The 272,668-nt window shown below is 35.1% G+C and overlaps 2 protein-coding genes across 3 annotated transcripts in view; both read left to right on the forward strand.

Annotated features, from left to right (window-relative positions):
* The first annotated feature begins 50,258 nt into the window (after nucleotides 1-50,258).
* On the forward strand, nucleotides 50,259-236,853 carry LOC118203274 (sodium-dependent proline transporter-like). Of its 2 annotated transcripts, none has more exons than XM_085824340.1 (15): nucleotides 50,259-50,414; nucleotides 93,980-94,324; nucleotides 103,065-103,196; nucleotides 108,904-109,073; nucleotides 118,571-118,620; nucleotides 138,425-138,557; nucleotides 148,647-148,781; nucleotides 152,006-152,109; nucleotides 157,402-157,550; nucleotides 163,145-163,257; nucleotides 172,944-173,072; nucleotides 185,797-185,896; nucleotides 190,833-190,933; nucleotides 205,525-205,695; nucleotides 236,566-236,853. In XM_085824340.1, the coding sequence occupies exons 2-15, from the start codon at nucleotides 93,997-93,999 to the stop codon at nucleotides 236,737-236,739; spliced, it is 1,989 nt and encodes a 662-aa protein (XP_085680466.1). In that variant the 5' UTR covers nucleotides 50,259-50,414; nucleotides 93,980-93,996; the 3' UTR covers nucleotides 236,740-236,853. The 2 variants fall into 2 exon arrangements, with proteins under 2 accessions (XP_085680466.1, XP_085680467.1); XM_085824341.1 differs by having other exon boundaries at nucleotides 157,402-157,532.
* A 16,083-nt stretch (nucleotides 236,854-252,936) lies between these two features.
* The window catches only part of Polr3A (RNA polymerase III subunit A), a 153,204-nt gene continuing 133,472 nt past the window's right edge, over nucleotides 252,937-272,668 (forward strand). The window contains exons 1-2 of the mRNA XM_085824342.1: nucleotides 252,937-253,175; nucleotides 256,147-256,279. Of these exons, the coding sequence (XP_085680468.1) occupies nucleotides 253,132-253,175; nucleotides 256,147-256,279 (177 nt within the window). The 5' untranslated portion in view covers nucleotides 252,937-253,131. The remainder of the gene's footprint in view (nucleotides 253,176-256,146; nucleotides 256,280-272,668) is intronic.

A 272,668-nucleotide genomic window follows, 5' to 3' on the forward strand; every position in this document is an offset into this window, starting at 1 on the left:
CTCTGTTCCGTGCAAATTAGTTCAGACTCCAAAAAATTGAACACTGTCAGATAAACTAAACATACTATAACCCTTTAATAAATTACTTACTATAAAATTATATAAAATGACTTCTTCAAATAATGAATCTCTATAAAGTTATCTAGATTTATAAAACAGTATATCATATTAATTGCTGGACTCTAATATTATTTGTTTTAATTTTTAACCCTATCTCTGAACTTTAATCTTTTTTTTTTTTTTTTTTTTTTTTTTTTTTTTTTTTTTTGTTTCATTTATCAACCAAACTAATTTTTATTGCTTATTTTTTTCGGGGGAGGGGTTCTTTAAATATCTTACTTCTGCAAAATGGCTCAGAATATTTTTGCTCTTTGAAAACGAGGTAACCATGCCTCATTTCGTAGAAATGTATTCAGTTTTTAAATGAACTTAATACCAACTTAAAGTCAATTTTACTGATTATAAAGATTAATCTCCAAATTGCATGATTTGAAAGTAAAACAACATTGATTTCTGAAACAAGAATGCTATACAGCAAGTCCGAAAACATATACATATTTTAACAATTGTTAAAATAATTGTATGTTCTTTCAGATTTAATCGAGATCAAATAGTTGACCGAATTAAATTGAACTTTGAATAAAGACAGTCTGCTTCAAAATATTGGAAAACTGAAAATTCCGTGAAACAGCAACTTCCGTGAAAAGGCAGTTTAGAAGAAATTTTCAAGCAAATCAACCTACCTCGACGTACCGTCAGTTGAATTAGACGTAAGTACAAATCAAGAGAGGTTGCTGGAAAATATATCTTCAGAACCGAAGAAAATGTGCATAGCATGTTACGACGTTAGATAGAAGTTTCAAATTCAAGTGTCTCTTACATTTTGAAATGCTCCATTGGAAAAGTTACATTACATGTATAATACACGTTCTTAGCCAAAACCCACAGATCGAAAGCATGCAAGAAACATTTGGCAAGTTGAGTAGAGGTTGCAGAAATTACATGAAACACTACTTGGAGTGGTGAGACTTTGTTTAAAAATATGCATTGTCAAAGAAGAACATTCATTTCTGTAGATTCTTTTAAATTCTGAAAATAAATCGTACATTATATCATTGAGTTTATTATCGTTTATAGTGTTATTTATATACATATATATTCAGTATTGATATTTAACACCGAGCATTCAGTGTTTCATCACCGATAAGAAGATCATATTGTTTTAACTAACATTTATTTTAAGTTTAAACTATCTTTCCTGTCAAGCCTTACTTTCCCCTGGAATTGCCAGTGCCAGAGTATGTAAATTTTAGTAAAACACGCAAAGTATTCAAATTGTCAGCGGAAGTAATCTGAGTTAAATAGAAGGGAAACGAGTTCGAAAGTGTGCTTTCTTGCTTCACGTGGAGGTGGCTTGGTAGAAATTGAAGAACCACGCGTTTCGGCCTGTGTGCTTGCCTCGGCAGATTATTTAACAATCTGCCGAGGAAAGATTCAACCTTTCAACTTAATATTCAGAAGTTTGCTGAATTATCAGCTGTATCTCAGAACGCGGTTAGGTTAGTTACGTTGTAGGGTTCATATTTATTTTAACTAACATTTATTTTAAGTTTAAACTATCTTTCCTGTCAATCCTTACTTTCCCCTGGAACTGCCAATGCCAGAATATGTAAATTTGAGTAGAACGCGCAAGCATTCAAATTATCAGCGGAAGTAGTATGATTTAAATAGAAGGAAACGAGTTCGGTGAGAGAGTTATTCTTACTTAGCGAGCGCGGAAGTAGAAATCGAGAATTGAAGAACCCCGCGTTGCGGCCTATGTGCTTGGCGGGAAGTCAATATAACGTTGCGCGCCTCTAACTAGCACGCAACCAAGAGGTGACTGTGAAAGCTTGTATAAACCACAGAGTCTTATAAAGGGTTTAAGTCCCTTTTTATTCAACGTAATAAATTACAATCACGTCCTCTTGACGCTTACAGACTGTGCCCACTAGGCAGTCAAATAAAAATAAGAACCTGAAAAGAAAGTAAAGACAATATTCTAACTACGAGGCTCTCTAAAATAACTAACTCACCGCGTTTTACAAATACCGCAGCTAATTCAGCAGACTTGAAGCTCACTGGAACAATAGCAACTACTTCCCGCCAAGCACATAGGCCGCAACGCGGGGTTCTTCAATTCTCGATTTCTACCTCCGCGCTCGCTAAGTAAGAATAACTCTCTCACCGAACTCGTTTCCTTCTATTTAAATCATACTACTTCCGCTGATAATTTGAATGCTTGCGCGTTCTACTCAAATTTACATATTCTGGCATTGGCAGTTCCAGGGGAAAGTAAGGATTGACAGGAAAGATAGTTTAAACTTAAAATAAATGTTAGTTAAAATAAATATAAACCCTACAACGTTTAGAGAGCCTCGTAGTTAGTCACTTGTTATTATTCCTTTTTAGTTTCTTATTTTTATTTTACCGCCGGGTCGGCGTAGTTTGTGAGCGTCAAAAGCACGCATCTGTAATTTCTAAAGTTGAATAAAAAGGGATTTAAACCCTTTTCAAGACTTTGTGTACTTTCCAGTTCTTAGCAGTCACCACTTTTGTTGCGTGCAGGTTGGAAGCGCGCAACATTACAATATAAACAGAATTCTAAAGAGAAAAGTGGTCTGAATTTTAAAAAGACTGCTTAATTTGCAAATATCCAGTATGTATTGGATAGGCCCTTCCACAAAAGGTTAGAGTGAAGTACCAGTATTGCCTCCTGGGAATCGTTCTCCGCAAATAAATGCTCTCATCTTTCTTCTTGATCTCAGGGGAGAGTAACAGACAAGGATGGCCCCGGGATCGATGATCGGTTAATGCTCTTCGGAGTCGAACCTCTCCGAGCAACTACAAAGAGACAAAGAATTGAGTTTTTATGTCGGAGAAGTTCCGCCTTTAGGTTTAGCCGAAACGCATTAACAAGTAATGCGAGGTGAGTTTATTCGTAGAGGGTACTTATTTCATTCTTGATCTCTCTTGCGACTTATTTCAGCTATCTTTAAAAGATCAGTTTCCAAATCTTTAGCATTATAGTAATATTTCTAGCTTTATGTCTCTTATAATAAGTAATCTAAATTAAAATGCCTGATATGACCGTCAAAAGAAAGTCCGCATAACGAATTTTAGCTGCATTTAGGTAAATAAATACAGACGCATTAGCTAATTAAATTAAAATTTGTATAATCTCATCAAATCACAGACATCCCAGCTTTTCAATTGCACTCATTTCTTCTACCAACTCGTTTAATCTTCAACATCTATGGATGGAACACGTTGATATATAAATCTAAATATAAATAAATATTTAAACCTCATTTCATGGTGGTAAAAGTTGAATTTCTAAACATACCGTAGAGACATTAGTTTTTTTTTTTTTTTTTTATCCTAGAGATGAGACAAATGATCACTGCCCTCGCCGGTACTCGACCTCGACTTCTCGAATACACGCCGAGTGCGCTTACCGTTACACCACTGAGGCATGCTGAAAGGAGGAAGAAAAATACCTTACATACTCCCCCTTTTAAAAGGCAATTGGGAATTAGGGAACCCAATCGCCAAATCCTGGTGGTAAAGATTCATCATTCCTTTAGTTTAGGCCCCACTCTTGAGACATTATGTTATTTTGATCTGGGAGAGGTATAACATGAGCAATTCCCTCACCGGAACTCAAACCTGGACCTCTCGAATACGTGCCGAGTGTGCTAACTGTTACACCACGAAGGCATGCTGGAAGAAGGGAGAAAATATAATACGATGTATAATGATGAAATTTGCATAGACGTATCGAAGAACTAAGCTTTACTTTAACAAATTTTATTCTTTTAAAGTTGCTATTATACCCACTACAAAGCATTAAACCGTTGAATTTAGAGCTTTTGATTTCAATATTTAGGTTTATCATATGCAAACATTATACTAACCAGATACGAATAGTATTATTTCTAGCCTGGAAGAAACACAAACTTTATATTCAGTAGAGCTGGAGAATGAAATAATTTTCAATCTATGAAAAACTTTTACTCAAGGAAAGAATACTAGATCAAAACGTTTGTAAAGAATAGCTCAAAATTAATTCTGTGCTTATCAGAAGCTTAGAATCTAATGGGCTACCTTATTTACTTAAAAATCTAGGTTTGTACAAAAATTTTTAATGAACTAAATTAAAATAAATAAACTTTTTATTTCAATGAAACAGTTAAATGCATGTCGATCATAAAAGAATTGTATTGCCATATAGTATAAACGGCATACGGAACCAGCTATTTTTACTATTAGCCTAGAAAATACGACTACAAAAACTTTATAACTAGTTTCTGACAGTTTTCTGATGTGCTTTAGGTTAATTAAAATAATGACCTTTAGAGTGAGACTTAATTTTACGGAAGAGAACAGATGGTACATGAAGCGAATAAGGGACTTGATTGAGTATTGTGGCCCTTTTGTTTGCTAAAGATTACTTGATTAGAATGGAATTACGTGACAGCTTAACATCGTGCAGTAGAAACTTATTATTTGATTGAGCGTTTTCTGGTTTTACGCACTGAATTCTTTTCAGAAATCTGTCCATGATGTTCTTTATAAAATATATATGAGAATCTATCCTCTTTTTCGTGTGAAAAGTCCATGAATTCATGTGTCACTTATCCTTTTAAAAACAAAAAAGTAGCTTTACTCATGACCTCTGAAGCAGGAGACCTTCACATTCGGCCAGAGGATCGCCATTTTGTCTCCGAATAGTAAGCAAAGCACCAATTGTATCTCCAGTCAAAATTTGTTTGAAAAAATCAGCATTAATATCTGCATTTTGTAGCAAATCCTGACAAATAAGAAATTCAACCTTTTTCCTGTCCTGCAATCACTTTTTGTTCTTCAGTCAAGACAAAAGAGGAATAAATAATAAAGTTTTCATTCTTCAAGAGCTTCCATGAGCGTTTCGAGGTTATCACATTTAGCGATGGTCCCTACTAGACAGGACCTTTCTTAGAAACCAGGTTCTAATAGCACTGAATTAAACGTGAAGATTCCTAGAAAAAAGAGCACCGCCGGAAACAAAGTCCCACCTAGCTACGGAAACGATGTACCGACTAAGCGGGATTTTTTTGATCACCTCGTCGAAAATATTTTGGCTGGAGCTCTGTCTCGCGTAGAGATCAACCAATCAGAAAAAAGGTCTGATTCTGAAGGATCACATGATCTCAATCTGAGCGATAATCGATTACTGTTTGGCGTTCAAGTATTTGTGGTAAGTGAAAATGTTAACCTAGCTACGTGGGTTTCCTGGAAATGTGCGGGTCTGAGAATTGTCCCTTTCGACGTCCAGTCCCTCGTAGCGGAAACATAATGTGATTGCGACTTCATGAGATCTGACCTTCTTCCATGATCATCGAAAGCTTCCACATTTTTTGAATACTGTCTTTACTTATGTGGTATCTGCCTACGTTCGGAGCACTTTTTTTAAAAAAACATATAATTCTGATGAAATATATATTTATGTAGTCAAAATATGATATCAAATCATGGAAATAGGTAAATTTTTAGGAATATTTTCATAAATTTTTGAAATATATGCAATTTTATGCACATTTTTAGGAGAATTTAAGACTTACGTTAAATGTCGTATATTTTTTCCCACAGCATATATTTCAATTTTATTTGTACTGTATACTACTACAACACTCATCTGTGTTTTGAACTAAAATGTTTATGATATTTCTAAAATTTACTAAAATATGTGTAATTAAATGAAAAAACACAGTTTTTTGTAAAATATTTCTTATCGTTTTATATAGAAATACTTATAAAACAATCAAATTAATAAATATAACTTAGATTGTAGCTTAAAACCTAGTAAATAATATAGAAAACACTTTAGTGAAATTTAATAGAGATACCTTTAGAACATTTTGAGTAATTACATTTCTTGTATGTAAAAACACTAGAAACATTAATTTTTCAGAAAACGCATTTAAAGATTTCACATTAACAGAAAAACTGTTCTGTTGTATTTACACACTTAAAATTCTCCACATTTGTACATCACACCCTCCATATCTTTATACTTAAGTAATTTTGATTTCCTATTTGATTTTAATTTTTTTCTGGCTATTTTCGAAATGAGCGACGAATGACGTTTCGAGTTCTTTATTCTTTCGTTATCAATTCCAAAGTAATTTTAACCATTTCTTGTTCAATTGATATGCCTAAATGTTCAAACACAGGAAGTAATCCAAGATACCCTGAATTAAAAATTAAAACTGCTATATATGCACCCAGCAACATAGTCTTTATACCTCATCGCAATGTTGCCAGACCCAGTTCAAAAAACCGCAATGTTGCCAGTCCTAGTTCAAAAAATTAAGGCAAATAATTATTACCAGAAACAAAAAAGTACCCAGAATTAAAATGAAATGTTTTAGCACAATTTATACACAAACAGGTAAAAAAAAACACGGATAACAACATTGTTTTCCTTTAAGTTGAGCCTTTTAAATGGCACTTCCGGTCTTTCTGCTTTCACTTCCAGTGCAGTTAATTGGCTATATCTTCTCTTGTAATTGTCACAAACGTAAAAATGAACCATTTGCGGAATCCTACAAAACTGACCTTTCAAATTGGGCAATTATAAAACATCGAATTTTGTCGCCGAAATCGTTTTTTTAACGTAGGCAGATACCTTATGAAATATAACTGATACTTTATGGCAGATACTTTATGAAATATAAATGCGGCTATTATGCGAAGAAAGAAATGAATATTTTTCAGAATTATAGAACGTTTTTTGTATTGCCATCCATACGAGGTTTCGAAGGGGGCATTGCTTGGGATTAATCCTCAGTATCTTCGCTTTCATGATGAATCGGCTGTACCAATAAAAACTATGTCATGTTAATACTTGTCCAACGTATATTAAAAATTGTTCCTAATATTGTTCAGATTACTGGATATTTCATATTATTTTAATCCTACTATATTATAAAAATATTAAAAAGGCCAAATAAACTTGATTAGTTTCGATTAGATTTAAAACGCAGGGTTTTCTCGCCGCTTGAAAACGTCATATAAAAATTCTCAAGCTCTTTGAAATAAATTATTTACGTAAAAATGCCATCCAGTTCAATCACAAATAAAAGAACAATCATTTTTTTAAAATCTGTAGTCAGGAGTTAAGAGAAGCACGAATTTCAGACATTTTTTTCCATTAAATAAAAATACAAAGTGTTTCAAAACCCTTAATTTATTTAATTGAAGACGTGTGCGAAATGCAAAGTAACACTGACGACTGTTGAAAGTACTCCTGTAGTTCTCTAAATTCTGACAAGTTATTTGAGCTACATTAAGGTCGATAATGAAATTGAATCAAACTTCCATAAATTAGGTTCAACAAAAGTCAACGTCAAGTTATTGTAGAAATGCTTTCAAATATCACGACATGCATTAGATAAGTATAGTTCAGCGAGATCACAAAACAGGGCATTACTATTCTTTGTCATCAATACATATAATGTCATTTAATTAGAATGGACTCACGAAGAATATTGACTCGGAAGTGGCATATCTTTATTTCTTTGCCTGAAGGTTTACATATATGAAGATTATAAGATTTGACCAACAGAAAATTGGCATTTCATGTGCTGTAAACGCACGTTCTGTGTTGCAAACGCTTTTCAGATCGGAATACGGCATAGGAGGAAGACATATAAAACCATAAATGAAAACTCTTTAGATATACATATTCTATTCTTAGGAAATGTAGTTTCCATCAATAAGTAATGGCTCTTTCATGAAACGTATCAAGGCTTCGCAACACCAAGCAGTAGATAAAAGGAAGCACTCTTAAATATCACTGAAACATAATTTTGAACCTTCAATAAAAATATTCTGCTTGGTAATTATAAAGCTTGCAGAGCAGAAATCAGACAAGATGCTGAGTGTTCTGACCAATACCATCATGGTTAAAATAAAATCCATGAACGCTATAGTCAAGTCCATTCCATATTTAAGAAATCTGATGTGTACACCACATGACTTCCTTGTATTGGAATATTAAATTATACGCATTTTTTCTTGCATTTCATTTAAACTTATTAGATTGAATTAAACCTACTTCGCCGACAGCGCATAAACCACAATAGAATAAATGCATTCTTTAAAATTCACTTTGTTTACCATAGCGACACTCTGGCGTTAGGTTGGCTTAACAGTATTATACTTCGTTCATATTATAACTCAAAATGCACAAAATTTATATCATTTAAAGAATTATCTCATCGTTGCCACATGTTCTATTCAAATATTATAATAAAGCTAGAACTATGTATAAAAGAAATTAAGCAAACAAAACAAAAAAAGAAACAGTTTTCACAGACGATTGAGTATTTCTCATTCAATGAATTCAGTTTTCACATCGCGATAAGGCAAAAAATACATAAAAACTCAAAATATCTTTATTAAAAATTACGAAGTAAATCTTAAACGCTTATTTCCTCGAAAAAATTCTAGAAAGGATTAAGCATGATTTAAATAATAAATAAAGGCATTATCTTTGTCGTTGCGAAGCTAAGTTTCTCTAGATTGGCAACAAATCCGCTACTCAGCTGTTTCAAATTTAAACAAGAGCAATGGCCGCCATCAAATTAGGCTTAGCGGCACTTAAACAATTTTAAAATTTTTGATAATTCTAAAAATATTGCATACAGATTTACTAAAGGCATAAAACCCTTAACCGGAAGATAAAAACAACATAATTCAATCATTTAAAAAAAATGTACAATTTAGAAACATATAAGAGATCTGAGATCCTGAGATCGCTGAGCCGGGTAACAGAGTGGATATATATAAAAATATATTTATATACGTTTGGCGCCGCCGATTGAAACCAAAATACGAGGTGCACATCTACATGTTATAGTAGTCTTGTGTACAAAATTTCAACGTTCTGAGGCTACTCGTTTTTGAGTTATGCGAGATACGTACATATATACGTTCGTACAGATGCAACGAAAAATTCTCTTCAGAATTCATTTTAAAGCAGTTTTTTAGTTTTTTTGGAGAAAAAGAGTCTTTTATTCTGTCCTTACGTACAGATATCACGCAAAATCATCGTTAAATTGCATTCGAAAGCGGTCAAAATGGATATTTTCGTTGAAATATGCTGCCTGAAACTTTTCGCGATTACAATACTTCCTTTTTTCTTCGTACAAGGAAGTAAAAAACATAAACTTTGATTCTTCTCATATAAAATATGGATTAATGCCATACGTATAACGATGTGCGTATACATACATATTAATAACATACATGATTATATAATGTCTGAATTATATACTATATAAGAAATATCATTTTTGTGTCTCATTTCTTTATCTAAATAAAATTATTGCTGCACAATATATTCCCAAATGTGGCCAAGTGCTTTATTTCTTTAAATAAGGGTCCTACACACTTACTTCTAATACGTTTTCTTTCCTCAGAATAAAATAGACAAATTTCTGGAAACCGTTCCAACAATGTAGAAAGAAGAATTTTTATTTTAATTTTTGGCGATGTCCAGAGTATTTGCATAGTGTAAAACATGTCTGCCTACCAAACGAGGAGAGCATACATAATTTAAGTAAAACATTTAATAGATAATAATTCAATAGATGCTTTATTTGAGCTTAAGAAACATATGAATAGGATATATGACATATCAGAAAAAACGTACGATGAGTATGGATAACAGTGATTAACTTGACTCGAACAAACCGCTAAGTTAGACCATAGTGTCTACTTGGCTGTACATTTAGGTCAGTAGGTACTTGACTGCAACAGCTCCATGCGATACTTCATATAAATGATGTCCGGACACTCTGTTAGATCCCTTCCCATTCTAGTGTTCCACATCTATTTTCCATGTCAGAACTCCACGCATCAAATCGCAGCACTGGAGAGAATCACGGCGACTGGCCACATCGATAACCACGACGACACACACCCCCATGTAGGCTCATCGGGAGGACACAAAGTTTTCACATATTTCCTGCTTTTTACCGCGAGATTATATAGTGTGGAACATTTCACATCGTCAGCTACAAGCGAGAGCGCAATTTTTCCAGCATAAATATAAACAAAATTTTGTATGGTTCCCACATCTTTCAGTTAGTAAGGGATTCAATATACTCTAATCAATAAAACATAAAAATGTTTCTTCCCTCGTGTGTGAAAAATATCTGAGAAAGAATTTACTGAATTCATTTTTCAGTGCCTATCACTAATGAAAGTGCTCCTTCTCGGCCAAATTTAGAGAGGAATAATAATGCAAAATTTCGTGGTTTGGCGATTGAAAGTTCCTTATTGAGTAAAACAACGTTATTTTAAAAACTGCAGTTTAATTGTAACCTCATACGAAAAATGTTAGAACTTTGAAAGGAAAAATGTACGTTTCCTTGCAGCAATTTTGTATTCATTTCAGCATTACGAGTAAGACGGAACCTTCCTTTCTGTTACTCAGTATGCAAAAATTATGTTTAATACCAATACAAAGTTCTAGTTAATTTACGTATCCTTGGCTATTAGAACTTGGCTATTAGAAGAGTCTAGCTACTATTAGTTGGTCTTGTCACAACTATAAAGACAACTCCAAGGAATTGTTAAACTAGCCTTTTATTAGACTAGAAGAGAAAAACGCTAATGTGACAATCAAAATCGTAAAAAACAACCTTATATTTAGCGTAGATATAATCAAAAACTCAATCGATTTCGAGGGCAGCTAAAGGTCCCTCCTCATCAGGAGAAAGAAATACATAGAAAGAAGAAAATAGGAATCACAGAAACATTCCACTGTTAGAAATAATATCAATGACTTTGTCGTGCTTCCATTTTATCCTTCTGTTAGCTATAAAATTGCACGGATTCTCCAGAAATTCAATTTTCAAGTCGGTTTCTCCCCTATTAATAAAATTCACCCTTCGATTCTAAAAGATTGCGTTTCTGTCTTGAATTCTTGGGGAATTTATAGTATATCATGTCAGTGTGGTTTAAGATATATTGGCCAAACAAAAAGAGCGTTGAAGTTTCGTATCAAGGAACATGAATCTTATGTCAAAGAAGGGGAAATTAACAAGTCTTCAATAGCGTATCATAGCTGGACTTTTAACCATAATTTTGATTTTGGGTCTGCAAAAATCATCCAAAAGGCTTCTTCCATAGGCAAATTGGATTTTCTTGAGGCTTTTCACATTCACAAAGATTTAGAAAGTTTAGTTAATGATTTGAAGTCCAATCCAGTCCTTCCTAATGCCTTTAAAATTCTACTATCTTAATTCAATTATTTTTGCCGATAGATGGCGTTACCTCCTCGCACTTGGTACTACCAGAGGGTATAAAAATCCGTTCAGTGGTTGCTTTCCATTATTTGAAGTTCAGATTTTGAGCGTAATGTGCATTTGCCCCTCGCTCCCTATTTCAACTTCGCTAATATTTCTTTATGCTTGATCAGACAGCCTGGCTCAGTAAAAGTAGGCGGCCAGTGCAACTCTGATTAAAAATCTAGTTATAACCACGTGCAGTGCTGATAAGCACCACGTGTTTCTGTGATTCCTATTTTCTTCTTTCTATGTATTTCTTTCTCCTGATGAGGAGGGACCTTTAGCTGCCCTCGAAATCGATTGAGTGTTTCATTATATCTACGCTAAATATAAGGTTGTTTTTTACGATTTTGATTAGCCTTTTATTAGCTGAAAAAACACTACAGACAGCTCCTCTCGGGCTTTCAGGAAAGCGTTCACTTGGGCTTCCACTTAAGATGGAAAATAAGGAACTAAACTCATTCTAACTAGCTAAACTTTAGCCGAAGCTGTACAGAAATAACTAACCGAGCTGGCCTGCAATTAAACTTCACCGGCGAATGCTAACAGGCCCGTAAAAGGCCATTCATTCCCACTGGGGTTTATCTGAGCTAACGAAGTCAGTTCCATGTGTCGATTAGCTCCGCTATGCCTGCAGTTCAGATTTTTCAGCTTGCTGCCCAATGCGTGGTTTTGGAGATGTGTCGGCTACGTCAGACTTCCAGAAGACGAATGGAAGATTCTGAGCGCTGGCGTGCTGTGGGCGCATTGAAGCAGGACAGTCGATCCCAGATGTTGCTCTTTTCTTCGGCGTTCATCCTTCTGTAATTTCACGTTTATGTAACCACACAGACAGTTGTCCGAAGGCCCGTAGTCGGTCACCCAAGGGTTACAACCCCCGCGGAAGATCGATATATTGCTATTGTAGCCAAACGGAATCGCAGAGCGACCTCCACACGCGTAACATCTATGGTTACAGCGTCCATTACACCCGGGTACCTCATGTTTGTGTTCCTCTATTCGTCCAATCCAGAGGGGCACGATTACAGTGGTGCCGGGAACATGTCAATTGGAATGTGTCTGACTGGGGCAATGTCATGTTTACTGATGAGTCAAGATTTGCTCTGGAGCCAGATGACAAGCGTATAAAGATATGGCGTGAACAACGAACACGTAATCAGTCCCAAAACATCACCGAACATCACGCATTTCGAGGCGGAAGCATTATGGTGTGGGCAGGGATTTCATTAGGATACCGCACCGACCTTCACATCTTTAAACGGGGTTCTTTGACGGCTGTCCGGTATCGAGTCCTAGAACCCATTGTGAGATTGTACGCTGCAGCAATTGGCTCTATTTTTCTTTTTAATGGATGATAACGCACGTCCCCATAGAGCGGACATCGTCGATGACTACCTGGAGAGTGAACGGATTGCGCGTATGGCGTGGCCAGCATATTCGTACGACCTTACTCCCATTGAAAATCTTTGGGATGCTCTCGGCCGTAGTGTATCTTCACGTTTCCCACCTCCAGCCACTCTTATTAAGCTGGAAACTGCTCTACAAGAAGAATGGTTTGCTTAATTCTGCGGTGGTTGACCACCTAATTGAAAGCATGGTTACAAGATGTAAACTTTGTATACAGATGAAGGGAGATCACATACCCCATTAATGTCCTTTTCTTCATTTTATGCTGCTTATTTTCACTTTATACTGTAAGGATCTTAAGTTTTACTAACGTTTATTTTATTTTAAATCTTTACTATCACTTCTTATTTTCTACTTCCGGCCAGAATTAAAAGCTTTAACTTATTTATGCAAATTTGTTGGCGAACGCCAAGTACTTAAGTTGTGGCTTTTTGCCAAGCGAGAGAGAGGAAGGAGTTAGTAGAAGCAGGCCGCTTGCCTTAGCAGTTTTTACTCGGTTGCTGGTTGCCTTCCAGGCCAGAGGTTTAATCCTCTTGATAATTTTAAACGTATTGTAGTGTTAACAGTTCTCTGTACTACATACGGCTTCCTGTTAATATACGGCCAATCTTCTCGGAGGCCCTTGTTTGTTATTCCAAAGTTAAGTTAGAGTTTAGTTAATATTTTTATATTCTTACGTTCAGACCACAAGTGGTTGGTCTCTGTATTCCGAAGTCCGGAAATCATTGTAAAGAGTGAAAAATAAAGGGTTTCGTATACCCTTCCTGTGTATCTTGTCTACTTCCCACATTTATTGAACATAGCTTTAGTAAGCTCCCTGTTCCGAGTCAGGTTTTTGAATGTTCCCAAAGCAAGTAAGGCGGAACATTGAACCTGATAATACATAATTCTGTTTATGTCTCTAGTATGTCTTTATCTGATAACTTACACAAATTTAATATTGTTTTCATTTCTGTATATAATTATTGATTTTGTGTTATGCATAAATATATATGCTACTTTCTTGCCGAATTTTGTGTCAATCAAAGCAATATTTGTTGATTTTTTTACATTTTACATCTTCGTGCTCAACTTTCAGAAGTGAGAGTATTTTGCCACATTGCTATTGAACTAAATTTTAAGTGCAAAGAACATGATATTTAATAAATAAAGGTAACACACAAAACGTTGAAAAACGCCCCTTTGGACGTAATTTAAAATCTGAAACATTTCAGATTTTTTTTAATTGTTTTAAAAACCAATATTGTATCTTCTGCAGATAACTGAAGTGTAAGAAAGAATTTCCAAAATAGTACTTAATAGCATCATTTCTTGATCCACACCTTTATCCAATCATAAAATCTTTCAGCTTTTATCCAATAGCAAATAGTTAGAGCTCTGCTTCGATAGATGGATTTCCGCGCTCTTTGCTTCGGCATTACACGAAGCATGAGAGACTAATTCCGAGATAAATGGATCGAAAAAATCTCCATCTGTGGGTCGACAGAAGGGGATTAGTCTCAAAGCTTTTCACTTTTCCCTGGATTTTTCTCCGTTGAGCATTGATCTCAACCGAGAGTCCTTAATGCTGGAAATGGATCTGTACCATTTTATTCTCAGCTTATTTCCTCGTCACTGAAAATCTACCGAGCGACTGCATAGAATTAACTCGTAAATTATCAGCTTAGTCGCATCACATTGTTTTGTATTGGAATTAAGATTCAATATCTTTGGACAAAGTCTGACAAAGAAATCCTCTTTAAGTCTAATTCTTTGTAGTATATAAAGTTTTAAAGCTATCTTGAGTAATGGTAAGGAATTTAAAGATTAAATATGCTTTAAAACTCATTAATGCTCAAAGAAAATGAAATGAAAATGCAATAGGAAACAAACAATACATGGATTGCTATTTATATTTCTGGCTTAATAAATGAAAAACGAAAGTTTATTATCATAATTTGTTTTCTTGGTTTTCAGAATATTCTTTATGAACACTAATACACGTTTGCATGCGTTTGAAACAATTCTTGAAGCACTTTTTCTACTCCGTTTGATGTAACTCCATGAGTTTTGAAGGCATTAGCCATTTCTTCGGGTGTCGCAAACCGCTGAACACGTAATTTATTTTTGATGTGCGGGTATAAAAAGGGCATTGGGTGACAAATCAGAGCTATACGGAGGATGATCCATCAGTTGGATGTTTTAGCCCGTCAAAAATGCCTTTGTTTGAGCCGATATGTGAGATCTGGCATTGTCAAGACGATGAATGATTCGTATCTTCTTCTGCTTTCTTCTAATTTCTCCGATGACCTCTGGCAAACAAATGTTTGCGTACAGTTCGGAATTGACCGTCCTGTGTTGCTCCAACGCCACTGCGGCCATGTGACTGGTAATGCTGAAGAAACAGGCAACCATTTGCTTCGATATCCTTTTCCTCTAATAATTTTTGTTCCATTTGGCTCGTTTTGGAAGAACCATACAGTCGATCGCTGTTCTGTTTCGGGATCATATGCATAGATCCATGATTAGTCCCTTGTGTAGATATTATGCACAGCCTTTCATGTATCTTGAAAGGATGTTTCTGACATTTCCTTGCACGAATCGACACGAGCGTTCTTTTGAACGTTTGCCAGATTACGCGGGATCCAACGCGAACAAATCATTTTTAAGGCCAAATGTTTTTTATGTAATATCTTATTGATGCTTGTCATACTAATGCCCAAAGATGCCTCAATCTACGGTATGTAACGTAACGCACTTGCTTTATCAGTTCATGCCCAACATCGATATCTTCTGGCACAACAACCCATTTTCACAGAATTCGTGCTGGAACGAACCGTCGACCACAACTGAATCCGCTGTACCAAGTTTTTACAGTGCTGTATGGTTATGGATATGGAGAAATGAGGTGGACACCCATTGTTTAACCATTGGTAATGTATGTATTGTCGAGCCACACTAGATATCCAGATAAATTACACCCCACAGGACTTACAGGGGATCCTGCCAGGCGTTGCTTGCAATGCTTTGTATTTTACCAGACCGCGGGCAGTGCCTTTTTCCCCCCTTAAATATACATTGGTGTTTTCACAGTTGGTGCCTTTCGCACGTATATGCTATGGAGGGCAGCTCTAGGTCTGCTTGCATACTAAGTTTTAAGAATTAGCTTTGTTATATTATTCTAGGTTGTACTGCATAGCTCAGTGCCTCTTGTGGACAGGAAGCTCATTATAATTATGATTTTTTTTCGGAGATGGATGTTCTTGGTAGCGTATCTAATAAAGCGAGTCACTTCACTCTCTGAATTCGGGACTTTAAGATGATGTTCAGCTGTAAGGGAGTATTTGAATATATAATGGTCGGTACTGCCTCTTTCTTCACATGCACATTGATCTGAAGTTGCTACAGTGCGGTAGGGTGTTTTATCGTTGTATAAAGAACTAAGTTCATCGAAGCATACTTTGTCTTCATAATCCATGTCAAAAGTTATGAAAAAATAATCTCACGGAAATATTCACGAGTTAATTCCATTTTTTGCCTGAGACGAATTTTTCTGTTTACTGTAAACAACACAAATCACGCTAAAATATCAAAACGCACTGAAGAAATTAATGGCTAAAAATATCAAAGTTTCGATTGGAATCGTCCTACAGTCGCCTAGGAATACTTACTGTCGCGAAGGACAGAAATATAAACAGTAATCTTCGTATCATCTTTATTATTTTATATTCTCGTTATAACCACGCTTCCATGGGTGGAAGGGCGTGGGAGAAAGGAAATGAATAAGAAACATACACAATTATAAAAGTTCATAATTTTTTTTTTTTACAATAGAAGATGCTATTAGTAATCACAGTGGAAACTCACTTAAATAGCTGAATAAATATTATACTATGTAGTTTACCTAATATATCCTTTTTGAACTGCCTTTCAAGTTATTTGTTATTCATTAAGAAAATTAAAACTGGTGAAAATTCATAGTTTTGACGTAAAAGTTAGAAGATATAAAATGAAAATTGTAACGCTATTTAAAAAAACCTAAAAATAATCTGTTCGTGAAAATTATTTACCGATTCTAGTCTCCTGATATTTTTTAGAAATGGATGAAGAGAAACATACTAAATTTCAATAATTCTTAATGAAAATTTGTGTTTTTAATCGCAGTGATTCTACTGATTACTACATTAAATTGAAATTAAAAATACACTGTAACAAGGCTATTAAGAAAACGAAATAAACACCTAATGTGAATTATATCGTTGTAAATGAAATAGAATATAGTGTTATGTATATAATTAACAAATCAATTTTTAGAAAGGTTTCGGTGCAAAAACACATTTCATCGTCAAAATTTGATTGCAGTTTTATTCAATGTATAAAAACTAAATTAATAACAATAATAATATTCTGATTATTCGCTTAAGTATTCACGGGATTCCTACACCCCTAGCTGTTAGATAAAAGGTTGGAACCCCATAAGATAATTTATGTGAAATTATGACATGAAAATTTCCCATTTGTAAAAATGCTAAAATTCAAAATTTTTATTCAAAAATTTAAAAATCGACTTCTTTGCCGTTTGTTTTGAGCACGATTATACGGTTTTAGAACATTTTGTGCGAACGATTTCCAATATTATAGAAAATTTACTTCTTTGTAAAGGAAAAGAGTTGAATTTTATGTACGAGTATGTATGTTCGTACTTTCATTCAGTGTCGCCATGTGACCAAACGCCCTGCAGTAAGAATAGCCCACGTTAGTTGATTCATTTCTTAAAATGGAAATGTGATCCTTCGGCCTTACAAAAAGCATTCAGTTAAAGGTACTAATTATGCCGCCGAAGAATTATGCAGATGTTCACATAAGGGTACATGTGCATGTCTAACACATAAGTGTGCATGTGCATGTCTTTGGAGCTCTGATTGTGGAGGGAATATAAGTTAATGTTACGACAACGTTCGTCCACATATAGCTCAGCTAGTTAACGATTACCTGGAAAGTAAGAATATTCGCTGCATGTATTGACCAGCCATATCTCCTGGCCTTAGCAATATACAGCAACAGTTCTCAACCTTTTGTGACTAACGCGTACCATCTAAACAAAAATTGAAAACTTTAGTACCAGCACTACATTTTACAATGAATATTTTTAAATTTCTCAATAGAAACACTAAAATACATAAATATTGTCATTTGCACAACCTATTGTCTATTTGTACTAAATATACACACATAAAAAATATTAGATAAAATTGGTCACCATTTTCATTATCAAAATTTAAGTTATAATACTTTAATTCTAAAGTTTAGTGTGAAATTTGTGTCTGTTTAAGAGAGATCAATACCTTTATGTCTGGTTTTACTTCACTTAATTTTAACCGTAAAATAGGATCCAATTTTAATTTTTCTCCGTATTTCTTTTTCAAATAAAACGTGTAAGAAAATACTTGTTCACAAATAGGTTGCGCAAAAAGGCAATAAAAATGTAACAGCTTTATTTGAAACGCCTTTAACTTCTTTTTTTGGTTTCAGCCAAAAATGAACGAGTGTGTTATTTTTGGAGTCTTCAGCTAGAGTTCGATCACAGGAAATTTCTATCAATAGTTCACTTTTATTACGATATTTTTTAATTTAAATAGTTAAAAACATTAACATTGTTTCTTTGCGTACCACCGGTTGAGAGTCCCTGATATACACCATGTCTGGGATACTCTTGGGATGTCAATTTCATCTCACCATTCCTCTCCGACAGCCCTGCCGGAGTTGAAAACGGCCTTGCTGCAGGAGTGAGATCAACTGCCACAGGGACTCCTCAACTGCCTCCTGCCTAGAATCGTCTTCATTCACAAGGGAAACCGGGTCGTCCTCTAATTCAATCCTGTCTAGAATGCCGTCATGCTGCAAGACCTCTCTGACTGTGAGAGAGGACCATAGTCCCTGCCGGAGTTGAATACGGCCTTGCTGCAGGAGTGAGATCAACTGCCACAAGGACTCCTCAACTGCCTCTTGTCTAGAATCGTCTTCATTCACAAGGGAAACCGGGTCGTCCTCCAATCCAATCCTGTCTAGAATGCCGTCGCGCTGCGCGAGCTGTCTGACTGTGAGAGGCGACCATAGTCCCTATCGGAGTGCAAAACGGCCTTGCTGTAGGAGTGAGATCAACTGCCACAGGGACTCCTCAACTGCCTCTTGTCTAGAATTGCCTTCATTCGCAACAGAAACAGGGTAGTCCTCTAATCCAATCCTGTCTAGAATACCGTCACGCAGCGCGACCTGTCTGACTGTGAGAGGCGACCATAGTCCCTGTCGGAGTTGAAAACGGCCTTGCTGCAGAAGTGAGATCAACTGCCACAGGGACTCCTCAACTGCTTCCTGTCTAGAATTGTCTTCATTCGCAATAGAAACCGGATCGTCCTCCAATGCAATCCTGTCTAGAACGCCGTCACGCAGCGCGACCTGACTGACTATGAGAGGGGACCATAGTCCATGTAGGACTCATTTTCATTTCGATAGCACAATATGGATCTTTGACATCCCTGCAGTGTGGATTTTGGACAGCTTTACTGATAATCATACTTACATAACTTTTGAATACTATATCTCTTTGTCTGTTATAAAAGTATATTCATACAAAATTTCATTAAAATCAGCCCATTAGTTTTTAGAAATTCGACATAATTGGCAAACTTTTTTTTAATTTTCCACACGAGTGTTTGAAACATTATTCTCTAAATGCATTAAGAAACATCCCTGAGTAAAGCTCAGCTCACTTTTCGTAAAACTGGAACCCCACTGAGATATTCCTGTTTGCCGCCTTTGCGTGAAGTTTACCTCTACCTAGACATGCTGCAGACAATTACATTTTTCCAAATTCATTCCAGTCCAAGCAGATAACTCTCTATTCTTTAAAATAATAATTTAAGAAGAATTTAAATGAATGAATCTCAAGTATTCAATGCGAATATTACTCCGGCAGGGAAGAGAGAAGAATATCTGAATGTTTCAGTAAGACGTGCGTGCAATTGTTTTTCGTCCATTAAATATGCAAGAGATAGCGTGCGTATTAGCTATTCATTATAATTCCCACAAGAATTTTCGTACTTAATCTTAGAAACTTATACCGTATCTTTCATGCAATCTTTTCCCTGACCCTTCTTTTGAGACTGCACAAGTTTATCAGCTAAAGGCAAAAAAATAGTGGGAAGAATGCAGCACTTAAGTTTGGTATCTATAAAATTTATTTCCATATCAATTTAAGTTTCGTAAAGTGCAAGCACCATTTTTCATAGCTTTAAGGAAAAAAAAATATATAATAAATATTTTTTGCATAATTTGTTTTTCATTTTAAATTCTTATTATTTTCTTTAGGGTATAAAACTGCGTTTTAGAATAAAGACAAAAATAAATTTACGTGTATTGTACATTTATGGAATTAACTGTATTGCGATCGAATTCCATCAGTGGCGGAAATATTGCTTTATATTTTATATCCAAGATGCATAGTTATGGTGGTAGAAAGTTTTTTATGTACCTTAGTGTTGAAAATATTTATCAGAATATTCAGTTATATACGTATATTTCGTATAAATTGTACCAATAAAACTGCAGAATATATTATTGGAAATGCTAAGGTAACAAGAATTGGTGTAATATTCATAAATTTGCGAGGCTACTTTAAGAGGTTTAACTAGAGAACCTACTTCTTCAGCTGCAGATGTGCAAATGAACGAAAGAGAAGTCTGCGCTTTGAACGATAACAATGAGAGGGAGTTAAGGTATTAGCGAGGTATATTAATGAAAAATTAAAACAGCTGGGAAATAATTTCCTTAAAAGCTGAGGGTAAAAACGAGCTGGAACTGGAACCATTAACTAGAACCGAAAGAATTTAATGAATTTAAAACAACTGTAGAAGATCTGATTAGCCAATTTCAGATTTTTTTTTAATAAATTTATTTGGAAAAAGATGGAAAATCTCAAAACGCCTCTAGAAGACCTGATTAGCAAACTTAAGATGGATTTGTTGACTAATTTTATTTGTAAAATGATGGAAAATATCATTTTCTGACTTACAGTATTGAGATAGAGAGGATTTATGCCTTTCGTTTACCTTATAAGTGTCACATGTTCCGTAGAGGGAAATTTTCGGGTCCTCTTACTTTGAACAACGCAAATTAAATCACAATGGCAAGGAATACTGTATATACCCCGGAAGTTCATTTCTGGAACATGATCTTTAAGTATGGAACTACGAATCTCAGTTTCTGCAAAAGGCTTGCGATTTTATAGCTAATTGCTGGAAAGAAAGAAATGACAAACGAATTCTTATGATCTCCTAAAATGAAAGATTTCTTTTTGACAGATTGAGAATTTTTTAACCTTTTGGTCAATAATTTTAGGTAAAAGGTCTTTGTCAACAGAAACTGCTTTAAGGTCTTTTAGTTCTTGATCAAGTTGGCCCACCAGCGGCCAAATCGCTGAACACTGTAGTTCGGTCCGAGGTTCGAATCCCCCGAACAAGCTGGCTGCATGGCGTTTTGTGGTTCTCTCCATGTGTAACGTGTATACGAGCTAGTTTCCCTTATAAAGTCCTCCCCGAAATCATCCCTTCCCTTAAGCAGATAACCCTATCGAGCTTTGAGCTTTGCCATAATTAAATAAGACAAACCATTTTGTCCTACTCCATCTATTGTTTTCTACTTTCTTACAACCAACCGACGATCAACCAACCAATATATATGGGAGAGCGTGAAGTTACACTTACCTTGGAGTCTGAGAACACACTTCATAAAATGGCTGAAACTTTAGAGTCTAGGAAAAATAAAAACTCTAGTACAACTGATATTTTAACTTGAATATGTAATGAAGATTACCCACGATTTTTACAGACTATGAAAATGGACTACAGGAGCATGAGTATTTACAGGAAATTTATCACAGTAAAAAAATAAATAAATAAAAAAGTTCTTTCAACCTTGGAGTTTGAGAACACACTTCATAAAAAGCTGAAACTTTAGAGTCTAGGGAAAATAAAAACTCTAGTACAACTGATATTTTAACTTGAATATGTAATGAAGATTACCCACGATTTTTACAGACTATGAAAATGGACTACAGGAGCATGAGTATTTACAGGAAATTTATCACAGTAAAAAAATAAATAAATAAATAAATAATGTTCTTTCATTTTTATAACGCCGTACGCATTTTTTTTATACGTTTCATGTTGCCATGATGGTTTCCGCTGCGTTTTCTTCGCAAAGCAATTCTGTCGAATACGTGCAGCGCCATCTGTCGGTCATAAAGGATAACATCCCACATATACGTAGTATTAAAAATAAAAAATGAATATAAAATATTAAGATGCACGTATAATTGCTTTTAAATCACTCAGTACATGACAGTAATATACTGAGTATACTTATAATTGATTAACTTGATATAATTAAGACACAATAACACGCCGAATAAATACTAATTCAGAAGTCAAACAACAAAAATCAGCGTTATATTTAAAAAATTTTCACAGGACTAGTTTCGATGGTTTTACCGAACCATCATCTTCAGCTGCAAAACCGCAAATGAACAAGATAGGAAATAATGTTTAGATAAGATAAGAAAGCCTGGACAAGAATAAGCAAGTGGCGCCATCTGTTGGCGAAACCAGAACTAAAACATAATTTCTCTAAAAGCCGAAGGCAAATTTGGATTGGAATTAGGATCGTTAACTAGAACAGAAAGATTTTTATGAATGTGAAATGCCTCTAGAAAATCCAGTTCTCCAATGGAAGATGTTTTTTGAATAATTTTGGCAGCAGAAAAATTGAAAGTGTGATTTTCGGACCAACAATGCTGAGCAACAGAAGACTTCTGTGTTTCCTTTTTTCTAACATATGCCTCATGTTCTTTGACGCGAAATTTTAAGGCTCTCTTAGTTTGGCCAATGTAAATTAAACCACACTGGCAAGGAATCCTATAAATACCGCAGGAATTCATATCCGGAATGGGGTCCTTGAGTATAGAAGTTGGAATTTTATTGATGGGAGAGTAAACAACCCGAAAGTTAAATTTCTGCAAAATATGTGCAACTTTATAGCTAATTGATGGAAAGAAGGGAATGACAACAGAATTTTTATAATCTCCTAAAATAAGAGTGTGGCTTTTAGTGTGTTGAGATGAGAATTTTTTAACTGCTTGATTAATAATGTTGGGTGAAAAGCCCCTGTCAATAGCTATTGCTTTTAAATAATTTAGTTCTTCATCAAGGGCTAGTTTGGAGGAGCAAACTTGAAGAGCACGGAAAACATAGGAATAAAATGAAGCTAACTTTTGTTTAGTCGGATGACATGATTTAAAGTGTGGTGGAAGGCAAACCGATGAAGGTTTACGGTAAACTGTAGTACTGAAGTTGGATATGTTACGTGTGACCAGAATGTCGAGTAACGGAAGAGAATTGCAAGTCTCAAGTTCAAAAGTGAACTGAATAGCAGGATCAATAGAATTCATTGTTGAAAAAACTTTATTCAAATCATCTTTATTACCTTCAAACAGGGTAAAAGTATTGTCTACGTAGCGGAACCATGCCGGGAATTTAAAAGTTTCAAACAATTTTGATTCATAATAATGCATGTAGATATCAGCCAGGATGGGACTGAGGGGGCTTCCCATGGCTAATCCCTCAGTTTGCTTGTAATATTTATTTTGGAAAACAAAATGTGTTTGTTTCAAACAGAGTTGAGTGAGAGAAATTAGCTCATCAATTTCGATGCAAGAGAAATGAAATTCGCGAAGTCTGGTTTCTAGACATCTTAATGCACCCTCCACTGGGACATTGGTGAATAATGATTTTACATCAAAAGAAACCATGAGTAAATTACGAGGAGAAATGTTTTTAACCTTTTTTACAAACTCTATTGAATTTTTTATGGTGTAAATGTTATTGTCTAATAGAGTGGAAAATCTAGAAACTAAATATTAAGCTAATGGATACGAGGCAGTACCTAAATTTGATACAATAGGGCGGAAAGGAATACCACTTTTATGAATTTTGGGAAGAGCATATAATCTGGCACAATTCGCAACAGATGGGATAAGTGAATGTTTTAAGTTGCTTGAAATGATTTGCGAAGATTTGATCGTAGTTTTTATTTTGGATAAGTCCGAAGGTGAAGGATCTTTAGGGATAGGATTATATGGTCCTTCGTTTAAGAGTTTAGTGACACCATCGATGTAAGTGTTCTTATCCATGACGACTATCTGGCCACCTTTGTCGGCCTTTGAAATGACAATATCCGGGTTAGAATGAATCTCGCGCATTGTAGCTCTTTCTCTCGCAGTTAGATTTGGTTTCAAAGGTTTATTATTGAATTTCACATTATGAGCGATAAGATGCCTAATCATTTCTTTCTGTGAATCTGAAACTTTACTGAACTTGAAAGCGTTTTCGATAGGAGCCAAAATCTTTGGAATCGAGGGTTTACAGGTTTGTGAGAAGTTAAAATTATATTTTAGAATTCTCTCTTGTTCTTCTGAAAGACTGACATTAGAAATATTAACTATTGGCTTGATGTTTACAATGGGAAGATTTTTTGAACTACTTGAACTGGAAGACTGTAAAAGAAGTTTTTCGAATTTAACTGCAAGGGTGTTTTTATGACGGTTAACTGCATTCTCCGTTCTAGACCAAGACTTTTGTTCAAGGGCAGTGAATTTTGGATATGTTTTAGCGAGTTCCAGATGAAGCTTATAGAGTTCATGTTCAATTTTGGAGAATTGTTGACGTGTATCCCTTATCACGGACCGAAGTAAGGCAAGTTTGCAATCTAACAGAATTCTTGAAACGCAATTCGAAATTGATGAGCTAATTTCTCTCACTCAACTCTGTTTGAAACAAACACATTTTGTTTTCCAAAATAAATATTACAAGCAAACTGAGGGATTAGCCATGGGAAGCCCCCTCAGTCCCATCCTGGCTGATATCTACATGCATTATTATGAATCAAAATTGTTTGAAACTTTAAAATTCCCGGCATGGTTCCGCTACGTAGACGATACTTTTACCCTGTTTGAAGGTAATAAAGATGATTTGAATAAAGTTCTTTCAACAATGAATTCTATTGATCCTGCTATTCAGTTCACTTTTGAACTTGAGACTTGCAATTCTCTTCCGTTTCTCGACATTCTGGTCACACGTAACATATCCAACTTCAGTACTACAGTTTACCGTAAACCTTCATCGGTTTGCCTTCCACCACACTTTAAATCATATCATCCGACTAAAGAAAAGTTAGCTTCCTTTTATTCCTATGTTTTCCGTGCTCTTCAAGTTTGCTCCTCCAAACTAGCCCTTGATGAAGAACTAAATTATTTAAAAGCAATAGCTATTGACAGGGGCTTTTCACCCAACATTATTAATCAAGCAGTTAAAAAATTCTCATCTCAACACACTAAAAGCCACACTCTTATTTTAGGAGATTATAAAAATTCTGTTGTCATTCCCTTCTTTCCATCAATTAGCTATAAAGTTGCACATATTTTGCAGAAATTTAACTTTCGGGTTGTTTACTCTCCCATCAATAAAATTCCAACTTCTATACTCGACCCCATTCCGGATATGAATTCCTGGGGTATTTATAGGATTCCTTGCCAGTATGGTTTAATTTACATTGGCCAAACTAAGAGAGCCTTAAAATTTCGCGTCAAAGAACATGAGGCATATGTTAGAAAAAAGGAAACACAGAAGTCTTCTGTTGCTCAGCATTGTTGGTCCGAAAATCACACTTTCAATTTTTCTGCTGCCAAAATTATTCAAAAAACATCTTCCATTGGAGAACTGGATTTTCTAGAGGCATTTCACATTCATAAAAATCTTTCTGTTCTAGTTAACGATCCTAATTCCAATCCAAATTTGCCTTCGGCTTTTAGAGAAATTATGTTTTAGTTCTGGTTTCGCCAACAGATGGCGCCACTTGCTTATTCTTGTCCAGGCTTTCTTATCTTATCTAAACATTATTTCCTATCTTGTTCATTTGCGGTTTTGCAGCTGAAGATGATGGTTCGGTAAAACCATCGAAACTAGTCCTGTGAAAATTTTTTAAATATAACGCTGATTTTTGTTGTTTGACTTCTGAATTAACTTGATATAATTGATTAACTTATAATTAATTATAACGCGTTTTATGTTATTTGAACAATTATTATGATTTAAAGCTTAAGTATAATTTCTTCCTTCTGTAGGCTTCACCAGAATGTAAATTAATTGTTTGAGTATTTAAATTTAGGGTTTTGAATGTTTTACTAATAAAGGTTTAGGCAGGCTCACCTGCAAAATACATCCTATCACCAAGTCTACCACACGTGTCTCTAGCTTTAGAAATTTTACTAGCTGAAATTAAAAAGGCGCCATTAAAATATTCGAGCCAGCTTAAGTGAACCATTTTGTGTGGTCTCTGACTACGTACCTGAACTCAAATTTTAACTAAACTTATGTTATTTTAATTACCCGTGATTGGCGGTGTTTTGCTTTTAAGTACAACTGGTGTTTCTAATAAATTTAGAGTTAGCATACTGTTTTGTTGCGACTTATCTCACTTGTCGGATAGTAACATCACACTATTACGTGGGGGGACAGTTACATCAGAACAAGCCCTCAGCTCTCGAAATTCATCATGGCAAGATGTGCAAGATTGCGCGTGTCGTTAGCAATAGCATTGAGGACCATACAGGTGACAATACGTCTTTACTGAGATCCGCCCCCCCCCAATTTTTAAGAAAGGCACGCCGGGGGGACTGGTAGGAGGGTCTCTCATCCTTCTCCCCCTACCACCAGCCTCTCGAGAGGACGTTCGGCTCGCGGCATATTTAGAGCGCCCTCATGCCTTACTGACACTATACATTTATAGATATCCATGCCTTCTCCGAGATTCAAATCCTTCGGTGAGGCACCAACCACTAACCACTAACCCGATTGGGCGACAAAGCATTACTATAAATGTGACTTTAATTTTCTGGGTGATTTGCCATATTAATTCAAACTAGAATTATAACAGCCTTGTGAGTCTAGTAAGATCTATAGAATACTGATTTATACTTCTACACATCTCGAACCTTACAGAATGACACCTCTGAGATTTAACTTTTTGTCACGTCGGTAGAATGCTCAACGCATTGCTAATAACATATAGCGTAATGAAATATAACTGGAAGAAGAGGAAAGAATTGGCCTGTCTAAATTGTTCATCTTTTTATGATCCTCATTGTTAAAGTGCACCTACGTTTAGAAATAATTTTATAATTATATACTGTTACGAAATGCCCAGCTGCGGTAAGATAGCTTCCCCTCAAAGCGGTGTTTGGGTTGTAAGACTTGTAAGAATTGGAGGCTCCCTTCAGCCTACCTGGACACGAGTGTTCCCATAGCTCAAAAGAAGGGGACTCGTGTCTCCACAAACGAGGGTAGCCAGTAACCCAGCCACTCCCAAACAACAAACAAAAACACTAAATCAAAAATAAGTAAGCACATCTAACACAAAATTACAGACCAACAAACAATTAAAAAGAAATCCATAAACACATTCACAACATAGAACACCACCGATATCTAAAACTCATATAAATACAAAATTCAATTTTAACAGAAGATTCCTACCAGCGCCTTATTTTCATTGATAAACTTCATTAGAGCAATAGAATATGATTTAAAAACTTTAAAATTAATGACACTTACATTAAAATCAATAATGTTAAAAATCTGTCTAATAGACAATAAATCTGTTATACAACAATCAACCACGAAATAATAAATCTCTGTTATACAACAATCAACCACGAAATAATAAATCTCTGTTATACAACAATCAACCACGAAATGACTAGCATCACCATCAACCTGACAACTATTACATAATTTTCCTGTAGATTAAATCGGTTGAAATAGAACGGAAAACTACCATGTCCAGTTAAAACCTGATTAACATCAATATTATTCATACATTTCATTTTATTTGTGATTTTAATTAGTTCCATAAATCCTTTGTTTTTAGGTGAAGCAAACCACTGTATTTTCCATTCGTTAACGTAAAACGTTTTCATTCTTCGAATAGCAATTCTCTTCGAATTTGTTACTTCAATATCCATTGCATTGACATTTGAGACTGCCTGTATGGCCAGGCTGTCGGCCCTCTCATTACCAATAAAGCCTATATGGGCTTTAACCCAATGTAGCTTAATATTTAAATATGAACTCAAATTTTCCAAATAACTCTTAATTGCGACAATTAATGGATTAAAATTGTCTGGGCGGGAGAGCGCATGCAGAAGTGACAGGCAGTCAGTGTAAATATTTACAGACGTGGGTATAAACAAGGTATTTTTAATCCATACTTGTTTGAACTTGTTGTGGCTTGTTTGAACCATACTTGTTGTGGTTCCATACTTGTTGAATCCATACTTGTTGTGGCTTGTTTGAACGCTTCACTTTCTGCCGGGAAAACTGAATTATATATGTTCAACTTAAACATTCTATAATCCACCTCAGTTCCATAGTAAAAGACAACAAAGGCAGCTCCTAAGCTCCCTCCGACCCCAGAGCCATCTGTATAAATATCAAACACATCAGCAGTTGGATTACTTTTATCAAAAACAAAACCAAATCTATTGAAAGGATGTATTAAGTGAATATTAAATTTTTCAAAAACATTCTTTGTAGTTAAATAATCTTCATACGTTTTCAATTCCATTCGTCCAGTTCTAAATAAAAATTTTGCATAATAAAATTCGTATAAAATTGAGAGAGGAGGCAGCCTAGCCAACACAAAGACGGCCTCGGTAGGCACCGTTCTAAAACATCTGGTTAAAGCTAAACCCCAAGCTCTCTGAATACTGTCTAACTTCATCAGTAATCTAACCAGTTCCCCTACCCTGGATCCCCAGGTTAGGATTCCATATATGATAATTGGAAGCACTACATTTAAGTAAATTTTCTTCAGAGTGGAGGATTTCAAGGTTAGATTCAAGGCGGTGTTAGGGTTGCCAGAAATTGGCAAAGAAAGGCATTGTTATCAGATTTGGTGCGAAATTGTCCACCTGGCTATAAAACGAGTTCTTACCGGTTTTCCAGAGAATGTTCTCGAAGGCAGGTAGAAAGCTATATATACCCTGCCTATACGCGGAGTAGGGGAGTACTTGAGTATCAAGAGTATGTTGAGTTCTGTACTAGTGTTTCCAGTTCAGATATTAGCTCGACAGCTATCCACTCAGTCGGAAGGTGAAATTTAGTGCTCTGCTGTGAAGATGTCTTCACCGTTGTAGCCAGAAGTCTGTGTTGCTGATTGCTTCAGCGTCGACGGCTATAAACGTGTCTTTGGAACTGTCTTCTGTAATCCTGGCGAAGAAAGTGTCTTTTGATTCTTCATCGAATGTAGTCATCACTCACTCCAAATCTATGAACCCTTGGAACCCAACACTCACTACCTTTAAGATTTTCATAATTATTTTGTAATCATAAATTTGTATTATTCATTACTTTGTGTTATGCGAAAGATGATTAAAAATCTGAATAAAATATGACAACGACACAGAGTAATAATATAATAAACCGTGAATAAAAGTGCAGAAACTTTAGGACTTTTGATGTTAAGAGACGTGAAAAATGAGCAATGCCCTCGCTGGAGCTCGAACCTCTGGAAAACGCGCCGAGTGTGCTAACAACTACACCACGAATGTATGCTAAGAAGACGGGAGAAAAACCTTATTTTAAAGTAAAAAAATCATAAATAAAGGCACAGATACGGTACTTAATCAATAGCCAGATAATAAAAAGATATATTTATTTAAAAATAAAACAAAGGCAATTAGATAGGCTATGCTAATCCACCTAGAAATAATATAAACAAGAAGAAACTCCTAAAGCAATGTTTGAAAGGAAAAAAAAATGTAAGAAATTCAGTGTTATCTAGCAACAGTCTGCTTTTAAGTAGCATGTTTTAATGAAACGAGGATAATTATTTTTCTTTAATTATTTTAATTACATTCACTTATTTATATAATATATAGTATAAAATTAAGCCGTACTGGAAGAAAAAGCATAAAAGAGCAATATCCTCGAGCAGGGTAATTGTTACTGCATTTTTAAATTTCGGTTAAGCAAACAGAGAAAAAAAAGGAAGTAAAAGATTGATGAACTATTAAGATATAAACAAAGAGAAAGGAAGCTTTAGTGAAAACATCGGGGTAATAAAAATATCAAAAGTACCTTTAGAAAATAATTAATGGCAGAAATTTGGCTAATTTTCCCATTATCGTCAACTAGTATCAGAAGCAAAAACGAGGCAAATTAAAACTTAATTTTCAGACATCATGTGTTTTGAAATATTCGAAGCGATCGATGACATCCAATAGAACCAACCATTCATAAAGGAAACAAAAACAATAAACTTGTTGTTATTTCAACGACAACTATTTATTATTATTTGACAGCTATCAGTGTTACCTCGGCCTCTAATGGCCGAGCGGTTAAAGTCGTTGAACTATGGTAATTTGACCTGGGTTCAATTCCAGGCGTTCGGGATGGCAACATGGGCGTTTTCGTGGTTTTCTCCATGCGGCAGTTTTCCTTAGATATACGAGCCAGTTTCCCTTAGAAAGTCCACCATGAACGTATTCTTTCGCTTAGGCAGGTAGCGCTACCATGCTTTGCCCCAATCAAACAAAACAAACTCATATTCTTGTTAATTCTTAAAATAATCCTTAATGAGTTCTAGCCGACGTTGACGAAAAGAAGGAAATATTAAGCATAAAAAATGATAATTAAAAGAAAGCTTACAAAGTAGAGTATTTTTAATGGAGATATTTTCTCCACTACCGCTCAGTCAGCACAAAATCTAACCTCTTACATGATTATCGTAGAAATAAAAATTTCAATTCGTAAAATACCGATTATTTTTTAACAAGGGAAACATTCCATATACTTATATGCAAATTCCATATAAATATCAGTAATCGTAACTTTTATGGAAAAGTTATAAATTTAAAACAAGTGTTCCTTTAAGGAATATGTATCTAGTTATCTCCAAATATGAATATATTGCTTTTCTTGTCGTTTTCAAATTTCGATCAAACGTTTAATTTTTTGTAGGTATTAAGTACACTCATGTCCATAAATTAAGGATAATGCAAAATCACGCAAAGGAAGAGTTAGAAGCAAAACAAATTTGACTTATTTGTAAAGCTCATTTATTAAACAAAACGTAAAGAGCAAAAATGATGCTATATGTTTGATATTATTAAAAAAAATTAGCGAATTTTTCTCCCTGGAGCAAATTACAAAAAAAATCTATTTACAAAAAACCAATATTACATGGTTGGTATGATTTTTAATACATTGTATGTCTGCCAGACGATGCAATACAGTCCGCACAACGCCTAGGCATGCTGAATATCAAATTATCCATCTGAATTTGGGGGATATTACACCACTCAAAAATTGTGGAACCATGGCGCCCCGAAACAGACGTACATGTAGTTCCAGAATGACGTCCCGATAGATTTGGCTTGTCATGGTTCCAATTTGAACATGCAGGTCAGTTCTGGAACCCACAATAATTCCACCCCAAACGAGCACTCCTGCACCACCGTAACGGTGTCGTTCAGTGATGTTTTCCTGGTTGTATCGGGTACCTGGAGCTCTCCATATGAAAGTCCGGCGAGAATCAGCTGCAAGCTAAAACTAGACTCGTCGGAAAACATCACACAAGCCCACTGTTGCGGTGTCCACAATGCATGCTCTCTACTCCAGGCTAACCGCAGGCAACAGTGATTTTCAGTAAGTGGAACGCAACAGACAGGTCTACCAGCATATAGACCAATCTCCCCTAAGCGTCTGTACACGGTCTGCCTTGAAATTGTCGTACCAGTGGCTGAAGAGAGCTGACGAGACAGGTCTGAGGCTGTGCTCCGCCTGTTTCTTTTGACAGTAACAGGCGGCGGAAACAGCCATTCGGCGTTGTAACTCTGGGGCGACCTGTGCTGTAAAGTCTACCACATTACCATCATCTTGGAATCCTTGCCAAAGCCTGGAGATGACACTCTGGGCATTTCCAAGTTCGTCTGATATATCCAGTTGGGTACGCCCACATTCCAGACTGCCGATAATTCTACCACGTAAAAAATCATCCAAATGCGTCTCTTGTGTCATAACTATTCGGTTATTGCACTGAAATGCTTATAAAGCGCCTGAGAACAAGTTTACTTCTTTGCCTGTATTCCTTACATATCACTCTCTTACACTCTCGTCATTGTGACGTACCATCGGTGTCATCTGGTTACTTCCTGAAATTTGCATATGATTCTTGAAGATGTGTGTAGTGATTTTCAGGTGATATATTTATTTTAGAGTTCGATTTCCGCGTAACTCCGAATTATCCTTAATTTATAGACATGAGTGTATTAAGAAGTAATATAATTCAGTAAATAAGCTGTTCTTTTTCTATATTAATGTGCACAAATCTCAGTTAAACATTTTGCATTTCAGTACGATTTTCGGCAGCATATCTAATTCACTTAATATTTTTATTTAAGTTATGAAGGAAGGAAGTGTTAAATAATAACACTTCCTTCCTTCCTAGTGTTAGATAATAACACTTTCTAATATATAAGGTATTTCTCCCGCCTTCCTGGCATGCCTAATGGTGGTCTGCACCCTGGACGCTTATTCCAGAGGTCCATGGTTCGATTCCCGGCGAAGGCGTTGCATAATTTTCATCTTTCCTGCTTCCAAATAACCCAATGTCTTTACAGTGGCCCCCGAACTAAAAGGGGGGTGGATGAGGATTCTCCCCACCCAGGTTTTGGTGATTGGGTCCCCTAAAAACCCCAGTCGCCCTTTAGAAGGCGAGTATATAAGGTATTTCTCCCGCCTTCTTGGCATGCCTTCATGGTGTGGCGGTCTGCACGCTGCGCGCGTATTCCAAAGATCCGTGGTTCGATTCCCGGCGAAGGCCTTGCTTATTTTTCATCTTTCCTGCTTCCAAATAACGTAATGTCTCTACAAATAAACTTGTTGCTAAATGCACTAGAAGGCTAAAAACGTTGTGAAAAATATTGGATCTAAACCTGGAAGTACTAGTGGTTGTCCTCCTGTTACGTATAAATGTTCCTGATTTGAATTCTTGTTCAGACTGAGTCTTCCTTATGTCCCAAAGACTTTTACCGAACCTTTTGCAGCTGCAAAAAAACCTAAGTTATGCGTCGGATAAGTGAAATATTCTACTATTAAAGTAAGTAGAAGTTAATTGCATCGGACAGGCATAGATATTGTTGCGTGCGTACGGGTTCGTTATGAAATGAATGCACAAGTCCGATGAAAAATGAACAAAAATTTATTATTATCACGACAAAAATGATTACATTTTCTCAAATTATCATGCAGTATTACAATATCTCACAGTAGTTATCTTTTAACTACTCAAATGTCCAATAGAACGTAATTCAAAACAGCTAAAGAACGCTAATCCGCTACAATCAACAACAGCAGTTTTCTAAACAGCAACAAACTAAGCAACTACTACAAACTGAGATGTTTTCCTCATTTTATAAGGTTTTAAAATCACGCGCTAGAATTTTCCAGTACTTTCTCGAAATCAGAAAGAGATATTTATTTATTTAATGCACGCGCTCTTGTGTTTTCAATTTTTTTCTTTTAGTATTCGTCACGCGCTGCACTGCGCGAGAAATAAAACCATTTAATTTATAATTGAACTAACATTAACTTTTTAAATACCAAGTTCGTAACAATATAAAAGCTGCATAAATGAGAAACACATAAGCGGTGCTTCGCTATAAACAAAAGCATATTTCTAGACTCAATACTTAAAAAACAAAGCTATTAAGTACATTTTTCGAGCCTCCTGTAAAATTAATAACCTTATAATGGCAATATCAATTTATGCTTTGAAAGCAATTCATAAAATCGATGGTTTAGGGTTATTTTACACTTCTGTACTGGTATTCTTTTACGCTTGTGCGAGAAGTGGCCAGGTTCCTTAGTGAGATCCAGTGATATTTATGTTAACAAAGGGAGTTAGATCTTACAATCCTCCACAAAGGCATCCCAGCTCTTAGGCAGGTTGCTCTCGCATGTGCGTTGCCATAATAAAGCAAATCAAAACCAAATTTCGCGTCACTCAAAGGTAATCTTTTTATTTATGCTTACGTACACATTTTTACAATAGCATAAAATTCAGTTTCCGGAACAGTAATCATCATTGCACTCCATTAATATTTATAATAGAAATATTTTTCAGAATATAAATTTAATAGCACGCTATTGATATCTTCGATAAATTATTATTTCCAAATATAAATGTCGTAACCTCAATAGCACAGCAAAAAATTCGTTAAATTTATCATCTGAAAGTGCTTAGATAGATATCTCCTCAAATATTTATTCTGAATCCTTGCTTCTTAATGCTTATGCTATCATTTACGTTAAAGACAAATTTTAATGGTTGCCAGTTTGCTGTAATGGGTGATTCCACTTAAATTTTTCGTTTCGCTTTCTGATTTGTAATTCTGTCCATGCGACTGGAAAATGGAAACTATCATTAGTAATAATGCAGGCTATCCATCATTTGAGAAAGCAGTCATCTTAACTCTTTTTTGAAGTTAGTTTGACATCAGAGCCCTATATTTTTGACATGGATTCTCTTCTGTCTTCACAGTTTCGCGTTTCTTTCACTGTAGCTCCTCCGCTTTCCGCTTGTTTTCAATTCCACGTCTCTTGCTTCATCTCCCTTTTTTTAATTCTCGAGTCTCGTCAAATGTCGAATATGAAAAAGGAAAATTGAAAATTTTAGTTCTTTTGATTGAAAGAATGCGCAGCAAGATATCCGGAAGAATTTGGAATCTTCGAAAGGGTACATTTCACCCATTCTTCCACTCGAATTCTTCTTTTTAATGTGATGACTATCTGTCTGCTGTCGTGAAGACGCATGCATTTATTTATCTGAGAGAGAATAATAAAATGGAAATTTACTTGGTTTTAAAGAGCAGTTTTTTAATGCTTTAGCATTTTCTGGCGTAAAAGAAAAGCTAAAAGGAGCGGAAGTGTTAAGTGTTTATTGCATTCATTAAAGCCACGAAGCACGTAATATTTTACAATACCTACCGCGGATTGTAGTCAGTTAACGGAGGCTGAGAGCAATACCAACAAACCCGAACTTGAATCCGGGTAATGTTGAGTAGTTAGTAAAATGAAGGCATTTCAAATCTGTCGGTCCGAAATTTTTGACAGAAGTTAGTGGTAGAGAAATTGAATGCGATCCCTTCGGAGACTAGCTTCTGAGGTTCTCTTTACTATCAAAATGAGATAATTATTTAATGTTTATAACACCAGTTTGAAAATAGTGGATAAAATCAAGCGTGTTCACAATATAGTTGTATGTTTATATTGTTGAGTGCGTACGAGTTCGCAGTAGATTGAATGCATAGGTACGTGATAGGTTAATAAAATTTATTTTTATCAAAAGAAATATTTCAGAACTCTGAAATTTTCCACAGAAGTATTCGTACAAGTGTTTACAGTATCACACAGTACAAGATTTAAGTTGGTAAAGTTTCAGTAGTTACACTTCAAACTGCTAAGAAGGTTAAACACAACGCAATGCAAAGTGTATTTAAAGAGACAGTTAATTTGATCTCACGTTAAACTCGCAAAAATAACATGCAACTGAACTCAGATGCTCTCTCTCGGGCTTTTATAGCTTTCAACCGGCGCCGAGATATTTCTAGCACTTTCTGCTTCTCGAAATTACTGAGAAGCAATATGAGGATCGGATTACGGTTACAGTTAACATAAGGATCAATTACATTTATTCAGTTTCAATACATATTACGGTGATACAGAGACCGGACCCAAACGTCGCCAAATGATCTCCAAATTTGGCAACTTTTGGCGATTTCTCGATAAATTACCGAAATATCCATTTACTCAATGTTAAATGCACTTGGCCCTGTATTCTTATTTTTCCGACATAGCTTCCCTTTAGACTATCCATATTACAAAAGAAATATAACAAGTTTACTTATAATTCTACTAAAATTACCTATCTAAATACAAAATTCGTGACACTACTTTAATGATATATGCTAATACATGCTTTACTGATTTGAAAAGAAAAACGTTTTATTTTGCTACATGTATTCTTCATACTGATATTCAAAAATAACTTTAGTATCTTTAGTCACATTTCCATGCTAAGTAAGGAAGGAATTCAAAAACTTCGATAGCCCCCAAGCGACCGAGCGATAAAAGCCGCTGAAAACTGGTAGTTGGGTGTGTAAAGTGTATACGAGCTAGTTTCCCTTAAAAAGACCTCCACAGGGCATCCCTCCCTTTTCATATAGTGCCTAAGGGCGGAGCACATAATAAATTAAAAACAAATATATTGAGAATGCATTGAGAAAGGAAATGCAAAAGTAGCACTGTCCAGTGTGGCGGATTATTATTCTGTTGTAATGTTCCGCACTTCCAACCTGCACGCAACAATAGTGCTGACTGCTAAGAACTGGAAAGTAGACAAAGTCTTGAGAAGGGTTTAAATCCCTTTTTATTCAACTTTAGAAATTACAGATGCGTGCTCTTGACGCTCACAAACTACGCCGACCCGGCGGTAAAATAAAAATAAGAAACTAAAAAGAGATAATAACAAGTGACTAACTACGAGGCTCTCTAAACGTAACTAACCTCACCGCGTTCTAAAATACTGCTGATAATTCAGCAAACTTCCGAATATTACGTTGAAAGATTAACAATCTGCCGAGGCAAGCACACAGGCCGAAACGCGTGGTTCTTCAATTTCTAACTAGCCACCTCCACGCTCGTGAAGCAAGAAAGCACACCTTCGAACTCGTTTCCCTTCAATTTAACTCAGAATACTTCCGCTGACAATTTGAATCCTTGCGCGTTCTACTAAAATTTACATACTATGGCATTGGCAATTCCAGGGGAAAGTAAGGCTAGACAGAAAAGATAGTTTAAACTTAAAATAAATGTTAGTTAAAATAAATATAAACTCTACACTGTAATAGTTAAATAAGTATTTATTATATTAGTAAATATTTATATTATACTAGTAGACAAGCATTTAATATTAGTAAATATTTACGTTATACTAGTAGATAAGCATTTATTATATTAGTAAATATTTATGTTATACTAGTAGATAAGCATTTATTATATTAGTAAATATTTACGTTATACTAGTAGATAAGCATTTATTATATTAGTAAATATTTATGTTATACTAGTAGATAAGCATTTATTATATTAGTAAATATTTATATTATATTAGTAGACAAGCATTTATTATATTAGTAAATATTTATGTTATACTAGTAGATAAGCATTTATTATATTAGTAAATATTTATATTATACTAGTAGATAAGTATTTATTATATTAGTAAATATTTATATTATACTAGTAGACAAGCATTTATTATATTAGTAAATATTTATATTATACTAGTAGATAAGTATTTATTATATTAGTAAATATTTATATTATACTAGTAGATAAGTATTTATTATATTAGTAAATATTTATGTTATACTAGTAGATAAGCATTTAATATATTAGTAAATATTTACGTTATACTAGTAGATAAGCATTTATTATATAAGTAAATATTTATCTTATACTAGTAGATAAGCATTTATTATATTAGTAAATATTTATGTTATACTAGTAGATAAGCATTTAATATATTAGTAAATATTTATGTTATACTAGTAGATAAGCATTTATTATATTAGTAAATATTTATATTATACTAGTAGATAAGTATTTATTATATTAGTAAATATTTATATTATACTAGTAGACAAGCATTTATTATATAAGTAAATATTTATGTTATACTAGTAGATAAGCATTTATTATATTAGTAAGTATTTACGTTATACTAGTAGATAAGCATTTATTATATTATTAAATATTTACGTTATACTAGTAGATAAGCATTTAATATATTAGTAAATATTTACGTTATACTAGTAGATAAGCACTTATTATATTAGTAAATATTTACGTTATACTAGTAGATAAGCACTTATTATATTAGTAAATATTTATATTATACTAGTAGATAAGTATTTATTATATTAGTAAATATTTATGTTATACTAGTAGACAAGCATTTATTATATTAGTAAGTATTTATGTTATACTAGTAGATAAGCATTTATTATATTAGTAAGTATTTACGTTATACTAGTAGATAAGCATTTAATATATTAGTAAATATTTATGTTATACTAGTAGATAAGTATTTATTATATTAGTAAATATTTATATTATACTAGTAGATAAGTATTTATTATATTAGTAAATATTTACGTTATACTAGTAGACAAGCATTTATTATATTAGTAAATATTTACGTTATACTAGTAAATAAACATTTATTATATTAGTAAATATTTATGTTATACTAGTAGATAAGCATTTATTATATTAGTAAATATTTATATTATACTAGTAGATAAGCATTTATTATATTAGTAAATATTTATATTATACTAGTAGATAAGTATTTATTATATTAGTAAATATTTATATTATACTAGTAGACAAGCATTTATTATATTAGTAAATATTTATATTATACTAGTAGATAAGCATTTATTATATTAGTAAATATTTATATTATACTAGCAGCTGTATTGAATGATTTAAAGTCTGAGAAATTCTGATTTTTGTTCTTCCAAATATGAAAATTAACTGGGCCATTCTTCGAAACTACTCCTAATTAAGCGAAGGTAGAGAAAAGGTGCAAAAGCACCCCAGTTCCTAATTTGTGACTTAGAATATCTACTTCTGGCCCCGATTGACGATGTGCGATAATCCAATCGCTGTGTTCCTACTTACGAAGGGACTGTTCCTTAACTTTGTTAACGAAGGGACTGTTCCTTCCTGTAAAGGGCCTGTTCCTTAACTATGTTCAATTAGGGACTTAAAATAATCCGCTTCAGATAGTTACGATGTGCAAATTTCTGGGAATTGTTTCCTCTCTACGAAGTGTAATAAACAGACTGTTCCGAACTGATGATATATTAGCTTGATGGAGAAGATGTCTTCCGTCTGCAAACAATAACAGAAAGTGGTAACGACTGTAAGTGACTGTGTTAAGAATAGGTTACATTAACTCATTTACAGTCTGACACTCCGTTTGTTGTTCTTCAGTATCTAATAAGTTTTGTTTAGTTTCCGGACTCCCGAAGTCTGCTCATGAAAGTACTTTTTCCCCCTCTTCCTTCCGTGTAGCGATGATTATGTAAAAGTAAGCATTAATATGTAAATATTTAATTCAGAAGTCAAACAACAAAAATCAGCGTTGTATTTTCAAAATTTTCACAGGACAAGTTTCGATGATTTTATCGAACCACCATCCTCAGCTGCAAAACCGGAAATGAACAAGATAGGAAATAATGATTAGATAAGATAAGAAAGCCTGGACAAGAATAAGCAAGTGTCGCCATCTGTTGATGAAACCAGAACTAAAACATAATTTCTTTAAAGGCCGAAGGCAAAGATGAATTGGAATTAGGATCGTTAACTAGAACATAAATATTTTTTGAATGTGAAATGCCTCTAGAAAATCCAGTTCTCCAATGAAAGATGTTTTTTGAATCATTTTGGGAGCACAAAAATTGAAAGTGTGATTTTCGGACCAACAATGTTGAGCAACAGAAGACTTCTGTGTTTCCTTTTTTCTAACATATGCCTCATGTTCCTTGACGCGAAATTTTAAGCCTTCGTGTTTTAAGCCTGCATGCATTCGTGTTGTAACGGTAGCACACTCGGTGCGTATTTGAGAGGTCCAGGTCTAAGTCCCAGCGAGGGCAAGAGGGCATTGCCTATTTTTCACATATGCTGCTGCTGCAAAAAAAAAAGTCCTAATGACTCTATAAGGGTAATATTTATGTATAACTATGATTATGTGTTTATCTGTCTACCAATAATGTTAAAGAATTTTATATTGTGTTATCTAACCGAATCTGGATAAAAGCATTTGTGGCTGCAATTGATGTTCAAATTGTTCGTTCAGAGACAAGATTAAAAAGTGTGCTTCTCAATTTCGTGATTAATTACTCCCCAACGCAATTTTTACTACACAATGTGAGTGCATCTAGAACAGCTGATCATAGTAATCGCTTTTGATTTCGTGGCGTCGGTCACGAGATCGCTATCGATCGATAAAACAATTTATAAAACCAGCACCAGTTCAAAGTCGATTTTTGCTCACCTCCAATATAGTCGCCTCGCGTTTTATCGATTCTCTAGGGACTGAAAAACGAAGAACGCTCTGTTAGATAAATGATGGTTGCATGTAATATTTTTGCAAAATCAACGTGTAATCATTTGGAATACAGAATTTCATTAAAACTTTTGAATTCCTCAGAAATTAAGTATTGTTTTAATTTATGTATTTAAAATGATACTTATGCATAGATATGTAATGTAAATAATTTTGAAAAATTTTCAGTTAAGAAATGCATATTTATAAATGTCTATTAATTTTGTATAACCTATGAATATATGAAAGAATGTGTAGAGTCATTAGGTTATTTTTGAAACAGGAAGAAGTGGAAAATGAGCAACGCCTTCGCCGAGAATCGAACCACGGACGTCTAGAATACACGTCGAGCGTGCTGACCACTACACTATGAAGGCATGCTAAGAAGGCGGGAGAAATAAGTTATAAATGAAGCAAATATTTATAATTTACCCAAGCATAAAAAAGTATATATTTTTATAAATTTCGTCATACTAATTCGGTCTGGAAACAGAATAATTTCTTTTGTCGAAAATTCTAAAAAGAGCTTATAAACAAAATCTGATGTGTACAACACATGACTTCCTTGTACGGAACATTAAATTATACGCATTTTTTCTTGCATTTCATTTAAACTTATTGGATTGAATTAAATCTACTTCGCCGACAGCGCATAAACCACAATAGAAAAAAGGCATTCTTTAAAATTCACTCTATTTGTTTACCATAGCGACACTCTGGCACTAGGTTCACTTAACAGTATTTTGTTTCGTTCATATTATAACTCAGAATGCACAAAATTTATATCATTTAAAGAATAGAATTAGCTAATCGTTGCCACATGTTCTATTCAAATACTATAATAAAGCTAGAATGATGTATAAAAGAAATTAAGCAAACAAAACCAAAAAGAAACAGTTTCTCACAGACGATTGAGTATTTCTCATTCAATGAATTCAGTTCTCACTTCGCGAGAAGGCAAAAATACATAAAAACTCAAAATATCTATATTAAAAGTGACGAAGTAAATCTTAAACACTTATTCCCTCGAAAAAATTCCAGAAAGGAATAAGCGTGATTTAATTGGCAATAATAAATGAAGGCGTTATCTTTGTTGTTGCGAAGCTTAGTCTCTCTAGATTGGCAACTAATCTGCTATTTTGCTGTTTCAAATGTAAACAAACATTGGCCGCCATCAAGAGAAGTATTAGGCTTAGCAGCATTTAAACAACTTTAAAATTGTTGATAATTCTAAAAATATTGCATAGAGATTTACTAAAGGCATAAAAATCTTAACCGAAAGATAAGAACAACATAATTCAATCATATTTAAAGCAAAAAATGTACAATTTACAAACGTATAAGAGTAAAGAAACTGAGATCACTGAGCTGGGTAACAGAGTAGATATATATATAAATATATTTATATACGTTTGTTGCGGCCGATCGCAACCAAAATACGAGGTGCACATCTACATGTTATAGCAGTGCTATATACAAAATTTCAACGTTCTGAGGCTACTCGTTTTTGAGTTATGCGAGATACGTACGTACGTACATACGCACATACGTACATACGTTCGTACAGACGCCACGAAAAATTCTCGTCAGAATTCATTTTAAAGCAGTTTTATAATTTTTTCGAAGGAAAAGAGTCTTTTATTCTGTCCTTACGTACAGATATCACGCAAAAACATCGCTAAATTGCATTCGATTGCAGTCAAAATTGATATTTTCGTTGAAATATGCTGTCTGAAAATTTCCGCGATTACAATATTTCCTTTTTACTTCGTACAAGGAAGTAAAAAACATTCGACAGGCACTAGCGAGTAGGTGGTAAAATCGCTTAATACTGATAGTTCAGTCTGCGCTCGAGTGCCGGTGAACGGCTGGGCTGCATGAACATTTTCATGGTCTATCCCATATGTAAAGTGTATACATACCAGTTTTCCTTAGAAAATCTCCCACGAAAACATTCCTTCCCTTAGGCAGATAGTCCTCGAGTGCATTGCCATAATCAAAAAACCAAACTAAACCGTTCTCTGTTATGAGATCATAAGTGATATCGTTACTTTTCAGAGATGTTACCAATTTGGCTATATGTCGGCGAAAGATAGTACTGAATTTTGAAATCTGTAATTTAAGAAATTATCAGTCAACTACAACAAGCTTATTAATGTCTATCCAGAAATATGAGCATTATTCAGTTATCAGCTACATATTTAATCGCTTCATGAATAGGCTGACAACTTATCTCGTCCACAGCGACACAGTACCATTTTAGTAATTCTGCCTCCTATACTCCAGTTATTTTAGAAAAAATATCAGTTTTGTCAATTTATAAACCCTGTAAAATTTATTTAAATGTTGATCACTTATATCTTGTGTATAATGTTTTGTCGGTAGTATCAATTACATTTGTTTTGATTCGCTGGTCGAGATCTTGGAAACTGATGACTGAGATCACGCTAAAACTTATGTCTTAACATAATTTGCTCGAAGATGCAGTGTTTGTTCGATGGTGTATTTCCTTTTTGAGAGCTTGCTAGTTCAGCATGGTAGATTTGGCGCCTCACGCTAAAAGCTCAAAGAGATAAAAAGGCAAAGTAAACAATAAATCTAAGAAAAGGAGAAAAAAGTTCATCACATTAAGGGGACTCATACCTTGAAAACCCAAGGGATCTTCGAATTAGTGACTGTTGCAATAATTGACATAATTTATTAAGCAATTACTTCCAACTTTTTACAGCTGACTACATAATATAGCTGCTTTCTGAAATAGTCATCAGAAATGTTGTGTTGCCACAAATATTTTTATAATTTAATCCGCTTTGTGACAACATTTTTCGTCAAGTTTCCACCTTGCGCGCACAGTTTAAAACATTCTGTCGCATAATTTAATTTCCATATTTAATACATAACTTTTATAACATTTGGAAACTACTGTGAACCTAAAATTCTAAGAATTTCATGTTACATTTTTATTTTATTTGGAGTTGAGTTTATAAAATGTATTTTATTACAAAAAACCTGTAATGTTTTCGTGCATATATTTTTTAATATTAAAATATTCATCAAATTTTTGGTTCAGTTAGAAAATAGTGCCCATATAAAGAATTCCATTAAGTTTCAAGTATGTACCATTAGCCATTTTTAAAATATCATGCGCGCAAGGTGGAAACATAACGAAAACTTTTGACACAAAGCGGATTAAATTACAAAAAAATCTGTGGCAACACAAACTTTCTGGTTACTATTTCAGAAACAGCTGTATTATGTAGTCAGCTGTAAAATGTTGGAAGTAAATGCTTTTAAAATAAATAAAATATCCGGGGTTTAAGGTGTATGACCCCCCTTAAGAAAGAAACAAGAATATTAAAATTTTTAATTCTTGTTGGTTCTCTAATGCCGCTAATACACCGCAAACAAGCTGTTCATGGCTTTTGGCCATGGGCAAATGACGCAAATCCATTAAGGCAAAGCAGTCGGAGGGCTATCTGCTTATGCAGAAAGGTACCATCATGGAGTTCTGACGAAAACTGATTCCTATCTAGGTTAAACATGTCGAAAGCTACGATGCAGCCGATTCGTTCGTTAAATTCGAAGCTGGTCAAACTACCAGTGTTTATTGACTTTAGCGCACTGGTGAGCAGTCTTTCGGCAATGAGATCAGTTTTTATTTATTTTTATATCAGTTTTTATTTCGGACAGCTGTTGTTATCCAACAGAATTCAAAATGTATTAAACATATTGTTTTTCTGTCTAGCCTGACTCTGTGTCCACATGAACTCTGGTAAGTAAAAGCGAAATAGATAAACAGTTGTACCATGTTGCCATTTATAATCCATTTTGCTGATCCCCACAAGCGTTCCATTTTTTTTGGATGTGGAAGCCAACTTTAAGTTCTTTAGTTCCAAGTTTCCATGTGGAAGCCAACTTTAAGTTCCATGTTTACACTGAAGTTATAAAAAACATAATAATAATAATAATAATCCCAACCCTTACCAAGAAAAGGCGAGCTCGAGAGAGCTATCTGCCTAAGAGAAGGGATGCCTTTGTGTAGGAATTTCTAAGAAAAATGGCTAGTACTTACACTCTATAGAAGAATCAGGAATTGTTTCATATTTTTTCATTAAAACATGCAAAAAATTTTAAATACTCAACATCATACGAAAGTTTTACTTTTGTTCCAAAAAATATAAGAATCACCTGCTATTGTCATTAGATGTTACTAAATCTTTACAGTTGGATAAGATGAAAACTGAAGAAAAACTTCTTGTTCAAAAGCTAAACTCCGGTATTTGCTCCGCATGTCCATTTTGGCGTAAAATGACGTTAAAAGAAAAATTTTAAAGTATTAAAAATGCTTATTATAGTTTTAAAAATTAAAAAAGGAATATGTAAAGAGATTTGAAAACTGTATAATTTTCATCACAACCACTAGCTTTTATTTTCTCTGCAGACCATTGTGTACATAAGAAGTAAACTCGGAAATTTTAAAGTTGACTAGAAATTGGTTAGATATCTGTTTTATTTATGCTAGAAAATGACAATCTGAAAAGAAATGTCATTAAGAACTGTAGATAAAATTATATTTTATAAGATTATCTTAACGGTGCATTCCGTAACACTCTTTTATAACATGAAGGATTAAATGAAAGATATTTGTCGTCGTCACATAAAAGCAATGTCTATTTTGGACGGGATTTTACAGAAAATGAAAATGTTTTTCAAGTGTAAAAATACAAGTTAAAAAAATCTGATGTGTACACCACATGACTTCCTTGTACGGAATATTAAATTATACGCCTTTTTTCTTGCATTTCGTTTAAATTTATTGGATTGAATTAAATCTTCTTCGCCGATAGCGCATAAACCACAATAGAATAAATGCATTCTTTAAAATTCACTCGATTTGTTTACCATAGCGACAGTCTGGCGCTAGGTTCACTTAACAGTATTATATTTCGTTCATATTATGACTCAGAATGCACAAAATTTATAACATTTAAAGAATCATCTAATCGTTGCCGCATGTTCTATTCAAATACTATAACAACGCTAGACCGATGTATAAAAGAAATTAAGCAAACAAAGCAAAAAAGAAACAGTTTTTCACAGACGATTGAGTATTTATCATTCAATTAATTCAGTCCTCACTTCGCGACAAGGCAAAAATACACGAAAACTCAAAATATCTGTATTAAAAATTACGAAGTAAATCTTAAACACTTATTTCCTCGAAAAAAATCACGAAAAGATTAAGCACGATTTAATTCGCAATAATAAATGAAGGCGTTATTTTTGTTGTTTCGAAGCTACGTTTCTCTAGATTGGCAACAAATCCACTATTCTGCTGTTTCAAATGTAAACAATCAATAGCCGCCATAAAAAAGGCTTAGCGGCACTTAAACAACTTTAAAATTGTTGATAATTCTAAAAATATTGCTTACAGATTTACTAAAGGCATAAAAACCTTAACCGTAAGATAAGAACAACATAATTCAATGATTTTGAAAGCAAAAAATATGCAATTTACAAACATATAAAAGTAAAGAAACTGAGATCACTGAGCCGGGTAACAGAGTGAATATATATATAAATATATTTATATACGTTTGGTGCGGTAGATTGCAACCAAAATACGAGGTGCACATCTGCATGTTATAGTAGTACCATATACAAAATTTCAACGTTCTAAGGCTACTCGCTTTTGAGTTATGCGAGATACGCACGTACGTACATACGTTCGTACAGACGCCACGAAAAATTCTCTTCAGAATTCATTTTAAAGCAGTTTTATAATTTTTTTGCAGGAAAAGAGTCTTATATTCTATCTTAACGTACAGATATCCCGCAAAAACATCGTTAAATTGCATTCGAAAGCGGTCAAAATGGATATTTTCGTTGAAATATGCTGCCTGAAACTTTTCACGATTACAATACTTCCTTTTTACTTCCTACAAGGATGTAAAAAATGAATACATTAGGAGCGATGAAATAAAAATAGTATGTTAACATTATATAATTGGTTGCGTAGGTCGTACCCCGTACGAAAAGTAGATATAAATCGTAGGTTCTATGAAAAACATTTTTAAATATTGTAATAATATTTTGGGTTGTTGGTGCTTATATTCATTATAGTAAAATTCCATACAGTCTACTCTCTTGCATAAAATTAATAAATTTCAGAATGTAAATGAGATAGCGAACGTTTATTCAGATTGGGGGAGAAAGAAGTGCCGTGCCATTTAAAAAAAGGTTTTGCAAGTTGATTTTAGAGCGTGTTCTGCCTATTTGAGACCACGTTGTTACTTTAAATTAATAGCGATTTTATTCTGCAGCGTTGAGTACTTCTAGCCATCAGGCTTCTCTCGCCGTTTTTTTTTGCAAACCAGAGCTTTTCCTGAGCGTTACTTTATCCTGGGTGTCGTCAGGATAATCTATTACATTTGATTTTAGCTCAACATTACGTATTTACAAACTAACTGTTGGCTTGTGTAAACCCAATTTCGGTCATTGTTACATTTTGTGTTCAAATAAAAGGGCCTTACACATCCTTCTTCTGACTTTTGCTTTTGTAATCGCAAGACTAGAAGATAAATCTTCTATAGTCTCTTTTAAATCTGTAGTTTATGTTTCCTAAGAATAACAGACTTTAAAAACTATATTTTAATTTGCATTCAAACTGGTTACTAATTCAGAAGTCAAACAACAAAAATCAGCGTTATAATTCCAAATTTTCACAGGACTAGTTTCGATGGTTTTACCGAACCACCATCCTCAGCTGCAAAAGCACAAATGAACGAGATGCAAAAAGAAAACAGAAAGAGCCTTCTATATCTTTCTGTTCTAGTTAAGGATCCTAATTCCAATCCATCTTTGCCTTCGGCCTTTAAAGAAATTATGTTTTAGTTCTGGTTTCATCAACAGATGGCGCCACTAGCTTATTTTCTCTACAGGTTTTCTTATCTTATCTAATCATTATATCCTATCTCGTTCATTTGCGCTTTTGCAGCTGAGGATGGTGGTTCGATAAAACCATCGAAATTAGTCCTGTGAAAATTTGAAAATATAACGCTGATTTTTGTTGTTTGACTTCTGAATTAGTTTTTGTTCGGCGTGTTATTAGGTCTTAATTATTGTTTAAGTTATTAGGTCTTAATTATTGTTCTTAGGTCTTAATTTTGTTAATTGTTTAAGTACCATATATAGCTTGATTCGTACTACGTTTGGGAATTGGAAAATTATAATAAAATTCTTATACTAAGGTAAATTATTTATATAATTAATTACGACAATAATCACTGAGATGTTTATCCTTTTCTTGTCAACAGGGAGATGAAAATGATGTAAAACAATATGGTTGATTAGAGGGTAACTCATTTTTCTTACGAACCGCAGATGGTGTGATATTAGGCCTAATATTTAAAAGGTACACTGCGCAAAAAAAAAGGGGGGAGAGTTCTATATCTCCCGTTCTACTCGAGCCGATTGACAAAACTCATATTTCAATTCTACGACTCAAATTACGCCAAACTGCCAAGTTCTGTAAACATCACACGAGTAATTTTTAAAAAATTACCTCTAAAATTTTACCTCCTCCATGTTAATTGAGTTTAATATATATATATTGATTATTATCTCTTTTTTTTATTAAATTCAGTTGATTCTTCCTTTCACATTTCAAAATTAACATTAATTTCAAATAACATTCGCACATTTTTTAGGATTTATTTTTAAAATTTGTATTTTTAAATAACTTTTATAAATGATTCGAGAAACATTTTGAAACATAATCTATAAAAATGTTACCATAATCTTAAAGTAGATGTATTTCTAAGCACACCTGCAAAAAAATTACAGTATTTTATTCAAAATTTCCGAAGATATACGTAAATTTATATATTGGCGCGTTTCGAAATTTAGCATATCTGTTGAAAGCGATAATAACATAAAATGTGGTTTAGGCACTTTGTTAAAATTATTTGAAAATAGGAATGCTGGGCCATTTTTTCCGCTCATGCACAATAAAGAAAGGAAACTTTTTTCCGCTCCTGCGCAGTGAAGGGGAAAGGAAAATAGGTTGCCATATATTAAGAAGTTCGCCAAGTAAATTATTTTTGGAGCACACTGAAAAAAAATTCGCCAAGATAAATTTTTGAATTTCTCCGTAAATTTCGCACCAAATTTTACAAAATTTAATATATAGGCAGAGTTTGAGTCGTAGAATCGAAATAGGAAAAAGGATTGGCATGTTATTTCATAAAAAGTCCAACTTTGTGTCAAAATAGCTATATTAGAACAATGCTATATATAAATCTAATACATATCCTAAGTCGGGCTTTCGAGACATGGAACACGCGATTTGAATTTCTTTAATCGGCATAGTAGACGGGGAGATATAGAACTAACTGCCCGCCCTTTTTATTTCCTTGTAAGAAGTAAAAAGGAAGTATTGTAATCGCGAAAAGTTTCAGGCAGCATATTTCAACGAAAATATTCATTTTGACCGCTTTCGAATGCAATTTAACGATGTTTTTGCGTGATATCTGTACGTAAGGACAGAATAAAAGACTCTTTTCCTCCAAAAAAATTATAAAAATGTTTTAAAATGAATTTTGAAGGGAATTTTTCGTGGCGTCTGTACGAACGTATGTACGTACATACGTACGTATCTCGCATACCTCAAAAACGAGTAGCCTCAGAACGTTGAATTTTGTATATAGGACTGCTTTAACATGTAGATGTGCACCTCGTATTTTGGTTGCAATCGGCCGCGCTAAACGTATATAAATATATTTATATTTATTTCCACTTTGTTACCCCGCTCAGTGATCTCAGTTTCTTTACTCTTATATGTTTGTAAATTGTACATTTTTTGTTTTAAAAATAATTGAATTATGTTGTTCTTATCTTCAGCTTAAGGTTTTTATGCCTTTAGTAAATCTGTATGCAATATTTTTAGAATTATCAACAATTTTAAAGTTGTTTAAGTGCCCCTAAGCCTTTTTTATGGCGGCCATTGATTGTTTACATTTGAAACAGCAGAGTAGTGGATTTGTTGTCAATCTAGAGAAACGTAGCTTCGCAACAACAAAAATAACGCCTTCATTTTTATTACGAATTAAATCATGCTTAATCCTTTCTGGAATTTTTTCGAGGAAATAAATGTTTAAGGTTTATTTCGTAATTTTTTATACAGATATTTTGAGTTTTTATGTAGTTTTGCCTTCTCGCGAAGTGAAAACTGAACTAATTGAATGAGAAATGCTCAATCGTCTGTGAAAAACTGTTTCTTTTTTGTTTTGTTTACTTAATTTCTTCGATACATAATTCTAGCTTTATAGTACTTGTATAGAACATGTGGCAACGATTAGATAATTCTTTAAATGTTATAAATTTTGTGCATTCTGAGTTATAATATGAACGAAATATAATACTGTTAAATAAACCTAGCGCCAGCGTGTCGCTGTGGTAAACAAATAGATTGAATTTTAAAGAATGCATTTATTCTATTTTGGTTTATGCGCTGTCAGCGAAGTAGTTTTAATTCAATGCAATAATTTTAAATGAAATGCAATAAAAAATGCGTATAATTTAATTTTCCGTACAAGGAAGTCACGAGGTGTACACATCAGATTTTTTTCTCGCAGTGTACCACTTAGGCGATGGTACGACTTTTGCAACCTTACCCTAGTACCTATCTGCTCATGAACAAGAAAGTTGAATTTCATTCGCAATTAAAGGTTCGATTGAAAGATGCACCTGATAAGATAAAACTGACTTCCTTACTATCTCGATATTATCGTTTTGCATTGTTTGTTGTGAGGCAATAACCAATTTTGATTCAGTAATTGTATACAATAAAACAATTTTTCTAACATCACATTCTTCATGAATTCCCTCTGTCTAATGTAATTTGTCAGGATATTTATGAAAATCGCAATGTTTTGAATGACTTTCATATGATCATTTTGTATGATTTTCTTCACTAATGGTTGCGTTTCGTATATCTACCTAAGAGATGTATTTTGGTACAACCATTTTCCGTTATTGAATAAACTGTTTGTAAAAGATAAATTATCCTCCGTGGTCGCAACACTTTGCCAGATTTGCTCTCTATTTACAGCTGTTAAATCCCCCTCTCATCGGAACTCACGTGGTGTTCGAAGATATCTGGCTGGCTGAGAACCTTTTTGGCAAAACATCAGGACATGAATGGCGGGCGAGTCGACGATTGCGGACATATTTACTTGCTCCGCAAATATTCGACATCCACCCCTAGGGGATATTCTCGTCTGTTGAAAATTACAGGTTAGTTAAGAATATTTGTTTTTGTCTCCACCAATTTGAAAGAAAAATACACAACTTGTTTCGCCTTAGGATGGCAAGCGGTCTTAATGCACTACGATTTCTATCTTTAAATGAGTTGATTCCTTTAACAAACTTGATGCTCGTTTCACTTAAAGGGCGAATGGTGACAGGTATTTGATTTCGCCAGGGATGCGATTCGTTGTTTTTAAACTTTAATTGCAAATATTCCGTTTGTGTACGTTTGAACGCATGCATGGAAATCAAATATCTGCTCGGATGGTGTTTTTATATGTTTTAGTTTTCGGAAGAAGATGAAATGATGTTTGTGTAATTACGAAGAGTTACATTTGATTAAACATACAGTTTCGATTTATAAATAAGACTAAATAACCCAGTCGGTTGAGATATTATTTGCTTTTATTTATATGGAAACATGTAAAGCAATATTAATAGAGTCGGAATTTTATCGTGGAGTGAATTGCTATGATTATTTTCGTAAATTCTGGCGGAGATTTTCTAAGACATGGTGAATAACAAATTTTTCTGACAGTGTAAATAAATCTCCCATTTTAGTGCTTTTTTCGATTATTTTAACATTTTTAAATTTAATTATTGAATCATTTTATGTTTTAATAGGTTTTATGATAATTTCATTACTGTTTTCGCAAATATACACTGCAAGAATTTCTTTTCTAAAGCTCTAGCTGAAATATTGAACTCGCAATTATCTTAAGTTTTCTGGGCTTATAGAATACAAGAAAAAGTCATTTTCCGAAATTTCATACAGCTGTTTTGATACTGAAAGATTATTTTTTAAGATCGTACTTCTCAATCGATACAAACATGCTTCTCAACAAAGAAAATATGTGCAAGTACAATATAATGTATAAATACATTATCCAATTAAATGGTAATTTTGCCCTAAAAAATGGTGTTGAACGCATTATCAGAATATGATTGGTATATAAATGTAATTTCAATTTTAAAAGTGTGTAAAATCTTAGTAACAAACTAGTTATATGTATGTGTTATGGTATCTAGCATACATCTCTCAACCCGAAATGTTAATCTGAATTCTCAGCAGCGAAATTATTAGCGTAAATCCCAGACCCATAATTTTTCCCGCATTCTGACTGCTCACCCAAAAGAACGCCTTGCAAATTTTGCTTTTTGTTCTCAGCCATTAAATTCCTGTCCTAATTATTATTGCATTTACATGAGGATATGATCAGAACTAGATCAGGAATTAAGACACAAAAACATGCCGAATAAAAACTAATTCAGAAGTCAAACAACAAAAATCAGCGTTATATTTTCAAAATTTTCACAGGACTAGTTTCGATGGTTTTACCGAACCACCATCCTCAGCTGCAAAACCGCAAATGAACAAGATAGGACATTTTGCAGAAATTTAACTTTCGGGTTGTTTATTCTCCCATCAATAAAATTCCGAGTTCCATACTCAAGGACCCCATTCCGGATATGAATTCTTGGGGTATTTATATAATTCCTTGCCAGTGTGGTTTGATTTACATTTGCCAAACTAAGAGAGCCTTAAAATTTCGCGTCAAGGAACATATGTTAGAAAAAAGGAAACACAGAAGTCTTCTGTTGCTCAACCTTGTTGGTCCGAAAATCACACTTTCAATTTTTGTGCTGCCAAAATTATTCAAAAAACATCTTCCATTGGAAGAACTGGATTTTCTAGAGGCATTTCACATTCAAAAGAATCTTTCTGTTCTAATTAACGATCCTAATTCCAATCCATCGTTGCCTTTGGCCTTTAAAGAAATTATGTTTTAGGTCTGGTTTCACCGACAGATGGCGACACTTGCTTATTCTTGTCCAGGCTTTCTTATCTTATCTAATCATTATTTCCTATCTTGTTCATTTCCGGTTTTGCAGCTGAGGATGGTGGTTCGGCACAACCATCGAAACTAGTCCTGTGAAAATTTTGAAAATATAACGCTGACTTTTGTTGTTTGACGTCTGAATTAGTATTTATTCGGCGTGTTATTGTGTCTTAATTTCAGGATAGAACTATTTAAGGGAAAAAATGTCTTGATGGAGGAGGACTTTCTTTCCAGGGTGAATCTACCAGTGTTCAGGGACTATATCGTTCTAAAGCGCTTATTGCTGTCTGCATATTATCAGTCAAAATATCATATATATGCGTGTGTGTTTATATAACATAAAAATATGTAATTCAAATTTATAATTTTAATTAGGAAGAGTCCTTAATTCCCCCTCTGTATTCTAAAAATCGTAATAACTTTTCTGAACTGCACAATTTCTAAACCAATCCATCGTGTATGGATTACGTAACCCTCATAACGTAGTGTCTGTGTTTTTGATGCTATAATCCTGCATTTCTGACATTGTTTACTTCTGACTATACGGGCTGGACTGATAAAGGCACAGATAACTTTTTTGCAGGATTACTTTAAAATTTTAAATTTTAAATTTTAAAGTTAATTTTAAATTTTAAACTTACAGCTCCCAGCTGACTGTGCAGAGAAAGATGTAGATTTCCTTCTCGTTTTTGTGTTTGGCATATTTCTTGGAGTTTGCCACTAAGCTTCTATTGTTTCATTTATACATTTGGTGTTCCGAATAGGAGGAATTTTAATGTATTTTTTATTATTTTACTAATGCTTTATACAGTGCGTCCGTAAAGTCATGGTTCACTTTTGATCGGTCACAAGAAAGCAACAAAACAAGATAGAAATGTGAGGTCTTCACCAAACAAAAGAAAACCCCTTAAAGTTGCATACCTATTCAGTGTAGTTTGATGTGGCTCCATCCATGCCGTCGCAGTCTACTCAGCAGAGAAAAATGGTCCTATCACTTTATAATGCATCAGGCCACACCACGCGTTCACTTTAGGGCTGTTATGTTCTTACTCTACGTGGGCATGAGGATTTTCAGCAGCCCATATTCGGATGTTATAGCGACGAGCATGTTCACTAACAGGGAATGTCGCCTCATTGCTCAACACAATCTTCTGCAGAAATCGGTTATCATTGTGGACCTCGTGAATATATCTGTAGCAAATGCAAAAATTTTGGGTCTATCCGTCGGTTTGATAGTGTGCAACAGCTGCAATTTGTAAGAGCTTCTTAGGTAACTCTTCCATATAGTCTCTACAGACTCGTCACTGACCGATGGCCTGCCAAAATCGGGTTGATCCAACAAACTGCCGGTATCCTTCAACTGCTTATCCCACTGATTAATGTTATTTCTATGTGGTGACGGTTCGTTCTACACGCGACGATATTCACGTTGCTCTTTGGTCACGGATTCTAATTTGGCATGCCACAGAACACACTGAACTTTCCTCTGTACGGTTCACATCTCGACTGGCGTGGGCGTGGATGGGCTGATCTGCTCCTTCGCATTTCGCGGTGCTGCGTCACCACATGTGTGCGCACATGCTTGCACATAATACTACGGGAACTTGGAGAATTTTGCTTCTGTTTGGTGAAGATTTCCCATTTCTATCTTGTTTTGTTGCTTTCCTGTGACCGAATAAAAGTGCACATTGACTTTACGGACGCACTATACATCTGCATATATTTTAAAAATTAATTACAAGTTGATTATCTCGTAGGAAATGATAAGAAAATACTAATGCAATGGGATATTTTTAAAAGTGTAAAACTGAGTAAAGTTTATACTATGAGTAAAGTTTTTATGAGTAAAGTTTACATATACTGAGTAAAGTCTACACTTTACTCAGTATATGTAAGCATGTATATGTAAGAAAAATAAAGAACATGTAAAAGATTAAATTAGCAGCGTAAATTAATTTCCCGTCTCTATTCTACAAATAGCAACCTCTATTTGCACTGCGTCATTTCGAGAAAAATCTGTCATATGACTCTTACGTAATTATGCTGATGTAAATGGAACTAAAATTCAACCAGCCAATTGTAATTTTACATCAATATCAACTATCCAATCAAAATGCTTTGAGAACCAAAACTAACTCAGTTTGACTTAAGATTTCATCTTGAACATTACACACTTGCTTTCAATTCTTTGGCCTGGCCGCACAGTCTGTCTGCTCTTTCTTTCTTATTGCAAATTTATATAAAATGTAAAATTTCTTGGAACATGCACAATTAATGTGCCGACTTGTGTGTAGCCGTAATATATTACTAATACTTTATATTGTTATATACACTCATGTCCATAAATTAAGGATAATGAAAAATCAGGCAAAGGAAGAGTTAGAAGCAAAACAAATTTGACTTATTTGTAAAGCTTATTTATTAAACAAAAGGTAAAGAGCAAAAAAGATGCTATATGTTTGATTAAAAAAATTAGCGATTTTTTCTCCCTGGATCAAATTACAAAAAAAAATCTATTTACAAAAAACCAATAATACAGGATTGGTATGATTGTTAATACATTCTATGTCTCCCAGACGATGCAATAAAGTTCGTACAACGCCTAGGCATGCTGAGTATCAAATTATCGATGTGATCTTGGGGATATTACACCACTCAAAAAGCAATGCTCTCCAAAGTTCCGGTAGACATGTTGGAGAAGGTTGACGGGCTGCAACTCGTCGGCCAAGCATGTCCCACACGTGCTCTACTGTATTACTGGATTCAAGTCCGGTGAGAATGCTGGCCAGTCCATACGGGTGATATCCTCCGACTGAAGGCATTCGCTTACGATGTTTGCACGGTGAGAACGGGCGTTGTCATCCATAAACACAAATTGTGCGCCCATGGCCGCCCCGAAACAAACGTATATGTTGTTCCAGAATGACGTCCTGATAGATTTGGCTTGTCATGGTTCCAATTTGAACATGCAGTTCAGTTCTGGAACCCAGAACAAGTCCACCCCAAACGAGCACTCCTGAACCACCGTAACGGTGTCGTTCAATGATGTTTTCTTGGTGGTAACGGGTACCTGGAGCTCTCCAAATGAAAGTCCGGCGAGAATCAGACTGCAAGCTAAATCTGGACTCGTCGGAAAACATCACACAAGCCCACTTTTGCGGTGTCCACAATGCATGCTCTCTACTCCAGGCTAACCGCAGGCGACAGTGAGTTGCAGTAAGTCGAACGCATCTGACAGGTCTACGACTACATAGGCCAATCTGCCCTAAGCGTCTGTACACGGTCTACCTTGAAATTGTCGTACCAGTGGCTGAAGAGAGCTGACGAGACAGGTCTGAGGCTGTGCTCCGCCTGTTTCATTTGGCAGTAACTGCCAAATACCGGTCCTCATTCGGCGTTGTAACTCTGGGGCGACCTGTGCTGTAACGTCTACTCACATTACCATCATCTTGGAATCGTTGCAAAAGCCTGGAGATGACACTCTGGGCAATTCCAAGTTTGATACTTCCAGTTGGGTACGCCCACATTCCAGACGGCCGATAATTCTACCACGTAAAAAATCATCCAAATGCGTCCTTTGTGTCATAACTATTCGGTTATTGCACTGAATTGCTTATAAAGCGCCTGCGAACAATTTTACTTCTTTGCCTGTATTCCTTATATATCACTCTCTTACACTCTCGTCATTGTGACGTACCATCGGTGTCATCTGTTACTTCCTGAAATTTGCATATGATTCTTAAAGATGTGTGTAGTGATTTTACAGGTGATATATTTATTTTAGAGTATATGTCCGCGTGACTCCGAATTATCCTTAATTTATGGACATTAGTGTATATTACTAATACTGTATGTAATTTATTTCAATGGTTAAACAGGGAAAAAACAGGATGCGCTCAATAAAGGAAGGTTAATGGCACAATGCGAAAATGGCAAAAATTACAGAAACAGAACCCTCAATTCTTTGAACATAACAGAAAAGATATACGCATTAATAATAATTTTAGGTACTGCATGTAATTTGTTCTGTTTGGCCTAGTGGTATTTTAAAAAATTTATAAAAAGTTGTCGAGGTATCGGGAGTCGAGTTTGCGGGATTCTACTGTATAAGTATTTTCTGCTCGACATTGGCAGTAGCTTTCCGGATTTAAAATGTCTTAAAGGTTGTCAGTAAAAACGTTTTGCAAGTTTCTTAAAGGTTGCCAGTTCTTAAAGGTTGATTAATGATTTACTAGTGCAGTGTAAAGTAACAGATAAACGTCTGTAAACGATTTTAACATCAATCAAATCTGTAAACGATTTTAACATCAAACGAAGATTACTAGTCTTTAACTACATTGTTTATGAAGACGGAAGTAAAATTATTTTATTTACAACTTAAAGTAAATAGCATATTAACAATATCTTTCCGTCTATTTTTTTGTTTTGTTTTGTTTTGTTTTCTGTTTTAAAAACAGGCATGATACATATTTTCGCAATATGTAATTCAATTAGTAATGACATATATTCGATTACTAGTATCTGTAAAAAGACATAACAGTCTTTTAACTTAACAGTTCTTAAAGATTTAACTGTCCTAAGAGTATGACATAATAGAAGAACAATTCTTATATAGTTAAATTTCCATAACATTGACCACTTTAGTAGCTTGTTTTTATATAATACTTTGTAGAGGATTATGCTATTCAAAAGCTTTATTTGATATTGATGGCTCTAGGTACCGTTGTTTTTTTCACAGTGCGAGAAACACGCATACATTCATGCAGATTCTTCATTATTTAATTTCTTTAAATGCAATACAAGGCGATAATATTTCATGGCAACGGTTTTAAAAGTGAATCAGAGCAAAAAGTGAAACGACGCAAAATGCTGTTTTGTGACCAATAGTTCTTTGGGTCTAATGCCCCTTTGGGCGAATAAAACTTTAGAATGTTTTTCAAAAAATAAGTGAAATACCACTTGGTTTAGGTTAAGAATGACTATCTAATTTAACTAATTAATCACTTAATTAACTAATAAAATAGCACTAGCTTGAAAGGATTTAAAGAAAATTTCAACTATCACTTACCGACAACTTTCTAATTGTCGACTCTCAGATCTATAAGAAGAAACCGCAAGGCACCAAATGCTTTCTCGCAACAAGCGATTTTTCGTAACTAATTGATACTTCTCTGCCTATGCTTCACTGTTGTAATGTCAGTTGCTTGTGGTAATGACAGTTTTACATTTCTAATTGAATCCAATACTATACATTTTCTTTATTATTCATATCAAAGCAATGTACAGTAATATAAGAATCTTCGAAATAAAAAAAATATTTAAAAAAGAAAATCTGAAATGTTTTCAGATTTTAAAACAAAGGGGAGTTTTTTAACGTTTTGTGTGTTACCTTTATTTATTAAATATCATGTTCTTTGCAGTTAAACCAATAAAATTCAGTTATAGTTTAAAATTGCAGCAAAACAATTTTAAAATGAGCCTATCTTTAGAATTTCCGATGCGCAGTTCCGCTCGTTGGAGATAAAAAGTTTTTTTCCTCCCCGTAGAGTGTTACCCTTGCTCGCTTTTAAATCTTTAAGTTTGCTACTCAAACATTCGTTAAAGTTTTACAAAATGTGACCAAATTCCAAATTTCAAATTTGGTCCTTCACATGCCCATATTCGTCATTCAAAATTCGATGGCTCTATGTACCGTTGTTTTATCACAATGCGAGAAATACACATACATTTATGCAGATTTTTCATTATTTAATTTCTTCAAATATAATGCAGGACTCTAACGTTTGGTGGCAACAGTTTCAAAAGTAAAACGGACATTTATAGTGATTCAACGCAAAATTGCAAAACGTAAACAATACTCCTTCAGGGACAAAGCCCCTTTGGACTAAATATTTGTAGATAAATTATTTATTTTAATTTCAAACAACAAAATTTAAAAAAAATATTTAAATCTGTTTAACAATCAACTATATAATAGCTTTTAAATTAAAATTGCAAATAATACCTCATAGAAGTTGAACAAAGATATTAAATCCATGTTGGTTTACTCTTAAGTTTCTCTTCTCTTTAAACCTCTTTAAGTTTAAACCGCAGAATGTGTTTCTTAATTTTATAGTTTATTTATTCAGTTAATATTCAACAAATATTAACTGAATAGTTTCAGAATAGTTCCTTGAATCTTTTTTCTTTGAACAAACTACGAGGAACCCATTTTGAAAAGTTCTCAGATCTTTGCGTGAGATTTTAGAATTTTTATTCACTTTCGTAAACTTTACAAGGAAACTTCTATGATAAAGCACTATAGTTATACATTCTTATCAAACTATAACTGACAGCTGCATTAACATTTCCATCTTTTAAGTAGCTTCCAGGGTTAAGCAGTCTATCTTAATGGCTCTTCTACCGTCATTAATAATATTTTGAAGTTTTCGAACGACACAAAATTTTTGTAGCCATTAACCATGTTCTTGCATCTTAAAATCAATGTTCTGACTCATATTTTTACGAAATGCGTAGAACAGTAAATGAATAATTTCCAAAAGTTATCAGAGCTTCGTTTCAAAATTTTTCAAATATTTTATGACAAAGTAGTAGCTGCAAAATTCACTTAATAATGATATACCGAAAATGTTCTAAAACGGACGTAAACTGAAGACGATATGTCATGCTATTTTTCAGTAAACAAATGCAAATGAAGTAGGATTGTTTTATAAGCTTTTACTTAGTAAGTCATGGTGTTTATAATTATAGCAAAAAATCTGTATGATTTTCAACCTACTTTCTTCTAAGCTAACTAGTTCAAATTTTGTACGCACACTCTATATGTATGATAATACATTTTGGTGAAGCGAAGTTCCAAAATTCAATTTCGTTTTGTACATCCTTGTACGAAGAAAAGGCAGTAATAAAATCACGAAAAATTTCAGGTAGCATATTTCAAAGATCACATTCCGTCTGACCGCTATCGAATGCAGTAAGAGCTTTGAAATTTTGTATATAGGACTGCTATAACATGTAGCTGTGCACCTCCCTTTTTGGTTGCAATTGGCCGCACCAAAAGTATATAAATATGATACATATATATATATATATAAATTTAAACAAATTTAAATTTAAATTTTAACAAACACGTATAAAAGGAAAAAAGCAAATTTAAAGCCAAAATAAAGAAAAAAAGCCAAAATAATTTTTAAAAATTTTAAAAAAGTGTACAAAAATATAAAAGATTTAATTCTAGAACTAATCTACAATATCATTTAAATACAGAAGCATAAGCAAATCAAGTGCAAAATCAATCCATGAAATTAAATTCACTAATTTAGCGAATTAAAATTAAACCTAACAATTTTTTTTTAATGCATAAGTGAATGACTGTTGAGCAGGCAGGAGACAGACTTATCAAGGGGAAGTTGCCTCCAAACCTAACTCTCCAATCATTCAATTCGTGTTTCGTCATTCATGCAGGCAAGGGTAAAAGTCAAAACCAAAACTAAAAAGAAATACCAATAAAGTGGTACCCTTAGAAATTAACATTTAAGAATTAAAGTTCTAAAAGGAAAATACTAATGAAGTCTTTTCAGAAACAAGCTAGTAAAGTCAAGTATCAAATTAAACTTTAAAAAAAAATTAAATTTTTTAAAAAAATTAATTTTTTATAAAAAAAAATAAAAAATAATCTAGAAACCAATGTATTTTAGAAACCCTTGTCTACAGAACCTCCTCGACACGAATATTTATTCTTATGAAACATATATATATATATATATATATGCATTATATATACATATGTACCCACTCTTCTACTCGGCTCAGTGAAGTCAGCTGTTTTTATGCTTATATTTTGGCAAATCATGCATTTTTTGCTTTCAAATTGATTGAATATGTTGTTGGTTAAGGTTTTTATGCCTCTAGTTAATCTGCATCAATAGCTGTACAATTATCAATAATTTAAAATCTGTTTAAGTGCGGTTAAGCCTAACTTTTTTAGCCATAGCAGCCATTTTTGTTTACATGTAAAATTTAGCAGACTAGTGAATTAAATCAGTTTCTGTACCTTCAGTGTCTTTTTCCCGTGTGAGACCAAAAGTAAACATTCAATTCTAGTCACCGAAAAATCTCCCTTCTTGTCTGCTGGCTGAATTATTTGCTTTTGCGTAGAAATTCTAATTTTAATTGGAAAAATTGTTTCTTTTGAATTGGTTTAACTGCATTTGGGGTTTTATGTTCTTCTACATTTTTCAATTTTTAATGCAAGTATTCTGAGTTTTTATGTATTTCTGCCTTGCCGCGAAGTGAGAACTGAATTAACTTGTAAGGATTATGCTAATTTTATTAACAGTTAAATTTTAAGTTAAAGTTCCTTTCCTGTCAAATTCTTAACTTCAAATTACCACTTCCGGCCAGAACGTAGTTTTGCAATCTTGCTGAATATTTAATGAGCAGGAGCGGTATTTAAACCACGAAGTTACTTACAGTGTTAGAGAGAATCAGAGTTTCTGATTTACGCGCGTGACTCTGCTTAGTCGTTCTCGGAACTCCACGTACTCTTGAGTCTCTCCACGCTACAACTCACGATGCACTCGACGACACTCGTTCCCGGAGCTCAACACGCTCTCTCGACGATGCGCTAACCGCGATACACTAACAGACTCCTTCGGTGAACTCGACAACCCACTCGGCACTCGCTGGCCGGCTGTCAACACTTTCGACTCCGCAGGGATTGACTCACTAGACGAGACACCAGCTCGAAACTAACTATCTCGCACTCTAGACGAGGCACTCTCACTCGTCCTCTCGACGAACCACACTCTGAGACACTAACTGGCTGCGGACCAGCAGGGTTTATATAGCTTTAGGCTTGTGTCTGAGAACATTCTGGGCTAAACCGGTAAGAATTCGTTCCAGAAAGTTCTCCATCCGTCCATAGTATATCACCAATTTTGTCGCCAAATGGGCGATTTCTCGCCAAATGCGGCAACCCTGCTTTTCCTTGCCATTTTATGGCAAACCTAAAACTGCTTTGCGGGGAAGCCATCTTACCGCGCCTGTACATTTCGTAACAATACCATTTGTTTCATTCTTCTGTCGATCTTTGTTTTCGAGTTATTTAATTTTAAAGGCATGGGTCCTTTGTGGGACACTCCGTATCTGCTTATTAAAGATTTTGATTAACTATAATTCAACCAAAAATAGTTATGGAATTAAAAATTTATTAAGAAATAAAATAATTTAAGTTTTATGTACTTCAGTGAGAAATTTTAAGTGTATTCTCTACCTGGCTAATCTACGCGAAACCGCACATTTAAAGAACTACTTATGCACATTTTAAAAATTTCCCAGAAACTAAAATCTGGAATAAAGTCTTTACCCCTTCGAGCCGGGTAGCGAAAACGCGCGCTTATCGCGGAGGCCGGCAGTGTCTTCCGCGAGCGTCTCTCCAGGGCCGGGGGCTTTTTTGCTACTAAGCCTAAATCCATGAAATTTCCGACGTATCAACGCATTGTTTAATAATGCTCTATAGAGTATTTAAACGGCTTATGCTTTATAAATATTTTTATATATATACTTTAATTACCTCATTTCTTGTTTAAATGCATATTTTACACATTTTATTTTAATTACTCACCATTTTGTGACTTTTAACATTATACATCTGAAAACTAAATATATTACTTAAAATTCTCTTTTCGTATGAAAAATTTTAAAACAGGGATCTACACACAGTCCTACGTTCCATTTCTTGAACTCGTAATAACTCAGTTGCCGTTTTGGAGGATTTTTCCGGGAATGTGAACAAACGAAGCACCGTCGTCTCATTTTCTTATCAGTCTCTTCTGAACAAAGTTTTGGAAAATGTCTTTCAGTTAATCTTATCCTTAACAGAATCAATATCTGAAATATTTTGCATCATTTCTGCTATTTCATGCTCTGTTAAACATTTTCGACGCTTCGACATTGAAACGGTAAAAACAGAAAGAATTCACGTCTAACAAGATCTAATTATTTTCTGAAAACTGAACTGTAAACCGAAATACTCAACGCTTTAGCGCATATAAAATTTCTACTTACAATAAACAACTACCACGTGCGAATAAAGTGCGATTTAAAGAGACGTCATAAATCACGCCATTCGGAAACATTTAGTTCCCCGTTTGTTTATATAATCAAAAACACGTGTATGTGAGTCATGCTTCTCTCATTTCGAGTAGAAGGTCTAAGGTACATGTATCTGAAACCATATGGGCATACAGTGCCATCTTGTGGCAGAAGTTATAGTTTGAAAAACGTTCCAAGGTACTGGCACAAATACGGGACATTCGGTAGAAAACGCAACAATGTTCTGGTACGCCTGCGTGTCGGCCGGTAGATAAGTGTGTTCGTTGCTGGCACGTATACGTGACAGTCGGCGCGAAGGGGTTAAAAAATGAAGACCGAATTTTATTAAGGGGGTGTAAGGTACAATAATATCCACCTTAACAGAACTTTGCTTAGTGAAAAATTATTTAACAGAAAAGCTGATTTTAAATGGAATCGAATCAAAGAATCCAAAAATCTGTTATTTCTGGTTCTTTTAAGTGAACTTTTTACATTGTTTCAGTTTTCAATAAGAAATATATTTTTTAAAACCGGCACAAATGATATTCGTATAAATATCATAGCTGATGTGCAATAGTTATGTGCATAAATAGTGAGTGCAATAGCTTATGTGCATAAATAGTGAGTGCATCCGAATTTACATCCATGTTATATGAACAATCCGTGATATTAACTTAATCTCCTGAAATATGTTAAAGTACCAAAAACACAAATACCGAAGATTCCATTAAGATACAAAACTTGATTTGCAGATTATCTCAGTTGACTGAGAATATTTTTAGCTGCTAGCATTCCAGGAAGGTTTCTGGAACTGGAAATTTATGTGCAGATTTGTTTTACTAAAATGATGTATTTTACAATATTACAAATTTTACAATACAACAAATAAGAGAACTAACTGCTCTGTCCTGCTGTACCCTGGGTTCCTTACCCACCTTAAATGAAAGAGACACATTTACACCAACAAACATATAACGTAGAATTATGATGCGCCATGTTGCTAGTAAACGAGGGGAAAAAATAAACAGTTGAAAGGAAGACAATTAACAGCAGAGAGAAAGCCATTTTACAAAGAGGCACGATACTATATTCCTTGACGAATGCGGATAGGTTTCGGCCAAAATATTATTCAGCTCACATGTGGGAAATCGTCCTCAAAACATAAATCCATTCACCTCTTCAATATGTGTTAATCTAATGGTATCCTCTCTATTACCCATTGCCATGATTAAATATCTTTCAAATCTCAATTTCGAAACATTTTCTCATCTTTTGAAACACCATGTAGGTGCCCAACATTATATGTGTGCATCTATATTGTCAATTTGTTGCAATAGATGTTCTTTACTGACACAAGTACAGTAAGACCCCGCTTAACGCTGTTTCGTTTAGCGCTGTTTCGGTTTAGCGCTCTTTTATTTCAACCCGGGGATTCCATGAAATCGCTCGCAGCATACGGGGATTCCCCGAAATATTATGCAGCGATAGGTTTCAAATACATATCCGAAAGATTGTACTTTTATTTCTTGTTTGGTGCGGTATCGTACAGACATATTTTGAAGGGGTAAATGTGGAAGATGTCGAAGAAATAATTCAAGAAGCAACGGCTAGTCTTTCTAATGATGAGCTCAAGGAATTAACTGAACAAGAAGAAAACAAAATGTTGACAGCAGTGATTCAGAAGAAGAGCAAAAAGAACTTTCGATGGCGTTTGTAAAAAGGAGTTTGTCTACCATAACTGAAATAATGGATCAATTCATTGAAAATGATCCGAATTTTGACAGGAGCTCAAAAGTAAGGCGTGGTGTTAGAGATGCTCTATCCGTTTATGAAGAACTTTTAAGAGAACAACGCAAAAGAAAAAGGCAAACAACATTAGATGCTTTTGTCACAAAAAGGCAGAACACTGAAAACGCAGAAGGCTAACTAAATATGACTGACTGAGAATTTTATTTGTTTTTTTTTTAAGAATATTCGTTTTGTTATTTATATTTTGTTTTTATTTTTGCAAGAAATAATAATGTGGTATTAATTTGGGCTTTAAGAAATAAATGTTTGGTTTTATTTTTATTAAAAAAACATACTTTTTAAATTTAATACCTAACCGATTTCCTAGCCATCTTCCCCTAACCCCAATATTTACATGTAAAGATAGCCTCTTTTAGCGCTGTTTCGCATTACGCTCTACTTTGATGGAACGTATCCCCCGCGTTAAGCGGGGTCTTACTGTATACGTAAAATTAAGCAAGATCATAAAATCAAGTAGGTGTAACTTTAGAGAAAGCTCTATTGATTTCGAGGTTGATTGATATTCATGCTCGAAATGACTCTTCGTTAGAGTGAAAAAATTTCTGAATCCACTCTCGAAACCTTTTGATGACATTGATGACTAAAAATAGATTATAAGGAGGATAAAACAGCGCTTTCCACCCACTTGCGGGTGACAGACATTATTCTTCATATTGTCTGAGAAGCCGTGACGAGCGTGAGAGCTTGAGAGTACTTTCTTCACCATAAAATTTACGGCAACCATTTCTTCCGCGGGCTCAAGTACTTTCCATTTACTCATCACTCTCAGTAACGGCACGTGTGGTTAACAAAACGAAGTTCTCTCTGCATTTTAAGCAACAATCGGGGAATCCAAAGCCATTAACTGCTTTGCAAACAAACAAAGAAAAAAAAAACATCGATTGAACTATCGAACAGTACGTTTCCTATTCGAATGTCCTGACAACTTCTTCAATGATTCGTATGATTATAAAACATCAATACTTAGAAAATTTTGCTTTTGAATTTGACACGCTAAATTAAAATAATAGCATCCATGAAAACAACACTGTAGGTGTTTAGTATTTTTTGTTACCAAGCGATTTACTAGTGTGTCTTGCAACATTAGATGGCGTTGCCGCCTGATGATTCAATTCTGGTTGCTATGGTAACGAACTTTCAACTCATAATTTATGTGATTTGTATTCTATTCTTTTTTGTTTTATTAATTGCTACTGTGCTTGGAGTGATGTGAGCTGTGTGGTCACGTGTAGGGCATTCCTTCTATTGGAAAGTGTTATGCTGTCACGTGGACGGCATTCCTTCTATTTGAAAGTGTTATGTAAAATAATCAAGTGATATACAGGGTGATTATAATTAAAGTTTAAGTTTCAAAACGCTATAAAAAAAGAACCACTGATGAAAATGATGTGAAATTTGAAAGGAACGTTATTGAAGAAGGCGGAAAGCGTATGGCAGAAGAAAAAATTTAGTTTTAAAAGTTAGCAACAGATGGCGCTGTAAGCGGGAGAATCACGACGAGAAACGAGAAATGATTCGTAAAACAACGGCTAAGGTGGAAGTTACACATTAAAATGCATTGACAAATTAGAATTGTTGAATAATTTTATTTGCATGACTGTACATATCACATCGAAAGGGACAAATCGGTTTCAAGAGTTTTGCGGCGACATACCGCATAAGAACCATTCATCAAAGCAGTTCGGAACTGTCACGAGACTTGCGCAAAACATGTTCAATATGGTGTCCACCGTTGTGTGCAACAAGTTGAAAGCGACAAACAGCATGTTCCACAACAGATCGCAGTGTCTCCGGGGTGATGTTCAGAATGTGTTGCGAAATGCGTGCCTTTAATTCCGCTAAATTTGCAGTTGGAGCACGGAACACAACATCCTTAAGATATCCCACAGCCAGAAATCACACGGAGTAAGATCAGGCGATCGGGACGGCCAGGCTGTAGGGAAATGACGGCTGATAATTCGAGCATTTCCGAAATGGCGCCTCAGCAGCTGCTTCACGGGATGTGCAATGTGCGAAGGAGCGCCATCTTGCATAAAAATGATTTCATCCACACATCTACGCTGTTGCAGAGCTGGAATCACGTGGTTGCGCAAAATCGACGCATACCTCTGACCAGTGACGGTTGCGATAACAGGACCGGAAGCACCCGTCTGCTCGAAAAAATATGGTTGTAGGATGAACGATGCCGTAAAGCCACACCATACCGTGACCTTTTCAGGATGAAGTGGTACGGGGTGCGTTGCCAGTGGATTTTCTGTTGCCCATATTCCACAATTCTGGGTATTCACGTATCCTATCAGATGGAAATGGGCTTCATCTGTCCACACAATTTTCCACGGCCATTCATTATCCACTTCCATGCGAGCCAGGAATTCTAACGCAAACGTCTCCCTAGCTGTCAAGTCAGACGGAAGCAACTCCTGCACATGGCCAATTTTGTACCGATAGCATTGCAGGATGTTTCGTACAATTTTCAGCACCGCGCTCGTAGGCCTGTCCAATGTTCAGGCAATTTCTCGTGCACTGCACGGTTGCACACCACCGGCCGACCCCTCTTGTAATGCTGTGGCCACTTCTTCAACTACCGTCGAATGCACTCGTTTTCTTCCTCTACCAGATTGCACATCAAACGAACCTGTCGTTTCGAATTTTTGCATCATTTTCTTTAGACCTACGACACTCATTGGACCAACGCCTTCTTTTATACCCTTCAGTGTCCTGAATTTTTGCAGAGCTACTCTTGCACAATCATCATTCTTGTAATACAGCTTTACCAGCAGACGCGATGCTGCAGTGAAACACCCATGGCGAACGTCTGAGACGCGAAATGAGGAACAGCCTGGTACCTGGCGGCTTTATAACACTGAAATGTAACTAAAATTTTAATTTACGTCTTCTTCCGCTTGCAGTGCCATCTGTTGCTAACTTTTGAAACTAAATTTTTTCTTCTGCCATACGCTTTCCGCCTTCTTCAATAACATTCCTTTCAAATTTGACGTCATTTCCATGAGTGGTTCTTTTTTTATAGCGTTTTGAAACTTAAACTTTAATTATAATCACCCTGTATACAATCCGCTTAACTTTTTTGTGAAATTATTCATAACAGTAGGCATACTCAAATTTATTAAAGTCGAAACTCGTTTGGCAATTTTTGCTGTTTTCAAACTGCTGACAGGATTTCTGTTTTAATTCTTTGAAGACCATAACGGCCCAGACGGCCTTTCATTCAAAAGACCACAACCGCCCGAACGGCCGAAATTCCGATGTACTTTTCTTCTCTTCCCTAAGTAACTAGCAACAGGGGCAATTTTCACCATATGCATTTTGTCAGTTTATTGCAGACAGCTTGTCCTAAAAGGATTTATTTGTGGTTTCTTATCTTTATTTGTTAGAAAGTAGAAAAGGTGACATTTGAAATCTTCACGCATTTTTGTGCGTTAATGGATGGGGGGGGGGAGGACGAAATTGCTGTGACTCTCAAAAACCATTTCGGGCAGTTCGGGATTTTAAGCGCAGCGTACAGGCTAGCGAAGGCTTCGGTTTTGAAAAAGTTAATCTATAAGTTAATCTGGAAAGAATGCTTTTCTTTCTTATTTCTTGCCTTCTTGGTGTAATTGCAAGCACATCCGGTGAGCAATCGGGGGGGGGGGTTGATGTAAGAATCCGGGAAGAGCATTGCTGGATTTTTTTGTTTCTTGATCCTAAAATACCTGAGTGACTCTGTAAGTGGCTCTCGAGCTAAAATGTCATAGATAATACTTCATCTCCACCTGGATTCAACGACTATATCCTCTCCTTCCCAGCTGCCTGTTAAGTACAGCAAAATGTATGATTTTTTTTTCTGAGATGGTCTACCAGCTGCCGAGCGGCAAAATCGCTGAACACAGATAGTTCCGACCTAGGTTCGATTCCAAACAAATGAACTGGCACTATGAGCGTTTAAGTGGTTTTGACATGCGTAAGTGTATACGAGCCAGTTTCCCTTAGAAAAGTCCTCCACGAAGGCGTCTCTTCCTTTAGGTAGATAGCGCTAGTGTGCTCTGCCATAATCAACTAAAGCAAACCGATTCAATCTTTCTTGCTGAGTGCCTTCGTGGTGTAACTGGAAGCACGTTCAGCTAGCAATTGGAAGACCTGAAGCTCGAATTCGGGAAGAAGGCTATGATCATTGTTCATGTTTTCTGCTCCCAACCTAATGATTCTACTCACACATATCTTTCTTTTCTCGAAAAAAGTTCTAAAGTATAAATTTGCAACACAATAGGCAATATTTAATTTTTAAATAAATATTTTCTGTCATTATGCACATAAATATAGTTAAAAGCTTAATATAAACAATTTTCGTTTATTTATTCGACTGATTACAATAGCATTCCGATTGTTTAAGGTAATTTGTGCTGATATAAGCTGTAATGATTTAAAATGTATGAAATTGCTCTTAGCCACTTTGCTTTAAAACCTTATAGCTTTAAAAATTTCTCCAGTTTATATGATACATTCCTATATTTAGTAATTTATATCTGGAAGTTATGTTCCTTTCCTAATTTCTAAACGATATACTTTAAGCGATTAATTTAATGGTACTTAAATTCAAAATTTCTTACATTGAAATGTATGCTTTTCTCACATATGAGATTTGTATGTGTACATTAGTGCATTTATTAGAATGCCGAGACACAAAATCTTCCGTGATCTTAATTTCCATTTAAAAAATGTATCCATATAAATGGTATGACGTCATATACGAAGAAAAAAATGGTCAGCAGAAATGTTATGACATCACCTGCAAATCAACTGACTATTTGAATGCTTATTAGACTGTATTAGACTTGAATGGCTAGTACAGTTTTTAAAAGGTTAGCTGAAGAGGAAATATTCGAATGATTCTGGCTTTGGCATTAGTCCTTTTAGTATGTTTTCATTTGTCTTTTTACTTCCTTGTACGAATTAAAAAGGAAGTATTGTAATCGCGAAAAGTTTCAGGCAGCATATTTCAACGAAAATATCCATTTTGACCGCTATCAAATGCAATTTAACGATGTTTTTGCGTGATATCTGTATGTAAGGACAGGATAAAAGACTCGTTTCCTCCAAAAAAATTATAAAACTGCTTTTTGGCTTCGTTTGCTTAATTTCTTTTATACATCATTCAATGCATTTATTCTATTCTAGCTTTATTATAGTATTTGAATAGAACATGTGGCAACAATTAGATAATTCTATTCTTTAAATGATATAAATTTTGTGCATTATGAGTTATAATATGAAGGAAATATAATACTGTTAATTGAATCTAGCTCGAGAGTGTCGCTATGGTAAAAAAATACTAGAGTGAGTTTTAAAGAATGCATTTATTCCATTGTGTTTTATGCGGCGGCGAAGTAGATTGAATTCAATTCAATAAGTTTACATGAAATGCAAGAAAAAATGCGTATAATTTAATATCCCGTGCAAGGAAGTCATGTGGTGTACACATCAGATTTTTTTAAGAATAGTATGCCTTTGAAGAAGAGAGACTGCTCCGTGTGTCTTGTGAAATATTTCATTTGAAATTAACTCTGAAAGTCAAATTTTAACAAATTATTAATTCTAACTCCGTAAACTATGCCTTGATGCTGCACTGTAATTTCTAATTCTCATCCATACGTCTTGATGAATCTATTCATTCTCGTGGATGTAGAAAATGCGTGTCAAACTTGTCATATCAATGGATGATTTTCTATTATTAATGCATAAAAATGTTTCAAATTTAGAATCTTAAAACAAAGCTTTAAATTGAATGGATTTACGTTAGTACCTTATATTTTATGCCGAAGTTCATACAAACTAAAAAGAATATTTTTACGACTTGAAATACCTTCAGTGTGTAACTTTAAATAAGCATTTCGATTAAATGAAGCATATGTTTTTAAGCTTAACTTTCTGATTTTAAGTTAATCCTTGATATGAACAGCCTGAATTAATTACGTGCTTCAATAAACAAAACGAGCTACATTAAGAACTTTTCCTATTTCGCAGGTTTTCTTTATCCCTTAACATTAAATTACGGAGTCTTCTATCTAACGATTAGGGGCCAGAGCTTCATTTTAAACTGAAAATTTTTTAAATGCAAGCTCAGTTTTGTTTTCCCTGAAAATTGTAAATAAAGCTTTATAAAAAGGGTTTCATAAAGATTAGAGGAATAAGTATACAACAGGTTCTTTACATAAAAAACGCGGTGCATTTCGCGATGCATTCATAAAGGAAATGGTTGGTTATATGAGCCACTTTTTTCCTGTAGTGTTACTGTGGCAATAATTTTATTACGTTCCAGATGTTGGTATAAAATCGCAAACAAAGTAATAAAATTTCAGAGAATATTAAAAGTACCATTAATGTTAAAAATGTCAGGAATAGTTTTAATAAATGTACTGTTGCGTTCCGCGGGTTCGTGGGGCTAGCATTTTTCAGGGCAGTTCCAAAATACGTTTACAGTGGTTGATAAACTACGATAAGCACGCTGAAACAATCGGCAACACAGTCTTCAGGCTATATCGGTGAAGACAGCTTCACGGCAGAGCACAAGCGCTAAATTTGAGTTCCCGATTCGGTACATCGCTCTCAAGTTAATCTCTGAATTCATATTGCTACTCAAGATACTCCGTCTACAGTTAGGGTTTACACAGCTTTTGACCTGCCTTCGAGAACATTCTGGTACAAACCGGTAAGAAATCATTCTAGAATGTTCTCACTTTGTCTATGGCATATTGCCGATCCCCAAATGGGCGATTTCGCGCCAAATCTGGAAATCCTGCCTTTTCTTACAATTTGCTGGCAACCCTAAACCTGCTTTGTGAGTAAGTTTTCCTACCACAACTTGGTATTTCACAACAGTAATGTCTCCTGTTCTTTGGAAGCAAAAAAGGCACAAAACGTCTTGAGGCTTAGAAGTGAATTCTTAGCCTCAAGTTTTATTTTGTAATGTTTGTAAGTACCACCGAGAGAAGGAAAAGGATGTAAGGAAACATTTTGAGTCAAATAATAGCGTAAAATGTACGAAACGTGTTGAAACTTAAAAGTGATTATCACTTGTCTTGATTATCACAGAACTTATAAATTTTGCTTTGGCAGCTGCCCATTCATCTGACCGGCTTGACGGCTAGTATTCATACATATTTTCTATGCCGTCACCAAAAGTTTTAATTCACGATATCTGAAGTAATTTAGTTATGTGAGGGTAAATTTTTCGACTAATTTGCGTATGAAATACATCTTGACTTTTTCCTCGACGACGGTCACATAAGAACTTTTAATTTCTTTTATTTTTAATAAAAATGTGATCCGTGTTCATAACTTCCGACGTTCTAAAAACAATTTTATTTATTTATTAAACTTCAGTCCATTCATCTGTAAGGAATTAGAGAAAATTATCTCGTAGCTGGCAATATCAAAATAACTGCAGTTTTGAAGATCTAAATTTTAGATTATAATAGGTTAACAATTTAAAGACTTTAATGCAGAAAACATTTGTGTTATGTGCCAACTAATGAATTACTCAGAATATTAACACGGAAAACCGATTCCTTTTTATGCGTCGATATGTGAAAGTGTCCATTTTAAAGTGTCCGTGATTTTCAGAAACAACTCTCGTTGAAAGACGCACTATTCTCTTTTGCTCTTGCCTGGAAAGATGTAAAGAACATCGCTATGATCAGTTATAGTCTATGATCATGTTCGCAGGTCTCGAAAAACCTCTTGGTTTTAAAATATGTCCGGCGCCTGTATTCGGATTCTTAGATTTAGATATATATTCGGTGGTGTTAATGAAGAGTAGGCGTGCACTTGGATGAATGTAGACCATTATATAGCCGTCACGCTCGCTCAAGGTGATGGCGAAATAATTGGACATGTACCGGGAAAGGAGATGTATGATGAGGAGAAGGCGGATGATGAAAACGAAAACGAAATGTAGAACATAAGAGTTACGAGGAAGGAAGCTGACGAGGAATTGCAGACTTGCTGAGCAGATGATCGTCAATGTAAATCAATATACATGCTATTACATATCTTCATTGCATAAATCCCGCCTTTTTAAAACTGCAGTGATTGTCTCATAAGAAGAAAACATCCAAAACTGCACTTCATCATTCTTAACTTTTTTATGATAATGTATATGTTAATTTTAAAATATTGTCTAATTTTAGGTACTTCTCCGTTTCGCCAGCACAAATCTCGCCAAGCAAACTTTATTAGCGACAACACACAGTATGCACATAAAAATGTTAACAAATGTTAGTTCTAAGATTTTTTTATTTTTATTTTGGAGGCATAAATATTTTAATATCGTTTAAATGTTTTTTCAAATGGGTCTTTTGTGTTCTTTCGCCCCGTAAATTCGGTGAAGTAACTTTCTAGATGATCACATGTCGTCCCTCTGTGTTTTTTATTCCGCCATTGGACGCTACCTTTTTCTATATATGTATATATATATGTGTGTGTGTGTGAGTGTGTGATATACCAGCTTTTGTCAGGAATAAATAGATTGTTGAAGAATCATAAATGTAGTCGTAGCTTAAATTATCAGACGACACGTTTAAAAAACAGGATCCATTTATTATTGGTCAGGAGAAATAGCAGTTACAAAATCAGATATCCGGAGTAAATAAAAAAGAACTACTAATAATATTTTGCATGAAGTTTACTGCAACGTGACATTTAAGAAAAAGCCCCGATATTCTTTTGCGAGTCCTTTTATAGCCTCTGGAAAGGCGGAGTTCCCAAGAAATGACGTCAGCCTCGTCAGCCATTCCAGTTCGCTTTAAATATTTCCAGAACACTCTAAAACTGTACGTGTAGAAAAGGCGGGAAAAACAACTTGACTACGGGGCTGTGGATTTAATTCCACGTACTTTCAAATAAGAGAACGTCGCCATTAAAAATAAAAAGAACATACAGTTAGAATTTTAAGTGTATTCTTGACTATGGAATTTTATTATTACATATATATATATATTTGAATGCGTTTCAGTTTCCGGATGGACAAAATTGTATTTTGGTTCACTTTGAAATGTTTGAAACATTCCTCTTCCAGTTTTTCAGTGCAATATGATTTCCACAAATCGGAATATATCGTAGTTCCTTTTTCGATATCCTCCTCTAAGATAATCCTCATGGATAAGTTTGACAACTTCACAAGGAAATATTCGTTTGTTTCACGGCAAACTCCACCAAAGATCCACTGTTGTGGTAGAATCCGTTGTTTTTGCGCTTCGTGGAACATACTTTCATCCACTTCAACAATCATACCAGGTCCTCCTATTTTCCGTTGTTGACGTTTAAGTAAAGAATCCACACAAACCTCGTGCATGTAGCTACTCCAATCTACAACTGTTCCGTGACTGATTTCCAACTGCTTTTCACACCATTTAACTGATGTTAATTCTTTACTCCAACCATAAATAAATCTCACACACTTCAAGAAACTCAATCTCGATGACTCAAACCATGTGCTTTTCCGTGTACTTCTTTTACTTCGACAAGTTGAAAGGTTTCAGCGAAATCGAATTTCGTCTCTGAAATATAATTTCATTTAATGATTATTATCACAGATAGCAATTTTAAGCAAAGCGCCTTTCGCTTGAAAGAATGTAACAGATTCTTCCTCTATCCTGGGCAAATCCCAATGATTCCAATGTTCATCCATTTTCGACATATTTGTAAAAAGACGTTAATTTAAGAATTTACTATGCTTTGATGGTACAACATCCTGATTCGCCGGTTCATATCACGTGACCCCAAGTGATCTCATCTCACGTAAACTACGCTAAAAAAATTCTGATTCTCTCAGTAATAATCGACATTAATTTTAAGTTACATCTTAATATGGAGTACAAGTTCAAATGCAAGAAGTATTTCAATATTATAATTTAAAAGTTCTATGTAACTGTATACCAGTATTGAAAGAAACGATCAATCAAAAAAAATCTGATCTGCACATCAAGAAAGAGCTGCGACTTTTAAGAAAATGTGGTGTAAAAGGTTACCAGCGAGTATATTCCGTTTGGCAACAGTTGCACCATTTTTGGCGACTTTATCTCCTGGAAAAGTACCTAATTTTGCGTTTCTGAAATATAAAATCCTACGTATCATTATTAATTTTAAATAATCTCTAGTCTTTGCACTGTTATTCATTTAATAATGGCCGATCCGTTGCAATAAATGACAACCGAACTTTGCATGCTGCAATTTCTACAAATGGCATCATAAAACATGTACAGATAATATCTGAAATTATATATTCAGTTATTCGGAAAAATCTCTTAACCGGCATCGGTAATGTGCCTTTGCTGCCGGTTAACAGATGTGTCTTTGTGTCTTTACTGTGTTCAAAAATAGCAATATGTAAAAATTATTTTGATAATGTGGAGTCGAATGCATGGTCACGGATTATGACTGGAAATATACGAAATTGAGCGGATCTTTAAAAAGAGCAGAATGCGTTTGCTCAATATACACTCATGTCCATAAATTAAGGAAAATTCTGAGTCACGCGAAAATCGAACTCTAAAGTAAATATATCACCTGTAAAATCACTACACACATCTTCAAGAACCATTTGCAAATTTCAGAAAGTAACCAGATGACACCGATGGTACGTCACAATGACGAGAGTGTAAGAGAGTGATATATAAGGAATACAGGCAAAGAAGTAAAATTGTTCGCAGGCGCTTTATAAGCATTTCAGTGCAATCACCGAACAGTTATGACACAAAGGACGCATTTGGATGATTTTTTACGTGGTAGAATTATCGGCCGTCTGGAATGTGGGCGTACCCAACTGGAAGTATCAGACGAACTTGGAATTGGCCAGCGTGTCATCTTCAGGCTTTGGCAACGATTCCAAGATGATGGTATTGTGAGTAGACATTACAGCACAGGTCGCCCCAGAGTTACAACGCCGAATGAGGACCGGTATTTGGCAGTTACTGCCAAACGAAACAGGCGGAGCACAGCCTCAGACCTGTCTCGTCAGCTCTCTTAAGCCACTGGTACGACAATTTCAAGACAGACCGTGTACAGACGCTTAGGGCAGATTGGTCTATATGCTCGTAGACCTGTCAGATGCGTTCGACTTACTGCACTCACTGTCGCCTGCGGTTAGCCTGGAGTAGAGAGCATGCATTGTGGACACCGCAACAGTGGGCTTGTGTGATGTTTTCCGACGAGTCCAGGTTTAGCTTCCAGTCTGATACTCGCCGGACTTTTATATGGAGAGCTCCAGGTACCTGTTACCACTAAGAAAACATCATTGAACGACACCGTTACGGTGGTGCATGAGTGCTCGTTTGGGGTGGAATTATTCTGGGTTCCAGAACTGACCTGCATGTTTAAATTGGAACCATTACAAGCCAAATCTATCGGGAAGGTATTCTGGAACAACATGTACGTTTGTTTCGGGGGGCCATGGGCGCACAATTTGTGTTTATGGATGACAACGCCCGTCCTCACCGTGCAAACATCGTAAGCGAATGCTTTCAATCGGAGGATATCACCCGTATGGACTGGCCAGCATTCTCACCGGACTTGAATCCAGTAGAGCACGTGCGTGATATGCTTGGCCGACGAGTTGCTTCCCGTCAACCTCCTCCTACATGTCTACCGGAACTTCGGAGAACATTGCTTTTTGAGTGGTGTAATATCCCTAGGCGTTGTACGGACTGTATTGCATGGTCTGGGAGACATACAATGTATTAACACTCATAGCAACCATGTAATATTGGTTTTTTTGTAAATAGGGTTTTTTCGTAATTTGCTGCAGGGAGAAAAAATCGCTAATTTTTTTAATAATATCAAATATATAGCATCTGTTTTTGCTCTTTACCTTTTGTTTAATAAATAAACTTTAGAAATAAGTCAAATTTGTTTGCTTCTAACTCTTCCTTTGCTTGATTTTGCATTATCCTTAATTTATGGACATAAGTGTATTTAATTGATGCTTAATTCATTTAATTGATTTTAGCATTATACTCTCTTATTCCTTATTCTATCCTGGTTTGTTGTGATAATCCTTTTCTTAAATGATCTGGGATAAAACGAAAAAACAGAATTAAATACAATCAAGTTTTACAGATTGTGTGTTAACAAAACAAATAGTCAAAAATGGATATAATCATGATTTGTTTCATGGATCAAAAACTGAAAATATTTATTTTGTTTTTCTTTCGGAGCGGAAACGAAATTTTGCAATTTTTGTTCGCCTTTTTTGTTTTGCAACCCATTTCTCTTCACGTTTTGGAAAATTAAATAAAAATCAGTTTATTTCCATTTCGTTTTTCCATCTCTTAGATATTTTTTATGCATACATATAGATATACCCTTTAAAAAATAAAAGAAAAAGTTCTCTTTTCAATAAAACGTATATATTGGAACTTCTTTGAGAAGTTGAATTTTTATTTTATGGGTAATAATGGAAGTTTGGGCAAATTTGAAATTTTCGCATGGGTTATCACGTGTTAAAAAGAAAAGAAAAGGAACAAGCATTATTAAAAAATACTATTTTTAACATATGTGTGAATTAGAATTCAACATATCTATCATTAAGCTTATCATTTTTTAAAAAACAAAAAATCGAAAAGGAGAGTAAAGCATATTAAAAACGGAAAATGCTGAATATAAAGAAAACTTTGCTCACTGTATATGAAATTTTTAAGCATGTGCTCTCTGCGAAATTATTTTCATGTGCTTTTCAAAGAAATCTTTTTATACTGAATATTCCATATATTATTTAATCAATAACTTAGAACGCTTAGCTATAAATTAGCGAATATTTAAGACCATTCATTTAATTGTTCATTGTTCAGTTTGATCCTTTCAGATTTTTTTTATCATTTTATACTGAACCTGTGGAGGTATTAGTTATTTTGGAAGCAGGAAAGATGAAAAATTAGCAGCGTCTTCGCCGGGAATCGAACCGTGGACCTCTGGAATACGCGCCCAGCGTGCAGATCACCACACCACGAAGGCATGCCAAGAAGGCGGGAGAAATACCTTATATACTCCCCCTTTTAAAGGGCGACTGGGGTTTTTAGGGGCCCAATGGCCAAATCGTGGGTTCGGAGAAACATCATCCACAACTCTTTTAGTTTGGGCGCCAGTGTAGAGACATTTTTTGGGGGTGGGGGAAGTTGGAAAATTTTAAAAATATGCAAACGCCTTCGCCGGAAATCGAATCGCTGACATCTGGAATACGCGCCCAGTGTGCAGACCACCACACCACGAAGGCATCCCAAGAAGGCGGAAGAAATACCTTATGTAATTTCATGTACAAGACCGCAGAAGAAAGACAGTATCCTATGGAATTCAAGAGCACCAGCAGACCGTGAGTTAGAATATTGAAGACTATCGTTTTAGCTCAAAAGGGTGTAGTTAGTACCAAATGCTGTATTAGTCTTGAAACAGCATTTTGCACTGAATCATTATAAATGACGTATCACCTTTCAGATTGTTGCCACCAAATGCTATCACACTGTATTATATTTAAAGAACTTAATTAATAAATTATCTCTGTAATAGGATGAATTTTTCTCGCATTGCGATTAAACAACGATGTCTAGAGCCATCCAATATTGAATAACGTAGTCTTCCACCCTAACATGAGCACATGGAAGCACGAATTCTGAATTTCGGATTTATTTTATTATCTCTTTCCTATTTTGTGAAACTTTAGCGAATTTTTGATTAGCAAACTCAACTATATCAAAGCGAACCGTGGCGAAATTTTACAGAAACAAAATTTGATCTCTAGAGCGCGAGACCGTACGTCGGAAATGCGAAAGAAATGCTGTTTTTAAATATTTGCGATTTTCCCGTTAAATCGAATTTTATGTGGCAAAAGTGCCAAGAATGTGATATTAAATAAACAAAGTAAACACATAAAACTTTAATGATGAAAAGACAAAAAACGTTTTCTAATGCCTTCTTAGTAAGACAACTGAATATTGATATGACGAACTGAAAGTATACAGCTATGTTGTATTTAAAGTTTTTTTTTTTTTTTTTTTTTTTTTTTTTTTTTTTTTTTAATTTTGATTTTGAATTGTATATGGCGTAAGAACGAAGAAAATTATGCTCAATAATAAAGCTAAAAAGACAAAAAAATGAGTGAATAGGAATGAATGCATAAGATATCTCTCCCGCCTTCTTAGCATGCCTTCGCAGTGTAGTGGTCAGCACGCTGGGCGCGTATTTCCAGAGGTCCGTGGTTCCATTCCCGGCGAAGGCGTTGCTCATTTTTCATCTCTCCTCCTTCCAATTAACCTAATGTCTCTACAAATGTAACAGCAGACTGGTAGACTACGAACTCAGAGAGAGTATCAAAAACCTTAATAAACCCTTCGGATGACTGTTAAAATCTGAAACCTGTCAGATTTCTTGTATTATTTTATACTAAACGCATATCATTATTTATATGATGAGTATCAACAATAACCTTTAACTTATGTGAAATAACTCCTGTTTGGTTTGTCAGTTTTCAGAAATGTGTGGCAAGTACGATTTGTACAGAATACGCAACTGTATGAATATCAAAGGAAACTGAAAAAGAACAACTCTTATTTAATATTCAAACAAACCATCTGTGTTAAAATAACCGTAAATATTTCATAATAAAACTTAAACCGCAGAAAACGCATTAAGCTGTGTATTTAAACATCTCTTTCAGGAGGTATGTGTTTAGAACGCGCCATTTTACTACTCTTTGCTGAAATTGTTTACCACGAGTTGTTGAAAGCAAATACGCTATTTTTGGTTGAAGAACTCAACAGTCTTGCTTTCGGTTGCAAGAAGAAATAAATGCTTCTGCAAAAGCCATATTCTCATAAATATATTTTCATCTGGTGCCCGGCTGAACCGTAGAGTGAAATCCTGACTACAAAACGTACGCTTCGTTGTTGAGAACAGTTTAACGTCTGTCATCTAATCTCAGAATTCAGCTAGGTTTAAATTTATTGCTCCTGCTTTGCCGTGCTGATAATATCTGTAAACGTATCCTTCATTTCCATTGAAACAGGCTGATTAAATACTTTCCCTGATATCTAATGAGTAGTTATCACTAGCCATTAAGAACCGTGTAATTATCATGAAGTCGTGATTTCTTTATTATTATTTTCAATAAAAGGTAAAATATCCACTATTTGTTGTTGCTAACATTCTCACTTGTCCAACAATGGCAGAAGGTCACGACATTCATAGTGGCATAGAGTCCTATGCAAATGCGTTGCCAAGAACCTTGAGTGCCATACAGGAGACAAACTAACTTCAGCCGCCCCCAATTTTGAAGAAGAGTACCCCGAGGGACGGTGTGTCTCCTCCCTATTCCCCTACCACCAACCTCGGGAGAGGACTTTCGACTCGCCGCATATTTAGAGTACCCCATACCTCACTGACATTACACATTTACAAACATCCATGCCTTGTCTGGGATTCCAAACCAGGTCCTTGAGTTCGGTAATAACATCCTCACACTTCCCTTAATAATCCTACGAGCTGCTATTTAAACTATAAACGAAAGCCTACCATCATGTTTAAATAATCATAAGTAACCAAACCTCTAGGGCCCACCAGCGGCCGAGCGGTAACATCGCTGAACACTGGTAGTTCGGTCCGAGGTTCAAATCCCGCGAACGGGCTGGCTGCATGGGTGTTTTCGTGGTTTTACCCATGTGTAACGTGTATACAAGCTAGTTTCCCTTAAAAAGTCCTCCACGAAGGCATCCCTCCTTTAAGGCAGATAGCCCTCGATTGCTTTGCCGTAATCTAATAAACCAAACCAAACCAAACCTCTAGGTAAATAAATCTTCATATTTCTAAGAGCCATGCGGTTCAAACAAATAGAATGACCGTACAGATCACAAATTAATAGCAAAAGTAATGCGTACAAGGTAGGTTTAAAGTTAACACATTTATTAATTGTTGATTAAATAACTACTCTTCAACTGGGGCATTTAAATCCAGGCTCCTAACAAGAACATTATTTTAAAAGTATTCGCAAGTTAAAAGCTCACACCTAAAATTGAACATGATTTGGTTTCGCTTGGTTTATTGAGATTACGACAAAGCACACTAGGGCTATCTGCCTAAGGGGAGGGATGCCTCCGTGGAGGACTTTCTAAGGGTACCTGGCTCGTATACATGTTACACATTGGAAAAACCCCGAAAACGTCCATGCAACCATCCCGCTCGCCTGGAATCGAGTCCAGTCGGTACTACCAGTGTTCAGCGGCTTTACCACTCGCCCGCTGGTGGGTAAACTGAACATGAGGAACATGCAAACTCTCCTCACAAGTGACACAGCAAATAATTTCATCTTCTGACATTTAATAACTTATTAAATTAAAATGACCATGTTTCTAGAAGCCATACGGTTCAAACAAATACAATGACTGCACAGGCCACAAATTAATAATAAAAGCAATACGTACAATATTTAACCTTAACACATTTAATAATCCTCAATTAAATAACCATTCTTTGACTAACTGAAGCCAGTTTTCTACATGAACATTATTTTCAAAGTACTCAGAAATTAAAAGCTCATATATAAAACTGAACATGAGGGACATATGAATTGCCCTTTCAGTTAATACAGGAAATAATTTCATCCTCTGACATTTAGCATTTAATTAAATAAAAATCATTAATATAATATTCTATACTCCTTAAATCAGTGATACTTTTATGAAACATTAAGGTTTTTTTCCCTCTTCTGTTAACTTAAATTAAGCGTAATTTATAGCAATTAAACATTTATAAATTCGTTTTCCCAATTATTAATTAAGTAATATTTCAGGTTTACATTTAACATTAATCATTCCTCAGACATTAACCATCCAAAAATCCTAAAATTTAAATAATAAGAAAAACAAAGACAAATAAATCACTCACAGATTAAGAACCAAAAGAGAGTCCATAAATGAAACTGGCGGTCCTCCCAGGAAAATTCTGCCCCCCCCCGATAAGCACGTTCTTTTTTCAGTTACACTTAAATGGGCCTCATGATATTAAATTCGCAGGGTTAATTGGTCAGTCTTCAAAATTAACAACAAAAACAACAAACTGCGTTAATAGAAACATCGCTCTTAAGATGTTAGCAAACTCGTTAGACCGAATTTGTCTTCCTTTCCTCTAGCTATTTTTTACTCTAGCTATTACTTGTTACGTGTTCCACCCTATGGCACTACACGGAAGGGCGATGCCTTCGTGGAACACTTAAGGTAAAGTGGCTCGTATTAACACGTTACACTTGGAAAAATCATGAAAACGCCCATGCAGCCATCCCGTTGGCGATATTCAAGCCTCGGACCGAACTATCAGTGTTTAGGGACTCTACCACTCAGCCTTCTGGTGGGCTCTTTTCCTTTAGCTCATTCTGTCGAAGCACCTGCACTCTCCATGATTTTTGTATTCAACGATTTGCGATCAAAATTGCTTCTTAATTCTTTAACAGAGACTATGACAAAGAGCTCTCAGACGCGACCCCAACTGCTAGCCTCCCATATTGTTTTTACGTGATGAAGAGCTGTCTACCAGAAGCCTTAAATGCCCTCAGTGGCTTGGGGCTCCCTTGTTTGAGCCCAGATATTCAGAGTCTATTCAAGAAACAGAGTCTATTCAAGAACACAAGATGTTCAGAAAAACACTCTCTGCTCTTCGTGAGAAAAACTCAGAATTGAAATTCATGTAACGAAAGCTTTAAACTTCCAAAAATACATTCTTACTGCACTAGAAGCAAACGGTATCAGCTAATTAAAACCCTTAATCAATTAATTAAAATACATTAGCACAATTAAAATTTGCTAAAATACACAAGCACTCTTGAGCATGTCAACTCCTTAATAACCTTTCCTTATGTAAAATTTAGATGTAGTTAAAATACCATTTGCTCTACTTATCAGGTTCAATGTTCCTTCTAACCTTCTTCGGGAACATACAAGGACCTGACTCGGAACAGAGAGCTTACTAAAGCTATGTTCACTAATTGTGGTAAGTAGACAGGATACAGACGAAGGGTATACAAAACCCTTTATTTTTCTCTATATACAATAACTTCCGTACTTCGGACTACACTGACCCTCCACTCGGGGTCTAACGTAAAAAAGTATAAAAATAAAACTAAACTCTAATTTAACTTTAGAATAATACACGTGGAAGATTGGCCTTATAATAACAGGAAGCGTATGTAGCACGGAGACTGTGAACACTACAATACGTTTAATTTATCAAGAGGATTAAAACCTCTGGCCTGGAAGGCGAACAGCAACTGCGTAACTTCTAAGGTAAGCGGCCTGCGTTGACTTCCTCTCTTACTTGCTTGGCAAAAAGCCACAACTTAAGTACTTGGCGTTCGCCAGACAAACTTTGCATAAAATCCTTCACGCTTATAATTCTGGCCGGAAGTAGAAAATAAGAAGTGATAGTAAAGATTTAAAATAAAATAAACGTTAGTAAAACTTAAGATCCTTACATACTCACAATAAACGACTTCTTTGCTTCAGCGGCTGTATACCTTAGAAACCAAGATTTTGGTCATAAAACTCTATTTGTTTTAAGCTCGATGAAAGTATTATTTCTTATGTTTCCAAAACTGTTTAAATTTTGTTCCTACGTTCATTTAAACCGGAGTTATGATACTTTATTTGACACCTTGTCTTCAAAAAGCATACCGGAAGTGCACAAGACGTAAACATTAAAAAGGCCGAAGTGGGTGTGTCAGAGTTGTTTACTTTTATTTTCGGGGCTTTAAACGTTATTTATTTGCATTTTAAAGACCAAAAAGTATTTTTATGATGGCAACAAGACAAAGTTCTAGCATGTTTTCAAGCTGTGTGTTATGAATTCACTAACGCATTTTCGCTCGTGTTTTGATTCTGTATTTACATTGCTGATAAGCGTTTTTTACTTCCTTGTACGAAGTAAAAAGGAAGTATTGTAATCACGAAAAGTTTCAGGCAGCATATTTCAACGAAAATATCCATTTTGACCGCTATCGAATGCAATTTAACGATGTTTTTGCGTGATATCTGTTCGTAAGGACAGAATAAAAGACTCGCTTATTCCAAAAAAATTATAAAACTGCTTTAAAATTAATTCTGAAGAGAATTTTTCGTGGCGTCTGTACGAACGTGTACGTACGTACGTATCTCGCATAACTCAAAAACGAGTAGCCTCAGAACGTTGAAATTTTGTATATAGGACTGCTATAACATGTAGATGTGCACCTCGTATTTTGGTTGCAATCGGACGCACCGAACCTATATAAATACTATATTTATATATATTTCCACTTTGTTACTCGGCACAGTGATCTCAGTTTCTTTACTCTTATATGTTTGTAAATTGTACATTTTTTTGCTTTAAATATGATTAAATTATGTTGTTCTTATCTTCCGGTTAAGGTTTTTATGCCTTTCGTAATTCTGGAAGCAATATTTGTACAATTATCAACAATTTAAAAGCTGTTTAAGTGCGGTTAAGTTTTAAATAACATGGCGGACATATTTGTTTACATTTGAAACAGCGGAATTGTAGATTTGTTGCCAATCTAGAGAGACTAAGCTTCGTAACAACAAAAATAACGCCTTCATTTATTATTGCGATTTAAATCATGCTTAATCCTTTCTGGAATTTTTTCGAGGAAATAAGTGTATAATATTTACTTAATTTTTAATAATTAGTAATTTTTAATACAGATATTTTGAGCTTTTATGTATTTTTGTCTTCTCGCAAAGTGGAAACTGAATTAATTGAATGAGAAATACTCAATCGTCTGTGAAAATCTGTTTCTTTTTCATTTTGTTTGCTTAATTTATTTTTTACATCGTTCTAGCTTTATTATAGTATTTGAAAAGAACATGTGGCAACAATTAGATAATTCTTTAAATGATATACATTTTGTGCATTCTGAGTTATAATATGAATGAAATATAATACTGTTAAGTGAACCTAGTGCCAGAGTGTCGCTATGTTAAACAAATAGAGTGAATTTTAAAGAATGCCTTTATTCTATTGTGGTTTAAGCGCTGTCGGCGAAGTAGATTTAATTGAATCCAATAAGTTTAAAAGAAATGCAAGAAAAAATTCGTATAATTTAATATTCCGTACAAGGAAGTGATGTGGTGTACACATCATATTTTTTTATTTTAATTTTTATAGATATAGACAGATATTGGTATAGATATTGGTTACTACACTGCAAACGAGTATGAAAGGTTTGATGTTAATCATATCGACAATGCAAAACGACATTCCCTGATTTGGTTTTAAAAACCAGAAACAAATTTTAAAAGCTGCGAGAAAGCAAAAAAATGCAAATTCTGAAACCCAAGAGGGCATTAGTTATAAATCAGTGGAATTTTAAGTTTACAAATTGATTAAAAGTAAATAAAAGTAGGTGAATTCTTTAAATGCGTTTATCTCGTTTTTCATTTTTCGTGTTCTAATGTTAACAAGAAACATGATATCTTTAAAAATTACCATTGAAATCGTATGCAATTTGGTATGCATGTTTAGAACAGTTGAAGTAAGGAGGCAGACTATTTAATATTTAATAATTTATCAAGAGGATTAAAACCTCTGGCCTGGAAGGCGAACAGCAACTGCGTAACTTCTAAGGTAAGCGGCCTGCGTTGACTTACTGCCTCCTCTCTTACTTGCTTGGCAAAAAGCCACAACTTAAGTACTTGGCGTTTGCCAGACAAACTTTGCATAAAATCCTTCACGCTTATAATTCTGGCCGGAAGTCGAAAATAAGAAGTGATAGTAAAGATTTAAAATAAAATAAACGTTAGTAAAACTTAAGATCCTTACATACTTCCCGCCAGAGTTAATTAGTTTGAAACTGAGGTCTAAAACGACCTTGTTGAAAACTCTTAGCTCTAGAATCTAACGCGAGGCCAACCTTTTACAAACATAACTTCTCCAGAAACTAGAAAATTTAAAAGAAAGAAATTTGTTACAATAGCAGCTCCCAGGATATACAACAATCTTTTTTTCATCTGTACTGCATCTAACCAGGAGCTTTTATTCAATTCTGGTTCCTTCCAGAGATCTGGAAGGAAAACTAGTTTAATGAAATGTTACACAATGACATTGCAAATAACATATAGAATATACTTCTCTTAACATTCTTATTTCATTCATGACTATTTTAATTATCTCTCCCCGTGCTCTCTGACATGTGTTGTAAAAGAACACCAAACACGAATGTGTTTCTGTCTACGTGTGCCACACTTCCTCCTACAATCAAAACACTAACGTGTTAAAATTCAACATAACGAGACCTCTTAACACACCCTAATTTCAACTCTAAACCCTGAGGTACTATTCTAAAAGTGGCTAACTCTAAAGTGTAGCGTCAGAGAGCCTAACTACATCATTCAACTTTTACCACATATTCGCCATGATTTAGTCTTTACAGTCACACGAATAACAAATTTTTAACATTACTTTCACTTTTACCATATCACGGTATTTCTTAACATTTAAAATAACAGAACATATGTATATAAGAACATATCAACATGCCGTTAATTTTACACATTTGAAAACATACATTAGTAGTACATTGTTTACTTCTATTCTTTTCAAAGCAAGTGCCAATTCTTTCTACATTGAAATAATACTACATTTCAAAAAGTCTTTCAGACTAAAACTTCTTTCTTGCTAGAATGTTTTAAATAAAATTTATACAATAACTTTTTACAATATTTAAGTTTTTACACAACGCTATTATACATCAACTTTAGTTTTACGCGCGAGTAATTGAAAAACATAATAAGAAAATCGGTCACATCTCATTTCTCGCCCTTTTGGCGATAAAGGTAGACCTCGCATGAGGTAAAACTTCTTGAAATCTGCCACTTGCAGTAAGAATGAAAGATTAACTTAAGTTTGCAAAGTAACATAAAATTTTACTTATCTTTGTAATATTCGGACATCCTTTTCTGGGCCCAGTCTTTAAAGGTACTGCAGATAGTAGCTTGGTTTATCCTCCTTCTTGTACGGGCTCGCCCTTCAGTGCTTTCCTCTGGAAGCTTCCTTTTTTCACCAGTACGGCCACCCTTGAATACTTTCCTTTTCTCCTCTGCTTGTGGTCTTTGCCGTTTGATGGCAGCTGGTCTTGGCGGAACCGGGAAACTTCTGTCGTGATCCTGCTTGGACCTCGTTGTTGGCCGTTCAAATATTTCTTGTACTTTTTCCTCCGCCGCTGATGGCCCTTCTGCATTTCGGCGACTTTTGCTGCGGAGAGTTCTGTCGGACGAGTAGATCTTCCGTTTTAAAGCCGGGTTATAGTTGCCGTCATTTCTCCTGGTCCTCTTCACATACGTCGTCCTTCTCCCTTCTTCATTCTGGGGGTGTTCGTGAACTCTGGTTTCTGGACGGTGGCACGGCTTCTTTTTCTTGTTACCTTCCATTTTTCCGCGGGGCAATTTTCTTTTCACTTGCTTCTGTCTCTCATTGGCTTGCCCTTGTACTTGTCGTTTTTTCACCTCTGGAACTTGTACCTGCGGTGTCTGCCGTGCCGGATCCTGCAAAATATCTGAAAAGATTTGCATTTTATTACGATCGAAGTAGGGCTTGATTTGATCAATGTTTGCGGAACAGGTTTCACCATTTCTGGCTTTTAACACTACAACAGCGTGAGTTATTTTTTCTATAACATATGGTCCTTCAAATCGTGGAAAAAATTTGGCAGTTTTATCTTCTGGTGCTGAAGAATGTGAATGCTTAATTTTTAAAACTTCATCCCCTACTTTATAAGTTACTCCCCGTCGTTTCAAATCATAATATAATTTCTGTTTTCTTTGTGCTACTTCCGTATACTTTTTTGCTTCTTTTATTAGTTTTTCTATATCACCCATTTTAAATTCTGGGGCTCTTTGTTGCACATAAAATAGTTTATCTAACGGTGTTATAATCTTTCTGCCTAGAAATAACTCAGCAGGAGTTTTGCCCGTTGTATCATGTTTTGCGGTCCTAAGGGCGAAAGCAAATTCATTGACATAGTTATCCCAGCTTTTATGAAAATTTTTAACATAACTACGGATAATTTTCACTATATTTCTGTTGACCCGTTCCGCTATATTTGATTGCGGCCGATACGGGACCATTTTTAAATGACGTATGCCCAGTTTTTGGCACATGTCTTCAAATATATTACTTACAAATTGAGGACCATTATCCGATATAACTTTTAGGGGCGCCCCGTATTTTAAAATATATTTATTTAAAATAGAATCGGTAACCAATTTCGCGGAGGCTCGTTTTAAGGGAACAATTTCGGTCCATTTACTAAAATGATCAACCATAACAAGGAGATAGCGACTTTTATTTAACTGACTTTTTGGGAAAGGGCCCAATAAATCGATGCCAATTATTTCATTTGGAAATTCGGATTTAATACTATTTAGAAACCCGGCCGGGCGGAAATTAATTTAATTAACGGCTTGACATGTTTGGCAGGACTGGACATACGCCCTTGTTAAGTTTTGCAGTTCAGGAAATTAGACTGCCTCGCGTACGCGTTGGATAGTTTTTCGAATACCAGCATGAGAAGCTAAATGTTTGTCATGGAGCTCATGCAGGATATTTAATCTAAGACTAGCTGGGATAACAGGTCGAAATTCGTTGTTGGAATTCGTAGTTTTTGTGTAGAATTATAGACCATCTATTAGTTCGTAATGGGCCGCCCTATTTCTTATCGCCACAATATCTTGGTGGCTAAAATTTTCAGGATCCTTCAAATACTCATAAATACTTCCAAACTCAGGATCCTTACCCAGTTCTGTTATTACAGTTTCTCGGGAAGTTATTGTACACGCTGTAAGCATTGCAACTTTTACGGTATTACCCTGTTCGTCTAATTTAATTCGTGATAGGGCATCTGCTACGATATTTTCCTTTCCGGGGGTATGCTTGATTACCAGATTATATTCTTGCAGCTTGAGTGCCCATCTTATTAACCTTGGGGATAAATTTTTCCCTGAGTACAATCTAGTTACCGCCGCATGATCAGAATATACTGTTATCGGCGCCTTTCCAAAATAGACTCGGAACTTTTGCACTGCTAACAGAACTGCAAGTGCCTCTCTCTCAGTCGCGGAATAGTCTCTTTGTGTTTGATTTAAAGTTCGGCTAAAAAATGCCACGGGCTGCTGATTTTGCGAAAGTACCGCTCCTACCGCATAATCCGAAGCATCCGCTGAAATTTCTAAATTTTCATCCTTTTCAGGAAATTTTAACACAGGGGCTTGCGTTAATGCTTGTTTTAATTTTTCGAAAGCACTATTGGCTTCGGCCGTCCACGAGAATCTTGCCTTTTTCCTTTTAAATTTTAACAATGGCTCAGCGATAGCCGCAAAATCTTTTATAAAGGACCTATAATATGAACAAATTCCTAGAAAAGAAGAGAGCTTCTTTGCCGTGTTTGGAGTCGGATACTTTTGTACAGCGATTATTTTTGATTCATCTGTCTCGATCCCTTTTTGCGATATTTTGTAACCTAAATATTTTAATTCAGGGGCTGCAAATTTGCACTTTTCGACATTAACTTTTAGACCGGCCTCATTTAATAAAGAAAACACCTGTCTTAAATCCTGTACATGTTGGTCTAGATTATCACTAGTAATAATGATATCGTCTAAATAGATAAATGTGGACTTTCCAAGAACAGGTCTTAACACAATGTCCATGCATCGCTGAAATGTTGCTGGGGCCCCTGAAAGGCCAAACGGCATACGCAAAAATGCATAAGTGCCAGACTTGGTTATAAAATCAGTCTTAGGCACGTCCTCAGGCCTCACCCCTATTTGAAAATAACCAGTCGTTAAGTCTAAAGTCGTCATAAATTTGGTTGAATTTATGTTCCTTAAAATTTCTTCTATGATCGGTAACGGATATACCGGATATTTCGTTATGGAATTTAATTTACGGTAATCAATAGCGAATCTCCACCTTTTTGGATGCTCCAAAGGATAATCATTATTCTTCTTGCATAAAACCACCGGGCTAGCATAACTACTTGAGATGGGCGTTATGATCTTTTTACGTAGCATATCGGTAATATGCCATTCTATAATTTTTTCCTTATTCTTATCATACCGGTATGGTTTTTGACGAACCGGCAATGCATCTCCGGTTTCAATACTATGGTTAGTAACCTGAGTAAATCCTGGAATATCAATAAATAACGAAGCAAATTCACTTACCACTTGTCGGATTCTATCTTGCTCGTCATTAGGCAGGTGGTCAAGATTTAACCTTGGCGGTTCAACCTTTTCTACACGCACTGGTTTCATTGTCAGCTTAAGGGACGCTTCATTAAAATCCAGTGTAGCTTGTGCGCCTGAAAGAAAGTCTATTCCTAAGATCAAATGTGCTTGCAGATTCTTTACTATAAAAAACATCACCTTTACTTGTTCGTCCTTGATACGGATATACAAAGGTACATTACCTACGCACTTACATTTTTCTCCTTGCGCCGCTAACACTGTTGTATTATCCGTATGCGGTATTTGCGAAAATACTTTCTAAAAAACTCCTCTGCCACACAGGAACACTGCGCGCCGGTATCCAGGAGTGCGGTGGCCGGGATATTATTCACCAAGACTTCAATCTTCGGAAGAGTCAAATTTTTCACCATTACTGTATTTAACTTGTAGGAAGAGGGGTTTTCGTGGCCTTCGGATTTCCGCACCCTCTCGTCCGCAGAAATCCGTTTTAGTTTAAATTATTTTTCCTTTCCGTGCTTTCCTTCTTTTTCCCCTGGCCTTGAGACTTTTTTCCTGGGTTGCTATTGAACTGTCGACGTCCGCCGGCTGTTTTTGAATGCTCGGGTTTCCTTGCCCACTGATTCGCTTTTTCTCCGTAGCCATATGCTTGAGTTTGCTGTAGTCTTGGCGTACCAAATTGGTTTCGCTGTTGATATTGGCGTCTTCTTTCGACGTCCGCCGTTCTTCTACTTTCAAACTGGATTGCTAGCTCAAATAACTTTTCCAGTGTAGTCGGATTTAATTCAATAAAGCTATGCACTTGGGGCAGTAACCTCGGCAAAATCACTTGAATTATTTCAGGATCCGGACGGTTTCCATACAAGAGCTTGAAAACGTGAATTTTTCTTAAAATAAATCTCGAGAGGTTTTCCATTCTTTGTTGATATATACTAAAAAGTTCCGTTTCTAATTTCGCACGATCCCTTACAACAGGGAAGGCTTTTAGTAGGGCAGTCTTGAAATTTTCGTAAGTATAGGTGGGACTTCCTGCTTGACCCAAGAGACTTCTGCCGATACATTTGAACCAGTTAAGCGCTTGGTCCCTCAAAGCGCTGGTAGCTAAGGTAACTTTCTGAAACTCGTGCACGGGGTAGAGCATGAAGTGGTCATCCAATTTTTCCAAAAAACTGGTTACCGGTGAGTTTCCATTAAACGTTGCTTCTGGTTTCATCGAAGCGCGCATGGTCTGGACGATGTAACCGAATCCTTCCAGGGCGGCAGCTGGCATTTCTGGATTCTGAGCCGTTTCTGCAGGCAGCACAGGTTCTTCTTGAAACTCGGCCATGGTTATTCTTCTTCGTTGGGCGCCACTATCAGGTTCAATGTTCCTTCTAACCTTCTTCGGGAACATACAAGGACCTGACTCGGAACAGAGAGCTTACTAAAGCTATGTTCACTAATTGTGGTAAGTAGACAGGATACAGACGAAGGGTATACAAAACCCTTTATTTTTCTCTATATACAATAACTTCCGTACTTCGGACTACACTGACCCTCCACTCGGGGTCTAACGTAAAAAAGTATAAAAATAAAACTAAACTCTAATTTAACTTTAGAATAATACACGTGGAAGATTGGCCTTATAATAACAGGAAGCGTATGTAGCACAGAGACTGTGAACACTACAATACGTTTAATTTATCAAGAGGATTAAAACCTCTGGCCTGGAAGGCGAACAGCAACTGCGTAACTTCTAAGGTAAGCGGCCTGCGTTGACTTCCTCTCTTACTTGCTTGGCAAAAAGCCACAACTTAAGTACTTGGCGTTCGCCAGACAAACTTTGCATAAAATCCTTCACGCTTATAATTCTGGCCGGAAGTAGAAAATAAGAAGTGATAGTAAAGATTTAAAATAAAATAAACGTTAGTAAAACTTAAGATCCTTACATACTCACAATAAACGACTTCTTTGCTTCAGCGGCTGTATACCTTAGAAACCAAGATTTTGGTCATAAAACTCTATTTGTTTTAAGCTCGATGAAAGTATTATTTCTTATGTTTCCAAAACTGTTTAAATTTTGTTCCTACGTTCATTTAAACCGGAGTTATGATACTTTATTTGACACCTTGTCTTCAAAAAGCATACCGGAAGTGCACAAGACGTAAACATTAAAAAGGCCGAAGTGGGTGTGTCAGAGTTGTTTACTTTTATTTTCGGGGCTTTAAACGTTATTTATTTGCATTTTAAAGACCAAAAAGTATTTTTATGATGGCAACAAGACAAAGTTCTAGCATGTTTTCAAGCTGTGTGTTATGAATTCACTAACGCATTTTCGCTCGTGTTTTGATTCTGTATTTACATTGCTGATAAGCGTTTTTTACTTCCTTGTACGAAGTAAAAAGGAAGTATTGTAATCACGAAAAGTTTCAGGCAGCATATTTCAACGAAAATATCCATTTTGACCGCTATCGAATGCAATTTAACGATGTTTTTGCGTGATATCTGTTCGTAAGGACAGAATAAAAGACTCGCTTATTCCAAAAAAATTATAAAACTGCTTTAAAATTAATTCTGAAGAGAATTTTTCGTGGCGTCTGTACGAACGTGTACGTACGTACGTATCTCGCATAACTCAAAAACGAGTAGCCTCAGAACGTTGAAATTTTGTATATAGGACTGCTATAACATGTAGATGTGCACCTCGTATTTTGGTTGCAATCGGACGCACCGAACCTATATAAATACTATATTTATATATATTTCCACTTTGTTACTCGGCACAGTGATCTCAGTTTCTTTACTCTTATATGTTTGTAAATTGTACATTTTTTTGCTTTAAATATGATTAAATTATGTTGTTCTTATCTTCCGGTTAAGGTTTTTATGCCTTTCGTAATTCTGGAAGCAATATTTGTACAATTATCAACAATTTAAAAGCTGTTTAAGTGCGGTTAAGTTTTAAATAACATGGCGGACATATTTGTTTACATTTGAAACAGCGGAATTGTAGATTTGTTGCCAATCTAGAGAGACTAAGCTTCGTAACAACAAAAATAACGCCTTCATTTATTATTGCGATTTAAATCATGCTTAATCCTTTCTGGAATTTTTTCGAGGAAATAAGTGTATAATATTTACTTAATTTTTAATAATTAGTAATTTTTAATACAGATATTTTGAGCTTTTATGTATTTTTGTCTTCTCGCAAAGTGGAAACTGAATTAATTGAATGAGAAATACTCAATCGTCTGTGAAAATCTGTTTCTTTTTCATTTTGTTTGCTTAATTTATTTTTTACATCGTTCTAGCTTTATTATAGTATTTGAAAAGAACATGTGGCAACAATTAGATAATTCTTTAAATGATATACATTTTGTGCATTCTGAGTTATAATATGAATGAAATATAATACTGTTAAGTGAACCTAGTGCCAGAGTGTCGCTATGTTAAACAAATAGAGTGAATTTTAAAGAATGCCTTTATTCTATTGTGGTTTAAGCGCTGTCGGCGAAGTAGATTTAATTGAATCCAATAAGTTTAAAAGAAATGCAAGAAAAAATTCGTATAATTTAATATTCCGTACAAGGAAGTGATGTGGTGTACACATCATATTTTTTTATTTTAATTTTTATAGATATAGACAGATATTGGTATAGATATTGGTTACTACACTGCAAACGAGTATGAAAGGTTTGATGTTAATCATATCGACAATGCAAAACGACATTCCCTGATTTGGTTTTAAAAACCAGAAACAAATTTTAAAAGCTGCGAGAAAGCAAAAAAATGCAAATTCTGAAACCCAAGAGGGCATTAGTTATAAATCAGTGGAATTTTAAGTTTACAAATTGATTAAAAGTAAATAAAAGTAGGTGAATTCTTTAAATGCGTTTATCTCGTTTTTCATTTTTCGTGTTCTAATGTTAACAAGAAACATGATATCTTTAAAAATTACCATTGAAATCGTATGCAATTTGGTATGCATGTTTAGAACAGTTGAAGTAAGGAGGCAGACTATTTAATAATTAATAAATTTATTTTTATAAAGTTACTATGTGTTAGGCATGAATTTTAATGAGAAAATATGCTTTTTCTTTGTTATATTACACATACTAGCTTAAACAAATTTTAAATAACTTCCTAGCTTTAAAATAATAGTCTACCTCACCTCCTTGAAAATATCATTATGATGGGTTTGCATTTTACAAAATAAGAAAATATGTTATACTTTTTTTAACACAGTGTTTCTAATTTACTGTAACTATAGCTTTTTTTTTTTTTTTTTCCTTTTTTTTTTTTTCCTTTTTTTTTTTTTTTTTTTTTTTTTTTTTGCTTGTTTTCCTTCTTTATTCCAAAGATACAAAATTAATGGTCATTAAATAACTCACCTTCTTCATTTTTTTCATCATTAATTACTTTAGAGCCAAAATTTAATGCACAAACTTAAAAATTAAAAACAAAAGTGTTCGAAGGTATACAGTCATTTTAAAATATGAAATATCCAACACAGAGAGATTAAAGATTTGCAGCAATATTATATGTAACCATGTATTAATTTTTACAGGATTTTTTTTCTAAGCAATGGATCGTCGAGTATCTTTTCATCATAAATCTCTCACTAGCAAAATCCTGGATGGACATTCAGACAAAGAATCCGGGCCACGTGGAGAAACTAATAGACAACCTCTGCAAAGGCAGTTCTCTGCTCAGTCGAGGTCATCCATGAGGAGAGCATCCATGGTTACGAATCGCAAGGGCAGTGCTTCCATTAGAAAACTGTCCATCCATACTATAGCATCTAGAGGCAACTGGGGTTCCAAGTGGGAATTCCTGCTCTCGTGCGTTGGACTTTCGGTGGGAATCGGCAATGTGTGGAGGTTTCCATACTTAGCTTACGAGCATGGAGGTGGTAAGCTGTTCCAGTTTTTATTTGTGCATTACTGAATATGATATTATTGCAATTATTCTTGGCGCAGACTGAAAAAAATGCGCCAAGATAATTTTTTTAATTTCTCCGTAAATTTCGCACCAAATTTTACAAAATATAATGTTTAGGCATAATTTGAGTAGTAGAATCGAAATATGGAAAACCATGGGCATATCACTTCAGAAAAAGTCCGATTTTGTGTCAAAATACCTATGTTAGAATAACGCTATATATAAATCTAATACATATCCAAGTTGCGCTTTCGAGACATGAAAAGTACAATTTGAATTTCATCAATCGGCCCAGTAGAACGGGAGATATAGAACTGTCCTCACCCCCCCCCGCACTGTACATGCTAGTTCATAGTAGCTCATACAGATGGTTTTCCCCTCAGATGAAGCAGAGTGCACTGGTGTTAATATGCGAAACATCAGCGAATGGCCTACCATACGAGCCTAAATAATATTTTATATGAAATCTTCTACCAAATATAGGGTTATTCATAATTCCCTCAAGGGTTTCAAAACACTATAGTAAAAAACTTAAGACGATTACATCAAAAGAACATTGCACTAAATACAGAAACAATTCAAATTTTGCATAATAACAGTTGGTAGTAGTCATATGGACATAGTAGTCACATCAAGCTTAGCAGCAGGCATATGGTCATGGCTGTAGTCATATCAGGCTATGCTCAGCAAGGTACTAAAATTCTCCCCCCTCCCTTGAGAATTGTATCTTCGCAGGATAATTTTAATAGCAACGCAAAATAATTGTATCTTCGCAGGATAATTTTAATAGCAATTCAAAATACTAGAGCAACTGAAAATCAACACTAGAAAAATAGCTCACCCCGTAAAATAGTAACAGGACTGTAAGAGCAAAACTATTGTAATGTAAGCATATTACTATCCAGTTTGCATGTACTTGATAAAAATGATATTGTAAAGTAGTTTAAACGATATTGAAAATCCAGTCAATGTGTGAATGAATTACAAGTTTGCTTTGATTATCTCAGTAAAAGTATTGCAAATATGAATTCAGATAATGTTTAAATGTAGACATAACTGTCATGATTTTACAATGGTGTGCAAAAATTAAGGACGAGACGGTTTTTTCAATATAACTTTGTACAAAAGCTTTCCAAATCAACACATTTAATACGTACAACACATCCCCAATACGTAAGGACATGAGTAATGTAAGCAACACTTACTAAAAGAGAAATCAGAGGGATAAAAAGAAGCTTTATTGAAAAAGTAGCATGGAGCGCAATGCGACTGAAGGCCGAAACATCCCTGTGATGGGTGTCCAGCAAGAAACATCCGGTCTTTAATAGGGGATATGATCTCCCCTGATTGCTAGGCAGGTTTCACAGCGTCTGCCCATGCTGAGAATGTGGGTGTCAAGGAGTTGTTGAGACATTGCTGCCCATACGACTTGCAGCGCCAATCGAAGCTCCGGAATCGTTACTGGTGGTAAGGTACGAGCTGCCAAGCGTCTGCCTAGAAAATCCCATACATGCTCGATGGGATTGAGATCCGGAGATCGTGCCGGCCAATCCATACGTTCAATATCCTCACTCTCTAAGAGCTGTTCGGCAGCTACTGTGCGATGACATGGTGCATTGTCGTCCATGAAAAGGAACTGCGGACCCATAGCGCCTCTAAAAAGACGCACATATGGAAGAAGAATCTCGTTACAATAACGGGTCCCGTTGACTGAACCTGCGTCGAAGATGTGAAGGTCTGTACGACTGCCAAGCATGATGCCTCCCCAAACACAAGCCGAAAGCTATATAAACCCTGCTGGTCCGCAATCAGCTAGTGTGTCTCAGAGTGTGTGCTTCATCGAGAGGGCGAGTGAGTGTGCGTCTCTCATCGAGTGAGTGTGTCTTGTCTAGCAAGTCAATCCCTGTGGAGGCGATCGCGTTGACCGCCGGGCCAGCGAGTGCCGAGTGGGTCGTCGAGTGCACCGAAAGAGTCTCGTAGAGTGTCGCGGTTAGTGCATCGTCGAGAGAGCGTGTTGAGCTCCGGAAACGACTGAACTGAGTCTAAATAGAGTCTGCCATGAATTCGAATATCACACTGATATATGCTGTTTGACCAACGGTTCACACATAGAACACCTGAAAGAGCTGTAAATAAAATTTGAGTTGTTTCTGTATTTAGTGCAATGTTCTTTTTTGCGGTCTTCGCCTTCGTGCTTTTACTACAGTCTTCTGAAACGCCTGAAGGAAATCAAAAATCTTCGATGGTTAATAAAAGCTCGACTCAAATATCTGTTTACCAATCGCTGGGACTCGAACCCCTGACCGAATTACCAGTAATGAGAGGCTTTTTCCGCTCGGCCGCTGGTGAGCCAAATTACATAGATTACAACAGTTGTACAATGTACTTGCATTCATATAAAAGTTAAGATTTAGTTTATTTATATGTAAACACTGCATACGATTCAGCGACTGAATTTTCAAATAAAGTATATGTTATGATGTCTATTTACTTACAAGTTCCTATTTTTTTAAGTACATAATACAGTAGACGTTCGTTTTTACGAACCTCTTTTTTACGAACACTCTCGATTTGACGAACTACCGAATGGTCCAGAATACACTCCCATAGATGTAATGTAATTTTGCGCTCTTATTTACGAACTACAAATCAGGAAAATCTCTTTTTTGCGAACTCAGTTTTCATACTTCTGCGTGTTTCATTGGGACGAAGTGTGAAGGTCAAATAAAATCTCCCACTATTTTGAGGCAGCAAGTGCGAAACATTCGAAGAAGTACAGTAAGGAAGAAGGGGGCTGAGAAGAGGGGGAATTAGGACAAATTTATGGTGTTGTTTGTTGTGGGAAGCTCTCAGAAGAGCATCGGCCTGATGTTGTTGGGTGGGGGTGAGACCATTCGTGTTAAAGGGGTTTGGGTTGCTTCTAAAAGAGAGTTGTTGCTTTTTGTAATGTCATAGTCATTTGATCTGGACAACTCAATCAGTGAAGTCTCGTTAGTCGAGAGGGAGATTGGGCCAGTTTTTGTTAAGTAAGATTCTTAGAGCTATGTCGCAAATGAAGAAACGAATTTGTTTAGCGGTTGAAATAAAGAAGAAGATTTCAAAAGAAGTTGACGAAAAAATATTAAGCAAGAGACAAATTGCTCAGAAATATGGAATTCCTAAAAATAGTTTATCGACGATTTTAAAGGCAAGAGAGAAGATCTTTGGAGCTAAAAACGGAAGCGATGAATGTGGACCCTCCTCTCGAAAATATTTTCGAGAATCAAAACACCCAAATTTGGAAAGGGCTTTGCTTGTTTGGTTTCGAAAGATGAGAAGCTTAAACATTCCAATTGATGGAAATGTACTTAAAGAACAAGCACACTTTTTTGCTTCCAAATTAAACATCAAAGATTTTAAAGCATCGGATGGTTGGTTACAGAAATTTAAATTTCGGAATGGTTTGAGTTTCCGGAAAGTGTGTGGTGAAAGTGCAGCAGTAGACACGTCATCAGCAAATGAATGGAAAGAAGAAAAGTTGAAATTGCTTCTTTCTGAATACGCTGCAGATGACGATTTTAATGCGGACGAAACGGCTTTGTTTTTTAAGATTTAGCCAGAAAGAACATTAGCTTACAAAGGAGATAAATTTGTTGGAGGTAATAAAGCTAAAGAGAGACTTAACAGTTTTGATTGCAGCCAACATGACTGGGTCACAAAAATTGCCTCTGCTCTTTATTGGAAAATATCTGAAACTAAGGGGTTTCAAAAATGTTCAGAAGATTTCTGCTGCATATTATGCTAATAATAAGGCCTGGATGACTGGCAACATCTACGAAAAATAGTTGAGAGATTTAGATAACCGTTTTTCAGCAGAGAAGCGCAAAGTTCTCCTAATCGCGGACAATTGTACTGCACACATGGAAGTCACTGGGCTTCAGGCAATCCGTGTGGAATATCTCCCACCAAATGCAACTGCAGTTTTACAGCCAATGGATCAGGGGATAATCAATAGTTTCAAGCGAAAATATAAGACAGTGCTCTTGCAAAGAGTAATCCTTGGCTTGGAAAGGGAACAACCTTATCAGATTGATATTCTTGGTGCAATGCATTTATCAATCAGTGCATGAAATGATGTTTTAGATGAAACAATTTCTAAAGCCTTTCGACATGCAGGTTTTATTAAAGAAACAGACGTAACTGAAGAAATCCATGACAATAGATCTCACGACGAAGATGAGGTTCTCATGCATGAACTTCGCCGTAGAAATCCACAGTTGCCAGAACTTTCATTCGAGGATTTTTTAAATGTGGATTCTAATGTCATCTGCACGGAGGAAATATCGGATCACGATATTATTAGCAGCATAATCAACGAGAATGAGAGACTTTCAGATCCAGAAGAAGAAGAGAAGAAAATGAAGTAACACCAAAACCGACTTTAAAACAAGCTGCTGAATACTTGTCAGAACTTAGACGATTTTTTGAGGCCAGTGATAATTGTGAAATGCTAACAAATATAGAGAAGATGGAGTCTTGCATTGTACAATCTGTTGTTTTAAAACAGACAAAGATAAGTGATTATTTTGTTGCTCGATGACTTAATAAAGGTACGTTTTACAAATATTTTATATTTCTTGTTTGTTTAATAGAATGGATATCATTTATTAAGTAGTAATACTATTAAAAATAATTCCTAATACATAAATAAAAGCATGGAATAGTATCACTAACCTGTCTCGAAAACATTAAAATGTGAAATACTAACAATTTCCGATGCCTTTCTAAATTACGAACTCTCGATTTAACGAACTGTTTTCGTAGTCCCTACGAGTTCGTAAAAACGAGCGTCTACTGTAGTACTCTTGCTTTACGTCTTCTCCTACACATTCTAAAATGAAATTTCTTGTAATGCATTTTAGTATTAAATAGCCTAATTTAAGAAAAATTATAAACTAAAAATGAATCATTTTATGAATTATACTGGAAAAAAATCAATTTTTTCATTCCTGAAAATTAAAAAGTGCCATTATTACAACATTTCTATTTATAATGTTTTGAAACGTTTGATTTCAAAATGTCAATTTATCTTATAAATGTATTTCAAATATAAAACCCAACGTGTTTTCAAACACAGACATTATGTAACTTTCTTCGAAATGAATTTTTATTCTCCAGAAGAATTTATTCGAATAAACACAAAAAAAACTTAGTGACGTCTGAAAACATGTACTCTTACAATAATTGCGAATTGTAGAATGCTAAAACTTATAGCATTTCTAAAATCTCTAAAGAAATATTTTAGGAAAAATATAAAATACTGCGGGAAAAAATATCTATGATGTGCAAAAGCTATTTAGAACTTCTTTTCAAAATTACTTTACTTTCTTTTTAAAATTACTTTACTTTAATACTATGGGAAAAGTTTATGAAATTGCTGAAGAAGTAAACGTCTTGAACATTCTTTCGAAGGAAAGCAATTATTTTCAACGAAATTCCTTTTTGGAGTTTCATACCGAAAATCTCAAAAATCCTCAGGATTTACTTGAAGAGAATAAGAAAATCGAAAATTTCCCCATTTCAGTCTTAGAGAAATGAATAAAAGGAAAAATAATGACTTCATACCTCTTTATAATATGACGGCTTTCTTTCAAAGAAAAGCTACAAGTATTACTTCTACTGTGTCTCGTGAGATATCATCGAATGTAACACTTAAATTAGTTTTGTAAAAGTTGTTCTCTTTTCGTTTTCCTTTTCGCCTTCTTGCTTCTGATTATTATATTTTTCAGAAAACAATCATGCGTTTGTTTTTAACTATATTCATATAGATGTTATAATTATTGTTACTGAAATCATTTGTGAATTTTTTTTTTTTGAGCAAGTGTAGATTACAAAGGCTGCTGTATATTTTTTAGACGAATTTGCTTTGCTATTAAAAAAATCGCCTGATTGGAAAAAAAAAATTTAGCTGCATTTGTATTCGTGAAAGTGTAAATTATCGTCCGGCATTTGATAATTTTGTTTTCATGCGAAATGGCGCTTTTAAAGAAGCAAGGGTCTGAAGACTCTATTTGTGCTCTTTGCGAAGAAAATTATTCGCATTTAGTTATTAAAAAATGCTCTAAAAGCCATGATTTATCGGTATCTAAAGCAATGGTAGATAATATTGTCAATAGCAAACGTAAAAGAAGTCAAAAGTTCATTAAGTGCTTATAAGTAATCCTTTTAAGATAAGAAATTGGCAAGGGATGTTCCGCCAAGTTAATGCCAGTTGCTGCTTGCTTGGCAAGTTCGTCCGCAAGCTCATTGCCAACTATGCTCGTATGTGCTGGAATCCAGGATAACCGTGGACGAAATTCTGATATGTTGAGAAGTAATTTTTGTATTTCTGTGACTAGCGGATTTCTGGAATTTATACCACCAATTGCCTCCAAACTACATAAAGAGTCACTGCAAATATGGGCTTGTGTATCGAATTTATAGGAGAGTTGAATAGCTTTCTTTATTGCTGTCAATTCAGCTTGTAGTATTGAGTTTTAATTACTTAATCTTCTTTTCCATGTGTGTTTCACAATACCATTTAGCATGACACACAGACCACAGCCTGTGCCTACTTCAGTACGCGAACCATCTGTGTAAATGGCGATCGGATGAATTGGCAACTGAGGCGATCTAGATAAATTCTAAGAATCTAGATCATTATAGGAAGGGTGTCAAAGATAATCTGAATTTTTTATCTCGTAGTCTGAAGCTGAAAAGTGAATATTTCATAGAGTGATGTGTTTTTTCAGTCGTAATATACAGGAATGTATTGCTTCTCACTCCGCAGTTAGGTCGAGAGGAGGAATACCAGTTAGTACTTGCACGGCTACAGTCGAAGTTGTGCGGTACCCCCTACTGATTTGTGGAAGGGGCATTCTTTGTATGGAGAGAAGTTGACAGCGTTCATGTTTAGTTAGAGAAGTTACCCAGACACCAGCACAGTACAAAATGATTCTTTCTGTGACTGTCTGATACCAAGTTTTTAGTAAGGAAGAAGAGACACCCCAAGTTTTAGCCGTGGTCCACATCACGATATTATTCAAAATTCCAATTCGATTCTTAATATTTTTCAGGTGCGGCAGCCAAGAAAGTCTGGAGTCAATTAGTCAATTGTAAGACGTAGATACTTGACTTTTTGAACTACCTTAATAGAGGTGCTTTACAATTTAATTGTGGGCTTTCTTTTAAGAGGGGCTACAGCTCCTAATGTCATAGCTTGAGTCTTAGAGACTGAAATAGTAATTGTATGATCTCTAGCCCAGTTACTGAACTTCTTAAGGCAATATTGTGCTGTTGATTGTAGTTTTGATTTCCCGTTTACAATAAGAATAAAGTCATCTGCATATGCCATGATAGAACAATTGGGTGTATTTTTGAACTCTTGGAGTAATGAATTTGCGACCACTGTCTATAAGACAGGACCTAAACATGAGCCCTGAGGGCATCCTCGATGCAATTTTTGTGCAACAATTCCAGAGTCTAGAGTAACTATAGAATAGAATGGTCTTGGAGATAGCTTCTTATGAGGTCTACGAGATCGCCTGGACACTCCATAGTCACCAAGGCATCAAGGATGTCTGGCCACAACAGAGAGGCAAAGGCTCCTTGAATATCTAAGCTAATAATGAGAGAGTGAAGATTCTTTTCTCTGTTGGCTCGAATACGTGAAAAAAGACTCGAAATTGCCTGTTCGTAATATATAATGTAATATGAAATGTAAGATAAAGGTGGACGTGGTGCTATACTGATTAACCCAAATGGTAAAGGGACAGTGCTCACGTACTCCGTCGCGTATCGCTTATCTCTCCAGTGGTTCTAAATGTAAAAATACCAAAATCAATTGCTTGTTAAGAAGATTTCAATTTAAAGTCATATACAATAAGAGGCTCGGGTATCCAAAACAGTTCAAGAAATATGAAACAAAAATAATTGCCTTCAAATTTGCAAGCACGTGATTCTGTTTCGAAAAGGACAGAAATTAATCTTAAATAAAGAATCGTTCTTTATATTTTATCCTAATCGCATTGCCTTTCGTACTAAAGGTTGCCATTCAATATTATCCTGCACACGTTAGGCTACAATGCATCGAAGAATTCGTAAGAACAGGAAATACTGTGTTATGTCAGAGATGAACAGGGCAATATTTTTAAGGGAACTTAAGTAGCTCCTTTTATTTAAAGAAGTGCGACCCTCTCTTCCCCCCCAAAAAAAGGTTGATTTCTTTCGTTGAACGAACTTCAATGAAATAACGATAACGTTTGGTTGGAAAGTTAGTCAAATAAACATAAAACTAATACTGTGCCTAAATCTAAAATCTTCGACTATTAAAGACAATTATAAAAGAAACAATAGAAGTGAGGATCAGATCAAATCTTCATTATGGAAGGGCGAATCCTAAGTTCCTATGTAAAACGAATTTACACAATTTATACATCAATTTAAATGTCCATCTCTCAAAAGAACTTATGGAGCAACATTCTAATGTAAGATTTAATTCTGTATTGCTTACAGAATTAACTTTTAAAATTTCGATTTGGTCTCATTCTCAGACAAGATGTTCTTTAAATAATCACCCCCGCCTTATTATTTGCAATCCTGTATAATTTATGTATAAGGTTCAGAAATCGAAAAGGATCACAAATTGTTTTGCAACATATTCCAACTTTCAAATTATTTTCTTATGTTTCTAGGAGCATTCCTTATACCATACCTGTTGATGCTATTGCTGGCTGGGAAGCCTCTTTACTTCATGGAGCTAGCTTTCGGACAGTTTGCCGGCCTAGGACCTCTAGCTATTTGGAGCTGCCTTCCCATTGCAAAAGGTTAGAAGTACAATTTGTATAATCTTATATTATATTTATGAAACATACTGAAAATGAAAAGCTTTCACGCACTGCTTTATCGGCATACAGAAAAAATTTATTTAATACAAGCGGGCTGCGGCCAAAGCAAAATTTATAAGTTCTATGTGCACCTGAAAACCTGAAAAAAAACGTACAAAAACATTTCAGTATGAATGAAATCAGCTCAGTCTTCCCAAGCAACAACCAATTCGTAAAAATTTTGTTGTTGTTAAACCAGGAAACAAAACCTTCTGACACTTTAGCTTAATACATATACGTATGATGTCATGATTAGTCTCGAAACAGCATTTTGCGCCGCTAAAGCGGCGTATCACTTTTTAAATTGTTGCCAACAAATATTATCGCTCTGTATTATATTTTAAGGAAATTAAATAATGAAGAAGATCCATGAATATATGTATGTTTCTCGCATGTTGATAAAACAACGGTAGCTAGAGCTATCCAATTTTGAATGACGTAATCCTCCTGCGAATATGGGCATGTGGAAGACCCAATTTGAAATTTGGAATTTGTTTTATTATCTATTTTATATTTTGTAAAACTTTAACGAATTTTTGATTCACAAACTCAAGGATTTCAAAGCGAGCAAATGCAACGTTGTACAGAAAAAAACATTTTTTTTATCTCCAGCGCGTCGAACTCTGTATCGGAAATTCTAAAGATAGGCTTCATTTAATATTATTTAGCGCTACTTTGTTGAATTGAATTTATGGTTTAAGTGCGAAGAACATGATATTTCATAAATAAAAGTAACACACAAAATGTTAAAAAAAAACACCCCTTTGGGCGTAATTTGAAATCTGAAAGCTTACAGACTTTTTAACATCATTTCTTAATTTATTTTTCACTAATGGAGAGTATACATTTTTATATGTGAACATTTTAGAACAATTAGATGACTTGCACATACGCACTGTGCCTTTTTTTTGGATCCATTTTTCCGCATAAAATTCTAAGGACAGCTTTTATTCATCTCATTTCACTGCATTTTCAGCACACTTTACGTTATCGCCGATTAGTGAAACGGAAGCAGTACCTTATTTCCAGATATGCTGCATCTTTCCAAAAAGCCTCGAGTGTTCTCATTCTATAACCCAAAAACTGTTCATAACGTTAAGGTGTACGATATCATAATATAATGCCGAAATAACTTTTGACAAGTTTTAAAAATCAGAACTGAGAACTGATTCGATGGAATTTAATTCTTCGAATACCTTGATTCGATTCATGATAAAAATGCAATTACCTTGTTATTGTTTAGAGACATTCGGTTATTTGGAAGCAGGAGACTTGAAAAATGAGCAATGCCCTCGCCAGGCCGCCAACCACGGGCTTCTCGAATTCGCGTCGAGCGTACTGACCACTACACCACGAAGGCATGCTAAGAAGGCGGGAGAAATACCTTATAATTTAACGGAATTTATATGGAGGTAGAGACATGTTGAGGAGGATAAAAAATCTAGCAATTAACGCGATTTCTAATATGACTACCAAACAATACTCGCCAAAGATTAAAAAACCACTTTCATGGATCTGAAAATATATTTCATGTGCAAAAGGCACCAGCAGAGTGTTGCCGGTGTAGTGGCAGGTGTATGCTAATATCCAAGAACCGTTTAAAGTTCGCATCGCATTCGTTTAAAGTTCGCATCGCATTCAGTTACGTTCCCATCCCATCCGATGTTTACATACGGGCAGCCAGAGTGATGGCTTTTAATTCTCTGGTTCAAGGACAATCTTTCTAAAATATTTCCCCTCACCATATAAGACGTAATAAACCTCAGGTTAGGAAGATCCTAGGTAGAATCAGATAGTGTTGATCGGTGGCAAATTTATGATACATTTTAACATAACGATATAATTATATATGTTACCGTGAAAGACCGAGATTGGTGAATGTCGACTTTCACCGGAGAATATCAACATTCACCAAATCCGTTATTAAAAGATCGAATTATTGCATTACATTCTTTTCCTACATTCGGACCCTCACCGGTGTATGTCGACAATCACAGATATTCTCTGGTGTAGGTCGAAAAGAGAGGTCATAAAGTGTCATAATAGTTAAGTTGTTGCCATAAATAAGATTTGAATCACATAATTTAGTAAGTTTTTTATAAATATTGTTTTATTTTCTCATTTAGAACATACCGTATAATTAAGTAAGTTTTTAACTTCTATTATTTTCCTTTCTTTGTTTGAATGTACTGTGTGTTTTAAGTTCTTATATTCTTAAGTTCTTATTTCAAGTTTCAAGTGAGTTTTTTCGCGACTGAATTACGGAGAAGAAAATATAATATTTTCGTATGCTCAACATTCACCATCAGTAAATGGTGAATGTCGGCATTGACCGGTGTAAGTCAGAAATAAGTGTATTTGGAAAATATTTCGGACATACACCAAGCGACTATGTGAATGTTGACATTCACCGGTGAAAGTCGACATTCTTCAGATTTCGGTGTTTCACCGTAACATATGTTTATAATAAAATGGCTTTACAATATTTATATTAATACAGTTTCATATATTGACATAAGGATAGAATTATATATATCTACATATAATAAAAGAAAGAGTCTGTTTGTGTGTCTTTCTTTCGCGCTGTGCGTAAGCTAATACACCCACGGCTACGAAATTTGGTACATAGGTGCATCTAGACAAGAGACAGTGCACCTCGAAGCGATTTTTTCGAAATTCGAATTCGAATTTTTTTTTTTTTTTTTTTTTTTTTTTTTTTTTTTTTTTTTTATTTTATGTTTTGTGACGAAATCGCGTCGTTTTGAGACATAATGGGCTATAGGAAAGCGAGATTTTGCTCTACACATTCCATTTTCACATCGTCATGAAACGTAGGCACTTAGCTATTTTACGAACTTAAAATAAATTTCGTGTTTCAATAAATCGATTCAATACGAATTTATTTAACAAAGTAAGCTTAACACCTTTTCAACGGGATTTTTTCTAAAAACGTTTATTATTTATTATTTCTAAAAACGTTTATTATTATTTTAAAATGTACAGTTTCTTTTTCTTTGATTTTTGGACACGTTAAACTTTTATCGTTGCGACTGCTTTTACAAAAAGAATTTTGAAAAAATGATATTTTGTATTTTTAAAAAAAATTTTAAATGAAGTTTCCGAGTGCACTTCTCACATCTCACATCTTTAGCAATGTGATTTTCGCAGCAATTTTCTTGTCTTGTTGTTGTTGATAGATTTTTGATGAAATCGCCTCATTTTGAATAGTTTCATTCTTTTAGAAATATTTGTTTTGGCAACAATTTTTCATCGTATTTCTTATGCCACTGTTTTTAAGAGATTGGCATATTTCATTGTCAATTTTATATATATATAATACATTTTTATTGATTTCTTTTTTGATAAAGTTGTTCTTAAAGTAAACGTCTGCGCGGAATTTTATCTTTTTTGAGTTGCTTTCATGTTATTTTTTGCATATTTCACTGTTTGTAAGATATTGAAAAGTTTTGCATGATTTTTGTTCTTCAACGAAACGTTGGTTAATTTTTCTATTAGGATAATTAATATTTGTATTAAGGGATATAGCTTATTTCATTGTAATTTTTTTCTCTTGAAAATATAAGATAAAATATCATTAATTATACATTGCTTTTCGGAATTTTTTGTTTTTTGTATTCTTTTATGTTATTTATTGCTCATTTCACTGTTTTTAAGATGTTGAAAAGTTTTGAGTGATTTTTTCAGGAAACAAAATTCTTAACCTCCTTTATACCATTTGAATTCTTAAGATTTTGCAAAGGGAAGTTGGTTAATTTATTTACTAGGATAATTAATATTTGTATTAAGGGATATTGCTTATTTCATTGCAATTTTGTTATACGGAATAACGTTTATTTTTATGAAGTTGTTCTGCAGAGTAAAATTCTATGCAGTTTTTAAATTTAACGTTTGGTATTGCCTTCAGCCATTTTCCCGGTACATTTAAAAGCCAGCGAAGGCTGGCAGCGAAACTGCTAGTATACAGTAATAAAAAAGGACTTAACAGTATTGATGGTGTAGGACGTAGAAGATTGAATACGCAGTTAAGAGCAAGAATTTTGATAGCATAGAATGCTGAAAACGCCAATCCAAAATGAATAGAAAACAGATAGTCGAGGCAGATTAAATCTTTATTTTATTTCAGTAAACCTGTTGCGGCTACAAACAGCTTAGCTCATTGTTCGTGCCTATTTCAAAATGATTACATTTTTGATAGATTTGCAATTAAGAACGAGAGCTGCAGACTCCAGTAGGAACTTAACCCGAAATGTAGAAAACGAATGAGTTATGTTCAGGATCAAATCCTTATTCAGACTGATTTAGTTTTGGTTCTCAATGCATTTTTATTGGATAATTAATACTGCTGTAAAATTATTATTGGCTGTTTGATTTTTAGTTCCACTTACATCATCAGAATTATGTAAGAGTCATGGTTTAGTCTCAAAATGACGCAATGCTAGGAGGGATTAGTATTTTTAGAATACAGTGGGAAATTTATCTTTCACACGTTCTTTACTTTTCTTACATATAGTATGTATTTATAGATGGCGCTAGGCTTTTGTGAACTTCCATTACTACTAAGGCCAGAAGGGGTAGTCAGTTTATTATGGAGGTACCTGGCAGGCGGCCAACATTACCTCCTACAGGAGGAAAGACAATTTACATACATGCCTTCTCCGGGATTCGAACCCGGGCATTTCAGTACTGCAGTCGGCTTTTATATATATATATATATTACTAACTTTATAATTCTCACTCTAGATTAAACTAACATTTTTAGATAGAAATAACAGCATGAAGCTTATTAAAAGTCTCTCCAGCTAAACATTTACAAAGGAGAGAAAAGTATCAAAAGTCCAATTAACCTTTATAAATTTAGAGAACACTGATCTTTAAAATGAGAATCGTGAGTAACCGATCAATAGACATCGAATGAATTCTAAAACATTCATTTTTTTTTAAATTTTCATAATGAAAAATGTCATAAAAGTCATTAATTTATACCAATTCATAGAAAAGAATCTTGGAAAATGCACATCATATTAAAAGTATTCTTGAACACTGCCCTAAATTAATAAAAATCATTGGAAAAGTAGTTTAATAAAAATATGGCGCTAAACCAGGTCCTACAGCAGGCGCTTCAATCTCAGAATTCCAAGAAGGCGAATAATTATCAGGTGCATAGTAACAGAGACTGCAAGAAAAAAAAAATATTTTCACATTTAATTATGTATTTAAAAAGGGAAAATACATAAAATAATCCCTAATACTTTAGTTCTTTTAAAAAAAATAAAAGTACACATGGAAGTCCAGATAGTAGAAAGATACATATTCATATACACATACAATATTACAAATATTCAGTATCATACATATATATAATATTATACATACGGATACAATATTATATATATTCAATACCTGATATCTTTTTTCACATATTAATTTGAAAGGTTTTGTTATGACTGCAGCCTCTACTAGTATGTCTCCTCAACACAGCCAGCAGCAAAATTAGTTTCTTTCTGGAGCGATCGATAATTGACAATTGATGAAACTGAACAAAGTTTGTATTATGGTGCCTCAAACTATCTTCTTTTCCTTAAGATAAAGCGAGTTACGTGTTATTAAAAGAAACAATTTCTTTTAGGTATAGGATATGCAATGGTCACCATATCTCTCGTTATCTGCGTGTACTACAACGTCATCGTCTGCTACACAGTCTTCTATATGGCATCTACATTTCAAGCAACTGTTCCTTGGGCTGTTTGTCCGGTTTACCCGAAAAATGTCACAAGATGTCACGTGCGAAATCAAGAGGTATGGCAAATTATACCATTTATTTTTTCTAATATATTATGTGAGCAACATAAATACTGAATGATAATGCTAATAAGCAACACAAATGCACAACATAGTAAGTAAATTTGCAGAATTCTGGTTTTGTAAGCCAACCGTTTTTCTCAGCTGCGGGGTTAGAAAATAGGGAAATTGTTATATGACGTGCTTGAGGAAATAAGAGAAGGAAATTCGAAAATGTTCTGGTTAATTGATAAAAAAGAAGTTTCTGGCGCCACCTATTGGCAGAAAAGAAAAGGAAAGAAACAAAAGAAATTCTTGAAATTCTGCTGTACAGATAATCAGGACCGAAAGATATTTCTGAGCGAGAATCGTCTGCAGAAAATTCACCAATGTAAGACATTCTTCGAATAAATTTCACTGCAGGGAAATGGAAAATGGGACATGCATATTCACAAAGCCTACAGACCATTTCCCTACGGGCTGCTCTCATTGGAGGAAACATCTGCTTGGCGGTCATATTTGGAATGGCGAGTTATCTCCCTGTAGGCGTGGTAATTAACGCAAAACAAACGTTATTTCGTTCGATATTATTTTAGTTTATGAATGAAAGCTTAGAAGAATTGTGTGGAATATATTTTATTCACTGTATGTCTGTATACAAAGCCAGTGGTCTTAACTACTTAGCCACTTGTATAGATAAGAGATAGGGACACAGAATTACACTACTGTTCATGAATGTCCTGGGTAACTTTACTGTGTACTCTGATTCTTTCACAATTCTATAAACAGTTTGATTGGTTGATCTTTACAATATGGTAACTGGTAGTTTGGCGACATTTTGGAGGCGATAAAGGTTACTACCTGGGACTTTGGTAATAATGTGAGCAGTACTCAGTTCCCATTACGCATTATTTTGTGTGAGGGAAATGAGAGATCATGGGATATGTCATGTGATATTAATGGACGAATTACGGTTCTTTAATCGGAAAAGGGGGGAAATCGGGAAAAAATCTGGAAATTTTGTATTTGGCTTTATTCTGTGTTGTGTGAAACAGTGTTCGTGAATTTTTGGATCCCATGGCCGTAACTAAAGTGAATTCGAAATGGGTATTTATGTATGTATTAATTTAATGTATGTGCTCATTTATATTTTAAGTAGTGTTTTTGAATTTAATTATATTTTAATTAAATGATAGTTATTTTGTGAATTTTATGTTTGTAGGAATTTGGTATACGTTTCAGTTGAAGTAAACGTGCATGGAAATAATTTAAATATCTGACACTAAGTATTTGTAATGGTTACGGTATGAATTCGTTGGTGACGTGTATAATGTAATAGATGATTTAGAGGTAAACGTTTTTGGATATTTTATTTATTTTATACGTGGAAATGTTCATATTTGGAAAGGGTAAATACTTTTTCGCGATCAGGTAATTTCATATATGTTCTTTTAACCGGGTTTAAAGATTGAGAAAATTGTCATGTATTTTCGTGAAATTTTTCTAATTGAGAAAAAGGCAGTGTACATGGATATAGTGAAGAGTGTGCGCAATGCCATTTTTGTGCAATTCTAGGATGTTTTTCTAAGTAAAAACAAGTCGGCGTGTACATGGTTTATGTGTATGTGTTATTTTGAAAAACGCGTAAGGAGTATGGTATTGTGCACTTTTTCCCAATTTTGCAGTGAATATTTGTCATGATTAAGCAGTTTTGTTGGATAAAATTTCTAGCATAAGTGTAATTCGGCTAGTAGATTGTTGGTAGAAGTGTTCAGTAGATAAAAAGAAAAGAAACATGTCTTTACTTCGTGAAGACAAAATGGCGGCGGGAAAAAAAAATATAAGGTTGCTGTAGGAGAGTTGGTCGCCAAATTTTCGCCAAAAAAAACGCCAAGTTACCATAATGTAAAGATCAACCGTTTCCTGTTTTAACCAATCGGAGCAAACAGCAGCAGAAACGGTCTGTAGGCTTTGTGAATAAGCATGGGACATTCTGACTAATAATGGTGGGCAATAGCGAATTTATGAGTTTTGGTTTTCTTCCCACCTCAGTCATAACTTTCTTGTCCTTTAGTGCAAAATTTTAAGGTTCTTCTTTTTGACCAAAATAACATTTTCCGTTTCTCTGTAATCAAAACTTTTCAACAAATGCCATTTGTTCAAAAATTAGATGTCCTAGACAGGTTTCGCTGCCGTAAAAATCTTTGAGTTCTGGTTCTACTTACTGCTAACTTTTCAAGAAATAATGGTGCTACTTTGGTAGACGGTTGCACGGATTTTTGGCGACTTTGTTTTTTTTTGCGAGCGATACGACTTATGGTAAACCCATTGCTGGACAAGTTATTTATGGTAACCGATACTTTGTTGTCATTTTATTTAAAAAATAATGCGTTTTATTATGTACGAATTCCGTGTTTTAATATTATTTATGGCTTCTAAATATTAAAAATCAGTTTAATTTTGCATTTTTATTTGAAATAAAAATTTTATTGTTTATGATATTTTATATAATTTTATGCTGTGGATGATGTAATCAATGACGTCACCTTGTTTTAAAAGTAATTGGTTTTAATATCTATAAATTTAGTCTAATGTTTTAAACATTAGACTAAATTTCAAATTAATATAGAATAAAGTGCTATTTAAGCAAAGGTTTCGGAAGTTAGTTTTTACAGCGTGTCTGCCTATTCCAGGCCATGCTGTGCTGTGATTATTAGTGACTTGATTTTGTGGCGTTGAGTGCTTCTAGCCATTTCGCTTTGTCTGGCCGGTTTTCTACAAAACCAGAGCCTTGCCTGAGCGTTTAATTATCTTTTCAGCCGTTAGGCTGATCTACCACATTTTGAATTTGTTCAACATTACATACTCCTGTTAAACCTGAAGTGCTTGGCTGTTGTAAACACAAGCTGGGTAACTGTTAAGTGGTGTTCGAATAAAAGAATCTTTCTTATACACCGTACTTACTTCTTTAGTTTCGTTTCACAAGGGGCTGGAAGATAATTCTTCAATAGACCTTTTGAAGTCTATAGTATATGCTTTCTAAGAAATCCAGACTTTACAAATTCCATATAAAACGTCTGCTGCAGCAAAATTCGGAGAACTGAGCGAAAGCCATGGAATGTCACAAAATCAATCCCATATTATTTATTGGGTTAGTCCATAAATTCGTGCGAATTTTTTGGTAAATTTTTAAATATTATAAAAAACACAATTTAACATTTTAATCAATTATATATTTTCCTCCATTATCTACATGTCTCGCCATCTTACAGGCAGCTTTTTTTTGCCATTGCTGTAGAAAGACTCTGGTTTTGATGCAAAAACTCTTGAAAGTTCGTTGTGTACATCCTGTTTAGAATTTCATTTTTTCCCAGTAAAAAATTTTGTAAGGCACGAAATAAGTGAAACTCACTTGGGGCAATATCTGGGGAGTAAGCAGGATATGGCGAAAGATCCCCATTAAATTCACTCATTTTCTGCAGCGTTGTTCGAGCCGTATGTGGTCTAGCGATATATCATGATGAAACAACATTTTCTTGATACTCACCAATCATGGGCGTTTTTTGATCCATTCTGAGTTTAGACGGCAATGTTGTTCACTACAAACTTCTGAATTAATCGTTTGATTTGGTTGTAACAGTTCAAAACGTCCTGAACGGGATTCATCATCAATGCTGCTTTTTACAACTTTAAATTTTTTAAACCATTTCTGGGCAGTCCTTACACTAATAGCCTGTTCACCGTGTGCACTATTAATTTTTATCGCTGCAAACCTGGCAAATTCACCACACCGAAAATAAGAAATGTAGCACAGCATGCTTGTACTGATTACGTATATTCATCTTCTATGGGTACTAAAATGCGTTCGACATTTACGAAAGTTGGTGATGAACTGAATAATATGTTAGTCAAACGATGACAAGTTTCAACAGGTTCAAAATTGTATTGTTTCAGTAAATGCGTCATAGTGAATTCCACGCATACTCTTAATGCGCTCGAACTTATGGACTGACCCGATATTTATAATTGCCCTATACGTGTTGTCATGGTTAAGTGGTTGCAAATCCACCTAACATTAGAAAGTTTGTGGTTCGAGTCCGGGCTAGAACACAGTGCCCACATTTATTATGTTTCATGCTCAACAAATATATATCTGCATTAGCGTTTGAACTGAAATGTGATGGATGACAATTACAGCCACTGTATAACATTATGTGAATATTATACAGTGTTGACAACTGTATAACATTATGTGGATGTTATACAGTGTTGACAACTGTATTTGATCAACTAAGTTTCGTACCTTTTCTATTCATCCTATATGTGGAGAAGAATGTAAAGAATTATAACATTCCCTCGTGCGGTTCTTGTACTGTAAGTGGTAACAAGTGCTGAAAAGCGCGTGGCTCGAATGCGGGGTGGGGTACGGCTGATTTCTCGCGTTTCTCTTCCAAAAAGTTCCTAATGTCCTTTACGCATATATTCAAAAATCTTAAGTATTGAGTATTATAGGTCCAGTCTTCCTCTTCTACATATTAAATAACAGAATTAAAATCATTTTTATTTGTTAAATTTTCGGTATTTCATTCTATTTGTTTTGTAATTTGTTAATAGCACTTTAAATTTCTTTTACGTATTTTTTTTTGTACGTTTTTTCTTTTTAATTTCTACGTATCAGTGCATAACAAGTTTTTTAACATTTAAATTTTTTAAAATTAATTTTGCTTTTTCATACTTTTAGCCTATGTGTGTAGTTTATATCAGCCTTTTACATGTCTTCTATTATACATTGTGAAGGGAAGCGTTGTTCTAATGTTCAAAAACAAATAAACAGTTTTATTCAACTCCGATTTGAATTTCATAATCTGAACTCTAATGAGTAAGGTTCAACTGTAATTAAAATTTGAAATTAAGAATCTTTTTCCCTAAATAAATTGAATGTAATTCCAAAAACAAATTTTTCTTACTTGTAATATTGTCTTTATATGAATAAAATAATAAAATATTATATATTTTTAAAAAAATCCCATTCGTTCCCAATGCCAAAAGCATATTCGAATCATGGTCTTAAATTTGCATACCAAAGCACTTTAATTAATGCTAAGAAACCATAAAGTGTTTTATACTTGATATGATTAAGGAAGTCTTGCATAAATAATAAATCCGGTTCACCTTTCAAAATTGTAGCAGTATATGGATCTTTAATTACATTAATTTGTTAAACTTTAATTCGTTTAAAACTTCTTATCTCATTTAAATTCCTCGCACATCATTTAAAAGATTAACTGAATGTAGTACTTAAAACGCTATTTCATCACCGAAGAAAAGAAAACAGAGCAATTTTCTGCCACGGTTACATCTTAACCTTAATTCAGTTTAGAATTAATTATACGAGTTAGAATTTTCTTCTAGTTTGCGTTAGTTAAAACTCCTGACTTTGAAGTTTATTACCTTTCTAATTAGTTAGACTAAATTTTGTTAGCTATAATCTGACAGCAAACTCGGAATTTTAAAAAAGCTTTTTAGAATAGCTTGAAAAGGGCACATGCATCATATAAATTTTGACTGAATTTTTAAAACCATTTCAGGTAATATTTTAAGCTCATTATATTAAAGAGAAATTCGAAATCAAAACTGAACAATGTAAAAGAAAGTTCAAATCGCTATACTAGGCAAAAAGAAATGATCTAATGATCTAACATATATTGGGTTAAAAATTTATTCTATTCATCTTTTGGACAAGGCTATGTTTGCATATACTTTCTTTTCTTTTCGCCATCGACAGAACAGCTCGTCCATTGGGTTGGATGCTTATCAGCTTGTTGGGAGACGGATGGAATAATAAATAAATAAGGATAAAATAAAAAAACACAGTCTGAAAGCTTTCAAAGTTTACATTAGGCCCTTTCACGTGCGTGTTTTTCATTTACAGACACATACCCGTTTCGAGAGCATCTCGGATAACGCCACGTTGGACTAAAAATATTTAAAAACAGCATATCTTTGGAATTTACGATAGACGGTTTCGCTCGCTGGAGATAAAAATGTTTTTCTTTTTTGTACAGTGTTGCCACTGCTCACTTTCAAATTATTTAGTTTATAATCAAAAATTACAAAATATTAAATTGTAGAGTTCCTCACTTTGTAATGCTGAGGCCCACCAGCGGCCGAGCGGTAAAGTCGCTGAACACTGGTAGTTCGGTCCGAGTTTCGAATCCCGCGAACGGGATGGCTGCATGGGTGTTTTCGTGGTTTTCCCCATGTGTAACGTGTATACGAGCCAGTTTCCCTTAGAAAGTCCTCCACGAAGGCATCCCTCTCCTTAGGCAGATAGCCCTAGTGTGCTTTGCCATAATAAAATACACCAAAATACTTGTAATGCTGAGTTACTGTTGAACGTGAAGAATCTTAAGAACTGCTAAACGAATAATCGCTTGAGCTCGTGTGACAGGAAACAAGATGGAAGGGTGACTAATCCTTTATTATTCAAATAAGATTTAACAGAACTCCGTCTTGGAGTGTACAGTAAAAGCCGACACTTGGCCTTGAACTCAAGAGACTAAGAATTAAACTAAAACTAATCTAAACTAAAAGAGATAGCCGAAGCTATCAAGATTTTAACCGAGTTGGCCCCTTAATGTTAATTGACTGCGAAGCTATCAAAGGCCTAAAGTACGGCCGAGCGTAATAATAGCTTACGAGAGAGTAGCCTAAAAAAGGTGGACGCGTGCAGACAGAATACCTGGTATCTCTCTTCCTAAGACCAAAGAACTGCGCACGTTAAATACCGCTCTTCCTTATTATGCATTCAGACGTGATTCTAAAACTACGTTCTGGCCGGAAGTAGTAAGTTGAAGTTAAGAATCGACAGGAAAGGAACTTACAAATTTAAATGTTAATAAAAATTAACATAATCCTCACAAAACAGACAATAAAGCACGGTCCAAATTCCAAATTCGGGCTTCCAGTTGCCCATATTCGGGTGAAGGACTTTGTTATTCACAATTTGATGACTCTAGTTGCCCTTGTTTTTTCAAATTGCGAGAAACATACATACATTCATGTAGATTTTTCATTATTTAGTCTCCTTAAATCTAATACAGGGCGATAATATTTGGTGACAATAATTTGAAAAGTGATACAGACGTTTATAGTAATTCGACGCAAAATGCCGTTTTGAGACTAATCGCCATTCTAGCCCATTTGGGCTAGAAATAAAATAATGAAAACGTTTTACAAAAACTGAAGTTTATTACCATGCCCTCCGGGAACTAACTACGTAAAATGAGGAACACTGAAAGAAGGACCAGAACATGGAGAGAAAGTGCATAGTGGGAGCACTGCTTTTGAGACTATGGTAAATCCCGATGACCGCTTATCTTAAGCACTGGAAAGCAGATGTTACTTGAGAGGGCAGTACCTCGAGTACAATGTGCTTACAGCTTTAGTGCTTTCTGACATTAATTACAATTATATTTTTAGATGAGTTATTCTGTAGATACTACATTACTAGGACTTTGCATATTTGTAATATGTTACATACTTCTGCTAACTCAATACACTATTTCAGATACTTTTCAGCATTATGGTATACGTTACGCATATAAATATAATAAAGAGAGGGTGTAGTTCCAAGTGCAGATGTAAAGATGAAATCTGTAGAAATATTTATACATTACAAATTTTGAAGCAAAACTAATTACAAATTAGGTTAATAAAACTGTGCATGAATATGTTACCATGAAAGCCCAAAACTGGAGAATGTCGACTTTCACCAGAGAATATCAACATTCACCAAATACGTCGGAGAAAGACCGAATATTTCACTACATTCTTGTATATTCGGACCCTCACCGGTGTATGTCGACAGTCACAGATATGCTCTGGTGAAAGTCGAAAAACTAATTACAAATTAGGTTAATAAAACTGTGCATGAATATGTTACCATGAAAGCCCAAAACTGGAGAATGTCGACTTTCACCAGAGAATATCAACATTCACCAAATACGTCGGAGAAAGACCGAATATTTCACTACATTCTTGTATATTCGGACCCTCACCGGTGTATGTCGACAGTCACAGATATGCTCTGGTGAAAGTCGAAAATAGAGGTCATAAAGTGCCATAATAGTTCAAGTTGTTGCAATAAATAAGATTTGAATCACATAATTTAGTAAGATTTTTATGACTGTTATTTTATTTTCTCATTTAGAATGTACTGTATAATTAAGTAAGTTTTTAACTTCTATTATTTTCCTTTCTCATTTTGAATGTATTGTGTGTTTTAGGTTCTCATGTTCGTAAGTTCTTATTTCAAGTCTCAAGTGCGTTTATTCGCGACTGAATGACGGAGAAGAAAATATAATATTGTTGTATGTTTAACATTCACCATTAGTACATGGTGAATGTCAACATTGACCGGTGTAAGTCAGAAATAAGAGTATTTGGAAAATATTTCGGACATACACCAAGAGACAATGTGAATGTTGGCGTTCACCGGTGAAAGTCGACATTCTCCAGATTTCGGTGTTTCACCGTAACAAATACATGCTGTGTTTACATTACGCAAACACTAATGGCAAATTACACTGGCAAAACTTATATATTCCATTTTATGCACTAATAATAATTACAGATACATTAAATTAGTGCTAAACTGCGTTAACATAAATATTGTCATGTTAAGTACTAAATGAATTAAGTACACACGCTAAAAATGTGTGCAGACTGATTTACGGAGCATAGACTATTACAGATAATACCTGTTTGTGTGCATTTATGGTAGAGTGTTCCTTGTAAGGTAAAAAATAATAATAATAATTTATATAGCTGTTTGAGGTTACTGCAAAATTTTAGTACAAATAAAACCAATAAGGTACATTCTAAAGCAAGTAATTATTATACAGTAAAAAAAAACACAAAACAAGACATTAAAAAAAACGCACAAAAAATCTGAAATGTTTCAGATTTTAAATTACAGTAATGTAAATTTTAGTTTATAATAGCTAGTTAGAGCTTTTAGTTTCTAATAGCTAGTCTAGTTTTCTAGTTCTAGTTCTTAGTTGGTTTCTAATTAAAATATTTTAAGCAAGCTGGTCTATTAATAACTTCAAGCCATGCTATACGTGTATACCCAGCCTTTTTATTATTAACGATACTACTTAATTATTTCAGTACATTATTATCCATAAAAATCAAATAATAACTAGCATAAAAGACCTTATAAGTTTACATGATGAAAATAATCCACGATGATAACAGAATAATGATTTCTATCTTTTTATAACAGCAAATGATGACAACAGATCAGCTTGCCCTATAAGTTAGTTGTGGAAGCTTAAATTACATTATCGTACTTGAGTAGGATGAATTTTGTCATTACCTATTTTGTAATATTTTTATAACTGATGATTTTTCTCATGTATAAAAATGTAATTCTTAAAATTTAAATAATTCAGTCAGTTTTTTGTTTCTTTGTCTACGCTAAGCTTAAAATTTACTTTTTTCCCTTCTAGGAGAATGCAACTCAAAGCGGCTCCAAGCTCTCCAGTGAAATCTATTGGGAGTAAGCCTTTTCCTATTCATCTGTTTTATGCAATGCAGGTAACCCCCCGCTTTGCATTCCCCCTTCTCCCAATCAGTGTAAATCCTGTCTAAAAAGCTGGAAAAAGCATAAAAATTTCCATGTACAGCTAGAAACGTGCATTCTATTCTTCTGTATGAAGGATTCTTTATTTCATCAGGAAGCTCAAAAATTCACGATTTTTGTAGCCTTCTAAGCAAGCATCTTACACACATCATTACCCTGAAGCGTATTATATAACGGATATAACGGATTCAGCAGTTTTTAGTGTTAAACCCAGAAAAAAAGCAATTCAGTTTCAGTGAATTATGTAGTATAAATACAACTGGAAAATAAAAGTGGTAAACAATCACGTACAAAAATTGAGAAAATACAAATTTTAATCTTAACTCCAAATAAACAATTTGATGGTTAAGAATAGCCGTAAATAATTGAAAACATGTTCATGTCCCAAGTTCATGTCATAAAACAATTCAGCATTGTTTTGGCTTTTAACATGATATACAGATTAACACATTTACACTTCCATAATTCAATTTTAGGGTTTTCCTAAGCTCCGTGTTAACACGTCACAATAAACTTGCAAACAATGGACTTTAATCTAACCTTAGATCTAAACTCCTTAATGCATATTAGTGTATTAATTTTTACATAATTGTCATTACATGAGAGAAGGAGGTGAAGGGCACTTACATGAGTAGACTTCAATTTTCCGCTTTCCAAAAATCATTCTCTTTCCAAAATTCTAAAAATCATTCTCTCCAACATACTAAGTATCAGCCCTGAAGAATCTCTATATAATCACTTCTTAAACCTGAGCATTACCCACAGTCGTTACATATTTTGTCACAAATAATCACAGATCCTAAACTGCAATAGAATTTCCAAATCGGGAGAGAAGACGACCCTTCGAAATGGCAACAAATAAGTTCGTTGTAGGTAAGAACCTTCAATCTCGACCTCGCTCATCACATCCCAATCCGAAGTCGAATTCAAGATCACGAAGACTCTACGAAAACAGTCTCCATTCAAGTTCTGTAATCAGGATCACTTCATCCCAATCAGAGAGGGATCTCTATCTCTCAGTCTTTTCCTTAAGGGGGCTCATACACCTTAAACCCCTTATGATCTTCGAATATGCAACTGTTGCAAGAATTAGAATATTTTATTTATTTTAAAAGCAATTACTTCCAACGTTTTACAGCTGACTACGTAATATAGCTGCTTTTGAAACTAGTAACCAGAAAGTTTGTGTTGCCACAAATATTTTTGTAATTTAATCTTCTTTGTGACAAAATATTTCGCCATGTTTCCACCTTGCGCGCATGATATTTTAAAAATGGCTAATGGTACATCCTTGAAATTTGATGGAATTCTTTATATGGGCACTATTTTCTAACTGAACCAAAAATCTGATGAATATTTTAATATTGAAAACATTTATGGACGAAAAGATTACAAATTTTTTTTAACAAAATACATTTTATAAACTCAACTCAAAATAAAATAAAAATTTAACATGAAATTTTTAGAATTTTAGGTTCACAGTAGTTTCCAAATGTTATAAATGTTATATATTAAATATAGAATTAAATTATGCAACAGAATGTTTTAAACTGTGCGCGCAAGGTGGAAACATGACGAAATATTTTGTCAGAAAGCGGATTAAATTATTAAAATATTTTTGGCAACACAAACTTTTTGATAACTATTTCAGAAAGTAGCTATATTATGTAATCAGCTGTAAAAAGTTGGAAGTAATTGTTTTTAAAATAAATACGTTATTCCTATTCTTGCAACAGTCACATATTCGCAGGTCTTGCTGGTTTTAAGGTGTATGAGTCCCCTTAAATGTCTGTAAAACTTGAATACTTCATCCCCGTAGGACAGTAACATTGATCTGTCAGTCATTTCCTAAATGGCTATAAACCTGGAACACTTCACCATTTGTCGAACAAGACTTCTTATTTCTCAGTCATTTCGCACAGTTCTTTCCTATCGTTTGCTCTCCTCATCCAAATAAAAATCAAAAAGTCATATTTCCAACAATATCTTCCTTATTTAACTCCTGGCCTAATTATTAATTAAAAATCATTGGCTGATGTAACAGCATCTTATTTCCTCTTAATTGGTTAATATTACTTATTCCAGAGCATTTTTAAAACCAGTTATAACCACGCAGCAATTAAATTTATGCATTGTGCATTTTTTCTCAAAAAAGGCGACTATCATATTTTGCTCATCTCCACACCCTGTGATACCTTGCGTCCAACAAATCGTATCACAAGAAAATAATAGATCTAGTAGACAGGCTGTCTACTTTTTGACTTAAAGCAAGTCAAGCCCTTTCTTTTTCGAAGCTATTGCAATGGCAAGCATTCTATAATGGATTTGTTAGCAATAATTTTAACTTTTCCTAATTTTAGTTCTTCTGGATATTTTGTCAATCAAGCGTAAATTAACCGTTTGTTAAAAAGCAGTGTTCTTCCTCAAGCAGCTCTCCAGGGATCGCTTTCCTCGTTAAAGCAACAGATGGCAATGTCCCTCCAGCAACTAACACAAAGCGAAAGGATGACTGTTATTCACAATCTACTTACCGGCTCATGATTCCTTTCACGACATTCATAAAACAGCTGGTAATTTTTCCTGAAGACGCTATATAACAATTACATTTCATTTCGTGATGACTCCATGATACCAAAAGCAATACCAAAATTTGCTTTTCTTACAACAAAACATAAATTACACAGTACACGCTGTTGTTTACCATAAAAATGACTAAAGGGATCAAACATTAAATTTAAAAACTGCACATAATTTGACTCTGCAGCCCGCTGCAAAATCTTAAGAATTCAACTGGTATATAGCAAGTTCAGAATTTTGTTTCCTGAAAACAATCATGCAAAACTTTTTATATAATTAAAATTATATATAATTAAAACATAATATAAAAACAATGAAACAATGAAATAAGCAATATATCTCATATTTTCAGGAGAAAATAGTCAGCAGTCCAATATCCAAAGCAATGAATGAAAATCTGTTGACAAAAACCACATTTCTAAAAGAATGAAACTTTCATCAGAAAGCATTAGCCAACTGAAATTGGGTTTTGTGGATAATTCAAAATATACAAACCTCTTTGCCATTAGCTAATAAAGAGAGAGTGTGGAAAAATAAAGAAATTCTTTCTCGCGACACACATGCGCGTCAGAATGAGAAGATTGCGCGTCCAAAAATCAAACGAAAATAAGCAGCATTTTATCTCATATGTTCAACAGTCATCAGTTCAGTATACAAAACATTGAATGAAAAACTGTTGCCAAAACCACATTTCTAAAAGAATGAAACTATTCAGAATGATGCGATATAATAATAAAAAAAAAATACGATTCGAATTTTGAAAAAATCGCTTTGATGTGCACTGGCTTTTGTCTAGATGCACCTATGTACCAAATTTCGTAGTCCTGAGTCTATTAGCTTACGCGCAGCATGAACGAAAGGCACGCACACAGACTCTTACTTTTATTACATGTAGAGATTATTACGCCATGATATCTTTAAAAATTATCATGGTATTAAGAATTTTCTTCATGTTCTTTCCATGATAGGCAATGCATAATTTCTTTACCTTAACTTCATGTTCTTTCCATGATAGGCAATGCATAATTTCTTTACCTTAACTACATGTTCTTTCCATGATAGGCAATGCATAATTTCTTTACCTTAAGTACATGTTCGTCATATAAATTAAATAGAAGCCTGAAAAATTTTTAAACCTAGGTTTATAGTGTGAAAAAATAAGATCAGTAGGGAGTAAATTGGCATAATCCAATCATGTGCAAAAAAGCCGTTTATTTTATAAGGTATTTTCTCCTTTCCTCGTGCCTGCGTGGTTAACTGGTGTTGGTGTATTTAATTATGGCAAAGCACACTAGGGCTATCTGCCTAAGGGGAGGGATACCTTCGTGGAGGACTTTCTAAGGGAAACTGGCTCATATACACGTTACACAAGGTGAAAACCACGAAAACACCCATGCAGCCAGCCCGTTCGCGGGATTCGAACCTCGCACCGAACTACCAGTGTTCAGCCACTTTACCGCTTGGCCGCTGGTGGGCGCATGGTTAACTGGAAGCACATTCGACGCGTGTTCGGGAGGTCCAGAGTTCGAGTCCCCCGAGGGTGCTGTACATTTTTCAAGTTCCTGACATCGATATAACCTAATGCCTTTGCAATATTCAGGTATGTTGTGCAATATTAAAGAATAACTCTACAATTTCTTTCAAAAAGATTATAAAAAGTGACTGTGGAAATTTAAATTTAAAAAATAAATTCTTACTGTATTCTAAATATATGATTGTACAAAACATCCCGGCATTCTATTTACATAAGACATATTAAGTATATACACTGCATATTAAGTATATATTAAGTGTTTTATGACTCAATTAAATTCGGAAATAATGGTTTATTCATTTCTTTGTATTGCAAACTGCAGCGCTCACGTAAACTATGTAAAAGTACAGGGGTTGGACAAAAATATGGAAACACCTTTAAAAAAACATGTTTCTTTGCTTAATATGGTGTAGGGAACCCGTTGGCATCCAAAACAGCTTGCAGTCTTCTCGGAATGGATAAATACAGTTCCTGTATGTTTGCCAAGGGAATATTATACCATTCTTCCTGCAAAACGGTGGCAAGTTCAGATAACGATGTTGGCGGTGGATAACGAAAACGCACTTTCCGTTCCAATGTAGACCACAAAGGTTCGATAATATTCAGGTCTGATGACTGTGGTAGCCAGGGGAGATGGGACAACTCATCCTCGTGCTCAGAAAACCAGTCCTGGACAATGTGAGCTGTGTGAACAGGGGCTTTGTCGTCTTGGAAGACACCATCACCATCGGGGAACAAAGTTTGTACCATGGGATGAACTTGATCGGCCAAAATGTTCACATAAGTCTTGGCAGTCATGTGCCCTGACACAGTTATCATGGGGCTAGCAGAGAACCACGATATGGCTGCCCAAACCATAACAGAAGCCCCGCCATGTTTCACTCTTGGCAAAAAGCGGTCTGTATTATAGGCTTGAGATGGCGTTCTCCAGACGTAAACTCGGCCAGAAGTGGGAAACAATGTGAAAGAAGACTCGTCAGGCCATATTACTCGCTTCCACTGCTCTATAGTCCAGGCCTTTATGACTTAAACACCACCTTTTCCTGTTACGGGCATTAGCATCACTGATGAGTGGCTTCTCAATTGCAGCACGGCCAGCAATTCCCTGTTTATGAAGCTCCCTTCTAATTGTTTTGGTTCTCACAGGGTTCGGTAACACAACATTCATTTCAGCAGTAGCTTTTGCAGCTGTGGCCTTCTTATTTTTGGTCACAATTGCCCTTAATGATCATCTGTCACGATCACTCAGGACACACTTTCGTCCGCGCTGTGATTTAGCAGATGATGTTTTTCCGCTTTTCAAATATGCGGAATAAATCTTCGATACAGTACCTCTTGAAACACTAAACACCTCGGCTACCTTGCTTACGGAAGCACCTACCATACGTGCTCCAACAATTTGCCCACGTTCGAAGTCCGTTAACTCTGACATAATGCAATGACAACCTCACATAACAGTACTCCGACAACAACATGAACTGTTTAGCACATTTACGAAGTTGTATAGGTGGCGTCAGTAGTCAAAAACGCCAGCGCCACCTACATATTTCATTAAAATCAGTCTTTCTTTTCAAACATACATTTTACAAGGTGTTTCCATATTTTTGTCCATCCACTGTATGTTAATGTAGAATTAAGTCCACTTCAAAATGAAATCTAATTCACACATCATCATGCGGTGTAGTTCCTAATATAAAGTGACTGTAAGTTTCAAGCGTGTTCGAATGTTTTTCTCTTTATTAAGTGTTTGAAAATTTGCTTATGAGCTGCGTACATTTTGCTGAAATTTTAGTGTGAGAAATCTCTTGGTGAAATTTTAGTGTGAGAATCTCTTGGTGAGTTGAAGCCTTGAATAACCTTCAAGAAGTTCTATACTGTTCTTGTCCGTTTTGTTTGATTATGACAAAGCATACTAGGGTTATCTGCCTAGGAGGAGAGATACCTTCGTGGAGCGCCTTTTCAGGGGACACTGGCTCATACGTACCGTTACGCAGAGAGAAAACGCTGAAAACGCCCAAGCAACTAGCCTATTTGCCGGGATTAGAACCAATGTTCAGCGATTGTACCGCTCTGGCCGCAGTGGAGGCCGTACTGTTCTAGCATCATATATGCGTGGATTTGTTGCTTCGGAAAAGAAAATCTTAGTCTATAGCACCGTGAGAACAATCGAAATGGGTTGAGAAATTTTGTTGAAGTATGATTTGTTAGTCATAGACCTAATTTCTAGAAACTGCAGATTTCTCAACCCACTCAACATATTTGCATCGTTAGGAAAAAATTTTCTCTTTCCTCACGTTTGTATAAACGGATGATTAATTCCAACCTAAAATCGAATCATTGAGAAAATGTACTGGAAAACTGAGGCAACTCTCTGTGAAAGTTACATTGTCCTGTTGCACATTTCAGTTTCTGTGCATATGCTACCACTAAAAAGAGCGATGGGCGTTTAGGTACACCAGATTAACTTTTGTGCATGGTGTTTCTGTGTAACTGAAAATAAATGCGGCTAAACGTACTACGTACAACAAAGCTAAAATATATTCGTGTCCACAGTACCTTTTATGCAAAATTGTGTTGTACTCATTTGGAACAATTTACTGCAATAACTTAAATGATACCTATTTCAGGAAAAACTTCCGAACAAAGTTACACTAAAAAGACTATTATTGACGAATACTACACTAACCGATGTTCTTCGCCAATGGGAAGCCACTAGCGGCCGAGTGGTATAATCGCTGAGCACTGGTATTTCCGACTTGAGTTCGATTCCAAGCAAACGGTCTGACGGTCCTTTCCCCACGTACTACTTTGCACGAAATTTGAGCGATTCAGACAAGTGCGTATGTGGGGAAAAGGGAGACCCAGAGCACTATACTTTCAAGTGCTAGCTCACAAAAGAGCTACACTGCAGAGAGAGGTCACAAATTACACCTGAGTACACTAAATGGATTGGTTTACTCAATTATGGCGAAGCATACGAGGGCTATCTGCCTAAAGGAATGGATGCCTTCATGGATGACTTTCTAAGGGAAAATGACTCGTATACATGTTACACATGGGAAAAACCACGAAAACCCCCATGCAGCCAGCCCGTTCGAGGTATTCGAACTCGGACCGAACTACCAGTGTTCAGCGTCTTTACCGTTCGGCCGCTGATGGGCGTACATTAAATGCTTACTAACGATCCCTCAATTACAACAAAAGGTTTCCTAGATTATAAAGAAACTTTTGTCATATAAAAGAGAAGACATATGTCAAGATGTTATCACATCTGTATAAATACCTCTTATTCCATAACTTACAAAAATAATGCAAGATTTCAGAAATACTGCAAATGTCTGAAACAAGCTAAATATGGTATGAATTGTTTTTGCAAAATAATTACATTAAGAATTTTGACTGTATTAGGAGATGAGGACAAAAAATATATTTCCATAATTAAATCATTAATGTAAAAAAATAATATACGACTTAATTATATATACAAATGTAAATGTAAGTAGTATGTGATTTTTCTAATGTATATTTTCTGTATTTATGATACATTAATTTACAAAAAAAAAATAATGTAAGACTTCAGTGCTGATGCAATTGTGTGTAACAAGTTAAAAAATGAATGGAAATGTATTTACAAGATAATTTGCCTTAGAAATACAACAAAATACTATGAGATGCACAAAAAATTCTTCACCAATGAGTTCCTTAAAAATATGTTTAATGTAATTTGATGGAATTAGATATACTAATGCAAATATATTGTTTGTATGAAGTACAATATACAATGTCCGATGTACAATGAATGTTTGTATGATGTACTTTCGAAGTAATTATGTTATATTAATCTGCCATAATCCAACTTTTGTTAATATGTTCATTTCTTTGTAATAATTGTATACTGTGTCTTTGTAATTGTATATTCAATACGTAAGTCTAGTATTAATGTAGTTTTTATGTAAATGGTCTTGTTAGGCTGGCATTCGATGCGGGCCAAACGTAAACCCAGCGGGTACAGTAGTTCGGCGGAGCAATACCTGTAAAAGACACTGACGAAGTTCTGGTGCTCCGTCCCACTTTTCCCTGTCTCTGACAGCATGTGCGCTTCCGTGGTTTTTCTCGTGTGCAACGTGTATGCGATCCAGTTTTCGTTAGACAGTCCTCCACGATGGCATCCCTTCCCTTAGGCAGATAGGCCTTATTTTGCTGTACGGAATTGAACTAAGCCAAATCATTTGCCAGTGACGAAGCAGGTCGTTTCGACGCCGGGGCAGTTCGACGCGGGGGCAGTTCGACGCCATATTTTTTTTCGTATTTTTATTTATTTTTAGAATAAATATCAAGTAATATAAATAAGTAATATGAATGATTTTTATTTATTGAATTAACGATTGTTTGCATGCATATTTGAAATAAACATATGTGTGTATATGTGTGAAAGTGTTCTAGATTTTTGTTTGTGTCCCAGATTAGTGAGAAGCCCTCTCGCCAACGTCAAGGCCCCGGTCCATGAGGGAGGTTTTTTTTTTATTTATTTATTTCATAAAACTGCTTCAAAAAGGCAAAATACACAAATGGTAAATAAACATATGGTTACAAAGTAGTTATATTATATTGCAGACAAATATAATTAAAGATAAATAAGATTAGAGATAAATAGGATTACATCACAGAACTGTTATTATACTAATCCATTGCAAAATTATGCGCCACACCTTTCAGGTATTCCATTATTTCCATTACTTTAATTCTCATATCAGCTCGCAGATACCTATTCCTCTTTTGCGGCGACTCATCTCCAAGTACAAATTGTTCATAACATTGATCAATTAATTTTTGAACATGCCTGAGACCATCTATGAATTCCCATAATGTGGGGTATGAAACACCAAATGATGATGACACCAAATTTATTTGAATGATGATGCAAACTTATTCTAAAAATAAATAAAAATACGAAAAGTATGGCGTCAAACAAAAGCAAAGAAAGTATGGCGTCGAACTGACCCCGCGTCGAAATGACCTCGTGTCGAATTGACCACGCGTCGAAACGTTGGCGTCGAACTGACCTGTACCGGCCAGTGAGACGTAGAATGGATCTAGATATTGGTTTGAGAGGCAAAACAAACACAGAGCAAAAGAACGCTTACAAAAGCTCAATCGCGGTCCAAATCTTTAGAAAAATAAAACTCATTCAGGCTTATAAATTATGTATTTCAATCATTTAACTAGCGAAATATTTGCTTGTGCAAAAATTGCAAGAAAGTACAAAGTTTGATTTGGTTTACTTGATTATGGCAAAGCACTCGAGGGCTATCTGCCTAAGGGGAGGGATGCCTTCGTGGAGGACATTCTAATGGAAAATCACTCCTATACACGTTACGCATAGGAAAAACTACGAAAATGCCCATGCAACCATCCTGTTCGCCAGGAACCGAACTACCAATGTTTAGCGATTTTAGTGCTCGGCCGCTGGTGGGCCACAAGAGTCCACAAAGTGACTGAAATTACTGATAAGTTAAGTTTGATTACGATTATACTAATTTCACAAAATTAATTCTGTTATGCCAGATATATTACAGCATTCACAATTCAGATATATTTCAACAACTTCAAATGAGACGTCCAGAGACTAAGGAAGACTAGATTATGAGCCAAACATTTACTGAGAGTCTCATGCTTATTACTGTCATGGTGTAATCACCCTTAAAATCCTATCTCACGCGTGGCTTGCAACTGGCTCTAAACTGTTGATTCACATTTCATAAACGATTTGGCACAGACGCAGATAAAAAAAAAAAAAAAAGAAACAGCAATATTTCTCAAAGCTTTTGAATAAGTTTTCTTTCCCCGAGTATCGCAAGACTCTCTTTGCATATAAAAATCTTATTTTTACTCCCATCAAAAACCAAATATTAACGGAGCGCATATTTTTAGAGTCACAGAAACTAATTTAGGAATGCCATGCCAATACTTTTGGCTTGCCGCCATCATTACTGTTCGAGTTGGCAGTCGAAACTTCGCAAAGTATTCATATCCGCAGCTTTTAAAAGAGCTTTAAAAAGAGCAAATAAAATATAAAGCTTATCGAGTCTTGTGCACAGATTGGAACTTTCAAGAAGCCAAGGTCTCGTCGCCGCGAGAGATAAAAACAAGGATTTTGGGAAAAAAAGAACAAATTAAAATATCGCCAACTTTTACAAACGAAGAAAGATGACATGCAGCCAATTCCTCTGACGTCATAAGCTAAAGATAGATATCCCAAAATGACTTTTTTTTCGAAGTGCTTTGAGAAAGGGAATTCATTTCGGAAAGGAATTTCCAAAAGAAGCAAAAATTTGCAACTATTCTCTTTAAATTTCTAGAAGCAAATAGTTATCTATTAAAACTCATCTTATTTTTTCTTTTGCTTTTCTAAACTATGTGGAACTGAGTATAATTCGCAAAAGAGAAGATATTTATTTGTACTCTTTCTGAGAATAGTGCACTTTTTTTTTTAAGAAATCTGACAAATATTTGTAATTTTTCTCTTTCCTAAAATAGAGACGGATTAAAAATTACGCACTACCACATGTGCTTAAAATTCTCTTTGCTTGCTTATGTTGCAACCATATAAATAACTTGCCCGTATCTGTATCATAATGTGGTCTTTAAGAAATGTATACCACTTCGAACTCAAAATATTTTATAGCTGAAGTCTAAAACACCGGCCTTTTAAAATTAGATTAGAACAAAGCATACATACTATGGCTGTTTGCTAAAAGAAGGGAGGCATTTGGGGGACTTTCCAGAAGAAGTGGTTCATACATCGGGTACACGTGAGGAAATTACTGAAAACGGATCCATCCGTAGTCGGAATTTGGGTAAAAGTTTACAATTGGGTGCCCCTTATTTTTTGGCGATTCTTTTTTGACGCCAAGATCGACGCCAGGAAGACACAATTTCAAGATGGCCGCTACACAAAACCAAAATAAAAAGTCAAAGAATTGCATACACTCTGTGTCCATGTACACATCGATCTGTTTTCACTTAAAAAAACATCCCAGAATTGCATAAACTAGGCATTGCGCACTGTTTAAATTTGTCCATGTACACATCAATCTATTTTTATTTAAAAAAAATTCAGGAGGCTAAAGCAAAGTTACACTATCATGGTAACCAGAAATAAGATTTCATCGCCAAAATTTTACTAAAAATTGTCGCTAATCGATGGGGCACCCAATTCTACACTAGAGCCGGAATTTGAACCTAGTCGAACTACCAATGTTCAGTAATTTTATTCCCTCAGCCGCTAGTGGGCTCCTGAGTTAGCAACCAGTTATCACTTAAAACTATCTTGTATGATTATTAACGCCGCCCATCCGGTATAGTGGTTAGCGTCACTGACTGCCGTGCCGAGCGGCCCGGGTTCGAATCCCGGAGAAGGCATGGATGTTTGTAAATGTATAGTGTCCATGCGGCACGGATACACTCTAAATATGTTGCTAGCGAAAAATCCTCTCAAGAGGTTGATGGTAGGAGGAGAAAGGGTGGGAGACCCTCGGACCCGTCCCTCCCGAGAACGCCATCAAAATTGGGGGTTGAACTAAGTTAAGTCGCACTGTCATGTATATGGTGTTCAAGGCTGGTAAACTATAGGCGTAATCTTGTGCTCCTTGCCACGAGGAATTTCATGGTCTTCATGGTTCTGACTATAGGACAATGATTATTAACATTAAATCTAGCCCAGCAAACTAGTCCTGTGACGTTACTCAGAAGTACGAACGTAACGAGTTCGAAGCGAGGAGATAACACTTTTACGGCCATTTTACGTAAATCATCAGCCCGTTACAAGCAAAAACTGAAAGATGAATTTTAATAAAATTTCTCCCTGGTTCAAAGCATGGAAAATGAACATAAATACAGATTACGGAAATTATCCGTAATCTGCATTTATTTTTATTTTACGGAATTATTACGGTAGTCATCCTCAATCTACTTCAGAAACAGTCAAAGCTATGGATATGTAATATTAAATAGATCTACGGTGTCACATAACACCACAATCAAGTATTTAGGAGTAAACCTAGATGAAAAGGTTTGTTTTAAACTCCATACTCTTTCGGTTAGTGTTAAAGGTATTGAAACTTAAATCCGCATCTATCCCATAACAGGGAGAAAATCTAACCTAAACATGGAATAGAAAGTTTGGTTTGGTTTATTTAATTATGGCAAAGCACACTAGGGCTATCTGCCTAAGGGGAGGGATGCCTTCGCGGAGGACTTTCTAAGGGTAACTGACTCGTATACACGTTACACATGGGGAAAACCACGAAAACGCCCATGCAGCCAGCCCGTTCGCGGGATTAGAACCTCGGACTGAACTACCAGTGTTCAGCGACTTTACCGCTCGGCCGCTGGTAGGCCCACTGAATAGAAAGAAAATACAGTATCTTCAAGTCATCAGTATATCAGTACATCAGTCATCAAGTATATCAGTTGTTAGACCCATAATATTATACGCCAAAGATGCAATTTCCAACCCGACAGCCCAACCCATCACCGTACCTGCGCCCTGCTCTTATCTAAAGGGCCTCCTACGAGAGCAAAGAATGCACCAATGGCAACGTGAGTGGACCGAATGCGATACAGGCAGACGGACTTTCACCTACCTCCCGAAAGTTTCCACCGATCGACTCTTTGCCGTAGCACCTCTCACCTACTTCAGCACGGGTCACGGCCCATTTCCCAGCTATTACAATCGCCACGGCATCTCAAATACAGATATCTGTGTCTTTGGATCAGAAGGGTCACCAGACCATTACGTATTTGAATGTCCTTTGACGGCTGCACACCATCTTCCGCTACCTACAAATAATAGGAACACCTATCACCGGTTCCTTATAACGCACAAAGGAGCGGTTAATTCAATCTCCAGCATCATGAATACCATCGCGGCATTGGGCACAGACCTTTGCCTACCGTGCTAAAATGACGCTCTGGTGTACTGACGATAAGCTCTAAGACTAGTCCAGTGAATTTTACAATATCTGAGCTTCACCACAACTGTGTGTTTAAGCTCCCCTGCCCACAATCTAAAGTGGCAATACTAACAATTCGCAAATATGTGGCATGTCCTTAGTGAGATGTGTTATGCCTCCATAATGATACGTGTGTAATCCCTTCAACAGCATGTGAACAACATCTTCTTATGCAGTGTTAGTGAACGCTTGTGTGCCTCACGGTGCACACATTGCTGGGGCACTGCCCAATAATTAGTGCTACAACATCCTCGTGCCTTTTATCAGTGTTTTTATCTATGTTCTTAGCGACGCTACAATAATCAACGCCTTAGCAATCTAACCGCACTCTTCTGCACCCATGAGTATTCATGAACTCATCGTTCTTCATTCAAGATGTACCTGTATTTATATACAACAGAACTGCCTTACACTAACACTGTGCTCCAGCTTTCATGTGACTTCATGTACTCCATTTATCTTTTTGTGCCTTAAGTGACTATGTGTATGTACCTGTTTTTTGTGCTTTCTGTTTATGCATTTTACGCATTGTGCTTTGTGTATTGTTGCCTATGCATTTTTATGTTTTTTTTTATGCGTACGTCTTATTATCCAAGTATTTTTAGTTTAACTACCTACTATCTGTAACACGACAGCTTGCCTCTTCAAACTGTAATACAATCCTACTAATGCCCTTGTAAGGCCATGTACTTCCCTTTGACAACCTCAATAATCTCCTGGTGCAGCCTCGTGTGGTTCCAGGAAGCTTTTGCCGTAGTTAGAGGAGGGTTTGGAACACATGCCTGTTTACCTCTGTTAGACACCAGGCGTTCCAGTCCTCCGTAACCTACCTACCTACCTAATATTATACGCAGCATCAGCCAGGGCAGCAACAGCTCGCTCATATCGACCTTTATTAGAGAGATATCAAAATAAAGCCCGTCGCATCATAGTCTACGCGGTTAGTACAAAACACTGTCATACATATATAATGTTAAAAACATCTACACTGTCAAGAACATCTATGTCGTGTGACAAAATAAGTATAGACTTTAACAAAGCTCGTAAAGTCTTTGCTCATAATTATGTATTAGAGATCATTAATTGAGCGGTATGCGTCAACATTCCGTCTCGGGATTCCCGGTTTGGGCCCATATCACACACGCAATTGTTTCACACGAACAACTGTTTCGGACAATTTTTCTGCCTGATTTACTACTGACAGAAAGACGCGCGATTTTTTTTTCCTTCCTTTGAAAAAAAAAATGTGCAAGTTGTGCGTTTTCAACCAATCAGCTATTAGCTTCGGATGCTATCAGCTTGTTTGTAGTTGGAGAACCAGTTTACCCTGTGTGTTCCCTGTTGTGAAAGCAGAAAAATTGTTCCAAACAGTTGTTTTTCTAAACCAAACGGATGTGTGAACTCAAATATGCTAGGACTTGTATATTTTTATTACATATTTATTTATATTGTGTCAGTCCATAAATTCGTGCCGATTTTTTTGATAAATTTTTAAATAATATAAAAAAACACAATTTAACATTTTAATCAATTATATATTTTCCTCCATTATCTACAATGTCTCGCCATCTTACAGGCAGCATTTTTATGCCATTGTCGTAGAAAGACTCTGGTTTTGATGCAAAAAGACTTGTTCATTGTGTATATCCTGTTTAGAATTTAATTGTTTTCACAGTAAAAAATTTTGTAAGGCACGGTGTAACTGAAAATCACTTGGGGCAATATCTGGGGAGTAAGCAGGATGTGGCAAAAGCTCCCAATTAAATTCACTCATTTTTTGCGGGGTTGTTCGAGCTGTATGCGGTCTAGCGTTATCGTGATGAAACAACACTTTCTTGATATTCACCAATCGTGGGCGTTTTTTGAACCATTCTGGGTTTAGACGGCAAAGTTGTTTACTATAAACTTCTGAATGAATCGTTTGATTTGGTGCTAACAGCTCAAAACGTCCTGATCGGGGTTCATCCACCATGCTGCTTTTTCCAACTTTATATTTTTTAAACCATTTCTGGGCAGTCCTTACACTAACAGTGTGTTCACCGTATACACTATTCATTTTTATCGCTGCAAACCTGGCCAATTCACCACTCGAAAATAAAAAATGTAGCACGGCGCCCTTGTACTGATTATCTATATTCATCTTCTATGGGTACTAAAATGCGTTCGACATTTACGGAAGTTGGTGATGAACTGAATAATATGTTAGTCAAACGATGACAAATTTCAACAGGTTCAAAATTGTATTGTTTTAGTAAATGCGTCATAATTCCACTCATACTCTTAATGTGCACGAACTTACGGACTGACCCAGAGAAATTTTGCAACTGTTTTAGTGTATTATAGTTGATTTTACTTTTTATTCAATCACTTTCTGGCAAAATGGAGGCTTCTGTTTTACAGATAAATGGCCAGAGACTGGCCTACCAATCTAATAAGATAATTAAAAGAACAATAATGTGTTCCTTCTCTCGCTACGTTGCCGCTAGAAGTCGTCAGAAGCCCTAGTTCAATCACATTTAAGATATTCTTGAATGGCTTCGTCATAAATCGGTTGCACTGTTATGGTTATTTTCTAGCCATGATTGTCTTCAAAAATACCTTCATAGAATTTATTTGGCTCCGGATCCTGCTTGTCCCTTGTGCGACTCTGGAAAGGATTTTGGCATTTCTCACCTTGTCTCCTGTCCTGCTTTACTTCCTGTGTCTTCATGAGAGCGATTTTTGACTTCCAGATTTAGGTTGACGAATTAACCGATGCCTTTCCATCTTTATGTTAATTGCTTTCTATGTGCGTTTCTTTTTGTTGTAAATATAGTATGTAAAGATATCGGTTGTCCTGTTAACTTGGCATTGGAAATTTTAAAAAAAATTTAACCAATGCTTTGATACATACTGTGTAAAATGCTTTCAAGAAATGCTGTATGAAATAGAAATGAAGTTCAATAGAAAGATAACCAAATCACCTGCAAGACAGATATGTTCACTTTTTGCTCACGAGACCACCGCACATAAGTGCAAAAGAATTTCACTCTGTTGAATTCATGTACAAGGGCATTTCGAAAAGTAAAGATACAATGGCTCGCATTCCTTAAAAAAACGTTTATTTAGAAAACGTCAGTTACATCTTATTAACTGGATTATTTATTATTTTTCGACATAATCACCCCCGTTATTCAAACATTTGCTAAGTCGTTGCACAAGCTTTTGTATCCCACAGTCATAGAAGGTTGCCGCCTGTTGGAACCCAGCACGCACGCAATTTCCTGTACCCTAACTTGACAGTCACAACTTCATAAAGAGTTGTCATTGACACTTCCGGTATGATCTGATGCAATTCTTTCAATTTGAGACGTCTATTCGCACGAATTGCTTCCTCTGTTCTCTGAAGATTGCCGACCTGTTCTTTATTTGTCATGAACATCGGTCCTACCTTCAGAGAAATGACGACACCTTTTCGTTACATTTTGTCGATTCATAATGTTCCAATAAACAGAAACAATTTTTTGTGAATATCCGCTGGTCGCTGACCATTTGCATGAAGAAAACGTATGGAGGAGCGCATTTCGCATTTAGCGGGATTCTGAATCGGCGCAGCCATTTTAAACACGACCTACTCCAACCAGAATCAAGTTGAAATGCCGAACGACCGCGAGGAGAAAGCTAACGGTTCAAGGCTCACCAAGACTTTTCTTTTCCTCTGGCGTACGGTGTATCTTTACTTTTCGAAATGCCCTCGTATATATATATATATATATATATATATATATACAACTCGTACGCCCTAGGGAAAGAGTGATGTGTACAGGTAAAGGCAGCGGTCGTAGACCTTAAAATGAAAGATAAAATGCGACCTAAGATCTAGCAATGCTTTGCATAAAAATTCCTACAATTGTTAAAATATTCAGTTTTAAAGACAAATATGTGCACGCTGGTTTAAAATTGCAACTGAGTAAAATTTCTGCGCCATTACTACTTAATGATCTATGTGGGGTTATATACTGTGCTTTGGAAGTATGACTAAATTATTTACGATCGAAATAGACGCAGACTCATACTTGCAATTTAAAGAATTAAGAAAATAAGGTATGACATCTAAATTCTTATGCGGTTATGATGAAACTAACAATGAGTAAGTTTATTCTTATCCTGCTTCGATATTTTTTAAAGAAAATACAAGTCCATATTATGAACAGTTATCCCTACGAACATCAATATTATGTGATTTAAATTATAATCGTTCGCAAGGGAAAAACTAATTAGAACTTTTAATGTATTGAATTATGCTGCATACAAATGTCTTGAAATTTAGAATTCTTACCAAATGCGAATTTAACTTCCTTATATATTGTTGTTTTCCCTAACATAAAGGGTATCATTTAGAAATTTGCATCCAGAAAGTTATATATGAGAATATTTGTGTGGTCACTCAAAATATTGATTAGGGGTATTTCAAGTGTTTTTGTTTATATAATTTCTTTTTGACTAATTTGTCCACAAAAAGCATTTTTCTCGGGTTCATTTTTTCCCAAGAGGCTTATATGAAAAATTTAAATTTTGCGTGTTTCCATGCAAAGGTGTAATATGACCTGAACTGTAGAAGTCCGAAAACATATTTTATTTAATTCACTGCTTAAACTGGTAAAGCGAATCGACCAGAAATTGTTCAGTGGACACTTATTCATGCAATTTATTAGAAATGCTTTGTATACGATGGTTAAAAAAATAGTACACGTTGTTTTTAAACAGCAGTAGTAAACAGCTTTATAATACTATTCTTGTGGAATCATAGGCATAAATATAAATATGCTTTAAGGGGACTCATACACCTTAAAAACCATAAGATGTTCGAATAGGTGACTGTTGCAAGAATTGGAATAACTTATTTCTTTTAAAAGCAATTACTACCAACGTTTTACAGCTGACTACATAATATAGCTGCTTTCTGAAATAGTTATCAGAAAGTTTGTGTTGCCACAAATATTTTTATAATTTAATCCGCTTTGTGACAGCATTTTTCGTCATGTTTCCAACTTGCGCGCACAGTTTAAAACATTCTGTTTCATAATTTAATTCCATATTTAATATATAGCTTTTATAACAATTGGAAACTACTGTGAACCTAAAATTCTAAAAATTTCATGTTAAATTTTTATTTTATTTTGAGTTGAGTTTATAAAAGGTATTTTATTAACAAAATTTGTAATGTTTTCGTCCATAAAATTTTTCAGTATTAAAATATTCATCAGATTGTTTGGTTCAGTTAGAAAATAGTGCCCATATAAAGAATTCCATACAATTTCAAGTATGTACCATTAGCGATTTTTAAAATATCATGCGCGCAAGGTGGAAACATGGCGAAATATATTGTCACAAAGAAGATTAAATTACAAAAATATGTGTGGCAACACAAACTTTCTGGTTACTATTTCAGAAAGCAGTTATATTATATTGTCAGCTGTAAAAAGGTGGAAGTAATTGCTTTTAAAATAAATGAAATATCCCTATTCTTGCAACAGTCACATATTCGAAGATCATAAGGGGTTTAAGGTGTATGAGTCCCCTTAAGAAGAATAGTTTTATCTGCTTATCTTAAGGAACCAAACAGCTGAAGTTCCTAATAAAACCTCCCTGAATCACCCTATACGTATGCATCGTTTCCGGACTTAGAATTGGCAAAACGCTACCACCAAACTTCCGTTTGGTTGAGAATTTGATGTCTTTACTTCAGTTAATTGTTTCCGATTGCAAAATAACGCAAATAAAGGCCTAAATCAATGCATCTCTCTGCTTATAATTTGTTTATTTTTTCCTTTCTTGGTGTGCTAAGGTCTATATAGGCCCTTGCATTCTTTGCATGGTTTATAACACTTATATACCCTTTCTTGAGAATGGCTTTATCGGTAACTTTAGTCAGAAACTGGTCGGGGACACACTTAAATCATATATAGCGAATGTTTGGATGCTTCCGTTTCATCTTCGTCTAGAATTCTCCATGATACCAAAACTTGTAGTTTTAGAGCTGTGGCGATAGTAATCGAGAATATCCTGGAGCAAGTTTGGAAAGAATTATAATATTAATTTAGTTATCGCTCATCTCCTCATTCTTATTGGTTCATCTAAGTATACGTAGTTACACTAAACACATACAAGTGAATCTAGGAGAGATATTTTTATTACTTTTTCATTTCACGTATTTCTTATCACACTTCGTTTACAATTTTTAAGCACAAAATTAATAGTAATGGCAGGGCAGACAAAGGCAATGCGCAAAGGGAAAAGGATACCTTCGTGAAGGACTTCATAAGGAATAATGGCTAATGTTCAAGTTACATTCGAATAAACTACGAAACCGACCATACTGGCAACATATTCACCCAACTCCGAATCCTAGGATAGCTGGGAATGATCAGTGGTCTTGTCTATTGGGCCACCAGTTGGCCTGTTTAAAGTTTCTAATGCTTGTATCAATTGCAGTTGAGTAAATTCTTCTAAAATTTCGTGAAGACAATTTTCAAGCAAAATTATTATTCACAATAGCTGCAATATTTCAATTATGCTTCTTTCTGTAGCAAAGCTATATTTTATTCACTTTCAGGAACTATGTTCTGGATCTTTCTGGGGGCATCGAGGAACCTGGGGGTATCAAGTGGGATCTCTGTCTGTGCCTTCTTTTCAGCTGGGTGATAGTCATCGTCTGTCTTCTGCGTGGAATAAAAACATCTGGAAAAGTAATTTTATTTTTTATTCTGTAGTGTGTGATTTTATTCCTGTTATTTTCTTTTGCTTTGAAAATGTATAGATGATGTTAACGGCTGAAGTTTATTATAACGAGTACTTTTTATCACATGCTGTTATAAGATACTATCCCTATTTTGAAATGCACTTCAGAATTAGTCAAACTTCATGTTCACAAAATCGAAGACGAAGAAAATGTAATTCCTTACTTATCATGTATCACTTCCACTGACAGCGGGAAGACAACAACGGCGACATGACCTATGATGGATGACGTAAACACAACTTTCTAATGTAAATGTTCTGAATGCGGATCCCATGAGGTGGAATTTCGATATCTTAAGTAGACAGTGACCTTTCTTTTGTTTTGAAAGTCAAGAGTGCAAAGATTTAACAGACGCTCGTTTATATGTAGCGAGATTATTTTGTGAATCCAGTTAGTGCAGTTTCACCGCTCTAGTTAGAAATTAATTATAATTGAAATTAATTTTCGTTTACTGCTTTTAAATAGCTCAATTTTTTAATTAATAATACAATAAATTTGAAAGAAGAATTAAATATCTTACGTTTTCTGAATGACAAAACACTGCCGCATAAAATATAAAAATATTTTAATTCGAAGGGCGGCAACACATTTCTCTTAAATAACTAAATTTGTTTTATTAAATTCGAAAGGCATATATATTGCAAGTGGCAACACAATTTTTCTTATATCACCAAGTTTCCTGGTTAAATTTAAAGTATAAATATTTTACTCTTTTCAGAGTGGCAACACAATGACTTATGACAGATGTACATTCTCCTATGGCTACTATTAAGAATGTAAATCTAAAACCATGTGACAAACACATTGTGAAATACAAAAGGGAGAATCTCTGTGAAATAAAAGAAGTGGACGAGAACGTACAAGACGATCGAGCATGCAAAATTTGAAAATTTTCTACGTAACTCATTTTAGGCCAATCGGTATTCTGATTGCTAATTTTTATTTATTCATTCCCCTCACTTTCTTCATTTAGTTGTCATTTTTATAGTTTTTTTTTTTTTTTTTTGTCTTAAGAAGCAACAAATGGGAACGGATCACTTCACATGAAAACGGATCACTTCTACAACTAAACAGAGCATTTACTTAATAATATTACGTCTTTCTACTTCCTTGTACGAAGTAAAAAGGAAGTATTGTAATCGCGAAAAGTTTCAGGCAGCATATTTCAAATTATCAAAATATCCATTTTGGCCGCTATCGAATGCAATTTAACGATATTTTTGCGTGACATCTGTACGTAAGGACAGAATGAAAGACTCCACAAAAATTATAAAACTGCTTTAAAATGAATTTTTCGCGGGATCTGTACGAACGTATGTAGTACGTAAGTACGTATCTCGCATAACTCAAAAACGAGTAGCCTCAGAACGTTGAAATTTTGTATATAGGACTGCTATAACATGTAGATGTGCACCTCGTATTTTGGTTGGAATCGGCCGCACCAAACGTATATAAATATATTTATATATATATCCACTCCGTTACCCTGCTCAGTGATCTCAGTTTATTTACATTTATATGTTTGTAAATTGTACATTTTTTGCATTAAAAATGATTGAAGTATGTTTTTCATATCTTTCGATTAAGGTTTTTATGCCTTTAGTAAATCTGTATGCAATATTTTGAGAATTATCAACAATTTCAAATGTGTTTAAGTGCTGCTAAACCTAATAATTTTTTTGATGGCGGCCTATTGCTTATTTACATTTGAAACAGCAGAGTAGTGCATTTTTTGCCAATCTATAGAAACGTAGCATCGCCACAACAAAGATAACGCCTTCATTTTTTATTACGAATTAAATCGTGGTTAATCCTTTCTGGAATTTTTCGGAGGAAATAAGTGTTTAAGATTTACTTCGTAATTTTGAATACAAATATTTTGAGTTTTTATGTATTTTTGCCTTATCGCGAAGTGAGAATGAATTAATTGAATGAGAAATACTCAATCGTCTGTGAAAATCTGTTTCTTTTTTGTTTTGTTTTCTTAATTTCTTTTATACATCGTTCTAACTTTATTATAGTATTTGAATAGAACATGTGGCAACGATTAGATAATGCTTTAAATGATATACATTTTGTGCATTCTGAGTTATAATATGAACGAAATATAACACTGTTAAGTGAACCTAGCGCCAGAGTGTCGCTATGGTAAACAAATATAGTGAATTTTAAAGAGTACATTTATTCTTTTATGATTTGTTCGCTGTCGACGAAGTAGATTTAATTCAATCCAATAAGTTTGTAGAGTAATTAGGTTAATTGGAATCAGAAAAGATGAAAAATATGCAACCGCCTTCGCCGGGAATCGAACCACGGACCTCGGGAATACCGGCACAGCGTGCTACCGTTACACCACGAAGGCACGCTAAGGAAGTGGGAGAAATACCTTATAAATTTAAATGAAATGCAAGAAAAAATGCATATAATTTAATAATTCGTACAAGGAAGTCATGTGGTGTACACATCAGATTTTTTATAAAACTCTAATCAATGGGTTTTACTTCGTATTGGACAGCTTGTATTTGAATATGGATGCGAAATCAAATAGCCTAAATATTATATTTTGTTTATATCTTCAGTATTAAGTGACACTTTCTAAAATAATTCAATTTTGTCTAAATGACTTTGTAGTATGTGAAATTCTCTGTTTATTGCTTTAAATGCATTTGCTAACTACATGTATTAAGTAGTGAATTTTCATAATTAAGTTATTTCCTACAGTTTTAGATAATGTTCAGTTAGTAACCACATGAAAATCTTCCTAATCACAAGTAATGCTGAATACTGGTAACGCGATTTGCTGATTAAATTTACTTATTATTATCAGCTACAATAATGGCTAGCAGAGTAATTTCTCTAGAAGTTACATAATCTTCTAACTTGTCCACCCATTGTAAATATTTATGAAATTTCGCATCCAATCGTAACTGCACCAGAACAATCATCCTAATAACTGTCCGCATATAATTTTAACTCCTTCCAGTTTTGCGTTGAATCAACGGAATTGTCTACTAACGTAGTTCTCCAGATTTAGACAATGACTGCGTAAAATCTATAGGGAAATGGATGGAATCAGATGAGGGGAAACATGTAAGTTCAGATAGACCGTATTTGGTTAATTTGAAGCAATATGAGTTGTAGTTCCATGTATAAGGATTGTGTTATATTCATAGTAAAATCTTCATTTATATTACAAATTAAATAGCATTCTATTGAATATGTGATGGGAATAAAGAGTTTGGTTACAGTTCAGAGCTGTTTTTTACTTCCTTGTACGAAGTAAAAAGGAAGTATTATAATCGCGAAAAGTTTCAGGCAGCATATTTCAACGAAAATATCCATTTTGACCGCTATCGAATGCAATTTAACGATGTTTTTGCGTGATATCTGTACGTAAGGACAGAATAAAAGACTCTTTTCCTCCAAAAAAACTAAAAAACTACTTGAAATGAACTACTAAAAAACTACTAAAAAAATGATTTCTGAAGAGAATTTTTCGTGGCCTGTGTACGGACGTATGTACGTAAGTATCTCGCATAACTCAAAAACGAGTTGCCTCAGAACGTTGAAATTTTGTATATAAGACCACTATAACATGTACATGTGCATCTCGTATTTTGGTTTCAATTGGCCGCGCCAAACGTATATAAATATATTTATAAATATATCCACTCTGTTACCCGGCTCAGTGATCTCAGTTTCTTTACTCTTATATGTTTGTAAATTGTACATTTTTTGCTATAAAAATTATTGAATAATGTTGCTTTTATCTTCCGGTTAAGGTTTTTATGCCTTTAGTAAATCTCTATACAATATTTTTAGAATTATCAACAATTTTAAAGTTGTTTAAGTGCCGCTAAGCCTAATCCTTTTCTTGAGGGCGGCCATTGTTTGTTTACATTTGAAACAGCAGACTAGTGGATTTGTTGCCAATCTAGAGAAACGTAGCTTCACAACAACAAAGATAACGCCTTCGTTTATTATTGCTAATTAAATCATGCTTAATCCTTTCTGGAATTTTTTCGAGGAAATAAGTGTTTAAGATTTACTTCGTAATTTTTAATATAGATATTTTGAGTTTTTATGTATTTTTGCCTTCTCGCGAAGTGAGAACTGAATTAATTGAATGAGAAATACTCAATCGTCTGTGAAAAATTTTTTCTTTTTTGTTTTGTTTGCTTAATTTCTTTTATACATCGTTCTAGTTTTATTATAGTATTTGAATAGAACATGTGGTAACGATTACATAATTATATTCTTTAAATGATATAAAATGTGTGCATTATGATTTATAATATGAACGAAATATAATACTGTTAAGTGAATCTAGCGCCAGAGTGTCGCTATGGTAAACAAATACTAGAGTGAATTTTAAAGAATGCATTTATTCTATTGTCGTTTATGCGCTGTCGGCGACGTAGATTAAATTCAATCCAATAAGTTTAAATGAAATGCAAGAAAAAATGTGTATAATTTAATATTCCGTACAAGGAAGTCATATGGTGTACACATCAGATTTTTTAATCTTAAATACCCGTTTTATGCGGAGAATAGTTAAAATATATTTATTTATTAATAAAAGGTCAGTGTAATTTTGTTACAAAAAGAAAACATATATCTACTGTATATCTGCGGTAAATATATCTACTGTAAATGGTACACTGCACAAAAAAAAAAAAAAAAAAAGAAAAGAAAAGGGGGAGGTCAGTTCTATACTCCCGTTCTACTGGGCCGATTGACACAAAATTCGAATTGCGGTTTTCATGTCTCGAAAGCGTGATTTAACATATATATTAGATTTATATGTAGATCGAACTTTTTCTGAAATAATATACCAATGGTTTTCCATATTTCGATTCTACAATACAAATTATGCCTAGATATTAAATTTTATAAAATGTAGTGCGAAATTTACAAAGAAATTCAAAAATTTATCTTGGCACAATTTTTTCATTTGTCGCCAAGAATAATTCACTTGGCGAACTTCTTAATATGTGGCAACCAATTTTGCTTTCCCTTTCATTATGCCGGAGCGGAAAAAAAGGCACTTCGTTCCAACCTTTTTAAATTGTGCATGAGCGGGTAAAAAGTCACATCGTTTCTACTTCCAAATAATTTTAGCAAAGAGTTTAAACAACATTTGATGTTTTATCGCTTTCGACAAATATGCGAAATTTCAAAACGCTCCAATATATAAATTCAAGCATATCTTCGAAAATTTTTAATAAAAAACTGTAATTTTTTGCAGGTATGCTTAGAAATACGTCTACTTTAAGATGATAGTAAAATTGTTTTAGATTATAATCCAGAAATGTTTTTGAAAAATTTATGAAAATTATTTAAAAATAAATCATAAAAACTGGGTGAATTTTATTTGGAATGAATCTAAATTTCTAAATGTGAAAGGATGAATCAAATAAGTTTAATAAAAAAAAGAGAGATTAATAAATATATACCAAATTGAATTAAAATTGAGGAGCTAGCATTTTGAGAGCTAATTTTTTAAAAACTACTCGTGTGATTTTAACAAAACTTGGTAGTTTGGCGTAATTCGAGTCATAGAATCGAAATATGGAAAACAATTGGTATGTTATTTCAGAAAATGTCCGATTTTGTGTCAAAATACCTATATTAATTAGAACAATGCTATATATAAATCTAATACATATCCTAAGTCACGCTTTCAAGGCATGAAAAAACAAGTTGAATTTCGTCAATCGGCCCAGTAGACGGGAGATAGAGTACATGCTTTTGGATTTTGTGAATGATAGAAATTAAAAAGAAATTTTTAAATATGGTCTTCCAGAATTATGGTAGAAGTGAAATAAAGTCTAGATTATCGATCGAAGTCGAACAGTAATGGATTTAACTAACGTATATTTATTTTCATAGTAAAAATATGATTATTTTTAATAAGATATTTATTTTGGAACGTAACATTAGATCTAAATTAAAAAGAATTTTTCTAAATATAGTCTTGTAGAATTACGTTAGATAGGAAATAAATTCTCCATTTGCGATTGGATTCGAACAGCATTGGACTTGAATAATATATATTCATTTTTATCGTAAAAATACAATTACATCGAATAAGTTATTTATTTTCGGAAACGTAACATTAGATCTAAGTTAAAAAGAAGTTTGCGAAATATTGTCTTGCAGAATTAAAGTAGATATCAAATAAAGTCTCGGTTATCAATCGGATTCGAACAATAATGGCCTTAAATAATGTATATATTTATTTTCATAATAAAAATATGATTGTTTCGAATAAATCATTTATTTTCGAACGTAATATTAGATTTATGTTTATTAGAATAAAGTCAAGCATTAAATATTTAAGAATTAAGTTTGAACATTAATATTTAAATATAAAATTTTACTTTTCAGCTAAATGAACGGGAACAAATATAGTCCTCACAAATGTTATTTTTCTCGGTGTTGGCAATTAACGTTCTTGCATTTTCATCAGTTTAAAAAAAAAAAAATCAGAATTGTTAACTTTGCTTTAATATAAATAAGAATTATTTATTTTGCCGTTAGATGATGTAAGGTTTATCCTAAAATTTTAACAGTTATTTTTAAGCTAAAGCTCCTTTCCTATCCCTTCTAATTTGAGCTTACAATTTCCTACCAGAATATGTTTTTAGAATTGCGTTTAATGCAACTGAGTAGGAGTAGTATTTAAGTCCAAGTTCCACTGACTTCGAGAGACTAGCCCGCGTTTGCCTTTTGGCCACGTCTCTCCAAGCTTTTACTAAACTTGGCCGTATTACAGGCCCTTGATAGCTTCGCTAGCTAATTTGATACTTAGTGGTCAGCTGGTTGGATTTATGTTAGCTTCGGCTACATCTCTTTAGTTAAGCATTAGTTAAGTTATTATTTTTACACTTTTGAGTTTAAACCCAAGTGGAGGCTTTGCTGTACGCCCTGAGAGAGGAGCCGACTGTTATTCTTTATTTTGAGCAATAAAGGGTCATTAAACCTTCTTGAGCGTTACTTTTCTGTTACTGAACTTAAGCGATTATTCGCTTAGCTGTTCAATAGGTTCCTCCACGCTTAAACTGTTAATTAAAATGGTGAAACCCCAAAATGTCACGAAAGAAAATACGGATAAAACAGATTTCTTTCGTGCCACGTGTAGCTTGAATGAAACAAGCGAGTTTGAAAATAAGTGAGACGGCAATAATACGCGCTAAATGAATATAAGAAATTTTATACAGGAACTTGATAAAGTCCAAGAACTAAAATGGCGCAAACTTTCAAACAGCTTTCGGGTGATTTCGAATATTCAACTTTTCCTGAAATCTTTCTTCATATACAGGGTGGGCCAAACAAGACCTACCAATGTTAAACACAAATAACGTTTTTATTTTTTGATATATTTTTTTTTTCTTTTTGTAGGTTATAATTGAATTCTTGGAAATTTATTATGGAACCATACAGTACAAAATGTTTTGAAATTACCGAATTTTTCTATTCTTATCAAGGATCAATTGTTATAACGCAGCGAAAATATCGACAATATTTTAATTCATGTGTACTGTTTGGTGCGGTGTTATGGCCAATAGGGTTACAGCCGAAAACATCGCGGACGAAAACGTCGCGGAGAAAACAACGCAAGGCGAAAACGTCGTGCTACAAAACATCGTGGGAGAAAACATCGCAAAGAGAAGACATCGCAGTTCTAAAACATCGTAGTACAAAACATCGTCGTCGAAAATAAAGCGGTTCAAAAACTTCGCAGTTTAAAAACATCGCCGTCGAAAATATCGTGGTAAAAAATAAAGTATCTACAAATCATCGCATTACGATAACATCGCAGACATGCTTTTTTCAGGCTTTAATAACTGTAAATGTATATTCCCATAATGATTTCTGAGCGCAAGTGATGTAAGGAAGGATAATTTTAAATTTCACATTTTTTTATTAACTAATAAATTTTTGCTGAAAAAATAAGAAGGAAACTTAAGCATAGAAAATTAAACGCAACTTAATAGATTATACTTTTTATGAAAAATTACCTGTAAAATCTTTATAAAATATGATTTATTAATGGTCTTTGTTACTTAACTATGTCGATTTAAAATTCTATTAAGTGCTATAAGTTGCATTAATTTTCTATGCTTAAGTTTTCTTCTTATTTTCTCAGCAAAAATTTAATATTTAATAAAAAATATGAAAGTAAAAATTATCCTTCTTTACATCTTGCGCTCACGAATCATTATGGGAATATCCATTTACAGTTATTAAAGCCTGAAAAAAGCATGTCTGCGATGTTATCATCATGCGATGATTTGTAGATACTTTATTTTTTACCACGATATTTTCGACGAGGATGTTTTTAAACTGCGAAGTTTTTGGACCGCTTTATTTTCGACGACGATGTTTTGTACCACGATGTTTTAGAACTGCGATGTTTTCTCCCACGATGTTTTGCAGCACGACGTTTTCGCCTAGCGTTGTCGTTTTCGCCTAGCGACGGTCTCGTCCGCGATGTTTTTGCCGCGATGTTATCGGCGGACACCGGCCAATAGAGTTATCGGCTCATTGTTCTTCGAGAATCAGGATGGAATGCCGGAAACGATTTCCGGAACTTCTTACAGAACAATGATTGAAAACTTTCTGCTGCTAATGGCGGAGCTGAATCCTTTTTTTTTTTTTTATGGGAATATTTGACACAGTGTATGTTAATAAACCAGAAACTATCAGACAGCTGAAAGAGAATATTCAAAACGAAATACTGAGCCATCAACCAGAAACATTACGTGGTGTAATGGAAAACGTGTTAAAAAGAGCCAATCTCTGTATCGAGAACAATTGTGAACGTTTGTCTGACGTTATATTTCATACATATTTTCCATAAAACATATTTAATGTATAAAATAAATTAATCAAAATAAATTATTATTGCAAGAATTATCCTCGTTTAACATTAGTAGGTCTTATTTGGCCCATCCGTTATTTACATTACTTCTGCTTTTTAGTAGCTCACAATACACGTACCTTATTTCAAGACTTTTCCAGGTATCATGTGCATTTCTCCAACTAATAAGTACCTTTATTAGAACACTTTATTGCCTGCAATGTAGTGTTTCCCAAGCAAAATTAATTGCCATGAAGCATGCAATAGCTCAAACAAAGCACGTGAATATTAATACGTTAACTCAGATACTTAAGGGGTAATTAAGGCAGCTTATGGCATTGTTCGCTGTAACGTTTAGGCACATAATCATTATAATTATTTCATATAATGTTGTTTGAATAGTTAAGAATACCTAAATTTACTGCAATGTAATACATAGTTATGAAAAGTAAAATATACTCAGTATCATATATCATATATCGCCATATCAGAAATTATTTTCTTTAATGTTATGTAAAATTTATGACTCTGGTGTTTACAATTAGTTTATTTAGAACCAAATTTCACCTCTTCCAACACTATTCCGAGCTATATTATAAGTAATTTCAATAAACGCGCAGTGAATTTGATTCAATAAACGTGAAATATTTACGGATGTTTGGAAATTAAAATCGTCAAGTGTCAACGATTTTCACAGGCTGTAGCCGAGGGGCCCCATAAGGATAATTACACCTTTAGAGTTCATTTGAACACCAACATTTTAAAATTCTAAACATTGTGCTGATATTATACAAGTGAATTACCTTGTAACACAGTTCTCCACATTAAACAATATGTAGTTATAATCTAAGCTTTTTAGTATTTATCGATGTCATTATCCATAGTTATATTCAGAGATTAAGCAAAAATTTAATTTTAAATCATTTTTATTTTTCATGCATCACAAACTACTACATAATACACCCGTCATTGATAAAGAAGTAACTAATGAACCTGTGCTATAAAACTGGTTGATTGGTTTGGGCTTATTTAGTAATGGCAGAGCACTCTAAGGGCTGTCTGCCAGAAAAAACTAATTGAACGCAAGTGATATGCAAAATTCATAAAGCTAAAATTGTTATAACTATTCTCTACGATGTTCAAACACATTACCGTTTATTTTCGTTGCAGGTTGTGTATTTTGCGGCTACCTTTCCTTACATCGTGCTAATCATTCTTCTAATCACAGGAATTTTACAAGAAGGGGCTCTTAATGGTATTTTATACTTTCTCACTCCGGAGTGGAAGAAGCTACTGGATATAAAAGTACGTATTTAACTCCATTCACTTCAATTTTATCACACAAAAAGTATTATCATCTTGAAATGCAAAATTAAATCGGAAAATAAGAAGTTATGCATTTCTCAGACAATCAAACCCATATTAAATATTCGTAACAGCCAACTTAAAGGTTAAACGCGTAAAATTTATTTTATCTAATATTGCCATCTAGAATTCTTGCAAAAGTTATTGATTTCCAACCAAAAGTCGAGCTCCGTTGTTCAGGCTACTGAAATGATATGCCTATCATCATAACCCATGAATATTTAAATGGAATTCTTTTTTTTTATCTTGTAAATTCATTAGGTTTACCTATGCAGGAACGTCAAAAATGTGCGATGTCTCTCTCCGGGATTCGAACTCCGGACCTCTTAAATACGCGCGAGGGTACTTCTTTCAGTCACACCAGGAACACATGTGGAAAAGAGGGAGAAAATGCTTTATATATTACCCCTTTTAAAATGCAGCTGGGGATTAGGGAACACAGCCGCCAAATCCTGGTGATGACTAATTATCATCTACATTCTGTTAGTTAGGGCGCCACTTCTACAATCTTTTAAAATTTTTTCGTTGTCAGGAAATTGAAGAAATCCTCAGTGCTCTCGCAGGGACTCAAACTTCGGAACTCCCAAATACGCGTCGAGTGTGCTACCAGTTACACCACGATAGCATGCAAAAGGAGGGAGAAAATTGCTTATAACATTTTCTTGAATTTATTATTTAGTCATAATATAAATATCGCTTCAAAAATAAAATGAAGGACCAGAACAACTAGTACCATGTACAGCATAACTTGCATCGAGTATATACATTGTAAGAATCGCTTAAAATATCTGTGACGAAAGTTTCCCGCGAAAAAAGGTTCTAAATAAAGTTAGGAAAAAAAATAAAAGCAGTACCTTTAGAGCGGGTAATGATCAGCACTCAAATGTAGGACTTTCTGCCAACGTTTTGATAGTTTTTCAAAGCCTTCGGTCAGAACGTTGATGGCCACGAGTCCAAAAATCACATCAATCTCATTTCGGACGTCCTGTACAGAATGTAATATAGCACCAGCAAGATGTAGCTGCAGGTGTGAAAAGTGTAGAAGTCCGATGGAGGGATGTCGAACCTTATATGGTGGGTATGGCAAACGATCCCATACGAGTCCGTACTGAGTCCAACCGGTGAATGCAGACCCATGTCGTCTTGCATTATCTTGATGGAACATTACCTTTTTGTGCAGGAACTCAGCTTGTCAACGTCAATACGAACTAGCATCTCGCTACACACCTTACTCTCCAGAGTTTTACCTTTTTCCAGATACACTTTGTGGTTAATACCACGCCAATCCCACCACAGCGTGATCTTTTTTGTTAGTCAAACTGCACTTTGCGACGCTGCTGACTGGCTCACCGAGAGCAGACCAACCCCTTTTCGGCTGCGTTGTTGAAGTAAATCCACTTTTCATCACAAGCGGCGATTCGGTCCAGAAGTTTCTCCTTGCGTTGATGTTCGAGCAGATTAGTGCAAACATGAATACTCCCGTCCTTATCTGCTTGAGTCAGTACACAGAAACCACCGGCAGAACAGTTTACAGATTTTTTCCAAAAGTCTGCCGGCTTCTAAAATCTGGCTCGTCTCACTTCACTCAGTATCTAACAGGACATGGTCTCTTCAAGACTTACCTGCATCGCTTCAAAACGAGCATTGCTCATGCGGGATGGTAGGAGATCCGGACCACTATCTGTTTGCTTGCAGAGAGACCGCCAAATATCATCTTAGGCAACCAGTAGCAGACCACATCCATGCATGGGCCGAAGCTATTTCAAAAAATCGCAATGCATTGAAACGCATATGCGATTGCATAAACATAGCACACAAAATTTCAGACAGGCTGGAGTAATTCTCAGCCACCATCCTCGTCACCAGCACGGCCCCTGTATGCTCTGTACCTGTAGTGAACTAATTTTATCCTAAGTTAGATTATTCGGCTTTTCTTATTCCCTGTATATAATTATCTCCTTGAACCTTGAATTATGAACCTTGAACTATGTATTTTGCCTTATTTTATGTATTGTTTCCAGTGTTTTGCCTTTTTTTATTTTATGTATTGTTTTACTTTCTAGTATTTTACTTCTTATTACTTTTAGTATTTGTAACCACCTATCCATAACTCTGTAAATATGTAACTGAAATTGTTCTTCACACCCGCAATGCACCCTTCTCCATCATGCACTATCGTCTTCGTCCAGCATTTGTTTACACTGCCCCCAGCAGTCGTCTTGAGCACAATATGTATTTATAAGTGTGTTTTTTTGTTCAAGTTATTTCCGTCAGCTGGGCTACCTGGCCGATATGCTAACTACCCAGTGGACCGGCTGCGTCGCTGTCGGTGGAAAGAAAGTACATGATGCACCCAGCAATTGAACTTGTACGTCAAGTTTATGCGATGCACAGCGCGACTAATGGACACAGCGCTAACGTTTAACTCCTTAGCGAGCTCTCCGAGTGGTTCCATACTGCTCGTCTTCCACAAATTCACGCAGGTTGGCCTCATCAACATTAGTATGCCGATCAGAGTGCTCTGTTTCTTGACCATCATAGTCCTTGTTTTTGAAACCAAGTACCAAGCCTTCACAATGTCATATGATACAACATTAGTACCTACAGCTGTACACGTAATTTAGTAACATTCCGTAGCTGACTTTTTGCAACAGAACTGGAAGTAAATGATGGTTCTAATCTGGTAGCTTGATATTTCCACTTCAGACTCCTTGTACTAAAGAATAACAATATTTTTTTACAAATTTCACAACACAGCTTTCTAAATAAGTATCTTCCTTTCACTTGCCAAAACTCGTTTGACAAAGTATGATTAAACACGCCAACGCAAACTGTTTGTGCAGACTGTATCTCATATCTGTATATCTTTTATAACAGATATCACTTTAGATAAAAAATAACTTTACTATTAAAACTAATAGAAGCGTCCTTTCCTTTGAATGCAATTTGTAGTCAGCATCTTTTCGATATTTTATTTCAATATCCTATCTGAATTTAATACTCTTAGTTGTAACGATGTATTACAAGAGAAAGGAATACTTTATTTTATTTAGAAATTATTATTCAAATCAATAGTGTTTGTATAAGCAAGCTATATGTCTTCTATGTGGTTTGTTGAACTTTAATTTCAAACCGAAAGTATCCTCTTTCTTATTTTGCTCTAGGTATGGCAAGCAGCTGCAGGACAAATGTTCTTTTCACTTGGAGTTTCAATGGGAGCTCTCATTATGTATAGCAGCTACAATGACTTCCGTAATGATATATTCAGGTACTTGTGATTTGAGTTAGTCTGCAAACTATTATCGAACTTAAGCTTCTTTCTTCATCTAATGATGTTCTAATTTAAAAAAAAAAAGCTGATTTGGACACCACGTAACTTCCTGAACGGCCTATTAAATTATACACACTTTTTGCTGCATTTCATTTAAATTATTTTCTCGAATTTCATTAGAGATATATTTCTCAATCAATCAATTCGGTTCTCATGCCGCAGAAAGGCAAAAATGCATAAAAACGCAAAGCATCTTCATTAAAAGTTGAAAAATAAAGAAAATCCTAAACACCAAGTACTGTTGAAAAAATATTTTAAAAGAATTACAATTAAAATTAGTGTTTGTACCCAAAATTAAGCAATTCGGCCAACGGACAAAGAGACAAAATTTTCGGCACTCAAAATTGGTCCCACTGGGCATAAGCACACTGAACTTGGTTCAACACTTGACTTAATTCACTATGCTACTAATAGTTTCAAATGTAGATAAATGCCAGTCTCATTAGGCCTAGCACTATGTAAACATTTAAATTGTTAATAATTCTACAAATATTGCGTTCAGATTAACTAAAGTCATAAAACGCGTAACCGCAACATAAGGACAACGCACATCAATCACCTTTAAAGCGAAAAATGCACAATTTAGCAGCATATAAGAATGAAAACACAGAGCTAACCGAAACGGGAAAGAGAGCAGATTATATAAATAACGGGTGGCCATAATTAAACTGACAGTGCTCACAGTGTTCTGTAGCGCGATCTATTTGCGAGAATGACGCCACATTTTGTAGGAAGATTAAGCAAGACGGGAAACGAAGGATTCCGCGAAAACAAAATTAGTTCCAAAAGTCACCGCTAAGGGAATATTTGGCGCTGTGTAATAGAAAATAGAGTGTTAACAAATGCAAATCAATACGGAAATTACCTTTTATTTTGCATTCAAATGAGGTTCAATGTGGCTGCCGTTGTTGTGGATTACATACTGTATTCTGTGCACAGTATGCACAACAGCAGAAAGTAACATGTCTGCAGGAATCTCCCGTACAGTCCGTGATATGTTATCCTTCAACGTAGCCAGGTCCTGGGCCACTCCTTGATAAACCTTGGACTTAAGGTAACCCCATAGTCAGAAGTCGCATGGGGTAAGATCAGGCGACCGAGGTGGTCATGCAGTTGGAAAGTAGCGGCTAATGACTCTTTCTGTTGTAAATTTCTTTCGTAGCATCTGTTGCACCAGTACAGCAATGTATTGAGGGGCTCCATCCTGCATGAAAATGATTTCCCCCAGGCATTGTCTTTTCTGAAGTGCCGGAATGACAAAGCTGACAAAGCTTATGTGGCGATATTTCTCTCCGGTAACAGAACAGGTTTCCGGTCCTGTCCGAGTAATGTTCTCATAGAAGAAGGGACCTACGATAAATTCCGCTGTGAACCCACACCAAACAGTTACCTTTGGTGAATTTAAGGGAATTGCTGTGACTTCATGTGGTGATTTGTCATCCCAAGTTCGGCAGTTCTGGGTATTCACAGTTCCATTCAGGTAAAAGTGGGCCTCGTCTCCCCATAAGATCATCCATCAAGGCCAAGCATCCTCCACCTCCATTCTGGCAAGAAAGGTGAGAGCAAAAGTCAATCGCTTATCATGGTCGCATGGTCGGGGTACAGTAACTCCTGTACACGGCTGATCTTGTACGTATAGAAGTTGATAATCTTTCGTAAGATTTTCCATACCGTACAGTAAGGCATATCCATAATAAAAGGTAATTTTATTCCGTATTAATTTGCATTTGTTAACTCTCTATTTTCTATTACACAGCGCCAAATATTCCCCTAGCGGTGAATTTTGGAACTATTTTTTTTTCGCGGAATCCTTCGTCTTCTGTCTTGTTTAATCTTCCTACAAAATGTGGAGTCATTCTCGCAAATAGATAGCGCTACAGAACACTGTCAGTTTAATTATGGCCACCCGGTATATATTTACGTTTGGTGCTGTCGATGGCAACAAAAAAGGGGAGATTGTACAGCTGCATATTATAGCAGTTCCGTATACGAAATTTCAAAGTTCTACAGCTAACTATTTTTGAGTTATGCTAGATACGTACGTGCAGACGTCACGAAAAAGATCTCTTCTGAATCTATTTTACAATCCGTTTTGAAAAAAAGAGCCGTTTATTCTATCACGCAAAAACATCGTTCTGGTAGATTCGAGAGATGTCAAAATGGACATTTCCGTTGAAATATGATACCCGAAATGTTTTGCTATTGCAGTACTTCCTTTCATCAGAAAATCATCTTCTTTCATCATCTCCTTTTCAGAAAAAAATCAGTGCAAAAAAAAAAAATAGCATTCGAAGTAAGAAATGAAAACTCATTTAATTTGAATTCTCTTTAATAAGACGACAAATTGTAATTTGAAAATGCATACTGGCACAGATATGAGTGAAATATTTCATATAAATCTGTTTAACGTTTACTGAAGCCCGAGGAGATATGCACAGTGCATTTTGTGAGAACCACTTGCTTATCTTCTAAGTGACAACTGTACGAGTAGTAAGTTCATGTCGGAACTATACAGGAGAAGGGTTAAAAGAGCCCTTTATTAAATTCTTTAAAATTCACACTACGTCGACTTGACGCTAACACACTCGAACGGGAACTCAAATCACAGGAATTAAAATAAAAAGTTGAAGATAATTACAAGTAGTAGGAATCAAGAAGCAGGGTTCAGAAAACTCCTGTTACCTAAAACCGCGTCGAAACGAGTGGCAGCAAAAAGCTGTTATGCCACGCAAACCTGCAAATAACTGCGGAAGTAGAACCTCACACAACAGAGGTGACAGGACAGGACAGGAGTAAGTGTGGGAAGCACCAACACATCGCCATTGGCAGAGATGGTGTCGCTCCTTCACACTAACCGTCTTGAGAAGAACACCTCCACAGGACGTACTTACGCCACACATCGGTGTTAATTGAAACGTTATCATTAAGGCATAGAGAACTTGTGGGCGGAAAGATACAGTTGCTGAAGACAATGACATTACAATACCATACATTACAGTTGATGGTGAAATATTATAAATATCAGTATATGTACACAAATAAACAAATAGAACTGAATGGAAGAACATTAAACATAATTAACTTGGTTAAGTTATTGTGATATTAATGGGATGTTTTGGGGACAGTGTAGCAGTTCATAGATGGTTCACAGTTCATTGGCAGTTCATGAAAAGTACATGGATTGAATCAGAGTTCATACATACAGTAGAGTTCACCAGCTCTAGTTATACGATTTTTGATGTGCATAACTGTGGTCGCATTGTTTAGGTGCTAAATCCTTGTTACACTAAGATAATCTATTGCAATGACTGGAAAGGCACCCCCATTGGAAAACTGGCGTTTGTGCCAGAAAAGAAGCACTTACAACAGTTATGGTGCGCACAGTTCCAACAGAGGTGTCAGGTGACGGAGGACGGGGACGCCTGGTGTTTAACATAGGTAAACAGGCGTGTGTCCCACGCCCTCCGCTATTTAGGAATAACAACTCCTTGGGGCCCCGTGAGGCTGCCTCGGGAGATTATAATACAGATCTAAAGATCAATACATGGCCAAACAGGGGCTGAGGATTATTGCTTGACAATGGTTGCGTGACAATAACTTTGTGGGTGTGCATGGCCGTTGGAGTAACACAGATACATAAAAATATACAAAACAAATACAAGAATAGATACATGTACAGGCAAAAACAAACAAATACTAACAGATACGAACATAAGGATGCATTGATATTAAGATAAATATGAAGAGAGACACATATGTAAGAAACAAGAGTAAAAACAAGGGTAATACAAGAGTAATAAATACTTTAAAAAAAACTAAAATACAGAGTGGGGTAAAGGCAATAGCATAACTCTTTCTAACTTTCCTTCTAAAAACTCGGTATTTCAACTTTTTCTCCTCAAGGTAGAATTTGCATTTCTTCACTGGCGCTACCGAATTTAAATAGTTTGGCACTGACATTTTGAATTTGACACAGGAGAATGAAGACTTATAGGAAAGAACGTAAAATTAAATTAACTCGGTTATATAAAATAAATAAAAATCCCTACACATTTATTAGTCACCTTACTTAAGTTAATTTAACATGCTGTGTAAATATAGCATGTTTCAGAAAAAGGAGTCTAATTTTATTTGTTTGGAAAATTATCATTTCTCTCAATATCTTTATATATTATTATTATATAAAGATATATAAAGATTATAAATCTTTATATAATAATATATAGATATTTTTTATATCTTTATATATTATTATTAATAATAAATTATTATATTATTATCTTTATGTATTATTATTATTATTATATTTATTATTGTATAAATTATAATATATACTCGTATATTATAATTTATATATTATTTATTTATTATTATTACTCGCAATAACTTTATATATATTTATCTTTATATATTAAATTAAAAGCAAATTTATAATTTTTGGAGCAACTAAAGCTAATATTGTACAGTAATAAGTCTAAAAAAGAAACAAAACGGAGTAAGATTGAACCAAAAATAATTAAATCATTCAAAGGTAAAAACAGAAACGTAATCTTACATTTCTCGTAACATCATCAGGGAATTAGTGCCATTAGCAAGTGTAACAGAATAGCCATGTTTCTGAAATATTCAATTAGAAATTAATAAAGTATTTTATATTGAAGTAAAAAAATTAATTACATGTAGTAATTAAACTGTAATTAAAATAGAACAATTCCTCCGGGAGTTGGATTCTGAGAACGCGTAGCAAGACAGCTATGACTTTAAATATTCAATGAACAATTTAATCAAATATTTCTGTATTCAAATAAACAAATTATGTAAAAGAAGTAATTAATGTTCATTAAAATAGTTCAAACTGTTCCACATTATTAAAACGTTATGAAAATAGGAAAAAGCATTCATCAATTAAAAATAAATGTGTAAGAGCCCTAAACGCATACATTATCGAACGCATTTCTTCTGGTATGCTTCATTTTCATTGCATAATTAAATTCATCTAATTACCGTGTTACATTGAATTCAAACCACACCACTCTTCATTTAAAATTTACAGTCCTAAATTAGGGTACATCCTTAATTCAAATCTATTTTTTATCGTTTTTACAGTTTCCCAATTTTAAAATCTTAACTGCGGATTATATTCGAAGTAAGACGATGGTAAATTTTCCTTTTAAAATCGCAATTATTACATTATTATTAAAAATGTCATCTGCAAACCTTCATTTTCAGGGATGCAATGGTCGTCAGTGTACTGGATACTGTGACGAGCATTATATCCGGAATGGTCATCTTTTCCGTCCTCGGTGCCATGGCTCATGATTTAGGCCCCGACATAGGTGTGGAGGATGTTGTGGCTAGCGGTGAGCAGAATTTAGTATGTACGGGGTATTGTATAGTTTATAGTTATCTTATTTCAAAGAATAAAAAGAGTACTTGGATATTAGCTGGCATCTGTCGGTACATCGCCATCAACCCATTAGCCTCTTTTGCCAATAACATACATTTTCGAAGACAGCATATAAGGTATTTCTCCCGCTTTCGTAGTGTAGTGGTCATAGTGGTTAGCATGCGTATTCGAGAGGTCCGTGGTTCGATTCGCGGTGAAGGCATTGCTCATTTTTCATCTTCCTGCTTTCAAAAAATACTTAATGTCCCTACAAGCAAATCTATGAAACAGGTTTGTGAATTCCCGGTGATGTCATTTGGAAATGCTATCAAGCCAACTGTTATTATCCGTAGCTTGTTCCGACTTTCATATAAACTCTGCTAAATAAGAAGGCAAATGACATCTCTGCCCACCAGTGGCCGAGCGGTAAAGACACTGAACACTAGTAGTTCGGTACGACTTCGAATCTCGCGAACGGACAGGCAGCTTGCGCCTTTTCGTGGTTTTTCCCATGTGTAACGTGTATACGAGCTAGTTTACCTTAGAAATTCCTCCACGAAGCATCTCTTCTCTTAGGTAGATAGCCCTCGAGGCTTTGCTATAATCACATAAACCAAACCAAACCAAATGATATAGTTCCCAGTTCTTCTTTTAAGAATTTGTAGGCAATTATTAGCGTACCATTTCCAATGTATATCTACATAGCTTTAAAAATCGAAGCACTCGCAATTTGTTTGAATTATACAACATGCCTGGAAATGATGGACTGAAAAAACTTCATTTCTCAGCTTATCTTGAAAACTTATGATGCTGTATAAATTAACACAAGTTAAAAAAAAAAACCCTAGAACGCTTTCCGTGATAAAAGCCTTACCTCCCCCTACCCCCAAAAAATAACTCAGTGCAGATGTGCAGATTTGAAACGTTTTACGGGCACAAAAGCGATGAGAACTAAGACGTTATGATCGAGACTAACAGCGCCCCCCCCCGGGTGCTTCACAAAATTCGCAGAAAGAGAGAGAGAAATAAAAAATTGCATCAAGACAATTTCTAGCTTTGTGTGCACCATTTCGCAGGAAAGCAGAATCATAGATGCTGTCATCGGCATTTTATCGGAATATGCCAGCTAACATACAAGTACGATAAATGTTTATTTTCAAATTTACATCTTCATGTATATTGAAATGAAATGTAATTTGAACAAAATTTCCTATTACGAATTTTATTCTATGGTTTTATTTATAGTTTTTAATCAAATTAATTTTGTGTATCTGTATATCATTATGTACTATGAATAAACTGTTTTAATTTTATTTTGTATATGCACCATTATACAGTTTAGTGCTTTGTTGGACTAGAGCCCACCACAGGCCGAGCGGTAAAGTCGCTGAAAACTGATAATTTCGTCCGGGATTTGAGTCCCAGCGAACAGACTAGCTTCATGGGCATTTTGTAGTTTCTTCCCATGTGTAACTTCCATAAGATCCAGTATCCATTTCCGTGTAGTGCCTAATAGCAGAGCACGTATGAAAGAAACGATTAAAAAAAATTTGAAAGCTTTCAGATTTTAAATTACGTCCAAATGGGCGTATTTTTTAACGTTTTGTGTGTTACCTTTATTTATTAAATATCATGTTTTAAGTACTCAAACTATAAAATTCAGTTCAACAGCAATATCGCAAATTAATTTTAAAATGAGCATATCTTTAGAATTTCCGAGATTACGTTATTCAAATTGTGATGGCTCTAGGTACCGCTGTTTCCTCACAATGCGAGAAACATACATACATTTATGCAGATTCTTCATCGTTTAAATCCGGCCCACCAGCGGCCGAGCGGCAATGTCGCTGAACACTGGTAGTTTGGTTCGAGGTTCGAATCCCGCGAACGGGCTGGCTGCATGGGTGTTTTCGTGGTTTTCCCCATATGTAACGTATATACGAGCCAGTTTCTCTTAAAAAGTCCTCGACGAAGGCATCCCTCCCTTAAGGCAGATAGCCCTCGAGTGCTTTGCCGTAATCTAATAAACCAAACCAAACCATTCTTTAATTCCTTTAAATATAAGACATGGCGATAACATATGGTAACAACGATTTGAAATGTGATACAGCCTTTTAAAGGTTTTCGACGCAAAATGGCAAAACTAAATTAATAGTTCTTCAGGGCAAACTGCCCCTTTGGACTAGACTTATATACTAGCTGATGCATTAGCCGTTGCCAGGGCTTTACGCAAAATAAAAAATTTTAATTTAGGGGGATGGGGTATTTTTTCGAAATGTCAGATAGACAGTGATTTTCTTCTTATTTTTGTTCAAGGTGAATTGTGCAAACTTTTACCAAACTCAAATAAAACTGTAGAACAGTACTGAAATAACACAGCGTCATATAATGGTTTTAGTAAGAACCAGTACTTGCTTTGCCATCGGTTATGCTTTTTCGGAAATAAGCTTCCGGAAAACCATCATACACTTGGCCGATTTTTCACCATTTTCGAAATATTCGGAAAAACTTGAGAAAGAGTTCACTTGAATTTTGCTTTAAAGAATCTACGCTGTTCTCGAAACAATCTACGCTATTGTAACTAGAAAGTGAACACGGCGCCTTCTAATAGTTTTAGTGAGAACTGACAGTGGGAAAGCAACAACGGCGACGGAAATCTAAGATGGCATGATGATGTTGTTTTAAAATTGTAAATATGTACAAAAGAGACGTGATTTTAAAATTGTAAGTGTATAAAAATATCAGTATTTACGTTTTGTTTAAAAAAATGCAAATTCTCTGTTTAGCATCCTTGCTTAAGATTTCCACTAATAAGGGAAAGCAACAATGTAAACCTAAGATAGTCAACTTTCTAATACAAACACAGAGTTTGGATACCGTAAGATGGTTCTTCAAACCCTCATGTAGACAGTCGCAGTCCTATGATTTTGAACATCAAGTATGCCAAATGTCATTAAGATCAGAATGAAACTTTATTTTTTAGTCCAAAGGGGCTTTGTCCCTTAAGGAGTATTGTTTTCGTTTTGCGATTTTGCTTTGAAAACTTTTAAAGGCTGTATCATTTTTCAAATCGTTGCCACCAAATACTATCGTCCCGAATTATATTTGAAGAAACTAACTAATGAAGAATCTGCATAAATGTGTTTCTCGCATTGTGATAAAACAACAGTACCTAGAGCCATGCAGTTTTGAATGACGTAATCCTACTGCGAATATCGGCATCTGAAAGTCCAAATTTGAAATTTGGAATTTGTTTTATTATCGGTTTCATATGTTGTAAAACTTTAACGAATTTTTGTTTAAGGGGACTCATACACCTTAAACCCCTCATGATTTTCAAATATGTGACTGTTGCAAGAATTGGAATATTTTATTTATTTTAACAGCAATTACTTCCAACTTTTTACAGCTGACTACATAATATAACTGCTTTGGAAACTAGTAACCAGAACGTTTGTGTTGCCACAAATATTTTTGTAATTTAATCCTCTTTGTGACAAAATATTTCGCCGTGTTTCCACCTTGCGCGCATGATATTTTAAAAATGGCTAAAGGTACATACTTGAAATTGGATGGAATTCTTTATGTGGGCACTACTTTCTAACTGAACCAACAATTTGATGAATATTTTAATAATGAACAATTTTATGGACGAAAACATTACAAATTTTTTAATAAAATACCTTTTATAAACTCAACTCAAAATAAAATAAAAATTTAACATGAAATTTTTAGAATTTTAGGTTCACAGTAGTTTCCGAATGTTATAAAAGCTATATATTAAATATGGAATTAAATTATGAAACAGAATGTTTTAAACTGTGCGCGCAAGTTGGAAACATGACGAAAAATGTTGTCACAAACCGGATTCAATTATAAAAATATCTGTGGCAACACAAACTTTCTGATCACTATTTCAGAAAGAAGCTATATTATGTAGTCAGCTATAAAAAGTTGGTAGTAATTGCTTTTAAAATAAGTAAGTTATCTCAATTGTTGCAACAGTCACCTATTCGAACATCTTATGAGTTTTAAGGTGTATGAGTCCCCTTAACAAACTCAACGATTTAAAAGCGAGCAAAAGCAACACTTTACAGGGGAGAATATATTTTTATATCCAACGCGCGGAACTGTGTATCGGAAATTTTAAAGATAGGCTCATTTAAAAACATTTTGCGACATTGCTGTTGAACTGAATTTCATGGTTTAAGTGCAAAGAACATGATATTTAATAAATAAAGATAATACACAAAAAGTTAACAAAATTCTCCTTTGGATGTAATTTAAAATCTGAAACCTTTCAAATTTTTTTTTTCAATGGCGGGCATTTGCCTCTGTTCGGCATCGGCCCCGCCTAAGGTCAGATGTTGTGACCTCTTTATTATGTAGGCTACTAATAGGTGGGCCACCTTTGCCTCCTATGAAAAGACAGACAACTACATCCATGCCTTCTCCGGGATTCGAACCCGGGCTCATCGGTATCGCAGTTCGGCGACCTTAACCACTATACCGTCTGGGCGGCTCAGAATAAAACTGAAGATTTGTATAAATAAAACTCAGAATGAAGATTTGTATGAATTGCCCACAAACAAACTGACACTCCTCTTTACATATACAGTCCAGTGTAAAGTACCTGTTTACTGAAATAGAATTGATTATCAATTTGTGTTATTGCATCATCGTACAGGCTTCTGTAAAGCTTTAGTTATTAGTTAATTCCTCTAAAATATGTATTAGTGATACATATATTTCCCTTTGGTTAGTTTAATAATCTTCATAGTCCTTCTTCATTTCACATTTTACATACCTACATTTAAGACACAATAACACGCCGAATAAATACTAATTCAGAAGTCAAACAACAAGAATCAGCGTTATTTTGAAAATATAACGCTGATTTTTTGTTGTTTAACTTCTGAATTAATACCTACACTTGTTAATATTGTATCAATATGCGAAATATGAAACACTAACATGAGTTAGTAATTTAAGTACCACGCGAACTAATATAAATAAAAAAGGAATAAAATTATAATTTAATATAAAATCATACATCGTACTTAACTGAACAAGTGGCTAACAATCCCACCAGCGGCCGAGCGGTGGAGTCACTGAACACTGGTAGTTGGGTCTGGCGTTCAACTCCTGGAGAACGAGTTAGCTGCACGGGCGTTTTCTTGATTTCCCCCTTGTGTGACGTGTATATGAGCTAGTTTGCCTTAGAAAGTCCTCCACAAAGGCTGCCCTACCTTTAGGCAGATACCTCTCGAGTGCTATGCCGTAAACAAACCGACTAATAGGAGATTGGTCTACAAGTTTCTGAATTTACAGTAAAAAGCTGAAACCTATCAAAGAGAGAAAGTAAAAGAGAGATTTTACAAAATTTCCGAAAATAAATGCGACAACAAGTATGGTTGTTATGAAAGAACCAAATCATTATTAGAGATAAGGAAGTTTTTACAGCATTCCACAATCAATACGATATTAAAATTTAGCCTTCACTTCTTATTTTGCATTTTTGTGTTTAAGAAATATTGAAAAGGGCATTGCGAAACTGCTGATGATATGTATTGGAATTCGTTTCAGGTCCTGGATTAGCATTCATGGCATATCCTGAAGCATTAAGTCGACTTCCCATTCCCCAGCTGTGGTCTGTTCTTTTCTTCTTCATGCTCTTCATACTCGGATTGGATAGTGAGGTAATTCTCTATAGAATATCTTTTATCTGATTCTTCCAGTAAGAAATAATGCGATCATCTTTCACCGAAGATCTGTCAGTATTATTTTCTACCATTTCTTTCTAGAAAGATCATTATTCATAATGCATAAAATTTCGTTAGAAGTACCTGTGAAAATTTCCTTAAACATAAATCAAAGAACTACAGAAAGCTTTCAGTCAAATTAATTAAGTGTATTCTTTCTCGTGGTCCCAATTTTCCCGTATACAACATGGACATGAGACAATTCCCTTTATATAATTCTTCACAAAAGCATCCCTCTTCTTAAGTAAATAGAGTAGTTTGCCATAATTAAATAAACCAAGCTTTCGTATGCCTCCTAAATACACTTTATATTAAATAACTCTCATAATCTGTCAATACATATATATATATATATGAATTTAACAAATATTCTCTATTAAATTCTAATATAAAATTAAAATTTAACTAAGAAATTTTAGTTGCAAAAATAAAAATAAAAGTAAAATTTATTATTGCTGCGAACTAATTTAAAATATCATTTAAATTCTAACGGCATATGTAAATTAAGTGCACGTATCTAAAACTATGAAAAAATATATTATTCCAAAAAATTAAATTGCATAAGTGAATAATCGTTGAGCGGGCAGGAGACATACTTATCAAGGGGAAGTTGTCTCCAAGCCTAACACTTCAATTACTCAATTCGTGTTTCATCATCCATACAGGCAAAGGTAAAAGTAAAAGTAAAATTCAAAACCCAAAGTAAAACCAAATGTTGTGAATTACTAAAAAGAAATTTAAACTAGTGGAATTTTGAAAAATTAGCAAGTAAATGACTAGAATTAAAATTAGTTAAATATCAATTAAGAGTAAAAAAACCAAATTTTTTTAGAAAACCAAAGTAATTTAGAAATTCTTGCCTACAGAAAACTTCTCCGACATGAATTATGTATGCAAACCTAAACTAAACTATATACAATCTATCAAACTATAAAAATTATAATAATAAAAAGGCTAGTAAATACTCGTAGAAAGTTTTAATTTAACTTACTTAGTACTACATATTTGAATTCCTGAGTTAGTCTAGCATTTGCTAAACTAGGTGAAGTAGAGTAGTTTGTTACTACTAACTGTATAAATAGAGGGCGCTAAAACAATGTAAAGTTGAGTATAAATCTGCTATCTGTGAGAGCTATTGTAAAAACCTATGTTGTAAACTTTAATAATGTAAAATGCTTGTTTTGTGTGCCAAAATGTTGCTAACTTTGAGGCATTGTTAAAATGTATAAAATAGTAAAAATTGTGAACGGCTACTGTTTGTGAAAATAGATGATGCAAACTACTAAAGATGTAAAAATTTTGAAAAAATGTTTTTGAAAACATTTTAGTAAAATTAAAATTAAAAGTTCGAATAAACATTTTAATTGAATTAAATTAACTAAATCAATTAAATTTGAATTTGAATTTGAAAATTACAAATTGAAATATTACAGAATTATTGTAAAAAAAACGTTTTGTACTAGACTGCATTGTTTAAAACTAAAGTTTAGTTAAAGTTTAATCAAAACTTTAACTAAATACTGGCCAAAGGTAAGGAAACTTAGAAAAATTATGTAAAAATCTTCACTCAATTCGAGCTATAATTGAGACTTTTGAAAAGAGTTGGCCCTTCATTAGTAAAAGGAAAGAATCCAGTATTGATAAAATACACATATTTACAAAATTAATTAATAATTAATTAATATTTACAAGTAATCCCTTAACTCTTCGACTTAAAGGATTCAAGAAATCCCTTAACTTCTTCTCTTTATGTTTCTAACAGTTATTTTAATTTTTAAATATGCTTTAGTTTCTATTCTCCTTTCCTATTCCCTGTAACTGAGGACGAAAAAGTATTTAAAGGAAGGTTTCGCTTTCTTCAGCAGAAGAGCTTAGGAGTCCTGCCGTAAGAACTGCTTCGTTGTTTAAAGCTAACTACGCTCGGCCGTACTGTACGAGCCTGCTGATATTCGCCGGTTAAATTAATTAAGAGCCAACTACGTTAGATAATTTTGTACTGCTTTGGCTAAGTTCAGTTTAGTTTAGCATTAGATTAGTTTCTTATTTTCTTATCTAGATTTAAAGCCCAAGTGGAGGCTTTCCTGTAAGCCCGAGAAAGGGGCCATCTGTTTTCTTAGTTCAAGATGATGAAGGGTGAGTTTTTAGATAATAAACTTTTTCTCTGGTCTATACCATTGGCACACTTAGCGATAAGTCCCCACAGAGCTCAATAAATAAGACAGATACTAAGCTAAATACTGGCCTAAGGTAAGGAAACTTAATACTACTAAGTTACGCATAGACAAAGTAGTTAGAAACATTGCAATATTAAATGATAAATAAATTGTAAATAATATAAAAATAATTAATTAAATTAGTTTACCATTTGTAAATTCATAAAATAAATAAAATTATGTACTATATCGACAAAAACCCAATTAAAACTCTGACAGTTGCACTAGTGCGTTAAGTGTGGTATCAGACTGCCTTCATTTCATCTGGCTGTTTGTAGAGACATTAGGTTGTTTCGAAGCAGGAGAGATGAAAAATGAGTAGTGTCCTCGCCGGGACTCGAAACACGGACCTCTCGATTTCGCGTCGAGCTTGCTGACCACTGCACTGCGAAAGCATGCTAAGAACGCAGGAAAAATAACTTATATACTCCCCCTTTTAAAGGGCGACTAAACACATGACTGTGTTGTCCTTCACTAAAGACAGCCCTAGGAGTTTGCATTACAGGCAGACTGTCCTAGTGAATCGGCTATCCATCTGCCGGTACCAAAGTGGCTCTGTGATTAAAATAAAGGATTATTAAAAAGGGTGAAGTACGCATCGTACTACCTGGTAATCGTTTCCCTTGATAGCTAAAAAATGTAAATGCTTGCGAAAGGAATTATAAATAATGCTGTGTATTGTGTATCACGGTTACAGAAATATTTGCTTAATTTTAAATGCTAACATGTAACTAATATCACGTTCAATAGCAATGAGGCATTTAATAAATATTTGCTAAATCCTTTCAATATTTGTGAAGCATCGGTAAAACATTTATTTGCAGTCAAGTCCGATGAAGTTATTTTGAAATATTTCAACGGCTTAAATTTGTCGATAATATTATCTCCCTCGCTGTTTAGAAAATATTCGCAGCTTAAATGTAACAGTCTGAAATTATTTATAATGTTTGCATATCGTCTAAATTTATTTTAATACTATCTAACTTTAAGCGAATCACTCTACCTTTTAATTCAGTCCTATTTACGTTTACTATTACATTCCACTTACATAAAATTAATACATAGTTTACCGTTTCACATATAATAAATTTCAAATCAGTTTCCAGACTTAATTTTAATTTTCCATGCCACTTCTGTGTAAGATATCAATTTTCTGTTTATATAGTGAGTCAAGTTTGTATAAGGTAATGACTTCATTTCCCTGGTTTCCAGTCGTGTATTTATCTAAAGCTAATAGAAGTTTTAATGAAATTAATAATACATAACCAGCATATTTTGCATATATTTTATATTGTTTAATATGTAGAATATTAAATACTTTTTATTCCGAATGGAAACGCTTTCTGAGAGCCATAGCAGCGTTTATTACTAACATAATTATTACATGTTGTACTGTCATTAGGTTATTTTCAAGCACTAGAGGAAAAAGTAGCAAACCCCAAGCTCTCGAATACTCGGCGAGTGTGCTACCGTTACACCACAAAGGCATACAGAAGAGAGGGAGAAAATACCTTATAATACACTCATGTCCATAAATTAAGGATAATGCAAAATCAAGCAAATGAAGAGGTAGAAGCAAACCAAATTTGACTTATTTGTAAAGCTTATTTATTAAACAAAAGGTAAAGAGCAAAAAAAGATGCTATATGTTTGAAATTATTAAACAATTAGCAATTTTGTCTCCCTGCAGCAAATTACAAAAAAAAAACCTATTTACAAAAAACCAATATTACATGGTTGGTATGATTGTTAATACATTGTATGTCTCCCAGACGATGCAATACAGTCTGCACAACGCCTAGGCATGCTGAGTATCAAATTATCGATCTGATCTTGGGGGATACTACACCACTCAAAACGCAATGCTCTCCGAAGTTCCGGTAGACATGTAGGAGGAGGTTGATGGGCTGTAACTCGTCGGCCAAGCATGTTCCACACGTGTTCTACTGGATTCAAGTCCTGTGAGAATGCTGGCCAGTCCATACGGGTGATATCCTCCGATTCAAGGCATTCGCTCACGATATTTGCATGGACGGGCGTTGTCATTCATAAACACAAATTGTGCGCCCATGGCGACCCGAAACAAACGTACATGTTGTTCCAGAATGACGTCCCGATAAATTTGGCTTGTCATGGTTCCAATTTGAACATGCAGGTCAGTTCTCGAACCCAGAATAATTCCATCCCAAACGAGCACTCCTGCACCAGCGTAACGGTGTCGTTCAATGATGTTTTCTTGGTTGTAACGGGTACCTGGAGCTCTCCATATGAAAGTCCGGTGAGAATCAGCTGCAAGCTAAAACTAGACTCTTCGGAAAACATCACACAAGCCCACTGTTGCGGTGTCCACAATGCATGCTCTCTACTCCAGGCTAACCGCAGGCGACACTGAGTTGCAGTAAGTGGAACGCATCTGACAGGTCTACGAGCATGTAGACCAATCTTCCCTAAGCGTCTGCACGCGGTCTGCCTTGAAATTGTAGTACCAGTGGCTGAAGAGAGCTGACGAGACAGATCTGAGGCTGTGCTCCGCCTGTTTCTTTTGGCAGTAATTGCCAAATACCGGTCCTCATTCGGCGTTGTAACTCTGGGGCGACCTGTGCTGTAACGTCTACTCACATTACCATCATCTTGGAATCGTTGCCAAATCCTGGAGATTACACTCTGGGCAATTCCAAGTTCGTCTGATACTTCCAGTTGGGTACGCCCACATTCCAGACGGCCGATAATTCTACCACGTAAAAAATCATCCAAATGCGTCCTTTGTGTCATAACTATTCGGTTATTGCACTGAAATGCTTATAAAGCGCCTGCGAACAATTTTACTTCTTTGCCTGTATTCCTTATATATCACTCTCTTGGACACTCGTCATTGTGACGTACCATCGGTGTCATCTGGTTACTTCCTGAAATTTGCATATGATTCTTGAAGATGTGTGTAGTGATTTTACAGGTGATATATTTATTTTAGAGGTCGATTTCGGCGTGACTCCGAATTATCCTTAATTTATGGACATGAGTGTATAATGGAAGTATAAAAAGATTGTATGACTAAATGCATTTTGAAGAGTTCGTCGTGAGTCTTGATTCAATTTTAACAAATGAATTAAATCAAGTAGTTTTTCAGACTTCGATAAGCTTTTGGTTACTTGACATGTTTAAGTTAAAAAAAAAATGTATGAAATTTAAATTTTTACTTGTGCTGTCTACAGAGAAATTTCCTGCTGTAAATACTATTTTACGAAATCACTGTTTATGTTTCGATAAATCTTTTTAAAGAGATTGCGCAATTTTTACATAATATACGTGTGTCTGTTAAACTCCTTTTCTTGAATAAAAAAAATTTCGAACCTGTCGATTTTAACATGTATAAAAACTGAATTGCGCAAGGTGAAAAAATTTCAAATATTTGCTCATCTTAAAGAATCTGAAACTCTGTTTCATGCATTGACGTTTGTGTCTTTATGATGTGAAATGTGACTTTAGCGATTTGTTTTCGAAAATTTAATGAATCAGCGGTTCTCAGCGATATTTGCATGCAGCTTCCAAAAACATGTAACTTAAGTCTGTGAGAAGAAGCTTAAAAAGCACTTTTTCAAATTTGTATTTCTTTCCTCTTTTCCTCCTAAATGTAAGAAATTTAAAAATTCATGTTTTTCCTCTGTTTGTGTCTTGTGTCAAAAATTAAAATCATGTGAAATCATCCTTATTCCTTTTTACTTCCTTTTTCGAAGTAAAGGAAATATTTCGGGGATCATTTGTCGGCGAAAATATCCATTTTGACCGCTCTCGAATCCGTTTAAACGATGTGTACTACACATGTGTACAAACGGACAAAATAAGGATTTTTTTTTTCGAAAAAGGAGAGTAAAATAGTTTTAAAATGGAATCAGAAGAAATGTTTTCATGACGTCTATACATACGTACATACTCTCGTATCTCTCATACCTCTAAAACGAGTAACCTGAGAGCTTTGAAATATTGTATATATGATTGCTATAACATCTAGTTGTGCACCTCCCATTTTGCTTGTAATCGGCGGCAAGTAATTTAAAACGCCGAATTATCCTTCGCTAAAGCTGCCAAGTAATAAATCAATTATTTATAACTAGAAAAGTCTTTTTACATATCCTCTAGAAGTAGAATAAATTTGAGTCAGTATTTTAAGTACAACAGCTTATACTAAAAATACTGGCTAAGATTTATTCCTATAATTCATCTAATTAATTACATTTTTATTTTTTGAAGATGATATATAAAAAAAACTTTTAAAAAATCTTTTCTAACAATAAATTATATATATATGTATATATACCCACTTTATTACCCTGCATCATGAGCTTAGTTGTTTTATTCTTATATGTTGGTAAATTGTACATTTTTTTACTTTAAAAGGGATTGAATTATTTTGTTCTTATGTTCAGGTTAAGGCTTTTATGTTTTTAGTTAATCTGTATACAGTAATTGTAGAATTATCAACGATTTAAAAGCATAAAAGGTGCTATGCTTTATTATAGTATTTGAATAGAAGCTGCCATTTGTTTACATTTGAAATTCTTAGTTAGAACGGTGAATTACTTGAGTTGGTACACATACTTCAGTGTCTTTTTGCCTAGTATGACCAAAAGTTAAACGCCAATTTTCTGCACTGAAATTTTGTCTTCTTGCGCACCGGCTAAATTGCTTGGTTTCGAGTAGAATCTCTAATTGTAAAAATTATTTTTTTAATTATTTTAACTGTATTAAAAAATCAATGAAATTTAAAGAATATAAAAGTAGTGTTTCTCCTCCTGACGAAGTGGCACTGAAGTTGATTGAATTCCTCTTCTTTTATATTCTTTGTTCTTTAAATTTCATTCTCTTTTAGAATTAGGTTTACTTGTTTGAAGTGTTTTAGTTTAACATTTATTATATTCTTTTTTAGATTTATAGGATTTTATGAAATTCATAGCATATGAATTTCAATTTTTGGCCTTAGTGAAAAATTGGTTCTAAATGTTTTACTTTATGTCTTTACTGATAATATTTCAGCAGCTTTATGGGTGAAAATACTAAGCATGATTATAATATGTTTTTAAATTGTTTTTTTATTATATATGTATATGTATATATATGTCTGTGTAGGTAAAGTAAATAATTAAAAAGAGATGAGATCAGCAATAACTAAATTCGTAAAATATAATTTTAAAACAATTATAACTAATCAGACAAAAAAATCTCGCAGAAACGTATAAAGTAACAAAAATTATTTTGCATTTATTAAAATTATAAAAATTGTAAAAATCAAATTCAAACCTGGAGTGCCAGTAAAAAAATGGCAAAATAAACTTTTCATAAAAGAACAAATGAAGTAGAACTTCCACTTCTTTTGTTCTGTTATTGAAAGTTCATTTCGCCATTTTTCGTTTTCCTCAATTTCTTTTGTCTGTTTAGTTATAATTATTTTTATCTTATTATATTTACTAATTAATTTTTTGAAACTGTATGTGCAGGATGAATTCTCAAGTTCTTTTTGCGATTAAAATTTTATATATACATAAAAATCTTATTAAAATTTTTATATATGCATAATTCCTATAACTTAAAGTATGGCTTCTGCTAAAATCTACACAATTTTCCCTAGCAGGAATTGTATATTACTCGTTTTAAATAAAATAAAAAAAATCCGTAAGTTTCCAATATCCAAAAATGTATCTTGCAGTGGATTTTGCGAAAATAATAAAGTTAATACTTTAGAATTGGGTATCGTATGCAATTTCCGATCCTTCAACTGAAAAAAATTTCTGATATGGAAGAAAAGAAATGTGAGTTTGCATATTAATATTTTTTGTTTAGTACCAAAATCCTTCTGTATCTTTGATTTAAAAAAGGATATATTAATTAGAAACGTTGCAGCAATAAAATAAAAAGTATATAATCTCACCTTTAAGTCCGAAATGAAAGTTATAGAAGTCAATTTTAATTTTCCCACACCAAAAGTTATTTATTTAAATACTTCCCCCCACACACACAAATCTTCGACAGATTAACATGGTTTTCGAAAGTTAATAAATTATGATTTTAAATATATGAATAATGTTTTTTCTTTCAAATCACTTTGGATAATAATTCCTTTATTATATTAAGTATTTATTTTTATTATAATTAAGGATTGTCTAATCGTAAAATTAGTCCTTAATAATGAAGCCTTCTCATTTTTTTTTCCTGTTTTAAATCACCGGTATACCAATTTTACAGTTTAATTAATGTTTATCGGTAATACCAATTTTACAGCTAGAAATCTGTCTTTTCTAATAAATCTGTCTTTCTGAATCATCAGAATTCATTGCTGATGAAAGCCCACGGTGACCAAGATCTCATTAGTTTATTATTTATATGAACAAAAATTTGGTATTTTTCCGTTTCGCCGGCGCAAATCTCGCCAAACAGACTTTATTGGCGACAACACACAGTACACACATAAAAAATGTTAACATACGTTAGTTCTAAGGAATTTCTATTTTGAAGGCATAAACATTTTAATATCGTTTAAAATTTTGTAAAAAAGACAGAAATAAAGACAATAAATTTGTAAAATGACATTAATTAAAGAATGTACTATGCTTTCATGGTTCATCATCCTGATTCGCCGCTTCATATCACGTGACCCCAAGTGATCTCAGCTCTCGTAAACTATGCTACAGAAACCTAATTCTGTCAGTTATTATATGCATTAATTTCAAGTTAAATCTTAATTCGGAATGCAAGTGTAAATGCAAGAATTATTTCAATTCGTACGAATAGCTCACTCAGAAATTATGTAAAACCGCAGTGCTTTACTTCGCTAGCGCATTCTCCATTAGAATTGATGAATTTAACCCTTGACTTTGCCTTTTCTATATTTTCGCCTTCGGGTGAGCGGTGTGATTACATCCTATTGGCTTAACTCCCACGAATGGCCTTAGGGGTTAAAATTGAACTATCTGGTAAAAATTCCTATGTAATTGTATGCCAGTATTGAAAGAAACAATCAATCTGATTAGGATTTGCTGCGATTTCTTTTGAAAATGAGGCGTAAAACGTTACCAGCGAGGATATTCCGTTTGGCGCCAGTTGTACCATTACTGGCGATTTTACCGCGCAGGCTAAACGGAAAAGTACCAAACATTTTTTAAAAAGGTATTAAAAGGTGTTTCTTACAGCTTTTGTACTGTTCACAGAAAACTTTTTTTAAGCCAAAGAATTTTAACTACTTCACCTAGCAAAATCAGAAAATGTGCTACTAAACCACTTCTCTTACAGTTATACGTATTTCTGCCCTTGCGCGCAACACGTATTTAAATATTCCCGCAGGTTATAGAAACGATATTTGTTACAGATGAATGGCCTTTTTTTTCTGGAACTCTGTTTTACGTATTGCATTTATTATAGTTTGCTTTGATGGAGAACGTACTTACAAGCTTCTGCGATGAATATCCACGCCTTCGCAACCACAAATCCAAGTTCTGCATCTTGTTGGGTATCGTATGCTTCCTTCTAGGTCTACCTTGTGTTACGAAGGTAAATATTTCTACAAGATCTTAATTTTAAGATAGACAAGCCAATATGAAATTTAAAATTAGGCAAAATTCAAATATAAACCGAAGTTGTCTTTATAGAAAAGTTCTACCCGTTTTGAAAATCTGTATGAAACCTGCAAAACTAGCATTCATAGGTAGAATTTTGCCGGAAAATAATTCTTGTTGATCATGTGCAGGCTGGGCAAAACGTCCATTGCACTCGCAATTATTTCATTGTGACTTACATAACACTTAAACTCATTTGTGCAAAACGTCCGTATATGCACCACTATTATCTCTGCTTAGTTTTGATATGCTGAATGTCCTCCTACTCTTCTGCTTTAGCAGCTGCGGTGCCACACATGCTGAAAGTAAGACATCCTTTAAAAAACTAGCCCACGCATAAGTTGTTCATGTAATTTGACGTAACTTTCTGGTCTCGCAGCAAATTTTCTTCTTTTATATTAACAGATTCAAAGCGGTGGCTACGAAATATCTTTTTAAAATGAAGTTTTATTTTCGCAAATTGGCGACCTATAACATAGTTATCTCGGTAGTTCTTAAAACATGCTCTTTTACTTGAATTTTCTGGTATCATTGACTTCCTGCATGTATCAATTTTATAATTATAGTCATAATCAATTACAATTTTTACAAAGTACAGGATGCGACAGCGTTCATAGCGTAATTTGTCTTGCATAGTACAATGACATACTGCATGAATGCACGCCAGCTCGCGCCGCATCCGTGTACTAATGAGCTGCCATTTCGAGTGTGATAGTGATATGGATCGGTGGAGTGCACAGCATCGTGCCTTTTCTGTCAAATATTATTTCAAGAATAAGTACTCTGTTATTACTACCCAGCGTCTATTTCGGCAACATTTCAACTTGGGACGTCATCGGAAAGTTCCAGTTGGACGGACCATTGCGACAGACATTTCCAGGTGGAGCAATTTCCCGTTTTGGTGACATTTCCTGGCCGCCTCGCTCACCTGATCTTTCATGTGCAGACCTTTTCCTTTGGGGCCACCTGAAGCAAGAAGTTTTCCGAACACGTTGTGCCACCATTCCTGAGTTGAAGGATCGCATCAGAACTGCCGTCAGCAGTGTCCCAGGAAATAAATACGTTACGCCGAGTTATGGCAAGCTTCCAACGCCGCCTAGATGAATGTGTTGTGCAGAGGGGGCATCATTTGACAGGCATCATATTCAGAAAGTAATCCACGCAATGGACAATGACTTACACATTAGTAAATGGCATACATTTAACTATTAAATGACATAAAAGGTAATAAATAAATTACAGCTACTGCCTTATAGTGTGTTTTTAATATTTTGCTATAAACGCTTCCGCACCCTATACTTCATTTCTATTTTAGAGTTCCATTTTTACTTTAAATTCGAATCTGCATTGAATCTAGCTCTTTCTTATCGACTTTGACCAGTCCATTGAATTTTTTTCACTGTGTCGCCATATTTCTTGTATAGTTTTCGCATTTCCAGATGCATTTTAAATTTAAGTCGCAACAAACTTTCAAATGGTATTTTTAACTGTGGAAATCAAATAGTCACGCGATGCTATATCCAGTGATGCAGAGGTTACGGAGACGTATTTACACCATTTTCAACCAAAAATTCATGACAAGAGCATTGTACACAAATGTTTTCGTGATGCAATATTTGTGAGTTTAGCGGTACAATTACGCTTGTTTTTTTATGTATATATAAATTGCGTCACACAACGTCACAGAATCCTTTAATAGTGTTCTAACAATTCAACAATTTGACAGAAATAACATAATTAACAACACCATGATAAGAGAAGAAAGGAATCTTCACTAACTTGATTTTTGACAGGCTTTGACATCATGGTTCCAGCTTTGCTTCATCTTTTCAGCACTCATCACTTGATCGTTGAGCTTTTTCTGTAACAAAATCTTACATTCATGTTTTGTCACTAATCGTAACGCGTGGTAAGAAAGACTTCCTTTAAGAAAATATCTCCTGTATCAGTAAAATGCACTGTTACTTATACGGAAAATCAAAATTTTTTAAATAATTCGAGAAACGAAAGGCAGCATGCCCAGATGATTTTTCAAAAACTGTTCAGCAGAAGCGAAATGGTATAGGGACTTGTTTAAAAATGATAAACTAACATCTAAAGTACCAAATCCCTGATTTCTTCGATGTCTTGCTCAGTGAATGACGCTTACTTGAAGTGAATCGTCTACTATATCATAGCTCACCTTTGTCGCATTCTATGCCTTCCTTAAACTTCGTGTGCCACTCAAAAACTCTTACTTTTGATGCAATATTATCTTTGGATTCTTTTTCAGCATTTCAAATGAATAATTTCTTTGTAATTCAGCATTTCAAATGTCTTTTACTAAAAATTTTATTCGAAACTAAATTTAATGAAATTTCTTTGCAAAATTACATTTGCTATTATCTGAAATAGCCAAAGCAAAAATTCTTTATATAGTGCAAAAGAATTTATTAACAAATGATTAAATGAATTAATGCAGATTATTGCAAATTGTTGATGAAAGGCGTAACAATTTCTGAAAACCTTTGCAAGCAATTTCTTGCATGTACATATTTTAAACGAATCATTATCATTACTTTTTTATCACAGTATACTAAAGCATGGAATTTATGTTGCGAGTCATAAGAATATTTAAAGTATTTAATCGCGTGCATGCAACAAGAATGTTGTATACGAACAGATTGTTATCGGGTTGTCCGGAAAATAATGCAGGGTTTTGAAATTGCTTATCTTTCCTGTATATTTTTAGAAACAAAAATATTTTGAATTACATTGGTTTATATATCATTTTGAAGCTCTATTTTCGCTCTATATTTGTATAATAATCATTTTGTTCCAAAAATTATTTCATTGAATATTTACTAGGCGTTTTTGTTTAAATGTCAAAACGGGATCTTCTGCAAGTTTACTTTTATGAGTATAAGCTAGCACAAGCATCACAAACGCCTCGAAATGCCAACAAAGTACGGGGCGAGAAACGTGTTATTGAATCTATACACTGGTGTGCAAAAATTAAGGACGAAGTCGAAAAATTAGCATATCAGCTTATCAGGTTCCATGTTTCTTCTAACTTTCTTCGGAAACATACAATGACCTGACTAGAACAGAGAGCTTACTAAAGCTATGTTCACTAATTGTAGTAAGTGGACAGGATACAGACGAAGGGTATACAAAACCCTTTATTTTTTTCTTTATATACAATGACTTCCGTACTTCGGAATACAATGACCCTCCACTCGGGGTCTAACTTAAAAGATATCAAAATAAAACTAAACTCTAATTTAACTTTAGAATAAGATTGGCCTTATAATAACAGAAAGCGTATGTAGCACAGAGACTGTGAACACTACAATACGTTTAATTTATCAAGAGGATTAAAACCTCTGGCCTGGAAGGCAAAGTAGCAACTGCGTAACTTCTAAGGTAAGCAGCCTGCTTCGAACTCACGGCTTCCTCTCTCCTGCTTGGCAAAAAGGCCACACTTAAATACTTGGCGTTCGCCAGACAACTTTGCATAAACTCCTTCACGCTTATAATTCTGGCCGGAAGTAGAAAATAAGAAGTGATAGTAAAGATTTAAAATAAAATAAACGTTAGTAAAACTTAAGATCCTTACATACTTCCCGCCAGAGTTAATTAGTTTGAAACTGAGGTCTAAAACGACCTTGTTGAAAACTTTTAGCTCTAGAAACTAACGCGAGGCCAAACTTTTACAAACATAACTTAGCTAGAAACTAGAAAATTTTAAAAGAAAGAAATTTGTTACAATAGCAGCTCCCGGAATATACAACAATCTTTTTTCTTTTTCATCTGTACTGCATCAAAACAGGAGCTTTATTCAATTCTGGTTCCTTCCAGAGATCTGGAAGGAAAACTAGTTTAATGAAATGTTACAGAATGACATTGTAAATAACATATAGAATATACTTTTCTTAACATTCTTATTTCATTCATGACTATTTTAATTATCTCTCCCCGTGCTCTCTGACATGTGTTGTAAAAACACCAAACACGAATGTGTTTCTGTCTATGTGTTCAACACTTCCTCCTACAATCAAAACACTAACGTGTTAAAATTCAACATACGAGACCTCTTAACACACCCTAATTTCAACTCTAGACCCTGAGGTACTATTCTGAAAGTGGCTAACTCTAAAGTGTAGCGTCAGAGAGCCTAACTACATCATTCAACCTTTAACACATATTCAGCATGATTTAATCTTTACAGTCACACGAATAACAAAATTTTTTAACATTACTTTCACTTTTACCATATCACGGTATTTCTAAACATTCAAAATAACAGTTCACATGTCTACAAGAACATATGAAGATGCCGTTAATTTTACACATTTGAAAACATACATTAGTAGTACATTGTTAACTTCTATTCTTTTCAAAGCAAGTGCCAATTCTTTCTACATTGAAATAATACTACATTTCAAAAAGTCTTTCAGACTAAAACTTCTTTCTTGTTAGAATGTTTTAAATAAAATTTATACAATTTAAGTCTTTATACAACGCTATTATACATCAACTTTAGTTTTACGCGCGAGTAGTTGAAAAACATAATAAGAAAATCGGTCACAACTCATTTCTCGCCCTTTTGGCGATAAAGGTAGACCTCGCATGAGGTAAAACTTCTTCAAATCTGCCACTTGCAGTAAGAATGAAAGATTAACTTAAGTTTGTAAAGTAACACAAAATTTTACTTATCTTTGTAATATTCAGACATCCTTTTCTGGGCCCAGTCTTTAAAGGTGCTGCAGACCGTTGCTTGGTTGATCCTCCTTCTTGTACGGGCTCGCCCTTCAGTGCTTTCCTCTGGAAGCTTCCGTTTTTCACCACTACGGCCACCCTTGAACATCTTCCTTCTGTCCTCTGCTTGTGGTCTTGGCCGCTTGAAGGCAGCTGGTCTTGGTGGAACCGGGAAACTTCTGTCGTGATCCTGCTTGGACCTCGTTGTTGGCCGTTCAAATTTTTCTTGTACTTTTTCCTCCGCCGCTGATGGCCCTTCCGCAGTTCGGCGACTTTTGCTGCGGAGAGTTCTGTCGGATGAGTCAATCTTCCGTTTCACAGCCGGGTTATAGTTGCCGTCCTTTCTCCCGGTCTTTTCCACATACGTCGTCCTTCTCCCTTCTTCATTCTGGGGGTGTTCGTGAACTCTGTTTTTTGGACGGTGGAACGGCTTCTTTTTCTTTGTACCTTCAATTTTTCCGCGGGGCAATTTTCTTTTCACTTGCTTCTGTCTCTCATTGGCTTGCCCTTGTACTTGTCGTTTTCCCACCTCTGGAACTTGTACCTGCGGTGTCTGCCGTACCGGATCCTGCAAAAGATCTGAAAAGATTTGCATTTTATTACGGTCATAGAATGGTTTTATCTGGTCAATGTTTGCGGAACAGGTTTCGCCATTTCTTGCCTTTAATACTACAACAGCGTGAGTTATTTTTTCTATAACATATGGTCCTTCAAAGCGTGGGAAAAATTTGGCAGTTTTATCTTCTGGTGCTGAAGAAAGTGAATGCTTAATTTTTAGTACTTCATCCCCTACTTTATAAGTTACTCCCCGTCGTTTCAAATCATAATAGAGCTTCTGTTTTCTTTGTGCTACTTCCGTATTCTTCTTTGCTTCCTTAATTAGTTTTTCTATATCACCCATTTTAAATTCTGGGGCTCTTTGTTGCACATAAAATAATTTATCTAACGGTGTTATAATCTTTCTGCCTAGAAATAACTCAGCAGGAGTTTTGCCCGTTGTATCATGTTTTGCGGTCCTAAGGGCGAAAGCAAATTCATTGACATAGTTATCCCAGCTTTTATGAAAATTTTTAACATAACTACGGATAATTTTCACTATATTTCTGTTGACCCGTTCCGCTATATTTGATTGCGGCCGATACGGGACCATTTTTAAATGACGTATGCCCAGTTTTTGGCACATGTCTTCAAATATATTACTTACAAATTGAGGACCATTATCCGATATAACTTTTAGGGGCGCCCCGTATTTTAAAATATATTTATTTAAAATAGAATCGGTAACTAATTTCGCGGAGGCTCGTTTTAAGGGAACAATTTCGGTCCATTTACTAAAATGATCAACTATAACAAGGAGATAGCGACTTTTGTTTAACTGACTTTTTGGGAAAGGGCCCAATAAATCGATACCGATTATTTCATTTGGAAATTCGGATTTAATACTATTTAGAAACCCGGCCGGGCGGAAATTAATATAATTAACGGCTTGACATGTTGGGCAGGACTGGACATACGCCCTTGTTAACTTTTGCAGTTCAGGAAAGTAGACTGCCTCGCGTACGCGTTGAGTAGTTTTTCGAATACCAGCATGAGAAGCTAAAGGGCTGTCATGGAGCTCTTGCAGGATATTTAATCTAAGACTAGCTGGGATAACAGGTCGAAATTCGTTGTTGGAATTCGTAGTTTTTGTATAAAATAATAGACCATCTATTAGTTCGTAATGGGCCGCCCTATTTCTTATCGCCACAATATCTTGGTGGCTAAAATTTTCAGGATCCTTCAAATACTCATAAATACTTCCAAACTCAGGATCCTTACCCAGTTCGGTTATTACAGTTTCTCGGGAATTTATTGTACACGCTGTCAGCATTGCAACTTTTACGGTATTACCCTGTTCGTCTAATTTAATTCGTGACAGGGCATCTGCTACGATATTTTCCTTTCCGGGGGTATGCTTGATTACCAGATTATATTCTTGCAGCTTGAGTGCCCATCTTATTAACCTTGGGGATAAATTTTTTCCAGAGTACAATCTAGTTACCGCCGCATGATCAGAATATACTGTTATCGGCGCCTTTCCAAAATAGACTCGGAACTTTTGCACTGCTAACAGAACTGCAAGTGCCTCTCTCTCGGTCGCGGAATAGTTTCTTTGTGTTTGATTTAAAGTTCGGCTAAAAAATGCTACTGGCTGCTGATTTTGCGAAAGTACCGCTCCTACCGCATAATCCGAAGCATCCGCTGAAATTTCTAAATTTTCATCCTTTTCAGGAAATTTCAACACAGGGGCTTGCGTTAATGCTTGTTTTAATTTTTCGAAAGCACTATTGGCTTCGGCCGTCCACGAGAATCTTGCCTTTTTCCTTTTTAATTTTAACAATGGCTCAGCGATAGCCGCAAAATCTTTTATAAAGGACCTATAATATGAACAAAGTCCTAGAAAAGAAGAGAGCTTCTTTGCCGTGTTTGGAGTCGGATACTTTTGTACAGCGATTATTTTTGATTCATCTGTCTCGATCCCTTTTTGCGATATTTTGTAACCTAAATATTTTAATTCAGGGGCTGCAAATTTGCATTTTTCGACATTAACTTTTAGACCGGCCTCATTTAATAAAGAAAACACCTGTCTTAAATCCTGTACATGTTGGTCTAGATTATCACTAGTAATAATGATATCGTCTAAATAGATAAATGTGGACTTTCCGAGAACAGGTCTTAACACAATGTCCATGCATCGCTGAAATGTTGCTGGGGCGCCTGAAAGGCCAAACGGCATTCGCAAAAATGCATAAGTGCCAGACTTGGTTATAAAAGCAGTCTTAGGCACGTCCTCAGGCCTGATCCCTATTTGAAAATAACCATTCGTTAAGTCTAAAGTTGTCATAAATTTGGTTGATTTTATGTTCCTTAAAATTTCTTCTATAATCGGTAACGGATATACCGGATATTTCGTTATGGAATTTAATTTACGGTAATCAATAGCGAATCTCCACCTTTTTGGATGCTCCAAAGGATAATCATTATTTTTCTTACATAAAACCACCGGACTAGCATAACTACTTGAGATAGGCGTTACGATCTTTTTACGTAGCATATCGGTAATATGCCATTCTATAATTTTTTCCTTATTCTTATCATACCGGTATGGTTTTTGACGAACCGGCAATGCATCTCCGGTGTCAATACTATGGTTAGTAACCTGGGTAAATCCTGGAATATCACTAAATAAGGAAGCAAATTCACTTACCACTTGTCGGATTCTATCTTGCTCGTCATTAGGCAGGTGGTCGAGATTTACCCTTGGCGGTTCAACCTTTTCTACACGCACTGGCTTCATCGTCAGCTTAAGAGACGCTTCATTAAAATCCAGTGTAGCTTGTGCGTCTGAAAGAAAGTCTATTCCTAGTATTAAGTGTGCTTGCAAATTCTTTACTATAAAAAACATCACCTTTACTTGTTCGTCCTTGATACGGATGTACAAAGGTACTTTACCTACGCACTTACATTGTTCTCCTTGCGCCGCTAATACTGTTGTATTATCCGCATTATATATGCGGTATTTGCGAAAATACTTTCTAAAAAAGACTTCTGCCACACAGGAACACTGCGCGCCGGTATCCAGGAGTGCGGTGGCCGGGATATTATTTACCAAGACTTCAATCTTCGGAAGAGTTAAATTTTTCACCATTACTGTATTTAACTTGTAGGAAGAGGGGTTTTCGTGGCCTTCGGATTTCCGCACCCTCTCGTCAGCAGAAATCCGTTTTAGTTTAAATTATTTTTTCTTTCGGTGCTTTCCTTCTTTCTCCACTGGCCTTGAGACTTTTTTCCTGGGTTGCTATTGAACTGTCGACGTTCGCCGGCTGTTTTTGAATGCTCGGGTTTCCTTGCCCACTGATTCGCTTTTTCTCCGTAGCCATGTGCTTGAGTTTGCTGTAGTCTTGGCGTACCAAATTGGTTTCGCTGTTGATATTGGCGTCTTCTTTCGACGTCCGCCGTTCTTCTACTTTCAAACTGGATTGCTAGCTCAAATAATTTTTCCAGTGTAGTCGGATTTCTCAATTCAATAAAGTCTTGCACTTGGGGTAGTAACCTCGGCAAAATCACTTGAATTATTTCAGGATCCGGACGGTTTCCATACAAGAGCTTGAAAACGTGAATTTTTCTTAAAATAAACCTGGAGAGGTTTTCCATTCTTTGTTGATATATACTGAAAAGTTCTGTTTCTAATTTCGCACGATCCCTTACAACAGGGAAGGCTTTTAGTAGGGCAGTCTTGAAATTTTCGTAGGTATAGGTGGGACTTCCTGCTTGACCCAAGAGACTTCTGCCGATACATTTGAACCAGTTAAGCGCTTGGCCCCTCAAAGCGCTGGTAGCTAAGGTAACTTTTTGAAACTCGTGCACGGGGTAGAGCATGAAGTGGTCATCCAATTTTTCCAAAAAACTGGTTACCTGTGAGTTTCCATTAAACGTTGCTTCTGGTTTTATCGAAGCGCGCATGGTCTGGACAATATACCCAAATCCTTCCAGGGCGGCAGCTGGCATTTCTGGATTCTGAGCTGTTTCTGCAGGCAGCACAGGTTCTTCTTGAAACTCGGCCATGGTTATTCTTCGTCGGGCGCCACTATCAGGTTCCATGTTTCTTCTAACTTTCTTCGGAAACATACAATGACCTGACTAGAACAGAGAGCTTACTAAAGCTATGTTCACTAATTGTAGTAAGTGGACAGGATACAGACGAAGGGTATACAAAACCCTTTATTTTTTTCTTTATATACAATGACTTCCGTACTTCGGAATACAATGACCCTCCACTCGGGGTCTAACTTAAAAGATATCAAAATAAAACTAAACTCTAATTTAACTTTAGAATAAGATTGGCCTTATAATAACAGAAAGCGTATGTAGCACAGAGACTGTGAACACTACAATACGTTTAATTTATCAAGAGGATTAAAACCTCTGGCCTGGAAGGCAAAGTAGCAACTGCGTAACTTCTAAGGTAAGCAGCCTGCTTCGAACTCACGGCTTCCTCTCTCCTGCTTGGCAAAAAGGCCACACTTAAATACTTGGCGTTCGCCAGACAACTTTGCATAAACTCCTTCACGCTTATAATTCTGGCCGGAAGTAGAAAATAAGAAGTGATAGTAAAGATTTAAAATAAAATAAACGTTAGTAAAACTTAAGATCCTTACAAGCTGAACGAAGAGGCAGAGCGGACAGAAAGACCAATCAGGAAATTAAGTAAGGTGATGTACGGTAGCACAAGCGCAGATATGCAGGTAGACGTAATGGGGGAGTGTCTGAGTAGTATAAAGCATGTTGTCGGTGTAAGATCAGTATTTCTGGCAAAGAGATTGCCCGCCGTATAGCAGTTAAAATCACACCGAGTTGCTGCCTCAGCGAGAAATGGCGAATAATCAATCTGTTAGACGACATCTGGATGCTTTTACCCGAGGTCGAATCATTGGGAAGTTGGAGGAAGGCCGCAGTGTGACAAGTGTGGCTGCAGAGTTCGGAATTGCTCACAGCATCGTTTCACGACTTTGGAGACAATTTCAAACTACAGGAACAGCTATCCGGGGGTTTAGTAGTGGTCGTCCACGAGGAAACACACCCGCAGATGACCCGTATATTGCCTTACAGGCCAGAAGAAACAGGCGGCAGACAGCGGGAGAAATCGCTAGACACACGACACAGGCGACTGGACGACCGATATCACGATTTACCGTGGCCAGAAGACTGCACGGTGGTGGTCTATTTGCACGACGCCCTGTACGATGTGTACCTCTAACGCCTGCCCATCGGAGAAGGCGTTCTCTGTGGTACCGGGAACACCGGAATTGGAGAAACAATGAATGGGGACGAGTACTCTTTACAGATGAGAGCAGATTCAGTCTGAGTAGCGATTCTCATCGCATACTCATCTGGAGAGAGCGGGGAAGCCGCAATCATCTCTCGAACATCATTGAAAGGGACAGGTATGGAGGTGGCGGTGTTCTCGTTTGGGGAGGCATCATGCTTGGTAGTCGTACAGACTTCACATCTTCGACGCAGGTTCAGTCAACGGGACCCGTTATTGTAATGAGATTCTTCTTCCATATGTGCGTCTTTTTAGAGGCGCTATGGGTCCGCAGTTCGTTTTCATGGACGACAATGCACCATGTCATCGCACAGTAGCTGCCGAACAGCTCTTAGAGAGTGAGGATATTGAACGAATGGATTGGCCGGCACGATATCCGGATCTCAATCCCATCGAGCATTTATGGGATTTTCTAGGCAGACGCTTGGCAGCTCGTACCTTACCACCAGTAACGATTCCGGAGCTTCGATTGGCGCTGCAAGACGAATGGGCAGCAATGCCTCAACAACTCATTGACACCCTCATTCTCAGCATGGGCAGACGCTGTGAAACCTGCCTAGCAGTCAGGGGAGATCATATCCCCTATGAAAGACCGGATGTTCTTGCTGGACACCCATCACAGGGATGTTTCGGCCTTAAGTCGCATTGCGCTCCATGCTACTTTTTCAATAAAGCTTCTTTTTATCCCTCTGATTTCTCTTTTAGTAAGTGTTGCTTACATTAATCATGTCCTTACGTATTTGGGGATCTTACGGTGTTAAATGTGTTGATTTGGAAAGCTTTCGTACAAAGTTATATTGAAAAAACCGTCTCGTCCTTAATTTTTGCACACCAGTGTAGTTCAAGGCGGTGGTACCAAAAGTTTCGTCGGGGAGAATTTTACCTGGAAGATCAAGAGTGTCGTGGACGCTCTTGGGCTGTTGATGACGATGATTTGAAGATTTAAGTTGAAACAAACCCGTGCACAACTGTTCGAGAGCTTGCGGAGGAGCTTGGCGTAAGCAAAACAGCGATTTCTGATCACTTGGAATCGTATAGGAAAGTAAAAAAGTTCGATAAGTGGGTGCCTCACGAATCGAGCGAAAATCAAAAAAAATCGCCGTTTTGAAGTGTCATCTGATCTTCTTCTCCGCAACAAAAAGGATCCTTTTCTTGATCGAATTGTTACGTAAGATGAAAAGCGGATTCTATCTAAAAACTGGCGACATTCGGCTCAGTGGTTGGACCGCGATCAGACACTACAACACTTTCCAAAGCTAAATTTTCACCAAAAAAAAATTACGGTGACTGCTTGGGGATCTGCGGCCGGTCCCATCCACCACAGCTTCCTAAATCTGGGCGAAACGATTACAGCAGATACATACTGTCATCAAATTCACGAAAGGTTGGAGCGCATGTGTTCGACGTTGGTCAACAGAAAGCGGCCAGTTCTTCTCCATGACGGCCGCATGTCGTGCAACTGACCCTACAGAAAATTGAATTGGGATACGAGACTCTCCCTCTTCCCCCATATTTGCCTGACTTCTCGCCGACCGATTACCATTTTTTCGAACATCTGTATAAAATTCCACAGAACAAAAGCTTCAGAAACCAAGACGAGGTCAAAAAAGCCTTTGACAACTTTATCGCGTCCAGAACTCCAGAATTCTGTTCTACCGGCATAAATAAACTTATAATTAGCCTGGCAAAAATGCATTGATTCGGCTGGTGCTTATTTTGATTAATAAAATTGTCTTTGAGTTATAATACTTTAAAGATATAGGTTAAAAACCTGCATTATTTTCCGGACAACCTAATAGTTAAAAGAGTATCGGTTTAATTATAACTTTTATCAAAGACAATTAAATAATATGGTCATATCACTATGCTCATTTGCATTGTAAATTTTTTTAAAGATAAAGCTAGATATATTCAGTAAAATGAGTTAACGTTTAACGAGAAATATTTTGAGCTACAAATTCTGAGACATATAATAATGTTTATTAAAATTCTATGATTAAAATTTATATCACATTTAATTATTTCCTTTGGATTTTTAAATTTTTCTTTTCAGGGTGGACAATACGTTTTAGAGATGATGGACAAGTATGGAGGAGGAACAGCTGTGGTTTGCGTGGCTGTTGTTGAAAGTATGGCTATTGCCTGGCTCTACGGTAAGTTCTTCTACAATTTTATAAAAATGTTTAGCAATCAACTCTTAATTACATTAATTTCTACATTCATGGCTACATATTTTTTGTCACTAATCTTATGTTATTGACCTGCCTGATTGTGAGCGTCAGCTTTAATTCGAGGACAGCTTAACATCTCTGTAATTCTGGAAACCCCACCCATCTCTTGCAGTTTTCAAACTCTGAATAATGTACCTAACATTTAGGTCAGTACATAAAACTCTTTCTTAACAAGAGCTCATATTAAGTACTGTCTATTATTTCGTGAAATGTTGCGTATCTTAATTTATTTCGGGAAAGAGAAATACCACAGTCTCAGTTTAGAAGCTCATATTAGTCATAAAAGTTCATTTAAATTAAAGCAAATCGTATATAGAAACTTAAATTTGAAAGTTATAGAAAAAATATGCAATTTTAAGGAACTTAGATTACCTCTTTTATGCCGTAAAAAAGTGATGCTATGAAATTTTATTCTATGATTCTATGAAGCATTCTTTTACAGGCAAACCATTCACAAACAATAATAACCCTTAAGCACACACCTCTATTGTAAAACGTTAGTAGATGCATACAATAAATATTTATCAAAAGAAAATTTTCGAAAATCACTCTCCTCCTCGTTGCGTTCTGTGCGATGAAGGCCATGACTCTAAAAATTGGTCTAAGGCTATAACCATTCTAATTGTGCCGATTGTAAATGCCCACATGTGGCCAAATAGACGAGCTGTTCCTTCTAACGTCAAACTAAGAAGATGAATTTTCAACTATGTTTAACGACAAAATATACACTGAAATGGCAAAAGCATTGGAATCTAAATCATCTGAGTTCAATGAAAAGGCTAAGAGAACTTTTAAACCTTAACAACCACTATCAACATATTCAAGAATTTTTAAACTAGAATTATCAGTTTAAATCGAGTCTTGAATGATTTATCTATACCTAAAATAAGAATAAACGCTTATCTTCAGAGGAAAAGTGGCTCTTAATGTGTTTATAGATATACCTATACACATGTGTTTCAATAAATAGTCATTTATTTTATATAGCGTAAATACGTTTAATGCTGATTTGTGTATCAAATGTATTTTACGTGTTTCCCACTTCTGAGGCATTTCGTGTACCATGTATATTTTTACTCCTGAAGAGATTTTTCGAAAGACAAGTTAAACCATTTTTTTCTGCTCATCAAATGAGTAGTTCACCATTATTTATTACTATTCCAAGTTAAATACTCTATTCCTATCTTTTACTCCATTTACTCTAATCCTACTTTACTACATTTACTTTAATCCTACTTTACTACATTTACTCTAATCCTATCTTTTAAAACATCGTTAAAGTTATACTATAAAATGTCAAGTTGAAAAATCTAGCGAATAATCAAACATCCCTGTCCAAGCAAAAATATATAGTTACTGATAACAAATTTAAAAAAAGTAATTTATAAATATCACAGGAATATCTAATTTAAAATGGCTATTTATTTACAATGTGTCAGAATGTTTGTATCAACTTTGTCTCATTTTACTTTTTCCCTGTAAATTTTAGGTAGACTCTTTTGAAATAATCTTATTACCCAGAAATTAAATAGATATGATCATTATATGTTACATATCATATTAAATATTTATCATTATTATGCATTATAATCATATTAGATATATGTGAGCATCATGCATTATATATCATATTAAATATATATGAGATTTTACATTATATACCCATTGTATAGGATAGGAAAGAATAAAACATGGTACTTATATAGAAAGTGCATCTATTACATTTATATTTTCATATCACATTTTCTAGCGATATTTAATCTTCTTAACAAACAGTGCAAGAAAATTAGTTTTCTAAAATTTCTTCTATTTAAATTTCCAAGTATTATTTTTTCCTTTGATTTAATATGAAATTCTTCGTAAGTTAAAGGGGGAAAACAAACAAAGGAGTGTAAAAACATGTTCATCAGTAAATAAAGAAATACGATTTTATTGCATCTTTCGGGCTAATTTGATTTAAAAATAACAACCAAACTGTATGCTGGAAAGAGAAATGAAAACCTTAGGTTGCTTCACTGGGGAATAGTTCAATAAAGTAATATTTTATGCCAGGTGAAAATAATAATTAGTTTAAATCATTTCAAGAGATTGTTATTAAAAGTAAATACAACAAGTCTCGTAAAACTAAACTATTTTAAGAAATTAAGATAAATTCCCTTGGTTTGCAAGGTTTGATTTATTCTTAATAAAGCATTTATTACATTTCGCTTTCCTTAAGAAACATGTTGTGGGAGAATACGGTAATATAAAAGGAGAAAATAAAAAGAAAAGTATAAAAAATACGCATTATGCTGCTTTTTACAGATAAACCATGTTTTGTATCTTGAGTTAAATTATAATATTTTCATCATAAAATATGTCATATTAAGCTAAAAATGAACAACACAATTCAATAATTTCAAAGATATAAGATGAAGCAAGTGAAATTAAATCAAAAATAAAATAACAAAATAAAATAACTGAGACATCACTGAGATATTAAATAATCTTAAAGTATACATAATTTTTTCCTGCCATCCATCTTTTACTTGTTCGACATATTTTTATAACATACGACATTTTAACTTTTATATATCTGTAGAAAATCCCCTAGAATTTTTACAGCACTTATCCTAGGTGTACAAGTACTGGGATTATAATCCCTTTAAAATAATCAATAAATGCAAATCATTGTGTTTTCTTTTCCTTTGTGTAGGCCAAATAAGAATATATGATCGAAAGTACACAAGCGTCTTCCTTACAAAATTCTTCAAGAAAGTATGGCACCTATTAGGTAGATAGCCTTGCATGTTTTGCCGTAATTGATTAACAGTATATAATTCTTGACAGTTTCTAAGGAATAACGATTTATGGAAATGTTCGTCCCGACAGCCTCAAAAGCACAAGAGCTCTTACCTGTGTAAAAGGTAGTTCACTCCTACTGTTTCCTTATTCGTTAACTGCAAACGGTAACGTTTGACAGAAAAATCACGATCTTTGTTTTCGAATATATTATCGTAAATTTTCATCTTCGGCCACAAATATTGATTTCAAAATATTTATAAGACATTCATTGAGTCAATATATGATCTTGGTCGAATAATTTGACGTCTCGAGGCAGTGCAAAGGGTCACTCCAGTTACCACAGAAATAGAACATGTAGATGTGTATTATCTCACCATTTAACAAGATTGCTATATACTGTGTAAAAGCAGGTAAGAAATTGTTGGAAAAAACCCATGCCTCAAAGAAGTAGATATGGTGCCCTAATGTCAGAAAGAGATAGAAATGCTATCCTTGGACAGATAGCCGCAGATCTTGCCAACGCTACCGGCATGCTCGTATCTGCAAGAACCATTTCTCAACGATTTAATAATTTAGGGTTATATTCATGGGAGCTTATCGGATGCAATCACCTATGAGCGCGCCATTGTTGGGAAAATTACGTTGATGTAAGGATCATATTTCATCGGGGGACAGTGATCCATGGTCGTGTTGTTTGACGAATCCCACTTCACTGTTAACAGGGATTCTGAACATCAATTAATGTGGTGATAAGAGAGAAGCTTGTTCCATCACCAGAGTATCCAGGAAACTTATTACTAGGGGCAGCGAGTAAACGTGTGGGTGGGTATCATGCACAATGGCGTAACTGATTTTGTACCTTTGACGGAGGTATAACGACTTTACAGTGACATTTTATTAAAATTCTTTAAGGTCACATTCATATTTTCATGGTTCAGCTGATCCAGACTTTGCGTTTATGGATGATAATGGTAAGGTATTTGATACACTAGCAGGGGAACATATTTAGTGTATGACATGTCTTGCATATATCCCATATCTATATCACATATACTTCGCCTAGGATGTGCTGGATGTGTTTAAATCCCTCTGTGAACCGTACAGGAACACAAAATCTCCCTGACAGACGAGCAGGTCAGGATCACACAAGCTTTCCCTAGCAGTTTATGGCACATCATGCGTACCAGCTACAAAATATGTACCATTTCTGACAAGGTGACTCTACATACTGACGTGACGTGAAGTGTCTTTATTTTATTCATAACTATCCATTTTTCGTAACCGTTGAAATTAGCTATAATAAAGGTATCTGCACCTTTTTTTCATAATAACGATTATTCAGCATCTCCATTAAATTTGTGCCAGGTATTATTTCTTTAAAGGATGCTCATCATTATTTATGACGAATAATTGCTTTCTTCTTTGCAACTGCAAGCAGTGTATTCACCATAATGTGAGAGACAGAGTTTCATTTTAATTTTACCTCCCACTACCCAATGTATATGTAGGTAAGGGAGGTAATGTTTTCTATCCAAAAACTCGATTGTGAGTTTTCAGTGAATAAACACGAATTTACAGATCCTGCAACGCATTTTACTATTTTCAGAAAGATGCCCGTCTCTGTGTCTGTATGTGTATGACGATATTTTTGCTCACAATAACTCATGTTAAAATTTCAAACATTTTAGCTTTGTAAATGTATAGTGTCGGTGCAGCATGATTGGCACTCTAAATATGCGGGGAGCCGAAAGTTTTCTCGTGCGGTAAAGGGTAGAGGAATGGGAGACCCTCGGACCCGTCCCCCTGGGGTACTCTCCATCAAAATTGGAAGCGGAACTGAGCTAAATCGCACTGTCACCTGAAAGGTGCACAAGGCTGTTGCCAACGGCATGTGTATTCTACCGCTCCTTCCCACGAGGAATTCCATGGGCTTGAACTGGCTACATCAGACAAGAGAGCATAAACAACAACAACAACACGAACATAAAAGAATTTTTCAATACTCACTTCCAGCACATCATTTCTAGAGTAGTCATGCATCTTTTTTTTTTTTTTTTTTTTTTTTTTTTTTCAGGCGTCAGCCGTTTTTGTGACGACATCAACTTTATGCTGGGAAGAAAGCCTGGAATTTACTGGAGAACGACCTGGAGAATAACCGCCCCTGCTATCCTTACAGTAAGTGTAACAAGAAATTTATTTTATTTGCTTCTCAAGTTTAACCCGGGAGCACACGCGGCGGGTATGTCATACCCATATGCATTTTTCTTTTCGTATATTTCTCCCCCATTATTTCATAAAAGGACGAAACTTGGTGTAGCTGAGTTCAAGGTCACATACTTAAATGGGGGAAATTCCTGAGGTGGCAAGTGCAACGGTTTTTTAGGACCAGCATTGTTCGGGCATGTCATACCCGCGCGTGTACTGGCGTTTCTCAGTGAGTCACTTTGCACTTCTCGTTTTCAAGCTTTTAGTATAAGTTTTTCTTGGGTTGTAAGCATGGCGCCGCATATTCCTTACGATGAAGAGATGAAAAGATTGAGAAATCTCCTTGAAACAGTTTCTTCTGATGAGGATTCATTTAGTGAAGAAGAGGAAGATGTTGATGACGAAGAATATAATTAGTAATCATGATTCATCCATATAGAGTAGTGATTCAGATACAGAAACGTAAAACGAAACTCTGGAATGTAGCAATAAGTTCTATGTTGGAAAAAAATGAAACAAAAATAAATTCCGAACTAATGTTAGAATTGACGCCAAAATATTATAACTAAACTCCCTGGAAATACAAAGTATTCTAAAGACGTCTCAACACTTTTAGAGTCCTTGTCATTGCTTATCGATGAAGATATGTTAAAACACGTAGTTGACAATACAAATATTTATATTTATTCAATACGAGAAAATTTCACACGTGAACGGGATGAGTACTTTTCTCAAAGCCTTAGGGATGCAGCTAATAGAAAATGTTCGAAATGAACGACGACGAGCATCTGTGGTTCCTGATTCTGGACGAACACTGACCACCGATGAACATGTTAACAATGGACCGCCCTCCAAAAACCTAAAATGACTTACAAGAGGTGTACAGAGTGCTCCAAGAAAAAGGATAGAAAGACTAGATTCATTTGTGAAAATTGTAGCAAAAGTATATGTATGGAACATATGACCTCATTTTGTAAACAATGTTCAAAAAATTGTAAGTAAATAATTTTTCCTGTCCTTATTGTTTCCTATTTGGTCTAAAATGAAGTATTAACTTGGTTTTACATTTAATTTCTTTTAAAAAAACGATTAATTTTGTTTGACAAATTTTTAATTACAATTTTTTTATTCGGGTATGACATACCCGGCGCGTGTTCTCGTGTTCGTCGGATCGGTGCGTGTGCTCGCGGGTTAAGGATTATTGCAGATTATCGCAATCTTCACAAGGGATTGTTTTGTGATTATTACCGCAATCTTCGTAAGGTATTATTATTCACGAGGGATTATTATTACTACATGATATCTCACAGCTATCATCGAGTAGAAACTCAACATTACAAACACGTTAAGAATATCGATCCAAGTGACTAACGGCCACTCACAGTTTGCAATTTATGTAATTTTTCAACAGGAAGGGAACATTTCTGGAAACGTCCGGAAAATCGTTCTTAAGAGTTTCGAAACCGATTTTTCTGTGTACTTCCAGAATGTCTCCGCATTGGCAAAAAATTACCAAATATAATCAAAATCACATAGCAGGACTTCTGACGTGCTGTGAGATAATTCGTCGAATAAATATGTACAGACAAATTAACGGCTCAGAAATGTAAAATTAAACAAAAATGCAATAAATAAGCATAAAATTGTACTGCCTAAAATCCAAATCATAAATAAATAAATACTAATGCTTGAAAATATGTACTACAGAAGTGTAATTTAAATGTTCGTTTGAAACATACTCTTTCATCCAACCTTATTTCGATTGAATTTAAGAACGAAATAAATATATTTTTCAAACAAATTGCATTCAGAGCTTCTGCTTTTCAAATGAAAGGTAAAGTTGTAAGGTATTTCTCCCACTTCCCTAGCGTGCCTTCGTGGTGTAACGGTAGTACGTTGGGCCGGTATTCCAGAGGTCCGTGGTTCGATTCCCGGCGAAGGCGGTTGATATTTTTCATCTTTGCTGCTTCCAATTAATCTAATGACTCTACAAGTGGGGCTCGAACTAAAAGGGTTGTGGATGATGATTCTCCGCACCCATGATTTGGCGACTAGGTCCCCTAAAAGCTTAGTCGCCCTTTAAAATGGGGAGTATATAAGGTATTTCTCCCACTTCCCTAGCGTGCCTTCGTGGTGTAACGGTAGCAAGCTGGGCCGGTATTCCAAAGGTCCGTGGTTCGATTCCCGGCGAAGGCGGTTGATATTTTTCATCTTTGCTGCTTCCAATTAACCTAATGACTCTACAAGTGGCGCCCGAACTAAAAGGGTTGGGGATGATGATTCTCCGCACCCATGATTTGGCGACTAGGTCCCCTAAAACCCTAGTCGCCCTTTAAAAAAGGAAGTATATAAGGTATTTTCCTCCTTCCCTGGCGTGCGTTCGTGGTGTAACGGTAGCACACTGGGCCGGTATAGCAGAGGTCAGTGGTTCGATTCCCGACGAAGGCGGTTGCATATTTTTCATTTTTTCTGCTTCCGATTAACCTAATGACTCTACAAAGTGTTTGAGAGCAGACTGCAAGAAATTGAATTTCTAAATGAATGCTTATTTATTCAACCATTTAAAATTATCCTTTTCTCTTCATGTTGGTGGACATCGCAATATTTCAACTAAAGGCTTCTTTAATTTCACAATAGCCCAAGACCATTTTCAGGCATTTTTACCCTAAAAGTAGTTCAAAATAACTATGTGTAATGATACTGCTGCAACGGCAGCATTATTTCTGCAAGAAACTTAAAAGGCTAAAACGTTCTTAAATATTTAAAAAACTTTTATAATTGGTAGAATCAAATCATGTAGACCCATAGCAAAGGGATATTTCGAAGGAGTAAGTTTATAAGGTATTTCTTCCACTTTCTTAGCATGCCTTCGTAGTGTAGTGGTCAGCACACTCGACGCGTATTCAAGAGGTTGTCTTTCGAGTTACGACGAGGGCATTGCTTATTGTTCATCTTTCCTGCTTCGAAATAACCTAATGTCTGTACAAGTTTAAAAGGATCGTGTCCTCAGTTTCTTGTTAGATATTTGATTAATCCATCTAATAAATTATTCATTCAAGAAATGCTCTTTATGAGGTGCTCAGCATAGATGTCTTGATGACACATACCTCTAAACCGCCTTTTTAAATGTGAATGCAAATTTTGCAAAGATGTGAACAGAAAACACCACACACATACACACGCATTTTTAGACTTATCCATCCAGATTTTCCACGAAAAAGCGCTTCTGGGCTTTTAAGAACGATGGGAAAGAAGCCGGTGGAATGACGCATTTCAAGCTTTGTTACCCAGCATAACCATAAGGCATATCTCTATATGCTAATATATATGCTTACAATATTTATGGCGCGAGTTTCGATACATTCGGAGGAACATTTTCCCACTGAGGCACAGAAAAAGAAATTCTCGTTTTACATGCTCTCGCCACTCTTGCAGGACGAAGGAATTCTCTGCTTTCTATCCTTTCTCCTGCAGTTCTCTTTCTGCAGCAGTAAAAAACGATCTATTTGCTTCGTTCCATTAACCCCCGAGTGTGTTTTAGAGCGGTATTATTGTTTTCCACTTTTAGTTCAGATTACTTTTATTGCTCTTTCACTTTTATGACCCGGGTTTATATCGTGATTGACCGTGACTTTTTCCCGATACCCGTTTCAGTGTTATTAATCGAGTTCCCCGCCAGATCTCTAAAATTCTACCCTCTAAATGAAAAATTCTTATTGGTAGAGGTAGCATTTGTAGCGGTTTTGGTGATAAATAAAACTTCCTTTTCCGTTGGCCCATCCAATCAGTCATGTCAGAGAAACTGAACAAAATAAGGGGATCAATGTCTGCTAGCATTTCAGCATTTCAGTAACTATCATACTTAAAGGATGTAACATTATCTATTTTAATATTTATAAGCGAAGACTTTAATTTAAAACCTCTCTTAGTACCTTACATTTGTTATGTGGAGAAATTATCTGATAGCGTTATAAAAAAAAAAATTAGGTGAATGATTTTATGATTTATGGAAATTTAAATTTTATTTTGATTCTGAATTATTTAATTTTAGGCTTTAATTTTGGGGAAAAACAGATGCTTCTGGAAATATTATTTAGTTTAAAAGAGTATTATTTATTTTCCTCTATTTGTAAATCTTGTACAAACTTTTATTCATTGTGAAAGAAGCAGGGAAAGGGAGGCAATTTTCGCCAAGTCATGATTTCGCGCGCTTTAGAATGTTCGAGAAAGAATTTTCATTGTTAGTTGACCTTAAGAGAGGAAAGTACGTGACGGAAAGGTCAAAGGTTGCTACTTGTCTTTCAATGTAAGTCATTCAGGTTTTTGGTGATTGAGGGTCCGGTTGTTGGCTAAGTGAAGAAGGGTCCAGAATGGTCCAGAATAGGTCCAGAATAGGTCCAGAATAGGTCCAGAATGCGGAAATAAGGGTGATCGCGCATGCGCGAAGACGAAGGAAATTCGAGTTGGATACACACTGACATACTTACTTTTTTGGCTGACTCTCGAACTGACTCGCTGATTTTCGGGCTTGCTGGACTGACGGGCTTGCTGGACAAAATGTAATTACGAAGCGGGATGTTTTCCGGCGGGGAGCGGCAAATATGCTCCCCGGCCGCGTTTGGTTAAGAGGCGAGACACACTTACTCTTGACTCGCTTAGACTCTTACTCTTGACTCGCTTAGGCACTCACTGCTTGGATTCGCTGACTTTCGGGCTTGACGGACTTGTTGACGGAGACTGAGAAAAAAACTTGTGTGTGTTGCGAAGGAGGAAGGAAAGGATTTAGTCGGCATCGAGCGGTGCTTCCGGCGGGGAGCGGCAATTATGCACCCCGGCCGCGGGTTTTCTCAAAAATGCGAAGAAAAAAAACTGTTGAGCGAATAACAAAAAAATTAACAGAGACTTGGGTCTCTATCTGTATCGGCAAAAGTCAGGACGATGTCCTCTGAACTCCGACTTGAAAACAGAAGGAATTATGTCACCTTAGTCAACTGGAAGCCTGCGTTAGCCGTTCTCTAAAATGCCTAGCTTAATTGTCTACGTTTTCCTTGGTGGAGCTGAGAGTCTAGGCAGACAGCCGTGCGGTGTAAGCTGTTCTCTTGCTTCCAGTGGGAATAATTTTCTTCTATGAAAACCAGTAGCAGGCGTAAGATTTGACGGTATAGCTGATGTAATTTATTGTCGTGCCGTTCGAGTCTCTGTCTTGCGGATTTGCCAAGTGACGTAAGGATAGAGCTAAGATATGAGCTCTCCTCCACTTCAAGATGTCCACTCAAGATAAGTATTTTTTTTTTTTTTTTGGTGTGTTGGAACTTTAGGCAAGTTTTTTCAAAAACGTCCTTAGCAGAAAAAAAAACAACGTCGAATCTAAAATTTAACTCTCAGGCCTTAAATTGTTTCCCTTTCCGTTCTTTTAAATCACCAGACAAACCTTAAGTTTTTTTTATGAATTTAAATGAACAGACTCTCAGATGAGGTTAAGATTTTTCTTATTGTGTTGTAATTGAATAAACTGATATTTAATCTGGAACCTCTTACAGTATGTTTTTTTTATATATTTAATATGAACTTTTCCTTTATATCTTGTATATGTTTTATGTTTTCGATCCTCTCACGGCGCGGTCCCGGAATGCATTTTTTTCACAACGCAAAAATGCTGTACACGTTTCACTATACGATCACTCCCTTTAACGGCAAGTAGTTTCATATTTAACATTTAACAATATAGGAATTTCAGATATAACATGGTACCTAGAAGTAAAAACTATTTAACCTATGGTCGAAACTTTTTTCTATATAACATTGGTGCCGTGAAGTAAGATTCATAACATTATTTCCCGGCGTGAACTTAAGTAAATATAACACATTGTAGAGACGTTACTTTATTTCGAAGCAGAAGACATGTAAAATGAGCAATGCCCTCGCTGAGACTCGAACCTGGACCTCTCGAATACCCGCCGAGTGTGCTAACCTTTACATCCCGAAGGCATGCATAAGGGAGGGAGAAAATGTACTGCCTCTTTTAAAGGGCGACTGGGGTTAGAAAACTCAATCGCCAAATCCTGGTGGTGAGAATCATCATCACCCACCACCTTTTTTAGTTGGAGCGCCACTGTAGTGTCATTAGAAATTTTTTTAATCGAGTTGAATGCAAATGAGTTAGAAAAAGTATTTAAAACCTTTTAACTGTCATGCCCGAAATAATCTCGGGCACAGCACTGGTATTGCAAAATGTCACTCCCGAATACTGCTCGGGCTAATTTTTTTTTTTTTTTTTTTTTGAGTGCATCGTATTGTTATACCCGAATATATATCGTGAGAAGTTATTTCGGCTTCAGTTCAACAGATGGCAGCATTTGACTGAAGGTTTCAAAGGATAGAGGTTAAAGTTCAAAGTGTGCGGCATTTTTTTAATTTTTTGACTTTGAGGTAAACATTTCATTTTTGGAATAAAAAAAAATTGACAATTTATGCACCCAAATCATCAAAATAACTTGACAGTTAAAAGGTTAAAGTAAGTTTAGGATTAGGATTAGGAACGGGGAAGACGGGTACCACCCTTTTACCATTTGGTTAATTTGTTTAACGCCGCCTCCCCACTACGTGATCCCAGCCGTTTATTGAGTGAATACATAAATAATGAATAATACATAATAATAATACGTAAATACATAATTTGGAATGAATACATAAAGATATTATGTTTGGCAGAGGCCCAAACCAAGGTCGAATAACTTTTGCATTATTTTGGAAACTGAATTTACAAGATGTTTTTTGCGGATCATGAATTTGCAGAAAGCTTGGTTATTGAAAGATGGAATTGGGATGTGGGAGTTTTCAGTTAGTGGACAAGCAGCAAAGTACTGCTCTGGAGTACCTATTTCGCCACAACAGCAATGGTCAGTATGAGAAATGGGTTAAAATTCCATAATCTGGTGAGCGCCAAACTTGGTGAGAGTTTTTTATTTGGGACGATTTTAATTTGGTTGTGGTTTCCGGCTGTATGTTTTCTTGTGGCAAACCTAGAGCTTTATTTCTGTAACTGTAAGAGCGCGAATTTAGTGTAGCCAGATTTTGTAAATTTAATTTGGAATACTGTGTTTTTTTTTTTAAGTTTTGCTGCTTAACATTATTGTTATATACAGTGAACGTGGGCAAATTGTTGGAGCACGTATGGTAGTTGCTTCCGTAAGCAAGGTAGCCGAGGTGTGTTTAGTGTTTCAAGGTTTAGTGTTTCAAGAGATACTGTATCGAAGATTTATTCCGTATATTTGAAAAGCGGAAAAACAACATCTGCTAAATCACAGCAAGGACGAAAGTGTGTCCTGAGTGATCGTGACAGACGATCATTAAGGGCAATTGTGACGAAAAATAAGAAGACCACAGCTTCAAAAGTTACTGCTGAAATGAATGTTGTGTTACCGAACCCTGTGAGTACCAAAACAATTAGAAGGGAGCTTCACAAACAGGGAATTGCTGGCCGTGCTGCAATTGAGAAGCCACTCATCAGTGATGCTAATGCCCGTAACAGGAAAAGGTGGTGTTTAAGTCATAAAGCCTGGATTATAGTGCAGTGGAAGCGAGTAATATGGTCTGACGAGTCTTCTTTCACATTGTTTCCCACCTCTGGCAGAGTTTACGTCTGGAGAACGCCATCTCAAGCCTATAATACAGACTGCTTGTTGCAAAGAGTGAAACATGGCGGGGGTTCTGTTATGGTTTGGGCAGCCATATCGTAGTTCTCTGCTAGCCCCATGATAACTGTGTCAGGGCACATGACTGCCAAGACTTATGTGAACATTTTAGCCGATCAAGTTCATCCCATGGTACAAACTTTGTTCCCCGATGGTGATGGTGTCTTCCAAGACGACAAAGCCCCTGTTCACACAGCTCACATTGTCCAGGACTGGTTTCCTGAGCACGAGGATGAATTGACCCATCACCCCTGGCCACCACAGTCACCAGACCTGAATATTATCGAACCTTTGTGGTCTACATTGGAACGGAAAGTGCGTTCTCGTTATCCACCGCCAACATCGTTATCTGAACTTGCCACCGTTTTGCAGGAAGAATGGTATAATATTCCCTTGGCAAACATACAGGAACTGTATTTATCCATTCCGAGAAGACTGCAAGCTGTTTTGGATGCCAACGGGTTTCCTACACCATATTAAGCAAAGAAACATGTTTTTTTAAAGGTGTTTCCATATTTTTGTCCAACCCCTGTATATGTTTAATATTATATTTACATAAATATTTGCAGAAGGTTAAGCTGTTGTTGGTGGGAGAATGTTGGATTTCATATGACATGAAATTTATAATTTATAAATGTTTTCATCTAATTTTATTTAGTTATTTTTTTTTTTTTTTTTTTTTTTTTTTTTTTTTTTTTTTGTTTCTTGCATGTGGCAATCGAAAGATGTGGAATATTTAAAGCTTTGAACAAAAGTTGTTTAGTGTGTTGAATTCCACGACGATAGTAACTTGAATATTTTAGTTAGTTTTATGATGCTGAATACGCATAATTTGCTATTCTGTTTACGTTTAAAACTGACTTCGCAGTGCTCTGATCTGATAAGTGCGTACATTTATTTACTCAATAATTATTTACAAGAATTGTTCATTCTATTATTTTATGATGAATTACACATATATAGGACTATGTTTTTACTTGCAAAGCTGTTGGACTTTGTTTTACTCATCTAGTATTTTATCATCTCATTTTACTATTCTGTTTACATAAAATAACGGCGTTTCACTACTGCGAAACTTAAAAGTTACTATTCTGTTTACGTTTAAAAATCACATTTCAGTGCTTTCATTTAGTGCGCCTGAAAAATTCGCCAAATTTTGAAGGCCAAAATAATTTGGCGCCAACTTACCCCACTTATGAAATTTTATGCCATGGTTTGCGAAGTAAACAGGGAATGGGCCATGAGAAATGTAACGAACCAAATGTGGATTGACTATTAGGCGACTGCTATTGACATAAGAGAGGAGATAGTATGTTCTTCGGCCAGTGCTATTATCATCCCATTCTTCTTGTCATATGCTGTGAGCTTTTAATTGGAGTTGTCGTTTTAGATATGCTATTGGCCAGGGTATTTGGAGGATATCGGCATTCATATTTCCGGCAGCGTCCTTAGCAAGAGAATCAGCCGACTCGTTGCCAGTGTTTCCAGAGTGTGCTTTTATCCATGAGAGTCGGGTACATGGTCGTTTATTGTTTCGTAGGGTTGTTTGTATAGATTTAACGATAGAAGACTTATGGAAAGGATCCAGTATAGCATGGAGTGTCGATAAGCTGCCTGTTTTTATAATGGTGAGTTTCAGTGTATTGTGCTCGATATGAAGAAGTGCATGTTTTATTGCGGAAGCTTCGCCTTAAAAAACACTATTTTGAGGGTGTAGATGTCCTATCGATTCATTGAGGCGATGCTTATTGTGGAGAACAACGAATGCACAACCAACATTTTCACCGAATTTGGAGCCATCTGTGTAAATAGTAATGTTATATGTGCTTTCGAAAGTAAGTTTAACTTATTTCGGGATACAGTGCTTAGGAGTTTTAAGTGTCGCCTGTTTACCTTCGGGCTACTTCGTTCTTGAATGTATTACACTCGGCCTATTGGACGGGCCTGCTGAGAATCGTGGCTAGGTTAATTTAAGGGCCGACTACGTTAGGTATTTGGCTCTTGCTTCAGCTTAGCCTACATAGTTTAGTATTAGATTAGCTTCTTATTTTCTTATCCTGATTTAAAAGCCCAAGTGGAGGCTTTCCCGTAAGCCCGAGAAGGGGGCCATCTGTTATTATTTCTTTGAGTGGATAATAGGATATTTTAACGCTTTCTAAATCTCTGTAGCAACTACTTGAAGTGAGCGTTAATTCGCTACTTAGTTCACAAGGATCCTCGACATTTTATCTAGATTAAGTATTTAAGAAACATTATAACATAAATAAACATATAACGTATAACAAAATCCCGTACGTTTTGAAGCATTTTTTTTTATTTACTGCTTACTGGTTATACGTTCAATCAGCCAGAAAATTCCTCATACCAATAATTACACAAGGAGGATAGTAATAGTTAAAATAGTATTGGTAGACAGATATATGAAAAAATACCCCCATATGACATAAATGAGGTTTTCAACATCGGAACCATAATATAGATTTACTAAGCAATTGTATGAATCATTTTACATTCTAGGTAAAATCATATTGTTATTATCATGGACAATGTTATGCTTTCTATCACTAACAATATGTCCATTGTTAGGGCATAGAAAAATAATTTTTTTTTTAGAAATGAAAGACAGTTTTTGCAAAGGATGTAGAATCATTAGGCTATTTCGATGCCAAAAAACTGATGAAGAAATCCGCAATATCCTCTCTGGGATTCGAACTCCTGTTTTTCCGAATACCCATCTAGCATGCTTCCACTTACACCACGAGAGCATACGTTATGGAGGGAGTAAGTACTTCATACGGTCCATAAAAGTGAAAGAATACAGCTCAGAGTTGTAAGGTATTTCCTCGCTCCTTCCAGCATGCCTTTGTGGTGTAACAGTAGCACACGCAGAGCGTATTCGAGAGTTCCAGGTTCGAGTCTCGGCAAGAGCACTGCACATTTTTCACGTTTCCTGCTACAGTATAACCTAATGACTCTGCAGGGTAACAAAGAAGCATGTGGAACTATACATTTTCTAAATAAAATCGGATTATTATTATTATTTATGTGTTTCGCCCTAACGCACTACGGAAGGGAAGGATACCTTCGTGGAGGGCTTTCTAAGGAAACCTGGCTCGTATTAACACGTTACACATGGGGAAACCTATGAAAACGCCCATGCAGCCAGCCCGTTCGCAGGATTCGAATCTCCTAACCGAACTACCAGTGTTCAGGGATTTTACCGCTTGGCCGTTGGGGGGCCACAAAATCGTGTTGAGGAGCTGTTTTTCTGCAGCTTATAACTGGGCGAGTGAAATTCTTAAACGATGTATTAAACATTGAAAATCTCTTGGCGAATAGCTTTTATTACTCCTGCTTTAAAGGTATCTGAAGAATCGGTTTTATGGTTTTAGAGGGTTTCAGTACATTTTAAAAGAGAGACACATTTCCTATGTCGGCATTTAAAAATAATGAACATACAGGGATTGGGGGGGTAGAGGAATATTCGATTATGGAAAAATTTTCAAAGCTGTGTTGAACTATGCTACAGATTCGAAATTAAATTAATCTAGAAAATTGCTTTCTTTAACTCGATATTAAGGGAAAATGTGTAAAAAACCTCTTCAGTGTGTGATAAAAAATGTAAGTCGAATTTTGAAACATAGCTCTAAGATACACACGAACTACATTGGATAATCTGCATGCAAAATTTCGTAACTGAAGGTTTTTCTAGTTGTGTGCAATGCAGTACACGCACACACAATTCTTTTTTTTTTTACTATTATGTATTGTTATTACTATTGATTTCAGTCACTGCATATTTATGGTCCAAATATTTTACCTTCATTTTTGTGTACGCGTGATATAGATATGAAGCTTCCCCAAAAGTGTCTATATGACCTTGCTAAGTAAGAGAAGTGGTTTCTTATGTCGTTCGGCTTCTCATTTCACTGCTGAATTTGAACAGAAATCTGCTGCTTGCCAGTTGGATTTGCAAACTACACTCATGCTCATAAATTAAGAATAATGCAAAATCAGGCAAAGGAAGAGTTAGAACCAAAACAAATTTGACTTATTTGTAAAGCTTATTTATTAAACAAAAGATAAAAAGCAAAAAAAGATGCTGTATGTTTGATATTATTAAAAAAATTAGCGATTTTTCTCCCTGAAGCAAATTACAAAAAAAAAACCTATTTAAAAAAACAAATATTACATGGTTGGTATAATTGTTAAAACATTGTACACTGAAGCGACAAAATTCATGGGATAGCAATATGCAAATATACAGATGGCAGTAGTATCGCGTAGAAAATGTATAAATGCGAAGTGCTTTGGCAGGGCTTTCAATTGTGTTCAAGTTATTCATGTGAAGAGGCTTTGACGTGATTATGGCCGCACGACGAGAATTAACAGACTTTGAAAGCGGAATGGTAGTTGGAGCTAGACGCATGGGTCATTCCATTTTGGATATCGTTAGGGAATTCAACATTCCGAGATCCACAGTGTCAAGAGTGTGCCGAGAGTATCTAATTTCAGGCATAACATCCCACCATGGACAGCGCAATGGCCGACCACCTGCACTTAACGACCGAGACCAGCGACATCTGCGTAGAGTTGTCAATGTTCACAGACAAGCAACACTGCATAAAATAACCACAGAAACCAATGTGGGACGTACGAGGGACGTGTCCGATAGGACAGTGCGGCGAAATTTGTCTTCCCTGGGCTATGCCAGCAGAAGACCGACTCGAGTGGCTTTACTGGCAGCACGACATCGCTTGCAGCGACTCTCGTGGGGTCGTGAGCATATCGGTTGGTCCCTAAACGAATGGAAAACCGTGGCTTGGTCAGATGAGTCACGATTTCAGTTGGTAAGAGCTGATGGTAGGGTTCGAGTGTGGCGCAGACTCCACGAAGCCATGGACCCAAGTTGTCAACAAGGCACTGTTCAAGCTGGTGGTGGTTCCATAATGGTCTGGGCTGTTTTTACATGGCATGGACTCGGTCCTCTTGTGCAACTGAACCAATCATTGACTGGAAATGGATACCTTCAGCTACTTGGAGATCACTTACAGCCATTCATGGACTTCACGTACTCAAACAATGATGGGATTTTTATGGATGACAATGCGCCATGTCACCGGGCCACAATTGTTCGCGATTGGTTAGAAGAACATTCTGGACAATTCCAGCGAATGATCTGGCCACCTAGATCGCCCGACATGAATCTCATCAAACATTTATGGGACATCATCGAGAGGTCAGTTCGTGCCCAAAACCCTGCACCGTCAACACTTTCACAATTATGGACGTCTATAGAAGCAACATGGTTCAATATTCCTGCAGGGGACTTCCAACGACTTGTTGAGTCCATGCCACGTCGAGTTGCTGCACTTCGCTGGGCAAAAGGAGGACCGACAGTCATGGGATATCCCATGACTTTTGTCACTTCAGTGTATGTCTCCCAGACGATGCAATACAGTCCGTACAACGCCTAGTCTTGCTGAGTATCAAATTATCGATCTTTTCTTGGGGGATATTACACCACTCAAAACGAAATGCTCTCCGAAGTTCCGGTAGACATGTAGGAGGAGGTTGACGGGCTGCAACTCGTCGGCCAAGCATGTCCCACACGTACTCTGCTGGATTCAAGTCCGGTGAGAATGCTGGCCAGTCCATACGGGTGATATCCTCCGATTGAAAGCATTCGCTTACGATGTTTGCACGGTGAGGACGGGCGTTGTCATTCATAAACACAAATTGTGCGCCCATGGCGCAACGAAGCAAACGTACATGTTGTTTCAGAATGACGTCCCGATAGATTTGACTTGTCGTGGTTCCAATTTGAACATGCAGGTCAGTTCTGGAACCCAGAATAATTCCACCACAAACGAGCACTCCTGCACCACCGTAACGGTGTCGTTCAATGATGTTTTCTTGGTGGTAACGGGTACCTGAAGCTCTCTATATGAAAGTCCGGCGAGAATCAGCCTGCAAGCTGAACCTGGACTCGTCGGAAAACATCACACAAGCCCACTGTTGCGGCGTCCACAATGCATACTCTCTACTACAGGATAACCGCAGGCGACACTGAGTTGCAGTAAGTGGAACGCATCTGACAGGTCTACGAGCATATAGACCAATCTGCCCTAAACGTCTGTACACGGTCTCCCTTGAAATTGTCGTACCAGTGGCTGAAGAGAGCTGACGAGACAGTTCTGAGGCTGTGCTCCGCCTGTTTCTTTTGGCAGTTACTGCCAAAATAATAAAAATACCGGTATAAATAATTAAATACTGGTCCTCATTCGGCGTTTTAACTCTGTGGTGACCTGTGCTGTAACGTCTACTCACATTACCATCATCTTGGAATCGTTGCCAAAGCCTGGAGATGACACTCTGTGCAATTCCAAGTTCGTCTGATACTTCCAGTTGGGTACACCCACATTCCAGACGGCCGATAATTCTACCACGTAAAAAATCATCCAAATGCGTCCTTTGTGTCATAACTATTCGGTTATTGCACTGAAATGCTTATGAAGCGCCTGCGAACAATTTTACTTCTTTGCCTGTATTCATTATATATCACTCTCTTACACTCTCGTCATTGTGACGTACCATCGGTGTCATCTGGTTACTTCCTGAAATTTGCATATGATTCTTGAAGATTTGTGTAGTGATTTTACAGGTGATATATTTATTTTAGAGTTCGATTTCCGCGTGACTCCGAATTATCCTTAATTTATGGACATGAGTGTATTTACATCTTGAAAACACGCATGTAGATGAATGCTATAAATTATTATTAAATAATTATAACAAGTTTTCCTTATAATTAAGATTTAAATGTAATGCTTTAGCGTAACTTAGTGTAAATATATTTCTTGGCAGTTCGTGTTTGTGTTCTCATTGGTGGAGCATGAAACTTTGAAATATGGAGACTATGACTTTCCAGACTGGGCCGATGGTATCGGATGGTGTCTTGCACTGTTGTCTATGTCACATATACCTTTCTGGGCCATCGTAGCAGTGTGGACACAGCCTGCATCCTCCATAAAAGAAGTAAGAATTCATATTTTACTATTTTTCTTTTGGAAACGCCTACGAGTCGTAAAAATGTTTCTATCTCAATAAATGGAAAGTCACAAAGTCACGCAAATATAAGTTTTCGATAGTGAATGCGAAAATTTTCTGTACTCGTGTAAATATTCCTGGGATCTGTATAACTTGTTTTTATGTGGATATGCACTGAAAGTTCTTTTATTTTTCTCTTTCACAGGGAAGCCGCCCGTAACGCCGTGCATTCAGGCATCGCCAGGTCGCCCGAACGGCGTAATGGCAAACTGCACATTTATTTGATCAATGTTAAACGAATTTCGCACTCTGTGCATGCCCAGAGGGGAATTTGGCGCAATTTTAAAAGAGGATAAATACGGTATATTGTTGATTTTCTGTTATCTGAGCGTAAAGAGTTCAGGTTTTTAAAACTTGTTAGTTTTAAGTTGTTTCATTACTTAGAATGTAAATAATAATTGTAAATTAGGAAATTTTCGTTTAAGAAGGATTACAAAACAGGAAACATTGCAAAATATATTAGCTGAATATTTATTAATTATACTTCTGAGGAATAAAAGCTTTTGCCATACGTTTCATTCGTATATATTTTAACAAATTAAGGAATAAATCCAGTTTAAATCACTGAATAATTAAAGTCAAAGAAATGATTATAAATAACTGATATTAAATGTAATGTTTATGCACAAAATAAACCAAACTGAAATTAAACAGAAGCAAATGCAATAAACAGAAACAAATTTCCATTGTAAACAGTCGATAAGATCTACATGACGAACAGACTTGTGCAGGTTTGCTTATGCTTAGTCGTCAGTATTTATTTCCTACCACGCCAATGATACGCCACTGAGCATGCACACTGAGAGAAATTCGTTAACATTGATTAACTCAAAATGTGAAGTTTGCCATTACGCGGCCGAACGCCTACATATATTTTCGATAAAAAATGCTGTTAAACAGCTATCAAGAGATTCAACTAGTAACGTGGCCTTCAGCAGGCAGAACACGCTCTAATGCTACCTTCTAAAACATCCTTTTAAATACTATCTCTTTCTATCTCATCTGAATATTCGCGAACTAGAAATTGGCATTCTGGAAGGAAAACGGAAAGCGAGAAAAACAGTAAAGATAATTAACATAAAATTACTGGTTAGTAAAGCTAAAGCAATCATTATAACAAAAACCAAAATCCGCTAAACTGCAGTGCATAGTCTGAGAAACCTTCATTTGGAACATTATATTATTCTAGGTATTCTCTTCCTCCTTTGCGCATGCCTTCGTGATGTAGCGGCAGCACACTTGGCCAGTATTCGAGAGTGGCGTAACTCTACAGTGGCGCTCGAAATAAAAGGTGGAGAAGGATGATTCTTCACCATCAGGATTTGGAGATTGGGTTCCCCTAGCCCCAGTCTCCCTTTAAAAGGAGGAGTATACAAGGTCTTTGTTCCCTTCTTTCTGCGTGCCTTCGTGGTGTAACGGTAGCACACTGGACGCGTTGTCGAGAACACCGGCCAGGTTCGAGGGTTACAGCCGAAAACATCGCGGCAAAAACATCGCAGACGAAAATGTCGCGGAGAAAACAACGCAAGGCGAAAACGTCGTGCTACAAAACATCGTGGGAGAAAACATCGCAGTTCTAAAACATCGTGGTACAAAACATCGTCGTCGAAAATAAAGCGGTTCAGAAACATCGCAGTTTAAAAACATCGTCGTTGAAAATATCGTGGTAAAAAATAAAGTATCTACAAATCATCGCATGACGATAACATCGCAGACATGCTTTTTTCAGGCATGCTTTAATAAGTGTAAATGGATATTCCCATAATGATTTGTGAGCGCAAGATGGAAGGAAGGATAATTTTTACTTTCATACTTTTTATTAATTAATAAATTTTTGCTGAGAAAATAAAAAGGAAACTTAAGCATAAAAAATTAATGCAACTTATAGCACTTAATAGAATTTTAAACCGACATAGTTAACTAACAAAGGCCATTAATAAATCATTTTTATAAAGTTTTTACTGGTAATATTTCATGAAAAGTATAATCTATAAGTTACATTTAATTTTCTATGCTTAAGTTTCTTTCTTACGTTTTCAGCAAAAATTTATTAGTTAATAAAATATGTGAAAGTGAAATTTATACTTCTTTACACCTTGCGCTCACAAATCATTATGGAAATATCCATTTACAATTATTAAAACCTGAAAAAAGCATGTCTGCGTTGTTATCGTCATGCGATGATTTGTAGATACTTTATTTTTTACCACGATATTTTCCACGACGATGTTTTTAAACTGCTATGTTTTTGAACCGCTTTATTTTCTACGACGATGTTTTGTACCACGATGTTTTAGAACTGCGATGTTTTCTCTTTGCGATGTTTTCTTCCACGATGTTTTGTAGTACGACGTTTTCGCCTTGCGTTGTTTTCTCCGCGACGTTTTCGTCCACGATGTTTTTGCCGCGATGTTATCGGCGGACACCAGGTTCGAGTCCTGGCGAGTGCATTGCTCATTTTTCGTGCTACCTACTAGTGACTATATAACTTAATAGTAGTTATGAAGAGTATGTTAATCAAATGCCACTACAAATCCTGCGACATCTTGAATTTGATAGAATATGTCTATATTGCAAAGCATAATGAATTGGAAGCCTTGTTCGAATGCACTTTCGAGGTGAGGAATTCACCCTCAAAACCCGATTTCACAATTAAGGTTTATGCGTTGCTGTCGCCATCTTTATTCGCCACCAGAACCGAACTGATATTGGAATCTGTTATTTTGATTTCTTAACAACGGGGTTTGCCGATAAATGTCAACGTCAGAGAAGATAGGTGATTATACCTGTGTGAAGTCCGATTTTTGCTCTACGGCTTGACATAACGCCTCATACCATCAGGCTAAAAGCATGTTTAAAGCTGAAATGTCGTGATATCTAAATCATTTACTGAGAGTGAATCGCGTTGCAGTCTCCAAACAACAGAAAATGTCACATATTGCCCATTATGCCACGGCTGAATAGCCTATAGTGTGCTACAAGCCAGCTGATGATGGCATTGGGGAATAAGATTTGTTTTTAATATATGCCTATATTTACATCAAACATAACAGTTTAAAATAAACGTCGAACGGACGTTCAAACCTCTGCCTTGTATAAATATTTACAAAGTATTTTCTAAATACTTATACTTTACAACAGGGCATTTTCGGATTAAAAAATATCAATGTTTCTTAATATATTAAGTTCTAAAATATTAATAAATATTTTATAAAATATTAGAATTCGTGTGATGCAGAATCCAGTAAATAAATGGCTAAAGTTGCTACATAGCTACATTTAGAGATACCAGAAACAGTTAAAATACTTGACTTTCTAACTAACAGTATAGTTTGGCCCACCAGCGGCCGAGCGGTAAAGTCGCTGCACTCTGGTAGTTCGGTGCAAGGTTCGAATCCCGTGAACGGGCTGGCTGCAAGGACGCTTTTGTGGTTTTTCCAATGTGTATACGAGCCAGTTTCAATTAGAAAGTCCTCCACGAAGACATCACTTCCCGTAGGCAGATAGCCCTAGTGTGCTTTGCCATACTTAAATAAACCAAACAGTATAGTTTCAAAATTTTTTTCTTGTGCAGGCCTTCTCTTCAAGAAAGCTTGTTTTACGCCAGCGCCTTAATGAAAAACGTGTATCAGTACCATTTTGAACCTAATTCTGTAAAGCAGAAATCTGAAAGGAATTTTTGCTTCTCCTAAAATAATAACGAAAAGTTAAAAGTTTCTTTCGTGCAAAACTGCAAAAGTTTAATCATTTAAATTGTGAAAAACATTCCTGTTCAGGTCAATTTTGCTGAATGTTTCCATTGCGTTAAAAATGTTTATTGTAGAATAAATGTTACCTAGGCATATTACAGTCCTTTACATCAGCCGGAGCAGACGTCAAATTTCGTCAAGCCGGCACAGAAACTGCACATGTAGCGACTTGATGAATACAATCAGCTTTCAGATAATGATTGCTTAATTTTATACCTTTCTTTTATATTTTAATCAGCCGAATTCTTCACTACTGATTTTCCAAATACTTTGTTTGGCATATCGTCATAAGTTTACATTCCTTTAAGGGGACTCATACACCTTAAAACTCATAAGATGTTCGAATAGGTAACTGTTGCAAGAACTGGGATAACTTATTTATTTTAAAAGCAATTACTACCAACGTTTTGCAGCTGATTACATAATATAGCTGCTTTCTGAAATAGTCATCAGAAAGTTTGTGTTGCCACAAATATTTTTATAATTTAATCCGCTTTGTGTTAACATTTTTCGTCATGTTTCCAACTTGCGTGCACAGTTTGAAATATTCTACTTCATAATTTAATTCCATATTTAATATATAGCTTTTATAACATCTGAAAACTACTGTGAACCTAAAATTCTAAAAATTTCATGTTAAATTTTTATTTTATTTTCAGTTGAGTTTATAAAATGTATTTTATTAAAAAAATTTTTAATGTTTTCGTCCATAAAATTTTTCAATATTAAAATATTCATCAGATTGTTGGTTCAATTAGAAAATAGTGCCCATATAAAGAATTCCATCCAATTTCAAGTATGTACCATTAGCCATTTTTAAAATATCATGCGCGCAAGGTGGAAACATGGCGAAATATTTTGTCACAAAGAGGGTTCAATTACAAAAATATTTGTGGCAACACAAACTTTCTGGTTACTAGTTTCCAAAGCAGCTATATCATGTAATCAGTTGTAAAACGTTGGAAGTAATTGCTTTTAAAATAAATAAATATCCCAATTCTTGCAATAGTCACATATTCGAAGATCATGAGGGGTTTAAGGTGTATGAGTCCCCTTAAGCCCTACAGTGGGCTCGTGACTCCCCAGTTCTGAGATGGGAAACTATATTATCATATGTGTCATTTCTACTTCTGGCCAGTGTATATGTCCCATAAGTCTTCCTTGTAGTAGTTCATAGCTCTTATCCATTAATTAATGCGGTTTTATGGGCTTTATTCTTGCCTTTGGAACTCTAGAAGCAGTTTCTACAAAAATTGTTGCTAAATATTTCTTCACTTATTTTGCATTCTTTCTTCATTTAAATCAAAAGCGATTTCACCGAAAAACTCTTTCTCCTACAATCTATTTCATAAACCTGGGTCATAACGATTCCACGAGCAAGCTTTATTTTTACAACGAATGTTTTTCTTGTGTTAAAAATCTATTTTACAAGAAACTCCATTTGCACAGAAAATCTATTTCTTAAACTTGTATTAGAAAGCAAGGAACTTTTTTTAAAAAAATTCTTTAAAAGTGAAGGTGAATTATTTCAAACTCGCCTTCGATTGCAAAAATTAAAAATGATTCTAAAATTTCTAGATTTTCAAAGTAATCCAGAAAAAATTGCAAAAAGTTAAATTCAAATTTTTGCCAGTAGTAAAATTGTGCTCAGAAAATCATAATCGTAAGTAACAAATATTCTTGAAGTAAAAAAAAGTCACTCTTCTATTTTGTTATGGCTAACGGTTCATATTTCGAATAAACAGGTAAAGAGTACCTAAAATTTGGCCTTTACTGCAGTTCTCGAAACAAATATAGAACAGTTGAGGAGAAAGTGAGAATAGGGCATCAATTGTAGCAATAATGTACAGCCACAGACGAAAAGAATGTAGGGCTAATCTTTGGAATATGGTAACAGGTAGTTTGGCGACATTTTGGTAAGGCGATAAAGGACTTTAGCGATAAAGGTGTTGGTGTATTTAATTAGGCAAAGCACACGAGGGCTATCTGCCTAAGGGGAGGGATGCCTTTCGTGGAGGACTTTCTAAGGGAAACTGGCTCGTATACACGTTGCACATGGGGAAAACCACGAAAACGCCCATGCAGCCAGCCCGTTCGCGGGATTCGAACCTCGGACCGAACTACCAGTGTTCAGCGACTTTACCGCTCGGCCGCTGGTGGGCCAGGCGATAAAGTACTTTAGCAGTGTACATGGATAAAGTCAAGAGTGTGCGCAATGCCATTTTTGTGAAATTCTGGGATGTTTTTTTAAGTGAAAATAGGTCGACGTGTACATGGATACCGTGTATGTGCAATTCTTAAAAACGCGGCGAGCAGTGGGCGATTCTGCACTTTCTCCCAATTTCGCACCTAATCTTCGACAATTTAAGCACTTTTGTTCCATAAAAGTTCTAGCATAAGCGTAATTCGGCTAGTAGATTGTTGGAAAAACATGTTAAGTAAAAAAAAAAAATGTCTTTACTTCGTGAAAACAAAATGGCGTCCAAAACAAAACTAGCAGGTTTCTGTAGCAGGGTTGGTTGCCAAATTTTCGCCAAAAAATCGCCAAATAACCATGATCCGAAGATTAACCGAATGTAGATGGCAAAGAATTTAATTTGTAGAAAAGTTTTAATGAAAACATATAAAATGAGAAATAATTAATTTCATACTTCTGAATATACAATATGCAATTTTAAAATACAAGTGATACTTAATATTAGAACCATCGATTTCTACCCACTTTTCGCAGTCGTTTCATTTGGCTATTGAGTAATTAAGAGAGTAGACAGACAAGTTTCTGTTGTTTATTTATGCGTCCCTATCGTTTAGATCCACACTTTAAGCGTTTATTTCAGACCGTGCCTAATTCTGTAAGCAAGGACTGCATGCTGATGCTATTCGTACCAATGCAGATAAAATATTTCACGCTGTTACAAAGTCCATGCTTCAAGTTACTAATAGCATCCATGCTGAAATATTTTATATCCGCGTTGTTGCAACCAATGGCCGTATTAATACTATTTGTAACATCATGGGCATCAAGTGATGTCCCGACAGTTCAAATGTGTAAATAAAACCTTAAAGAAATTTTCTTAAAAAATTTATCTTCAGAAAAAAATTGTTTGCATTTTTTTCGCAAAATTTTAAGCCTTCTATTTGATAGTTAATAATTCTGAACAAAAAATATCTATTATTTTCTTTCGAAATGAATTTCTTCTTATTTGCAGACTCTGGAGAGGGACGAAACAGTAAAATTCTGTTATCATTAAAGATTTAAGTACTTAAGTCAAATCAAAACAAAGTGAACTTTAAATATATTTGCTTTAAACTAGACACGGACATTGAACAGACATCTTTTTAAGAGTATTCAAGAATCTTTCAAGCCAACATTTGGGCCTTGAATTATGCGTTCGGAGAAATCGTTTAATCTGAGAAATAAAGTAGCAGAACAATGCCTTCAACAACGGCACTGAGCGAGTTAATTTTATTATCAAAAGCAGGCTTTATATTTTATTTGTAAGGACAGTTCAGATGAACAACGAGCGGGTCAGTTCAGGAGATTTTCATACAGTTTCATTATAAAAAGTAGAAATAATTTCAATCTTTACAAGCCGCTTCGTTTATTACTTCACCTTTAAAAACAATATTGTCACTGTCTTCCAGTTCAATTTCGGACACCTGAAGATGAGAACCGTCTTTCTTTGTAAAGGTTCTGAAAGAGGTGAAGAAACAATTCATTTAAATAAAGTTCCTGATTCTCAAATAGAGTAGAGAAGGAAGAACGTGAAAATGCGACAGAAAAGTTGGTAGAAACTGATAGTGAAGTTATGAAGTCGCAGTTAGGGAGTATTGAACCATCTGAAAATGCATGTGATGCAGACATGAGAGAAGTTGATGTGCAGCTTAAGCAGTGTGCTCCGGTATTGCAAGAAAATTCGCCCACTCCACAAACTAAGTGTGGGTGTCTCCTAATACAGGTTATGCAGACACGGACTTGATTCTAAACCGGTAAGAATTCGTTCCAGAAGGTTCTCCATCCGTCGATGGTACATCACCAAATGGACGATTTCTCGCCAAATGTGGCAACCCTGCCTTCCTTGCTATTTTATGGCAACCCTAAAACTGCTTTGAGGGGAAGCCATCTTACCGCGCCTATACATTTCGTAACAATACAAACAAAATAAACATTCAACGGTTATAATAGACACACATGTTCGTGTGTAACACTCATGGGAGTCTGAATGTCTGAAACCGCGGTTGCAGAAGACACAAAAGAAATGGGTTAATAGGGAGTATGGTCCCTTTTTACAACCATACAAGAGAAGCAGCGTGATGTCATATTGGAAATAAGGCAGTTTATCAGTGCCTGTGGCAGTTGGTCCTACTCATTCAGCAACACTGTTTTTAGTTCCTGGATGGTTCTCGAAGGAGGATTGCGAGTTGCAATTGCCTTTTCCAGAGCGTCCCAGACATGCTGTATAGGGTTGAGGTCTGGAGACTTGGCTGGCCAATCCATCCGGCGAATATCCTCTTTCTCGAGAAATTCGTCGACCAGAAGAGTTCTATGTGGCTTCGCGTTATCGTCCTGTAAGAAAAACTCGGGGGCCTACTGCACCCCGTAAAAGGCGAACATAATGCTCCAAAACCTTATCCCTATACCTCACACCAGTCACAGAGTCCTCTGTCAAAGACGTGGAGAGATGTGCGGTCATCCAACATGATGCCTGCCCAGACCATTACACCGCCACCGCCATAATTGTACATTTCGCTGACATTGGAGGTAGGTAGCGGGTCCCTGGCTCCCTCCATATGAAAGTACAACGAGAAGCGGTGTTTAGGCTAAAACGGGACTCGTCGGTGAACAAACAGAACGGTTGCCCATTGCTCCATACACCAATCACTATGCTATCTGCACCATGCTAATGGGACTCTTCTGTCCGTAGACGTGAGCGGGACGCAAACAGCCGGTCTTCTGGCAAACAACCCTCTCTTATTCAGTCTTTTGGAAACAGTCACCCTTGTTACACGGGTTCCTGAGGCTGCATACAAATCCCGAGAGAGCTGAGAAGCTGTAGTCCCACCGTAACGCCTCGCTAAAAATGGACAAATAGCGATCTTCTCTGGCCGTCGTGGTTCTTGGACGACCTTGCCCAAGCTTTCTCTTAATGGATTCAGTATCCTGGAACTGTTTCCATAGACTACACATGACGCTGGGCGTTAAATTAAACTCTCTGCATATCTGGACTTGCGATTGGCCTGCCTCTAGCCTTCCCACAATTCGCCACCTCATTCCGTCATCTAAACTTTGGTGGTTACTCATTTTTACTGTTCCGATGTGAATTTAATGGATTGCTGCAAGATAACACCAAGAAATTCGTCGAGGTGTGCTAGCGAACGCAATTCGTCTTACCCTCCACGTGCTTAAAAAGCCTGTTTTTCAGCTGTCTCCGCGTACACACAGGTGTACGCTTATGTATTTGCCGTACAAGATTTGCATTTTTATCTAGAAGCAGTGGTTTTCTCTTTAGTTCAGTTTTTTTCATGCAATTCGATAAAATATGAAAATCCTCTTAATTTATTTCACCAGTGTGGTTACAATAAATTTCAATTTATAAATTTCTTTTAGTATTTTTTCTTGCATATCATTCAATAAAATAAAATAAAATGCTTGTACATTTCTACGTGATTGCGCTGATAGTAAGAACAATAGATCCCTCTTAGACTATATTACATAATTGAAATTTACTTTGAAAATTATCACTGTTACAAATATGCAAGTTGGTTTCCTGAAAATATTCTTAGAATTATTCACTCATTCTTTTCGCATGCTGTTGTGATGCAATACTCAGCACACCAGTGCAGTAATTCATCTTGGCAAGAACATAGAGAGTTTCTTAACAATATTTCACTCCCAAACTCCTCCAAACTCTATATCAAATGGAATGAAAAAAAATCTGATGTGGACACTACATGAATTTCTTACGCGGTCTATTGATTTATGCACATTTTTTATGTATTTCACTTAAACCTATTTCACCGAATTTCATTAGAGATACATTTCTTATTCAATAAATTCAATTCTCACTTCGCGGGAAAAAAAAAAAAAAATTAGAAAAAGAAAGAAAAAAAAAAGAAAAAGAAAGGGGGAAAAAACGTAAAAACTCAAAATATCTTCATTAAAAAAAACTGTAAAATATGAAAAACCTAAAACACCAAATAGATTTTTAGCAAAATGATTTTTACAAATAATTTAAACTCTAATTAAAAATAGGACGGAAAGACAGAGTTTTAGGTGCACAAAACGTTTGGCCCCACTCGAGAAAAAAGACACTGAAGATGGTGCAGAAACTGACTGAATTCACTATTCTACTAAGTTTCAAATGCAAACAAATAGCGGCGTCGTTAGGCTCAGTGGAAAATAAACAACTTTTAAATTGTTGATAAATCTACAACTATTGCATGCAGATTAATTAAAAGCATAAATCGCTTAACTAGAACATAAGAACAGTATAATTCAATCACTTTCTAAAACAATAAATTCACAATTTACCAACATGAAGAATAAAAAAAACTTAGCACACCGAGTCGGGTAACAGAGTGTGGATATACACTGGTGTGCAAAAATTAAGGACGAGACGGTTTTTTCAATATAACTTTGTACAAAAGCTTTCCAAATCAACACATTTAATACCATAAGATCCCCAATACGTAAGGACATGAGTAATGTAAGCAACACTTACTAAAAGAGAAATTAGAGGGATAAAAAAAGCTTTATTGAAAAAGTAGCATGGAGCGCAATGCGACTGAAGGCCGAAACATCCCTATGATGGGTGTCCAGCAAGAAACATCCGGTCTTTAATAGGGGATATGATCTCCCCTGACTGCTAGGCAGGTTTCACAGCGTCTGCCCATGCTCAGAATGAGGATGTCAATAGTTGTTGAGGCATTGCTGCCCATTCGTCTTGCAGCGCCAATCGAAGCTCCGGAATCGTTACTGGTGGTAAGGTACGAGCTGCCAAGCGTCTGCCTAGAAAATCCCATACATGCTCGATGGGATTGAGATCCGGAGATCGTGCCGGCCAATCCATACGTTCAATATCCTCACTCTCTAAGAGCTGTTCGGCAGCTTCTGTGCGATGATATGGTGCATTGTCGTCCATGAAAAGGAACTGCGGACCCATAGCGCCTCTAAAAAGACGCACATAAGGAAGAAGAATCTCGTTACAATAACGGGTCCCGTTGATTGAACCTGCGTCGAAGATGTGAAGGTCTGTACGACTACTAAGCATGATGCCTCCCCAAAGGAGAACACCGCCACCGCCATACCTGTCCCTTTCAATGATGTTCGAGGGATGATTGCGGCTTCCCCGCTCTCTCCAGATGAGTATGCGCCGAGAATCGCTACTCAGACTGAATCTGCTCTCATCTGTAAGGAATATTCGTCCCCATTCATTGTCTCTAAAATTCCGGTGTTCCCGGCACCACAGAGAACGCCTTCACCGATGGGCAGGCGTTAGAGGTACTCACCGTACAGGGCGTCGTGCAAACAGGCCACCACCGTGCAGTCTTCTGGCCACGGTAAAACGCGATATCGGTCGTCCAGTCGCCTGTGTCGTGTGTCTAGCGATTTCTTCCGCTGTCTGCCGCCTGTTTCTTCTGGCCTGTAAGGCAATATACCGGTCATCTGTGGGTGTGGTTCCTCGTGGACGACCACTACTAAACCCCCGGATAGCTTCCTGTAGTTTGAAATTGTCTCCAAAGTCGTGAAACGATGCTGTGAGCAATTCCGAACTCTGCAGCCACACTTGTCACACTGCGGCCTTCCTCCAACTTCCCACTGATTCGACCTCGGGTAAAAGCATCCAGATGTCGTCTAACAGATTGATTATTCGCCATTTCTCGCTGAGGCAGCAACTCGGTGTGATTTTAACTGCTATACGGCGTGCAATCTCTTTGCCAGAAATACTGATCTTACACCGACAACATGCTTTATACTACTCACACACTCCCCCATTACGTCTACCTGCATATCTGCGCATGTGCTACCGTACATCACCTTACTTAATCTCCTGATTGGTCTTTATGTCCGGTCTGCCTCTTCGTTCAGCTGATATGCTAATTTTTCGACTTCGTCCTTAATTTTTGCACACCAGTGTATTGAGTTTTTCACTAGATTTTCTCATTATTTAAGAAATTAAACTCATTCGTTTTGTGCAGTGATTAACTGCGAAGAACCGATTGCTCGGAAAATACCCGTGCTGGATTTCGAGCATAAGCACAGTCTATTTTCAAACATTTCTCGCTCCTAATCACTATTATTTTCCAACCATTTTATAAATTATATGTAGCAAAAATGAATCATGCAGTTTACAAAGAGAGTACATTTACAGCTTGATAATTTAATTAGTAAAAGTTTTTATACGTGATTTTGTTCTAATCCCTTTTTTTAGATTACTTTGTAAACTCCGTGTGCTTTTCTTTCTGTTTATTCCTTCCTCGTAATCATTTATTTATTCGATGAATTATAGAAGAAGATACAAGCAAACTAAAAGCCATGGAAAAGTAAGAAAATTTATGTTCCGCATTTTTCGGGCGAAGAAATGTCTTCTAAAAACTTTTCGTTATCTTTCTTCTGCTTTTGCTTTCAAAGTTAGCTTCAGTGAAACCTTTAAGTACTTCTGATTTTATTTTTCTTGGAAAACTTACAACGCAGAAATAACTACTCTGAAAATGTTTCACATATCAATCTTCGACAGTAGAAGTTAAAAAACCGAAACTTCTCTGAGCCTCATATTTCGGTTCCTGGAAGTTTATTCATTATTTTTCGCATTCCTATAAATCTTCAGGTCCAAAGTAAAGCAACTTTTGACATCCCCCAAGATTTTCAAATTTCAATTTAAAATTTTGAATTCTTAGCTTATACGCTGTGTAACGAGAAAATTTTTACTTCCTAAGTAGGAAGTATGGTAACTGCGAAAATTTCCGGGTATTATATTTCAATGAAAACATCCATTTGGCCGCTTTCCAATCCAGCTGAACGATATTTTATGTGATATGCTCACATACAGACAGAATAAAGGACTTTTTTCCCAAAAACAGATTGTAAAATGAATTCAAAACGGATTCAGAAGAGTTTTTTTCGTGACATCTGTACGTATGTATGTATGTATCTCGCATAATTCAAAACCTAGAACTTCAGAACGTTGAAATTTTGTATATGGCACTGCTATAACATGCAGTTGTGCACCTCCCTTTTTAGTTGCAATCGGCTACACCAAAAGTATGCATATATATGTGTGATGTACCAGCTTTTGTCCGGAATAAATAGATTGGTGAAGAATCATAGACGTAGTCGAAGCTTAAAGTATCAGACAATAAGTTTAAAAAACAGGATCCATTTATTATTATTCAGGAGAAATTTCAGTTACAAAAATCAGATCTCCGGAGTAAACAAAAAAGAAATACTAATAACTTTTAGTATGAAGTTTACTGCATCGTTACATTTAAGAAAAACCCCCGATATTCTTTTGCGAGTCCTTTTACAGCCTCTGGAAAGGCGGAGCTTCCAAGAAATGACGTCAGCCAATCCAGTTCGCTTTAAATATTTCCAGAACATTCTATACCTGTACGTGTAGAAAAGGCGGGAAAAACAACTTGACTACGGGGCTGTGTATTTAATTCCACGTACTTTCAAATAAGAGAACGTCGCCATTAAAAATGATAATAACTTCAGTTAGAATTTTAAGTGTATTCTTGACTATGGAATTTTATTATTACATATATATATATATATATACATAGTATATATATATACCCACTCCGTTGTCCGGCTTGGTGAGTTCCTTTTTTTAAATTCCTTGTATGAAGGAAAGGAAGTATTGTAATCACGAAAAATTCCGGGTTTCATATTTCAACGAAAATACCCAATTTGACCGCTATCGAATGCAATTTAAGGATGTTTTTGCGTGACATCTGTACGTAAGGACTCTTTCTTCCAAATCGAATTATAAAACTGATTTAAAATGTATTCAAGAGAGATGTTTTCGTGGCGTTTATATCTACGTATGTATCTCACATAATTCAAAAACGAGTAGCCTCAGATTGTTGAAATTTTGTATATAGTATAGATGTGCACCTCCGAAATTTTGTATACAGTGTAGATGTTCACCTCTTGTATATAGTGTACATGTGCACCTATTTTTTTTTTTTTGGTTGCAATTGGCCACACCAAATGTATAAGTATACATATATATATATATATATACTTATATAACGGATTAACAGAATGGGTATATATATATATATATACCCATTCTGTTACTCGGCTCAGTGAGTTCAGTTTTTTTTATTCTTATATGTTAGTAAATTGTGCATTTTTTGCTTTAAATGAATAAATTTTTAAAATGAATGAATTATGTTATTCTTATGTTTCAATTAAGGATTTCATGCCTTTAGTTAATCTCCATTCGATAGTTGTAGAATTACCAATAATTTAAAAGTTGTTTAAGTGCGGCTAAGCCTAATTTTCTTTACCTCAGCAGCCATATTTGTTTACATTTAAAACTTAGCAGAACAGTGAATGAAGTCTTTCTGCACCCTTAGTGTCTTTTTGCCGAGTAGGACCAAAGGGAAACTTTCAGTTTCGTGCACCGAATTATCCGCCTTCTTGCCTGCAGGCCGACTTGCTTGCTTTTGTGTAGAAACTGTAATTTTAATTATAATTTTTTTTTAAATTGTTTAAACTGTACTTAGTGTTTTATGTTTTTCTATATCTTTCAATTTTTAATGAAAATAGTTTGAGTTTTTACCTATTTTTGCTTTGCCACGACGTAAGAACTGAATTAGTTGAATGAGAAATATTTCTGTAATGAAATTCCAGGAAATAAGTTTAAATGAAATGCAGGAAAAAAATGTGTGTAACTTAATGTTCCGTACAAGGAAGTTATGTGGTGTACACATCAGAATTTGTATTCCTATATGGTGGTAGTAAGTTGTATGCTTTAAAAGTGATTGAATTGCGTTGTTCTTAAATTCCGGCTAAGGTTTTATCCCTTTAGTTAATCTACACGCAATAATTGTAGAATTATCAACAATTTAAAAATTAAATGATACTAACCCTAACGAAGCCGCCATTTATTTACATTTGAAACTCTTAGTAGAATAGTGAAGTCAGTTTCTGCGTCAATTTGAGTGTCTTTTTGCCGAATGGTACCAAAAGTAAACTCCCAGTTAGTTTTGTGCGCTAAAACGTCTATCTTCGTACCCGCTGGCCGAATTGCTTGCTTTCTTTTTATTATTATTATTATTTATTGTATTACCTGTTATTTTATGTATTTCCGCATTTTAGAATTTTTAATGAACATGTTTTTAGCTTTTATGTATTTTTCCTTAACACGAAGCGAGAACTGAATTAATTGAATGAGACATTTTTCTCTAATGAAATTCGAAGAAATAAGTTCAAGTGAAATGCAGTTAAATTGTGTATAATTTAATAGGCAGTACAAGAAATCATATGGTGGCCACTTCAGATTTTTTTTCATTTATTGAAGAATAAAGAAAGTGAAGAAATTGAAAAGGTAGTTTATGATAGCATTCAACACAGTTTTCTTCTGGTTAATTTTCTTCAACTTAGTTTTCTGTAACAGCTCAATTTTTTTAAAAAACATCTTGCATATATATATTTTTTTACGAAATGTAAAGGCGCGGTGAGATGGCTTCCCCGCAAGCAGTATTAGGGTTGCCATAAAATGACAAGGGAAGGCAGGGTTGCCACATTTGGCGAAAAATCGCCCATTTGACGACATTTGGCGACAAAATTGGCGATATACCATGGACGGTTGGAGAACCTTCTGGAACGAATTCTTACCGGTTTAGTCCAGAATGTTCCCGAACACAAGCCGAAAGCTGTATAAACCGTGCTGGTCTGCAGTCAGTACGCGTTTAGTGCATCGTCGAGAGAGCGTCTTGAGCTCCGGGAAAGACTGAACCGAAGAGTCAGGAGCTGTGCTCGTGTGTCGTCAAGTGCATCGCGAGTTGTAGCGTGGAGAGTCTCGAGAGTATGTGGAGTTCCGAGAACGACCGAGCAGAGTCGGGAGCTGTACTCCGGAAAGCAGAGTCGGGTGCTTTACAGGAAGCTGTCTCCACCGTGATAGCCTGATAACCTGAAGGCTGTGTAGCTGATCGTGTCAGCGTATTTATAGTAGTTCATCGGCGACTGTAAAACGTGTTTTTGAGCTGTCCTGACAATACTGGCAAATAAAGTGTGTTTCGATACTTCATAAAGTCGTTGTTATTCACTCCAAATCTACACGAACCCCGTACGACCGTGAAGGAAGAAAATAACGCAACAGCTGGTATCAGAAGAATAGGAAGAGAAAAAAAGTAACAATTGGTGTTATCAGAAGACAGAAAAACGTAACAATATATATGTCTTCGACTCCTCTTTGATAGGAGTTGAAACATGTACATATGCAAGATGTTTAGACTGAAATACATCTTGAACGTCTAATTGTAATCTCATAATTACGCTTTCAGATACGAATGAGATAGAGTAGATTGCGACAGTTTAGAATACGTAAAAATTTATAATCTAAAATATTGTTTGCAACGGAAGTATAAACTATAAAATAAGTCATTTGCAACCTCAATAAAATATCTCTGATGAGAAAATGCACCATTAATTCAAAGAGACAAACTATAATAACTATAATATTATAAACGGTAACAATATACAGGGAGATTTAAAACTATCTCTCAAAAATGTAAAACATGTCGAGGTGACTAAATAGGCAGATTTTGTAAATGTAAATGAACGGTAAATACGTCCTATGTCAGAAAAGTTGCAGGACATTTTTTTTTTTCATTTCTGAGTTTGCATTATTAAAAAGGAACAAATGTTGTTTTTATGTTACCTGGTATGTATTCTTACTTGACATGACCTTAGTCATGTTTCCTTGCAATCTTAGGCCGCGTTCAGACGGCGACGTAAAGGGCATAGAGGCATAGTCATAAGGCCATAAAATACGGGAGTTCCGTTCACACCTGCGAGAACAGGGTGTAAGGAGTGGCCAATGAGAGAAGCTAAATTTGCTCATGCATGGATCTGTTTACAACTTTCCCGCGCTGTTCTTCTGCTCGATTGATTTTCCGTCTTCAATCTGCTTGTTTTGTGACAGCGAAATCTTCTGTAGAACGCCGCTTCGTTTTATCTTCGCTCTTATGGGTCGACGCTTATCCAAAACTCGGCGTAAAGTTGAAAACTTTGAACCCTATAGCTTCGTTCAGACGGGGGCGTAAAGGACATAAGTGGTTGAAGCCGAGCTCCGTTGCCAAGGCAACCAGTCTGTGCAACGTCACAAAATCTGGTTTAGGGCTTGTGGCATAGGGTTCAAAGTTTTCAACTTCACGCCGAGTTTGGGATAAGCGTCGACCAATCAGAGCGAAGCTAAAACGAAGCGGCGTTCGACAGAAGATTTCGCTGTCACAAAACAAGCAGAGCGAACGCGGGAAATCAATCAAGCAGGAGAACAGCGCAGGAAAGTTGTAGACACATCCATGCATGCGCAAATTTTGCTTCTCTCATTGGCCACGGCTTACACACCGTTCTCTAAAGTGTGAACGGAATTTCCGTATTTTATGCCCTTATGACTACGACTCTATGCCCTTTACACCGCCGTCTGAACACAGCCTATGCCACCAGCCCTAAACCAGATTTTGTGACGTAGCACAGACTGGTTGCCTTGCAACTGAGCTCGGCTTTAACCACTTATGCCCTTTACGCCACCGTCTGAGTGCAGCTTTACTAGGTGGCTTAGCAACACACTTTGTTCGGATTGTTGTCGTATTCGTTAGAGTGACTCAATGGATGCTGATTGCCAGCAAAGAGTGAATTAAAGTTCTGGATTAAGCTTCGGAAAACCCTTAGTGAAACGTAGAACATGATTAAGTAAGCATATGGGTGCGAGGCACTTTCAGGAGAGTCGTGTTTTCGACTGGCACAAAAGGTTTCGTGAAGGCAGAAATTCAGTGCAAAACCACATACTACCAATGCAAACGGAGAGCGTGTAAGGCAGTTATTACAAGAAGACCGTCGTGTAAATGTGAGTATGATATCAGAACAACCAAATTTGAATCGTGATGTGTGTCATAAGATTTTACCCGAAGATTTAGGGAAATAGAAACTTCATGCAAGAATCGTCCCTCGCTTACTAACAGACTAACAGAAAGAGGAAAGACGAAGAATTTCTGCTAAGCTATTGGACAGAGCAAGACCTGGTCCCACATTTAGGTCAAAGATTATTGCGATTTTTTTCTTGTTTTTCTGAGTGAAAAGATGACTGAAGGTAAAGCTTCATCAAGATTATTGCAGACATCCAACGGGCTGTGACAAATGAGCTTGAAGGCATGGCAGTTGAAGATTTCTCTGCTTGCTTCCAAAGACTCAAGAAACGTTGGCAGGAAGCTACGGCTGACATGAAGGAGATAATAAGAGAGTAAGATAATAATAAAATAGTAATAAGATAATAATAAGAGACTAAGATAATAATAAGAGAGAGTAATAATAATAAGAGTTACAGAAAGTGATTTCGGTGTGCCTCCTTTGAGCAAATGACCCGTTTCCGTTTCGCATTTATTATTAGCCCAAAGGGCCAAAAAGTTATTACTATCCCAAGATGGCTCAGAAGGGCTGTTAATTTCGTTTTGGCATTTTGCTTCGTCCACTCTAAAATGGCGTTTCACTTTTCAGATTGTTGCCACCAAATATTTGAGCTCTGCATTATATTAAAGAAATTAAGTAATGAAGAATCTGCGTGAATGTATGTATGTTTCTCGCATTGTGAAAAAACAGCGGCATCTGGAGACATCAAATTTTGAATAACATAGTCCTCCACTCGAATATGGGCATCCGGAAGCCCAGTTTTATTACCTATTTCATATTTTGTAAAACTTCGACCAATTTTTTATTAACAAACTCAACGATTACAAAGCGAGCAATGGCATATCTACAGCGCGCCATACTGCATATCGGAAATTCTAAATATATGCTGTTTTATAGTTTTTAAATATTGTTACTAAATGTACAGGCGCGGTGAGATAGCTTCACCGCAAAGCAGTTATATGGTTGCCATACAAATGGCAAGGAAAGGCAGGGTTGCCACATTTGGCGAGATATTGTCCGTTTGGCGACGAAATTGGCGATATACCATGTACGAAGGGAGAACCTTCTGGAACGAATTCTTATTAGTTTAGCCCAGAATGTTCTCGAACACAAGCCGAAAGCTATATAAACCCTGCTGGTCCGCAGTCAGTTAGTGTGTGCTTCGTCTAGCAAGCTGATAGTCAGTCATTGAGCGAGTGTCTCGAAGTCTAGCGCCGAGTTGGTCGTCGAGTGCATCGAGAGAATCTTTCAGTGCATCGCGAATTAGTGCATCGTCGAGTTTTGTCTTAGACCGTGCTGAGTCGAGATCTATACTCTTGTGTATCGTCGAGTGCATCGCGTGGAGAGTCTCGAGAGTACGTGGAGTTCCGAGAACGACCAAGCAGAGTTGGGAGCTGTACTCGGGTGCTTTGCAATGAAGCTGTTTCCACCGTTATTGCCTGACAGTGTAAAAGACTGTGTCGCTGAACGTGTCAGCGTGTTTATAACAGTTCGACGACTGTAAAAGTGATTTTGAAGCTATCTGATTAATATTGGTAAATAAAGTGTATTTCGATACTTCATCAGGGTGTCGTCGTTATTCACTTCAAATTTACGAACCCCGTACGAACGTGAAGGAAGAAAATAAAGTAACAACTGGTGTCAGAAAAGAAAAAAGCAACAATATTTTGTAATACTGCTGTTGAATTCAATTTTATGTGCGTTAAGTGGGAATAACATAATATTTAATAAATAATGGTAACACACAAAATGTTTTGGGAGTAATATGAAATCTAAAAGCTTTCAGTTTTTTTTTTTTTTTTTTTTTTTTTTTTAGTTTTTTCATTATACCCAAGAATTCATCAGATAATTTTGACCAACACTGTTTATATTTGAATTTATAAAAATCAGCTGCATATTCCATTAGAGCACGTTTTGGGCATTCCGGATTAAAAGACTTACCTTGTTAATTGATAAAACTACAAAAGAAATCTTGTATTTTAGAATTTTATTGTGGATTCTGTTTAAGCTTAAAATTTTTATTTTGTATCACCTGAATTTTTCGTAATATAAATAGCAGCATTCGAATGAGTATATATATCTCAAGCTTCAACTTCCCTTTACGTGAAATAATTTCAAGTCTTTACAATACATTTATTTCCTTAAAATGAATCTTTCTTATTGAATTTTATGAATGTCTTTGTCATCGTTTCGAAATATAATTTGAATAAAAAGCAAAAATGCATCAAGAATGATTCCAGACATAGCAATGTTTGTTTAATGGGGGGGGGGAATTTATCTTTTTTCAAAAACAGGGCAGTTTCAGAAACAGGGCTTTGCAAAGTTTGGAAAAAAAGCGCATGAGAAAAACTGTACACTTTCCCTAAAAAGAAATCCAATAGATACACTGAAAGCCTCAGAATGGGATCTAGACGAAAAAAAAAAAAGTTCTAAAACTAATATACGCAGTGATTCCGATTATTTTTTGTCAAATTGCACAAATGTTGTTTCTGAAAGCCAATTGAACGCACGGAAAATTCTTAAATAATGGAATTCTCTATTTCATGCTACATAGAATATGTTGTGTTATTCGAAAAAGATAGAGCGAAATTTCTTTCTTGAAATAACTCGTAAGATTCTGTGAGTTCCATCCTCGGAAATTCTAACGAAAATTTGAAATTGAATCTTTTGTGACGTGATTTTATTTCTCTTTCTTGAGTGCAATCCAAGTAAATAATAACTTGAGTGAAAAAATTGAAAAGAAGGAAACGTATAGCTAGATGTGGAGACTGAGAATAAAATCTCTTGAGATTCATGTTTTGACAAAACCTTGTTCCAGACAAAGAGTGAAGATGGCAATAAGTTATGAAATTCTCATTTAAAAACGCTTTTTTAGAACTAAAGCCTGCATGATTTTATATGTGTTGTGGGGATTTATTTAACTTACTTATTTTATGACGAAGCAGCTTTCTTATCGCTCTTGCATTTAACCCACAGTTTCTTACCAGAATGCAAATGGATAGCACGCGTGCATTTAAATGAGGTAGAAGAAGTTAGTAATTAACCAGTTAACTGTGGCGCCCTCGTTTAAGAGTGCGTACCGTTTTGTGTCGCCAGAATCGAGCCATGACGAGTATATTCGTCCATCACAGAGAAGTTGCGCTGGTAAGATATTGGTTGAAAAAGATGGGTTTATTTCATAAAATTGTAAATTTTTATTGCTAATATTTACTTATTTGGTTAACATAAGTATATATTACATACATATTAAACTAAAAACGCAATAAAATTAAATTAAATATTATACATATAAAAGTAAGAATTTAAATTCCTGCTGCGGAGTCATATTCAGCAGGGTACTATACACAATGGGACTTTGCAAATCGAACACCAGTAACGCGATTCCTTCCCTGATCTTACGTTTGTAGCAAGACGAACACCTTCGCGTAGGTTTTTTTTTTTTTTTTTTTTTTTTTTTTTTTTTTTTTTTTTTTTATGTTTCGAGTCATATAATCCGGAACATGATTCCCGCCTATTTGGCTTATATTAGGTCTAAATGGCCGAGTTTGTGTCGATTTATTTCTTTCAGTAGAAAGGATTTAAGTAGAAAGGGATGCCTTCGGGGATAACTTTCTGAGGAAAACTGGATCTTATTTATATTAAAGTAGGAGGAAACGGTGATAGCCAACCACGCAGCCGGCCTGTTTGCCTGGAATCGAACACATGACAGGTGGAAGTACCAGTATTCAGCAGTCAAAACCTTTTGACCGCTTGGATGGGGCTTTACTTTTAAGAAAAACCCAAATTTATTTCCATGTTGTTAGTTTCGTTTAAGCATGTTTTTGAATAAACATAATCTGGGACCAAGTTTATGTCAGTTTTCTAATCTCTTCTATTTCGCAATGGTCTGCATCAATTATAACAGCAGAAATATGTGTTGGCAACATTCTTCCTACTTATATGCTGTGTCTGTTTCGATGGTTGCTTCGTAAATTCATTAATGTAAAAAGCATGCGACAGCTGTCTACCTAAAGAAAAGATGCCTTAGCAAAGGTTTTTCTAAGGGAAATTTGCTAATATTTACATTAAAGTCAGGAAAATCCATGCATTGAACACGTTCGTCAGGATTCGAACTTGAGTGTCTTAAGTTTTGCTTCGAGCACTTGCTGGTTTCGACATAAACATGTTTCATATTCGTTAAGCTTTTGGTTCAAATCTTTTATTGCTTTGCTACCACAGATTGAATATATCAAAGATGTAAAAATTCTCAAACAAATGCGATTTTAAAAAAATTTTGAAGTTCATCAAATTTTGAAAATTTTTTAATTTAAAATTCAAAAAATCAAATTTTGAACTTCATATAAATTATGTAGAGATAAAACAAAAACGGTATCCGAGCACCATAGTGTTTCTTTTTCCATTATTCATGTTGTTTCCTTTTTTCATAAGTTTGAAAGAAATGGAATCTGTTGCCTTAAATAAGTTTGTTTAAAAAGCAAGTGCACCAAAATACTCTTTTACGTCAACATATACAGAGTCTGTTCACACATTTTTAGACGATGTATATTGTATTCACAAAACTAAATTACATAAAATTCTTGTGTTTTAAATGTTCTATTTGACATCCCTTATTATGAACTATCTTTCGACACCGCAATTTCCAGGATAATAATGCCTTTTGAAGTGACAGAAGAGATATTCTATCCCATTCCTCCCGAACAGCTTTCCAGAGTCCTGTTAGGGTTTTGGACAACGTTTGGATAATGCAGTTTTTAAAAGTCCGAAAGCACAAAAGTTCATAGGTGACACATTGCGAGATTTAGTAGGGATATCAGTGAAGGGTATGGCCTTGATACCAGTTTTTTGTTCCATTTCTTTTAGGAAATTTACAGTGGATTTTGGTGTGTGACTGCTAGCTTTGTCCTGATGGAGTCTCACAGATAGATGGCACTGTGGGTAAAGCGATGGTATTTCTTTCAGAAAAACTGACGATAAAATATGTTCCTGATAGTGTTTGGAGTTAATCTTGACATTTTTTTGCATTCTCTTTATTTTTAACTTGCCATTATAAGAAAAACCTGCAACAATCATGAATCCCTTAGAAAACTTTCTTTCGATTCTTTGAACCATGTACTTAAATTTTTTTCTCCCCTTTTATGATAATAAATGGCTCTTTCTTTGTTACAATAATTTTACACCCATGCTTCATCTATTGTGATAATTGTTTTCCATTTTTCTTTGGATAAGTGTTTCTCATATAGAATTCTGCAGCGTGTCCTGCGTTGAGCGATATGCTTTGGAAGAAGACGATGCACATTGCGTTTTTTCGCTTTCTTAAAATTTAAATCAACGTTTATCATTTTGTTTACAGTGGAGACCGAGCATTTTAATGATTTTGAAACTGTCCTTTGACTAAAGGGGGATTTTCTTTTAACATTAAACAACGTACCTTTGCAATAGTCGAAGATGTCCGTTTATTCCTTCGATACTTGTGTGGAATTTTTGTCCCACTTGAGGCTCCAATTTGACGTTTTTTCTTTTCTTGTTGATGATATTACCTATCGACGCTTTAGATATCACAAAACCATGACTCTCACATCGTTTTTGGAAAACGGAGTCTGCATATTTCTCTTCGGAAAGAGCGTAAAATTAGCCTTCAAACCACTGCTTTGTTAACTTCGCCATTTTGAATGAAAACAAAACTTGCAAGCCACAGACGATAATTTTGACTATAGTATACATTTACATAGTACAATTAAACATAGTACAATTGCAATTACTTCTTTTGCAGCAAACAATTTTTTATTACCGCTTACCAAAATCGTCTAAAAAATGTGCGAACAGCCTCTGTACACTTGTTTTCAAGTTTTGTTAACAATAATTTTATAAAATAAAATTATTCTATAATTATTTTATAATTTTGTTTATTTTATAATTATAGTTATTAAAGCCAGTACTTTTCTAATAAAATAGCATAGATTCTTATTAAAATCTTCTTGTTTCCTAAAATTATAATCAGCCACATGATGTAAGAAAGTATGAGAAAACTAGTTACGTATTAAGTGTATTTTTCGGAAGAAACAGTTTAAGAAAAATGATTCATATTTTAACACAGAGCATATGAGAGAAAATTTTTCCAAGAAATCACGACGATTCCTTAATATTTACAATATGCTTCTTTTATGCAAATGAAACGTATTCATTTTTGTTTGCCGTGCGTTTTCAAGTTCTTGTGTTTCATAAATGATTTCAAAAAATTTCTTTTATCACTAATTCATTTATTTGCGAGGTTTAATGTCATACATAAATAATATTCTCTCTAAATGGGACTCTTCGTTCCACAATAGCACGCTATTCACTTCCATTTCCTTAATTTGTTATTATTTTAATTATTAATAATATTGTTACGAATTCTGTACTTATATGGGTAATTTTAGTAGAATTATAAGTGAAATCATTGTATTTTTCTGTGTACTGTAGCGCGAGAGAAATTTTAAGGGAAAACTATGCCGGAAAATTAAAAATACTGGACCAAGTGCATTTAACTTTGAGTAAATGGGTATCTGTTGTCAGCTTGGCAATATCTCGCCAAGTTTTGGCGCCTTAATTTATCGCCAAATTTGGCGACAAATCTCTAGAAGTCGCCAGATTTGACGATCATTTGGAAACACTTTGGTCCGGTCTCTGTATCACCGTAATAAGTATTGAAATTGAATAAATGTAATTGATTGCTATGTTAGCTGTAACCGTAATTCCACTCTCGTATTGCTTTCCATAAATTTCGAGAAGCAGAAAGTACTAGAATTATCTCGCGGCCGGTTGAAAACTATTTAAGGCCTAAGAGAAAGCATCTGCTTTCAGTTGTTTAGTTATTGATGTTGTGAGTTGAGTCAGCTTTCTCTTTATATGCGCTTGGTATTGCGTTTTGTTTAACGTTCTTAGTAATATGAAGCGTAACTACTGATTGTACTGTGTGATACTGTGAACACTTGTACGAATATTTCTATGAAAAATTCCAGAGTTCTGAAATATTTCTTTCGATAAATATAATTTTTTATTAACCTATTATCGATCTTGTGCATTCAATCTGTTATGAACCTGTACACACGCAACAATATCTAAAGCATATACATATCCGTTTTTCATGTTTAATACAGTTTACCAGTTTCGTTTAGGTCTTCAGAACTGGGCAGAATTCAACTTTAAATTCGTATTGGTTTGGTACAAAATCCCTGCGAAATTTGAGAGAATCTGGCGTTACATCATCTTCTTCAAGGAGTAAAATATATGTGTTCAGTTTTGCTAACATAACCGTTAATGTTCTTTTAAGCAGACGGACCGTTGTTGGTATTGGATTCAGCCGGCTTGCACCGGTTGGCAGAACTCATCAAAACTGTTTCACCACTTTCATCAAAACATGTTTCACTGGTTGACTGTTCGGCGAACGATTTGTTAAAACTGAATTGCATTATTTATTTAGTAACTGTTGATTACTCCATAAATATTTCATCCTTTCTTTAGGAAATGAAATTTTAAGGGAAAACTATGCCGGAAAATTAAGAATACAGGAGCAAGTGCATTTAACTCTTCTTGATACTTTTGAATATTACCACTATACTATAGTTTATTCTGTTAAAATTCTTACATGAGTATTTTTATTAATTCAACTCAAATTAAGAATGTAGTTTGCTTAACGTTAAAGTACAAACCAGTGTAATTCTTGTCCAAATATTTCCTCTGAAGAATTGTATAGATTTTGGCATTGTTATTATAGTACGTTTCTTGTTTTCTTTAAGAATTATATCTGCACTAATTCTTGGAACTTATGTATAATCTTAAAATACTTGCCCTCCATTCTTTTTTCTTTTTCCGTTTTTTTCCCAAATTTATTTTTCAGTTTCATTTGTGTTAGAGCTTAAAATAAAATAAGAAAAACATTATTTTCTGGCTCATGATGTAGAAATTTCAGTCAAAATTAGAACTTTACTACAAAGTAAAGTGCTAAAAAATATGTCTAAGAACCAAAGATTATAATTTATGGAGCACCTACGGTTAAAAAACAGCTACCTCCTCATCAGAATGAATTAAAATTGAGCAGAAAAGGGAAAATGCATAATGATAGTAATGGTAAACACTAGAGGGAGCCACATAGCTCAAGAAATTGTAGGTTGGAAAAGGAATAAAAGAAATATTATCTTTGTAATTTCTAAGATTTTTTGTTTTATATTTTATTACTTTTATTTTATTTTATTTTATTTTTTATATATATAAGCACGATACAGAGACTGCTAAAAATATATGCAGAAAATTATGTAAAACTTTCATTTTATTCTAAAACTGTTGGTTAAAAAATTAACACGTAGAAGATATATTAGAATGTTTCATTTTTTGAAGAGATGATGAGACGCAATATTTGCCTATCCCAAAATTTTATTATTTATATTAAAGATAATATCTTTTTTAAATCAATTTTCTCTCTCCCTTTTTTTTTTTTTTTTTTTTTTTTTTTTTTTTTTTTAACGTGCTCATATAAAAATAACAATTTGGCATATTTTTCCTTTGTTATTCAACCTAAATCGCCATATTTTGAATGTTTGTCGTATTTGATTCATGTCTTAAACTGGGATGATGAGTATACGATTAACTGTTACATAGATGTCAAGACCATATGCTATATGTGTTTATATTCTAAGCTTGCCAATAGATGACAGCAGTGTTAATGTGTTTATTAGGCATAAACTTCGCGAAATTAAGAGAAAAATTTATCAAACTATTATTTTATGCACTCCTCCGACATAGGCTATCGCAGCTGGTAGTCACAGAAAGAAAACCCAACTTATATCCTAAATGTACTGCGGAAAGTGACTAATGCACAAATCTGTGGCGTTCCAACAGATACTTTAACTTCTATTCATGAGATGGCGCCACCTGTCAAATCCAGTTCGTAATCGGAACAGTAAAGCAACGTCATTTCATTACTCACTCGGACTTCTCGTTAAACAACTGTGCGCGACGATAGCATGAACTGTGTTCCGAGCTCTGCGTTGATCTCTGCAATGTAATTTTTAATTGTAATTTTAGTACTTAATATATTCTTTTGTTACAGGAGATTGTCTACTCTTATTTTCATTGATTATATCATGCATTAAGCACACGACCACCAAAAATCTATCATGATTTTAAAATGGCATTTATTTACTCAAAACTAATTTCAAATTTGCCCATTTGCTTTGAAAAGTGTCGTCTGCCTCTTCATGTCAAGAAATTAGCTCTTTAGCAAACTACAGTCCAACACTGGATTACAAATCTAAAGTCATTTGTCACGATGTAAATTGGTAAACTTTTTAATTTTTTTAAATCTTACCGAATATTGTCAACTCTGCATACAGATGGCTCTGTAGATGTCACATTTTACAAACTTCTGCCATAGTGTGTCAGCTCATTCTTCTACAAAATGGTACATAACATAGTATTATGCCAAGCTTTAACACAGATGACAAATCGTAAAGCATATCTGAGTTAAAATAAGACGCCAAATAACGATTTTGGAGGAGTTGAAGCAACAAGAATCAGCATAATATTCAGAAATTTGCAGGAATATTTTCGAATGTTTAATAACAAAAAATTAATAATAGAATAATTTTACCTTTTTTTCAGCTGAAGAGGAAGGTTCTATATTAAAACCTTCGAAACTTGTCTTGCAATGATGTGAATATTACGCTGATTCTTGTTGCATAACCTGAAAACATTTCTAATGGTCATACGGCAGGTTGGTTCTGCATGTTCACTTGAATAAGCTAAACTTATTGAATAAGCTAAACTTATTCAATTAATCACATTCATTTACAATTACATAGAGAAAGAAAAGAGCATGCTAGCAAAACATATCACGCCGCGTTTTGGCGCGCTAGCGATAACAGCACAGGCAAGAGGAAAACTAAATCGCAAGAATCCGTTCACTTTACTTGGGTAAAACGTCCAGACTTTAGTTGCGGCACTGGCTATACATAAAAAAGACAAACAGTTAGCATTTAATTTAAAAGTTTGTTGCATGGTTGCTGCAGTCATGTATTTTAATATTTTACATGAAACAAGTAAAAATTTCTAATTCTTCAGATCAGATATGTTCTGCAATTTAAATAAAATTTTTGCTATTGTTCTATCTACATAAAATATTTCACTAAGATATGACAGTATTCGTTCGCCTTACTAAAACATGCTTTACTTGTTATCAGAAAATATTTATAACTATAATAAATAAATATTTTAATAATAAATAAATTTATAAATATCAGAAAATATTTATAACTACTTTCTCCAACTTTCACAAGAGGTTCTCCAATTTAATTTGCAATAGACTGACTTAATTTTTTTTCACAATTTAAAGAACTGTATTAAATTACTGTTCTGTGACTTTTTTCTTTGTAACTAAAGCAGATAAATTCCAAAATTTATATTTGGAGGTCAAGAAATTATTTTAATAATTGCTGAGAATTAAAGTTATCTGTAATTCCGTAAAGTGATGATAGATGGCAGCACCAAACAAAATTTCACTTTGTATGGTTTCCATCTTAAAGATTTCTGATTCAGTTGGTCTCAAATTCTCAGCCGACGAATGCATTTGTTGAATAATTAAAATGTTGCATTTGTTGCATTTTAATTATGCAAATACATTGCTTATAGTTTCGAAGACGTAGACTGGGCTTATGGGCGCGAATGCTACTGAAGGAAAAAATATAATAAGATGAATAGATAGAGGCTTTTTCACTTGTATGTTTGTATGTCAGGCCACGTGACTAAAGTATTAGAATTTCCCACAATGGTACAGTCAGTAAAATTAGTTTGGCAGCCAACGACTGGCAGTGCTTCAATATTCTGAAATTTCTGGTTTCCCGTTAAGGTTAAAAATGAACTAATCTAGTAGAATCGTGAAATAAATATGTCTCAAACTTAATGAAGCTGTCAATGTGTTTGAATAACGGAGTATAACCAATAAAAATGTCACACAAGGTTCCACCAACCTTTAGATTTCAGACAGCAAAAATAAACTGAATTTTTTTTTTTTTTTTTAAAGAAATTAAATAATGAAAAATCTGCATGTATGTATCCATGTGAAAAAACGACCGTACTTAAAGCCATCAAATTTTGAATAACATAGTCCTCTTTCCTAACATGTGCAGTTGGAAACTCGAATTTTGAATTTCGAAATATATATAATATATTTTATCAAACTTTAATAAATTTTTTATTAACAAGCTCAACGATTTGAAAGCAAGCAACACTGTACGGTGTAAAATATGTAAAATACTTTTATCTCCAGTGCGAGAGACTGTCTATCGTAAATGCTAAAGATATGCTGTTTTTAAATATTTCATGACTTTACTGTTGGATTGAGTTTTATGTTACGCAGGTGGGAAGAACATGATATTTAATAAATAATGTTAATAAACAAAACGTCAACGCCTGTCAACCCATTTCTTTTGATCCTGTTAACTTTATTATTAGGCACTGTTTTCTTAACAGAAAAATTAGAAAAATTTTAAAAGCAACATAACATCATACGTTTATGGCATATCGCCAATTTTGTCGCCAAACATGCGATTTCAAGCCAAATATGGCAACCCTGCCTTCCCTTGGAATTTTCTGGCAACCCTGAAACCGTTTTGCGGAGAAGCTATTTTACCGCGGCTGGACATGTCGTCACAATATTATGTTGATAAAAAGTGTCAGAGAGGTTTCAGTTTATTGGTTAATACAAATTTCCATCAGATTCCTTTAATAATCCTTTCCGATTGCAATGTACTTATTCCAAGGTTTTTTCCCCAATGCTCAAAAGTCGTTCTTTTGAAGCAATTTCAGAATTCTATCAGAATTTCAGATTTTAGAATTTATCCTTGAAATAAGAAAAAGACGCATTGGATACATCAGTTGAATGCAAAGTTTAAGGAGCCGTATATTTGTCGAACTGTTGGTTAAAAATTCATTAACAAGAGGAATATTTTAAGCAAGTGCATTATTATGGTAAAACATCCGTGAATGAGTTCAGCACATGTGACATCATTTTCTACCCATTCGTTTAAGACAAATGCCGAAAAAAATCAATTAATATTCTTTGTCATTAGTTTGTCCATTTGGTAGAACTTCATAATGCGTCAAAAGACAGCAGTCGAAGAAAGAATCAACATCATCTTGGTCTTTTGGCAAATTCTGATGTTATTTCCATTTTGGTTCACCTTTCAAATATAATTCATTTAAGCTGCTTCTCTACCAGAATCCTTCACCACCGGTAACAATGCGTTTTGATAAAACCTTGCCGTGAGAAAGTAAATCTTCGCCAAGTTATCACATTATAGTTTTTGAAAAAGATGTAGTGGTTTTGGTGAAACTCAGTCATCAGTTCTTAAAATACAAAGGGGAGGGGGGGGAATCATACAAATAAAAAAATTACTAAAATATTCACAGATTTTCAAATGTGAATTTTTACAAGACGGTATCCGTATCAAAAACGCAACTTATTTACATACATGAGTACAATTTTCCGTGAGCAGAAATGATCCATAATCATTACCCTTTCATCTCGTAAACCGGTTTTAATCGTAAAAAAGTTTTAGTCGTTTAGAATAATTTTCGTATTTGACAATCAAGTTCTTTTTAAGGTTCTTCGCAGCTCTGAAAGGTCGTTTTTGTTGATGGCACGTTTAAAATGTAATTTTCCCATAAATTACTGAAAGGAATAACAAGAATAAATCTGTCGCCGTCTTGAAGCTTACATTCTGTCTCGTGTCTTAAACTGGTTCCATAGACTTTAACATGTATTAGATATTTAATTGGACAATATTCTTTAAACACCTTACTGCAGTACTGTGATATTTCATCGAGGAGGATAATTGATTTAATATTTTTCACCCTTTTAACTGTTTTCTTTCTTAGAAATTCCTGATGGCGTTGCAACCGACAGCAGAATGGGGACCCAGCGATCATCTGGCGAAGGAATTTTACATGTCTAAAGCCAGCTGCAGTACTTCAACAAAGAGCGAAGATGATGCATCCTTCAAGTGCCTAGCTGAAACGAGCACCGATGCAGGACTCTTAGAATATTTATGAAGTCTTCTAATTTTTTAATATCACATATTTTAGTGATATTTTATTTTAGCATATTCATCAGAAAATATTATTTAATCTTGATTTACCATTAACAAAGTCATCGATGAAACTGGCTATGTGTCTGTGTTTTGTTTTATTCGCCCGTGACCTCCAATCCTCTGATGCAGTATCCTGGTCTATTATTCACCTATGATTTACTACAACCCACACAATATGCAGAAAATAAAACAATTCATCAGTTAAAAAACTCGCGAACATGATTGTAACATGATGAAAGACTGAAGTCTAAACATGTCTTCTTGTATAACGTCTTTTCTCGACAACCCCAACCATTAACGCATGCATACATGTATTCTGAGCAATGTTTCGGCGCTTGTGAAATGCTAAGATGCTAAATTTAAAGTTTTGATATGCCTTGAAACTCTAGATGTTATTATACACTCCACATAGCTTTATGATAAACTTATCTATATATTAAAGAAGGATAATTAATGGTTAAAAATTTATTAATAAAATAGCAGCTTCGCTGCCAGCCTTCGTCTGGCTTTTAAATATACCGGAAAAATGGCTGAAGGGAACAAACACCAAAAGTTAAATTTAAAAACTGCGTAGAATTTTACTCTGCAGAACGACTTCATAAAAAAAAGTTATTACGTATAACAAAATTACAATGAAATAAGCAATATCCCTTAATACAAATATTAATTATCCTAATAAAAAAATTAACCAACTTTCCGTTGAAGAAAAAAAATCGGTGCTACTTTGGTAGACGGTTGCACGGATTTTTGGCGATTTACGAAGGCGCAATTTTTGGCGCGATTTCTACAAAAGTCAGCCATCTTGAAAAACGCTGTTTTTACGCATAGTAAAGTATTCGAAACTTTAAAAAAAATAAATGTCGTTAGAAATAATGGATTAATTTTTTGTTGAAAATGTCGTTTTTTAAGATGGCAGGCAAGTGTAAATAAATACATTTACTATGAGTATAAAATACTAAAGTAAGGTTATTATTACTTTCATATAGCAAAGAAGAGAATAAAAACACCGCTATAAAAACATTGTGCCAACGTTTAATTAGACTAAAATATTACTGAAATTGAATATCGAAATAAAAAACATCATCCAACATTTAAAAGAATTAGAATATTATTAAATTTAAATACGTTATATAGAATATATATATATATATATATATTATATAGAATAAATACATTTACTACGAGTATAAAATACTAAAGAAAGGTTAAATTATTACTTTCATATAGCATAGAAATAGAATAAAAATACCCCTATAAAAACATTGCGCCAACGTTTAATTGGATTAAAATATTACGTAAATTGAATATTGAATTAAAAACCATCATACCAACGTTTAAAAGAATTAAAATATTACTTAAATTAAATGCTTTAAAATAAGTAAATAAGAACGCTTCGTACACTAGAGCTAAAATGACAGCAATTAGTTTATTGTCGGTAAAAAAGGAGAAATGTCTAATAATTTTCTTACCGTTACAGCGGTTATTTCTTCCAACATGACCACAATATCATATACGGCCGTCTCAGAATCGGCTCTTCTAACGGTCTTCATCTGTGATCTACATTTTCGCACTTCATTGAAGAAACAATTAGCGACGTTTCCTCCATAAATTTAAAATAAATTTCCTCTGACCCTTGTAAGAATTTATAAATAAATCTTTGATTAGGAAAGCCAGGCTGGCGAAAATAAGGTCTCAAAGGACAATTTTTTGATTCCGAAACCAAAAATTCTTGGTACTTATCAAAAACAACATTCATCTTTGAAGGACACATTTTTGAAGGAATTCGAAGATATGAATTAAATTTTAAAATGGCGCGGTAATGCACAAATTTTCAGCAACCTATCAGGGAGCTGATTACAGCTCATTAATGCACAAATATTCTGTAACCAATCAGAGAGCTGATTACATCACGCCTAGAATTAAAATTATTTAAATAATCATACATAATAAAATCATTTTAAAAAAGAAATGCAAAATTAAATTGTATTTTAATATTTAACAGCCATAAATAATGTTTAAAACATTAGATCAAATTTATAGATATTAAAACAAATTACTTTTAAAGTAAGGTGACGTCATTGATTACATCATCCACAGCATAAAATTTCATAAAATATGATAAAGAATAAAATTTTTATTTCAAATAAAAATGCAAAATTAAATTGATTTTTAATATTTAGAAGCCATAAATAATATTTAAAACACGGAATTTATGCATAATAACACGCATTATTTTTTAAATAAAATGTCAACAAAGTATCGGTTACCATAAATAACTTATCCAGCAATGGGTTTACCATAAGTCGTATTACTCGCTAAAAGAAAAATTGCCAAAAACTCGCCAAAATCCGTGCAACCGTCTACCAAAGTAGCACCAAAAAATCATGCAAAACTTTTCAATATCTTACAAACAGTGAAATAAGCAAAACATAACATGAAAGCAACTCAAAAAACATAAAATTCCGCGCCAAAGTTTACTCTGCAGAACAACTTTATCAAAAAAAAAAATCAATAAAAACGTATTACATATATATATAAATGACAATGAAATATGCCAGTCTCTTAAAAACAGTGACATAAGAAATAAGATGAAAAATTGTTGCCAAACCCACATTTCTAAAAGAATGAAACTATTCAAAATAATGCGATTTCATGAAAAATCTCTCAACAACAATAAGACAGGAAAATTGTTGCCAAAATCACATTTTTAAAGATGTGAGATGTGTACTCGAAAGCTTCATTTAAAAAAAAAAACTTTTAAAATACAAAATATTATCGTTTTTCCAAAATTCTTTTGTAAAAGCAGTCGCAAGGATTCGTATTTATTCGATTTATTGAAACACGAAATTTATTTTAAGTTCGTAAAATAGCTAAATGCCTACTTTTCATCATGACGTGAAAATGGAGTGTGTAGAGTAAAATCTCGCTTTCCTATAGCCCATTATGTCTCAAAATGAGGCGATTTCGTCACAAAACATAAAATAAAAAAAATTCGAATTTGAATTCCGAAAAAATCGCTTCGAGGTGCACTGGCTCTTGTCTGGAGGCACCTATGTACAAAATTTCGTACCCGTGGGTCTGCTAGCTTACGCGCAGCACGAACGAAAGACACACACACACAGAGAGAGAGACTCTTTCTTTTATTATATGTAGAGAGGAGAAGAGATATGAAGGAGGCATATATAAGGAAACATGAAGGAGGCTACTTGATTGTTGACACTAAGAAGTAAGGAAAAAAACAAGGTAAATTTCTGCTATGTTATAATCCAGGGGTGGCAACAGCATGACCTGTGCGTCGTGTGTGGCTCTCGCGAGAGTTAAGTGCGGCTCTTACGCAAATAAAATTTACGTATGAACAGGCTGGATTTAGGTATAAGCTACACAAGCTATAGCTTGGGGTCCCCACTTTCCTGGGGGCCCCAAAAAATTTTATTATAGTTTAAACAGTATTAAAATATAATATTACAGACTTATAAAGGCCCTATACCTCAAATATCTCAGTGCCTTATCAAGTCTAAATCCGACTCTGCATATGAAAAACAGTGAACTAAAGCAACTCAGTGTTAAACAGAGTGTAAGGCAAACTGTCATTGGATGATTCTTTAGACTCAGACGTTTCTTTTCCTTTGAAACATGTTTCACTGGCTTTTGGGAAATATTGGCTTTTAGAAAATTTAGTTGCAGTATTCGAACTTTCCTGAGTTTCAACTTGTGGTTCTTATTGACATGGGTTTGGGTCACCCCCATTATAAAATTTAAAAAATATTTTCAAACAATCGGAATTGAACAATCCGAGATTCAGAATGGTATTTTGTTAAAAACCACACTGCCAACTGACGGCTTTTACCAGTGTATCTTCATATGTTTCTACGGAGTAATTAAAGTCTTTTTAAAAGCCAGTTCACTCATAAAATCGTCATCTCTAAGACTTGCTACTCCTATAAACGTTTTCCTCGCAAATGAGAATATCGCGATCAGGAAATTTCATATTTAGATCATGATGAAGGCCCCCTGGTTTTGGGGCTTACCTTATGTTCCTGATGAGCCAAAAAAAAATTCAGAATAGTTATTAGCACCTTGGTTCGAAATATTCAGATAGAACGTCTGTTATTCCTAAAGGCCGATCCCCATGCAAGTGAAGCATACAGTAAAACTGATCAAATCAGTTTCCAGTGTATAATCCTTTTAGTTTCAATACAGTCGGCCTAAAAATTGCCTTACGATAGACCTCTTATGCATATCTTTTTCAGATGTATTATAAAAATTTCAAACATTTTTCTTAAATTGTAAGAAGAAATATTCGCATTACGATATGCAGATAATATCTTATGACGTAACGTAATGAAAGGAATGAAAAGCAATTTTTCCTTCTAAACAAAAATTACAAATTAAATTCTAAATGTGAAAATATTAGGCAGATATTCATCTTGGTATGATTATCTTAATCTACTAATAATCACGATAAAAACTCATTAATAGGAATAAACTACCTATGTTTTATCATTAAGATTTGCAAAAACTTGAAGGCTTAGTTGTGTTAGATAAATTTGGCAATTCTTTTTGGTTTAAACAATGGTGAACTTATTTCACAGGTTTCTTTCGGTATTTCTGATGCTTAGATTTCAAATGTTCCGTTGCCTATCACCCGTTACCTTTCTCTCGTGCTGCATTGCACGGGTATATAAAACAATTTTAATTAAAAATTCTACTAAAATAGCTAAATAAATATAAAATCCATAACAATACATACATACGTATATACGTCACGAAAAATCACTTCTGAATCCATTTTAAATCCATTTTATAATTTGTTTTAGAAACAAGTATCCTTTATTCTACGTGCGTACAGATGTTAAGCAAGAAAATCGACAAAATTGATCCTGGAACGATCAGATTTTAAATTTTCCGTAAGATTAATATTTTATAACTTAAACCATATTGTTGTAAGACAGCCATTTTTTATCTTAGGTGATAAAAGCTTCAAATAGTACCAGAATTAATATACGTCTTATAAGGTATTTCTCCCGCCTTCTTAGCATGCTTTCGTAGTGTGGTGGTCTGCACGCTGGGCGCGTATCCCAGAGGTCCGTGGTTCGACTCCCAGCGAAGGCGTTGCTCATTTTTCATGACTCTTGCCTCCAAAAAATACAATCTTACAGTCCTACAGTCTTAGGATCAATGATGTTAATAAATTAATGAATAATAAAAAAATGCGGTTGCAGTTATCTCACCTCATGATATAATAGATGCATCAAAACGACAGATAGCCGAGCCATATTGCTTTCGAAGAAACTCATGATCTCCAGAGAAAATCTTGCAAATCATCCCTGGTTTCAGGGAAAGTCTCATGATAGCCTCTAGAAAAAAAGAGAGTTAGAAATTGTTATGTTTATTATTATAGAAACGTTACAGTTAGTATGAATGCCTAATTATTTGCAATTTGAACTCCTTTTTTTTTATTTTAATAGAACAAATCTACTTTTGTTGCAAAACTAATATATTCCTATAGAAACATTCATAAGTTACTTTTTTGAATGCAATCATCAAGAATGATGAAGTATCAGTTCTTCGACCATTCATTTACTTTCAATAAGTTTCTCCTCAAGCTTTTTAACCTCGTTTCTAGATGCATAATATTAATATATAATATAATATCTCTCAATGAAATATTATGCATCTAGAAACGAGGTTAAAAAACTTGAGGAGAAACTTATTGAAAGTAAATGAATGGTTGAAGAACTGATAATCATTGAGAGATATGACTCAACAACATTGATCCATGCATTCAAACATTTTGCGCATAAGTTATGGTGTCTGAATTTGTTTACATTCAAAAATCAGTTTCTTTTCCCAGCTATATAGACCATATTGTTACTTTTGATGTATTTTATGTTTGCATTTTCTACATCACATACTTTTTTTTTATATAGAAATCATTTTCCATTCAAATGCCAATCGTGGTGCTCATAACAAAGCCCTTGAAAAGTATAGCAAACATTCTCTTTTTTTTATTTTATAAGGTTTAAGAAACTAAATGTATTGGCAATATTTCGATGGTGAAAGTAAAGGCATTGAGAATTGCCATTGATGTATTCGTAAATCAAGTAAATACTTTTTTTCTCTTTCAAAGCATTAAATAATAACCATACGTCTTTTTCCAGTCCAATAAAGGTTAAACTTTGGAGAAAAAGTTGCCATGGTAATAATCATAAACATTAAGCGGACAGCGATAAAAAACTAAATATTTAGAGATGCAGCAAAAAAAACTGAATTCTGAATGCGTCAAATTATGTCATGTATCCAAGCATTGCTGCTGCCACTCGAGGCACATTAATTCTCATGACCATCTGAGCAAAGCGTTGATACCAGGTGTCAGTTTTGAAATGCCATGGGCCATATTAAATTTAATGTCCCGAACAGGTACAATATACAAGAAAATACAAGTAATACACGTAAACTATTTTATAGTGTATCAGATATTTACTGAATGTAATGATATTGTGAAAAAACTGTTTTCGACATCTAGTGGAACTTGTTCAGTCTTCTTATTTAATATAACTGACGTACATTTTCAGGACGAGAATCTGTGTTTAGAGTTGATCACAGGCAATAAAAATTAGAATTTCTTTTGCATTTCTTTCAGTTCAAGGAAATGATACACCAAGATTAAAAGACATGCGATAATTTTAATTTTATATCAAATACTCGCATACAAGTTTTGCATTTCTTACCAAAGTTCAGACGATTTGCGCTTAAGATAGTAAAATAATTCAGATATTATGAACTGATGTCGTTACCTTTATATTTTTATTTCTGAAAGTGCTTTTTAGGAAATTATCAAAGATACAGTTCTGGTTACTTTATCTGTAAAATTGCGAAAATACATAGAATATTGAGTATTTATTATATCATTTATACTATACCATCCCTATAAAATTTGAGAGAAAGTGAAACTGAATCTTCTGCAGAATATGAGACCTCCCTACAAAGATATATTTTGGAAAAATTAACTTCCTAACGGTTCGGAAATTCAATCACTTTTTATTCCATGAGTTTTTTAAAGTCTAAAAAAAAAAGCCTATCCTGAAAATCCATTTTGCTATTCTCGAGTTCGAGTTATGCAAACATACATGTATGTTATTTATATAAATAAAACGTGACTAAAAATGACTAACAGTTGTTTTTGGACAAGTCTCCAAGACATAATCTAGCCTTATAATTTTGTATGCAAACTCATGTTCACATTAGTATTTTTGCTACATATCAAGCATCTTTTTTTCAGTGAAATATTGATACGGAAATAAGGTAACATGTCAGGTGATAGAATACGTATCCATATATTCAGCAGTCCTAAGAAAAATGTTATAACTTAAAACTCTTTTTCTAATATGCGAGAAAGAAATAACATTCTATTCCTTTCCTTTTATATCTGTAAGAAACGTTATCAGGACAAACAACTATCGCAGAAACACCATGCAATTCCAGAGCCAACCATACTTCCAGCAATTGGAACAAAAGAAAGTAATCTGTACCCATGATGGGCACAGATTTCTCCCCTTTGAGTCTTGAGATGAGCGTTTGATGAGTCTCTCTTTTGAGTCTTGAGATGAGTTTTGAGATCTTAGAATAGCACAGTTCAACCTTAACATTCTTAAGGAATAAATTGTGCAAAGCTCTAAAACGCCAGTTGGAAAATCTAGCAGCTAAATTCCTGATGATAAAAATGCTGAAAAATCTAAAACAAATTTTGTAAAATCCACAGTAACCCAGAAGAGGCCTGAAAAACGTGTTCATGGGTAAAAGAAAACTTCGGAAAATATTTCAGGGAATTAAGTTGATTTCCTTAACATAACCAAAGAGCAACAACATGTTTGCTGATTTTTTAATTCTAGATATTGTACTTTCAACAGCTGGTAGAATGACAGTGATCAAGGATTCTCCATCATCCATTGACAAAATATTCGTTTTTCCCATTTTCGAGGAAATTTTTAAACAAATGGTTTAGAGCACACAAAATATTTCTAGTTTTTGCATTTGTATCTTATTTTGTATGGTATTTATTTAGGATTTATAGTATAATTTTCGAATAAGTTTATTCATGAGTATTTTGGTGTACTTTGCCTTGCTTGTTATCTTTTGCTCCTCGATTGTATTATTATTGTTACTATTATTGTTATTACTGTTACTTTAATATAGATTATTAATGTGCTCTTGAAGATTCATACTATCGTTTTACCAATTACATTTCTTTTAATTTTTACGTCTGTGACACCAACTCCGCAGCCTGCCTTTTATTAGATCGCCGTTACGGAGGATTTTAAATGCACTGCTATGTGATTATAAGATCTTCGTAAATTTATGCATCTTAAAATGTTTCTTTTGCATCACTTATTGCTCACACCCTCAAACATTAAAAAATATTTCTCCTAGCTTCCTAGCGTGCCTTCGTGGTGTAGTGGTCTGCACGCTGGGCGCGTATTCCAGAGGTCCGTGATTCGATTCCCAGCGAAGGCATGACTATCCTTTGTAACCTAAGCTCAGTTAAAAAAAAAGGCTCTGGATAAACATGCATGTTATACAGTTCAAGGAACTACCAGATACACAAAATGATTAGTGCATGATGATTTAAAAAGACTTGAAATGTAAGCAACTAGGGGTACTCCATACTTTAACAGAGCAAAATATTCTTGCTAGTGCTTCGTATATGATTCTTTGCTCCTTTTCTTTGAAACGGCTCATTACTGGAGACAAGAAAGCAAAAGAACTTTCTTAAATAACATCGAGAGGGGAGCTGCATCCCCAAAAGTAATGCTTTGTGTACGACGGGATTACAAAGGAACTATGAATTTGGAAATATAGCTTTCCCAAGTTGCAGAATTAAATGTAGAAATTGAAAAAGTGCCCAGAACTGATAAATCGCTAGTTTTTTGTGTTATTTTATGCTAATGCTAGCCTCACATTTCGATTAATGTCAGATAAAGACTCTTTCAGTAAGGATGGAATGTTTTGTGTCACCCCTATCTTCACCCTTTGGAATTTTGTCGCTTCAGATCAACAAAATTTTCTGAGCATCTTGGAATTCACTAGAATTTATAGATATTCAAACAGCACCTCGATAACTTCTTTTAAAAAAATTAACCTAATGACTTTTTAAAAAAGGAATTTTTCAACTGCTGAAGAGATTGCGAAACGCCATTCTATGAAATTTTCTTATGTGTTCCTTCATTTGAATTTATGATCAAAAACGCTCAGAGCTATAAACTTGAAGGGAGCTTCAAGGGTATGCGAGATGGCAAGCTAGGCGCAAAATTTGAATGAGGTCCAAATTTTTGCCAAGGCGGGATGCTTTTCGGCCGCCAAAGGCTTACATAACTACCACACATCTGAAGGAAATGTAGAAAAATTCAAAATGCATGCATTTGCAGTCTAGAAAAATACCCCCGGGGTTGACTCAGGAGAATTCCTGGGAAGTACTGATTAGGATCTGTACCTAGGCAGTCTCAACCACGGGGGTATATAATTTGACTTCACGGGACTAGAGCCCGAGTATTGTACTCAGGTTGGTTCAGGCTTGGCAGGGACCGTACTGGTACCGTCGTGTCTGTTCCTTTGGCTGTGGTGAAGCTATACAGTACATTTGTCGACTGAGTTCCCGGGGTTTGACCCCATTCAGTTCTCATGGCGGGGACTGACAAAGCTGACAGAGCACCTTCTACAATGTGGTTTTGCCGATGGAGTGGTGCCCGGAAGCAATGTGACAGAGTTTCAAACTAGCAACGTTTATGCACTGTCCAATGCTTAGTAAAAGCCGGACGGGGATTGCGGGGGTTGCGCCTGCAAGAACGAGGACCCACGGGCGTTGGATATCTCAAACTCGGAATGGGTCCCGTATAATAAGGACCTGGGACTGAGGTCCCTCGCCTGGTGTGTCAGTCTACAAAAATAAACAGGGCAAGCAAGCTGCAAGTATCGCATTCGTCAGCAAACAGTTTGGAAAATGATAAATAAAAACTTCCTAATTTATTTAAATTTCCTCTGATCTTCATTTCGGTAAAATTATTTATTAATTATCAGGGTTTCATCTCAGTTTCAAATAAGTTTAATAATCAGTTCAAATGTACAGTTCTCAAGAATGACATTATAAGCTTCATTTATGAGAATAATTTGTACTTTTTAAACCATAAATGCACATTACTTGACTTTTAATACTCATTTAGCGATATTGAGCATTAACACAACCACCTTGGCACAATTTGGCAGTTTTTTTACAGATGAAAAGATAAAAGTTGCTCACAGGTGCAATTGATTATTTTTGTGACTTTTTAAAAAAAGTTTCCCAAACTATCGAAATTTATTGTATGCTAGCTAACGTTATTAACAGAAAAGGAAACATACTTTAGTAATTCAAAATGCAAATATAAATTCTTAAATATATATGATATTGAAAACATATGATGCATTAAAAAATAAAACACATTTTTCTCAAAATCTTTCTGTAATTTTTCTGTGCTACACTTCTCCCCAAGTACACAGCGATCTTGTTGTGGACGCTATCCTCAGTCAATACATTGGAGAACTTAATAACTGAAATTATAATTCCAGAATGGATTAAACGTATTTTAATTCACAATAGTATTAGAAGACGTCAGGGTTACAACACTAAAGCGAACTTTTATAAATTTACGTTTTCTCTTGTTGCCAATCTAGAGAAATTAAACTTCGCAACAACAAAGATAATATTATAATACATAGAGAGAGCTGCTACAATCTGTCGGACTTAAAAACATCAGAGAATTGCAGAGATATGGCATCGCGAAAATTTCGATAGAATCGGCTATCTACCAGTTCGCCAGGAGGAAGGGCTGGCTAGCTCCAGACCTGGCTAGCTCGAGGCTGCCTATTCACAGTTATATGCCCCCAGCCCCTAGTTGCGATTCAAGGAGGCATAAGCCTCCGGTCAACCCAGGAGGACAATTTCTGTTTCACAATGTCTGTGTTTCGAATTACAAGTCAGTGCTACCGGTAGACGGCTACCCATCCACTGGAAAAACAAAAAGAACAAAGTTGGACATCGAAACCCCCAGTATTCATCGAGGGAAGTCAAACCACTAAGGATAACCTTCGATATCAAACCATGTACCGTACCCCCAACCAAGGAACAGAGTAGACAGTAGCATATGGTCCCTGCCAAGCTTGAACCTACGACCGAATAAAAGATGGTTCTAGTCACTATGAAGACCGCTAATTTTTCCTCAGAAGTCGAAGAGTTTGTCTAGATACTGACCTAGCCAGAACGCCGGGATTGCTCCCAGTCGACTCCCGGCTATCTACCAGACACATCTTTTCGTCGGTCCCATTTAAGAATTTTGCATCAAAATTTTGTGTTCCTGAAGAAATTTTACCTCAGCTTCTTTGCTGCTGGCAAATTCTACAAACTCATGGTTTAAAATTAAATTTAAGGTATTGTTACGAAATGTACAGGCACGGTAAGATGGCTTCCTCTCAAAGCAGTTTTAGGGTTGTTGGAAATGAAGAAAACGCAGACGACCCCGTTACATCCGCAGTCTGATGGGATGGTGGAGAGGTTTAACTGTAAAATCCTGAACCACCTCCCGCTCATGGTTTCCAAAAACCAAGAAGATGGGATCGCAAGCTCCTTCTGTTCCTGCTTGCTTACCGTAGTGTCGTCCACGAAAGCACCGGCTACTCTCCATCATAGATGCTCTTTGGTTGCGATCTCCGTCTGCCAAGTGGCCTGCCCGCCCTCCGAATGTACGTTCCTCGCCTGAGGAGTACGTGCAAAACCTCCAGGCCAGGTTGGAAACAGTACACAAGTTTGCTCGAGAGCGGATCAACATCTCGACAGACAGGATGAAGAAGAGATACGACGCAAGAGCCACCGAACATCAATTCCAGGAAAACGACAAGGTTTGGCTGTGGAATCCAAGTCGTCGTATGGGTGTTTCTCCCAAACTACAGTCGCATTGGGAGGGCCCATATACAGTCCTGAACAGATTGAACGACGTTGTGATACGGGTCCGGAAATCCCCCAATTCAAAACCCAAGGTCGTTCATTATGACAGATTAGCCCCATACTATGGCCATAGTGTACTTATTGTTTCTCATTCTTAGGGGTAGCCATAATTCTTATGCATGAGTTTTCTTACCTAGTTTCCGTGTAAAGTTCGTATGTAGTGTAAATGTTTGTTTCTTTAGTTATGTTATCTGTATGTTTTAAAACGTTTCGATTGTATCGAATTTGGCTTCTGACCAAGGGCTGTACTGCCCGGAACGTGCAGTCCTTGGGAGGCGGCATTGTTACGAAATGTACAGGCGCGGTAAGATCGCTTCCCCACAAAGCAGTTTTAGGATTGCCATAAAATGGCAAGGGAAGGCAGGGTTGCCACATTTGGCCAGAAATCGCCCATTTGGCGACAAAATTGACGATATGCCATTAACAAATGGAGAACCTTCTGGAACGAATTCTTACCGGTTTAGCCCAGAATGTTCTCGAACACAAGCCGAAAACTATATAAACCCTGCTGGTCCGCAGTCAGTGTGTGTGTGCCTCGTCTATAGTGCAAGTTAGTTAGTATCGAGTTGGTGTCTCGTCCAGCGAGTCAATCCCTGCGGAGTCGATCGATTTGACAGCCGGGGCAGCGAGTGCCGAATGGGTCGTCGACAGGGGCGTAGCTAGAGTTTCCAGCGCCCGGGGTCAACTGAAGAATTTGCGCCCCTTTCTGTGTGCCAAGAATGGAAAACATTTCCTTAAAAGATTTCGTAGAATTACTTTGGCGCCCCTGGATGCTGCGCCCGGGGACAGATGTCCCCCCTTGCCCCACCTAGCTACGCCACTGGTCGAGTAGTGCACCGAAGGAATCTCTTAGTGTATCGCTGTTAATGCATCTTCGAGATAGCGTGTTGAGCTCCGGGAACGACTGAATCGAAGACTCGGGAGCTGTGCTTGTGTGTCGTCGAGTGCATCGCGAGTTGTAGCGTGGAGAGTCTCGAGAGTACGTGGAATTCCGAGAACGACCAAGCAGAGTTGGAAGCTGTACTCCGGAAAGCAGAGTCGGGGGCTTTCCAGGAAGCACCGTGATAGCCTGATAACCTGAAGGTTGTGTCGCTGATTGTTCCAGCGTGTTTATAGTAGATCTTCGACGACTATAAGAAGTGTTATTTGAGCTTTCCTGATTAATATTGGGTAAATAAAGTGTATTTCGATACTTCATCAAGTGTCGTCGTTATTCACTCCAAATCCACACAAACCCCGTACGAACGTGAAGGAAGAAAATAACGCAACGACTGGTGTCAGAAAAGAAAAAAACGTAACAATATAAAATGTCTCAATTTGTTCATAAAAGCTGCTGTAATACAGCAAAAAGGAACCGATGCTAAAATGATGAAATTGCTTGACAGAAGGATTATTAAGATCTTGGTTGCCTGAAAAATCGTTATGCGCATGATTGCCAAAGTTTGGAATATTCTTAAATTTTGGCGATTTCTACTAAAGTGATTGAAGTAACGCTCAAGTATCAATTTAGCTAGATAACAGAACCAAATTTTCAATAATATAAAGTAGAAATAAACACTTTTTTAAATCTCTTTTCCCCCAGTATTTTCCTCACTCTCTCTGGCTGTAATTCTATTTACTTCCGCAGGTGTAACAAAATGTCGACTATATACCTAAAGGAGCCAAATGGTCACCACGAAGGCTAAAATGAAAACTTATTACGATATCCATGAAATTAATGTCCCTCTTAAACGAAAAGTACTTCTAGAGACTTTTAATGATTAGTTTTAGTGTGGCAATGTTATCTGTATTCCATGAATTAGTTTTTGAGTTGTAGCTTTTGTTTTGGTTTCAGATGTAAACCTTAATAAATTTGAATTTAAACGAAAGATTTGAAATCTTCTTTTCAGAGTTTGACATATGCCTCAGCTACTTCCAGGAAATATTTGAAATTAGAGTCTACTATATTATTTCCTTCTTTTTTTTGGTACAAAGGCTGTTCTCCAAACATTACCCCACATCTCACACCCTTATTTAAAGCAAAATATAGAGATAAATATAATATACCAAGTTTCGAGCTTTGGAATAACTGGTTACCGTATCATAATATTTTTGAGTTAATTTAGTTCAGCCATTAACAGATTACAACTTTTAAATACTATTACGGAAATGTTTAGAAATAATAACAAGAATAGTTCCAATGAATTGTTAAAACAGTCATCGTATTTTATAGTATATCTAAAATGCTAATAATAATTTCTCTACTTGTCAGTTTTGACTCCAGAGTATTAAATTCCAAATTGAAAAATATCATGTAATTTTTCTCATTCTCTTCTAACTGTGTCTTGGGAAACATTTAAAATTTCAAAAGCAGCATTGAAAGCTATTACTTGAAGACCAATATAAAACAATTGCAAGTACTACAAAATAACATTTTACAAGAAATTATCAATGCTCCTTGGTATGTTACAAACACTTACATTCACAGAGACCTACAAATAGAACCTATACAAGACTATATTAAACGCTTAGCGGTAAATTTCTTTCACTCAGTACAATCCCATACAGATCGTATTTTATTCTCGAGTGTCAAGATGTAGAAGTAGCTTTTTACTCGGCTTTTTTCTTACTGGAAGGAAAAGAAAGAAGTATAGTGTAGTAGGAGGTGTGGGAGGGGGGAAAGGTCCGCGCTACGGCGGCGAATTGAGGGAGGGTCAGGTCAGTGTCGTTACAAGATGTAGCAGCGGGTGAAAGACAGCAGAGTTAATTTAACGTGAATGAGTCAATTACGGTCGTAATTCTTATGTGGGTAGGATGTCTCAAAGATACCGATGTTTTTCATCGGGATGCGGGGAGTGTCTGAGAGTGCTATAAGGCTATTACTGTGGGTTTGTACTGAATGGAAGAAGTTGACTGCTAATTGTTTAATATACTCTTGAATAGACCCGATTTGAAGGTCTCTGTGAATGTAGGTGTTAGGAATATATAAAGGAACATTGATAATTTCTCTTAAAATTTTATTTTGCAGAACTTGCAATTGTTTAATATTGGTTTAGCTGCATGTTCCCAGATTGGAGCTGCATAAAGGAGGGCTGGACGAAGTTTGGAGCGATGTAAAGTGAATTTGTTTGTAGTAGATAACTTGTTTCTTCTACCAAGAAGAGGTCACATAGTAGCTGAGGTAATTTAAAATTTCTGTGCTACGGAGCGGAAGTGGGTTCTGAAGGTAAGTTCTTGATCTAGGGTGACTCCAAGATATTTGGTTTCATTAATCCAGTCTATTTCTTCGTCAAATATTTCAGGGGTGGAGGATAGCAGTTCAAGTTTTCCTTACGGAAAATTGATGCCTTGGTTTTATCAGTGTTAATTTTAATCCTCCAAAGGATGAGCCATATTTCTAGTTTTGTGGGATAGTTATGGAGTTGGTTTCTTACGGCGATTGCTGTGCAGGCTTTAGTAAGTATGGCAGTGCCATCGTCAAAGAGTGCAAGATGAACAGACAGTATAATCCCTCAGTAATAGCCTTATTAGCACTCTCATATACTCTTCCCACAACAGGAAAAAACATCGATATCCCTGTGGCATCCTACCCACATAACAACTGTTTGAAATTAATCAATTTCTTGACTTATTTTAATAACTTTGGATGAATGGAAATATATTTCGCAGAGAAAACCTTTTTTAATTAACAACGAACCTCTTTATTTAGCATTCTAAACATATTTTTTTAAAAAAAGGAACATTCCGTTCAAAGCATATAATAAAACATAACACCGTGGCCACGAATAATATACATTATAATGAACATATTAAATTATTATTGTATTAATTGAGTTCGTGCACGTTCCTGAATAACAGCTACAACCAAAATTCACTCATTTACACTTAATTGACTTTGCGATTACACCCGTTGCTGCATCTTGTAACGTCACTGGTCTCATCCCCCATTAACCACTGCTAGCGCAGACAAGATTCTAGCGAGGACAGTAACTTTCAAATAAAATATAGTCTTTATTTTATAATGATTTTGAAATATATGTGAAAGAATTAAAAAAATAATTACGAGTCCACACATCAGGAAATCCAAGCCCCATCAGAAATACACATGTAAACAAACAGCTCAAGACAACTAGTCGGAAAACAACTCTTCGCAACTTTTCGAATGTATGGCATGTTTATTGCGAATTTGCATTGGGTGCTTTTAATCCAGTTCCCATGTGTTGTTATAACTCAAACGCAGTGCGTATAGTACGGTTCATAAATTGAGTATTTTGGTAAATGTGTGATTAATTTTTCTTTTCTTATTCCGTAAGATCAATTTCGGTTAATAATATTATAATCATGGTAAAAGAGCAGTTCAGAGAGTCTCATCTCTCGAAGAAAATGTAAGTATTTTTAATATACTTTATGATTAAATATGTGTACGTATATAGTTAACGAATTCGTTTTTTTAGTCTATTTAATTCATATACTCCTTTGCTTTTGGTAATAAATGTTAATTATCTTTTTGGAAAAAATATTAGTATGTAGTGCTTTCTTTGTTTCTGTTTTTAAATTAGTTATCTAATTCGTTAATTTTGGTCTTTCAATATTTGTCAGAAATGTCGAATATTTTATTGTTATTCGTTTTGTAAATAAGTAATGTGTGTCTCTTAAATTTAATTAATGCTTTACTAGTTCTTTTCTGATTATCTGCCCTACCACCAAAAACTCATAAAAAATATTGGTGATGCAGCATCATGTCACCAAAGAATATTTATGTGGCAAACCAAACTTTACGTAGCACACATGTGTGCGAGTGCATGTGAATTTGTCCTTTTGCAACTTAATGGTAATTTTTCTGATTACTTTCTTTTTCAACCCAGTACAGTAAGACCATACATAATGCAGAGTATATATTTTTCAGATATGTTATGTGGGGATATATTAATATGTTTCAGGCAGGTGATTGTTATAAGAATAGGCTAATCTTCCATAAGTGGGATAAGTTGGCATCAGACTATTTTGGCCTTCAAAATTTGGCAAATTTTTATGGTAGCAATGAGAGCACTAAGATAGGATTTTTACACTTAAACAGAATAGTAACTTTTAAGTTTTGAAGTTGTAAAACACCGTTATTTTATGTAAACAGAATAGTAAAATGAGATGATAAAATACTAGATGAGTAAAACAAAGTCCATGAGCTTTGCAAGTAAAAACATAATCCTCTCTATGTAATTTATGATAAAATAGTATAATGAATACTAAAATAATAAATTGTAAAACACTTTCCTCAGAAACACTCCTCCAAAATTGTCAACCAAGTAAATATATTCAAATTCACTTACAACGGATGTATCATAAACTCACAAAAATACGCAAGTTACTATCATCGGGGAATTTAACACACTAAAGAATTTTCATTCAAAACTTTAAACATTTCACATCTTTCAATTGCCACATGCAAGAAACAGAACTAAAAATAAAATAAAATAAAATAAAAATTAACTTACATGGAAAACGTTAACTAAATAAAAATTGAATGAAAGTGTTGATAAATTATAAACTTCACGTCATCTGAAATCCAACATTCTCGTGCGAACAACAGCTTAACCTCCTGTAAATATTAAGCAATAAAAGGTTGATCTTTGGATTATGGTAACTTGGCGATTTTTTGGCGAAAATTTGGCGACCAACTCTGCTACAGCAACCTTCTATTTTTTTTTTCGCCGCCATTTTGTCTTCACGAAGTAAAGACATGTTTCTTTTCTTTTTATTTACTGAACACTTTTTCCAACAATCTACTAGCCGAATTACACTTATGCTAGAAATTTTATTTAACAAAACTGCTTAATCATGACAAATATTAACTGCAAAATTGGGAAAAAGTGCACAATCGCAAACTCCTTGCGCGTTTTTCAGAATAGCACATACACATAAACCATTTACACGTCGACTTATTTTTACTTAAAAAAACATCCCAGAATTGCACAAAAATGGCATTGCACACACTCTTAACTTTATCCATCTACACTGCTATTTTCTCATAAATTGCAAAAATTTGCACGAAAATGCAAAAAAATTCTGTGAATCTTTAAACTCTGTAAAAAGCACATATATGAAATTACCTGACCACAAAAAAGTATATACCCTTTCCAAGGATGAACATTTCCATGTATAAAATAAATAAAATATCCAAAAACTTTTACCTCTAAATTATCTATTACATTATAAACGTCACCAACGAATTCATACCGCAAACATTACAAATGATTACAAATACTTAGTGTCAAATATTTAAATTACTTCCATGCATGTTTACTTCAACTGAAACGTATACCAAATTCCTACAAACATAAAATTCACAAAATAAATATTATTTAATTAAAATATCAAACCATGTACACGTCGACTTATTTTTACTTAAAAAAACATCCCAGAATTGCACAAAAATGGCATTGCGCACACTCTTCACTATATCCATGTACACTGCTTTTTTCTCATAAATTAGAAAAATTTCACGAAAATGCATGAAAATACTCGTCCATTAATGTCACATATCTCATGATCTCTCATTTCCCTCACACAAAATAATGCGTAATCGGAACTGAGTACTTCTCACATTATGACCAAAGTCCTAGGTAGTAACCTTTATCGCCTCCAAAATGTCGCCAAACTACCAGTTACCATATTCCAAAGATCAGCCCAATAAAACTTTTAAAAACAAACACAGTATTTCAAAATTAAATTATAAAAAAAAAAAAAAAAATAGTCTTCTGGTAGAATCAATCGCCAAAATAAAGCTCTAGGTTTGTCACAGGAAAACATACAGCTGGAATCCACAACTAAACCAAAATTGCCCCAAATTAAAAACTCTCGCCAAATTTGGCACTCACTCCAATTATAGAAAATTAACCAGAATTTATCATGAAATGCATATGTAGGCACTTAGGAAGATGGTTCTGTTGTTAACTCTTTGAAAACCGAAGCCTTCACTAACTTATATGTTAAAATATTGTATGTTTTTAGCAAGAATAGATTGCTGTGCCATAAAGAGAACAACAACACAAAGAATCACAGGAATTTAAAAAAAAAAAAAAAAAAAACACTTTAATTATTTTATTTTTTGATGAATGTTAAAAAAAAAAAAAACACTTTAATTATTTTATTTTTTGATGAATGTTAAAAAAAAAAAAAAAAAAAAAAATGTAGTGGCATTAGATTCATCATTGTAATAGAGTTTAAGATATCCAAGCTAGCAGTTCTCTCCTAAGTCATCACTTTGTTCTGACTTTCTGTGGAGGTGCAGTTAATCAGAAAGTAACATTTTATTTATGTCATGACATCTTTATTTGTTTGTTTTTTCATATTGTGTAGCTCCAAAATTAGCTTTGGTTTGCAAAGTGCTATTGAGATACGTCAGCAAGCTCATGTTTGCTGTGTGAGTATGGCTTTATATGAAGGAAATGCTCATGAAGCAGTACCATATGGAGTGCTTGATCCTAAAATGGTAAGAAACATTTTGTTAGTTATTCAAGAATTATAAAATGATTATTTACAGTATAGCTATCCATGGTAAGGACAGTATAGTTTTTCTTAATATTGTGATGTAATATATAAGTGCATTGACACAGCTCTGCTTTCTTGATTTTTGGTGTCTTATTCTAGTTTTGACTTTAATTTTTCATTTGTGCATAAATGCTACAAAATCATATACTCCTCATATGGATTGCTAAATGATTAAAGCTATAAAATGCTGATAGCTCTTTATTGAGTTGGTAGTTGTAGGATATTTTCTTCATATGTAAATCGAAAGCAAGTCAGTTTTGAGCCATGAATGCAATGCTTTTATTAGGCAGATAGCCCTTGTTGTAAAATATAAGCAATATTAAGCATGGTGGACCGAAAAAAAAAAAAAAAAAAAAAAAAAAAAAAACTAAAAACGATTCACAGCAGAAAGTTAAAGGCCTTTTATGCCCTTTTTGGGTTAATCTTTGGATTATGGTAACTTGGCGATTTTTTGGCGACCAACCCTGCTACAGCAACCTGCTAGTTTTTGTTTGGATGCCATTTTGTTTTCACGAAGTAAAGGCAAATTTTTTTTTTTTTTTATTGAACATTTTTTTCCAACAATCTGCTAGCCGAATTATGCTTATGCTAGAACTTTTATGGAACAAAAATGCTTAATCATGACGAAGATTAGGTGCGAAATTGGGAGAAAGTGCAGAATCGCAAATTGCTTGCCGCGTTTTTAAGAATTGTACATACACGGTATCCATGTACACATCGACCTATTTTCACTTAAAAAAACATCCCAGAATTGCATAAAAATGGCATTGCGCACACTCTTGACTTTATCCATGTACACTGCTAAAGTCCTAAGTAGTAAACTTTATCGCCTTACCAAAATGTTGCCAAATTACCTGTTATCATATTCCAAATATAAATCTAATCAATAATAAAAATCCCTTTTTGTTGTCTTTTAAACTTTATTTAACATCACTTTTTTCACACTTATGGTATATACAATTTAACAGTCAAATCATGAAATTTTTTTAGAATTCGAGTTTTAGTTTATAGTGTTAAATGTTTCCATATATTTTTCTGTTTTTCTCAGTTCATCATCTCAGTTTACAGTTTTCATAACAAGATGGGGGAGAAGCTGCAGAATCGCTCACTGCTTGGCAGGTTTTATGAATTGCACATACTCGGTATCCACGTCGACCTATTTTCACTTAAAAAAATCATCCCAGAATTGCACAAAAGTGGCATTGCACACACTCTTGACTTTATCCATGTACACATTGACCTATTTTCACTTAAAAAGTCAAAGAAAATTGACAAACATCCAATTCTTCGTAATCTCGTAGAAAGCGCCAAACAAATAAGTGGGCGATTCTGCACTTTGGTCACAAGATAACTATGCACCATTTTTTTCGTCTTACCAACATTATTTATTAAACATCACTTTCTTCGCTCTTACAGCATATAAAGTTTAGCAGCAAAATCACAAAATACAAATATTTAAAAACAAGCGTAGCTTTTGTATTCCCGATAGAGTGTTAAGTGTTGTTGTAGGTTTTTTTTTTAATATTCACTATATTATTTCCTTAAAAATAATACATGGCAATAACAGTTGGTAACACTGCTTTATTTGTATTGCCTTACATTTTTTATATTCACTATGTTATTTCTTTAAAAATAATATTTGACAATAACACTGAAATGTAGTATACTGTGTGGTTGATAAGACACTTAAGCATTTCATATACACTGAAGTGACAAAAGTCATGGGATACCTCCTAATATTTTGTCGGTCCTCCTTTTGCCCGGCAGCAACTCGACGTGGCATGGACTCAACAAATCGTTAGAAGTCCCCTGCAGGAATATTGAGCCATGCTGCCTCTATAGATGTCCATAATTGTGAAAGTGTTGACGGTTCAGGGTTTTGGGCACAAACTGACCTCTCGATGATGTCCCATAAATGTTTGATGAGATTCATGTCGGGCGATCTAGGTGGCCAGATCATTCGCTGGAATTGTCTAGAATGTTCTTCTAACCAATCGCGAACAATTGTGGCCCGGTGACATGGCGCATTGTCATCCATAAAAATCCCATCGTTGTTTGAATACGTGAAGTCCATGAATGGCTGTAAGTGATCTCCAAGTAGCTGAAGGTATCCATTTCCAGTCAATGATTGGTTCAGTTGCACCAGAGGACCGAGTCCATGCCATGTAAAAACAGCCCAGACCATTATGGAACCACCACCAGCTTGAACAGTGCCTTGTTGACAACTTGGGTCCATGGCTTCGTGGGGTCTGGGCCACACTCGAACCCTACCATCAGCTCTTACCAACTGAAATCGTGACTCATCTGACTAAGCCACGGTTTTCCATTCGTTTAGGGACCAACCGATATGCTCACGACCCCACGAGAGTCGCTGCAAGCGATGTCGTGCTGCCAGTAAAGGCACTCGAGTTGGTCTTCTGCTGGCATAGCCCAGGGAAGACAAATTTCGCCGTACTGTCCTATCGGACACGTCCCTCATACGTCCCACATTGGTTTCTGCGGTTATTTTATGCAGTGTTGCTTGTCTGTGTACATTGACAACTCTACGCAGACGTCACTGGTCTCGGTCTTTAAGTGCAGGTGGTCGGCCACTGCGCTGTCCATGGTGGGATGTTATGCCTGAAATTAGATACTCTCGGCACACTCTTGACACTGTGGAACTCGGAATGTTGAATTCCGTAACGATATCCAAAATGGAATGACCCATGCATCTAGCTCCAAGTACCATTCCGCTTTCAAAGTCAGTTAATTCTCATCGTGCGGCCATAATCACTTCAAAGCCTCTTCACATGAATAACTTGGAACACAAGTGAAAGCCCTGCCAAAGCACTTCGCATTTATACATTTTCTACGTGATACTACTGCCATCTGCATATTTGCATATTGCTATCCCATGACTTTTGTCACTTCAGTGTAATTGGTAGTGAAGAAAATCACCATTTTCATGATTAATTTCCAAAATCAGCTGCTGATTGAAATCTAAGTGTGCTTTGTACAGGCAGCAAAACTATTCCTGTGAACGATTGTTTTGCATGATTTTAACTCTCTGAGTGGCGCAGGATTTTAGATCCGTCATCATGACCAGTATTTAAACAGCATTTATTAATTGAGTTTGTATAATTATTTATGTTAGTCTCTATTTTCATAAATACTATGGTACATTCATTAAGATGATATTTACATTATTAAAGAAATGAAGAAAGCAAAATATCTTAAATTATAAGCTAATATATGTCAAGTAGCAAAACTTCTGTTGACCGGATAAAGCTGGTCATAATGCTCAGAGAGTTAATTGCCTTTTGATATTCTTTAATAAGTATGAATTCTTTCCAAGTGTAAATGAACCATAACGTTGCGAGAAATGCTCCTTGTTAGCCAGAGACCGTAGAACCAATTTCTAACATGAATGCCTGATTAATCTTCGGATTATGGTAACTTGGCAATTTGTTGGCGAAAATTTGGCGACCAACCCTGCTACAGCAACCTGCTAGTTTTTTTTTTTACTCAACATTTTTTTCCAACAATCTGCTAGCCGAATTATGCTTATGCTAGAACTTTTATGGAACAAAAGTGCTTAATCATGACGAAGATTAGGTGCGAAATTGGGAGAAAGTGCAGATTCGCTCACTGCTTGCCGCGTTTTTAAGAATTGCACATACAACACGGTATCCATGTACACATCAACCTATTTTCACTTAAAAAAACATCCCAGAATTACACAAAATTGGCATTGCGCACACTCTTGACTTTATCCATGTACACTACTAAAGTCCTAGCTAGTAACCTTTATCGCCTTACCAAAATGTCGCCAAACTACCTGTTACCATATTCCAAAGATTAGCCAAATGCCTTTTATTTTCCTGCAACATCATGTGAAAATTATTATAAAATATGCCACTGTTCTGTTATCGGGACCAGATTCAGAAATGTATGAATGAATGCTTATGTGTATGTATGTGCATATATGTGTATATGTATACACACACATACATTCGTGCTTACATATATACATGCATACTTGAACACATCCATCCATCCATATATACATGCATGCATACATACATTTCTGAATCCGGTCCTGATAATAGAACAGTACCTAAAATAAATCTGTATATCAGTGGTGAAAGTGTTTGGCGATGTTGCCAATTGCCAAACACTTGATGTTGCTACTTTTGATGTTACATCTCTAAATACTTTCATTATTGATATGCAGATGCATTTTGGAACTGTATCTACATATTCTGTGGTAAGGTAAAATCTCTTTTTGTGAATGAATATTACATATGGTTTGCATCACTTTTATTTGTAAAATTTATGAAACATTGGTATATAGGAAATAAAAAATCTTTTAAATGTATATTAATAGCAAGTGGAGAAATGTGACCACCAGAAATTATATGTTTTGTTATCTTTTTACTTTTCTTCTGTAACATTTTTTGTTATTTCTGTACATTTTGTGCTTGGCATTTTTTTCATGCCACATGCAATTTGTGCTTGATCTTGTTTTATTTTAACATTCATAACATAAATGTATCAATAGATGTTGGAAAGTTGTAGAAAGAAGCCATATTAGGGGTGGCTTTGTATACGGAGATGCAGGAATAAAATCAAACTGTTTATAGAATTGTGAAAGAATCAGAGTACAAAGTAAAGTTACCCAGGACATTCATGAACAGTGGTGTAATTCTGTGTTCCTATCTCTTATCTATGCAAGTGGCTAAGTAGTTAAGACCACTGGCTTTGTATACAGACATACAGTGAATAAAATCACACTGTTTAGTGAAATGCAGAAAGAATCAGAGTACAAAGTAAAGTTATCCAGGACATTCACGAACAATGGTGTAATTCTCTGTTCCTGTCTCTATCTCTACCAGTGGCTAAGTAGTTAAGACCACTGAATATTGGTATATGGTCCAGGTTAGAACCCAAGTGAATGGTCTGTTGCAGGGGTAGTTGTGACCCATGTGTAATAGCATTAAAAGCCAATTTGACTATAAGAAGTTTCTTTAGTGATTTAAGAATTATCAATTTTCAGGTCCTCCATAAAGACATCCTTTCCTTTAAGCAGATAACTCTTATGTGCTTTGCCATATCCACATAACCTAACCTGTTTTGTCAAAATTCATAATTCAGTAGTGGCCAGAAATCTATTCTCATAAGTAGGAATCACTGCCATGTTTCATGTGTAGTAAATGCAAATCCAGTGTTGCTGCAGTTAACGAACCAACCAGCTTTGTACAAAGTGTTAAAACATTTTCCACTTTAACCACTTAATCAATATGAAAGCCACTTACCAATGAGAAACCAATGTGCCTAATTATAATACAATTATATTTTTGCCAATGAGGACCAAAATTAAGCTTTACTTGCTAAAAACTGCTGAACGTACCTGTTTGTTTTTAATGTTATCATACCAATAATTTTGTAATTAAAATATAGATTAAAATAATCTAGAAGAGTGATTCAGTCTTATTTTTGAAAATTAATTTTTGTGTTTGCAACAAAGGGAAACATTGGTGGAATCAACATTTTTGCATTCTGCATAAACCATTAATGAGCAGAAGTCATATGTGGTTTTAATTCGTTGGAGGAGGAGGAGCTAGACGATTCACTCTCATTAACATCTAAATGTTACTCAATATCTGACCCACCAGAATATTCATGTTTGCTATCACCATCTGAACATTTTGAACGTATGCAATAACAGCATAAAATGTCACTAAATACACAAACAATTTGAATCGACTTGACCATACTCAGTTATGCACAATAATTATATATCTTTGCCGGAATGTAAATGGATTCGATAAAATTGATGAATGTAAATGGATTCGATAAGATTGATACAGTTAAGTCAGTCGGATGTGTCTCGGGTTAAAGGAAATTACATACATTACAAATAACGAATTAACTAGGATTATATTCTTAAACAGTTAAAAGTCGGTGAAAGTAAGGTATGTTAAGAAGTAAAAATGTGTGCAAGCAAAATTTTAAATAGTTTAGTTATTGTTCCTTCTAAATTTTGAAGTAGTTTCATAATGTTTAGACAAAAAATTCAGAAAGGCATGCATATTTTAAGAAATAGAATTTTGTGTTACAAATATTGCCATTTTTGCTGAGAATAGCAATAATATATGCCATATTCAATCAAATAAATGACAGCTTCAAACCAAGGACCAGTTTTCATTCAAAAATGTTCATAAATAATATTTCGTATTTAATCACTAATACTGGTAAATTTTGCATTTATTCAGATCTGTTTTTTAAATAAGAAAATTATCTAATAGTGCTAATAGTTTTTTTTTTTTTTTTTCAAAATTTCTTATTCGCCAGAGTGAAAAGACTCAGTGCAAACACACAAGCAGAAACAATTAACAGGGTTCGTACAGTTCTTAAAAGTCATTAGATTTTTTTGGAATCAATTTTTGGTCCTTAAAAGTCCTTAATTTTAATCATCTGAAATTTCTCTCTGTTTTTACGACTGCCATTTTGAGTGTGAATTAGCATTTTGGAGGAATATTTTTGGCGATTCAGTGACATATATGGCTATCTTTTCAATGGGTTCATGGGTTATAATTTGTTTCTATTTCTAATATAAATGATGTAATACTCGAGTTTCTAAGCAAGAAGTGAAACATAAGCATTTGGAAATTCATTTTTTCTAATAAAGAGCTTTTAAACAACTTTTCGCTTTTGGAAATGTGAATTTTTTATTAAACTTTCTAAATTTGGCAAATTATCAACATTTTGACGATTTTAAGGTCAATTTCTATAGAAAATTCTCAGACTATTCAAAATTCTCAGAATATGCACCAGTTGTCTCTATAAAATTAATTTTACACTTTTTCCCTTTTTTTTAAACTACCTTTTTTTTCCCGGGGCCAACCAGTGGCCGAGCAGTAAAGTCGCTGAATACTGGTAGCTCGGTCCGAGGTTCGAATCCCACAAACGGGCTGACTGCATGGGTGTTTTTGTGGTTTTCCCCATGTGTAACATGTATACGAGCCAGTTTCCCTTCGAAAGTCCTCCACGAAGTCATCCCTCCCCTAAGGCAGGTAGCCCTCGAGTGCTTTGCCGTAATTAAATAACTTAATAACCTAACCTTTTTTTTTCCAAACTATTTCTGGCTTTTTGCTGTTACAGAATTGGTAGGGATAATTTTTTGTTAGAATTTTAGACATTGCAGCTTGGAAGGTTTAGAAGGATTTGAAGGCAAGATTTATAGACCCCGCGATTCTAGAAGATTTAAGAAATATGTGAGAAAATGAAAAATGTCTCCATGGTATCAACATGTAATGGATGTATTTTGCAGAAAGTTTGCAATGAATTTATCACTTTTTAGAGAATGTCTGGAAGAACAACGAAAACATAATATTTGAATGTTTTACTTCGATACCAGAATCTTAACATGTTTATCTTCCCATTATTTTCTTTACTTTTCACTAGACTCAAGCATGGAAAATATCAAAAATGCTTCTAATCATATCACTTGGGTAGGCATTATAGAAAGGAATTTTTTTATTAATAAAGAAATTGAAAACATACAATTTAAAAGATTCATCTAATATATCTTAATGCATCATACACATAGCTGGCACTAGGCATTTTCCCACCTGATGCAATCTCTGTGGATCCTAAATTCTGCTGCCTAATGCCTTTTTAAATTCTGCTGCCTAATGCCTTTTTAAATTCTACTTCCAATGCCTGCTCTAAATTCTAAATGTTTTGCCATTTCTAGATTTTGTTGTTTGGTGTGTCGCTAAATTCTAAAAATTCTACTACATCAGCTCTGTAACCGGCCTTTCTTTGTATATTTCATATTTCTTCTAAATGTTCATATTACTAAAGAAATAAAATTAGCGGCCTTTTCTATACATTGTAAATGCATTGTTTTTTAGAATAACAGAAATCCTTAATTAAATCCAAAAATTCTGAAATGAAAAGGAAATGTTGAAGAAAGAAACTGAATACATAAAATTATTCTTCAAAGATATGTGCAGTTATTGTTATGTAAATTACCGAATTGTTTATGATTTCAGCCTTTACTATAATTTTCCATTCCTATTTCCTCATATGATAGAATTTCTGAGCCAGATTAAATTAAAATTAAATTGTATAATCTTTGACCACTACTCCACATTTTTAGTTTGAATTTGACTGTTCTTGTTTAATTACGTCATTGTGAGCTGTAATGGATTTTGTTAGCGTCAGAATATGCTTTTATGTTCTAAGTTCTTTTTAAATAAGAGGCTTATTTGAACCTTTGTCTGATGTTGTAGTTACTTTCAGACATAGCAATGATATATAATGAACGTCTGTTGGGAGGTTTTGGACTATTTAACTTTTACCAGATCAAGAAAACCCTCATAGGTACATTGTGGAGAGGATGACAAGTTAGGATATAAAGCACTCAGAAACTAACAAGAGCATTAGTTTCCATATTGAGACAAATCTCTAATTGTTAGAAAAGATGCTTAAAGAGAAGGAAATCGATATAAATTAGCCAAAATGTTTGGGAAGGCTTCAAATTAAAATGACAGATAAATATTGAGTGTTGTTGTTACAAAACATAAATGTTTTGTAGCTTTTAATGTGTAATTATTCTAATATCATTTAAGAATCAATGTCATAAATTACATGTATTTTAAACTGTGAAATTTTATTAGATTTTGATTTTAATAGGGCTTTTTTTAACAAATATTATTAAAAATAAAATTTAATAGTGATCATGTAAATCCATAATGTTTAAGGTTGTCAAACTACCTAATTTAATTATTTATAACTAACTGCATACCCTTAAAAATTATCTCTGCATATTAAAGCGAGTTATTGCCTTTCAGTAATACGCATTGTGGTCACAAGATAAAAACAAAAATGTAAAAATTCAAGTAAAACTTATTCTTTGCAATTAGTGAGACTTAAAATAATACAAAATAACTTATCACCTGTGGTGCTTTAATGGCTTATTGGAACCTTAAAGTATTTTAACTGGGTTATAACCCCTGGAACTCTACACGAAGCTACAACACTAACTGCATCAAAGAGAGCCTGACTAACTGATTAACTTTTAACACTTGCCAACCATGCCTAGATCAGGCCTTTCAGGTTTATTCTAATCAGCAGGTCTCTCTCTAGACAAGCAGCAGCTGTGACCACATTCAGTCTTTTGTTATGAATCATGCTGATTATGATCTTACTTCTCATGTCACGTATCTTCTTTCAAATAATATGTCCAACTATTATAAGTGTAAGATATTTAATGCTACTTGATAAATTGCTTTATTTTATTAAGTTTAAGTTTATTTTATTCTCAAACTTATTAATAATTATGTTAATTAATTCATGTTTAGTAATAATACATACTACTTAGGGATCTATTTTATTTTTAGGATGGTATTACAAAAATTCAGGCATAAATAATATGTTTAATTGAATTTATTCGGTTCCGGTTTGCTCATAGGTCCTTAATTGTTTTCATTGATGGTCCTTGAAAGTACTTAATTTCTGTGTGCAAAAATGTGTACGAACCCTGAATTAACCATAAACATACAAAAAGAAAGTACAAACATCAAAAATTGAACTGTAGACAAACAAACATATCAAAAACAAATGTCAGTTTATCTGTAAGGCTTGCAGTTGTTCTCTAGCCTTCCTTGCGATTGTTCTCTATCTGTTGACCTTTTCGCGACGGCGCACCTTTGCTTATAATGCTAGTGCGGGACGGTAGGAAATCGAAGGCAGTCACCGTACAGGACGGAGGTTTTGCATCGCTAAGCCTAATTTTATAAAAAAAAGTTTTGTTTCTAGCATCGCAATTTTTCGTATCATTTTAGATTATTACTTGAGCTCTTATATATATTAAAATTAGCACTTAATAATTTTTTTTTCTTTATTTTACATGAAAATATACTTAAAAAATTGCTAATCTTGTAAAATAATTTTCGGAAGCACTATTCAAATTATTCCAAAGTTTTAATTGATAAAATCCATCAATAAAGTGTAAAATTAATAAAACAATACAATAAAGACTATTTACTGTAAGAGTAACAAAATTTAAAATGAAGACTGTGTGTCGTAAATCTCGAAGCACGGAGAAGTATTGCTTTCTAACTCAGAAAAAGTATCACTTTCTAATTCTTTAGGAAATGAATCATCATTCTCATCTGCGTTAATAAATGGTTCATTGACCATACCAGGGTATTCTTCCTCTGATAAATAGCGCCTTCCCGCCATAATAGACGGGAGGTGAGGCTTTCCGAAATAAAAAGAGAAGAAACAGAAATATATCTGAAGGCAATGCAAAATGTAACAGTACTCCAATTACTAACCCTAAAAGGCTATATAGTAAAGGAAAAAATAGAATAAGAAAAGGAATTGGATATAAATCAGACACGCAAATGTTTTCATTAGCACGCAGGGATTTAAAGAGCTCACCTCTGTTTACGCTTTCCCCTCCCCCCACCCTTGAAAGAGCTGATGAGTAAAATACCAAAGTGAAGCAGAATATATCAAACTCAAACTCAGGAACCTAAAACTGTGTTTATTTCAAAAGTAATGGACATAGGATGCCATCTAGTGGCCTTCAGAAAAACATTCCAGCTTAAAATGTGTATACGCATCACCCGTCCTCTGAATGCAATCTGTAGCGATGCGTGGATGGGACGCCCGCCCGTTCTTAGTGAATGCGTATATGGGACGCCCGTCCTGAAAGGGTTAAACATTTCCCGAGACATCTAGGCATACTCAGAGATGCTCAGCATCCATCACATGATCACTGCTGCATAAGGTACAGTTTGGGGTGGACAGTATTCTAAGCAACAGCATGTCGTCTTAGAAAATCAGAAATCTCTTCAAGAGTCACTTTCCAAGTGTTATCTCTAATAAATTCAGATAATTTTGTCTGGTTCTTATTCAAAGTATTTTTGATTATTCTCTTTATTGAAGAGTATGGGATCTCCTTTTTTGTGTGGATTCCAGAATACCTGTGCCTTTCTCTGTGATAAAATAAGCCATCTCATCCCAACGTGAAGGTATCCATTGCAGTACAATATTCTTTTTGAAGCATAGCAGTAACCTGAAATTCTTTTTATAAGTCTCTGAGAGTTCAGGAATCAGAGAGTATAATGACATTCTCAAAGTCTTCTGCTCTTGTCAGTAGTTGTTGACTGGCCAATCTAATATCTTCAACTTCACTGTCAAATGGCATGGTATTTGGCCCTAAAGTTATATAGAATGGAAACATTTCTGAAAATATCCCAGCACCTGCATTTTACCCCTAATCTAACTGAGATCTGTCGGTATACTTATGTAGCCATTCGTGCTGAGGATATCTGGTATCGGTTGCGGACACTTAGACAACAACCACTTAGCCGACGGGACACTTAACTGACACCAGTTAGCCGACACGTCATTTTAGCCGACAGGGACACTTAGCCAACATGGACACTTAGCCGACAGGACATTTAGCCGACACAGACTCTTAGCTAACAGGACACTTAGCCGACAAGGACACTTAGCTGACAAGGACAGTTAGCTGACAGGACATTTAGCCGACATGGACACTTAGCCAACAGGACACTTAGCCGACAAGGACACTTAGCCGACAAGGACACTTAGCCGACAAGGACACTTAGCCGACAGGACACTTAACCAACAGGACACTTAGCCAACAGAACACTTCACCGACACGGACAGTTGGCCGACATGACATTAAGTGGACAATGAATCTTGCTCTTCCCAATGGTTTTAGATTTCTAATACTTTCACATTTCATTACTACTTTGCTCAACACATCGCATTACATTCTTTCCCGTATAAAGTCGTTTCGCTCCTCCCACTAATGAAATTTTCTTTCCCTGTTAGGAAGTAGAGTTATTCGCCCTACTCCTAGCAACACTGGAGCTACTTTTTTTTTTTTTTAATCTAAAATGCTATTTACAGCCTATACAATTACAGGTTAGGCATCGCATATTTATTAATCTGGGATAGTACTCCGGCACGGGAATTTATACCTCGTGGCCTGCGGCCAGGAGTAGGTTTGGTTTATGTAATTATGCCGAAGGCAGAGGGCTATTTGCATAACAGGAAGAATAACTTCATGGAGGACTTTCTAAGAAAACTGGCTTGTATACATGTTACACATGGGGAAAACCACGAAAACACTCATGCAGCCTGTCCGTTGGCGGGATTCGATATTCGGACCAAACTGCCAGTGTTCAGAGACTTTACTGCTCAGCCGCTGCTGTGCCTAACAGAAATAGAGTGACCGTTTTACTTATATATCGTTATATAGCCAGTCTCTTCCAATAAAAATTGCCTTTTTAGGCTAGAACTTTATAATTGCATTCAGAAAAATGGGCACCAAAAATTTCCCTATTACCATGTAGCTAAAACAAAAACGAGAAATAGAAGGAATGGAGAACAAAAATTAATGAAAAGTAAAATGAAAATTTATACATTTTTAACAGATATTGAGAAAGTTACATTTTATGAGAAAAACATTAAACAATATAACATATTGTTGCATGCGTACGGGTTCGTTTGAATTGAATGCACAAGTCCAATGAAAAATGAACAAATTTATTACTATCACAACAAAAATGCTTAATTTTCCTCAGATATTCGTTCAGTATTACAATATCTCACTGTAGTTATCTTTTAACTAGTCTAAATTTGGTATAAGTTCAAGAGAACTTAATTTAAAACAGCTAGAGAAAGCTAATCTGCGAATTCGCTAGTCAACAAGAGCAGTTTTCTAAACAAACTCTTAAATAACAACAAACTAACTAAAATCAACTACTGAGAAGTTTTCCTCCTTTTATAAGATTTTAAATCGCGTGCGAGAATTTTCTGGAACTTTCTCGAAATCAAAAAAGATATTTATTTATTAAATGTGCCCCATGTGCTCTTGTATTTTTAATTTTCCGGCTTAGCTTTCCTTTAATATTCATCACACGCTACACTGCATGGGGAATAAAACAATTTATTTTATAATTCAACTAACATTAGCTATTTAAATACCAAATCCGTAACACTATTATATTGAAAATTACACATCGCGACTTTCAAAACAGAGGACATAATATTATCTAGTTACATGACTGATGTAGTTAAATCTAGCATCGAGAGATGGCACCACATTACGGTGGCTTTTCAGGATGTCTCGTTTTGCTCCGCCCTGCTCGGTGCTCCTCCTTCTGCAGATTCCTCCGATTTCTCTTTGGAGATTTTCCATTCTCTTTGGAGATTCCGGAATTTCATATCAGCAACGTTTTCGATATATGAAGAGTGAAAAATATAGCTTTTGAGAAGTGTTGTCAGTTATGAATGAAATAAAACCATACAGAATATTTTACTTCTAAATTAAACATAATGATAACATAATAATACTGCTATGAATATTTACCTAAGCAAGTATTTTAAGAGAGAGGCGGGGTCAATAAAATGTTTTAGAATTTTTATCTCAGAAATAGTGGCCAGCTCATTATAGAAGTCACAAATAATTTATATCTTTGCTTGTTTAAAAATTCAATTTTTAAAATTCTTTTTAATAACAAAATAAGATATATTTGCTAAACTACCCCTTCACCACCATATGTTTCTATAAAAAGTATAATTCAAGAATAACAATAATTTTTATTGCATTATTTAGATTTTTCATGACAGGGAAAGGAAATTTCATTTGTAGGAGGAGCAAAACGATTTTGTAAGGAAAAGAATGTAACATGATGTATTGAGTAAAATAGTAATGAAACATAAGAGTATTAGAAATTTGAAAGAGCGAGATTGGAATATTAATATCGTTAAGTAAACAGGAAAAATTATTAATGATGTGAAAGTGTTCAAAAGAACCCAGTTGATTAAATGAAGAAGCTTTATGAATAATTTTTAAAGATCTCAAATGCAATTAAGTAACTGCCATACTTTGCTAAAAAAATTCTTTTTTCCTTTCGAAATTTAATTTATATTCCCTGATGAGAAATTTCAGCACTTTTACAGTTTGACCAATATACACCAAACAGTGCGATATATATCAAACAATGCTAAATCAACACAATAACTAAAAGCACATGAGATCTTTAAGAATCGAAAAATGAATTTTACTAATAGGTAAAAAATAACTTAAATATTGAACTTATGGAGAAGTCGAGAAATTTTGTAATTGATAAGTTTAAATAATTATTGGGTACGTGCCAGTTAAACGTCACTAACTAGATAAAAAAAAAAGTAGTTCCAGTGTTGCTAGGAGTAGGGGAAATCACTCTACTTTCTGACAGGGAAAGAAAATTTCATTAGTGGGAGGAGTGAAACGACTTTATACGGGAATGAATGGGATGTGATGTGTTGAGCAAAGTAGTAATGAAATGTGAAAGTATTAGAAATCTAAAACCATTGGGAAGAGCAAGATTTATTGTCGGCTTAATGTCATGTCGACTAAATGTCCTGTCAGTTGCTTATCATACCATAAATGTTATCATACCAACAACTAACAAAGTTGTTGTTGAGTTGAGTGTCTGTGTCGGCTAAGTGTCCTTGTCGGCTAACTGTCCATGTCGGCTAAATGACCTGTCGGCTAAGTGTCTGTGTCGGCTAAGTGTCCGTGTCGGCTAAGTGTCCGTGTCGGCTAAATGTCCTGTCGGCTAGGTGTCCGTGTCGGCTAACTGGTTTCGGCTAAGTGTCACTTTCCCATCTGGTATTTATAGTTTCGAGAGAGACAGCCTTTAAAACTGATTCAGGAACATCTTTTTTTCACACCACTTAAAAAAAGATCATTCTACCTATCACAAAGGGGAATTAAGTGGAGGAGGTAAAATTTTCAGGCTGTACGGTATGCCAATGTCATTTTTAATTTTCACAACTTTTTATATAAACCTTCTTGCATTTTTAGTCTTTGATTTTGATTGTAACTATAATTTCTCCAAAAACAATTTGATGGTGATTGAATTAACTTTTCATAGAAGCATTAAGCTTCCTGCTGTGTAATTTCTTCAATAGCCTTATTCTTGGAAAGTAAGAGTGGAGCATTTAATGGGAATGTCTTAACCACTTCCACAATTAATAGTAGATCAGTATGAAATAGGGAAACTGACATTATACACGTTGAACAATTGCTGCGCTTAACATCTGGCACTTTTCCACCGATCTCATTGAGCTTGGGCTCATTTATTGAATTGACATTTATACTGTCTGAGTTATCAAGGTTCATAAGCTGTAGTACCATTGAAACACTCACATTACAATTGCACCATCAGATTCATGTTTCACGGCTGTGGAAGGATTATAATAATTTCACTTGCTTACAAAAACATATTTGGCATATTTAATTTTCTTCTTCATCATGGCTAGTAATAACATTTATGGTATGATAAGCATTTGAAGGTTTCATGTATATTCATGTAAATAGGGAAATGATTCTTTCTCAGAGCCCAAGAGATCCATTGACCACATTTTAAAAAGTGCTGCCTAAAAGTATTTTGCATTAACTAACCAATTAAATGATACTGATTTACGTATTGTAATTATTTAATAGGAAATTCAAAAATTGACCAAAAAAGTTAGGGAATTTAAATTTTTTAATCAAAATATGGTAAACTCAGGGGAATTTCGTACTGCAATCCCCAAAAAAGCAATTTTCGCACTAACATTGGAAGCAATCACTTTCTTGCTGTCTTTGATTTTGATTGTATGTATTGATGTATCATGTGAGTGTAATTCGGACAGCTGGCATAGAGCCAATTTCTGCAATGCCAATCAGATTGTCTTTTAGACAGGCAAAACAAGTTTCCAGCATCTTTGGTTTCCAGTACTCTCGAGAATCCAGAGATGCACATTTCCAGTGCATGTTGAAAGAAAATAAATCCACCCCATTCTCATATGAAACAAAATCTTTTAAAACTTTTCTTCTTTTTTAAATGCCTTGTTTGTCATTTTACAGTAAAATAAAAGAATATAATAGTCACCTAGGCTAACCATTTAATATATCTATATTCACCAAAATACTGTCAATTTTTGTAATTCAGTTTTTAATCCTTAAGTAATTAATTTATTTTAATGTTAATCATATCATTTTTAGCGTATTTTTCCTTCTAAATTTATTTCTTATTAGTTAAATAATACTTTAAAATTTCAGGCAATTTTCTCTGGGATACTTGTGAAACTAATTCTAGCAATAATATGACATAACATCACAAAATGTAGTGCACATATTTTGGTACTATTCCGTTTTGAGGGCCGTAAAAAAATTGCAGTGAAAATGTAGGTGCAAAAGCGCCAACTCCAGCAAACCAGTCATGCCCATTTAAACAGCACGCCAAATCTAGCGTACGTGCTG

Source organism: Stegodyphus dumicola, chromosome 9 (genome assembly GCF_044657685.1).
Source record: "Stegodyphus dumicola isolate Sdum_Otavi_A_Nest chromosome 9, ASM4465768v1".
Lineage (NCBI taxonomy): Eukaryota > Metazoa > Arthropoda > Arachnida > Araneae > Eresidae > Stegodyphus > Stegodyphus dumicola.

What these genes read in the sequence shown, in the direction of transcription:
- LOC118203274 (XM_085824340.1), top strand. Translation starts at nt 93,997, where the DNA reads ATGGATCGTCGAGTATCTTTTCATCATAAATCTCTCACTAGCAAAATC. An exon ending in TTCCGTAATGATATATTCAG is followed by an intron (nt 152,110 to 157,401) that starts GTACTTGTGATT and finishes CTTCATTTTCAG; the next exon opens with GGATGCAATGGTCGTCAGTG. An exon ending in GGCTATTGCCTGGCTCTACG is followed by an intron (nt 185,897 to 190,832) that starts GTAAGTTCTTCT and finishes TTTTTTTTTCAG; the next exon opens with GCGTCAGCCGTTTTTGTGAC.